The sequence below is a fragment of the Carettochelys insculpta genome, chromosome 14 (assembly GCF_033958435.1).
Source record: "Carettochelys insculpta isolate YL-2023 chromosome 14, ASM3395843v1, whole genome shotgun sequence".
Lineage (NCBI taxonomy): Eukaryota > Metazoa > Chordata > Testudines > Carettochelyidae > Carettochelys > Carettochelys insculpta.
Window position 1 is genome coordinate 7,316,498 of NC_134150.1, and position 238,023 is coordinate 7,554,520.

General features: G+C 46.2%; 4 protein-coding genes across 11 annotated transcripts; 3 read left to right on the top strand and 1 right to left on the bottom strand.

Annotated features, from left to right (window-relative positions):
- The first annotated feature begins 12,098 nt into the window (after window positions 1-12,098).
- Window positions 12,099-34,847, top strand: LOC142020675 (receptor-interacting serine/threonine-protein kinase 2-like). Its single transcript, XM_075008769.1, has 12 exons — window positions 12,099-12,206; window positions 15,001-15,158; window positions 21,160-21,313; window positions 21,554-21,709; window positions 22,106-22,251; window positions 24,606-24,655; window positions 28,329-28,490; window positions 29,323-29,408; window positions 30,937-31,005; window positions 31,177-31,336; window positions 32,239-32,451; window positions 33,761-34,847. Exons 1-12 carry the CDS (start codon window positions 12,117-12,119, stop codon window positions 34,072-34,074), a joined length of 1,758 nt encoding a protein of 585 aa, XP_074864870.1. The 5' UTR covers window positions 12,099-12,116; the 3' UTR covers window positions 34,075-34,847.
- Window positions 34,848-67,392: 32,545 nt separating this feature from the next.
- SLC7A6 (solute carrier family 7 member 6) lies at window positions 67,393-124,538 on the top strand. Of its 2 annotated transcripts, none has more exons than XM_075008355.1 (11): window positions 67,393-67,453; window positions 68,264-68,508; window positions 85,545-86,116; window positions 90,028-90,153; window positions 92,356-92,500; window positions 94,736-94,859; window positions 112,874-112,977; window positions 114,653-114,749; window positions 120,578-120,727; window positions 121,539-121,722; window positions 123,264-124,538. In XM_075008355.1, exons 3-11 carry the CDS (start codon window positions 85,582-85,584, stop codon window positions 123,353-123,355), a joined length of 1,557 nt encoding a protein of 518 aa, XP_074864456.1. In that variant the 5' UTR covers window positions 67,393-67,453; window positions 68,264-68,508; window positions 85,545-85,581; the 3' UTR covers window positions 123,356-124,538. The 2 variants fall into 2 exon arrangements, with proteins under 2 accessions (XP_074864456.1, XP_074864455.1); XM_075008354.1 differs by lacking the exon at window positions 67,393-67,453 and adding an exon at window positions 67,493-67,538.
- A 12,345-nt stretch (window positions 124,539-136,883) lies between these two features.
- SLC7A6OS (solute carrier family 7 member 6 opposite strand) lies at window positions 136,884-150,052 on the bottom strand. Of its 2 annotated transcripts, none has more exons than XM_075008763.1 (5): window positions 149,906-150,052; window positions 146,495-146,872; window positions 144,509-144,712; window positions 141,630-141,774; window positions 136,884-138,423 (listed from the first exon to the last, which is right to left on the bottom strand). In XM_075008763.1, exons 1-5 carry the CDS (start codon window positions 150,050-150,052, stop codon window positions 138,296-138,298), a joined length of 1,002 nt encoding a protein of 333 aa, XP_074864864.1. In that variant the 3' UTR covers window positions 136,884-138,295. The 2 variants fall into 2 exon arrangements, with proteins under 2 accessions (XP_074864864.1, XP_074864863.1); XM_075008762.1 differs by having other exon boundaries at window positions 149,885-150,052.
- A 130-nt stretch (window positions 150,053-150,182) lies between these two features.
- PRMT7 (protein arginine methyltransferase 7) lies at window positions 150,183-203,526 on the top strand. 6 transcript variants are annotated; one of them, XM_075008728.1, is made up of 18 exons: window positions 150,183-150,244; window positions 154,607-154,730; window positions 155,053-155,089; window positions 155,497-155,646; window positions 165,075-165,183; window positions 166,929-167,041; window positions 167,641-167,882; window positions 168,597-168,777; window positions 170,678-170,805; window positions 176,106-176,244; window positions 176,887-176,970; window positions 179,348-179,395; window positions 182,130-182,219; window positions 183,668-183,829; window positions 197,765-197,839; window positions 200,757-200,917; window positions 202,489-202,585; window positions 203,210-203,526. In XM_075008728.1, exons 2-18 carry the CDS (start codon window positions 154,636-154,638, stop codon window positions 203,366-203,368), a joined length of 2,070 nt encoding a protein of 689 aa, XP_074864829.1. In that variant the 5' UTR covers window positions 150,183-150,244; window positions 154,607-154,635; the 3' UTR covers window positions 203,369-203,526. The 6 variants fall into 6 exon arrangements, 5 of the variants coding, with proteins under 5 accessions (XP_074864829.1, XP_074864831.1, XP_074864833.1 ...); XR_012647467.1 differs by lacking the exons at window positions 202,489-202,585; window positions 203,210-203,526 and adding an exon at window positions 197,292-197,483 and having other exon boundaries at window positions 200,757-200,808; XM_075008729.1 differs by lacking the exon at window positions 154,607-154,730 and having other exon boundaries at window positions 150,225-150,244; window positions 203,210-203,525.
- The last annotated feature ends 34,497 nt before the right edge of the window (window positions 203,527-238,023 follow it).

Sequence of the window (238,023 nt, forward strand, 5' to 3'; positions counted from 1 at the left end):
AATTTCCTATGCCTTTCTCTAACCATAATGTAACATTATGCTCTATTAACAGCCAGTGTTACATTCAAAGTTAACTAGTATTTATATGACCTCAACACCACTGTGTCAGGGTAATAAAAAGTAATTTCTGTGCCTGGACACTGAAAATACATTGGATTAGCTGCTATAAAGACTTAGTGGCCCTTACATTATGGTTTCATTTCAAGATCTTACTGTCAGAAAGTTTTAGCTGATATTCACACTGAATTTCATTTTTCTTAATTTTTCTCCTTACTGCTGACATTCTTAAAGACATTAAGTAGTTCTTCTTTTTCCTCCTGCTTTGTATATAGACTGTAATATTTTGTGTGAGAGATTGTAAAGCACTTTAGAATTCCTCAGAATGAATGCTGCCATAGAAATGTAAGATATTAATCATTATTTCCATAAATTAGATTGCACAATGCTAATGACAAACCAGCCTTGGGGCTGAGTCTGACCTAAGCTTTCATAGGAACTGGCCAGCGTGACTATGATTTAGTCATACGAAACACAGCATTAAACATAACCTTTAACAGTTTGGCTGGCATTGCATCATGCCACTGAAAAGAAGTGCGCTGCACTCCTGGAGTACAAACGCTCACCGAGCCAGAGTACCCAGCAAGCACTTAGAGCGGCCAGAAGAACAGTACAGCAGACAGCCAGGTGCTGTGCCAACAACCACTGGCTCCAGCTATGCAGCAGCATCCAGACCTGTGCTGACTTTGGTAATCTCAGAGGAATATACGAGGGTATGAGGAAGGCATTAGGACCCACCCAGAACAAGATGGCACCTCTAAAATCCAAATCTGGTGAAGTCATTGCTGACAAAGCCAAACAGATGGAGCGCTGGGTTGAGCACTACTCCGAGCTGTACTCACGTGAGAACGTTGTGGTTGATGCAGCCCTCGATGCCGTCGAGCTCCTACCAGTAATGGACGAACTGGATCAAGAACCGACTGTGGATGAACTGAAGAGAGCCATCGACAGCATTGCAGCAGGAAAGGCCCCTGGCCAGGATGGTATACCACCAGAGGTAATCAAGTGTGCCGCGGACACACTCCTGGAACCCCTACATGAGCTACTGTGCCTGTGCTGGAAAGAGGGTGAGGTTCCACAGGATATGTGCGATGCTAACATTGTAACATTGTATAAGAACAAAGGAGACAGAAAAGACTGCAACAACTACCGTGGAATCTCTCTCCTAAGCGTCACTGGTAAACTGTTCACTCGCATCATCCTTGGCAGACTCCAGAAGATTGCTGAGAGGGTGTACCCCGAATCGCAGTGCGGATTCTGCGCAGAGAGGTCTATCGTTGACATGGTCTTCTCTGAAAGGCAGCTGCAGGAGAAGTGCAGGGAGCAGAGGAAGCCACTCTACATAACCTTCATCGACCTGACCAAGGCCTTTGACTTGGTCAGCAGGGATGGTCTGTTCAAACGGCTCCACAAGATAGGCTGTCCTCCACGGTTACTCAAGGTGATCCAGTCGTTCCGTGAAGACATGAGAAGAACCATCCAATATGACGGCACATTATCGGATGCTTTCAGAATCAGGAGCAGCGCCAAACAAGGATGCGTGCTTGCTCCAACATTGTTCGGGATCTTCTTCACACTCCTCCTGAAGCATGCCTTTGGATCTTCAACAGAGGGCATCTTGCTGCACACAAGATCTGATGGGAAACTGTTTAATCTTGCAAGGCTGAAAGCTAAGTCTAAGGTGCGGGAAGTCCTCATCAGAGACATGCTGTTCGCAGACGATGCTGCTGTAGTGTTTCACACAGAAGACCAGCTTCAAAAACTGCTGGATCGGTTCTCCAAAGCATGCAAGGATTTTGGGCTTACCATCAGCCTAAAGAAAACAAACGTACTCGGTCAGGATGTTGCTGAATCCCCATCAATCAGCACTGACAACTATGTGGTAGAGGTAGTCCACGAGTTCGTTTACCTCGGGTCCACCATCACTGACACTCTGTAGTTGGACACTGAGCTAAATAGGAGGATCAGAAAAGCGGCCACAACTCTGTCCAGACTCAGTGAGAGAGTGTGGAATAACAACAAGCTGCACACTCACACCAAAATGCAAGTCTACAAAGCCTGCATCCTCAGCACCCTCCTTTATGGCAGCAAGACTTGGACCCTGTACGCCCGCCAGGAAAAGAGGCTGAACGTCTTCCACTTGTGCTGCCTCAGGAGCATCCTTGGAATATCATGGAAGGACAGAGTGACCACCACCGCCGTCCTCAAGCAAGCTGGAATCCCAAACATGCACGCCCTCCTCAGGCAGCGTCGGCTCTGCTGGCTTGGCCACATCCACAGGATGAATGATGGAAGTATTCCAAAAGACATCTTGTATGGTGAGCTGGCCTCTGGCAAAAGACCTCCCGGATGCCCCCAGTTGCGCTACAAAGATGTCTGCAAGAGAGACCTCAGAGAGGTAGACATGGAGCTGGACAACTGGGAAGAACTAGCAGATGACCACAGCAGATGGAGGCAGGGGTTACACAAGGGCCTTCAGAAGGGTGAGTTGAAGATCAGACAGCTAGCAGAGGAGAAGCGAGTGCACAGAAAGCACACTAAGGACTTGCCAGACACCCACCACATCTGCAAGAGATGCAGCAAGGACTGTCACTCTCGTGTGGGTCTTCATAGTCACAGTAGACGCTGTAAATGAAGTCCTCAATTGAAACTATAAAGGGCGCGATCCATAGTCTATGCAGACTGAAGGATGCATCATGTTACCTGAAAATGACAAGCAAAATATCATCAAACAAAAGACACTTTAGCCGCGTCTACATGAGCCAGCTACTTCGAAGTAGCTGTGCCAACTTCGAAATAGCGCCCACCGCATCTAAATGTGGCAAGCGCTATTTCGAAGTTGAAATCGACGTAAGGCAGCAAGACATCGAAGTCGCTATCCCCAACAGGAGATGGGAATAGTGCCCTACTTCTATGTTGAACGTCAAAGTAGGGAACGTGTAGATGATCCGCGTCCCACAACATCGAAATAGCGGGTTCCTGCATGGCAGCCATCAGCTGAGGGGTTGAGAGACGCTCTCTCCAGCCCCTGAGCTCTATGGTCGCCGTGTGCAGCAGCTCCTTAAAGCTCCACGCCCCCTGCGTTCCTGTGCAGGAAGCTGAGAGCTCGTGCAGGCAGCAGCACAGCCATGTGCTCAGCCTGCACGTCTCTCAGCAGCAGCAGCACATCACCCTGCACTGATGGCAGCCAGCCAGCCCCCAAGCACGCCCAGGGCACCCCCCCAAGGGGAGCCAGGGCTCCCAGGCTGGCAGCCAGTGGGGGAAGAGGCAGCGGGGCCCCTCCTGGATGGAGGCCAAGATCCAGGACCTGCTGGGGCTCTGGGGCGAGGAGGACGTGCTCCAGGTAATGGGGAGCAAGAGGTGGAAAGCGGATGTATTCGCTCGGCTGGCCAAGGGCCTGGCTGCCCAGGGTCACCCTGCCCACATTCCTGACCACGTCAGGAGTCAGGTCAAGGAGCTGCGGCAGGGTTATGCCCGGGCCCGAGACTCAGCCAGCCGATTTGGGGCCACCCCTGCCACTTGCCCTTTTTACAGGGAGCTCAGGGCCACCCTGGACCCCCAGTACACCTCCCCCCCCCGGCCACTCTTGACACCTCGGCCGATGAGCCCCAGCAGGCCCTGGAGACAGAGTCCGTCCCAGAGGCAAGCCCTGCACCCCAGGGGCCCCCCCAGGATCCCACCCCTGGGACACCGGAGGAGGAGGAGGGGGCGTCCTCCAGCAACGGGGGGCTCCGCATCGCCCTCCCATCGCGCAGCTCCAGCAGGGCATCCGCCCAATGGGTGTCCCCTGAACTTGGGAGCGGACCGTCAGGTACGTACCCCCCCAGTGCACAGCCCCAGGGTTAAGGGGTGGGGACAAGAGACATGACCAGGGCCTTCCACATGCCCAGATGACCATGGCCCCAAGGACAGCAGTGGCATGTCCCTCAGAAGAGTGCATCAGCCCCTGTCCCCCAGCAGGACAGTGCCATGCCCCATCCCTGGAGATAGGGGGAGCGGAACCTAGGGTCCCCCGTTGGGGGGGGTGGGACACCCATCAGCAGCAGCAGCATCTCCAGGGGACAGAGATGGGGAACCTGCAGCAGAGGGGTGGGGGGAGAAGGGCCACGGGTCAGGGCCCACACTAACGGCTGTCTCCACTCTTGTTCCCCCCGTGTTCCGCAGCTGCACCATCGGAGGGCCCGGAGAGTGCCGGTGAGGTGTCCGTGGTCCAGGAGAGCCCACCAGGGCCATCCCAGCAGGCCAGCCCCTCAGCACAGCACCGACCACTCCCAGGATGAGGCCGACGGAGGAGCCACCTGAGGACGGCCACGGACCCCCAGCTGCTTGCGACCCTCTGGCGTCAGCTGGAGGTGTCGGAGTGGCGCCTGCGGGTGGAGAAATGGCGGCTGGAGCTGCAAGAGCGAGCACTGGCCTGGCGCCAGGAGGGTTGGGGGGCCTTCATGCACACTTTCGACCGCATTGCGCAGCACCTGGCCCCCCCTGCCGCACCGCCTGCTGCTCTGCCCGCTGCTCTACCCACCGCTCCACATGCAATCCCTCCACTGTCTGCTACCCTGGGGCCTGCCACCGAGGGGGACCATGGGCCTGCGGGCACCGGCTGGCCGTATTTGCCGGTTCTCCCGGCCCCCACCCAGCCTCGACCAGGGCTCCAGCCGAGACGTGGGTCGCGCCCCCCAACACCGGGTGCTGGACATTAGGGTGCGGGGCCAAGGACGTGCCCCCCCCTTTGTACGTATTCCCCCATTTGTAAATAGTTTTTGTTGGACCCCTGTTTTAGTAGCTGCCCCCCCATGTAAATAGTTCCTCCCTTTTCTTCTGTTAATAATAAGGTTGCACTGTTTTGTTTGAAACAACATTTCCATTTATTTCAAAGAAAAGTGTGGGGGGGGTGTGCTCTCGGGTGCTCTGTGGTGTGGGCGTGGGGGCAGGGAGTGTTGTGGAGGATGGGGGGGGTGCAGTGGGTGGCTCACCCGCCAGCGTTCACCCTGCAGCCCGGTCAAAATGGGCCCTCAGGGCCTCCCGGACCCGGATCCCCTTAGGGTCGACCTGGCGACTGGGGGCAGTGGGCGGCTGGACGTCGGCCCTGCCAGCCTCCACAGCCCAGCCCTGGAAGAAGGCCTCTCCCTTGCTCTCCACCAGGTTGTGGAGTGCGCTGCACGCGCCCACAACCTGGGGGATGTTGGTGAGGCCTGCATCCAGGCGGGTGAGGAGACACCTCCAGCGCCCTTTGAAGTGGCCGAAAGTGCGCTAGACCACCTGGCACGCATGGTTCAAGTGTGTGTTGAACCGTTCCTGGCTGGCTGTGACATGGCCCATGTAGGGGTGCATGAGCCAGGGCCAGAGGGGGTACGCTGCGTCTGCAACGACGCAGAGGGGCATGGTGGTGTCCCCCACAGGGATCTCCCCCTGGAGGATGTAGGTCCCCGCCTCCAGCCAGTGGCACAGGCCCGAATTTCTGAACACCCGTGCGTTGTGGGTGCTGCCAGGCCAGCCAACATAAATGTCCAGGAAGCGGCCCCGGCTGTCCACCAAGGCCTGGAGGACCACGGAATGGTATCCCTTCCTATTGAGGAAGCATCCTTCGCTGTGCTCCGGGGCGCGGATTGGGATATGGGTCCCATCCAGAGCCCCAAAGCAATTTGGGAAGCCCAGGCTGGCAAACCCCGTGATGGCAGCATCTGGGTCCCCAAGCCGCACGAGCCCGTGGAGGAGCAGGGCACTGATGGCGCGTACGACCTGCAGGGGAAGGACATGAGAGAGCATCGGTGAGGGGTGTGCAGGGTGTGTCTGGCCCTCCACCCCTGGGCTCCCCCTCCTCCCCCTGAGGGTTGCACCCCTGAGCTCCCCCCAGGGCTCCCCGCCCCCCGGGTCCTCTTACCTCCATGAGGACAGCCCCGACGGTGGCCTTGCCCACGCCGAACTGCTGCCCTACGGATCGGTAGCTGTCTGGAGTGGCCAGCTTCCAGACACTGATGCCAACCCGTTTCTCAACGGTGAGGGCACGTTGCATGGAGGTGTCCTGGTGCCGTAAGGCAGGGGTGAGCCACTGGCAGAGCTCCAGGAATGTCTGCCGGCTCATCCGGAAATTCCGGAGCCAGCGGTCATTGTCCCAATCGCCGAGCACCAGCTGCTCCCACCAGTCCGTGCTCGTGGGGTAGCTCCACAGCCGGCGGCATGTGTGGCGGGGCAGGGGCAGAGGGCAGCAAGGTCTGGGGCTGCTTCCTCATCCCCTGGGGGCAGCTCATCTTCCTCAAATAAAAGGTGATCAGCTGCCTCCTGCATGGCAGTAAGTAGGGCAAGCACTGCTCCTCCAGGGGCGGGTGTGTGGACCTCTGGCTGCTGCTGCTGCTGGGGGTCCATGCTGCTTCCATGGGGTGTGCGTGCTTGTGGCTCTGCAGACCGCGTGCTGTGCAGGCTGCGTGTGTCTTGGAGGGGCCCTTTAAGGGAGCGGCTTGCTATTGCCCGGAAAGTGCTAGTCCGCCCTGTGACCCAGTCTGCAGCTGTTCCTGGCACCCTTATTTCGATGTGGGCTGCTGTGGTGTGTAGACGCTCCCCTGCAGCGCCTACTTCAACGTAGTGCTGCCCAACGTCAACGCTGAACGTCGATGGCACCAGCCCTGAAGGACGTGTAGACGTTATTAATCAAAATAGCTTATTTCGATTTCGCTACATTGAAATAAGCTATGTCGATGTAGCATCCCCATATAGACATAGCCTTTGAGTGTGTTTCTCCCTTAGCGATAGCATGTAAAATTAAAAAAAAAAAAAGTGGTGTGATGATAGCATATAAAATAAAAAAATGACTTCAGAGCTGCAACTCATTTGCAAATTTGACTCCATCCACTAAGGACTGAATAGACACTGGGAGTGGTTGGCCCATTACAAAAGCAGTGTCTCTGTTCTTGATGTTCACACCTCCACGTTAACGACTGATAATGGGCCACATCCTCCCTGACTGAACTGACTTGATTTCTCCTCTTTTGATGTTCACAATTCCACATGAACTGCTGATAATGGACCACATCCTCCATGACTGAACAGACTTTGTCAACTTTGGACCTCCCCTTGACTGAGACTCCTTCTTTCTACCCTCCTCTGACATCCACCCCCGCCCCATCATGCATCTGACGAAGCAGGTCTTTGCCTACAAAAGCTTATGCTCAAATTATCTGTTAGTCCATAAGGTGCCACAGGACTTTTTGTTGTTTTTGAAGATACAGACGAGCTTGGCTACCTCTCTGATACTTGTCACCATGAAAGGCACTGCACTTAGCTGTATTGAGTGGAAATCCATCAACCTCATGAAAAAAATGTACAATTGGAAGGGACCTTGACAGGTCATTGACTCCAGTCCCAGCACTGAGGTGGGACTAAATATCAGACCATCCCTGACAGGTGTTTGTCTAACTAGTTCGTAAAAACCTCCTATGACTGAGCTTCCACAATCTGCCTAAGCAGCACTTTTTTTCTGCCAGTATGTCCTGGTGCTGAGGGCTGGCACCTTGGCAGTCCCAGCCACGGGAGCCACAGTTGGGTGATGGGAGGATTCCCCACCAGCCCTGTGGCTGGGAGCTGGCTGGGTCGTGGGCCTCTGCTGGCAGCCCTCACCATGAGAACCATGGTGGGAGCAAGGAGTGGGAGCTGTATGAGTACCGGCTCCTCCTCCAGTGCTCAACTACCCTTAGAACCAGCAGATTATTCCAAGTGTCTCACCTAAATCTCCTTTGCTGAAATTTAAGCACATTACTTCTTGTCCTGTACTCAGTGGATAAGAAGAATGATTTATCAATTTCCTCTTTCAAAAAAGCTTTTACATGCTTGAAGACTATTCTCACGTCTCCTCTCAGTCTCCTCTCCTCCAGACTAAACAAATCCAGTTTTTTCACTCTTTCCTCAGAGGTCATGTTTTGTAGAGTTATAATAATTTTTGTTGCTCTTCACAGGACTTTATCCAATTTGTTCACTCCTTGCCCAAAGTGCAGCACTTGGAACTGGGCACAATCTTCTAACTGAGGTGCGTTGAGTAGAATGGAAAAATTACTTCTTGCCCAGGAGCTGCCGGCCATCACCAGCAGTGCAGCAGGTCCCAGGCAGGATTCCTGCTAGTCGTCCCTCTGGGACACTGCTGGAAGTGGCTGCTGCACTCCTGCAACACCTGGCTAAGAAGTGAGAGTTTCTGTACACAGCCCTTGCTCCAGCTGTGGCATTCACAACGCTAATTGCCTGGGAACTGTGGTCTCTGGGAGCTGCAGGAGCATTGCCTGCCAGTAGTAGTGCCCAGTGGCAACTTCCCAAGGTAAATGCTCCCCTCATCCCCTCCTGCATTCCTACCCCCTCCCAGAGCCTGCACCCAAACTCCCTCCCAGAGCCCGCACCCCTCCCCCACCCAAACTCCCTCCCAGAGCCTGCACCCCTCCCCCACCCAAACTCCCTCCCAGAGCCTGCACCCCACCCTCACCCAAACTCCCTCCCAGAGCCCACACCCCTCCCAAACATAAACTCCCGCCCAGAACCCGCACCCCTCCCAAACACAAACTCCCTCCCAGAGCCTGCACCCCTCCCCCACCCAAACTCCTCCCAGAACCCGCACCCCTCCCAAACACAAACTCCCTCCCAGAGCCTGCAACCCTCCCAAACATAAACTCCCTCCCAGAACCTGCACCCCTCCCCCACCCAAACTCCTCCCAGAACCCGCACCCCTCCCCCACCCAAACTCCCTCCCAGAACCCGCACCCCTCCCAAACACAAACTCCCTCCCAGAGCCTACACCCCTCCCCCACCCAAACTCCTCCCAGAACCCGCACCCCTCCCCCACCCAAACTCCCTCCCAGAGCCTGCAACCCTCCCAAACATAAACTCCCACCCAGAACCCGCACCCCTCCCAAACACAAACTCCCTCCCAGAGCCTGCAACCCCTCCCCCACCCAAACTCCTCCCAGAGCCTGCAACCCTCCCAAACATAAACTCCCTCCCAGAACCTGCACCCTTCCCCCACCCAAACTCCCTCCCAGAGCCTGCACCCCTCCCCCACCCAAACTCCCTCCCAGAGCCTGCACCCCTCCCAAACATAAACTCCCACCCAGAACCCGCACCCCTCCCAAACACAAACTCCCTCCCAGAGCCTGCAACCCCTCCCCCACCCAAACTCCTCCCAGAACCCGCACCCCTCCCAAACACAAACTCCCTCCCAGAGCCTGCAACCCTCCCAAACATAAACTCCCTCCCAGAACCTGCACCCCTCCCCCACCCAAACTCCTCCCAGAACCCGCACCCCTCCCCCACCCAAACTCCCTCCCAGAACCCGCACCCCTCCCAAACACAAACTCCTTCCCAGAGCCTACACCCCTCCCCCACCCAAACTCCTCCCAGAACCTGCACCCCTCCCAAACACAAACTCCCTCCCAGAGCCTGCAACCCTCCCAAACATAAACTCCCTCCCAGAACCTGCACCCTTCCCCCACCCAAACTCCTCCCAGAACCCGCACCCCTCCCCCACCCAAACTCCCTCCCAGAGCCTGCAACCCTCCCAAACATAAACTCCCACCCAGAACCCGCAACCCTCCCAAACACAAACTCCCTCCCAGAGCCTGCAACCCTCCCCCACCCAAACTCCCGCCCAGAGCCTGCAACCCTCCCCCACCCAACCTCCCTCCCAGAACCTGCACCCCTCCCAAACACAAACTCCCTCCCAGAGCCTGCAACCCTCCCAAACATAAACTCCCACCCAGAACCCGCAACCCTCCCAAACATAAACTCCCGCCCAGAGCCTGCACCCCTCCCCCACCCAAACTCCCGCCCAGAGCCTGCACCCCTCCCAAACATAAACTCCCGCCCAGAGCCTGCACCCCTCCCCCACCCAAACTCCCGCCCAGAGCCTGCACCCCTCCCCCACCCAAACTCCCGCCCAGAGCCCGCACCCCTCCCCCACCCAAACTCCCTCCCAGAGCCTTCAGGCTGCATTCCAACCCCCTGGCCCTCACCCCCTCCTGCACCTATACTCCCTGGCTGCACCTAGAGCCTGCACACTCACCTGTATACCTTCCTGCACCCCACCCCGGGGACGGTGAAGAAATGGAAAAGAGAGAGGGGGAATGGAGTGAGTGAGGCAGAGCCTCAGAGAAGGGGTGGGACAGGGCCGTGGTCTCATGAAAGGGGCAGGCTAGATGCTTTGGATTTGCATGATTAGCCAGTTGGCAACTGGCTACCCTATGTCGGCCCTGGCCATGCTGGAAGAGCGTGACCAGCAGAGCAGCCAGCAGCTCGCTGGGCACTCAACTGTGCAGGTACAGCACAGCTTACATGTCGGGCAGACTATTTCCACATGGGCACCGCTTGTGCATGAGTATGAGTGTGTGGCTGTGGCCTGGGATTGCTAAACACCTGCAATAATAATCCCAGTGGGATGTTCACTTTTTTATTTTTTTTGCAACAGTATTACATTGTTGACTCCTGTTTGGTTTGTGACCCACTGCACTCCTGTTCTGCAGCTCTCCTTCCCAGGAAGCCATTCCCCATTTTGTGTTTGCGCCAATTGCTTATTCCCTCCTAGGCAGAGTACTTTGCATTTGTTCTTATTGATTTTCATCCTGTTTGTTTCAGGCCACTTCTCCATGGCAGACTGAGTAGGTGCATCAGAGTGTACTGCATGTGAGTGTCAGGGAGTCATATCCTTTTCGCTGTTTTGATCAAAGTGAGCACTTCAAAAACGCCTACAGAGGCATTTATAAAGTCAGGTTTTCAATTATAAATGTTTAAATATGGGGCAATATACATATCTCAAAGAGCTGGAAGGGACCTTGAGAGGTCATCAAGTCCAGTCCCCTGCTCTCACAGCAGGACTGATCACCAACCACCATCCCTGACAGATTTTTTTTTAAACTATCTGCTCCAGATCCCTCAATGGCCTTCCCCAGGACTGGGTTTACAAGGCCAATGTTCAAGCCACTGAGCTATCTCTCCCCACTGTGATTACCGCACCTGTGATTACAAATGTAACATGGAGTCTATAACAATGACTAATGTTCTATAAATACCTAAAAGAGTTATCATAACACTGGATGCTTACAGGAAGGTAGGTTGTGGACACATAGTGAAAACCTTCAATTGATACCCCATGCAGCTGTGAGAGGCTGCTCCCCACCTCCTATCCTTGACATGATTTCTCTGAAACCATGACAGAGCCCAAGCCACATGATGCTGGTGACGAGGCTTCTCGGGCTGCCAGGAAGGGGAAGGGGAGCATGTCCAAGGGGTCTGTTTTCTGTCTGCTGTGTATGTAGTGGCTGAGCCAAAGCTGAATGAGGGCAACAGAGGAACTCCCAGAAACTTCAGTAGGTATTGAATCACATCCTGTCAAGGGTCCCATTCACAAAACTACACGTATACCATGCTCTGTACATAAAGCTGGGCAGTTAAAAACTTAATGATTGCTTTCTCCTTCAGGTTTCAGTTCCCCCAGATAGTTGTTGAGCACCCTCCATTTCCAGTAACTTTGATAAGAACAGATGCAGCGTAGCGGCTAGCAGGATCAGGCCCTGACTGCATAACCAGCTCTCCATAGATACTGCCTCTGTGCATGCTCTACTGTAACCAAAAAGTGGATGTTTCTCCTTTTCCTTTCATTAGAAATGGGCAGGGCAGGAGCCACAAAATTCAGATCCAAACTTTACCAAATTTTTGGGTCTGGTTCAGTCGAAAGAAGAGACAAAGGTGGTTTACAAAATCTAGATTCACATCTTTGTATCTCTCTGTTTTGGTGGGTATTTGGATCCAGGGTGGTATTTCTGGTGCATCTCAATTTTATTAATTTCTCTTTGTATTGGTGGCAGAAGTGGCCATCACAAAGTGTCCATTCAACTTCTCTAACCTTTTCTAGTACCTCTTTTTGCCTATTGCAGCAATTAACAGGCCCGCCCACAAAGAGAACTTAGATGGCTGCAGTCATTAAAGGGTTACAGTTTGCACATTCAGCTAGGGGAAATTTTGGATGTGTGTAGGCAGCCAATGAAAGATAAGACAAACATTGCATGTGACTCATACCCAACAAGGCTTACATTATGATTGCAACACTGTTCCAGGCAGATCCTAGCTCTTTGCTGCAGCTGCACTACTTCACTCCTGTAGGCTCTGTGCTCACACTTCTGGAGGTAAGTCTCAATGTTCTTTGTATGTTTGTTTTAATTTGTCTTATTTGGACACTGACACATTAAATCAACCGCAACACAGCTGCTCTCATATGGCTGGAGATAGCCACACTGTGAATTAAGCTTGAAAGCTTTTTCTGATGCAGGACTTTCCAGTGGGTTTCAATGAGCTATTTAAAGCCTCTCACAGCTTTCCGTAATTCCCCTCATTCAGCTGCCAGACTTGACAACTCGTGGTTAGAAACCACAACATAGTGTGGGTAGTAAAATGATATTGGGTATTAAAAGAAGGGTTTGTACTCATATAAGAGCTGAACTGTTAGAAGTGCAACACTGAGAGCTATTTTTCCTAGTCAAGGATCTTTTTTTATATCCCATTAAGGGACTGATTCTGCCACTTTTACTGATATTAAATCTGTGATTAATCCCCCTGATTATTTCTGAAATAAAGTCATTCTGAATGTGAGTAAAGACGGCAAAACTGGGGTTTCCGATTTTGGGATCAGAGCCTCACTTGTTGTAAATTGGCAATTTATAGAGGAGTTGAGGATTTTGCCCAACCCACTAGGCATCTGGTGGTTGGGAGAGAGATCCTGCTTCCAGATCTATTTCATTTGCAAGCAAGTGATTTAGGACAGAGATGACATTCTGGGGTCACAACTCTCTTTGCTTGGGGTTAGATTTTAGAAAACCAGATTCAGATTTTTTTTCATGTTATTTGTGCCACCAAAGTTAGGACAGTTTCAGTAAATTATTTCATTTTACAGTTCTCTTTTTTAATAAAAATTAGCAAATCAGGAGTGGTTTGTAGCCAAGACTCATTATTAGACTCTTTCAACATTTAGAGATCTCAGACTCAGTTGTGGTTTTACACATTTTTAGGTATGAGGAATTATTTTGAGTTTGCAAACTTTTTGATTATCTATTTTTCTCCACGGAAACCAAAACTAAAATTCAGATGAGAGGGGTAGACATGTTAGTCTGTAGCATCAAAAAAAAAAAAAAAAAATCCTGTAGCACCTTAAAGACTTACCATTTTATTGATTAGGTAAGGAAGTGGGTCTTACTCACAAAAGTTCACCTAATGTATAGTATTGTTAGTCTGTAAGGTGCTACAGGACTGCCTTTTTTTTTTTTTTTTTTTGGTAAATTTAGGATGGTTCCATTTTATCCAATCCCCATAATATTTGAGGGATAAATGGTGCATTTTTTGCCCATCTCTGGTTTGGAAGAGCTTATGTAATTTTGCAGGTAAACTTACTGCCCTGTCTCTAAAAAAGTTAAGATAAGTTAGATTATGGGCTTCATTCTATATTTTGGGAGTCAGAGAAATCTCATGCATCTGAAACCTTTCCTGCCACATAGTTGTTTCCATATAGCTCAATAATTACTTCATAGCAGCATAGGGGTCAGACACAGCCCTGCCTGCCTCTGAACTGAGTCAACAACGTCATTCGGAGAGACCATCATGTAGCTACTGACTGAGTGCTTTGTTTGAATAGTCCTGCAGGTATTCCAGTGAGAGACTTCAGATTCTATCTGGAATGTTGTTATTTAAAATAAAAAGAAAAAGGTCTGTCCATCTTGTTGTATCAAACTTGAATTAAACTAGAAGAGTTTTATTGGTCAACCAGTGTACATTGTATTCTGATTATCATTTGAATTATTGTAGCGTTGGAGGCTTTAACTAAATTTGGGATCCCATTGTGCTTTAGGTGATATGAATAAACACAGTAATAGCCAGACCCTGTTCTGAAGAAATTACAATCTGATTAGGCAAGACAAACAAAGGATAAAAGAAAGATGCAGAGTTATCCCCATTTTGCAGCTGCTCTGCTACACCCCTCACTGACTCACTACTCCAGTCTGTAGTTTACAGAAGCCTTAATTCCTGCATGGCATTTTAGTAGCCGTCTGCTGAGTCTGAAGGGAGCATTCTATTCTGAGCTTTTCTGACTCACTGATCACCAACCATTCCCTATTGCTATACATTAGCTTCTGAGGATCATTTTCTTCCTTACTGTTTTCCTTGTCTCAACGCTGTCTGTTCTTGTTGTCTTCTTTCAGCATTTAGGGGAGACTTAAGCTCTGTATTTGAAAAACATCCTCACCTGTTGTAACACCTTACTCGGACAGTAACACAATGTGGCTGGAGGGCTGTTATCTCTAGTCAGTGTGTACTGAGATATATAATATATTACACCTCAAGCATGCTTACAAATGGCTGAAGGGATCTACTATATATAGAAATAGGGACAGGGAATATAAATAGGGACAGTTCCACTGGATCCAGTAGAGATTTGCCAGTTTATGGCAGCAGGGAATTTGATCCTATGTCTTGCTGTTCTGTTGACATGCAGTAAATAAGGGCACAACAGTAAAAAACATGGTTCTGGAGGTAGATTGGAATGCATTGTTACAATTTTTCATAGCAATTATCTTTCTCTGTAGGAATTTTAATGTGTTGTTTCCCCAAATTATAACATTATCCTTGACAGTCAAACGTTGTGTTATATTAATGTGACTCGTGCCCCATATTGCCAGGTGATCGTAATGAAATGGCCAGAGGACTGAACTATAAATGTTAAATAAAACTCAGAATGTTCCTCTGTGGTAGGGGAAATTTTCCCATTTTAAAGGCAGTTTGACCCAGAGTGGTAATACAAGGTCATTCGAATGAGGGTGCAGAGTAATTCAGTGAACAAAGATTGCTGTACCTACACTGTACTTTGGCATTGGTAACAAAAGCAAATCTAAGCATGTCAGTTTCATTTTGGTTCTCTCCCCCACTAAACAGCAAGAAATGGCCAAGGTGGTGCCTGTGATAGCTCAAGAGGAGCTGGATAGCTTTATCTTCATCCAAACAAGTTCTGGCTTTGCTCTCAAAGCCTTTAATACTCCTCGGAATATTAACGTGTCACTGAAACTGCTGACCAGCCAGAATACAACAGAGAGGTGAGTGTTGTATTTGATTTATCATATAAACAGCTCGGCAGGACAGTAGTGCAAATAGGGTATTGACCTGGACTGTACATGTCTGACCTCAGTTGGTGTTTATGCTTCAGCGACTCCCAACTGATTAACAGAGACAAAGTGGAAGAAATAGACTGAATTGCTCTAGGCGAGGAATGTGACATATGTAATGATAATGCAGCTTGATTCTACAGTCATTATTACTTTGGATGTGATTGCATCAAATGCCTCAAACCCACATTCAGTGCCCCATAGTACCATGCACTGTACAAATAAACACAAAGAGCTCACAATCTAAATTTTATACAAAATATGGTAAGTGACTAAATAGATACATGGCCGTGTCTACACTAGCCCCAAACTTCGAAATGGCCACGCAAATGGCCATTTCGAAGTTTACTAGTGAAGCACTGAAATGCATCAGCTCATGGGAATAAGGGGATTTTGAAGTAGGCGGGGTCCTTTCAAAAAGGAGCCCCGTCGGGACGAGCCTCGTGGCAGTGAGGCACGTCAATTTCGAAGTGCCGCGGCTGCCCGCATGCTATGAAGTGCTGAATGTGCATTTCAGCGCTTCATTAGTAAACTTCGAAATGGCCATTTGCATGGCCATTTCGAAGTTTGGGGCTAGTGTAGATGTAGCCCATATGAGTCAAGGGGGAATAGACAATTGCAGGACTGTAGGGCTAGGATTGAGTGGACTATATTAGTCATGACCTTGAACTCTTAGAAATGAATGTGATCTTAACACCCACATAACTCCACTTACTACATTGGAGTCATGGGCACGTGGGGATTTTGAAGTCAGGTCCATGCTATGGTGTAGAACCACATCATTTTCTGGCCTGTTTGAGATCCCACTGGTGTCAACGGAAAGACTTCCAGGGAGGTTGGATCAGGAAAAAATGAATTAAGTTTTGATGTTCTGCTTTCCTATTTTTATAAACTCAACTGAAGTGCAATAATCTCTAATCTAAAATAAGAAATACTATTTATGTGGTAGGGTTTTTAAAAAGGCTTTCCCTCTTCCCCTGTGTGCCCCCTCCCCTCCAAAACACCCTTTTCAATTTTTTTATGTTAAATCAGATAACAAAAATTGATAATTTATTTTCTGCTCTCTGGTTTTAAAGTGTTGCACTAGTTTGGGGCCTCTCACAACGTGGTCCATGTCCCTCCTCCCCTTCGCAGCAGGGAGCTAGTGCTAGCACTCAACGTCTGTGACACGCACGTGCACGTGTACACACACACACACGTGGGAGGTTGGAGCACTAGTGCTGGCTTCCCTCTGCATGGGGAGGGAGCCCCAAGCATTGTTGGATGGATCCAGCTCCCGGGGGAAAGAAGCAGCTCTGCTGGGGGAATGGCAGTTTCAGAAAGCACTTATTGGAGGCCTTCCCCGCTGCTCCCATTGGCCAGAATTGCAGCCAATGGGAGCAGCAAAAGGTGTTCCTGGAGCAGAGAGGAACGCAGAGCCAAGTAAACACACTGCATCCCACTCATGCCCAGACCTCATCCCCACATCTCCCCAACTCCCTCTTACCCAGATCCTCACCCAAAGCCTGCTCCTTCCCCCTCCCTCCCAGACCTCCACTCCAACCCGTACCTACACCCTGCTCCCACCCCCAACCCCACCCCATCTCACTCCTCCACCCAACCTCTCAGGCCCTGCACCCGCAACTTGCTCCTGCACCCTCCCTCCTGGCCAGACCTCCACCCCCAGCCTAGTCCTACACCCTTCCTCCTGCCCAGACCCCAAACTCCCACCTCCTCCTGCTCCCCACTCAGACCCTGAACCCCCATACTCATTCTGCTCCCCAGCAGCCCCCTTGTGCACATTGAACCCCTCATTTTTGGCCCACCCCAGAGCCTTGTGGGGGCACAAAATCTACTAGCCCTGGGACCTCCGAACAGTTAATCTGGCCTATGAAAAGCCCTGAACCTTGGTTCTCCCTCACCCCAGCCTATGGGGCTGCAGCATGGGGGGAGTAAGGTGTCTCAGTCAGGAGCCACCAGGGTCACCAACCGACAGAAGTTTCATTTACAGATAAAATGGGAAAAAACTGTGAATAGACAAATTTTTTTTACAGACACAATTTTTGTGTTATATTAAGATGACATAAATGACCAAAAGTGAAAAGTAATCATTGTCATTCACACATCACAAGAACAATATGCTTTTTAGCTCACTTTCATTTAGTTAGTCATGTTGCCAATGTGCTGACGCTAATTCGGCAGGATAATGTAGATAATAACATCACGTGTATCACATGATTCACGTTACATCACCTCAACAATTGAGCTAAATAAACAACTAAAATCTCCAGTTTTCACTGCTCCACAGTAAAATGGCTGAAGCAGTGCAGAAGAAATTTAATTGCTATAGAATAATTGCTGGGTTTTTTTTAATTTTTTAAAATTTTTTCAAAATTTACAGACACACACATTTTTTTAGACTTTATGGACACGTCCAATTTTGGCTAATTTTGTATGCACTTTCCATAAATCTACTGATGGTTGGCAAACCTGGGAGCCACATCAATGACGAGTTTGTGGGAGGAGGGGTTGCTTCTCACTTTTGTTTGGTCCTTGACTGATTTTTCTGTTGGTCAGGGGCCCAGCCCAAAGAAAGGTTCTTCTATCCCTGCCATAAATAAAGACAATGTTGAAACCTTTTATTTTGGACATAAATTAATATTTTACTTTATTTAAAATGAAGATTAGTAAACATGAAATACGCAATAAGAGCTAAATACATCTTCCCTTATGTTATAGCTGCATATTTGCATTTTTATGCTCCAGTAGCCTAATATGAATAATTTAATATTTAAGGTATTTAGCAGTTGGCTGGTGGTCTGCAGAATGGTTTGTGTTGAGCAGGGTGGGACACAGGCCAAAACATTTGAGAACCACTGCTCTAGTAACAAAAGTGATTGTGGGAAAATGTATCAGAGAGGTAGCCATGTTAGTCTGTATCTTCGAGAAGAACAAGAAGTCCTCTGGCACCTTATAGACTAACATATTTTGGAGCATAAGCTTTCATGGGCAAAGACTCGCTTCATCAGATAGTACCTTATTAGCATTATAGAGTGAACCCAGCAATGAGAATAAGATCGATACTATCTTATCATTTGAACTGCTAACCAGGTTTTAGTGGTAGAAATCTATAGTGTTAGTAAAGCTGTTAAAAGGTAGAAACAAGCACAATTTGTCTTTAAACTTTGGAGCCATGGTTCACTTATAAACACAGGCACTAACTTACTGCATATCCATTATGTTTTCAAGGTGAAGATTGTTTTCCTTCTTTAAAAAAAGCACAATTTGTATTGCATGGCCTGATTTTTCTAAACAATGCGTGTTCCATTGTGTGTATAAAAAGTGCTTGTGCAGTTGCACATCTAAATTGTGTGCAGTTACTGCCAGTGCACATGCAATATCCATTCACAGTATACTTGCTTTGGAAATCAGAGATCCCAAATATGGGACACACAATGCAATTTTAGTCACTTATCCCTATTAATTCCTTTTATGTACTACCTTTAATTCTGTATCCCACACACACATACCAGAGAGGATTCCAAAGAGCAAAATATAGGAGGCAACTGTTACTATGGTAGGACTGTGCTGTAACTTTTAGTCCCTGTCTTACATTTCCACCATGCATTTCCCAGTATTGTTCTCCAGGAGAAGGGCTTCCTTTTGGGCACTGGGAAGCACTGTGGTTGAGAAATTTAATTCAAACATCTTAAAGTAGGTTTTAGAGGGTTTTTTTTGTTTTGTTTTGTTTTGTAAAATAGTCTCCATCCTCGAATAGCAGTAGCTGCGGGTAGGGGGATGAAAACAGGACCTCATTCAGAAAATAGATACTAGTTTGAGGATTTAATGGATATCTCCCAATCGCTTACACCAGAACATGAGAGAGATCAGGGAATAGCATCAGTTCAGGGATCAAAGAGTCTCCTGTATGCTGGTGAGGCTGGTCAGGGACCAGGAGCCTTTGCAGATGGATAGGAAACAAATAGGATCCAGGATACTAGCATTACTGATAGTGTCATCAGGCCAAGTCCTGGTATCATTACTCAGTTTCTACTTAGGTATATTCCTACTGAAGTCAATGAGGTTGTCACTGACTTCAGTGGAAATTTGCTGGAGCATGAGGAATCTAAGTTAAATCTTAGGATTTATCAGAGAGTATCTACTGTAATATACATGTCCTACAGCTTAAAAACATAGCATAGCAAATCTGTGATTTGTACAGTGCACAACATTTGGGACTGAATTAAGTTCCTGGCCTTTGGAACAGTTGGAATCAGGAGCCACATTATGTAGTTGGACCATCTTCTAATATATAAGCTACGTCTACACAGGTATGCTACATCGAAATAGCTTATTTTGATGTAGCGAAATTGAAATAAGCTATTACGATGAATAGCATCTACACGTCCTCCAGGGCTGGTGCCATCAACGTTCAACGTCAACGTTGGGCAGCACAACATCGAAGTAGGCGCTGCAGGGGAGCATCTACACACCAAAGCGGCCCACATCGAAATAAGGGTGCCAGGCACAGCTGCAGACAGGGTCACAGGGCAGACTCAACAGCAAGCCGCTCCCTTAAAGGGCCCCTCCCAGACACACTTGCACTAAACAGCACAAGATCCACAGAGCCGACAACTGGTTGCAGACCCTGTGCATGCAGCATGGATCCCCAGCTGCAGCAGCAGCAGCCAGAAGCCCTGGGCTAAGGGCTGCTGCACATGGTGACCATAGAGCCCCGCAGGGGCTGGAAAGAGCATCTCTCATCCCCTCAGCTGATGGCCACCATGGCGGACCCCGCTATTTCGATGTTGCAGGACGCGGATTGTCTACACGTGCCCTACTTCAACGTTCAACGTCGAAGTAGGGCGCTGTTCCCATCTCCTGTTGGGGATAGTGACTTCGACATCTCACTGACTTACATGGATTTCAACTTCGAAATAGCGCTTGCCACGTGTAGACGTGGTGGGCGCTATTTCGAAGTTGGCACGGCTACTTCGAACTAGCCGGCTCGTGTAGACGCAGCTATACAGATTTATTTGTCAGCAGGAAACACTGACTGGGTAAGTCTTAACCCCTGTCATTATTGTAAAGATCCTGGTCCCAGGGAAGCTGAAGTGAATTCTACCATTCATTTCTGTGGGCCCAGGATTTCATGCAAAGAAGCAGCAATTTGGAAAGTGTCACAGATGGGATCATATTTTAGAGTTAAATGCAAGTTAGGGAGGAGTGATCCTGTAGCAGAATCAGTTCATTTATCTTCCTTGAAACTGCACATTCTGATCTGAACTGCAGATCCGTGCTACTGTTATATAACCAAAGAAGTTATTACTTCAAGTTCTCAAATAGTCTTAATCTTCTGTCTAATAGCAAAATATGATTTCCTTAATCTTCTAAAAATACATTCCAGTGGAATTTAAGACTAAATCCAACCTGAGTAAAAGTAGATGCAGCTCCAGTATATCCCAAGAGATACATGTAACACTTATATTAAGCCTGAATTTCTCTTCGTGGCTTACCTTTATCCTTTGATGTGCTTTGATCCCAACCAGACAGGCAAGTGAGGTCATGGCTAATTCTGGTAGAATTTGAAGCATGGAGGAGACCTCACTGATTGCACAAGGAATGCATACATTTAGGAGAATTGCGGTGGTGAGGAGAATTTAGTTCAGCAAGGTCATGTTTTCAGTTAGTTTAGCTGTCTCAAACATCCTTCCTTCCTTTGCATTTTAGAACCTGATAAATATACGTTGATACTAGTGGGAATAGCTTGCTTTCTTGTACTTCCATAATATAAAAGGTATTTTGCAGTCAAGAAAACTTTGTTGGTATTAGACACAAGATTACGGTAGTGATGTGTAAATTCTGTCAAGTCATCCTCCTTTCCAATATCACTAACAGGTATTCTGCATGTCTCTCTGAAATGTTGCCTCTTCAACTCTTGCTCTGTTTGCAGTGAGTTGAAGTTGCTACTCCAAGACATTGCGAACATACGACGCATTCAGTCTGAACAGCTCCTGCCTTGTCTTGGGATTTACCAGTCTCAGGGACTTCTGGGGATCGTGACTGAATGGATGTGCAATGGATCGCTCAACTCACTCATACACGAGGTAAGGAAGAGGAGGGATCTTTTACAGGGCTCCCCTATGGGTGTTAAAACTGTTTGGAAGCTAGGGCAATAATAAAATGAGCAATTATGCCTCAGTTATGGTCAGCATTTTTGCTATAGCTTTCTAATAGTTTTTATATGTAGATCTCAAGATAGACTCCTAGTAAAGACTGTGTTATCATTTTAAAAGATGGATGTATATATCACGGAACGTTACACTGAAACAAATGTTGATTTTTAGCACCACCTGTACCCAGAATTGCCTTTTCCCCTACTCCTGCGGATCCTGTCAGATGTGGCTGATGGATTATATCATCTCCACAGACTAGACCCTCCTCTCCTCCACTACAGCCTGAAACCCTCCAATATCCTTTTGGATATACAATACAGAGCTAAGGTAAGGGCCTTTTACGATGAGCTTTTTGTCTTCATTGTCTCACGACATGAAACCAGAACAATTACTCCAAAGCAATGCTCCCTGTAAGATGAGCACCTGGGCGGCCACCCAGGAGAGATTCAAGTGCTACCCAGCTGATTAGTAGAGTTCTCAGAGTGTCCACAGCCAGCTGCATGTGTTTCTGTTGGTGGTTCACATCTGCATATGCCTGAGGGTAGATAACAACATTTATCCTGCACATGAATTGAAAAAAAATAGTGGGAGCGTGGCTGCAAAGGTATGCGTGCTGATAGAATCATTTATCAGACCTCTAGCTTAATATAAAGTACCAGGTCAAAATTTGATATCAGTAATGCCATATTGTGGCTGCAATTCACTGTTCATCCTTCTCTGTAGATAACAGATTATGGCCTGACTTACTGGAGGAAGCAGCAGTTAAGATCAGTCCTGCAGAGCTGCAATAGAAGCTGCTGGGATTTGGTTTACCTTCCTCCTGAAATACTTGAAGGAGGTGTACCCTCACAAGAAGGTGATATTTACAGGTTAGTACAGGCTTTTAAGAGAAAGTCATAGCTAAAGAAGACATACTTCTTGAGGGCAATTCACATTGTTAATTAAATGGTTTCTTTTTCAAAAATACTGTAAAATTATACTACAGATTACTATACTATACTATACAGACCTACAGCTCACAATGTTCCAGTCAAAGAACAGCTGTTACACATATCGTATCTACCTAATAGTCCAAATTAGGAATATTGTGGAAGAAGAGTCTTCCAGAAGGGGGCTTCCTTCAGAAGAACCCCCGTTTCCTTCCCCGTTTCCTATGCCAGCTTTTGCTTCCGGAGGGGCATTTTCTGGAAGTGAGATCTCATGGGAATATGCAAATGAGGTGCGAGATATTTTAATCTGTCCCTTATTTGCATCTTCTGCTCCACTCATTACCATGCCCCTTCTAGAAGTGGGGCAGGCGGAGCGTTGTAGACACAACCTAGGAATCTGAATACACGTAAACCTGTCAGTCAGCATTTCAGTAGACTGGGGCACGCTGTTAAAGATCTGAGAATATGTGCCTGAAAGCCTTAAAACCTGTCCTGTTATTTCCTCTGGGGCACCTGGCATCTGGTCCGACCCAGTGTGGCCATTCCTATGTTATATTAACAATTAGGACTTAGGGCCATACTTCTAGGTTAAGCAACTGCCCAGTTTCAGTTTTAAAACATTAATTTACAGTTAAAAAAATAGCATACTGCAATAGAAAAACATGTGATGAAGTATGTAATCATGTTGGTTCTTATGTTAGATTTACTTGAAATCTAAGAGGAGTTCTCGGAACTCAAAGAGAAAGTGACAGATCCTTGTAGATGAAGTATTATTTTTAGCAGAACCTAGACTGATTTTTCGAGCATACAAACATTCAACTGCAGACAATAAACTGATTCCATGCTTTCAACTAGCTGCACAAAACTTCTTCTGCCTACAAAAATAGGCATGTGTTAATCATCAAGTAATCATGAGGCCAGAGTTCACTTTCCAAATGTCTTCAGTTTGATTATATTTTTATAAATACCTCAATATTCTTTTTATAAACACTGCCATTGGGGCCTAAATGTTCAAAATGCATGCCAAGATTGTACTCTTACCATTCTTTGCACACACAGGCACAATCCACTTAGAAATCTAGCATCAACTAGTCAAAATTTTTTAAGCGGCTGTTGGTGGTGGTGTAAACAATTACACCATTATTTAATATTTAGGCACAATTAGTGGGTGCCTGATTGAGACCCTGTTTAAAAAAATGAATACGATTTTTGTCTTGATGGACTTTAAGACCCTGTGGAATCTCTTCTGGAAGAAGTCGCTACGCCTAAATCAGGCAGTTACTTTTCACTGGAGTGACTTACATAAAGAGGGCACATACATCTTGGAAATAGTACTTACATGATACTCATGGATGAAGGAAAAACTAAAAATAACAACTGTGTGACTCCATGAGCATATGCCTTCATAGCAAGCACCACGGAGTCTATGACAACCTTTATACGTAATATTATATATGGCCAATTTTCTAGTGTTAAAGCTTTTATTTTGTATGACACCAACACCTTCAGTTCCTTTTCTATTGTTGTAGTGACCAAAAATAATACATGTTATATATGTAATTAATAATACCTATGAATGATGTGATTGTGCGTCTGTTGCCATGAAAAATATGTGAGGCTCAAACAGGAAGGAAGTGTAAGGCTCACTTTCAGAGGCATAATGCCTATTCTCAGGTGTCACGTCCTTTTCATGTTGGAAGTGACTGTTTTTTCATGTGTAGCAGTGGTGTGACATGCCTTGGTTTGCACATATATGCAAGTGTTCTTCCCACCCAGTGTTTCCCAGGTGTTGATTTAAATAAAAACATTTAAATGTTTCAATGACATCTCTGGAAGAAAAAGATTTATAGCATTATGCAATTTTCATTGATGTAGACAAAGATTCATTAATCTTTGAATCAAGCTTTCGGTGAGTCAACTGCTAGTAGTTCATTCTCTTCTCACTATGCTCAGTAGTACCAAACACTTTATAATTACTACCATAAAAGGGAAGTGAAAGGCTTTGAGGCCCACAGAAGAAAATTCAGTGAGTTATTTTAGAAAATGATAGACAGAATTTAAGAGTAAATCTACCTTGAAGCAGAATTCTAGCTGGTCTTTTTTTTTTTATACCCCGCGAGTGTTGTATAAGGATAGCTCAGATGGACACTGAAACATAATATGCAAAAGCAGAAATCCTGCCAGTAAAGGACTCAGTGTAATATGGGATTAATGAACTCTGTCTTTTAATAAGTAATCATAATACCAACAAATTCCAAATTAGTAAACACAATTTCATTATTGTTTGCCTCTAGCTTTGGAATGATATGTTGGGAAAGCTTAAGCAGACAGAAACCTTTTGAAGGTAAGTGTTTCTCTCTTTTTTATGGTTCATTACCTTTATCTGAATTTATCCTTCTCTAAGCAACATTGATATCAACAGGCCTGTCTTTTTAGTCCTCAGTTTAGCTCAAATCCCTATTACAGGGATTGGAAGGATTAATTTGATTAATAAATGTCAGTAAATATTGATTTCACTGTACACACACAAACCAACAAAATATTTCCAATGATAGTTGAAATGTACAGATAAAGTAAGAAAAATGTTGCTTGATAAGGTATTAGAGTTTGATCTGAGGATATTTGCTTCATATATTTTGATGTGATATTGGTAATTTGTGTTTCAATGGTTTAGCTTTTTTAAATCTCAATATTTACCTTTGTTAAATAATTGTCTGACAATCCCATAATATTGTGCAACTGTAAAATTCAATAAAAATGGAAACAGATTAAAATAAACAGTATAATATTGCAAAATTATTTAAAAATCAAATTCCACCAACTGGGCATCCCAATAATGCACATTTCTACAGAAGTACATCTCCTACAGCAAGTAGTAACCCCAAATGAAGATTCTTGGTCTATGTCTACACTACAGCAATGTGTCAACAGAAGTTTTGTCCGAAGATATCTGACAGACCGATTCCCAAGCGGATCGAAAGAGTGATCCACTCTGTTGACAGAGTAGCCAGACTGCCCACCAGAAGCACAGCAGACAGGGCTGCCTGGTGTCCTGGAACCCTGTCGACAGAGGGCCGCCCTGGAACGTCCAGACTGGCTTTCTGTCAACAGAACCTGTTGACTGAGGTGTTCTGCCTCATGGGGGAGCAGCAGAATGCTGTCAACAGAAGTGCCGCATTCTGTTGATTTACTGTCGACCGAATGCCTTGGGAATGTAGATGCTCTGTGGGTTTTGTCAACAAAACTCTCTAGTATAGACGTAACCTTATTGTAAGAGAAATGGATACCTTCCCGGGGGTAACTTTTACGCCATCACTTTCACTATGTACTATCCAGCCTATTGACGGTAGCAGCCTATTCAATTGTCATCTTGACCTTCTTATCTTTTATGCAAAAACAGCTTTGTAGCTTGTAACATCCAGAATACTACTAACATCACATTGCAGCCTACTGATATTAGGCAGCATCTTAGGGTATGTCTGCACTGCAGCTGGACAGTGTAATTTCCAGTTTAAGTGACATACCTGCACTAGTTCTAATCTAACTAAGGCTATGTGTAGACTGTAGGGATTTGTCAGAAGAAGTTTGTGTTGGACGATACCTTCCAACAAAACTTCGGTCAACAGATCACGTCCAGACCATCACAGAGAATCAAAAGAGCGATCCACTCTGTCAACAGAGAGTGGCCAGACTGCCTGGATACTCTATCGGCAAAACGGTGACCCAGAATCACAGCAGACAGTGTTGCCTGGTGTCTCTGAGGCCTTTTCTGTTGACAGAAGGCTCCTTGGAACATCCAGACTGTCTTTTTTTTTTTTTTTTTTTTTTTGACAGATCTCTGTCAACAGCAGCGTTCTTCCTTGTGGCAAGCATGGTACGGCGGTTAACAACCAAAGGTGTTTGGGAATCTGAACGCCCTGTGGGTTTTGTCAACAAAACGGACATTTTGCCGACAAAACCCTCTAGTCTTGTCGTAGCCAAACATACAAAAATTAAAACGTACCCATGGCAAAGTGAGCAGGTGGAAGGCCTGCGTACACAAGAACAATCTCAGTCAATGAGAGCTGGTGCAGGCGTGTCTACTCAAGGTGAAAATTACATCAGTGTAGACATGCCCTTAGTGGAAAGGTTCAGCGAGTACAAGTGAGCCTTTTATACGTGTTTAAATGTCATTGAGAATTTCAGGTCCCAAATAGGGAACTTATACTTAGTTCTTAATGTGCTAGATTACGGAGGGAGGGGGAAAAACAGGCAGTTGCCCTGGGGCCCAGCATTTCGAAGGGATCCAGAGCTCCGGCTGCTGCCACCACCAAAGTAGCAGCGGCAGCAGCCAGCACTCTGGACCCCTTTGAAACACCATGGTGGTGCTGCGCCACTGCTCTGTGCCAGCTCTGAGGGAGAGTGGTGGGGCTTTCAGCCCCACTGACTGAGTCCAGTCCCTTTCTTATTCCTTTAAAGTACAGGTTCTTTTGCTGTCTTTTAGCTTTTGGCAGGCACACGGTAGAGAAGGGTCTGCTCTCTGTTCACTCTTGAGCTCTGCGAGAGTGGCAGTGCCATATCGTGATCCTGACTGTGACCCAGCTTGCTCCTCCTCCAGCTGATTGCTCCAACAATGAAGTTTCAGTCTGAGCCATCATAAGTGAAGAAGAATGTGCCTCTGTACTTGATTATCAAACTACTTTACAGTTAGCATGCTTCCCTGTCTGGAAAATGGCAAGGGCTCCAGACCTCTCTATTTATGGGACTTTCTTTTTCACTACATGGTTCAAGAAAAGGAAACTGCCTGCCTGTCTATGGGGTACTAAACACTGCAGGATCCAAGAATCAGATGGTTTGCGAATCAGCACGATGTGGAAATTTTTTGACAATTGTGTAAAGACTATTTCTATGAAACATGATTCTCAAATAAGTCATGCTATGTTTACACCCCGCCCTTCCTCCAAAAGAGCCGCAAAGCTTTTTGCAGTTTAGTAAGCACATTCATTTCTGAGAATCACTTCACTGACCAGTTCTCAAGAGGAACATAGCTATTCAACTCACACTAATACTGCACAACCCTTTGGGGCAGGAAATGAAGGCTAGTGTATCCAACTGAGACTGCAGAGGGAATGAAGGTAGGCAGGATGCAGTTAGCCCAGCGGGAATTAAGCCATTATATCAGAACTAGTAAACATCTTCATTCTTACATGGGAACTTTAATGACTACAAATGGTCGGGCTCATGATTTTACATCTCTTCAGATTTCCCTAGTGCCTTCTCCAGATATGTAGGGCTCGAGCAAAGTTCAGCAATAAATACCCTATACGCCTCATTTTCCCAATGCAGTGTTCCACAAGGTCAGCATCTCATTGTGTAGTATGAATGAAGATACTATACTATGTATTTCAATCACTGGCCTGCTCTCACATAGGGAGTAAACAGTATATGCCACAGGGAAAAGTGAAGGGGGTAGCATGCTATAATTTTGTTCTCACATTTGTGAGTTCTGTGTGTATACATCACATCAGAATAAATCGGTGTTTTGGCTTTGCAGATTACAGGTCACCTAGCAGATTTCTCTGTTTATTATCCATGCAACAGCTTTCATTCTGACAGACTTTACAGACTCACCTTAAAAATAGCATGTGGAATATACTAATGCAAGGTAGTGCTTTTATACTTTTGCTACCATTTTGTAGCAGTTCAAAGGAATTTTTTGCATGAAGGTATAATTTTTTAAAAATTTTCAGGTGAAACTGCATAGCGGAAAGTGCGGTTAGTCTGCACGCGCAGGAACTGTAACTGCAAATTGGGTATTTTGCATGCAGCTTAATAGTTATGCATGCATAGGCAGGTGTAACTTATTTCATAAACAGCCCATCCAACCAAAAATAAATGGACTGCTGCCAGTTTTTGTTTTTCATTTTTAATGAGTGTTCTTAGTTTGAAAAAAACCAGAAAATAGCCTGTACTAAACATCATCTTAAAATAGTTTGGAGGATTCTAATTTTTAAATAACATTTTTTATTCTCTTGCAGGGAAAAAAACCATGCTGGAAGTAGTGACAGGACTCTGTAATGGCTTGCGGCCTGGGACTGAAACAGAATATATACAGAGCAATTTGCCCCAGAGAAACAAGCTGTTACAGCTCATCATACTGTGCTGGCACCAAGACCCAGATTACAGGCCACAAATGGCAGGTAATACTGAGTATGTACTCTTTCCTTGTTGCAGTCACAAACAGTTTGAATGTCCTAGTTAATGCCGTGTTGTTGTAGCCCAAAGAAGAGCGGTGTGAGCTCAAAAGCATGTCTCTCTCAACATCAGAAGTTGGTCCACCCACCTTGTTCCTCTACTCTCCTAGATAAGACATTTCTTTTGAATTCTACAGTTCTCCTGGCGCAACAGCATGTTGTAATCCCACTAAGAGATGAAATGGTTGGGGCACTACCATCAGAACACTGCAGAGTTTGGGATTTTAATTTTTTTTTTAATAAGGATGCCTTTTTAGTTTTACTGTCGTGCAGTATATTTAGCATGGATGATTGTAGGATTTGACTGGAGCTTGCCAGCAAAATTCAGTATTTGAAGAATTGCTGATCTGCCTTTAACAGCCTGATCTCAAATTAATCACTGTTCCTACTGGAGCAAATTTCATTAAGTCAGAGGAGCTATATTGTACTAACTGAGGATCTGGTCCTCTGTTTCTAATAAACCTTGACATTGTAATTATAAATTACAGTCAAGATTTTTCACACCTGTTCACAGATGTGGCAAGTTAGCTCATTTTGAACAATCATGAATAAATTAGGATAAAATATGAAGGTTTTTGAATGCGCCTTTCTGAAAATTTGATGCTAAATTGTTTCTTTTAGATCAAAAATAAAAATATATATGGCAAAGACAGTTACATTTGATTTAAAGGACTTTAATATGATTGCAACAGACTAATAAAATCAGTGGAAGTATATTGGCATATAAATATTTGATATGTATACATCCTGTGTTTAATATGCATTTTTCTTCTCACAGAATGTGCAGGACTCTTAAAAAGAATTCTGAGCACTTTTAGCAAGGAGAAGATTTCCAGTGCAATCTACAGTTTGATTGATGCAAAGGTTAGTGCAAAATTCAGATTTGGGCTCATACAATTTGAAATTTTTTCTTTGTTATTGCTTCACAGGCCTACAAGTCAAAATTCCAAGATCAGTCCTGTGAAGGGTTAAATCACAGAAATCCCCTTGGGATTCTCCCCTGGTGTGCTTATCATGCCACTGACACCTGCGTTCCTGCTCTCTTTGGTTCCCCACTAACCTGGTGCTGCTGGGCCAGAAATTCTAGCCTCCCCCAGCCAAAACACAGTGTTGGGGTTAGTGCCCCTGAACAGAGAAAAAACAGATACTGAACCAGCTCAGCTCTGGAAGGGCTCAGCAGGAACCCAACCCCCCTCCCAACAGGGACCAAAGCCCCAAATAAATCCATCTTGCCCTGTGTAAAAGTTTGCATAGAGAAAACGTATAAGGTCAGCCACCTTTGTCAATGAAAGAAATACACACAGTGGCTGCTCCCGCACCTTTGCCCCCAACAAGGAATAAGTATTTACACTATGCTTAATAATAAACAAATGTGTTTTTATGAAGTATAAAAAGTAGGATTCAATTGTTTGCAGTGAAAACAGCCAGATAAAAGTAAGTTACTAAGTTAAAATAAAAAAGCCAGCTAGTTCTGATCCACTAAGAAAGTTGTTGCATGCAAATTCTGACCAGTACTGCTAAGAGAGAGAATCAAATTCAGAGGCTTGCTTCACCACTGGGCTTGGCCCATTGGCTGTCATCAGCTCATTGGTCAAACAAACAACAAGATCAAAACAACTCTGAAGACTCCAGGGTCAAAACAACTTTGAAATATCTGGGACCGAAGTGAACTCAGATATACTGAAATGTAAAGAAGATTTGAATGAAATTGTTGCAGATGAGTTAATTAAGAAAAATGAGATCAAAAGCTACAAGCAGTGACAGGTATCCAACTTTGTGTTTTCACTACATAAACTTGTTACAAAAGTCCATGCAATGCTGAGCACGTTAGAGGAGACAGTATGTCACATTCATCCCATTACTGCCATACTGATCTCAGGCTATGGATATCCTTAAAAGTACTGTTCAAAGCACACCAGGATCTGAAACTCAGTTTTATTATTATATGAAAAAAGCAGAAGCCATTATAATGATTGATGTTGGGTCAAAGTCTTCAGTGTCACACCTATGTAAATATAGAGTAGTCCAATGGTACTCTTTGCCCATACACTGGTGCAACTCAGATCAGCATTTGATCCAGTGTCTGGATAGAGATTCTCCTATGATATGCATTAATTGAATATTTAGGTTGGACATTAGGAAAAGCTTCCTAACTGTCGGGGTGGTTAACCACTGGACTAAATTGCGTACGGGAGGTTGTGGAATCTGTATGATTGGAGATTTTAAGACCCTGCTAGACAAATACCTGTCAAGGATGGTCTAGATGGTGCTTGGGGATGCCTGCTATGAGTTCAGAGGACTGGACTTGATGACCACTTAAGTTTCCTTCCAGTTCTAGCTATGAACATTATATGAATTTTACTAAATTGGTGGGTGTTTTTCCTTGTTTCAGGAGAGAGCAGTCAACGCCTGCAAAGGCTCAGTTCCACATGCACTTCAGACACATGTGCACAATCTTGAGGTGAGCAAACTGTCTTCTTACATATATGAACTTGGGGAGGAAAATGTTTCAAGAGTATCTAAGTCCCATTATCAAAAACAACTTAGGCTCCTACGAGAGGCTGCCTAATAAGGGAAGTCGTTTCTAGAAAGAATGTAGAAGTAGTTTCTTATCTGTGTTCATCTTTGACAGGTCATGTGTAGACAGAAAAACAGCACCTGGCTTATGGACAAGAGAGTCCATCTAACCACAGAGAAATTGTCAACTGTTCTTGACAGCCCTGCACGAAGCAAGAGGGCTAATCAGATGGCACTTGCAGATATCACAGCCCCAAATACAACACAAAAAAGAGGTATGCAGGACTGAGAAAACTTTGAGATGTTTTCACCTCCAAATACTATACATATATTAAACAATCATTTGTTAGCTCAGGATCCATAAAAACATGCTAAATATCTCTCTCTCTCTGGGGTGCATGAAGTGCATGAATCAGTAGAGCAAACTTCTCTAGTGTCTCATGCACAAGGCAGCTCTCTTGATATAACTGGTGCAACAGAGTCCACTGCAGTAGAAGAACTGGCCTTGAGAATTGTAGTGGGGCAAGTTTTTTGCAACTGTTCTTCCATTGGGAGACTTCACTGGTGAATTGTAAATAGCAAATCATGGCCTCAGGGAGCTGCAGAACCCCCCCATGTAATCAAAGCATCTGGCACCTTGCTAGTGGCTAACCCTGGCAAACTGCCTCTGGTCCACAGGGGCCAAAATAGGAAGAAGGGGCTTTTGAAGTCTCAGGCGTCCTTTCGAAAGGCCCCCATCTATGCGGGTGGCACGCAATTCGAAAGTGGCACTTTCGAATCACATGCAGCCATCATTATTCATGGCAGCGCTTCATTAGCATATTCGCAGCTTGCTCTTTACCATGACCCTTCCGAAAGGAGGGGGCTAGTGTAGACGCGGCCTATATGTGGTGTAACAGAGGTGGTATGCTGTATGAAAAGATGATGCTTGACTCCTGGGAATTCATCATCCCTACTCTTCTATAAGCATTTTCTTAAAATCTGACAGAATGTGTCCATAACAAACATCAAAACTTCATAAGAGGAGGATCTGGTGGCAAGTTTTCACAAGATGTAATATTTAGTGACAAGTTAGTCATCTAAACTCTGGTTTAATTATACATCAAGAACTATCCATAGATGAAGCTCTATTATGTTCAGTTGAAGTCTTATCTCACCCATCTTTATTTGTTCCCAGCTCACTCAGGCAGTAGCGAATCAGTTCTGCAGCAGCACCATTCCTTTTCCACTCCTTGTACCTCTGTGCCACATGTAGGCAGAGAAGTCGGTGGTCAGTGTCAAAGGGACCCAGAGGTGCGGCAGCAGCAGCCACTACAGTTATCTGGGCCACCTGAGCACAGCCCCTACCATAGCACATTCCAAAGCACACGGTGTGAACAAATGTTAACAGGTGAGAGTCCAAAGAAAATGTTGATCCTTTTAAGTTTTGCTCAAAAACCAGAAGTCACTGGCAATGTTTTTTAGTAATAGTTTACTTTGCCACAATGTAGCCAGTGTTTCAGATAAAAATGTTTTTTGGACATATTCTTATGCATTTAATGGTAATTACTGTAATTCCTCTGAAGCTGGTACTTGCCATTATAAAAAAACAGTATTCTGGATTAGATAGCCTGTGAGTCTGTTCCAGGGTTACTAAAAGTTCAGTCTTGGCCTTTGAACCAATTATTTTTTTCAGAATTGTTCAGAAATGTATTTTCACTGGAAAGGAGCCTAAAGAAAAATCTCACCAGATATAGAAAATTTTTTGGTGAAGATGGAATTATAACAAAAGAAGAAAAAATATTGTGTGTAGTTTAACCTTTCACTGTGATAATTTCTGAGACCTCCGTGGAGGAAGTTTTTGATGATGTAAAACATCAGTTGGAAAAAAGACTCTTCCCACCTCATTTTTATCATTTTCATATTTTCTTTGGGAAAGACCTGAAAAAGGCTTTAATCTGCCTACAGAGCAGGTGTGGATAAGGCTGAATGTTGGTCTATGAAAGCTGTCTCTTTGTTCCATAATGAAAAAGTTTGTAAAAAGTCAAAGTGAAAAACTTGTTAAGTTGAGCTATACTGATCTCCACCAAGCTGGGCACTCATCTGATCTCTTGGGTGCCGAGAACATGGTTTCTGGGAAAACCAAGAAAGCGCTCCCTATACTAAGACAATTCAACACATGGCCCAGGTGGTACGAGACATCCCTAGGAAGACTGAGGCATGGTCTCCTAAGTACTGGTGACCTTTTCTTATTTCCTTTCCCTTATTGGAAAGACAGCCTAATGGAGAATTTCTGCACAGATCTGGTTTGGTGGATGCCCCTGCTAAGATCCTCTAATGAAGCAATGAAAGTTTTCAATAGTACTACCCTTCAGGTTTACCTAAAGTACCATCAACTCTTCTGTCCTCTACTTTGTAGACTAATACTCTCTAGCGATAGCTAAATACCTTACATAACAGTTATACAGATGACAGATTACCAGGATCAGACCCTCCTCATAAGTCATCTCACTAAATATTATTTTTTGTAGTCTGGGTCTATGATCAGTGCTAGTTTTGAACAAAGACAGCCAATAAATGGTCTCTGCATCAGCTCCTATTGCTCCACTGAATTTACATTTCTGTTAGTCACTTTGTTCTTGACATTAATTCTACCACTGACTGTTTAATGAAAACGTCTGATAGTTTGGCATATTTAATTCTGTTCCTTTTTGTTCTAGGTTCTTGCTGCAAAGACAGCTCTTGCCAGATCCTAGCCTCTGGGCGACAGATTATTTTGAGCTGCATGACAGAAGGGCGCCTCAACCACATCCTTGATGTCCTTCGCTCCCAGCAAGTCTTGTCTAAAATGGACTATGAAATGATCACCTCTTTCCCCACGCTGTCCAGCCGTACTCGTGCTTTGTTGGACACTTGCCTCTGCCTCGGAGAGGGGGCAGCTCAGATTGTAGTGACTGTGCTGTCAACTAGCAAATGCAACCCTCTTGCACGAGGTAACCACATCACAGATAGCCCTGCTAAAGTAAATAGATGACTACACTGACTTCAGTTATTGTTCATGGCATTTTATGGATTGGTGCACTGGTAACCTGGAATGGCATGAATTCATGTTCATTTCTCATTACCCACTGACTAAAAAGTCTGTGCTTCTTCCTACTGCAGAGTGATTTTCATCCTCTAAGAGTTCAAGACACACATTGTCTACAGAAATAACAGCCAGGTAATGCATAATCCACCTCTGAGATGGTAGGGTTATGGGACTATTCCAGAGTCCAATTCAGGTCACATGTCCCTTCTTGTTTCCTGGTTTCTTAATGGAGGTATATTGCTTGTGACTTACTGGTAGAAGGCTGAGAGGAAGGCTGGTGCCAAGCTCTTCCAAGCCTAAAAGGCACTTAAAGATGGGCTGCTGACTGGGAAGGAAGGAAGGAAGGAAGATTATTTTGCCAAGAGCAGAGAACAGCCAACAGCTGTCACAGTGGAAGTGAAAACCATGAAGGAATACATTTTCAGGACTGCGGCAAATGAGCCTCTCAAATTGTACGTTTTTTGCAAACTGAATATTTATTTTACTTTTCTTACACAAATGGCATTTGTCCTTGTAAACTGCTGCATGTGCAATTCAGAGACTCTTTTTGAAATATAATGACCTGAAACAGGTAAAAATTACCTGGATATTGTATGTAAATGATCAGTTTATGAATGTTATAGGTATACACTATGAAGTCAAGCTGTGAGATGAGAGGTGCCAAACTAGCCATTGAATTGTAAAAAAAGATACTAACATTAAAGATTATCTTAATTAAAACAAAAATGAAGTGTGCCAGATGCCTCTGTCAGAAGTCACAATAGGATGCCTGCAAGATTCACAGCACTGGATTTGCCCAAGAAAATTATCACTACAAAATGTATAGATATTTCTGATGTCAAGCTACCTTGCAATCTTTCTGTCCATTTCCAAGATGCTGAATTAATCCTATGGTTTGATATGTTAGAATCTTAAATGCAGGAGTGAGGTATTTTAAGAAATATTTATAAAAAGGAGTACTTCTTCCACATGACATACTTTGAAACCACTTGCTTCTAACAAGTTCTTAATTGGCTCCAGCTGTCTTATGGTGTCTGCCTGACTTAAATGGTTCTAGTACATCCCTGATTGCCCTGGCACAGCCCCTGCCCTGCTCACTAAGGCTATGTTGAAATAGCTACTTCATATCTTTGACATGTGCCCATTATTTCAAAATTATGAAAAGTGCTATTTCGGCATCCCTGTACTCGTCATTGCAGGAGGAATAAGGGATACCTCAAAATAGCGCAGTATTTTGACATTTGGTATTGTTTAGACAGCGCCAAATGCTGAAAAAACCTATTTCAAACTACACTCACAATAAGCTACACAAATTGCATAGTTTAGGCTGCTGTGTGGACATAGCCTCAGGGAACAGAAAACTATTCATCCAGCAGCCAATATATCTACCTTCTACTCAACTACTGCAGCCAACTGGTTTGCATCTGTCATGCTCGACAAAGGGCTAATGCATTTTGGGGATGGGTACACAGATCTCATGTACCAGAGCACAGCTGCCGTGTGTTTTCCTGTATTGTTTTGAAGTGACCACAGCTGGAATATTAAGCCCTGGGGATATAATGAATGCAAAGATGTGCCCTAGAGTCCAGAGTTAACCGACAGAGAGGGAGGAAAATAACTATGCACAGGTACCTGAACGATGTAACTCCTAAACACCAAGATGGAAAAGGGATTATCAGGCATAATAGGGTGTTGGGTCAGATATGGCAATTTCCTGCAAAATCCTTAAAATTCTGAATTGTAGTAAGTTTCTGTATTATTGCAGGCCGATATTGCTTGTAACTTCTCTAGGAAAAGACTATGGTAGATGTGAGACCCGGAAGTTCGAAAGACTACATTCCAAAGGTTCATGATCTTCTGGGACAATAAAGCCACATCTACATTGGCCAGTGCATTCGAAATTTTCAGCCCTCTTTTGAAAGAGGGCCTGGCGTGTCTACACACACCCTTTCCAAAGGAAATCGAAGGAATATGCCATGGCTTTCAAAATCGGTCTTCCTAATTCGTGGTAGGAAGGGCTCCTGCTTTTGAAAGGGCCTTTTGGAAAAAAAAATGTGTAGACACTCCACGATCCACTCTTTCGAAAGAGGGGGTCCTCCATGGCACCGTCCAGCCAGCATGCAGATACTGCTGGCCAATGGCTGCAGGGTTCTACGGTCTGAGCGTCCAATCGCACTTAAAAGTTGCACAGACCCAGAAACCCTGTAGCAGGAAGCTGACAGCGTGCTGGGAGCAGCCATCATACGTGCTGCACCAGTACACCCCAGGGAGAACCCACAAGTGCTCCTGCAATCAATGCCCAGCAGACAGCCCCTGGAGGAGCCCCAGGACCCCCTCTGAGTGTGTCCAGTGCTCACAGGGTACCAGCTAGGCTCTGAAAAAGTGAGCCACCTCCTAGATGGAGCCAGGGCTCAGGGACCTCCAGGGCCTCTGGCAGGAGGAGGAGGTCCTTAAAGTAATGGGGATCAAATGCTGCAACGTGGCTGCTTTCACCCAGTTCACAGATGGACTGTCCTCCCAGGGACACCCTGCCCACACTCCTGACCAAGTCAGGAGCAAAGTCAAGGAGTTGTGGCAGGACTATGTATGGGCAAGGGACTCAGCTGGGCACTCAGGGGCAGGGCCTGCATCCTGCCCCTTTCACAGGGAGCTACACAGCCTTCTGGGGACCAGGGACAGCTCCTCCACACCTGCCATCCCGGGCAGTGCCAGCCAGCTCCACCATACTGGGCATGAAGCCAGCCACCAAGTGGTCCAGCAAGAAGTGGGGGCTGGTAATCGACCTTCCCTCCAGCTGCACCTCAGCCAGCCAGGCAACCCCAAACCTCAGCAATGGACCCTCTGGGAAGTACCCAATGGGGTGCACACCCTGGGTCACTGGGCAGGGGCACCACAGCCACCAGAGGGCCACTCATATGCCAGCGGATCCGGGCCGGACACAGCCCAGCTGGCCGTGGCCCTCAGAATACCGTAACGGCTGCCAGCAACACTCAGCATCCACTCCCATGAGGAGGGGGTGGGCAGGGGCCAACCTTGCATGGGGGCAGGGACCCAATCAGACTCCATGATCCCTCAGGGCTGCCCTGCTGTTGGACTGAGGATGGAGGGCTGCTACCCACACTGGGGTGGAGGGAGCAGGGGCTACAGAGCAGGGTCTTGGGACTCACGGCCTGTCCGTCTCTTCCTTTCCATTCATACACCTGCATTGTCAGAGGGCCAGGAGAGCCTCACTCTGTCCATGGTCCTGGACACTCCACCGCAGGCAGGGGAGAGGGACCAGGCAGCCCTACCAACAGCACCTGGGTGGACTCAGGCCAGGAGGGCCCAGAGGTGGAGCACAGAGGATGTCTTCCACACTGCCTCTGTCCATCTCCAGGTGGAGGTGGCAGAGCTGCGCCTCCACCAGAAGGCAGAGTCAAACTGGTGGTGGGTGGCCTGGGAGAAGTTAATGGGGACCCTCCAGGACATGGTGGGCACCTTCAGACAGCTGCTGACCAAGCTGCCCCCTCCAGCTGCCCCTGCAGCTGGCCTCTTGATGACCCCCCTGCCAAGGCTCCCCCATAGCCCTACCTCTGCATCCTCCCTGCCCCATCCCAGCTAGGGGCAGCAACCAGCTGTTCACTGCCCGGGCTGCACTTGGCCACCCACCCCTGGTTGAACACTTCATCCTTGCTCTCGACAATATTGTGCAAAGTGCAGCAGGTGCCCACCACTTGGCAGACATTACGCAGTCCTATATCCAGGCATGCCAGGAGACACTACCACTGGCCTTTCAAGCGCCCAAAAGCTTGCTTGACCACATTTTGGGCACTACTGAGCCAGGCATTGGAGAGCTCCTGGCTGGGGTTCGTGTGGCCTGTATAGGGCTAAGTGAGCCAGGGCTGGAGGGGATAGGTGGCATCAGCCACAATGCACAAGGGCATGGTGTTGTCCCCAAGTGGGAGCTCCCTCTGGGAGATGAAGGTCCCTGCCTCCATGCAGCTGCCAGGCCAGAGTTTCTCAACACCCGTGCAACACGTGTGCAGCCCGCCCAGCCCACATAGAAGTTCTGGAACCAGCCCCTGCTGTCCATCAGGGCCTGGAGTACCACTTACATTAGAATGTGATGCTACACTCTGGAAGGCCCTAGGTAAGAGACTCGTTCTCTCCTATAGAGAACCTCCAAACCTAATGAAAATACTCACTAGCAACCATAGCCCATACCACAGTAATAGTAATACTCCTGGAACTTTTCCTTGCTACAAACCCCATTGTCAACTTTGTCCACATATTTATTCTGGAGATACCATCACTGGACTTACCCACATTAATTACAAGATCAGGGGCTGATTCTCCTGTACCTCAGCCAATGTTATATATGCCATCATGTGCCAGCAATGCCCTGCTGCTCTGTATATTGGACAAACTGGACAAACACTTTGCCAAAGAATGAATGAGCACTGAGCAGACTTAGGAGTCTGAATACACATAAACCTGTCATTGAGCATTTCAGTGGAGTGGCCCATTCTGTTAAAGACCTGAGAATATGCATCCTACACCAAAGAGACTTAATAGCAGATTACAAAGGGAAATGTGTGAACTGGGGTTCATACTGAAATTCGATACATTAACACTTTGCCTCAATAGAGATAGCGATTACCTCTCACATTACAAGGACTGTTTCCCTTTGTTTGGTATTCGTAATGATCTCAGGCAGGACACTTATTAGTATCGTGCACCCCTCACCCCACCCTTCAGTGGAATGTATCTGATGTGTCAGTTTTTACTTCAGAATTTTTGGACCTCTGTGTTATGTACCTGTTGGTCTCTACTGGAAATGCTATATCTCCAGATCTGAAGAAGTGGGTCTGTCCCATGAAAGCTCATCACCTAATAAATCCTTTTGTTAGTCTTTAAAGTGCTACATGACTGCTGGTTTGTTTTGTTAGAATACGGACTAACACGGCTGCCTCTCTGTTACTGCTAACAAAGAACTGTATGTTATGACAGCTGGCCATACATTGCTCTTCGCCCTTGGAGAGAAAGCAAAGTGCAGGTGTAGGTGGTTTTTGGCAGTCTGACTTGTTGGGATTATCAGTGTGAGGTAGAGAACTACACAACCTTATACTCTCCAGTCCAGAGGGAAAGAGACAGGGGTTTCCACCCAAAAAAGTTGACTGCTGGGAGTCAAAAATCTTTCAGTGCATGCCCTCCAGGAACCACAGGTGCAGTGGCTTTGAAACTGGCATATGATGGCATCATCTGTGGGACTGATGACAGAGTAATGAAAGCAAGTACCATAAAAGGAAAAAGCACAGAAAAAAAGTCTGTTTTTTTCAGTAAGGGAACTGCAAAAAAATGGGGAGGTGAGTTATAAACAGCTGAGATGTTAGCTAGTGAACCAAAAAGTAGCACAACACTGAGGCGCGGATGAAGGCACAGTTACTTGATTTGCTGCGTTCTGATGACCAGAAAAGGAATGAAGGTCCAGTGTGCAGGCAGAGTCCAGGAGATGGGGAATGTCTTGGAGCCAACTCTGTGGAAAGAAGTAGGGAAAGGGGTTGAGTGAGGCAGATCCCACGCTCTGCCAAGGCTAAAGATCTCACTGCAATAGAGATTTGGCATATAGTTACATGTAGACCAAGAAGTGAGAAGAATAATCACTAGTCTGAGATGAGCTTCCGTGGGACAGACCCACTTCTTCAGACCATAGCCAGACCAGAACAGACTCAATATTTAATATTTAAGGCACAGAGAACCAAAAATAGTAATCAAGGGTGACAAATCAGAAAAAAAATTATCAAGCTGAGCAAATCAGAGAGCAGAGGGGCAGGGAAGGGGGAAGTCAAGAATTAGATTAAGTCAAGTATGCAAAGGAGCCCCTACTTTGTCCAGGAAAATTTGCATCCCAGTTCAAACCATGCGTTAATGTGTCAAATTTGAATATGAAAGAGAGTTCAGCAGACTCTCTTTCCAAAGCAGTGTGAAAATTCTTTTTCAATAAGATGCAAACTCTGAGGTCATTAACAGAATGACCCACTCCATTAAAATGTAGACTACCTGGTTTGTGGATCAGGAGTGTTTTGATGTCTCTTTGTGCCCATTAACTCTTTGTCTGAAAGAGTTTGAAGTCTGTCCAATATACAAAGAATCTGGGCATACTTGGCTTAATCTAATTCTAGTTGAACTTCTTGAGTGCTGAACTAGAGTGGGTCAACCTGTAGTTACTCCAGATTTGAAAGGAAAATCAGACACAAGCATAAAACTAACCCTAATCAGGACCTCCCACAAAAAGAAAATGGGCTAAACGTAAGAGCTGATACATTTTATTAACATCAAACTGACCATGGCTACGTCTACACGAGAAGCCTACATCGAAATAGGCTATTTCGATGAATAACGTCTACACGTCCTCCAGGGCTGGCAACGTCGATGTTCAACTTCGACGTTGCGCAGCACAACATCGAAATAGGCGCTGCGAGGGAACGTCTACACGCCAAAGTAGCACACTTCGAAATAGGGATGCCAGGCACAGCTGCAGACAGGGTCGCAGGGCGGACTAGCGCTTCCGGGGCAACAGCTAGCCGCTCCCTTAAAGGGCCCCTCCCAGACACACTCAGCCTGCACAGCACATGGTCTGAGGAGCCATAGGCACACAGACCGTGGGCGACGCAGTCATGGACCCCCAGCAGCAGCAGCAGCAGCAGCAACAGCAGCCAGAGGTCCACCCAGCCCTCCCGGCAGGAGCAGGGCTTGCCCTGATCCATGCCATGCGGGAGGCAGCTGAGCACCTCCTTGCTACACCGGAGGAGGAGCTGCCCCCAAGGCAGCAGGGCTCAACCCCCAACACTGCAGCACCCCGCCCCCCACCCCCGCCTCACACGCCGGCAGCTGTGGAGCTACCCCACCAGCACCGACTGGTGGGAGCGGCTGGTGCTTGAGGAGTGGGACGACGACCACTGGCTCAGGAACTTCAGGATGAGCCGGCAGACATTTATGGAGCTGTGCCAGTGGCTCACCCCCGCACTCAGGCACCAGGACACCGCCATGTGGCGTGCCCTCCCTGTGGAGAAACGGGTCGGCATCGCTGTCTGGAAGCTGGCCACTCCAGACAGCTACCGATCCGTGGGACAGCAGTTTGGTGTCGGCAAGGCCACCGTCGGGGCTGTCCTCATGGAGGTAAGAGAACCCACGGGGGGAGGGCAGGGCAGGGGAGGGGGGCCCGGGCAGAGGAGGGCAGGGCAGGGGAGGGGAGGGGAGGGCAGGGCAGGGCCACGCACACCCTGCTCACCCCTCATTGGTGCTGTCCCATGTGCTTTCTCTGCAGGTTGTGCGCGCCATCAATGCCATGCTCCTGCACAGGCTCGTGAGGCTGGGGGACCCAGATGCCACCATCGCGGCCTTTGCCACCCTGGGCTTCCCCAATTGCTTCGGGGCTCTGGATGGGACTCACATCCCCATCCGCGCCCCGCATCACAGTGAAGGACGCTACATCAATCGCAAGGGCTACCATTCTGTGGTCCTCCAGGCCTTGGTGGACAGCCGGGGCCATTTCCAGGACATTTATGTGGGCTGGCCTGGCAGCACCCACGACGCCCGGGTTTTCTGGAACTCGGGCCTGTGCCGCCGGCTGGAGGTGGGAACCTACATCCCCCAGCGGGAGATCCCTGTGGGGGACACCACCATGCCCCTCTGCGTCATCGCAGATGTGGCATACTCCCTCCGGCCCTGGCTCATGCACCCGTACACGGGCCATCTCTCCGCTAGCCAGGAGCGCTTCAATCAGCGCCTGAACCGCGCGCCAGGTGGTGGAGCGCTCATTTGGCTGCCTGAAGGGACGCTGGAGATGTCTCCTAACCCACCTGGATGCGGGCCCCAACAACATCTCCCTGATTGTGGGTGCCTGCTGCACTCTGCACAATTTGGTGGAGAGCAAGGGGGAGGCCTTTTTCCAGGGCTGGGCTGTGGAGGCCGGCAGGGCCGACGTGCAGCCACCTGCTGCCCCCAGTCGGCAGGTGGACCCCGAAGGGACTCGGGTCCGGGAGGCCCTATGGGCCCACTTCGATGATGAGGCCGCGGGGTGAACTCTGCCAGGCCCCCCACTGCCCACCCCTTCCTCCACCACACTCCCTGCCCCAACGCCCACACCATGGAGCACCCAACCGCACCCCCCACACACACTTTTCCTGGACAAATGACAGCACGCACTTGTGGCTGAACTTAAACTGCTTTTTCTTTTAGAACTTTTTTTTTTAACTATAAATAAAACAAGAACAAACTATATACAACGTGTGGAACCAAAGTAATATGTACAAATAAAACAATAGTAATAAAAAAGTTTGTTCACTAACAAAAAGAAAACCAGGGATGATAAAGGGGAGAACTATTTACATGGGGGGGACGGGGAAAACGGGGGGCACAAATTAATAAGTCCCAACTATATACAAGGGGGGGGGCCACGTCCCGGGCCCCTCGCCCCTAAAGTCCGGCACTGGGCGTGGGCGGCCGGGAGCCCCGCCACGGCCGCAGCCTTGTCCGGGGCTGGCTGGGGGCGGGGCGGACCGGAAGATATGCCCGGCGAGTCTCAGCTGGCTCCAGGGGTCCCTCGGCACTCCGGCCCTCGGTGGTGGGTGGCGGGGCGACGGCGGACGGGACGGCGACGTGCGGAGCAGCTGGTGGTGCGGCGGGTGGAGCAGGCAGGGCGGGCGCTGCGGCGGCCGGCGTGGCATGGGGGGCCAGGTAGTCCACCAGGCGGTTGAAAGTCTCCATGTAGGCCCCCCATGCCTCTTGGTGCCAGGCCAGCGCGCGCTCCTGCAGGTGCAGGTGGCGTTGCTCCACCCGCAGGTGCTGCTCCGCGACTTCCAGCTGCCAACGGTGGATGGCCAGCAGCTGGGGGTCCGTCGCCGTCGGCTGGTGGTGGTGCGGGGTCCACCGTCTAGCCCGCCGTGGGGCCGGTCGGTCCTCGGCTGAGGGGCTTGCCTGGAGCGATGGCCCTGGAGGGGTCTCCGGGACCACTGATGCCTCGCCGGCACTCTCTTCCGGTCCTTCCGATGGTGCAGGTGCGGGACACAGGAGAGGGGGGGTGGGGAAGAAGAATGGAGACAGGCGTTAGTGTGGGCCCCGAGCCGTGGCCTTTGTCCCCCGACCCCTGTGCTGCAGGTGCCCCATCCCCATCCCCGGGAGATGCTGCTGTGATGGATGGGGTTCAGGTGTCCCCCTGCACTGCACCCCGTCCCCTGGTGGGAGCGACTCTCACTTCACTCCGCAGGGTCTGACAGGAAAGGTTTCTTAGGCCACAGATGCCCAGTTTCTCCCAGGAGTGACAGCACCAGCTGTCAGAAGAGACAGTCCTTTCAACCCGTCCTGGGGAGAAGACCCCAAGGGGGGCCCCTCTGGGATGCAGCTTTCCCCCTCCTCAGGCTGGCTGCCTTCCAGCTCTCCCTTCCCCGAGCCTCTACCTGTGGCCCCCGCCCTCCCCCCCCAATTCAAAGCCAGCTTGGCTCCTCCCTCCTCTTTGTTCAGGGCAGAGGTGTCACTTGCCAGCTGTAGCCCCACGATCATCCTTTGCCCCTGGGAGCTATTCGGCTCTTGTTGCTCATATCTAGTCTGAGTCTCCCTTTTGCACTCCCCCCACTCCATCACATGCTGCTGCTGTTGCTGCTGCTGCTGCTGCTGCGGGGTGTCCCACCCCCTCCGCCCGGGGGCCCCTCGAGGTTCCGCTCCCACCTGCCCCAGGGATGGGGCATGGCACTGTCATGCGGGTTGGGGTGGGGGGCAGGGGCTGATGCACTGCTGTGAGGGACATGGCCCTGCTGTCCTTGGGGCCATGGCCATGTGAGCATGTGGGGGGCCCTGGACACATATCTATTACCCCCACCCCTCAAGCCCAGGGGTGTACACCAGAGGGGGATACATACCTGTCGGTCCACTCCCACGGTCCAGAGATCACCGGGGGGCAGAGGCCTGGCTGCTGCTCCGGGATGGCAGGAGGAGGATCTGCAGCCCGGATTCTGCGGAGGAGGAGCCCCCCTCCTCCTCCTCCTCCTCCTCCTGCCACGATGGCCCGGGGGTGGGCTCCGGGGGGGCCCCCGGGGTGCGGGGCTTACCTCCGGGGCGGACTCCGGCTGAAGGGCCTGCTGGGGCTTGTCGGCCGAAGTATCAAGGGTGGCCGGAGGGGAGGAGGTGTGCCGGGGGCCCAGGATGTCCCTGAGCTCCCTGTAAAAGGGGCAAGTGACGGGGGCGGCCCCAGATCGGCCGGCCGCATCCCGGGCCCGGGAGTAACCCTGCCGCAGCTCCTTCACCTTACTCCTGACGTGGTCAGGAGTGCGGACAGGGTGACCCCGGGCAGCCAGGCCGTCGGCCAGCTGAGCAAACGCATCCGCGTTCCGCCTCTTGCTCCCCATTACCTGGAGCACCTCCTCCTCGCTCCAGAGCCCCAGCAGGTCCCGCAGCTCGGCCTCCGTCCAGGAGGGGCCCCGCTGCCGCTTGCCAGCCTGGCTGCCCGCCTGGCTGGGCTGGCTGCCCTGGCTCCCCTTGGGGGGGGGTCCCCTGGGGACGCTGGGGGGGCTGCCGGGCGGCCATTGAGGGTCCTGTGGCTGCTGAGGAACGTGCAGGCTGGCCGCGTGTCTGGGCTGCTGCCTGCACGTTCCCTCAGCTTCCTGCACAGGAAGGGGGCGGGAGGGGACCTTTACGGGGCCGCTCCACGTGGCCACCATTGAACTGAGGGGCTGCAGAGAGTGTCTCTCAACCCCTCAGCTGATAGCCACCATGGAGGACCCCGCAATTTCGACATTGCAGGATGCGCAACGACTACACGGTCCCTACTTCGACGTTGAACGTCTAAGTAGGGCGCTATTCCGATCCCCTCATGGGGTTAGCGACTTCGACGTCTCGCCAACTAACGTCAAAGTTAACTTCGAAATAGCACCCGATGCGTGTAGCCGTGACGGACGCTATTTCGAAGTTAGTGCCGCTACTTCGAAGTAGCGTGCACGTGTAGACACGGCTCATAAGGCACAAAACTGTGCAGTGCCAGCGGGACCAGGTGTAATATACAGCAGATCCCAGTGACAATAACCCCACCATTGGCTGAACCAGAACCAGACACAAAGGGGGGAACTGACTACACATTGTTCAGTGGATTTGAATGAGAAAAAGTCTGAAGAAGCACGGAGACATAGTGGGACCCAAATAACTCTGGTGCACTCTGACATACAGATTATCCCCGATAGCCTGATGACAATTCAGATTAACAGGGAGCCTCCTTCCCAAATCCAAATAGGTCAGGTCCATCTGAAATGGTGTGACAATCAGGAGCGTAAAATGGTTGGGTACAGTCCCAACTGTTGGTAGGGGTCTTGTTGAGAAATGACCTAGAATCCTCAATCAGGCCACTCAGAACTAAAAGCAGAAACCTGCAGTCTTCAGCAGTGACGTGACCTTGAGCTATAAGCTAACTTGCCAGGAGGTGGCTCTGAGCTCCTGTCTAACTGCATGGTCCAGGGCCTTACAGTGTCTGGATGATCAATTACTCTCCAAGGGGTGAGGAACAGGCCCCATTTATTAGCAGTGAATCAAGCCTCCAAGCTCCAGCTTTGCAATTCAGTCAGGAACAATGAACTGACCCCTTTTTACAGAAACACTAGCGGCCCCCTGGCAGGAAGGACTCTAGACAGGTTTCTCTGTGATTGGGAGTTACTCTAGAAAGTGGTAACAGAGAGGGAACCGTGCTAGTCTTTATACTATCAAAACAAGAAGCCAACAATGCCCAGATGCTTTGTATATTGGACAGACTTCTAACTCCCTTAGACAAAGGGTTAATGGGCACAAAACAGACATCAAAACACTCCAGATCCACAAACCAGTTAGTCAACATTTTAATGGAATGGGGCATTCTGTTAACGACTTAGGAGCATGCGTGTTACTGAAAAAAAAATTTTGCACCGCTATTCGAAGAGAAACAGCTGAGCTGGCTTTTATATTCAAATTCAGCACATTAACACGTGGTTTGAACTGGGATGGGAATTTTCTGAGTCACTATAGGGGCTCGTCTGTTTACTTGGCTTAATCTAATTCTTGACCTTCCCCCCCCCACCACACCCCTCCACTCTCTGATTTGTTCACCTCGATCATTTTTTTCTGATTTGCCCTCCTTGATTACTGTTTTTGGTTCTCTGCACCTTAAATATTGAGTCTGTTCTGGTATGGCTATGGTCTGAAGAAGTGGGTCTGTCCCACAAACGCTCACCTAATAAATTATTTGGCTTGTCTTTAAAGTGCTACTTGACTGTTTTTTGTTTTTCTAGAAAGTGGATGTTTCTTGGGACTGTTGAGAGAAAGGGAATAAGTAGTCAATTGATGACACCACAAACGTATTGTGCAAGACTACTCTGTCTGGGCCATGATATACACCAAAAATTTCTTCTGGCTTGTAGCTTCTGAAGCAATGCAAAAATTCTGCAGGTCCTTTGACACATGCCAGGATATGGGTAAGGCTGCTTTGATCCCATTCCATCACAGAGGAATCTTTCTGAGGGTCATTGTGGGACTCATTAGCAAAGTTATCTGGAAAAAAGAAAAGCATATTCTGATTAGGGTTGCCAGATTTTCAAAATGTTTATGCAGGACACAGAGCCCCGCCAGCAGACCCAACTGCATGAACCCCGGCCAGCATTGTAGGAACCCTGGCAGCACCATAGCTGGGAGCCTGCTGAGGCATGGAGTTCCACTGGCAACCCCAGCCAGGAAGTGGGGAGGGCCCAGCATCCCCGTGGCTGGGAGCCAGCTGGAGCACCAAGTCCCACCAGCAGCCCTGGTCATGGGATCCCCAGATTTCAATTGGCAGCCCCACAGATGGAGACACAGGACTGTAAATGCAGGACACAGGACTGCTGACTGAAATCCAGGGCTGTCTCACAGATTGCGGGAAGTCTGGCAACCCTAATTCTAATAGTACTTGGAATTACTTGGTATTACGTGGTACCCACAAGCAGTAATTCAATCCTCTAGAAGCAGAGGAGATTGCTGATTCCTTGCTGGCAACATTCAGCTGACTAGCATTTCCCCATGCGGATCTGAATAATCAGGGAAAATTTTTATTTCTGCCCCACAGTGAAGGAGAATGACAGAAAGACAACACTTGCAGTTATCTCCCTATCTCTGCCAGATTAATGGGCTGGATGAGAGATTTAATAGAATTCTTAAAATTATGTTGAAAACTTTTGTGGACCAATACCCAACAATTGAGATTAAATGTTTACTGCTTGCCTATTGGGAAGTTTCCTGGCATCCACAGGTATGAGACAGGAGTGAGAAGGTACAGCTTGTCACAAGGGAATGCTTGTGGTTCAGTACATGGTGGTTTTCCAGGAAAAGCCTCACAGAACTCATGAACCTTGCCCTGGAGAATCTAGCTACAGCCCAAGAAAAACAGATACGACAACATTGCACATGCTTGGACATACGGTATGGAGGACCAAGTTGTGGTGCTCATACCAGTGAAGAGGAATAAATTCCAGACTTCCTGGGAAGGGTTATTTAAAATTATCAAATAACAGTGAAGTGACTATATGTTAAAGCCACCTAATTGCTTACATTGGCATCCAGTATCATGAGAACACGAGAAATTCATTTTAGGACAGTGTATCTATGCTAGAAATTGCTTCCTTGAGACAAAATAACGTGATCATTAAAAAGACTGTTTGGCCATGGTACAGGATCTCAGCACATTCCAACCCTGTCATTCTGGACAACATTCCACAGAGTACACAGGGTGCTGCTCATTCACCTGGCTACATAAAGCAAAAGGGACAAATGCCAAGTTGCTAAAATGGAGCTTGGTGTCCAGGAATATAGGGTGAAAATTCCTCAGGCAGGCCATGGTTTGTGCTAAAGACCCCGTTTGATTCTTAAAGCCTGGAGTAGGCCTATACAATAGAAATCCAGCTAGCATGAGTGGAAAAATACCTCACTGGGCCCCCTTCTCCCTATCTCTCTCACCAGAATACCTCACTGGGCCCCCTTCTCCCTTATCTCCCTCACAATACCCAGAGAAGAGCAGGAAGGGCCTTGAAGTCTGAAGGGAGGAATAGCTACTTCAACAACTGCATTCCAAGAAGAGGCCCTGCATGTGCAAACCAATTGAGTGCTGTATGCTGTAAATGACTTCTAATGAACAGTAACAGAGAGGGAGCTGTGCTAGTCTATATGTAACCCTTCTGTTAACGCCAGATGCCTGCCAGAAGGGCCGGGTTCAACTCTTGTGGGGTTTTCCTATCAAGGATACAACCAACCGGCTCAAGCCCCCACCCAGTGGCCTGGGACAATTTCACCCCCGTGCTGGGTGCCTGTAAGGCAGTTCTCCCCCCCACTAGCAAGCACAGAGTCTGAGATAGAAATGGCTTGTTTAATGACCCTAACCTACCCCAAAGTTACAGCGACAGATGCAGTATATCTCAGCACAGAAGAGACAAAACCCCTTTTACCCAGATACCATCCCCATATGCAGTAGAACCCAGTCTCTTGCTGGGGCTCTTGGCCCTTTTCCACACACACACAGTTACAGGGTGTACCCTCTGCGGTGCAGTCCCAAACTCAAAGCCCACAGATACATCACCAGGGCAATACTAGCTGTCCCCTTGTCTGTAGCCTCCCCTTGCTGTCACCAGCCATCTGCCAGTCGCCATCGTCCGCCACTGCTCCTACCGGCCGCCCAGCAGTCGCTGCGGCTCCTACCAGCCACCCGCTGGTCCTGCTGTTGTCCGCCAGTCCTAACCCCACAGCTTGGGACTGCCCTAAGGCAGAACCCAGTGATTTCAGCTATGTGTGGCTTCAGCTGCCACTTTGCAATTTCAGCTCTTGGTATCTCTAGTGGCGGGTTTCACAAACACCCTAGTATCCAGCTCTATCTTTCAACAGGTAGGGAGGGTCAGTCAAGCCAGGCTTATAACTATAGGGTCAAGACATACAGCAAGCTGGCTCAACCAGTACCCCTCCCCTTCTCTCTCACAATGCTTTAAACCAGGGAGCCCTGTGTAATCAATGTCTTACACAGCTAAGGCGACTGCCCTGCCCCCCACAACAACCCAGAGCATTGGTGAGATCTCACAACTCCCGCATTAAGTGTCAGCTTAAAGTGTGATTTTACAACTACATGTTTACAATAGACCAAAACTCATGGCTTACTTGCTACCCATTAGGCTTTGCCTGAAAAGGTATCACACATGCACACCTTTTGCATTCTCATGCAGATGACCTCTGGGAGACTCATTCCTCCCAGCCTTCAGCAGCACTGCATTCCTTCTGCCACATTCCCTACATCTACACTATCAAAACAAAAAGCAGTCAAGTAGCACTTTAAAGACTAGCAAAATAGTTTATTAGGTGAGTGTTCGTGGGACAGACCCACTTCTTCAGACCATAACCAGACCAGAACAGACTCAATATTTAAGGCGCAGAGAACCAAAAACAGTAAGCAAGGAGGACAAATCAGAAAAAGATAATCAAGGGGAGCAAATCAGAGAGTGGAGGGGTGGGGGGGAAGGTCAAGAATTAGATTAAGCCAAGTATGCAGATGAGCCCCTATAGTGACTCAGAAAGTTCCCATCCTGGTTTAGACCATGTGTTAATGTGCCGAATTTGAATATAAAAGCTAGCTCGGCCGTTTCTCTTTGAAGAACAGTGCGAAAGTTCTTTTTCAGTAACACACATGCCTTTAGGTCATTGACAGAATGCCCCATTCCATTAAAATGTTGACTAACTGGTTTGTGGATCTGGAGTGTTTGATGTCTGTTTTGTGCCCATTAACCCTTTGTCTAAGGGAGTTAGAAGTCTGTCCAATATACAAAGCATCTGGGCATTGCTGGCACATGATGGCATATATGATGTTAGTAGAGGAGCATGAGAAAGTGCCCGTGATTCTGTGAGTAACCTGGTTAGGTCCAGTGATGGTATTTCCAGAGAAGATATGTGGACAAAGCTGGCAGTGGGCTTTGTTGCAGGGAAAGGTTCCAGGACTGGTATTCCTGGGGTATAGACTGTGGCTGTTAGTGAGGATCCTCATGAGGTTGGGAGGTTGTCTGTAGGAGAGAACAGGCATGTCACCCAGGGCCTTCTGGAGTGTGGCATCCTGATTAAGGATAGGTTGTAGGTCTTTAATAATTCGTTGCAGTGGTCTGAGTTGGGGGCTGTAGGTGATGACCAGTGGTGTTCTGTTCTTGGGTTTTTTGGGCTGATCTTGGAGTAGCTGGTCTCTGGGTATTTGTCTGGCCCTGTCGATGTGTTTTTTTACTTCTCCTGGTGGGTAATTCAGGTTTATGAATATTTGGTAAAGATCTTGTAGTTTTTGGTCTCTGTCAGTTGGATATGAAATTGATTCATGTTAAAGGAATGCAAAATGAGTTTTTGATGCTCTGTCCAAGAACTAATTCAATGCATTCCCTGAGGATGCTCATCAAACCATCTACTTATACCCACTTCTTAGGGCACGGGCAGAGGGGAGGAGGAGCAGACATATAGATTCCTACAAGATCCTTGGACTTATTGGCTGGGTCTACACAGGCACTATCCATCAACTGAATAAGCCATTTGTCGACAAAACTCTTAGAGCTTCCACACAGTTAAAGTGCTCTGTTGAGACTTTGTCGACAAAACACAGCCCTTCAGCTGGCAGCATTATGCCTCTCCCTAAGCAGGCATAATAACTGCATCGACTACTGTCTACACAATTGTCGCGTAGACACTCGGGGCCCATTCTGTCAACAAAATAAGTCCCTCATGGCACCAGCCAGCCACCAATGAGAGGCACCCTTTCCCCAGGCTACAACTCTATCACCCCCTCCTCTGGCTGCATTTAAAGGGGCCCCACAGCCCACTAGTAGCCATTCCCAGCAAACATAAAGCGTGTCTGAGTCAGCTGCAGACCATCCTGGGCCCTTCCACAGCTCAGTGGAGGGATTCCAGGGCTCCAGAAGGGGAAGCAGGAAGCAGGCGCCATCCTGGTCTGGACTAGAGATCACGGACTTGCTGGCCCTCTGAGTCAAAGAGGAGGTGGTCCTGTACCCCAATGCAAAGTGCAGGAATGCCTCAGGCTACACACAAATGGCCAAAGCCCTGGCAGAGCACAGCCACCCCACCCACACCCACGCCCTCAAGCAGGTGTGGACGAAGGTAAAAGAGCTCTGCCAGGGCTATGTGCGGGCCTGGGATGCATGGCAGAGGTCGGGGGGCAGGGCCTGCCACCTGCCCATTACAGGGAGCTGGACCACCTCCTTGGGGGCAAGGATGGGGCCCCCAGCACTGGCCCCATGGAGACTGGGGAATGGGCTCCCTCACCAGGGGCTGCCTCCCCAGAGCCCCCCAGCTCACCAGAGCCACCCCAGCAGTAGCCACCATCAGATCCTGAGTCGAGCCAGGGTGTGCTGGTCATTGCCCTGGACTCCACCACCCCCAGCGTTGCCAGCTATGCACGGGCATCTCCAGCCATGGTGGTGTGTACCACCCACACAGACATGTGCACCCTGGACAGCTCTATCCCTCAGCCTAGGGATGGGTGTTGCGACCGCCGGGGGGCAGGGCCCAAGTGTTGTGCTGTGAGAAGGACTCACTCACCCTCTCCCCATCTCTCCTCACAAGTGCAGCATCCAAGGGCTATCATAGCCCCTTGGTGCACCCAGGAAGCCCCAGGGAGGAGGCAGAGGCAGGAGATGAGCAACCAGTGCCCCCTAGGGATGGCAGCCCACCAGCCCCAGCACATCCTTGCATCCAGAGGACCCATCAGCGGCCTGATGAGGACACCCTTCGGGCATACACAGCTGCCCTCCAGCACTAGAATGATATTACCAAGGAGCGGATGCACTGGGAAGAGGAGCGGCACTGGGATTGCACGTGGGGGTTGGAGCAGTGGCTGGCTGGGGTGGACCAGCTCCTGGACTTTGTGGAGGTCTGAGTGGCCCGCCCCACCCTGCCTGCAGGGCCTGCTGCCCTCACCCCCTTGCCAGGTGGGGCTCCCCCCTGCCCCACTCCCCTGGGCCCCATGCTGCACGTGATGGCACGTGCCATACGGTGGCCAGTGTAGATGGTGGGAATCCATCCCCCGCAGGGCCTCCCCAGCCCTACTGCCACACCCACTGAGCCAGAAGCTGTGGCAGCCCTCCCAGCCTCCTACCTCCCTGCGGTCCCAGCCCCAACCAAGCCCCAAGGTGGCAGCACCCACGGGGTAAGAGGAGCTCACTTGGCCACTGTGTGGCATAGCCCACAACACCCACCACTGACTGATCCCTTTCTCTCAATTCAGGTGCCCCCGCTCCCCCTTTGTAACCAGAAGGGCATCGGTACATGTAACTTATATTTTTAACATAACTATTTTTCTGATATAAAGGTTTCTGTTTCTCAATCCTGTGTCCCTCCTTGAGGGCTGATGGTGGGATGGTGGAGTGGGTGAGTGGCGTGGCAGGACAGTGACCACCCCAGGGTGCCCTGGGGACAGTCACGGGGGGCCACGAGCAAACACGTCCTGCAAGGCCTCCCAAATGCGCAACCCATCTGCGTGCACCTGCCAGCTGGGGCCTGCAGGTGCCCTCAACAGTTTGGTTGGTTCATACTGGCCCCCTTCCCCCAGTGCCCACCCATGGAGGAACTCCTCCTCCTTCCCCTCCACCATGTTGTGGAGCACACAACATACAACCTCTGCTACAGAGACGGCCTCCTCCCTGCATTTAGCCACATGAGGAGGCATCAGAACCTCCCCTTCAGGCAGCTGAAGGTGAGCTCGATGGAACTCCTCACGCAGATGAAGCAGGCGCGGAAAGCCTCCTGTGTGCAGTCCAGGTGCCCTATGTAGGGCCTCATGAGCCACGGGAGGAGTGGATATGCTGCATCCCCCACGATGCAGAGGGACATCTGTGTATCTCCCAAGGCCAGCTCCCAGTGTGGGACGCAGGTGCCCTCCTCCATCCTGCGGAACAGGCTTGAATTGTGGAGCGCCCATGTGTCATGCATGCAGCCAAACCACCCAATGTAGATGTTGAGGAACTGGCCTCAGTGGTCCATTATCACCTGCATGAGCACCACGTGGTACCCCTTGCAGTTGATGAAGCTTCCCACACTGTGTTCTGGGGCCCGTATAGGGATATGCATGCCATTCATCACCCCAAAACAATTGGGGAAACCCAGGTGGTGGAAACTGGCTACAAAGGTGTCCACATCCTGGATGAGGACAAGCCTCCATAGCAAGGTCTCAGTGATGGCGTACACCACCTGTGGGCAGAAGAGACCGGAATGGCCATGAGTCAGTGGGGAAGATGGCTACACAGCCCCCTTCCCACCTTCCCTATCCCTTGCCCCCTGTGCCACCCCTCCTCCACCCCTTGTTCCCCCTTCCCTCTCCTGCCCCATCCCCCCATGCCTGTCTCCCACTCCCCTCATGCAGCTGGAGGCTGCCATACCTGCATAAGGACAGCTCTGACAGTGGACTTCCTGATCCTGAACTGATGTCTCGCGGAGTGGTAGCTGTTATGTGTTGCCAGCTTCCACGCTGCTATGGCCATCCTCTTCTTGAGGGTGAGGGTGGGCCACATTCACATCCTGTCTGCACAGGGCAGGGGCAAGCCTGTGGCACAGCTCTAGAAAGGTGGAAATTCTGATGCCAGTGGTGGTCATCCCATAGCCCCATCACTAGATGGTCCCACCAGTTGCTGCTGGTGGGATACTGCCTGGCTTATTGGGGTCCCCAGCAGGGGGAGGGCTGCCGAGGTACCATGGCCATGGAGCGATTGGCTGTAGGCTCCTCCTTGGGGTGATCCTCACAGATGTGGTGGAAGACCTCCATGAGCATCGGGGCAGAGTGAGCAGCAGCAGCTGCCCGTCATCCCAGGAACTGCTTGGGGGCTGGCCTGGCATGCTGCCGGGTGTCACTAGCAGGCTCGGAAAGCTCTGGCTGTGGTCTCTGTAGGCACTTGGCTGTGTCCAGCAGGGCTCTGCCAGGCTCACGTTGCACAGGGACTGTGGACAGGTGGGGGGCCCTATAAGCCATGGAGCCTGTGGTCCTGGAAGGGCTTGCCCTCCACGCACACTGTGCTTCCAGCGTTAAAGGGCTCCCTCTGTTGACAGATGTGGGTGCCGTGTAGATGCTCTCTGTTGACAGAGCAAAGAGCCCGTGGCTGCTCTCTGTTGACAGATGTTTTGCCTTGGTAATTCTGCCGATAGCGCCATCTGTTGACAGAGCATGCCCGTGTAGACCTAGCCATTAAGTCTATGTATTGTGGATTGGAGGGGAAAATACAGGTGCAGTTACTATGAAACTGTGACAAGAATCACTGGTGGTAAAGTGCAGCACACTTTTCTTCTGTGACAAATAAGAGGACTGCTAACTGGGTTTCTGGATTCACAGATTCTTGGATCAGTTATTCTTGGGATGAACTCCTCTCAATGAGAATCCTTTATTTGATGTTAAACTTGAGGTCCTATGTTGCTCCTGTGGAACACAACTTCAAAACTCCCTTTGATAGTAATGGAATTGTAGGATGAAAATTTCTGAGGCAGGCCATGGTTTGTGCTAAAGACCCCCTATTCCAATACTAAAGTCTGGAGTAGGCATATAATCCTATAATACAGAAACCCAGTTAGCATGAGCGGAAAGCTACCCTGCTGGGCCCCCCTCCCTCATCTCACTCACAAGACCCTGGGAAGGTCATCCCAGCTCAGACAGGACCTTGGAGTTTGGAGGGAGGGACAGTTGCTCCAGCAACCACATTCCAAGGAGAGGCCCTGCGTATGAGAACTGAGACACGGTGTTCTTTCCTCTGCCATCCCAGACTGCTACTCATAACAAATATATTATTGCCCTATGCTGCTAATGTATTTTGCTTTAATGCTCTAGATAAAGTACCCCTGGATGCACCAGTGCGGAGGCGCCACCATTACTCTTGTAGACACATCATCCATCCAATTTGAACCAAATATGTTATTGCATGTCTGCTTTGTTTTAATAACTTGTTAAGGAGAACCACCTGTACCAGAGATAAGATGTTCTATAAACTATGGGCGGGGATACTCTGTAACCTTTTTAGATTATTGGCTTATTGTGGTCATTTCGTCTTGCTGCTAGAACCTATCCAGCCTTGGGTGACACCTATGCCATAGTTTCTCCCTCAGCCATCAATAATCTATATAAAAATTGTAACCTATTGTCTGATGTTGATCATTGAGCCTGATACATGAGGTGACACCCCACCAGCTGTGTGTAGTAAACCCTCCTGCTTGCTTCATACACAGTGTCCAGACTTTGTTCCAACAGAAGTGAGCAGGAGTTATCCATCCAAATTCTGTGCTGTTCATATTGGACCCCACAGTTTTAGATATTCTTGACAGGATATGCACTTATGCAGCCATTGGGCTTTCTCCACCACCCTTACATCTGCCTAATGTCAGTGGAATTCAAAGTAAAGAGACACAGTGACCTAAAGCTGGCAATAGACTGGAAAATCAGCCCCATTGTTCTCCTTGTTATACAATAAACTCAACATACACGGCTTCAAGTTGCACGTAACTTGCTTTGAAGTGAGTTAAGCACAGGTTGATGGTGCTCTGTAGCCCCTTCTCCCCACCTTCTCCCTGCCGCACAGCTGTCAACCTGACAGCTGTGCCACTGGGGGAAGGCAGGGAGAAACAGCCAGGACACTGACCAGCCCTGATCGTCTGGTCAGTGTCCTGGATCCACAAGCGGAGGGGAGCTGAGAACTAAGCAGCAACCTGGTTCCCATCTCCCCACTGACTTGCATGAAAATGTGAGTTATATGGGGGTTGCAGGAACACAACCCCCATGTAACTTAGGGCTTACTGTAAATTAAACTAAACATAAACAGTTTATAGTCTGTATAGAGGCCAAAGGAGACTCTTACAATCAGCTGTACAAAACTAGCAACTTCTTAGTCAACAGATCAGCACCCAGTTTTACATGACGCTGTAATACATGCAGCACATGCATTTGTTCTCAAAGTAGCTAAATATTACCACTTTGTCAATCTGGAGCTGACATCTTTTAGAAAAGAACTTTTCTTGCTGTTGCAGGGAACTCATCTGCCATTAGTGCCGCTGTAGAATGTCAGAACAAGCTTGGAAGTCACAAAACAATATGGAATTTCATTACACGTTATCTATCTCTGCATTATATCCTAAATATGTAAACAAACTTTTTTGTCTGAGTGACTGGCTGAATGAGATGTAGGACTGAGTGGACTGTTGAGCACCAGTCTCTTCCCTAAAAGAAGTCCTGCACAGCCAACTTCCAGACTTGGGCAAACAACACTTGCATAAGTCAAAAGTCCAGTAGGTGAGTGGCAATGGGAAAAGGATAGTAGATCCAGAAGTTCCTAGTCACAGACTGTCGCACAGGCTGTGGGTGTGTGATTCAGTCATCTTGCTCAAAGACTGAAGTAGGCTGGGCATTTCAGCAGCTGCACCCAGGACTGAGCAGTCCTTTTTACGACTCACTCTGCTCACCTCACATGGTGAGAGGGCTAGAAAAGGTACCCCAAAATAGTCTTGCCTCTGTTCCTCTTGGCTGGATAGCTGAATTTGGCAGGATCACCATCCCAGTGGTCAAAAATGTAAGAAACTTTTTAATTTTGGAATATGGAATGTACATACCCTGATGGATAACTCAAACAGTGACCAACCAGAGTGATGTACAGCCATTGTTCCTGGTAAAATGAGTTGGTTTAACAGAAATATAGCTGTCTTGTCCGAAACTAGAAGATCTGATAAAGGACAGGTGAGGGAGGAGAAAGAAAGAAGAGAAAATCGTTGAATGAACCTTGATTACATGGTATAGGCATTGCTATAAAGAACAAGCTCATAAGGAGCCTCTCTGAGGTACCAGTTGACATCAGTGAGTGGCTCATGACACTCTAAGGCTCACAAAAAACAACAGGCAACTATTGCGAGCACCTATGCACCAACATTTGATGCTGATGGTGATGTAAAGGAAGATTTTTACTCTCAGCTGGAAACCATTTTATTGAAGATCCCTAAAGAAGATAAGATCATCCTTCTGGGGGATTTCAATGTACATGTTGGACAAGCCTCAGATCTGTGGAAAGGAACAATTGGGAAAGAAGGAGCTAGCAAAACAAGTGGAATTCTCTCTTGACCAAGTGTACTGAATGTGAACTTATCATCATGAATACCCTTTTCCGACAAAAGGATAGGTTCAAAATACCTTGGAGACATCCACTGTCAAAGCACTGGCATCTTCTTGACTATGTTAGAGTTTATGCTCAAGATCATAGTGACATTTTTCTTACAAGAGCAATGACAAGTGTTGATGATTAGTTGACTGATCATCACTTCATTTGATCCACAATGAAAATTAAGATTTCCCCACAAATTAAAGCTACAAAAGAAGCAGGTCAGGTGCGAGATGAAGGTTCAAAAACTGAACGACCCCATTAAGCGTGACCACTTTCAAGCAGGCTTAGAAGAAAAGCTTCCATCAGAGTTACTCAGCTACTTAGAAATTTCTAGGAAGTCTCTGGTTTGATCATAATAAATTATTCTCCATAATATTCACAATTAATTTTAGCAAATCTACGTTTTTCTGGAAAAAGTTACGATTACTCCTTATCCTTTCTATGTTAATATTGCCTGTACAATAGCCAAACTAGTCCTCTTCACTATAGTTTGTCTCGACTTGAGTTTACCGCAAGCTGACAGATTGCCAAATGATTTGCAATAGCTAACACAGCCTTCTATGAACCAGTAAAGAGCATACCAAATGAACCTGTAAATAGATATAGCGGTTGCCCCTCTTCCTGTCTCCTACACACTTCTGGGGAATGTTACAGGAAAAATTCATATACTCATCTTATGTCCCTATGTAAAACATACTTCCTTCAAAAGATCATCTAGTCCTAGCAATGCAGACAGACATATGCAAACCAGATGACAGTAATTTTTAAAAGCAAGCAAAAATTGTGGCAATATGAAGCATACTAAGCTTCATGCATTTTTATGGTAGCCACTTAGAACTGAATGTCTCCTTATCTCATGTGATTGGTCCAAATGACAATCAAGAAGCCTATTTAGATGAGCAATGGTTTGCAATGTCTAAACCTAAACTCCTGAAAAAGTTTACACACATGCTTTCTTTTATTCCTGTGAGCAGTGACTGATAAAACTTGTGTGAGTAAAGGTAAGTGTGCACATAAATATATGCAGGAATTTAGGCTTAGCTATTGCAGGATTGGGATCAATAAAACTGTAAACTCATTGAGGCAGACACCTTTTCTGATGGATTGTCATAAGGATTAACACAGTGGAATACCATACAGAACTACAGAGCTGTTACATTCTGCTTCAGTTAAGACACATTATCTTGCCCTTATGTTCCTTTATTTTTTCAACATTAGCAAACAGTGATATAGGTGCTCAAGTACCCTCAGTGTTACTTCATACCTCCTCTTTATCAGGAGAAGTAGCTCCTTGCCTGGTACTGTATTCCCTTTGCTTAGCATGTGGCTGGGTGGACAGGGACCAAGTTAAACAAGTCGCCTATAATTTGAAGGGCATCACATCACAAATTAATCTGACAAACTGCAAGGCAAATATTTAATGAGTTATCTGTGTTACATTAAGTTTTACTTGCAAAGTACATTAAGTGTCTAGTTAAATTTAGTATGCGTCTTTATTCACCCAAGCTTGTCCCACCATAGCTGCGTCTACACGTGCACGCTACTTCGAAGTAGCGGCAGTAACTTCGAAATAGCGCCCGTCACGTCTACACGTGTTGGGCGCTATTTCGAAGTTGAAATCGACGTTAGGCGGCGAGACGTCGAAGTCGCTAACCCCATGAGGGGATGGGAATAGCGCCCTACTTCGACGTTCAACATCGAAGTAGGGACGTGTAGACGATCCGCGTCCCGCAACATCGAAATAGCGGGGTCCTCCATGGCGGCCATCAGCTGGGGGGTTGAGAGATACTCTCTCTCCAGCCCTTGCGGGGCTCTGTGGTCACCGTGGGCAGCAGCCCTTAGCCCAGGGCTTCTGGCTGCTGCTGCTGCAGCTGGAGGTCCGTGCTGCATATACAGGGTCTGCAACTAGTTGTTGGCTCTGTGTATCTTGCACTGTTTAATGAAAGTGTGTCTGGGAGGGGCCCTTTAAGGGAGCGACTTGCTGTTGAGTCCGCCCCGTGACCCTGTCTGCAGCTGTGCCTGGCTCCCTTATTTCGATGTGTGCTACTTTGGCGTGTAGACGTTCCCTCGCTGTGCCTATTTCGATGTTGGGCTGAGCAACGTCGAAGTTGAACATCGACGTTGCCAGCCCTGGAGGACGTGTAGACATTATTCATCGAAATAGCCTATTTCGATGTCGCAACATCGAAATAAGCTATTTCGAAGTTGGGTGCACGTGTAGACGTAGCCCATCAGTGCCAAACCACATTAAGTCTTTGCAGGATGGTTTTTCCCACCCCCTTACCTCCTTCCCAGACTATATAGCCCTTAGCTTGTCCGGTTGGCAGGTGTTGCCAATTTGCAGGCCAGCATCAGGCCTTTTCACCAATCCCAACCTGTTCCCCTTGATTGGAGCCTACAGGCAGTGGCTAATAAGATGCTCTTGCACTATCATCCTGCTACATACCTCCTCCCTTAAACCAATGCCAGACCTTATCTTGCTCTGCCTCAACTTCCTTGGCCTGGGAAGCTAATCCAGGGCTGCTTTCCCTGCCCACTAGAGTGATCCCTGGGCTCATTCTTTTGGGGTTCTGGCATTCCCCACCCTTAAAAGTACAGTGACCATCCATCCCATTTTAGCCAGGACTGGCTCTTTTTTAGCTGCCTATAGTACATCTGGGATTTTTTTAAAAAACAGGCTAATTGCCCTGTATGTTGCAAAGCAGGGACCTGAATTTGAAAGAGACAGCTCCTTAAGAAGCAGGGGCTATCTGTCTAAAGAACCGTCTGCAGGAGACATGTAGCTCTTTAAGTAGATTATTCAAACGTTGGCTTTGTGTACACTACAGTGCTCTTTCGAAAGAGCCTCTTTTGAATTTTATAATTAGAAAAATAATCTTTCAAAAGAGTGCAGCCACACACAAAAAGTTGATCATGCTGTAGATTCATTCTTTCAAAAGACCGACCTCTTTTGAAAGAGAGCATCTACATAGTCCTGGAGTACAAGAATTCCTGTGGCACCTTATAGAGTAACAGATATTTTGGAGCATAAGCTTTCGTGGGCAAAGACCCACTTCGTCAGATGCATGAGTGGGGGGTGGGGGGTTCAGAGGAGTATTTAAAGAGCAGGGGTCCCAGTAAAAGGGACGGCCAGAGCTGACAAGGTCTATTCAGTCAGGGTAGAAATGGGCCATTATCAGTAGTATACATCAGGAGAGGAGAAAATAAGTCAGATCAGTCACAGGGGATGTGGCCCATTGTCAGATTCTAATGTGGAGGTGTAATGTGGATGGAGTCAAAATTTGCAAATGAATTGCAGCTCAGAGATTTCTCTTTGCATTTTATTTTTGAAATTTTTGGTTGTAGGACTGCTACTTTTAAACCTGTTACTGAGTGTCCAGGCACAGTGAAGTGTTCTCCTACAGGTTTTGTATGTTACCCTTCCTGATGTCTGATTTATGTTGATTTATTCTTTTGCGTAGAGACTGTCCAGTCTGGCCAATGTAAATTGCAGTGGCTCATTGCTGGCACACGATGGTGTTACCCTCTGCAACCTTGGCTAATGTGGCCCTACGCAGGGAACCTGCACCCAGTACAGAAACTGTTTAACAATCAGCTGAACCATGCCTGCAATAGTGTTGCACGTGCATTTGGAAGACTGAGGCGACTTTTTGTCGCCTCCTGATGCGCCTGGAGGTTGGACTGACAAATGTGCCCACGGTCGTGGGTGCCTGCTGTGCTCTGCACAATGTGGTGGAGAGCAAGTGTGAGCCCTTCATACTGGCGTAGGCTGCTGAGGCAGGTGATGGCTATGAGCAGCCAGCTGCTGCACCATGTTATCAGGTGCACAGGAGCAGGGTGCTCATAAGGGAGGCCCTCCACGAGGCCTTTGCTAGAGAGGGTCAGTGACCATCCCTCAGGAACCCCACACCATGTCACCACACCATGCATCCACCACTCCCTTACCCCCCACCATTCACAATGGACATGGGCATGTTGGAAAAAGAAACCATACAAATAACTTGAAAACTGTGGCTTACTTATATTTACAAATAAAAGTGAACAAATGTACAAAATAAAACAATGAAAACTGTATTAATACTTTGAAATGAACACATTAACAAAAAATGTTATACACGTTAATTAAACTTTTCTGTGTCACTCAACTCAACTTCAATATTTACAAATTATAGTGAATTTGGGAAACTATGTGCAGGGGACGGGATAACTATTTACTTGGGGAAGGGGAGAACTATTTACATCAGGAAGTGGGTAAAGTATTTAAATGGGAAAAGGGCTAGGGGGTCTAAACTTGGATGGGGGCATGGGACAGGGGATGGGGGAACCTCACTCCTCTACAATAGTGGAGGGACGTGACCTTCAGTGGACATGTGACCCCCTAACACCCCAGTCCAGGGGGCCACAGCAGGGCTGGGTCTGGGGAGGAAGGACGGGGAGATAGAGCTATGGGGGAGGGCAGCAGCCTCTGCCTCAGTGGATGGGGAGGCGGAAAGGGGATGTGGGTGCGGCTGGCTGAGCATGGCTCACTCTGGCAACCAGACACATGGCCAGTTCCTACATGGCACTGCAAGGTAGATCTTCAGGGAGGAATGCAATGAGGGCAGAGGGAGCAGGAGGGGCTTCGTTTCTGTAGACTAGCTCCGTACCAATCTACTATATCATCTGTCCATTTTCTGTGGGGTCTGCCTCTCCTATTCAAACGGCCCATTATGCTGAATACCAGGGTCTTGATTTTTCATTTGTTGATCATTCTGAAAATATGCCCAAATAGTTGTAGCTTCTGTTTTATAGCCTTCTGCAACAGGTTTACTTTGGGCTGCATCTTTCTATATAATTCCTCATTGGTAGCCTTCTGCATCCATCCTATTCTCAGAATCTTTCTATAACAACTCCTTTTGAATGCCAATATTCTTCTCTTCCAATCTTTCGTTATCACCCATGCCTCACATCCATACAAAATGCTGCAGAATACACACATTTTCAAGATGCTCAGCTTCATTCCTAAGCTAATTGCTTTGCTTTTCCAGATCTTATCCATCGCCTTCAAATTAGCTCTTCCTTTCGCTATTCTAGTTGCCATTTCCTTCTTACAATCTAGATCATATGTTATGTTGTTCCCCAGATATGTGAACTTCTCTACATTTTCTAGTTCAATACTATCAACACTGATCTTTCTTCCTATTTCCTTATCTCCAAATGCCACTTGGACGAAAAGGAGGGACAGCTGCTAGGGGGTTGCACTTAGCAGGGTAGCCCACAGGCAGAGGAAACAGGCAAGTCTCTGGAGTAAAAGGCAGCTAGGCCCAGACCAGGGGTTAGCTGGGGGATCCTGGGTTTGGAGGAGTCCAATGAAGGACGGGGGACAGGGCTCAGGAGGGAGCAGAAACAGGAAGTAGAAGACAAAGAAGGTGAGTCATAATGACCAGTAGGGTGGGATTAACTCTTCTGGAGGCCATGGCTGTTAGATTTTGTAGGATCTGGGGTGAGCACAAAAATCAGGGGTTCAGAATATGGGAAGCGTGCCCCCAGGCTGGGCCAGAAGGGTGGGGTGTGAGATGGGGTGAGGGAGCTCCAGCTAGGAGAGCATGCTGTCAGGTAGAGCCTCGGATGAAGGGTTTGGGATGCAGCAGGAGCGAGCTCCAGGCTGGGGCCCAGGGGTTTGGAGTGTGGGAAGGGGCTCAGCTTGGTCCACTGACAGATGGAGCAAAGGGGTGAGTGCTCAGGACCCCAGGCTATTTAAAGTGGCGTGGAAGCCTCAGACCCTTTTAAATTGCTCAGGCTGGTGTGGTAGGTGTAACTCCCCTTTGGGGAGGCTAACCTTCCCCACCACTGCTCCATTCTTTCTGCCTGTGCCTTCCCTCAAAGACCAGAGCACAGCCCCCTCCTTCTGAGAAGCAGTGGAAAAAGGTGAGGTGATGGGAGAAATAGGGTGGGGGGTAGGGAGTTGGGCTTCTCCATTTTGCACAGGCATTAATGATTTAGTTGGGCAAGAATTCTTATTATAGCATAATTCTTTATAAGTTTTGTAGCTATCAGAAACCGATCAATTTTTTTAAAAAAAATATCCTGTGTTACTTTACTATTTGGTGTACGGTAAAATAAAAACTGGAAGAACTTTACTATTGATCCTGTTCATTTGACTTTTCAATTGGAGCTGGATTTCCAGATAAGTGATTTCCATCAGGTTTTAACACTTGTTTGGGGAGGGGTATTTGAGCGATTAGGCTGCAGCCTTTATCTTAATGTGGCCTTGTCCTGGGGAATGAGGGAGCTAGCTAGGCCAGGACTAGAAAGGTGGGGAGAGTCTCAGAGAGGTAGCTATGTTAGTCTGTATCTTCACAAAATGTCTTGTTGCACGTGAAAGACTACCAATATTATTTTATAAATATTATTGTGTTACGAGCAACATAGATTCACCAGTACCAGTCAAGATAGAAGATGCAGACTTACCCAGCACAGACAGTTTTATGGAGTTAGGCAGCAGCATCTGCTATGATGGAGGCACCAAGAACAATATCCAGAGCAGACTAAGCAAGGCCAGAAATGTTCTCAGAAGCGTGAACAACGTATGGAGGTCCACACAATACAGTGTCCACACCAACCTTAAGATGTAGTGGAGCTGTGTCACATCAACACTACTACGCTGCTCAGAATGCTGGCGGATGACAGAGTGTGACCTTGCCAAGTTCTCATCCCTTCACACCACTAGCCTCTGCAAGATACTTCGCATCTTTGGCCAAAGACGATCTCCAACCACGACCTGCTCCTGCAATGCCACCAAGAGGATGTGACCACTGTCATAATGAGAAGATGCTGGAGATGGATAAGGCACATGATGAGAAGGGAGGAAGAAGCCATTGTAAAGATAGCACTTCACTGAATGCCTGAAGGACAAGAGAAATATGGGAGGCCCAAGACAACATGGCAGTGTACTGTTGAGGCAGACATGAAGAGAATTAATTACAAGTGGAACACACTGGAGAAAATGGCCAAAGACAGAAGTGGAGGAACTTTGTTGCTGCCCTACACACCAGTGGGCATGACAGGCTTTAGCTCACTAACTATGAGCTTTTGTGGGACAGACCCATTTCTTGAAAGGGGTAGTCCACAGGCAGCAAGTAGGAAACAAACAGTCACCATGTGGCCTGGACATCTCTGAAGTGTAAAAGGGCAGCTGGGTCTAGTGGGTGGGATGGGAGATCAAGCCACTGTTTGAGAGAGAGAGAAAAACACATGATCAGGTATTTCAGTGGGAGATGACAAGAGGCAGCATCAAGGCAAGGGACAAGGATTTCCAAATCCTCTCGTGGGGACTTACAAGTTACAAGATCTGAAAATCCTGTTTACAGAGTGGGGTATTAGAATATAGGTGGATGGACAAAGCAGAGGAAGTGTATTGCTGTTTTTCTGAAAAAGAAGACACACTAAAACAGAAGAGTTATAATGGGGGCAGAGCAGGGAAGAGGTGCTCAGAATTAATGTAGGGCTCCATCTTGCTTCCTGGGAAGTCAGTAGTTAAACTCCCAGGATGTTCACTGGTAGCAGGATTGAGCTCAGTCATGGTACTTTGTGGACGGCTATAGCAAGGCATACTGCACATTTTTCCACTTTGCTTCAGGCAGCATAAATTGTAGGTTTGCTATTAATGAGTCTCAAATGCCTGAGCTCGTACACGCTGGTGAATAAACACTCATGTAATAAAGGGACCACGGGTTGGAAGAGGAATGGATTAAATTATTTTAATAATCAGACAGAGCACCACTCCCGTAGGTCCTCAGGCCCTCAGTTACTTTTTCAAAGAGGCTCACCTTCATTTTCCCTATCCCTAACTAGTAATGGGGAACCCCAAGAGCAAGAGGGATAACCTGAAAATCCATGGAACAGACATTCTAGAATCCATGACCTATTTAAGGGAAGAACATGCAAGAAATCTGCATAACACCCCACCTCACCACAAATTACTATCTTGTAAACTTCTTCCATCTGCCACTCTTCCCTCTGCTACCCATTTGGACTCCAGGGCCAAATTTAACCCATCATAAACGCAGTGGGTAAAAACAGGGATGAATTTGCCCTTTGAAAGTAAACCTCTGTGGATCAAGGTACAGAAGTATTGCCCAATATCTTACACATGCAGTAGCATACTGCTGTTTTTTGTGATCAAAACGTGCTCAGGATGGTGCCACAAATACTGGGTTTCTTCTTTACCTACACTTGGAGGAAGTGGGAGAGTCTTACCTAAATACAAACCTGTCCAGGATGGTCTACATCAGGGGTGTGCAAATTGGGGGTGGGCCCCCTGTGGGGAGTGACTTTTCATAAAGGGGGGCACAGCATGGTCAGCTGCTGGGTGACAGGCTCCTCCATTCCCTTAAAATGTTGAAATAAGTTACTGGTTTCATGTATTACATTCTACTTACTTATGTATACATTGACCAACAGGTAGTGGTCAATGGCTCAATATCTGGATGGTGGCCTGTTTCAAGTGGAGCACCCCAAGGCTCAGTTCTAGGGCCAATGTTTTTCAACATCTTTATTGATGACCTGGATGAGGGACTAGATTGCACCCTCAGCCAGTTTCCAGATGATAGGAAGCTAGGGGGAGAGGCAGATATGTTGGAGGGTAGAGATAGGATCCAGAGTGACCTGGATAAATTGGAGAACTGGGCCAAAAGAAATCTGATGGGGTTCAACAAGGAGAAGTGTAGAGTCCTGCACCTGGGATGGAAGAATCCCAATCATTGTTATAGGCTGGGGGCTGACTGACTAAGCAGCAGTACCACGGAAAGGGACCTAGGGATTATGGTGGATGAAAGGCTGGATATAAGTAAACAGTGTGCCCTGGTAGCTAAGAAGGCCAATGGCATATTGGGGTGCATTAGGAGGAGCATTTTGAGCAGATCTAGAGAGGTTGTTGTTCCCCTCTGTTCAGCACTGGTGATGCCACATTGAGAATATTGTGTCCAGTTTTGGGTTCCCTGGTATAAAAAAGTATGTGGATGTGCTGGAGCAGGTTCAGCGGAGGGCAACAAAAATGATTAAGTATCAGAGAGGTAGCCGTGTTGGTCTGTAGCTTTGAGAACAAGAAGAATTCTTGTGGCACCTTACAGACCAACAGATATTTTGGAGCATAAGCTTTCGTGGGCAAAAACCTGATTCATCAGATGCATCATGATTAAAAATGATTAAGGGGCTGGAGCACATGACCTATGAGGAGAGGCTGAGGGATTTGGGCTTATTTAGTATGCAGAAGAGAAGACTGGGGGGTGATTTAACAGCAGCCTACAACTTCTTGAAGGGGAGCTCTAAAAGGGATGGAGAGAACCTGTTCTCAACAGTGACAGATGGCAGAACAAGGAGCAATGATCTGAAGTTACAGAAGGAGAGGAGTAGGTCCAACAGTAGGAACAGCTCTTTTACCAGAGGGTGGTGAAGCACTGGAATGCGTTACCTAGAGAGAAGGTGAAATCTCCATCCCTGGAGGTTTTTAAGCCCTGGCTTGACACAGTCGTGGCTGGGATGACTTAGTGGAGGTTGATCCTGCCTGGGGCGGGGGCTGGACTCGATGCCCTCCTGAGGTCCCTTCCAGCCCTGTGATTCTGTGATTTCCTACGCAAGCCGAGGGGGGTCTCCCAGCCCCACACGAACACGCCCCACACTCCCGTGGGTTTGGATGACTTTAGACAGGCTGGGGGCCCAGCTGACGGCAGCCATGAAAAGTTAGGCCCCCACCTAGACACTTCGCTCCCCCCGGCCTAGATAACTAGATTCCAACCTCTCCCCGGCAGAGCGGGGCAGCCACGGCCGGAAGAAGGAGGGTGCCGCGAGGGCTCCGCACGGTGGGCCCGAGGGCGGCCGGGCATCACACAGCCCTTCGCCCTACCTTTGCGGGGCACGATTCCCCGCGGGCGGCGGCCAGGAGGGTGACTCCCCTCCCAGAGCGGGCGAGGGCGGCGCCCCACACGGCTGGGCTGCCGGGGGAGGAGCTCCGTCTCCCTGACTCAGGCTGAGGTGAGGCGCCCGGCTCTGGCGCAGAGCGCGGAAGGCGGCGGCGCCTCCCCCCGTTCCCCAGGCGGGGCGGGCCTCACGCGCGACTCCGCAGAGCCCGGGCGGTAACGAGCATCTCCGAGGCTGCGGGCGCCGAGCGGCGGGAGCAGGAGGTAACGGGGCGGCGGGAGCTGCGAGGCGGTGACGCTCCCCTCACGGAAGGGGCCTCGGAGACGGGGCTGAGCCCGGGAAGCGCCGGTGAGCGGCCTGACGCCGGGGTCAGAGTGTGGCCGGTCACCACCCCCGCCCCGGTTCAGGGTCCCAGCGCCCCCTTCCGCCCCATAACGGGCCGTGCGCCTCTCCCCCACCCCCATGCTGCGCCCGCCGCCGCCGCCGGGAACCCGCCTCCCTCTCTCCCTTGCAGCTGGGGAGAGGCGTGAAGAAAATCCGGACTCCGGTCCTGAGCACCAGCGGCGAGACCCGCCCCCCCACCGCTCCCCACGGGCCCTGGGCTGGGTCGGCGGCTTCGTGGCTGGACGAGGGATTCAGTCGGAGCTCGGCCGGCTCCCGGCACCTCCAGACGAGTCCTCCGCGAGCCACGTGTGGCCGGTTTCCTTCTTGTTTTCCTCAGACCCCGGCAGCCCGGGCTTGTGCCGCAGCCCCGTCGGGCTGAGCGCTGGGGAACCGCTTCAGGCGAGGGGCGCTGCGGCTGCCAGCCTCCCACCCCGCCTCCAGAGTCCGCAGGTGTAGCAGCTGCTGTGCCAGGAGCGCGGGGCCCTGCGAGTAGGCAAGAGAACTTCATGTAGCTGTAGTTGCATGTGCACAGGGGAGGTCCCTTCCAGCCCCAGGAGTCTACCAGTTCAGTAAGGCTCATCCCCTCCTGTAAAGCGCTTCCTAGACCCCAAGGCTGTGGCCACACTACAGCGATCTGTCGACAGAAGCTGCTGTCAGACGCCGTCTTCTGACAAAGCCTCTCTTGACAGGTGGCATCTACATGCAAAAGCAGCTCCAAAGAGCAATCAAGAGAGAGCAGCCAGACTGCCCGGCACTCTCTGGACAGAAGGGCCAACCAGAAGCTCTGTGAACAGGGCTGCCTCCTGGACCACAAACCGTCTCTGTTGACAGATGCCACACACACCCCCCCGCCCCAGCATCTACACTAAATTTTTGTTGATAGCAAGAAAACTGCTGCGTTCTTTCAACTGATTCTGGAGAGGACACATTTTAGGTATGGATGCTCCATGAGGTTTTTTGTTTGTTTTTTTTTTTGATAAAACCCCATTTTGTACACATAGCCTAAGTGTCTTTGCGGCTGATTTGTTTTTAAAGCTGAAATTGAAGAACTTTGGGTTTTCTTAAGAGGAGAACCCATAGTTGCCTCATTTCAGGGACAGCCCTCCAGTTGTATTTGGGGTGTTACAGCACTTAGTCATTGTCTGTGCTGCACTTATGTCATTACAACTTTTGCTGTTTAGAGGTGTGTTAAAAAACACCCTTCCTCCCCCAATGATACAGGTTTTAAGGATAAAAAGCACCAGTGTGGCTGGTGTTTTGGATGGCATTTTGTCAGTAGAAGAGTCACTGCCCATGAAACCCATCTCTCTTTGGGGTTAATTTTATTTTCTTGTCCAGACAGCTCTGTCCCTTTGAAAAAGAGCGACTGTACTGCATGCCTTGCAATAGAATGGCTGTAGTGGCACGGCTGCAGCATTGTGATGTGTGCAGTGTAGACATAGCCTCAGTTGGCTTTTGAAATCTCTTGCAACTTCTGATTGTTAGTGAGGAGAGATGGGACAAAGATCTTTCCATAAAATTAAAGTGAAGCTCATGGACCTCTGAGCTCACACGGTTGCTGTGTAATTGAAAGGACTCTAATTACAACAAAAACAATGAGGAGTCCTGTGGAACCTCTACATTTGTTAGTCTTTTTTGGCATAAGATTTTGTGGACTGTAAAGTGCATGAAGTAGAAGCTTCAGTTTGTTAGCTATATATACGCATACAAAGATGGGTGTGTCGCATTACTATGCAGAGGACCGGTGCTAACAAGGTAATTCAGTCAGGGTGGATGTAATGTAAACCCACCCGTATTTGCATGTGTAGGTATACCTACAAAATGTGCCCTGTTGTTTCCTGCTGAGCCCTGGCTCGGGACTGTCTGCCCTTCCCCCCATTTCCCCCAGCTAGCCCCTTGTAATGGGGATTGATAGACCCCCCCCTTGTATTGTGCCTCATTGCCCCCAGCCAGCTCCTTATTCCAGGGGAAAACAAAGAAAGCAGTCCTGTAGCACCTTAGAGACTAACAATTACATTTATTAGGTAGTTACCTGATAAATAAAATTGTTAGTCTCTAAGGTGCCACAGGACTGCCTGCTTTGTTTTATAAAGATACAGACAAACATGGCCTCCCCTCTGAGACTATTGTTCTGGGAGATACTCCCTAGAGAACCAGGGTTGGCAAGTTCGACATACGTCTGCCAGCCTCTCCCTTGCGGCATACTGACTCCTAGTGGTAAAATCCATCCTCTTTTGCAAATGGAACCCATACATCTAGGTTTGTGGTTCACTGTCCCATGTAGTGGCACCTAGACCACTTACACACAGAGAGAGAGAATGAGTCCTCTCTATGCCCTTAGCTGAGAGAGATCTGGCTTTTAGCTCAAACTGGAAAGTCTCCTGCACTGAGCTCCAAAGGTCCCAGGTTTCAGTCTGCCTGTGGACAGTTACAAGTGGGGATTCCTCAGGGATTTCAGCTGGGTCTGTAAAGCGCCGATTATGCTTCCTTAGCTAGTGCAAGTATGCAACCCACGCACCTAGGGGTGTGGTTCACTGTTGCATGTAGTGGCACCTAGACCTTTTGAGTCTGCCTGTGGGCATTTACACAAACAAGGATTGGCTCATCTCAAGGGTGCCCACCTAGTTCAGTAAAGGGAGGTGAGCCTTCATTTAAATAAAAGGAATTCTGCAGAGCCCTGCAAATCCATGGATATATATGGCTCATTTTTGAGGGTATGGATGCGGATCCATATTTTGAGTCTAGAGCTCTGCAGATTTGCAGCTATCCATTTTATTTCTGTGGGTAACCACATCTGCAGATGCGGATATCTGTGGATCATTTTTGCAGCTATGGAGGCAGATACCAATTTTGTATCTGTGCAGTGCTTGTGTATTCTGTGACTGTTTAGCAGTATGAGTTAAATGCAGTTTTAATCCTATTAGTTTTTTAAATCTTGCTATTAATAATGATTAAAAGTTTAATAGTTTGACAGTCCTGGTTTCAACCAATTTATCAGGTAGTGAAATTATACCTATTGACCTGTAATCTCAAGGATCACTTCTGAAGCCTTAAAAAAATAAAATCCTTGTCACATTAGCATCCAGTCACTTGGTACAGTAGTTGACTGAAGTAATAGGTTACATCCAACAGTTAGTTTTGTTGTTCATATTTGAGTTCCTTTAAAACTGTTGGATGAATACCATCAGGTCTTGGTAGCTCATTAGTGTTTAATTTATCAGTTTCTTCCAAAGTCTCCTCTGCTGACACCCGTCTGTGGCATTTCTTTAGATTGTCACCTAAAAAGAATGACCCAGGTATGGGAACTTCCCTCACATCTGTAGTGAAGACTGATGCAAAGAACTAATTTAGAATCTCTGCAATGGCCCCGTCTATCTTGAGTGCTTCTTTAACACCTCTATTGCCCAGTGGCTCCACTGATTATAGAGCAGGCTTCCTGCTCTTCACATTCTTAATTTTTTTTTGCTGTTTTTGTGCCTTTTTTTTGCTTTCCTAATTATTCTTTTACACTTCAGCATAAATTTAGGCACGTCCTTTGTAGTTTCTTGAGTAGGATTTGACTTTCGGTTTTTAAAAGTTGCCATTTTGCATCTAACTGATTCTTTTACAGTAAACCCTCGATTTAAGGGTATATATATATATATAACGATATAACGTTATATATAGTGATATAACGAACTTTGGAAATAACGGAGGCTGTCTGCTATCCCCTCCCCCCCAGCTCCTCCCAAATAAATGCTGGGGACTCAACAGAGCCACTGCTGGGGCTGGAGGAGTTGCTGGGGCCACTGGGGCAGAGGAGCTGGCAGGGGGGAGTGCTTCAGCGAGACTCAGGAGCTCTCCTTCCCCAGCCCTGCCATGTGCATGGAGCATGTAGGCACCTGGCCCCCGCTGCCTGCAGTGGTTCTGAGTAGCAGCCATGGTGTCAGGGACTGCTGCCCGCTGGCAGGCTGGGGGCAGCCACACTCTACCTTCGTGCTGACGGCTCAGAGCCACGGGCTGGAGGAGTTGCAGTGCTGAGAGCTGCAGGAGGTAAAAGGAGCCAGGCTGGTATTCAGCACCTCTCCTGGTAATTGGGAGAGGGAGATGGAGGTTTGAGGGGGAAGAATGGGGCAGGAAGGGGCAAGAGGGGGCACAGAGGACAGGAGTGAGTGATGGGCTGGGAAGGTCAGTGCATCATCATACAGTATAACCATTCAGATATAATGGACTTTTAGCATTAACGGACTCTCCTTCCCCCCATTAGTCCATTAAATAGAAGGTTTACTGTACTTTGAGCTATAGTGGCATTTCTTTGGTCCTCATATTATTCTTTCTAATTTGTGTATGCATTTAAGTTGAGCTTTTGTTTTGGTGTTTTCCTGCAGCTTGCAGATATCTCACTCTGATGATCTGCCTGCCCTAATTTAGCTTGCCTAAACAAGAGGCCTTTTTAATTGGACCTAGGTCAGTTAAACTCTATGGCAGTCTTTCCTTTTTCGTCCTAAATGGCTTGGACCCTTTTTCCTAACAAAGAGTAATCACAAATAAACTTAACTGTTTACACAATTCAGGCTGAGGAAATTATTTTTGATATAGAACAGGAAAAAACACAGTAAACTTTCAACCTTACATTTTTGAAAGGCCTCACTTAACTATTCAAACTGAGACCGTAACGTCATAAGAATAGATATTCCTGTGGCTATTCCAAGCTTTTTGCATTCTTATTACTGGTGGAATACATTATTTTCATCCTTTGGGCATCAATGCCTGTTTGTTGCTTGTTTGATTTGTCACATGCATAAACTTTGCTACCAACTGCGGACAGCCTTTGTGGATTTTAGAGGCTCCTCCTGCCGAAAAAGGCACTTTTATTGCTACCCTAAAGTTTAAAATGGGTCAAGCAAACTGCTGTTTCCAGAAATAGACATTTTGTAGCGGGAGCACTCGAATTGCCAGGAAATGCATGCAGTTTGCAACAATTTCTACAAAAAGAGATGCTGTTTTAGTTAATCAATGTCTGATTTAGAACAGAGGTGTACTGACTTGGAGCTACCAGTGATGACTTACTCATAGGCTAGCTCTACACCATGAGATAAATTCGACTTTTAGTAAATTTGATTTTTTAACCTCGTTATTATGAATTTGAATTAAGTGTCTACAAAGCTTCTTGAAATTGGACCCACCTTTTTTCTGTGTCGAGTTTCTGCATTCCCACTGCCCTGTGCAAGTTCAACAGCATGAGCAGTGCATTGTGGGTACCTATCCCACAGTGCCTTAACCCAGGTTGCTTGTGGGCATTTCATGTTTGAATTCCAGAATGAAAAGCACTGTCCCAGAGTTCAGAGCACAAGTAACTGCATGAAAACAAAGTGGAGATCCCGCCATTTCCAGCTGCGGCATTCCAGCGCAAGGCTGGATCGCCAAATGCTGAAATGATGTGGGCTATGAGTTGAAGCAACCACACTGGCTGTCGCACAATTTTGCTTTCAGTTACAAAGCTCAGCTACAGTTCAGTATCGTGAGGATGATGATGATGACAACGATGGTTTGGAAGAGCAAATCTCCTAACTGTGGTCCAAGAACTCGCATCTGCTGCCTGCCCTGGATGCATTGCTGACAGTGGAGCAGTGGTTTTGGATTTGTGAGACCAGCACACACTTGTGGGACCACATCATTTTGGAGTCCTGGGATGACCAACAGAGCTTTCTTATGTGCAAGTCCACTTTTATGGAACTTCGTGATGTGCTGGCCCCCATCCTGAGGCACAGCAACGTAAGAATGAGGCCAGCTTTAACAGTTCAGAAGTGAGTGGCAATTGTGCCGTTGAAGTTTGCAACACCTGACAGTTACCGGTCAGTGGCAAATTAATTTGGGATGGGCAGATCTACAGTGGGGTCCGTGGTGATGCAGGTGGCCCATGCAATCTGTCAGTGTCTCCTCAGGAAGACACTGACCCTGGGAGATGTACAGGCAATAGTGGATGGCTTTGTTGCCCATGGCTTTCCTAGCTGCAATGGGGCAATAGATGGTACGCACATCCTCATTATGGCCCTGGCCTACCTGGCCTCTGAGTATATAAACTGAAAGGGGTACTTCCCGGTGGTGTTGGAGGGGTTGGTAGATCACAAAGGTTGTTACACCAACATTAACATTGGATGTTCAGGAAGGGTTCACAATGCATGCATCTTCTGAAATTTTGGGCTGTACATAAAGTTCCTGGATGGGACTTTTTTCCCCAGAGCGGAAAATCATGATTGTCAATGTGGAGATGCCTGTTGTTGTATTAGGTGACACTGCTTATCCTCTGCTCCCTGGCCTTATGAATCCCTACACAGGAGACCTGGACCTCCACAAGAAAAACTTCAGTCACAGACTCAGCAGGTGCAGAATGGTGGCAGAATGTGCCTTTGATCGTTTAAAAGCGAGGTTCAAATGCTTATTGACCCATTTGGACATTTTTGAAACTAATGTCCCCACTGTGATTACATCGTGCAATATTTTGCACAACATATGGGAATCCAGGCAGGAGACTTTCCTGTCCTTCTGGAATTCCAAAGCTGAGGCTATAGGCAGCGCTTACTCACAGCCGCCTACACAACCGTCTACCAGTAACCAGGCTGAGGCAGCAGCAGTAAGGGACGCTTTAAAACATAGCTTCATGTATGAGCTGTAACACACGTGCTACTGATGTATTTCTCTGACATAATTCCAATAAATCACACCATGTCTTAATGAATGAATGCTTTTACTTGGTGGGAGGGTGTTACGTTGCAGTACATAGAATGCATGTGGTGGGCAGCTGTGCCTTCAACCCTCCCCCAACCCTCCCGGTTTTGTCAGTTGCGCATCCACTGCAGACCTTGGAGTACTGGTCAGCAGCTATGCTTTCAGCCCTCCTCCAACCTGCCCAGTTCTGTCATTCACACATCTGCTGTGGACCTGGGCATATCAGCACGTAGCTGGGCCTTCAGGCCTCCCCCAACCCCCACTGTGATTTGTGTTCCCCACCACTCCTGCAGACCACAAAATCACACCAAGCTCAAAGGAATGCTTTTATTTTGCAGGGAGGAGAGGTTTAAGTGGCAGGGAAAAGAAGCCTTCTCAAGGGTGCTTGAATAGGCTTTTGCAGTGTCCCTTGGGGCTGGAGGGCCAGGCTATCCTTGCCCTCCCTCCCCATGTTCGGGGTCTGTGATGACAGGGTGGTTGAGCTCTCTTCAGGGGACTCCGGGTAGCAGGTGTCGATTGACTTCTGCACTGCTGTGTTGGGAGTGCCTCTGCAGCTGCAGCTGGGAGCGCAGTACTACAGTTTGCACTGTAACTGCCGTTACGAGGTGTGCTGCGGTCTCAGCCTGGTTTGCTGCTTGCTGTTGCTGGAAGTCAAGCACTGTCTGATGCCACTGAGATGTACTATGACACCACTGAGCAGTGTCCTTTGTCATCTTCGTGTGTTCTGCTTCACTCCGCTCCATGTGCTGCAGAATAACATCCTGCTTGCACCTGTCTTGCTATTCCTCTCTCCTCCATTGGGCATTGCTTCTGGAAAGTGAAGGTCAAAATTGATAGAATTCACATAATGTGCTTTCAAATGGAACAAATTGGTCTCTGTGTCTACTGTCAGGGAAAGTTTCTCTTTTGAAGGCCGCTAAAGACTTGTTAAGCATGGGATAGTAAGCATGCATTTCACAATACATCACTTGCCATTGCTTATCCAGCCCATTTCTTTGTGGACATGGTAAGCTATAAGCAATTGTCTGCTTTTCAAGGGAAAGAGAGGCCTGCAAAGCAGGGGAAACCGTCAGGTGTCCTGGAGCAGGGGGAAGAATTTTTGACCTGTTTCTGGAGCAGTCCTCCCCAATGAGCAAGCTATGTAGAGGTGTTGGTTAAAAAATTAAAAGAAATGCTGGGTGAAAAGGGACATAGGAGGGAGATGCCCCAGAGAGCCAGGCAACCATGTGGTGTGGGGAATTCCTGTAAAGTAAAAAGAAATGCTGGATGGAAGGGGATATGGGAGGGCAGAAGCCCTACAGAGTCTGCAAACTGCGTAGAGCACCTGCTGGCTGCTGCCAAGTAATGTAAAGGAGCAGGAAGCATGTTCAAAAAAAATCCGATGCAAATCCCCATGGTTCTGTAGGTTGCCAAAGAACACATCACCCTCCTAAAACTAACAGATATGGGGAAAGAACAGCTACTCCTGCTGTGTGACCAAAAGCCTGGAAAATTTGCTAAAATGCTGTGTGATGCCATGACACCAGATTGCTATCTTGTTGGCTGGTGTGGCAAGGTGTGCTACTGTGGATGCTGCAGCAAGTCAGGATTGCCTAAGAACCTTGTGAAAAAAATACAAAAGTGCCTGGGTGAGGCCTTCAAGGAGATCTCCAAAAAGGAGAAGCATTTCATCCCAAGAAACATTAGCTTGCTGTTCTGAGGGGCACAGAACCATAGCAAACCTGTACCCACCCACAGCCCTCTTCTTAATTCTAGCATGCAAAATTAATATCACCTGAACAGCTTGCTCCAGGAGGCTCAGGGACCAGCTTGGAGGTGATCGGTGTGGAGGGGACTGATTCCAGGTCTATGATGAAGAGCTCCGGGCTGTCAGGAAGAACTTCCTCTGTCCCCTGCTTATTGCCCCCTTCCTCTTCCTCCGTAGCCCTCTTCTTCTGGGGTACCCAGCTCCTCTGGGCTCACCCCAAGCTCCATACCAGGGCCTCCACAAGTGTCATAATTAAGACCGGACTCCATGGTAGGGTCGCTCCCCATAAACATGTGCAGCTGTTCATAATAGCAGGAGGGCTGTGGAGCTGTCCCAGCCGCTGGTTGACTTCTTGGACTTTTTGATAGGTCTGCCAGAGTTCTTTCACCTTCATGCAGCATTGCATAGAATCCCGTGAGTAACCTCAGGCAGTCATCTCATGCGACATCTTCTCATAGATTGCTGCATTTCTCTTGGCCACCCGAAGTCTCTTTGCCACTGATTGATCTTCTCAAATCACAAGATGATCCAGAATCTCCTGGTGGGTCCACACTGGGGCTCACTTAGGACCCTAAGAAGTATTAGGCAGATCACTACCCTGAGTGCTCGTGATTGCAGTAGATGGCTAATGATTCAATTGCTACCGATGTGGTGTGATTGCTACTGGTGTGGTGTGATGCGATGGGCAAAGGAATTTTTTCATAATGGGCACCCTTTATATTTGCAGGGCTGGGATGCTGAATTCCAATTCAAATTCTAATTGAATCAAAAATTCTCAGGTTTCCTGTGATCTTCTTCCTGTGCACCTGGATGGAGGGCTGCAGAGAAGGAAGCCGCTATACATGGAGGGTCACTGTGTAGCTTTATGGGATACATACATGATGTTTCTGGAGGCTGATAAATTCGAATTAAGGACATGGTGCATCCACACTAGCCTGTAGTCAATATTTTAAATCTGAAATTGACGCTGTTCCAGTCTCATAATATTGACATTTTGTTATCGGTATTATGGCAATAAATAATAGTATTGACAGTGATGTTTTAATACTGAGCTAACTCCTTTAAATTCGATTTTATTTCATAGTGTAGATGCAGCCATGGTCTATTTGCTTAGTGAACAGGGTAGTCCTAGGTATATTATTCTCTTTGGCATTTCACTAGGTTTCCTAATATAATTCCAGAGGGGTTAATCTGTAGTACTTTATGTGCTTAGAATTTTGTTACCTTAAAAACCACCTTTTCAAAGTTGCTCATACACATGTCGTAAGTAGTTCAGGTTCTTTTGTTGGTGGTGTCTAGGTATACACTCTTGAAGAATGTCTAGTATTGGACTGGAACTCCTTTTCTTCTCTTCTCTGGCTTTCTCTACACATGCAGCTTTAAAGTGCTGCCATGGCAACACGTACTATGGTCAAGCTGCCAAGTTGAGAGTTCTCCCAGGGCCTTAAGAAAATCCATGGGGTATGTATTTCCCAGCACCTGGAGACTATGTAGATGGGCAAGTTACTGTGCTGAAATTTTCTTGCTTTGGGAGGAAGGGTGTGGGGGAGATGAAAAATTACCCTTCTGAGAGCAGCATGTCTCAGTGTAATATAGGGTGTGTAAGAGTTTAGTTAGTTAACTGATAGGCTGATGCTTATCAGTTTCTGTAAATGATTAAATTCTGCCAAAGGCCCTTCCTGGCTGTCAGCCCTGTGGTTGGGCTCCAGCCAGGCTGCCAACCCCATGGTGGATCCCTGCAGGCTGCTGCCTGGCTGTCAGCAGAGCTCAAGGTGTGGAGCTGACACCTGAAATGCCATATGTGCCAAAACCCTGCCCGTGATGGAGCCCAACATATAGGGCCAGCGGGCTGGATCCCACAAGTGGAGCTGGTAGCAGAGCCCAAGGCATGGGGCTAAGAGCTGGGTTCCCGATTGTGGGGTCATCCCTCCAGCACCCTGTTGCTGTTTTTATACTTCTTTGTTTTACATGCCTAGTGCACTAACTAGTCAGTCTAGACAAGCTCTTTGTGTCATTCTCAGTTGCTAGCCTTTAGATTGTATTCAGACTTTGTCAGGTCTTTGGAGAGTTAAACATGAAAGTAGTTTTAATTTACAGTTTCTTTCTTTTTGTGATGGGTTTACATATTACAGCCTGTTCTGAATTACTTTTAATTGCAGTTAATTTTGTGTGTAGTGCACCCAGATGTCACAAGGAGAGGAACACCATATGTTATTCTACAATGAAAAAAACATATTGGATGAATTATAGTAGCTGGATGTTTGTTCCAATTTGAGAAATTTTTTTTTTTTTTTTTTTTTTTTTTTAGGAAAGCTCTTCTGGAGAACTGTTTGAGTTCTGTATACATATAGCTCCTTTTCTGCAGGATTCTGAAGATGTGACTAACGTGAGATAACTTTAAAAGATGGGTGAAGTTAAAGCCCAAATCTCAGTTCAGTCAGTATTTCTTGGTATATTATTCAAGGACAATCTGAGGAATGCCCATTGTTTCCCTGTCTCTACAATCTGCTATTGAAGGTTCTTTCCTTTACTGATTCTCCTTTGAGCTGAACAGCTCTTTTCATTTGGCATATCTTCATACTTTTTTTCTGCAGAGGAAGAAACAGACCAAGATACCAAGTACATCATTAATGATTGAAAGGGAACACGCAGTCAAACGCTGTTTGTCTGAGATGAAGATTTTCTGCCATCTGAACAGTGAGAGCAGATCATTTTGGAGTTCAGTTACTGACACTACAGATGTGTAACAGTCTGTTTACTAAGGAGGCATATTTCTTGTCTGATGTTTCCAGACCTTGCCACTGTAATACAAAACATCTGTGTGTCCTTTGAAGTCCTTGTGTGTGGCAACTGTTCTATGTTCTTAGCATCTTACCATGTGGAACCATCTTATTTTACTAATAGTCCATTTTGCAGTCATAGTGCTCCTTGACCATAAAGTAAACTTTCTGGCAAAATGTTTTATGTATTGAACCCCATGTTGGTTTAGCTTTGCATTTGTTTCCAGGGGTAAATAGCTTCTGTACACAAATTATGTAGCTGCTGACTGCTGCTGGCCTGAAAGGGAGGGATGAAAGGAAGGAGCTCCCCAGCGATGAAGAAAAATACTGGGGCATGGGAAGATGTAAAAGAGAATCTAGGGGAGAAGAGGAGAGATAACAATGGGGACTTAATGATAGCAGCCCGTAACCTTTCTTTGAACTGTAGTTATTTAGTGTTCATGGGTGAGCATCTTTTGGCAGTGTTGTAAACTACCATAGATTTAGCTACACAAATAGACTTCAACTGGGGAAAGATCTTATACCTTAATTCTAAATATTTCCTTACATCCATCCTCTTAGAATTCTGTAGGAAACAAACTTCCAAGTCTGGGGTTCACATTGACGTATCTAGCTCGGTGGCCTTTAGGAGCCTACAGTGATTTTAAGGGTATTAAGAAACCATTGGAGAGTAAAAGAACTACTCAGGTGCTGTATGTGATATGGAGTTAAATGAGCTTGCTGGGTTGCATGAACCTGGAATTCTCATCTGCTGGGAGATACTGTACTGTACCTTCCCCCCACCCCCATTCTTCTCTCCCAGCCTTCTATTTTGTCTGCTTAATAGGCTTCTGACAGAAACCCAAGGTTTAGTCAATATTGTCTGTCCTCTGTATTTTCTGTTCTATTTTCCTATATTTTTCCATGTTATACCTCGTTTTCTATGATTCCCCTTTGGTTACATGGAGATTGATAAGTTTTGGTGCAGTTAAGACTATCTGGAGTGTTTGTAGAAGCACTTTGTGTGACTGTGTCTACACTATGAGATAAATTTGAATTTATTAATACTGATTTTGTAATTCAGGAATTTATAAATTCAAATTTGACTGTCCTCACTTCCCATGTGGTCATTGCTGCCACACTCAAATTGGCAAACATCAGCTGTTGCAGCAGTGTATTGTGGGAACCTGTCTCACAATTCCCTCATTCCCATAGCATTCTGGGTATGCTCGCTGGTCTTTGACATCGTCTTCCCACACTACATTTTCCTCATTCCCCTCCTGTGCTAAGCAAACATCCATTTTTCCCATTGAAAGGAAGGAAAATTAGGGCATCCACACAGACGGCAAAAAAGTTTACACAAATGTCTTTCTTCTGTAGCTGAATTCTCAACTGGCCATCCTGTGATCTCATCTGATCCCTGAAAATATGCTGAAACCTGAAAATAGTGCAGGGACCCTGAATGTATTCTTTAAGTTAGAAGAAAGAGGATAGAAAAGTCTAGGAAAAAAGATTTTTTTACTTTTTTGAAAATAATACAGGGACCCTGAAAAGCATGAAGAAAGAGAAGCTAGGAAAGTTTTTCAGAAAGTAGAGTTGCTGATGGGGTGAGTCTTTGGCTTTGCCGTGCCCTATAATGCTTCTGTGCAACAACTGTGTTCTCAACTGGCCATCCACTGAGTGTCCCACCTCCCATCATTGCATGGGATCCCTGAAAATAATGCAGGGGCCCGGACTGTATTGTAAAGTTAGAACAAAGAGGTTAGAAAAAGCCTAGGAAAAAAGAATTTTTGACTTTCCGCTTCACTACACAGATATTGCCAACACAGGGGATGGTAGTAAAATATCATACACTGAACTTACAACACAAACAGGAATTTCAACTAGACCCCCCTTCCCCCCCTGCTTCTGGGGGGTCAAAGCATGAAGACAGCAGATATTAGCTAAAAGATTTTATAACCAAAATATAAAAGCAGAAAGTGTCTGCAATGGACAGTATGTATGGGTTAAGAATACCATAAACGTTGCAAATGTTTCCTGAAATTACGTTAAGGTGAGTTCTTGCAGTGCACACCTAATTTCATAGTACAGTGGAAGCTTTAAAATATTGAACTATTTTATGGGTTTACAATACAAAATGAAGAATAAATATCCAATGTTTTCAAATATCATTTAGATATCCTAGTAATGGTTTCAAGTATTTTAATTCAGTTGGAGCAATGCCTCAACCTTTGCAGACTGTTGTATCCCTTTCAGGAGTCTGATTTGTGTTTCATGCCCCCAAGTTTCATCTCGCTTAAAGCTATGTGCTTAAAAAAAAGTCCCAGCACTCTTACTGTAAAAATGTTTAATTTATCATTTTTCATATAATTATAAAATTAATTGGAATATAATTATATTTACATATCAGTGTTTGTATAGTACAGAACAGTATAAACAAGTCATAGTCTGTGTGAAGTTTTAGTTTATATTGACTTCTCTACTGCTTTTTGCATAAAAAGAACTAGAGAAGACAATAGAAGAAGCCTGATCTAGAACCAGACTAATGTCTAGATGAGTCGATGTCTTCCCCTGGACGTAACAAAAAAGCAGTCATGTAGCACTTTAAAGACCTAAAATAATTTGTTAGGTGATGAGCTTTCGTGGGGTATTCCCACTTCTTCAAACAGTGGAAATAGCACACTACAATCTGAAGAAGTGGGTCTGCCCCACGAAAGCTCATTACCTAATAAATTACTTTTAGTCTTTAAAGTGCAACATGACTGCTTTTCTGTTTTGTTGAGATGCAGACTAAAACGAGTACCTCTCTGTTACTCTCCCCCTGGAAGATTTCTGCATGTGACCAAAGGGTATGCATAGTTGAGAGCTGCTGAATTAGTGGTTTCCAGTCCCTTCTGGGGGGAGATACTATCTTAAACATACTTCCAGCAGGTGTCCATTTTGATTCAAAGTAGAAGTGAGAAAAATTGGATTTGAAACTCTAATGCTTTGAATCCTAATTTACATCATCAAGTTGTCATGACAACACCTGGCTTCTTTGTTAACAATTTTTTAAATTTTTAACCATTATGATTTAGCTTTCTTTAAAAGCATACCAAGTAAACTAAATATCTATTTTAAATCCGAATCCTTTTACAACACTTACTTCTGCTACAACACCATTGAGAAAGCTGAAGTACAATAGCAAGACACAGAGCAGGTCTAATTTTGAAGTAGGATTAAGGAAAACAACTTATTCTCTTTTATTATTACTTTTGGGAATGGGGAGAGGAGAGAAGGTTGGGATAGGCATATATTGGGTCTGTCAAAAGCGTCTATCATAAAATTATAGAATTCTAGGGCTGGAAGGGACCTCAGGAGGTTATCTAGTCCAGCCCCCTGCCTAAAGCAGGATCAGCCCCAACTAAATCATCCCAGCCATTACTATGTCAAGCCAGGACTTAAAAACCTCTAGGGATGGAGATCCCACCGCCTCTCTCAGTAACACATTCCAGTGTTTCCCCACCGTCCCGGTGAAATAGTTTTTCCTCTAATACCCAGCCTAACATCCTAATATCCAGCCTCTCCCTCTGTAACTTCAGACCATTGCTCCTTGTTCTGCAATCTGTCACCACTGAGAACAGCCACACTCCATCCTCTTTAGAATCCCCTTTCAGGAAGCTGAAGGCTGCTATCAAATCGCCCATCAGTCTTCTCTTCTGCAAACTAAATAAGCCCAAATTTCTCAACGTTTCCTCATGGGTCATGTTCTCCAGCCTCTTATCATTTTTGTTGCCCTCCGTTCAACACGCTCCAGTGGTCCACATCCTTTCTATGCTGTAGGGCCCAGAACTGGACACAGTACTCCAGATATGGCCTCACCAGTGCTGAGTAGAGGGGAATAATAACTCCTCTAGATCTGCTGAAAATGCTTCTCCTAATGTGCCCCAATATGCCGTTAGCCTTTTTAGCAATAACAGCACACTTTTGACTCATATCCAGCCTCTCATCCACTATAATCCCCAGGTCTATACTGATGTTGATTGAGTGACAGGAAGTTCGTGCTATGTGTATATAAATGCCCTCATACTTGTTTTACGCTTGGCATCAACTATTCAAGAAGCCTAGACTACTGGAGAAATGATGTGATAAAAGAGGATGGAGAAGTTTTCTAAACATATAACTGCTTACGAAACTATCATACACAAAGTAATTTAGACTAAACAAATCCTCCTACATAGTGCTTTATAATTACATTACAGTAGAATTAGCTCCTCAAGTCTGGGTAGGCTTTCTTAATCCAGGGAGCTTTTACTTTTATCTTCATTAGCAAATGACATCCTTGAGTCAACATTGTCTCCTTAGATGCTTTTTACAGAATTGACTGGAATGTGGAGGAGCTGGTAGATTTAAGGCCTCATACCTTTCTCACACCCTGTTAAAGGAAATAAACAGTTAAACCTGTCTTTGCCTACCCTTCCTAAGTTTTAGTGGGGGGAAGAGGCCATGTTATACAATGCTGTAAGCGTACTGTTATATAGGGCTAATTTTCTGTGACCTATTGTCTGGTTAGGCATTTTCCTCTCTGAAAATCAATGCCAGGTAACTATGGGTCAAGAGGTTTTGGGACAGAACCCTTAATTTTTGGTGAGAATAAGTCCAGTTTTTAAATACATTTTTTCTATTGCTGTTTTCTTTTTCTTCTGATGGTATAATAGTCTGTCATACTGATGTTTCAGTGTGGGATGACTCTTCCAAATGTTACTTGGGTTTGACTGTATTATGCTGTTAGTGTTTGCTCTGACAAAATAAATGTTTAATGTTTTAAATAAATCGTTTTTAAAAGCCTTAAGAATTGATCTGCAATAATACAGCAGACCTGTTTGATTATATAGTAGGGGAAACTGGCTTTCAAATGCAATCAGTGTTTTAATTTACGTAACTAATACTATTTTTAGATATTTATTTGTTCTTCTATTCAAAGAAATAGAAGGCTCATACTGGACATAGTGTGAACAGGCTATATTCCACTCCAGTAAGTGGGCTATGTTCCTTCCATTTCTCTGTATGTCACCTTTATTTCCCTTGCGTTCAAATATTTAAAATGGCTTGAAAGAATAAGAAACTATTATTCTTTTATTCAGTCAGAATGCTTTAATTAACTTACCTATACGTTACCTACATGACTAAATTTATAGCACACAATATTGACAATATAACAAAGACTTAGATCCTTTTGAAAAAAAATCAGTAATTGCATGAACAAAGAGTGCAAATTAATATAATAGCTTGGGCAAGTTGTGTGTTTTTATTCATATGCCCAGTTAGATGTATCTATTCAGCGAAGCTGACAGCTGGAGGGGGACCCTGCTCTGCACCCCCAGAAGAAGGGATGGGACCTAGGATGGAAAAGGGGGGCCTAGGGCAGTCAGCACTTAGCGCTGCTCAGACTATGGTGCTCGCCATCCCCTCCCCCTGCTCTCTCAGAGCTGTGCAGAGCAATGGAGCAGCATTGCCACAGCATTTGAAAGGGGCCCAGAGCAGTAACATTGTTGGTGGCCAGAGCTCTGGGCTCCTTTGAAACACAGGTCCCAGGTGCAACTGCCCCTTTCTCCCACCTGTCATCAGGTCTGCATCTATTAATTACTTTCAGGAGCAAATACCTGAATCTGATAAATAATTTATGTTGGACCTACTGAAAATCAGAGCCTAATTCTTTGCCTGTGCCTTTTCCCTCTTTGCTAGATTAGTGCCAGGATCAAGACAGGTTTACTTTCTGAATAAAATACCCCAATTAAGTTTTTGTTACAAAAAGATAATGTAATGAAAGGTAATAGTTGCTTTCTTTGCTAGAGCAAAATGTTTTGCAAAATCTCACCCAGACTTGCATCTTTCTGCTCTGCAATAGGCCTCTGAATTGTGAACACAGGATTTAGTGATTGTCAAGGAGATACGAAAATGGTAGCATGTTTTTAGGAAAGATGTAGGCTTGCTTTTATCAAACTTCTGAGAATCCAGTCAGTTGTTAGATTTTGAAAGAAAGCTAGTACCAGTACAAATTAAAGAACAAATTTATTTAATCAGGTTGTTTCATTTCTAAACATCTGTATCGTCTGTATTTCAAAATGGTTGATATTCAGACAGTCTTGCATCCATGTGTGTTAAAGGATCACTGATGGCCTTTTAACTTGGAGAGAGGGGAAAATCCTCTGCAGATTTGAGGTGTAAAATGTTCAACTGTGATGTCAAGGAAAATAAAATGTGAAGCATTCAGAAGCTTTTTCCCCTTCTGCATTCTTGGGCACTTTTGAAAAGAGTAGTTATGGGAGACAAAAGAATCAATTAAGTTAATTGAAATGTGGTGTTATATTGCAGTAAACCTGTAATCTTCATTGCTCCCACCTTCTTTTGTGTACTGTGCTTTTTTCCTTATACACCTCCTTTTGTTCTTTTCAGTTCAGCTGAACAGTGTTAATAACATTTTCATTTCTTCTGCTCTTTGCTTCCCCACAACTCTCCTCCCTTGCAAATCACCACTACAGAATTTTCTTTTCACCTTTTTCTTCTAAGATACTTTGAGACTGCCACTAGTTCAAATGTCATGATGTATCCTTCTTCAAAATCCTATAGCTTAGCAATACAAGGCAGCAAAGAAGGGGGATAGTGGAGGTTACACAACTTCGTCCTTTGCTCCAAGGAGAAAGAAGGCTTGATGTGACGGATTAGACAAAAGCTAATGCTGATATTAATTTTCAGCTGTCTGTAATTTTGTTTTAGATTGGGATTGGAATTCTAGAGACTATACAACAATTCCATGATGGAAGAAAAGGCAAATGGTAGAGTGGCTCATAATTCATTGGCTGAATACTGTCCCATCAAGGAAGCAGACAAGCAAGATTCAAGTGTCAGTTGTGAAATATATTTAAGAAACAAAGAAACTATGCATCTGAAGAAACAAATCTCTTTGCTTAATGGAATCAGCCTTATTGTAGGCAACATGATTGGTTCGGGTATCTTTGTCTCTCCCAAAGGAGTTCTCATCTACAGCGCCTCCTATGGATTGTCGCTAATAATCTGGGCAACAGGGGGGATTTTTTCAGTATTTGGCGCTCTCTGTTATGCTGAACTGGGAACCACTATTACCAAGTCAGGAGCCAGCTACGCATATATCTTGGAGGCCTTTGGGAGTTTTATTGCTTTTATTCGCTTATGGACCTCACTGTTGATTGTTGAGCCAACTAGTCAGGCAATTATTGCAATAACTTTTGCTAACTACATTGTACAGCCTGTCTTCCCTTCTTGTGAGCCACCTTATGTTGCCTGTCGTCTCATTGCAGCTTCTTGTATATGTAAGTATTATGTGAAAACTAATGTGACTCTTTATGTCGATGGTAAACATCTGTTGTGTATAGTCATGTTTAGATTCCAAACTGGTAGCATTCTGAATCTAGAATAGTTGGGTTGGAATAGGAAAAGGAAATGGTTTCCAGGTAATCATTAACATAGATTGGATGTGCATGATGAAAATATTTTGACATCTTAATTTAAAATCAGAACAAGGAAAAAAAATCACAGCAGGTTTCCCATTTAAAACTATTTACTAAAACAAATGGTTATCTATACTTAATTTTTTGGACTGATTATTTCTGGCCAGGAGGTCCTTAAAGATTTTAGAACTAGGAGCTCTTATCCTCATTGGTTTTATTTAGAAATTTGGAAGAGGAAAAACAAGCTTTTTCACTTTCCAAAAAGTTTATCAACTTTGATTGGAACTCCATTTATTTGACTGAGCCAGCTGAATACACTTAAATGAAAATTCTCTCAGCAGCTGTATAAAAGGCTGTTGCTGTCAAAAGATGGGTTAGCCCTTAGCGTGTGATTTCAAATTTAAATTTAAAAATTCAACTTTTTTTTTTAAATAGTTTTATCCACCCTGGGTGGATGAGTATAGTTTCACTAATCTTTTCTTCTCTAGAGCTGTGTCTAGACTGCAGGCTTCTGTCGGGAGACCAGAGGTCTCCTGACAGAAGTCTGCTGTATCCAGACAATGCTTTTCCAAGGCCGCCTTCGAAAAAGTGGAAGTGTTCTGCCAGGACACCCCTGTGTGCCTCGTGCCATGAGGCATAAGGGATGTCTCGGCAGAGAGACTTTTCATGACATTTGGCCCCATGCGGCCAGGCCAAATGTCAGGAGAGGCTCTCCCAACAGAACTGTCAGCGAAAGATACGCAATTGTGAAGTGCAATTTCATATCTTTTGCAGACAGTTCCCCACAGTTTAGACACAGCCTATCATACAGATGTACTTTTGTGCTTAAGATTGTAAACTGCATGCTTTTTATAAGGCTCTGATAGTTGAAACCCTTTTATACAAGAAGGAAGTTGATTGCATGGTTGACCAACTGGTTAAAAGATGGGAAAAATGGAGAGAAGTAACCAAAATAAAACCAAAAACCAAAATGGAGAGAGGTAACTGCAACCAAAATAGCAAGAAGAGCCATTTTTTTTTCAAAATCAGTTACAGAATCAGTACTTCAGGAGCTGCAATGCATGTGAATATGAACCAGTCCTTAGAAAATAACTTCAAACCATACTTTTTGTAACCCCTATTTTAAGAACAGTGCACACGGAATGATTTGTATCAGTTAAAAAATTGGTTACTTTTACCCCTGGACTGGAGAACAAATGAGGTCAAGGAAAACACTGCATCTCGGGGTAGGCTCTTAATCAGGAAGGAGCTATATTTGCATCAACTGTGCATGTCCCATGCTGCCCTGCCCCCGCCTTTCCCATGCTCAATCCCCATCAGCCCCCAAACCTACCTCCTATCTCTAGGCTTTTCCTGCGTCAGCCTCCAAATCTGCCCCCTATCCCCAAGCTTTACCCCCATTCCACAAACCCCCCCCTCCAGGTTTAACCCCTCTCAACCCCAAACCCCCACCCCCAGGATTAAGATGCCTCAGATGAGCTCCTCCAGCTGCACACTCTGCCACTGATCCTCCACGACTGCTGTTTCCTTCTCAGCAGGGCTGCATGGCTCCAGAAGGGGCAGACTCGGCTACCCCTCACCCAGAAATGAGAGGGGCAGTGACACTGTTTCTGTTTGAAGAGATTATGGCTTTCATGCTTGATTAGCCTAACATTAGATCTTAAGAAGTGTCCGTTGTGAACAAGGAGAAATAATTTCATAAAATCTCCTTTGTGGTTTTGGCAAAAGGCACAATCTTCTGCAGAAAAGCTTTGTTCTGGACACATAGTTCTGTGCTTTAAACTCCTACCTGCAAACATCTGACTTCCTTGCTAGGACTCATCCCACTTCACTGTAGATCTGTCATTACAGAAGTCCTGTCTCACTACTTGCAGCAATTTGTAACCTAAAATTGAAAAGCAAATACAATCTATAGAGGATTTTAAGTTTTTAAGGAAAAGCAGCCTGTATAGTGTGTCTGAACATTGTTGGAGATAATTTCGATGCAAAAATGGGGATTTTATTTTCTAATATAGTAACAAAATGTTTTCACTACCTGATACAGTGCAAGATCATCGGTTTCCTGAAAATTCAAAATGTGGTGACACTTCACCACTGGCTTCTGAAATCTTTACTATCATGAGATGTTATCTTAAAGTCCATAGGCACACTTTACAATGCTACCAGTATAAGCTAGTAAATTGACAACAGCTGCAACCAGGAGAAAATGAAAGAAGTAATCTCAGTGATAAGGGAAAAAAGCATAGTCTTGCAGTGAAATGGTCTGATATGTCCAGATTCTTAATTAGATTTTTTTTTTTTAAACTCCAGAGATAGGACAGCACCTCACTTCAATCAAATTGTCCTGACAACAGAGACCAAATAGTCTAACATCTTGGTAATAGGAATTTTTTTCATTAAAAAAATCGTGCATATAAAAAACCATTACCTAAAATCTGTGGATTAGAATAAAGAATGGTGCTCACAAAAGAGGAATTTTTGACATTCTGTAATAAACCATAGTTGGGTTAATGTTGGAAGGCAGACATGATGCCATTTTTTTCTCCTGAGTTTCTCAGGAGCTACTATAGCCATGGCCTTTGAAATCTGATACTTCTGTTTTTCACATACTTGACAAGTTCAAGGAAATGTGGTTCATCCTTTTCAGCTGGCCAACTTTGCAAGTTCACCTGACACATGCTTGTATGGGCTCATTACCCTTGTTTTTAATCCTTTCTTAATTATTTTTCCATGGGATAGTTGGACTAAGTACATCCCTGTCTTCATGTGCTGCCCTTTTTCTCCCCCTTGCTGGGTTCTGACTTTAACCAAATTTAAAAATATATAAAGAGAGGAATTTTATCCCCCCCACAAAAAAAATTGCACTGAATGTTACATTTTGACTTCCCACTATATCAGTCAATGTGACTGAGTTAGCTAAGAGACCTTAAAATACATGGGACTATAAAGGTAAGAAAGTTTAGTAAAATACTAACTATAAATTGTTTGCTACTAGAAATATCTGCCTCTGGTGGAAGTGCCTAAAACTGAAATAGATTAACTAATATCCCAGTAAATGCAAAAGTTACTCTGACTTCTAGAAAACAGTAAAGATGCAGCTAGATAACCCCTGGCATGCATACAGCCCTTTATGCACTAGCCCCACAGTTCATTATTATTGACATGTACATAGCTCAAAATTTTGAGGACTAAAGGGACTTCGAAGTTGCCTCAGCACTTAGAAGTACCAGCAGGTGAGCTGCAGCTAGATGCGTGCTGGTACTTCGAAGTTGCCATGGGGGGCGGGGGGAATTTGCTTAATGAAGTGCTGTGTATGCACCTCAGCACTTCTTTAGTAAACTCCCCACACCCTAATTACCATCCTTCCTTCGAAGGAAGGTGGTAGTGTAGACAAGCCCAAGGTGAACCAGAGCATTATTTGAAAATATAAAATGAAAGGACATTATCTGCTCTCGTTAATGAGTGTTAATAGTGGAATGGAATCTCAAGAATGAGGGTAAATGTCTGACATATGATAAATGGTCCTTCTTCCCATTTTTGGCCAAAAAAAATTGGATATGTCTTTAGAACTGATGTTCCCCATTTTTGTTCTTTTGTCATAGATTAAGCAATGTACAGATAGTAAGACAATATGTTGTGAATACCAGTAAATATTGTTCAGTTTAGTTTTAGTATAATAGAGGCTAAATTTAAAATGACATGGAGAATAATTAAAAACTGCTTAACAAATATCATGTGTAACTTCCTTTTCATCTTCCTTTGTTGTCTTCTAGGTCTTCTAACATTTATAAATTGTGCCTATGTGAAATGGGGAACAAGAGTGCAAGATGTATTCACGTATGCTAAAGTCATTGCCCTTATTGTCATCGTCATAACAGGAATTGTTAAATTATGCCAGGGTAAGCTTCTAAAACTAATTAGGAGTTGGTATTGATCAATGAGGCATGGGAATAACCAGTTTTGTTTTCAATAGGAATATTTATAGAAGTTTCAAAATAGCTTTTAAATTAATCTGTAATATTGAATTTATGTAATACTGCATCTCTCTCTTAAGCAATAAGGTTCAGTATATCCATCCAGATGATAACTGGGCCAGTGTTATGAATGAAGATCATATTTGACACCTGACGCACCAAAGCAGTTCTACATCTCTGGTTTGGAATGGTTAGTGGAATCTAAGAAGGCTGCAAGATGTAGAATTTACAAACTATAGTAGGAATAGAGAAATGAACTTTCTCCGACCTCCAGCAAATAAATCATTAAGTTTAGAGAACCTCAATTTAAGCTTCTCATAATCCGGATTTTGGATAAAATGTGTAAGAACACAGATGTAAAATTGCAATATTTCTCTTCAGTGAGATTATTAGTCATAATCTCTCTATATAAAAAATAACTCACCTCTGTTGGGGAGGGATGGCACTGCTCTGAGCCAAGTTCTGGCTACCACTACTGACAGGGGAGTGTGGGGGGCATGGGTGGAGGCAGAGAGAGGGACCAGGGCACGAAGGGAACCCCTCTGGCCCAGGCAGGTAGGGACTGGCCATGTGGCTCCCCAACCCACCTACACACACCCTGCTGGAAGAAAGGGGGAGTTTGGCAAGCATAGTGAGCAGGGGGAACAGCATCCTGGTTTTAAAGTTGTTTCCATCAAACTTTTACTCCCATATATTTTAGAAGGTATCTGTGTTGGCTCAAAAAACTGGACTACCAAATTTTAAATTCTGTGAAATATGTGTCCTTATCCCCAATACTTTTTGGCTTTAGAGTGAAGTCATTGTTGAGGGACTGTGGACCATGTTCTTTCCTTAGTCCTGTGTCTTTGAGGAACAAAATATGCCTATATCAGTTCTGGAGGAATTCAGCAATTTTACATTGATTTCAAATTCAACAAAGAATTCCTTCAGGACTACTTTATGAACACTGTCACACCATGTGTCATTTCTGCACTATCAGCTACTCCACTGACCTTAGTATGTTTACTGCTAGCATCCTTGATGCCTACCTTGTCTTCTGCTCCTAGCCTGGCTATTGCTCCAGCTTCCTGAGTGTCACCCAAGATACTGAGGAGGTGAATGATGATATAATATTTGGGCTGGTCAACCTTGTTGGAAATGCCTTTGTAAATTGTTTTCCCCTCCCCATTCACAAGTATAGCAGCATTGCTGTAAAAAATAAAACGTGTGTACATCTGTAGCTATATATTTGGGCATTGGAACATGCAGGGTAGTTACTCCTTTTCCCATAGTCAGTGTTAGAATTTGTTCATATCGGTATTGTGTTAATACTGTGCTGATGTTGTCGCTACATGTTGGAAAAATCTCACCCCAAACTGAAAGGTGACATAGATTATATTAATCACAGCAGTGCTGATAGCACACACAGACTGAAATGTACATGGAAAGATTTTGTTCCAACTATTTAATTACATTTTATGTTACCTTAATTGTTATCAGTTTGGCCTTTCTGATACTTAAATTAATATACCTCTTAGTATATGCACGTTCATTTACTTGCCACATATTTTTGTACGCACTTAAATGTGTACAGTGTAATGTACTATTCTGGACCTACGATAGTAAGCAAAACCCATCAAATCAATGAATATTTTAACAAAATTTAAATATAATCTGTGAAAGATTGAAGGCTTAGGTTCACTCTTCTGGGGTGCCATTTTACGCAGGTGAAAAACGGCCCATTCCAGGATCAATGTTGAACCCAGAACTCCTTGAAAGCCACAAGGGTTCAGGAATGTCAACTGGAGGAGCACATCTGTCGGCATTCTTCAGTGAGGATGGGGACCAGTGTTGACAGCTGCAAAACTGATTTTAGGTACGCAATTGGCGTACCTAAAATTGTGTAGCAGCCGTTGACATTCCTGGTGACTGTAGATGTAGCCTGAGTTCTCCATAGGGCAACAGTAAGTGACCTGCTTATTCTCAAGGCTGTAACAGATGGAATGGAAGGATGACTCAATGAGTGATCTTGAATAAATATCAGCATTCTTAGGTGTTAGCTTGTTTTGCTGCATGGTATATCAAACTAATAACATTTTAACTTCCTTTGTTACACCATAATGTATGTGTTTCGTTCCATATGCATAGGACATTCAGGACACTTTCAGAATTCTTTTGAGGGGTCTTCTTGGGACATAGGAGATATTTCTCTTGCACTATACTCTGCCCTGTTCTCTTACTCTGGTTGGGACACACTTAATTTTGTAACAGAAGAAATCAAAAACCCAGAAAGGTAAAGGATCCAGTTTTTCTTTAAAGATTTTACTTCATTAAACTTGGACAGTTGTTAAGTCACTAATGTAGTTGCTATTATTCACTGAAATGTGGTCTGAGTTGAGAAGGATTTTGACTATTGTAGAACTATTCTGTATGAATATGCCACTCTCTTAACACTATACATGATCACCAGAACAGACTCTTTAAAAGTAATGTTTTAAAAACAAAGAAGTCTTGAAGACTACAGCATTCTATTTGATGAGCAATCATTACTCTACAGTTACATATCGTGGATTTATTTTTACAAATATGCTGAAATATTGCAATGTAGTGCACACAATATTTATATCTGTACAATTGCCATGACAGTTTCAAATGCAAAAAATATAATCCCCTCTCCTAGGAGAATGCTGCAAATGCTGCTTATTATGTAGCTCACCTTTTGAACAGAAATGTATGACAGTTTTTACCTATTACAGCTAAGATTATTTGTAGCTGAAAGATGAGAGACAGAGATTTCCTTTTTTTGTCTCATCAGGCTTGCGTTATGCATTTGTTCTTCTTTGAGTGCTTGCTCCTATCTACTCAAGTTAGATGTGCACATGCCGCATGCATGACTGTCAGAAAGATAAACCCTAGTTGCTACCCGTTGGTCCCCTGGCGTTGCACCAGTGTGCAGCCCTATGTATGACCCTGATCAGTGCTTTTTTTCTAGGAAAAAGGGTGCTAGAACTCTAGCGCTGAACTTCCCTCTCCCCCCACTCTGTGGCCCTAACCCTACACTAAGCTGTAACCACCCTCCCTCCCCCACCACTCCAAACCACCCACAGGATTAATCTCCCACCCACCCCCCCACACCCCTAGCCCCCACTTCTCACTCTAAGTGAATGCCCTTCCCCTCCCCAGAGCTAGGCACCCGCAAGCCACCCAATTGAATGCCCTCACCCTTCCCCACAGCCAGGGACCCCACCCACCCACCAACTGGATGCCTTCCCTCTTCCCCCTTCCCCCGAGCCAGACATCTGCACCTCCCCCAGCTGGGTGCCCTGCCCCTTCCCCAGAGTCAGGCACCCCCACTTCCAGCTGCAGGGTACCTAGCCAGGGAACGGGGAGACCCATGGCTGCAGTGGAGCCAGCTGCGGGGTCTCTGGCCTGGGGGTGGGGAGATCTGCAGCCCTGGCTGCCCCACTTTCAACACTCTCTCCCTGCGGCAACTCCCTGTGCATTGCCCCTCCCACCTGGCCCGGTCCCAACACTGTCCCAGGCTGCTCCCAACACCCACCCTGGTCCAGTCCTTGAACGCCCAGCCCGCTGCACTCCCCCAGGTATCACTGCTGCAGCCTGGAGGAACAAGCTGCCTCCTCCACCAGAGCTGCCACCAGATTTTAACCCTCCTTCCTGCTCAGGGCCCCAAATTGCCCCCAGCCTTTAGCCCTCTTTCTACTCCCCCGCAACCCAAGGTTCACTTACCTTTCAAAAGCAGCACCACCTGCTGCCACTCCTTCCGCTAGTTAGGAGTACTAGGAACCAATAAGAGACTTTTACATGCATTTTAATGGTAATTTAGTGTCCCTCTTATGAATTTTCGCCTACGAGCAGAAAGTTGGGAGCCAATTGTGCTCGCATAGTGAGGGGTGAGTGTATATAGAGTTGTATTGGGCACAATTGCCTGCAAAAGTAAGAAAAAAACCACTTCCTTTACTTCAGACCGCTGCTCTATATCTGGGTTTGGAATTATTAGTTTTTTTTCAGGATTTCAATGTGCACTTTCAAATTGGTTGAAAAAATATTTCTACTGATAGCTGAAGAAATAGTTCTATTGTAGCTGACATTGACAAAGTAAGAAAAACGCTGCTTAGAAATTATTGGAGTTGGAGTTAAGGATATTTACTTGGCCATGATGAGTTTTAATGGCTATAAAGCTTTAATGTTTCAAGTCTGTTTTAAGTGTAATTATGACTGACTTTCCCCATCCCATTAGCTTTCGGCAACTGTGAAAATTTTAAATCAATTTAAAAACAAGAAAAATGCTTAGTCTGTAATTTCACATAACTGAAAACATGTAAATAGATAAGCAGTTTAAAATGTTTACAAATAAAAATTGATATCTGTTTAACTTGTTTTAAAATATCCTAAATTTTTTCCCCATATCCTATGAACATATATTTGCTCTGAGATAGGGGATTACTAATGATTACATGAGTTTTATTACTAGATGAGAATTATTTTTTTGCTGTTTTTGTCTCATCAGGAATCTGCCACTGGCTATTGCCGTTTCTATGCCCATTGTGATGGTTATCTATATTTTGACCAACATAGCTTATTATACTGTACTGGATATCAATGCTATTCTTTCTAGTGATGCTGTGGCAGTGGTAAGTCAAATATATATCTTACTGCTGTATTGTCACTCTCTGTATTTGAGAGAGAGATATTCTATTTGTGAACATTATAGGTATAGCCCTGGTTACACATGTCCAATGTTCCTTCTAATCCAGGGTGCCTGAGGCTCCGGCCCTTCCAGGGGCCCAGAACCAGTCACCGATGGCTTAACCAAAATTCATGGAGTGTCCTCCCCATCTGTGAAATTATTGTTGCCCACCCCTGCTCTAATATTTTCTATCTGTGGAATGATTTTGTGTGCATGCGTGCCTGCAGTAAAAATAAAAAAATGGGCTGTGGATACTTTTCTAATCTACTGGGCAGCATGTAAATCTCTCCTGAGTGGCTGCACAAGTGCATGACTTACAGGGAACACTCCTCATGTCTCTTCATGTGCCGTGTATAGTTCCCTTAAATCCTAGAGGAGAAGACCATTTGAATAGTTTATCTTAGATACTTAAGTCTAGTAACCACATAGATTATGAGTGAGCATGCTATGTATTGATTTCTTTCAACTTGGTAGCAATCTCATTTACAAACAGTACATAATCCAAGCCACTAGTATATTTTGCAAAGATGCTGATTTAGGTGTATGCTGCTTGTGGTATTTAAAGAAGGAATTTCCGAGACTGGGGAGGTCAGGCCTCCAAACCTGATAGGGGCTGGAAAGTTAGGGTGCCTCTCCTGGCCACCACCAACTCCTCTCCTGGTGGGGATCCCTGGGTTCTCCTTTCCTGGTGGGGATCCCTGCCCCCAGGCTTCCAGAAGGCTCCCTGCCCCAGCCAGGCTCTCTTTGGGCTGCGGGGCTGCTGTTGGCGAATCCAGGGCCCAGCATGGCTCCCCACCAACATGGAGATGCTGCTGGGGATGTCCAGCCTCAACCTGGCTCTCCATCATGGGGCTTCTGACCCTGGCTCCACTCCTTCCAGGGCTGCCTGCCACCAGCAGGAACATCCCCCGCAGCCAGACTGGCTCCAGGCAGCTGGGACTCTGTGGTCCAGGTGCGCTCTGCTCTAGCAACTTCTGTGGTCTGTAAGGACCATGGATGTTGCTGGACAAGTGAGTGCTGGACAATAGAGTTGCAACCTGTAGTAGGAATCACTAATACTTAGTAGCTGCGTCTACACGTGCACGCTACTTCGAAGTAGCGGCAGTAACTTCGAAATAGCGCCCGTCACGTCTACACGTGTTGGGCGCTATTTCGAAGTTGAAATCGACGTTAGGCGGCGAGACGTCGAAGTCGCTAACCCCATGAGGGGATGGGAATAGCGCCCTACTTCGACGTTCAACATCGAAGTAGGGACGTGTAGACGATCCGCGTCCCGCAACATCGAAATAGCGGGGTCCTCCATGGCGGCCATCAGCTGTGGGGTTGAGAGATACTCTCTCTCCAGCCCTTGCGGGGCTCTGTGGTCACCGTGGGCAGCAGCCCTTAGCCCAGGGCTTCTGGCTGCTGCTGCTGCAGCTGGGGGTCCGTGCTGCATATACAGGGTCTGCAACTAGTTGTTGGCTCTGTGTATCTTGCACTGTTTAATGAAAGTGTGTCTGGGAGGGGCCCTTTAAGGGAGCGACTTGCTGTTGAGTCCGCCCCGTGACCCTGTCTGCAGCTGTGCCTGGCTCCCTTATTTCGATGTGTGCTACTTTGGCGTGTAGACGTTCCCTCGCTGTGCCTATTTCGATGTTGGGCTGAGCAACGTCGAAGTTGAACATCGACGTTGCCAGCCCTGGAGGACGTGTAGACGTTATTCATCGAAATAGCCTATTTCGATGTCGCAACATCGAAATAAGCTATTTCGAAGTTGGGTGCACGTGTAGACGTAGCCAGTATGTTCTTAGTCATTCTTATGCTGTTGTCTTTAGTCACTTGAAATGTGTCTGAAGGATGTTGTACTGGGCTACAAATTAATTTGTCTTATGTGAAGTAGCTTTGTTATCTGTTTGCAGATAGAGATGTTGTAATTTTGCCATGCTAATATTTGTACTTCTTACTGTAACTAAATTTTATCACTCATTTCTTTCTAGCCCTACTAAACTTGTATCAATTCCTGTAATTCTCCTGTAAAACAAAAGTATAAATTTACTTTAAAAAAATCTTGAATTTAGAGAATCGGATGCTCATATATGTGTTTATTTTTAAAGTATTCTAAATTTTATTCAGTAATTCGCCTGATGTCCATGATATGGTTTCTTACACGTATAAGTGTTCTGTATTTTGGTCATTGGTATGGCAAATTTATTAGGAAAATCTTATTCAGAAATTTGTATGACAGTACAATCTTACATTTTTAAAGTTAATAGACCAAACTCTAGATAAAGATGGGTGAGATGTAGAGTCAGTAGTTTACCAGGATTATTTTTAAATAAACTAATTCCCAGTCCTGATTTGTGATGAATGGTGGTGGTCTGCATCAGAGCAAATTGATTCCAGTGATTTCAAGTTATCTGTTCAGTCTCAGTCTGAGCTGAGCTGCCCAGAACAAAATTAAAGTGAAGGAGAGGCTCCTTCCCCGTTGCTACAACCTTCTGATACTAACATCTGTATGATTTGGAAGATGGATTCTAATTCTGTTTTTACAGTATTTCTTTTCAAATGCAACCACTAAGTAGTTTCCATTTCTACTAATCTATATTTGATCTAGGAAGCTTTGACACAGTGTTTTACTGAACGTAAAAATTCCTGCATTTTATCTGCAATGTTGATACTTGAGATTAGGCAAAGTAATCTTTCCTTTCTAATGTATTGCACATTAGGACAAGGGTTCGAAAGTGGAGGGGTGGGCCCTCTGGCGGGCAGCCATGCAATTTCATAAGAGGGGGAGCACACAGCACAATTGTCTGTTGGGTGTCAGGCTCATCTATTTCATTAAAAATGTTGGAATATGCTACCATTTTTATGTATGTGTATTCACATTTACATACTGATTAATAAAGTTTTTACATTTGACGTACTTATTTCCTTACACATGCCAAAAGGCTTATTTTTTAAATGAACATGATCAAAATTTCCATCTGTATGGATTACATTAGACCGGGGGCGGGGAGTGTTGGGTGTTGCTAATTGCAGGGATGAAAAGTAGGGCCCAAGATAGAAAGTTTGCTAACCCCTGCATTAGGACACACTGGAGACAAGAGAAAGTTTTGTCTCTAAGATAAAAAGCTGAAGTTAACCTAAATATATGCAGTGATGTACACAAGGCAGCAGTGAAACTGCTAATATTAATCACACTGCTACTGTTTAGGAGTACTGTGACCAGTATCCAAGGTAAACATTGGTGCTGTTCATGGGGCAGGGGGGAGCCCAGAAACATTGGAGTTGAGTAGAAAGGAGTTTTCTCCATTGTCGCTCACCCAGGAGGCTTGAGGAAAAGGAAAAAAAAAAAAGACAAATTAACCAGAGCTGCAACTGGGAGAATTTCAAATCAGACACGTACTAGTCAGAGAATGGATACAAGCATCGCATCTTGGTTTGAGAATCCAGCCCACTTGCTCTTCTCAGCAGCAGGGATCTGAAGGAGTGGAATCAGGAGAGTATAGCTTTGGACCTAATAGAAGAATTTCTCCTTTCATCTTTGACATCAGCCTTTGAATACTGAGCTTACTCCTTGTGTCAGTGTCTGGGAAGTTTTGTCCTTCAACTCCACCTCACAATCCTGGCGGAAAATTTTTTGTTGAGATTTGTAGCTCTTAGGCTTTTCTCTGGGGAGTTTGCCAATCCTAAGTATGCCTCATTTGTCAAAAATTGCTTGCAAATTTAGATATGGCTTTAACTTTGGCTTTTGTATCAGCTTCTACTATATACCAGAGTCCTTGTTACTGTTCACTTTTACATATACAAATTAATTATGCTTCTGTAAAGGTGTGCACTACAGAAAGAGCACACCTTTTCAGTGGTGCTAGAACAGTTTTTATAGTGGGGATACTGAAGGCAGAAATAATGTTTATTACTATAACAGTTACAGTTTCTAGGTGTTATTCCTATTCAAGCTAGAGGGCATGGTAGTCTCTGTAGTTTTTAGCATCTAGGCACCTTTTGGACAGACTTCATAACTCCAAGAATGTACAGTAGGGTCTTGATATTCGTGAGGGTTCCGTGTTGATAACTTTCACAAATGTTGAATTTTGCAAACAGCATTTTACCCTGGGGGGAGACAGGAATCTTGACAGGGGAGTGCCAGGACCCACCTCGGCAGCAGCAGCTGGAGCTGGTTGGCTCCTTACCCTCCTTCTTAACAGGGGGAGTGCTAGGACCTGCTGCGGTAGCTGGAGTTGAGCAGCTCTCTACCCAGCCTCTTGAGAGGGGAGCTGCCTGGACCCTCTGCAGCTGGAGCTGAGCAGCTCCCTGCCCTTTGCCTTGACTGGGGAACTGCCTGGACCCACCATGGCAGCTTCAGCTCAAGCTGAGTGGCTCCCTACCCTCTTCCTTGACAGGGGGATTACCTGGACTGCAGCGGAAGCAGCAACTGGAGCTGAGCGGTTCCCCATCCTCCCCCTTAACAGAGGGATCACCTATTTCCAGCAGCACCCAAAAGCTCAGGCACACCTGCTGACTGAATGAGCAAGCTCAGGAGCCAGGCAGAGGGTAGGGGCTTCCCCAGCCTGATGCACATGTGCACGCACCCAGCACATGCACGCTAGAGCCTGGGGTTTCTGAGCATGAGCATTAGCAGGGTGGGCACCTCACCCACCTTTGGCCACTCTATGCAAAGACCGTGAATGCTGAGGCAGCTTCCTTGCACCTAGCCACCCCTGTGCCCAGGGTGACGCTGCACCTGTCAGCAGTTGGGGCTGGAACTTCTGCCGCTAGCAAGTAACCCTTAGCATCCTGCCAGACAGCATTCCAGCTCCATGGGGTCTTGTCTTGCAGAAAGATGGCCCCTAAAACAGAAGAGCTAATGCTCATGGGGAAAGTGCTCCTAAAGAGAAAAGGGCGAAACCTGTGAATACCTTTGCAGTGAAAATTGAAGTTTTAGACTTATTGCAGAGTGGACTGAGTAACTCTGAAGTTGCCCATTGGCTTGGCATGAACGAGTCCACGATATGCTACATCAAGAAAAGGGAAAAGAACATTCATGATTCAGTAGCAGCAAGTGCTCCATCCACAGCTAACGTTACCTGTCAAGTGCGAGATGAAATGTTATTAAAAACTGAAAGGTTACTGAATATATGGCTGGACGATATGAATAGGAAACAAGTGCCTGTCAAGGGGCCAGTCGTATGTGAGAAAGCAAAGCCCTGTATGAGCAATTTTGTGTGGCAGCAGGTGGCGAAGGGACTAGTGAACCTACAGTATCAAAGTTTATTGTGAGTAAGATTGTCTCAGTAGTTTTAAAAAAACGTTTCTCACTCCATAACATCAGGTTAACGGTTGAATGAGCATCGACTGACCACAAGGCTGTGGAAGCATTTACTGCCACGCTAAAGAAGCTCATAGAGAAGCATGGCTACAGGCCAGAACAAGTTTTTAATGCTGATGAAACTGGCTTATTTTGCAAGAAAATGCCCAAATGGACACACATTTCCAAGGTAGAGAGGACAGCACAAGGGTTTAAGGCAGCCGAGGACCGAATGACGGTTCTTCTGTGTGACAGGCTTCCTGAAAAAGCCAAGCATTATCTACCAATCTGCAAACCCCAGGGCATTACGGGGGAAAAATAAGAACCTCATACCCATATATTGACAATCAAATAAGAAGGCTTAGGTCATGGCAACACTATTTTTCTGGACTGGTTCCATGAGTGCTCTTTTCCCGGAGGTGGAAACATATCTTGCGCACTGAACCTTGAATTCAAGGTTCTATTAATAGCTGATAATGCATCTGGCCATCCACAAACTTTAGAGGTTGCTCACCCAAAGGTTGAGCTCCAAACTCCAACTCGCTCCTCCAGCCTCTCGACTGGGGGTAATGCAAACCTTCAGAGCACATTACACTTGGCATACATTTGCCCTCATGAGAAATGCAATGGACATGGATCCCAACATTGATGTTAGTAAGTGTTGGAAGCAGTATGATATAGCTGACTGTACTGATAACATCAAGGTCACTGTGGATCAGCTGAAACCAGAAACAGTGAGTGCTGCTTGTCGAGCTCTATGGAAAGAGGTGGTGAACAACTTTAGGGGGCTCCCGTCCATAGATACAGAAGTGAAACAGATTCTTAGTGTTGCTTGGCGAAAGTTTCACAGACGTAGCTGAAAGTGAGACAGAGGAGCTTATTGAGGGACATGGTGAGGAACTGATGGCAGAAGACCTGGAGGAATTGATAAAAAGTGCAGAAGACGAAGATGACGAAGTTGAGGAAATAGAGCAAGCGAATGGGGATTTGCATAAATTTAGTGAAGTGTTTCAGTATGTGAAACTGCTAACTGGTACCTTCACACAATAAGATCCATCATTGGATTGGAGTCGCAAGATCGCTTAACTAATAAACCAGGCATTGCTCTTATACCAGGAAATGTATAAGGAACTCCAAAGAAAAAGAAAACTTCTGCCAATCACGATGTTCATTAGGAAAGAACTGTCCGCAATGTCTTCACAAGTCTGCTCTCCCCAAGCTTCACAACAAGATTTGCAGTGGGCACCCGCCTCACAGTTGCCTTCCTCATCTCCTCCATGGTCTGCTTCCTATGACATTGATCCTGGTAATCTACCAGAAGCTCCAGACAGAGAGGCCCTTCCTGAACTGCAGTAACCTGACTTCATCATGCTGTACAGTAAACCCCCGAGTTGTGTTGCTGCAGCCTCTGCATAATTCACATTTTTGAGCAAGTTGGGAGAGACAGGAACCTGGCTGCTGCTTAGTTCCCAGGTCCCTGCTTCTTGCGAGACCCTGGAAACTGACCAGCCTATTAGAGCTGGTCAGTTGCCTGTCTGCTTCTTCCTGCCTTCCCAGAGCAGTGCAGGGAGAAGGCTTTTAGCCCACCTAGCTGCCCAAATTTTCATGCAAGTTGGGGGGAGGGCTCCCCTGGTCTTGCAGGAGCAAAGAAACTGACAAGTTCATGTCTGATCTGTTTCCCAGGTTCGGCAAGAGGCGGAGATCCAAGAGCCACCAAAAGTGCCATGCTCTGCTGGGACTCTCCCCACTTTGAATCTGGGATCTGGCCACTGCAGAAAGGCTGAGGTCCTTGGCCTGCAGGGGGCAACAATGGGCAAGAGCACAATTCTCCATGTGCCTGGTATCAGTGTCTGCATCGGCAGCACCTTAGCCATAATTAACATGGGTTGGTGGGGAGGCGAATTGTTTTGGCACTTGGACAGTCTCCTCTGATGGCTGTGGTTTAATTTAAACAAGAAGGCTAATGGCATATTGGGGTGCTTTAAGAGGAGCATTTCAAGCAGATCTAGAGATGTTGTTGTTCTCCTCTATTTGGCACTGGTAAAGCCACATCTGGAATATTGTGTCCAGTTTTGGGGTGTCCCCAGTATAGAAAGTATATGGATGTGCTGGAGCAGGTTCAGCTGAGGGCAACAAAAATGATTAAAGGGCAGGAGCACATGACTTATGAGGAGATGCTGAGAGATTTGGGCTTATTTAGTTTGCAGAAGAGAAGACTGAGGGGTGATTTAATAGCAGCCTTCAGCTTCCTAAATGGGGCTCTAAAGAGGATGGAGAGAAACTGTTCTCAGTGGTGACAGACAGCAGAAAAAGGAGCAATGGTCTGAAGTTACAGATGGGGAGGAGTAGGCTGGATATTTGGAAAAACTACTTCACCAGGAGGGTGGTGAACTACTGGAATGCATTACTGAGAGAGGTGGTGAAATCTCCATCCTTAGGGGTTTTTAAGTCCTGGCTTGACAGAGTCCTGGCTGGGATGACTTAGTTGGGGTTGATCCTTCTTGAAGCAGGGGGCTGGACTCAATGACCTCCTAAGGTCTCTTCCAGCTCTATGGTTCTATGATATGAGTCTTCATTTTTGAGGTTTATTTCATACCATTTAATTGTGGCTAGAGGCAGTGTCACATTCCCCACCACATTTTCATTAAAGGTTGAAAGAAGAAAACTCACATCTCCACAATTCATTATCTCCCTAAAAGCCTGAAAGCCTGCTCCCTGCCTTCCCAGAGCAGCACCTCTCCTTAATAAGTCTAAAATTTCAATTTTCACTGCAAGAGTATTCACATGCTTTGGCCTTTTTCTCTTTAGGAGCATTTTCCCCATGAGCACTAGTTCTTCTGTCTCTTTAGGGGGCTATCTTTCTGCAAGATAAGACCTGTGGAGGTGGAATGCTGTCTGGGAAGACACTGAAGGTTACACACTAGCGGCTAGGGACACTTGAATTCAGGAATGTTCCAGACACAGTAAACCCTCGAAATGCATTCATGCACATCTCTGTGGCAAAAGCTCCAGCCCCAACCCCTGACAGGCGAAGCGCCACCCTGATGCGGGGTTGGCCAGGTGGCGGGAGGCTGCTTTGGCACTCAGGCTCCCTGTGCAGAGCAGCCTAACAGGTCTGAGGCACCCACCCCACGTCTGTTCCTAAGCCCCAGGAGGCTTTAGCGAGCATATGCTGGGCATTTGTACATGTGCGTTGGGCTGCGGCAGTCACTGCCCTCTGCCTGGCTCCTGAGCTCACTCATTCACAGTCAGCAGGTGCGTCCAAGCCCTTAGGTGCTGCTGGAACCAGGTGATTCCTCATCAAGGGGGACAGAAGGAGCTGCCCAGCTCCAGCTGCCGCTGCTGTGGCAGGTCCAGGCAGTCTCCCGTCAAGGCAAATGGTAGGGAGCCACTTAGCTTCAGCTGCTGCTGCTGTGGTGGGTCCTGGCAGGCCTCCAGCCATGGCATCCCCAACTGGGAGGGGGGGAATGCATGGGGGGGAGACCCCAGCAGTCCTGTGGTGGGGAGCCAGCTGGGGTGTGGAGTACCGGCACCTTTTTTCCCCAAACAAAAAAAGTATTCTTTATAAGATATAAGATATTTAAAAAAAAAAAACACATACAAATGCCTCTTGGATACAAAATCAATTCTTTTTCTGCGTCAGAGGTGATGCTGAGTTACGTAGTAGATCTTAGGAACAGAGAAGGAGCTGTGCTAGTCTATATACTATCCAAACAAAAAAGCAGTCAAGTAGCACTTTAAAGACTAACAAAATAATTTATTAGGTGAGCTTTTGTGGGACAGACCCATTTCTTCAGACCATAGCCATACCAGGACAGACTCAATATTTAAGGCATAGAGAACCAAAAACAGTAATCAAAGTTGACAAATCAGAAAAAATATTATCAAGGTGAGCAAATAAGGGAGCAGAGAGGCGGGGAAGTCAAGAATTAGATTAAGCCAAGTATACCAAAGAACCCCTATAATTTTCAGTCTGCGTTAGAAAAAGAAGCTGCTGAACTCTCTTTCATATTCAGATTTGACACATTAACATGTGGTTTGAACCGGGATGCAAATTTTCTGGGACATTATAGGGGCTCTTTGGCACACTTGGCTTAATCTAATTCTTGACACCCCTCTCTGCCCCTCTGCTCTCTGATTTGGTCACCTTGATAATTTTCTTCTGATTTGTCAACTTTGATTACTGTTTTTGGTTCTCTATGCCTTAAATATTGAGTCTGTCCTGGTATGGCTATGGTCTGAAGAAATGGGTCTGTCCCACGAAAGCTCACCTAATAAATTATTTTGTTAGTCTTTAAAGTGCTACTTGACTGCTTTTATGTTTTGATAATAGATCTTATTTGGAAGTGTTTATCTAGTAGTATGCTTGTATTTAGATTTTTTTGGCCTTATTTTTGTTGTTTGGACTTTGTCTAATAGTCAGATTCTTGATGCCTTGACCGATGGAAAGAGATCAGGTTAGATATATGGCTACATGGATATCAGTTATGTAGTTATGCCCAGGATGTCCTTTGATCTAGCAGATATGGATGATTGGATGACTCTTTGGGTTTGAGCGTAGCTGCACAAGTTATTGCATTCATTAAAGAGTGTTTAGGCTGTTTCCTATGAGTTCGGCAGCTAAGTCCTCAAAGAATTTGGGGTGTTGTGTTTGTTTCTAAGACATTCTGTGATACTGTGATAAGGAATAGTAATAGAGAGGAAGCCGTGCTAGTCTATATACTATCCAAACAAAAAAGCAGTCAAGTAGCACTTTAAAGACTAGCAAAATAGTTTATTAGGTGAGCTTTCGTGGGACAGACCCACTTCTTCAGACCATAGCCAGACCAGAACAGACTCAATATTTAAGGCACAGAGAACCAAAAACAGTAATCAAAGTTGACAAATCAGAAAAAAATTATCAAGGTGAGCAAATTCACCTTGATTATCTTTTTCTGATTTGTCCTCCTTGCTTACTGTTTTTGGTTCTCTGTGCCTTAAATATTGAGTCTGTTCTGGTCTGGCTATGGTCTGAAGAAGTGGGTCTGTCCCACGAAAGCTCACCTAATAAACTATTTTGCTAGTCTTTAAAGTGCTACTTGACTGCTTTTTGTTATGGTAAGGAAGTAAAGTGCTATTTCAGCTTCCTGCCTATTTGCTAGGTGTGGCCTTGCCTCAGTTGACAAACTTCAGTCTGTTTTTCTCTTCACGCTTGGGTATTTATGGACTTTCCCTCACCTCTTTCAAGTAATTATTTCTTCTCACAAATTAACTATGACCTTCCCCTTGGATGTCAGACTAAAGATGCTCACTTATGCAAAATCTGCATTTGGTCCCAAGAGCCCCAGGTCATTGGGACATATCTGGACCCAGTGTGCTGAGATCTTCTGAGCTGCGTCTACATGTGCTGGCTACTTCGAAGTAGCCGCGCCAACTTCGAAATAGCGCCCACCACGTCTACACGTGGCGGGCGCTATTTCGAAGTTGACATCGACGTAAGGCAGCGAGACGTCGAAGTCGCTATCCTCATGAGCGGATGGGAATAGCGCCCTACTTCGACGTTCAACGTCGAAGTAGGGCACGTGTAGCCGATGCGCGTCCCGCAACATCGAAATAGTGGGATCCGCCATGGCAGCCATCAGCTGAGGGGTTGAGAGACACTCTCTCCAGCCCCTGAGCTCGATGGTCGCCGCGTGCAGTGGCCCCTGTGCAGGAAGCTGAGAGAGTGTGCAGGCAACAGCACAGCCACGTGGCCAGCCTGCACGTCTCACAGCAGCCACAGCCCAACAGCCTGAACCCATGGCAGCCAGCCAGCCCCCCACAAGCACCCCCAGGGCACCCCCCACCAAGGGGAGCCAGGGCTCCCAGGCTGGCAGCCAGCTGGGGAAGAGGCAGCGTGCCCCTCCTGGATGGAGGCCGAGCTCTGGGACCTGCTGGGGCTCTGGAGTGAGGAGGAGGTGCTCCAGGTAATGGGGAGAAAGAGGCGGAACGCGGATGCGTTTGCTCGGCTGGCCGAGGGCCTGGCCGCCTGGGTCACCCTGCCTGCACTCCTGACCATGTCAGGAGTAAGGTTAAGGAGCTGCGTCAGGGTTACGCCCAGGCCTGGGATGCGGCCAGCCAATCTGGGGCCGCCCCCGTCACTTGCCCCTTTACAGGGAGCTCAGGGCAATCCTGGGCCCCCGGTACACCTCCTCCCCTCTGGCCACTCTTGACACCTCAGCTGACGAGCCCCAGCAGGCCCCGGAGGCGGAGTCCGCCCTGGAGGCAAGCCCCGCACCCCAGGGCCCCCCCCAGGAGCCCACCCCTGGGATGCTGGAGGAGGAGGAGGAGGAGGAGGGGGGATCCTCCTCCAGCGATGGGGGGCTCCGGATCACCATCCCATCCCGGAGCTCCAGCAGGGCATCCGCCCAGTGGGTGTCCCCCGACCGTGGGAGTGGACCGTCAGGTATGTACCCCCCCCGCGGTGCACACCCCTGGGGTTGAGGGGCGGGGGCAACAGACATGACCAGGGCCCTCCACATGCCCAGATGACCATGGCCCCAAGGACAGCAGTGGCATGTCCCTCAGAAGAGTGCATCAGCCCCTGCCCCCCCAGCACGACAGTGCCATGCCCCATCCCTGGAGATGGGGGGAGCGGAACCTAGGGTCCCCCGGGGGGGGGGGGGGGGTGGGACACCCATCATCATCAGCAGCAGCATCTCCCGGGGATGGGGATGGGGAACCAGCAGCAGAGGGGTGGGGGGACAATGGCCACGGCTCGGGGCCCACACTAACGGCTGTCTCCACTCTTCTTCCCCCCCGTGTTCCGCAGCTGCACCATCGGAGGGACCGGAGAGTGCCAGTGAGGTGTCAGTGGTCCCGGAGAGCCCACCGGGGCCATCACTCCAGGCCAGCCCCTCGGTGGAGCACCGACCAGGCCCAGGGCGGGGACGGCGATGGACCCCCAGCTGCTGGTGATCCTCCGGCGGCAGCTGGAGGTCTCAGAGCAGCGCCTGCGGGTGGAGGAGCGGCGCCTCCATCTGCAGGAGCGGACGCTGGCCTGGCGCCAGGAGGCATGGGGGGCCTTTATGCGCACATTTGAGCACATCGCGGACTACCTGGCCCCCCATGCCGCACCGGCCGCCACTCTGCCCGCCCTGCCTGCTCCACCTGCTGCTCCACCCGCTGCTCCACCGGCCATCCGCCACCAAGGGGCCATCCGCCGTGGGGGACCTGGGGCCTGCTGACACCCACCGGCCATATCTGCCAGCCCCAGCCAGGGCTGAGGCCGAGGCGCGGGTTGCGGCTGCCCACCCCCAGCGCTGGACATTAGGGGGTGCGGGGCCCAGGACGTGGCCCCCTCCTTTGTACATATCCCCTTTTACTTGTGTTTTGCATATAGTTTGTATTAGACCCCTGTTATTTTAGGATACCTGCCCCCTCATGTAAATAGTTCTCCCCTTCCTTGTGTTCCACTGTTTTTTGCTTATCATCATATAATATATAATATTTATATTTGTTGTAAATAATATAATAATAATTCAACGTTTGGTAGTTTCACAAACAACAGGTCTATTTTTATTTGCAAGAAAAGTGCGGGGGGGTGTGCTCTTGGGTGCTCTGTGGTGTGGGCGTAGGGGCGGGGAGTGTTGTGGAGGATGGAGGTGTGCAGTGGGGGGCCTGCCAGCGCTCACCCCGCGGCCTCGTCGAAATGGGCCCCCAGGGCCTCCCGGACCCGGATCCCCTTGGGGTCCACCTGGCGACTGGGGGCAGCGGGTGGCTGCACGTCGGCCCTGCCAGCCTCCACAGCCCAGCCCTGAAAAAATGCCTCCCCCTTGCTCTCCACCAGGTTGTGGAGGGCGCTGCACGCGCCCACAATCTGGGGGATGTTGGTAGGGCCTGCATCAAGGCGGGTGAGGAGACACCTCCAGCGCCCTTTGAGGCGGCCAAATGTGTGCTCAACCACCTGGCGCGCGTGGTTCAGGCATTTTGAAGTGCTACTGGCTGGCTGACAGATGGCCTGTGTAAGGGTGCATGAGCCAGGGCCGGAGGGGGTATGCTGCATCTGCGACGACTCAGAGGGGCATCGTGGTGTCCCCCACAGGGATCTCCCGCTGTGGGATGTAGGTCCCCGCCTCCAGCCGGCGGCACAGGCCTGAATTCTGGAATACCCGGGCATCGTGGGTGCTGCCAGGCCAGCCAACATATATGTCCAGGAAGTGGCCCCGGCTGTCCACCAAGGCCTGGAGGACCACTGAATGGTAGCCCTTCCTGTTCAAGAAGCGTCCTCCACTGTGCTCCGGGGCACGGATGGGGATAAGGGTCCCATCCAGAGCCCCGAAGCAATTTGGGAACCCCAGGGTGGCAAACCCCGTGATGGCGGCATCCGGGTCCCCAAGCCACACAAGCCTGTGGAGGAGCAGGGCATTGATGGCGCGGATGACCTGCAGGGGAAGGACATGGGAGGGCACCAATGAGGAGAGTTGTGCAGGGTGTGTCTGGCCCTCCCGTGCCAGGGCTCCCCTCCCCTCGCCAGGGCTCCCCTCCCCAGGGCTTCCTCCACCTCCCCGTGGGTCCTCTTACCTCCATGAGGACAGCCCCGATGGTGGCCTTGCTGACGCCAAACTGCTGGCCCACGGATCGGTAGCTGTCTGGAGTGGCCAGTTTCCAGACAGCGATGCCGACCCGTTTCTCCACGCTGAGGGCACGCCGCATGGCAGTGTCCTGGTGCCTCAGTGTGGGGGTGAGCTATTGGCAGAGCTCCAGAAATGTCTGCCGGCTCAGACGAAAGTTCTGGAGCCAGCGGTCGTCGTCCCACTCGCCGAGCACCAGCCGCTTCCACCAGTCGGCGCTCATGGGGTAGCTCAACAGCCGGCGGCGTGTGCGGCGGGGGGCTGCAGGGTCTGGGGTTGCTTCCTCCTCCCCTGGGGGCAGCTCCTCTTTGGCTAGAATGTGATCAGCTGCCTCCTGCATGGCATTGAGCAGGGCGAGCACTGCTCCTGCAGGGGCGGCTGGGTGGACCTCTGGCTGCTGCTGCTGCTGCTGCTGGGGGTCCATAACCGCATTGCCGAGGTGTGCGTTCCTATGGCTCTGCAGACCGCGTGCTGTGCAGGCTGTGTGTGTCTGGGAGGGGCCCTTTTAGGGAGCAGCTAGCTGTAGCCTCAGAAGCGCTAGTCCGCCCTGTGACCCTGTCTGCAGCTGTTCCTGGCACCCTTATTTCGATGTGTGCTACTTTGGCATGTACTTCGATGTGGTGCTGCCCAACATCGACGGCACCAGCCCTGGAGGACGTGTAGACGTTATTCATCGAAATAGCTTATTTTGATGTTGTTACATCGAAATAAGCTATTTCGATGTAGCATACACGTGTAGACGTAGCCCTGGAGAGTCAGATGATTCTCTCCTTTGTCCTTTGGAGTGTTAAAGTGTGTGCCTGAAATTAAAGAACAGAGAGACAGTTGGGCTGTGTCTACACTAGCACCCCCTTTTGGAAAGGGGGATGCTAATGAGACACTTCAGGATATGCTAATGAGGCACTGCAGTGAACATGCAGCGCCTCGTTAGCATAATGGTGGCCGCAGCAATTCGAAAGTGTCACTTTTGATTGCACGTGGCTCATCTACATGGGGTCCTTTTTGAAAGGACCCCACACATTTTGAAATCCCCTTATTCCTATAACCAAATAGGAATAAAGGGCTTCTGAAATGTATGGGGTACTTTTGAAGAGGACCCCATATAGATGAGCCGTGCTCAATCAAAAGCGGCATGTTTGAAGTGCCGCGGCCGCCATTATGCTAATGAGGCTCTGCATGTTCATTGCAGTGCCTCATTAGCATCCCTCTTTCCAAAGGGGGGTGCTAGTGTAGACATAGCCCTGGGGAACAGAGGTGAATGGCACGTGCCTTCCCAGTGGCGAGATTTTCTGAAATGAGCTGTTACACCAGTGAAGGGCACATGGATCCCTCAGTGGATTCTATGGAAGTAGTACATTTGAAGGGCAAAACTCAATTTGTTAAGTGCCCTTGTTAAAAATTCCCGTATGTGCTTGAGAGTCTTGTACTTCTCTGACTTTAGTTCTGACTGGAATTTCTTTGATGTGCGACAGTGATGGTTGGGTATAGCCCATATCGAACAACCTCACTCAGTTTGAGTTATGGATCTTTTTACCAGCACTTTTTACTCATTAGGAGATCCTCATCTCATCTCATTTTAAGCACTGAAATCACTGGTACACCTTGCCGGTGGAGGGGACTATGTAAATAGAAATATTGCTCTTACTTTAGCCCTTGAAGATTGCATTACAGTTGCAAATCTTCGAGGGGCAGTTTTACCATGGAAACTGTAGTATCAACGGGGCTCAGGCATTTCTATCACAGTCCTCAAAACTAATCCATCCTTGTATTTTCCCCTAGAGCTGCACTGGTGGATCTTTATAGCTATAAAGCTTGTGAGTATAAAAAACACCAAACACAAGGTGTTATATGAAAAGTGGTTGAGTCTGATATGAGTAGAAGGATTGGCATATTAGTTTGATTTTAAGGGAACACATTTTGTCTTTGCCTGTTCTACAAACTCTGTACTAGTTGCCATCCTTGTTGCAGATCCTACGCTACAGCTAGGAGCAGTGCAAGCCCTAGTATTGATCAAGTACAAGCATCTTCACCACTGTCATGAATCTTATTAGCTGCACTATTGGAAAGTGGGAATGCAATTTTTTAAATGTAGATCCGACCAAAAAGTCTGAGGTATATCCAAAAGAGCATATCTATGCTGTGGACTATGCCATGCATGTTTTTTTATTTAAGATCTTATTGAGTATTTGAAAGATGAAGAAAAGATTCCACCCTGTATCTTGAACTGCAGCAGCACCTTTTGGGAAAAGGGAGAAGATATTTTCCATCTCAGATTATCTGGGGAGAAGTGTGGGTTGCAGTAGGGACCAGCCAATAGGATTATCATTAAAAGCAGACTGGAAAGACATCTTAAAAATATAATACAACCTGCAACTGGTTTCTTTTGCACCAACAGAAACTTAAGAGTATTTCCAGTTGAAACAGTCACTCTCTGCATGCAGGTCACTTGAATTTATTTAATCCAATTGAACAGACCTCACCCAATGTTTTTGTTTAGATAAACAAGATTTCTGTGGGTGATACAGGATTTTATGCCCTTGGCCGTTTTGTTTTGTGTGGGTCTTTTTGCATTTGTTCGGGTTTTCCTGTTTGCAAATGAGGGCACCATGAGTCAGTTTCCTTATTTCCTTTGACAGACAATTCTCAGAGGTCAGGAAGTTGAGAGGGAAAACTGTTCTGTGTTCTGATACCAAATCTTTCTCCTCCCTGCCTCTGCTTTTCAGACCTAGGTCAGGTTTTGTGAGGGTTGGCAGAGGGATCAAAAAATAAAATGCTGCACTGCACATACACCTCCTCCTAGAAAGAGGACGAGCAAGAACACCATACATGTTAGTCACTGTAATGTATTACTGAAAGATATTCAGATACAACTGTGGTGAGAACAATGTAATAACCTGTATAAATGGAAGAGCTCACTCATATATATAACAAACCTGAAATGAGGTATGCAAATAGATACTGCAGAAGTTTTCAGTCTTATACAGGGTATGATCATCTTCGGTCTTTAGTTTTGCATGAATTCTGAATTCAGGAAACCTATTTACATATATCCTTTTAGGACAATGTTGCTTTAAATTGTTAGCGTTGCATCCATTATTTCTTACGCTGTCAATGTCTGGTGATCTTTGTTATCTTGTTACAAAGCACACTGTCTTCATACTATTCAAAGTTCTGGGGTTGGGATTCCTAAAATAAATTTGAGGTTCTCTTTATCTCTGTGCAACTCTCTTGAATATGGAGCGTATCCTTAAAACAAGGACGTACCCTGTGAATCTTGTTTTGTAGCAAAAAATTACTGGTGGAGTTCTCCCCTCTTTTAGTCACACTCCCTTGTACAGAACTGGTATTTCAGCATGTCAGGGGCTAGAGTTATCTTGCAAATCCTGTTCAGATACTAAGTCCGTCTGCTAAAGTCAGAAAGCCAAGCTAATTTTCTCTCTGCAGGAAAAATACATTTGGTAAATCAGATTTTAAGGTGGTTTAACAAAAGATTTTTTTTGAGTGTTTAATTTTGTGATCATTCTGCTGGGCAGCCCTTTGTATCTGGGTTGCCCCAGCAAACCCTCTCCTGACTGGCTCTTAATGAGCTTTCTTCACTAGCTGGGTTCTGTGCAGCCAATCCATGGCTGCTTTAGCCTCTCTCCTTCCAGAGTGAGCCCCCACACCAGTACAGAGCCATATTTACTTGTTTCTCTGGAAGCCAGTCTGTTATACTGAATTTTTATAATAGGTATATCACACAGGATATTACTTGCGTGAGCCAGAGAAACTAAAACCACTTAGAAATATGTCATGTATTTATGAGCATAATTATTTGTGAATTACTCAAAGAAAAGACTTCTTGGGTTGTGTGAGAAATAAATCCAAACTAAATTGCCTGACTTGAGCTTCATTTTTGATGACTCTGTAACTAAAATAGGTGAGAGGGATGGCTGACAACTTTTACAACACTGTGGAAGATTATTGATATGTGTTAAAGGCTGTTTATTTTTTCACAAAAATGTTATTAAAACAAATTTGTTTCTGCTGTTCCATTTATGCACTGCCATTGCAAATATTTTTTTCCTTGTCTTCATTCATTAGACATTTGCTGACCAAGTATTCGGCGTTTTCAGTTGGACAGTTCCCATTGCTGTAGCCGTTTCATGTTTTGGTGGACTTAATGCATCAATTTTAGCATCTTCTAGGTAATGCGTATTTTGCAAAGTTCATAAGCATGCTTGGCCAACTAATTTTACCATGCATAAAATAAATGAACACTTTTAAAATCCATGTCACTAAGACTAAGAACACCACAATAAACTAATTATCCTCAATAGGTTTTAGTTTCTATATTCTATATCACTACAGTTTGAACCTCTCTACTCCAGCACACTCGCTTGTCCAGCAACATCCATAATTCAGCATGATTTTAGTTAGCCAGACAAGCTTATCGTGTGTGGCCAAGTTTCTTGTGGTTCCATAAAGTTTGTTTATAGTCACACAGTCTTGGCTCTCAGTATTGTCCTCCCATGGTCTGGTAAATTCTGTCATCCGGCACTGGTCAGGTTCCAAGGGTGCCAAATGAGAGAGGTTCAGCCTGTAGTCTGTCTTCTCTCTCTGCTCTCCACCCACCTGCCTCCCCAAAAATGTGATTGTACAGCAATATGTACAATATAATGTAGTATAATAAATGTTGCACACTGCATAATCATTCACATTGTTTCATGATCAAGAATTGAATTTATTCTCCAGTTTCCTTGTGAAATCAATCTAATGATCTTGATTTCCTGTTTAAATACTGTGTTTATAACTTTCAAATGTATTAAATTTTATGACCTTGCATGTGAAGCTTTAAAATTTTAATTTCTATGACAATCTTTTTAAAGCTTCACATAGGTCATGGAAACTTTCTCCTATGCATTGACTACAGACATGACCAGTATCAGCTTCAAAAGAGTTTTTTTTAATAATACCGAAAAATCTTATTTGTCTATTAAATGCATACTTAATTTCCCCCTACTGGAAATAAATGTTAGTCTGAAATGGTACAGTAGATAAACTTAGAACATTGTTAGAATTATTTATGGAAATTCTTTTGTACAGTCACCTACTTCATGGCATGTTCATTACCCATTTCTCATTGTTAGGAAATTCACTAACTTGATGTCAATACTTAAATTGTACCAGAATGTTTAACAATATACAGCTCTAATTCTGGGCGGCGTCTGCCTCATAAAAATTAAAGCCTATGTCAGTAATCAGAACTTTAGCACTATTTTTTTAGCTGTATAGAGATGCACTTATACAGCTACAGTACACCCCCGACTTACATGATTTCAACTTACACCTTACTTGCAATAATGTGAATCAAAATTGTGAGTGGCAGGGAGCCAGGCACCAGGTGACAGCCTGGAAACTTGCAGGAGCCAGGCTGCCGCCTGGTTCCTGGCTCCCCACCACTCCTGGGAGCCAAGAAACTGACCAGTGCAGCAGTTATGGTCAGTTCGCTAGCTCGTGCAAGTGATGGGGAGCAGGGAGCCAAGCTGCTGCCACCTGGTCCCCAGCTCTCCTCTGCTCCTGGGAGCCAGGAAGCTCAGCAGCCTAGCAGTTTTGGTCAGTTTCCCAGCTCTCACAAGAGGAGGTGCCAGGTGCAGTCAGGACCAGGGGCCCCTCCCCTACCCAGTCCCAGCTTGTGTGAAATTCAACTTAGGTTGCCCAGGAATGCAACCTACATGTAAGTCAGGGGAGTTACTGTATACGTACAGGACAAGAATAGTTGAATACACATGCAGGTTTATTTTGAGGTTATTTTTATAAGACATTTTTGCATTGTCTTTCTTTCCTTTGCTCATGATTTACTTGTTCTTGTTCCCTTTGTAGGCTTTTTTTTGTAGGCTCTCGGGAAGGTCATCTCCCCGACCTGTTATCCATGATCCATATAGCAAGGTTTACACCTGTACCTGCACTGCTTTTCAATGTAAGCTGCTCTTTTAAGCTGCATGGAAGTGTTTGGGATGAGAAATAGACCCAAAATGGAATGTTCTTTACTTGGGTTGTAGTTATTTGACAGTCTGTATTGTATATTGTATTAAATGTTCTTTCACTTGTAAGAATTAACAAATGATTAGTTTTTGAATAATTGTATTAGCTTGATAATTACTAAAAATTCTTAATGTAAGTCAAACTACAGGTTGCACCTCCTTGGTCCGTCACTGTTGGGACCTGACTGGTCCCAAATGAGAGAATTTGTCAGATCGGGGAGGTCCTTGACCCCTAAGAGCCTGCAGCAAGCACCCTGCTTCGCTTCCTATCCACTCTGCCCCCCTCTACCCCTCTACTATATTCTAGGTGGGTCTGGCTCTTGTGGCAGGACTCCAGCTCTGGCCCCAACCCCATGTTCCTTGAGGCTGCTGCAGGCTGCCAAAAGGCTCTGGCTCCAATCTTGGCTGCTCCCAGCCAGGCTGCACCCCTTCTTGCAGCTGGCAGCCTGCCCTTAAGCTCCTGTGCTCTCTGGTCCAGAAGCATCTGTGGTCCAGCCAGTTTTCAGAGGTGCAATGTGTACCAAGTCCCTAAGTATATAGAAACCTGGAACAGGAATGAAGTGACTGATTCAAATGATTTAGATAGGGTTGGTCCTGCTTTTAGACAGGGAGCTGGACTCAATGACCTCCTGGGGTCCCTTCCAGCCCTAGGATTCTATGACTGAATACTTCACCTTTGTTGTTGTTGGGTGTAGTTCTTTGTAGACTTCCATTTCTCATGACCAAGGTAGGACTTAAGCTAGTCTATGATCCATGTTAAACTTCCTTTATCCTGTTAGCAAATCAAATAAGTGAGATGTTCAGGCTATTCAGTCTAAAGGATATGACTGAACTATGTATGGTAATCCAGCTGTTTATGAACTTCTTTATGTTCTGATAAACTTGTTTAATGTATTTTGCCCCAGTAAGTATCCTTCTCAGTACTGGACTTCAATGTTAAATTCAGCACTTTATTTGCTTCCCTTTTTGGTGAATTGCAAGAAACATAATCCTGGTGTTCCCACCACCCTCTGGGAAAATCTCAGTAAAATCCCCCTCTAGGAATGATCAGAAATAATTATTTCCATTGCAAAAATCTATTTATGTAAGGAAATACAAGTATAACATAAGATAAAGGATTCAGCCCTCAAAGATTACATTAATGTACATAGCAAAAAAACAAAAACAAAAAAAACAAGAATCTGAAACCTGTGTGTCATGGAGCCACAGGGTTGGAAGAAACCTCAGGAACTCATTGAACCCAACATGCTGCAAAAAGCAGGACCAATCCCAGCTAAACCTGCCCAGCCAGGGCTGTGTCAAGCCAGAATTTAAAGACCTCTAGGGAAGGAGATGTTATCATCTCCCTAGATAACCCATTCCAAATCTTCATCACTCTCGTAGGCTATGTCTACACTTGCCCAGTTCTTCAAAGGGGGCTTGGTAATCAGGGTGATGGGAGATTACTAGTGAAGTGCTGTGATGCATGCACAGCACTTCATAGGCAAATTCCCCTCGCCCACTTGGTAAATTTGAAGCAGGGGCTTGCCATGTAGCTGTGGGAATTTTGAGGAGTAAAGGTGCTTCGAAGTGGTGTGGATACTTTGAAGTGCCCGTGCCCACATGGCGTGCCTGTGCTTTGGAGTTTGACACTTGAAGTTGCCGGGGGAGAGAATTTGTCTAATGAAGTGCTGCACATGCATTGCAACACTTCATGAATAAGCTCTCATCACTCTGATTACCATGTCCCCTTCAAAGATGGGGCAAGTGTAGACATAGCCCTAGTGAAATAGTTTTTCTTAACATCCAACCTTGACTTCACCTCCTGCAACTTGAAACCATTTCTCCCTCTTCTGTTACCTGTCACCACTGAGAACAGCCTCTCTCCATCCTCTTTGAACCCACTCTTCAGGTAGTTGAAGACTCATCGAATCCCCCCTCATTTTTCTATTCTGTAGACTAAATAAGCTCAGATTCTTCAGTCTCTCCTCATAAGTCATGTGCTCCAGCTCCCAATCGTTTTTTGTTGCCCTCTATTAAAGTCTCTCCAGTGTGTCCTAATCCTCTCTGTAATGGGAGCCCCAGAATTGGACACAGGAGTCCAGCTGTGGCCTTAGCAGTGCTGAATGAAAGGAGATAATCACTTCCCTAGATCTGTTGGCAGTGTTCCTACTAATAAACCCCAGTATGCCACTAGTCTTCTTGTGGCTACGAGGGTACGCTCTTGGTTCATATCCAACTTCTCATCCACAGTAATCCCCAGGTCTTTCTCTGCAGAACTGCTGCTTAGCCAGTCGGTTTTCAGCCTGTAGAAGGACTTGGGATTCCTCTGTCCTAAGTGTAGGACTCTGTTCTTGTCCTTGTTGAAACTCATCACATTTATCTTGGCACAATCCTCCAGTTTGTCTGGCTATCTCTACCCTCCCATATATCAACCTCTCTCCCTAATTCAGTGTCATCTACAAATTTGCTGAGGGTGCAGTCCGTCCTCTGATCCAGGTCATTAATAAAGTATTGAATAAAACCACCCCCAGAACTGACCCTTGGGATACTCCACTGGCAATCAGACATAGAGCTGTTGATCACTAGCCATGGAGCCTGGTGAGCCATCTTTCTGTCCACCTTAAATTCCATTTATCCAATCCATACATGTTTAACTTGACAAGAATACTGTGGGAGACTGTATCAAAAACTTGGCTAAAGTCAAAACTAAAAAGCAGTCCAGTATCACTTTAAAGACTAACAAAATAATTTATCTTCAGAAGTGGGTCTGTCCCATGAAAGCTCATCACCCAATAAATTATTTTGTTAGTCTTTAAAGTGCTACTGGACTGCTTTTTGTTTTGATAGTATATAGACTAGTATGGCTCTCTCTCTGTTACTTTGCTGAAGTCAGGTATGTTATGTCCACCACCACCTCCATATCCACAGAACCAGTTACCTTATCATAGAAGATAATCAGGGTGGTCAGGTATGACTTGCCCTTGGTGAATTCATGTGGACTATTTCTGATCACTTTCCTCTCCTCCAAGTGCTTCAAAATTGATTCCTCGAGGAGCTCCTCACAGATTTTTCTGGGGACTGAGGTGAGGCAGACTGGTCTGTCATTCCCTGCATTGTCCTTCTTCCCATTTTTAAATATAGGCACTACATTTGCCTTTTTCCAGTTGTCCGGGCAACCTCCTCTGATGGACAATAGCTCTGCAATCGCATCAGCCAACTCCCTCAGCATTCTTAGATACATTTTGTCCAGCCCCATGGATTTGTGTTAGTCCAACTTTTCTAAACAGTTCTTAACCTGTTCTTTCTCCACAAAGATCTGTCCATATTCTTCCCATACTGTGCTGCCTAGTATAGCACTAAGGGGCTGATTCCATCTGTGAAGACAGAGGCAAAAAACCATTGAGTACTTCAGCTTTTTCCACATAATCTGTTGCTAGGTTACCTCCCTCGTTCAGAAAGGGTCCGTAACTTCCCTGACCAGTCTTCTGTTGCTTACATGCCTGTAGAAACCTTTCTTGTTCCCTTTCTCATCCCTTACCAGCTGCAACTCCACTTGCTCTTTATCTTTCCCAGTTACACTCCTGCATGCTTGAGCAATATATTTATACTCTTCCCTAGTCATCTGTTCAGGTTTCCTCTTCTTGTAAGCTGCTTTTTTATGTCTAAGCACATCAAAGATTTCTCTGTTAAGCCATCCTGTTTGCCTGCTATATTTTCTTTTTTTTTTAAATTGCACATCGAGATGGTGTCTTCCTGTGCCTTTAGTAAGGTTTCTTTAAAACCCAGACAACTTTCCTGATTTCCTTTCCCCCTCATGTTAGTGTCCCAGGGGACTCTGCCCATTAGTTCCCTGAGGGAGTCAAAAGTCAGCTTTTCTGATCTCCAGGGTCTGTATTTTGCTGCTCTTCTTTCTTCCTTTGGTCATGATCCTGAACTTGACCATCTCATGATCGCTGCTGCCCAAGATGGCACTCGCCCTACAAATTCATCCTTGGTTATGGGCAGCAGGTCAGGCTGAGTATAGACCCTAACTGGTTCCTTCAGCAGTTGCATGAGGAAGTTGGAAGCTCGGCAGGGGAGATTTTATTAGGGGGAGGTTATGACACTTGTGCGTTTGCCCACAGGGTCTGGAGAGCAGTGGTGGCATCCCTCTGTTCCTTCCCTCTGCAGCCAGCTGGCCACTCACTCTTCTAGGCTACAAAAAAAATGTATTTTGTTGGGGAGAGGATAGCTCAGTGATTTGAGCACTGGCCTGCTAAACCCAAGCTTGTGATTTCAGTCGTTGAGGAGGCCCTTCAGGGATCTGGGGCAAATAGATATTTTTTTTTAAAAAAAAAGAGGTCCTGCTATGAGTACAGGGGACTGGACTCAGTGACCTCTGAGGGTCCCTTCCAGTTCTGTGAGACAGGTATATCTCCATATTTGACATCCAACATTCTTCAAAAACTTTGTGGATTGCCTAGGTACTCCTATATTGGTCTACTAGCAGATGTCAGGGTGATTGGAAGTCCTCTCTGAGAACCAGGACCTGTGATCTAGAAGCTTCTGTTAGTTGCCTGAAGAAAGCCTCATCTAACTTGTCCTTTTGATCTGGTGGCCTCTAGCAGACACCTACCATGACATCACCCTTGTTGCTGTCACCTCTAAACTTAACCCAGAGACTTTCAACATGCTTTTCTCATGTTTCATACTGGAGCTCTGAGCAATCATACTGCTGTGTTATGTACAGTGCAATTCCCAGGAACTTTTCTCTTCTGCCTGTGCTTTCTGAAAAGTGTATTCCCTTCTGTGACAAAGCTCCAGTCATGTGTGACATCCCACGAAATTTTTGTTATTCCAGTCATATCTAGTTCCTTGACTATGGCAGGACTTCCAATTCTTCTGGCTTGTTTCCCTGGTTTCTTGCATTTGTGTGCAGACACATAAGGTAACTAACTGATTTGCCCTAATTTCACAGTGCAGATCAAGGGTCCTCCTCTGTACCTTTCTTCTTGTGTTTCTGCCCAGTGTCCCCATTACTTCTGGGCTTAGGTCACTGTCCCCCAACAACCTAGCTTACAGCCCTCTTCACTAAGTTTGTAATCCTGCCAACAAAAAAGCTCTTCCCTCTCTTGTTTAGTTGGAAGCCATATTTTCTTAGCAATCCTTCTGCCCAGAAAATCAGCCTTCCTGAATTTCCTGGTCTGGACAGCAGATGGATGACTCTGACCTCTTAGGAGGGGGTCCCCAGCCACCACCACCCATCTCGTCTTGGGAGTGGTGATCATGGAACTCCTACCACTATCTGTGCTGAGGATATCTGAGTATCCTCTTTCTTCTCCTGCAGGTGTTCTCTGTTCTGCACTGCCTTCTCTGGTTCTTCAGCACACTGTGCCTGCAATTTCAAATTTCAATTTCAAATGCTGATTTACATGTAAGAACTATTAATTTTCTCTGATGAAACACAGAGTTGATACTTGGGTCTCTAGTCCTTTCAACTTCTCTTCCAATATGGAAACCAGCTTGCACTTAGACGAGACTTTCTATGATCCTCTGGGAGGAAGACCTATATGGCATCCTGACAGCTGAGTTCTCACTGTCCATAATGTTTTTATTCTGAGAGACTTCTCAGATATAGTATTTATTGTGTCCTCAAGGGCAGGGGGGAGGGGAGTGGCCATAATCTCTGTAGGGTTCCTCCAAGGTGAACTCCCAGTCAAACTCCCTTTGTTAGCTTCTCCTGTTTGTTGTTCTTCACAGTTCATTTATAGTTGTTCACGATACCCATATTCTTTCCCAACAGTGCACTATGACCCTCATTTATCTGACTGTAGAAGATGTCTTCCAGCTTATCAACTACTTCAGTTTCAGTTATTGGTTTTTCGTTGGACTATCAGTAGCTGGGCAATTATACCTCCGCTGGAAGGAGCCAGATCGAGCCAGACCTCTCAAGGTACAAAATTAATAAATGAATGTAAGCACAGTTTGTTTTTTTTAAAGATCTTTCTTGTATCCCAGTACATCCTAAAGAAGTATTATATCTGAAATGTGTTTTCTTGTGTTAGATTGTAAACTCTGAGCTCAGATAATGTCTTCATTTTTTAAATGGCTTGTATTGCTTTCAAGCACTCAGAAAATACTCCTGTTCTAGCAGAGTGTCTCAACTACTGAGAAATGGCTCGTATGGTTGAAATGAGGAGCTGCTCTTGCTTTTTTGGATTATAGGTCAATAGATTATGGCTCTCTGTCTCTCTTCCCATGCTCCTAAATTCCAGCTCTGTTGTGTGAAATTAGGGAGGGCAAATTAATCAAAGCAATTTTTGGAGCTGTTGTATGTCTGAATTCTTAATTCTTTTAGCACCTTTCTGTGGTAAAGTTGGATGCAATTCATTAAGCTATCCATGCCATTCTTGACTCCTACAACGAAATGTCTCAATGCAGTGGATTTGTCTACAAGCCACTCAGCTACCATAAAAAGCTGCTTTCAGTATTGCGTAGTTATAATCTTACACTATATCACATGTGAATCTTAGTTGCTGTTGCACTATATAGAGTGCCATGCTTGTATCCATTTAACATCTTTCTAACTAGCCAAATAGATGTCCACCCTGTTCTCTTGCGTGTATGAGAATCAAGAACTAATTTAAAAATATGCTATAATGTATTAAAAATTACAAATACAGAAAATCACATTCCCATCCAAATGTATGTAACTGTTGACATTATGAAAGCATTTCAAAAATGTTTTTTCTCCTTTTCTGCAGCTGAGCTTATTTTTCCCAATAGTTTTTTGTATCTGCTCAGTATTTTTGGTGGTGGTGCCTCTGTATAGTGACACCATTAATTCATTGATCGGGATTGGCATTGCTTTATCTGGAATTCCAGTCTACTTCATTGGAGTCTACTTGCCCATATCCAGAAGGCCACCGTTTATCAACAATATGTTAGGTATGATTGGAAGATTTCACTATTTGCTAGGTTTGAATGGAGAAATTTACAATAAAATTTCAAATTTAGTGTGAATAATCATACACAGGCTGAATGGCAGTGATTGGGGGGAAAAAATCATTATATTTCTGTGTTTTACACTTCCTCTAATGGATATTTTATGGCTTCTCTCAGTTTCATTATATTTGCATCTTACCAAACACAACATTGAAAATATCTAAATTCTAAAGTAATGTTGGCTGCAATTCTAAAATCAGTAAATCTTTCTGGCCTCTAGCAAGTATGTTGTGTTGCTTCAATTTTATGTGAATTTATATGTTTTGAAGAAGCTATGCCATTTAAAACTGGAAAAGAAAAATCTTCTCTGGAGCTTTGCTGGCTGATATACTTTTGTTGAATTATCATAGTTAACAGTAACCCTCGAAATGCATGATTTCGGTTGTGCCTAACTCACATTAATGCGAGTTAAGCGCAACTCAAAATCCTGTTCCCCGTGACCCTGGCTCAGTGCCCCCTATTCCTGCTCGCCACCCACACATGGCTCTGGCTCACCTCATACCAGGGAGGCAGCTCCTCCTGGCTGCACCAAGCCCTGGGGAAGCAGCAGCCATGGGCGCGCTCAGCCCCAGAGCCCCAGGGAAGTGGCTGCCATGGGCACTCCTGGCCCCGGTTCAAACCCTCCTCAGGCAGCTCCAGTTGAGCCTCCCCCCTGCAGCCCTAACCCACCCCAGGCTTAACCCCCCCAGCCCCCTCCCATGGCTCCAACCTTCCGTCAGGCTTAACCTTCCTCAGATGCCCCCCAGAACCCCAGGACTTAACGTTCAAAAAGTTGCTCCAGGTGCTCTGGCTGCAGAACATGAGTTCTGTCGAGGAAATAAGCCATCCCCTGATTTATGCAAAATTCGGGTTATGCAAGGGTGCATGGGAACGTAACCCCCGCATAAATCAAGGGTCTGCTATACCTATTTTCCCTTGCAGCCTACTGCTTTGGTTTTTGCTATTCAGTAAAGTTTGCACAAAGAGTATTCATAAGTTAAGCCCACGATTAAATGAAATAAGTTACATGACTTCGTCATTCAGTTTGGAGATCAATTAAAAAACCTTACACATTTTTTAAATGTACAGAATCCCCCCCTTCTACATGCTCTCTATTTAGACCTTTTGTTTGCTTTATAAGCTATTTCAGCCTACGTTAGCAGAGGAAAACAAAAATCAGTGTATTATGTATCTCACAGGTTACTTGGGAGGGAAAAACAATGCCATCATTAGGACAGCTGTTAAACATACTGCTGATTTTTTTTGTTGTTTTGTTTTTTGTTTTTGTTTTTTTTTAAGTCAGACTAGACTAAACATGGAAGTTTATTTTGTGTTGCAAATGTATCTTGTTTGTGGTATTTTTTAAAGAAAATAGAACTGAAAACACTAGAAGACTTTCACTGATCTATATGTAGTCCAGTTGGCTTTAAGTTCCATTAAATAATTTGCTGCTGTTAGTTTGATACTTACATATTCACCTGGTTCATCTTCAATTTCTTATGCAGGTGCTATAACTCAAGCCACACAGTTGCTTTGTTACAGTGTTTTGACAGAGATGGACAGTGAAGATAAGCAATTAGAGGCAAAATCTAACTAAAGATGCAAAGCAATTCCAAAAACAGCAGAAAGCCAAGCAAAAGTGACTAACAGGAACAAAAGAGGATTAACAAGGAACATGGGACAACTGAGCAACCATTGGAGTCAGGAATGCACAGACTGGCTATTACTGAAGAGGGATGCTTTGGTGCATAATACTATCTACCACAGTATGTAGTTGGAAGTACTGTTAATGTATTTATATGGGTAGTCATTAGTCACTTTAGACATGGAAACAGTGTCTGGGTTGTTCATTATAGATTGAGGGAAGTGGGAAATCTCTTAAAATGGAACTTAAGTAGTAACAGGGAGAACAGATTCTAGAATAGTAGAGATGAGTGATCAAATAAAACATACTTTGGAGAACCAGATAGTGGAGTTGTGATTCATTCTGGAGTTTACTTAAAATTACTCCAGATAAGAAGTGCTAAAAGCCATTAATAACTGATGGGTGCTCAGTGGTCTATGGGAAGTGACTTGCTTGGGAATCTGTCCCTTATCCAAGTAGACAAGGATCCATAATAAACATTCATCATTGCTAGTTGCAGCAGAAAAGATGCAGATTGAATTGGCATATAAAGACGATCATTCCAGTGAAAAGTTGTCTGGTCTGCAGAGAGGATGTTAGTCTTCAGGGATTTGTTTTGCACCTTTTACACGCTCCAAATTTGCCTTTTACACAGAAGAAAATTGACTAAAATGTTACATGTAAGTATGGATGCAACATATTAATGTAGACCTTTTGAGCTCTGGTGATTGATTTTGTTTCTAAATGGTTCAAATAGAACCTCCAGAGCTAAAATACTTAAGAGGCAAAAACTTAAGAGCTTCCATATTTAATAATTTTATAAATAAGTTTACAAATACTGTTACAGCAAAGAGATAGGAATTTTCAGTTTCTTATTTTCAATACTGTTCCTTGGAAGCAATACTTCTACATGCTATAGACTTACATGGCTGTCATTTCATTTTGAAAATTAGATGTATAATAGTGACTGGCACAGAAGGGAAACATAGCATTCAAATGTGAGAAATGTGAGGGAAGGGGAAATACATTCTTGATCTGATGTGGTGTTAGTTCACCTCAATGGTAATAAATGCTAAAAAATAATTACAATACTGTGGTAAAGATAAAATCACCTTCAAGGTATTGGGGAGTCTTTTCATCATACCTTCAGGCTGCATCTACTCCTAGTCACTTTCCATACCCAGTATCACACACTATTGTAAATACAACACTTAAGTTGAAACATTTGGGTATCATTTATTTTTAGAGATTCAAAAGTTCAGATGATTAGCATAACAGCAGACTATAGCCCGGTGGTGCAATATGGACTATGTCTGCTTATTATACTGTGCTTGAGAGAGTCAAGAGCTACAAAGTATCGGAGGGGTAGCTGTGTTAATCTGGATCTGTAACAGCCACGAAGGGTCCTGTGGCACCTTATAGACTAACAGAAAAGTTTTGAGCATGAGCTTTCATGAGCACAGACACACTTCACTTCAAGAGCTACAAACACAATTTTGTTGCAGTTATAGCTAAATTAAGATGAAATACAGCTGTGGAAATTGGGCTTTTGTGGCACACAGTGGGATGAGCTTGTTTTGCAATCTTAAATCTTACCAAATTCTAGCACACTGAAATTAAAGGGTTTTTTGTTTGTTTGTTTGTATTTTAAAACCTCAGAGGTACTGAGTTCTTATGCACTTACTGTAAGTGTATTGTAACTTCTACCTTGTCTCAATTGTGGTTTTATTTTTATGTCAACTTGCAGATTTTCTGCTAAGTTTAGAAAGCTATATGTTTAATTTACCATCTTATGCCTAGTAAATTGAAGCAAAGTCCAGTCCAGGAATTATTTAAACTTCAAACCTTTTCATTGTTTCATTAGCCCACATAAGAAAATGGCATTTAATGCTTAAATCTTGCTGTAGCTTATTAGAGTCCAATGCACTTTTAAAACAAATGTCATATATTTAAGATTTGAGATTTGTTTGAAGGTTTATAGTAAGCAGCTCAAGATCTCTCCAATGGACTGTGATTTTAATTAAGAATTATGGGCATAGTTTCTTTGGGGGCTTAAGATAGATCTGAAGTTTTAAATGAAAAAATACATTCTTATAAATTTCACTATAAAGTACACAGGGATGTGAATTAAGTGTTCCACTGCTATAAGTCAGAGAGCCAGGGATAAATGCAATGATTTTCATTAATTTTCAAATCACTAAGGCCTGGTCTACACTAGGGGACAAAGTCGATCCCAGATACACAATTCTAACTACGCCATTAGCATAGCTAGAATCAATGTATCAGAATCTAATTTCTGCCATTTTGGTTTGCACCATCGCTTACTCCATACAATAATGTGAGAGTACCAGGGTCGACAGCCAAGCCCAGAGAGATTGATTTTGCCACATCTTCACACACACAAGGCAAAATTGAACTCTGGAAGATCGATTGTGGTGCAGCAATCTTCCCGTAAGTATAGACATACCCTTTGTGTTCTATTAACCACTGCACAGGATCTCCTGCCCTTAAATGCAAGGGTGGAAAAAGGGTGTAAAGCTTTTAATATATTGTCAGAGGAAGGATGATGATGGTGGTTAAGGAGAGAAAGGGTAGTTCATTAGGAAGTAGCTTTCAAAGGCAGGAAAGGAAAATTAGGAGGCAGGGTTTTTTTGAGGCAGCTTTGTAATATGTGTGTTGAGACTTCAGTTTTATTTGACCCTAGATCACAGTTGCATTTTCAGGAGCCTCATGTACAATGCCAATAAGTCCTTTTCCTAGGGCATGTCTACACTAGCAAGTTTTGGTGACCAAAATGCCTTTTGGTGATGCAACTGCAGTAGCTTACACAATACAATACAAATTTTTTGACAACGCCCAGTTTCAGTGATGACAAACTTTCACCTGCACAAGGGCCTCTTTTCTTTCCTGTCCCTTTACTGTCAACCAAATATGCAGTTGGATACTATGAGGCTTTTTTTGCATTTATCACCCTCTAAAAAGTTTCCCATAGTGCGCCAAGCAGCCACTCCAGTCAGCACTTAGAGCTCCGCTGCACTGCAGCCAGGTACACAGCAATCTGCCCCTGCCCCCTTGCAATGCCCTGTGAGCTTCAAAGTCCATTCTTGCCAGATGGCCCAGTGTCGATTAGTCTGATGACGTCTTCCCAGCTGATCATGGCTGGATATTGCCAAACACTCTTTGGGATGGAGCACTGTGGAGATTTTGCCTCTGATCAATGTATGGGGAGAGGAGTCTATACAGGCCCATCTGTTAGTAACCAATAGGAATTAGGTCATATGTGGAAAAATTTCATGAAGCTTGCGTGCAAAGGGCTGTGCGTGGGACAGGTTGCAATGTAGCGGGAAGGTAAAAAAAAGCTGAGATCAGCATACGTAAAGCCGGGGAAGGCAAAATATGGCCGGTGGGCAAGATCCAGACCGCCCTTGTCAAGTGGCTTAGTGGGAGGCTTGGGCAGTCTACCTGCTTGCCCTATCCTCAGACACTGCTCAAGGCCATATGTGTCTATGGCCCCATATGCCCTTTAGAGGACGTTTTTCCACATGCTGCCCTGGCCCCCAGGACAATCTCACAGCTCCCATTATGCAGAAATGGGCCAATGGGATCTGCCTAGGCAATACTTGCAGCATGCAAAGGGTCCCCTTCCCCCACACAAGGGGCATGTGTAGAACAGAGATGCACATGGCCCTAGCAACCAGCCACTCTGAGCAGCATACTGTGGTGGGGCAGGCAGGGAGCATATCCAAGGGTCCTACTGGGTTACTGGCCAGGAGCTGCACAAGCATCTACTGGTCACAGCCTGCACTTTACACCCCAACCCCTCCTGTACCCCAACTCCCTGCCCTGGGTCACAACCCAACCACTCCACCCCTGCCCCAGGTGACAACCCCTCTGTGACTCTGCACCCCCCTCCCCACATCAGACTCTTTTCCTGCATCCAGACCCCCACCCAGAACCCACACTGTGTCCTGCACCCAGCCTCCATCCCACACCCCAGACGTCCTCCATTAATAGAAGAGTGCAGCTCATGACCACTGCTAAATTCTTGGAGTGGTCCCCATCAAAAATTGTTGCGTACCCCTGCCAAGAGGGGTGGAAGGAAAACGGTGCCTCTGCTGCAGCACCCAGGACCGGCCAGTTTTATAAGAACCCAGATGTTATCGTTGATGATGACTCCACCTCCACCACCAACAGCCCTGTGGATTCTTTGGAGTGCATGGAGTCAGTTAAAAAAAAAAAAGGATCTATCCCAGAGGATGAAGCAATAGATGAAGAGGTAGAGCTAAACAAGGATAAGGGGCTCACAGTGGGGTCACCTGGTGAAGAAGGCAGTCAGGGACTACTCTCTACTCCTGAGGCGCACAGACAGTTGCAGCAGCTGCTCCATGGGGAGCAGGAAATGAGACGCAGCTTGGGTGGGTGTGGCGCAAAAAAATGAGGCTGGCCGTGTTTCTGTGAGCTGCACGTATTTCTGTGTAGGTAATGGCTATATCCAAGCAGAGTGTTTGGTGCACACCAAGATGCCAGTTGAATCCCATGGAGAGATGCTCTGGAAACTGTGAGATACTTGTTCTGTATCACAGATTCCATGGCGCTGCAGTTGTGTTTCTTCCCCCATTATAGGACTCTGTTCTGTGACATTTTGCAATTATATGGAACAGCATGAAAGCCACTAGCATCGAACAGCTGAGCCCTCAATTCCCTCTTTAATCTCTGTCAAGGCTGATCCCCACTCTGACATTCTGAGTGCAGAAGGTGGGGGCCCACAAAAGACCTTAAAAATACCTGGCTTCTATGGGCTTCTACCTAAAAGCTTCCCAAGGTCACAAATTCCCTAACCCTGGGAAGTAGCTGCCACCACCCAAGTGAGAGAACCTCCCTTTAAGACCCAAGAAGACACACTTGAGATATCTCCCTCTGTGGTAACCTCAAGATCTTAACCCTCCCTTAGGAGAGAGCTTAAAGAGGAATGCATCTGACAAAGCAGGTATTTGCCCACAAAAGCTTATGCTCCAAAATATCTGTTAGTCTATAACGTGCCACAGGACTTCTTTTTGTTCTTAAAGAGGAAGAAATGAAGCTGCAGTCTAATAGCTAACCTTTCAGTCTCAGGCATGCAGACACACAGGCACTTCTTTGAGTGATTGATTATATCTGATTTAGGTGTGTGCATGCACAGCTATTGGAACATTTTCCCTAGCAACTACTAGTTCAGTTCTCTGGGAAGCCCCCTGGAGTGGCGCCTATGCAAAGCCTGTCTACGGCCCAACTGACCTGTTACCTTCTCAGTTCCTTTCTTACCACCCGTGAGGCTGTTTTTATTGTGCAGCTGCATACTTATTGTTACGTCACACTCCCTTAGCTCTCTCTGTGCAAATAAGTTGTAAATAGTTGTGTTTAGCATAAACATTGTTTTTGGTTCAGTTAGTGTTAGGTAGCTGTCGAGTAGGGAAGGTCTTTCTCCTCCTTCCTTTTCCCCTGTGGGGGTTAAGGGAATTGAAATGTCTCAGGGCTTAAACCAATGAGCAACCTTCACAACTCCTACTTTGTTGTTTGGGTGAAACTCACCAAATGGGTAAGTGTCATAGCAGCCATAGCAGTTGGGGTTTTAAGCCCTATACTCGTAAGGAATGTGACTTTTGGCTCCAGCAGCTCCTCATGGAGTCAGCACTTCAACTTCTGCAGCACAGCTCTGCACCTCTGTCTTTGGTGTGCAGCATGCTATCCTTGGCTCTGGGTTCAATGCCAAGAAGGGGCTCAACTTGCCTGAAATATTGGGCGTGGCACCAACACTACCGACAGCAGCACCATCGACAGCTACCTCTCTCTGATTATTCAGCAGTTTCATTGGTGCAGAAGGTACCAGATACTTCTGGGGCCCAAGATCCCGATGCCCCCGTGTCATCCACGCTGAGTTCTATCCTTTTGGACTCACTCAAAGATGATCTGGTGCCGATTGGTCCTTTGTCAATGCTTGATGCGTACTGGGTGGTGCGGGGACTCATAAAGAGGATGAGCTCCCTGGTGTATACTGAGGCCCCTCCCATTGGCAAGTATCCACAGGTAAGCCTGCACTTATGACTGCACCTATTCAGGTGCTATCACCCAACTGCCCAGAGTCTTGGGCCTGCTGTGTCCCAGCACATCCATCCGAGGCGTCACTGATCTTACTCACAGTGCTGGTCACACTCATGGCCTCCTTATCCATCCTGCTTGACACCGGCCCATTCATGATCCAGTGCTTCCACTGCGGGTGCATCCAATTCTAGCTTTTCAGCATGCTTTGCCTCCCACACCAATGCATGGCACTGAGTCCCAGTGCTGTCTCCTTGACACACGTCTTAGGGCTCCAGAGTTCGTTCATCTCAGCCTTGTCCTGCAGCAGCTCAGGATGCCCCCCAACTTTGTTCCCGCTCTGGGACTCAATTCCACTCCCCACTCTGGCCTGGCTCCCTCCGTCGAGATGCTTACAGGTCAGGCTCTCGGCACCTGCCCTCAGTGGTGTGTAAGACGTCCTCGTGGTTCCTGCTCCCCACGCAGATCTCACTTTCAATGCACGTCTCTGTCTCAGTGCTGGTCTCGTTCTCAATGCTGCTATCGTTCCCATCACTGGTCCCACTCGATTCTGGTCTTGTTTTCTGCAGTGATAGTTCTCAACATCAAGCTGGGCACTGCTCTTGCTCCTGGTGCTGGTCCCTGTCCCAGTGCTGGTTGACTTCTCTTTCTGTCTCATGGTACCACTCTGCTGCATGACACTGCTCTCCTCAGTACACTTCTGGTTCTCTGCAGCTTTTGCCCTGGCACCAGTCCTGCTCTCCTTGCTGCTGTCACTCGCCTGGTCAGTCTCACAAGACCACACACCCTAAGTCAGAGGCTGGCCATGCTCCTCTGGTGGCTTCTCTGGGAGTGGCTCCTTGGCATTCCCATTTGGCTTCTCCTACTTCATGCAATGGCTCTGTGGTGTTGGACCCTCATGACCTGGAACAGGACTGGGCTGCTCTCCAGTGGATTCCTATCCTGTGGCCCTTCTGGATGATAAGAGTGTACTACAATTTGCAGGGTGCAATGCCCTCTGCTGGGTCACATAAAATAGCTACCTCAGAAACCCAAGGCTACTGTTAGCTGCCCACCTCCAGACTCTCGTCCTCCCACTCCTACTGAGGCACCACCCTGCATCCCACCTCAACAGCTAGAGGACCTGGTATCAGTGGCACATTCATTGGCATCCTGCAATTCCCATCACCATGACCTGCACGTGTTTTCAGCTGCTGGGTTACATGGCAGTGTGCAGATACATAGTTCCGTTCCCCAGGCTCCATCTTCACCTTCTCCAGGCATGATTGACCTCAGTGTACTAGCCTGGCTGGGCTGGCTTAGACAAGATCATCACATTGCCTCATCATGTCTCCAACGCGCTCTGCTGGTGGCTGTCTGCAGAATGTTCTCATGGGCTTTCTCTTTCATGTTCCTTAACCCACCATGTCCCTGGTCTTGGACACGTCTGCCGTGGGCTACGATGCCCATCTGGGACGTCTCACAACTCAGGCATTGTGAACAGAGGAAGAAGCTCTCTCCACATCAACATGTGTGAGCTTCAGGCCATTCACGTGGCTTGTCTGGCATTTCTTCCTCACCTCTGCACCCCCGGTGTGGAGGTCTTGACTGACAATACTACAGCCCTGTATTAAATCAACTGGTGGGGGGAGTGGAAGATGCTCCTCCTTGCTCTGCAGCGGTGGGAGCTTTGCATAGCCCACTCCCTTCACCTGGAGGTGTCCTATCTCCTGGGGTCCATAACCAACTGGCAGACCATCTCAGTCGCTGGTTCCTGGCCCATGAGTGCTCAATCCATGTGGACATCCTCTATTCCATTTTCCAAAAGTGGGGCTGGATCTCTCCATGTCTTGGAGCGACTGCAAGTGTTCTGCATTTTGTTCCTTCCAGGGTCTCAGCCTGGGCTCCACAGGAGACACTTTCCTCCTACTGTGGATACCAGGATCATAGAATCGTAGAACAAGAGAGCTGGAAGAGACCTAAAAAAGCCATCGAGTCCAGCCCCTGCTCTAAGCAGGACCAAACCCATCAGCTCAGCCCCGCCAGGGCTTTGTCGAGGCGAGACTTAAACACCTCCAGGGATGGAGACTCCTCTACTTCCCTGGGTAGACCATTCCAATGCTTCACCACCCGCCTAGTGAAAAGGTTTTTCCTAATGTTCAACCTGGACCTTTCCAACCGCAACTTGAGACCATTGTTCTGTGTTCTGCCATCTGTGAACAGCCTCTCTCCAGCCACTTTGCTGCCTCCCTTCAGTAAGTTGAAGGCTATCATCAGGTCCACCCTCAGTCTTCTCTTCTGCAGACTAAACAGTCCCAATTCCCTCAACCTTTCTTCATAAGTCATATGCTCCAGCCCCCTAATTATTTTGGTCACCCTCCGCTGGACCCTCTCCAGTGTATCCACATCCTTCCTATAAATGGGGGCCCAGAACTGGACACAGTACTCCAGATGTGGCTTCACCAAAGCCAAAAAAAGAGGAATAATCACTTCTCTGGATCTACTGGCAATGCTCCTCTTGATGCAACCTAATATGCCATTAGCTTTCTTGGCTACAACGGCACACTGTTGACTCACGTCCAGCTTCTTGTCCACTGCAACTCCCAGATCCTTTTCTGCAAAGCTACTAACGAGCCAGTCGGACCCCAGCCTGTAACAATGCTTGGGATTCTTCCAGCCCAAGTGCAGGACTCTGCACTTGTCCTTATTGAACCTCATCAGATTTCTTGCAGCTCAGTCTTCCAATTTGGCTAAGTCAGTCTGGACCCTGTCCCTACCCTCCAGCATATCTACCTCTCCCCCTAGCTTAGTGTCATCTGCAAATTTGTTCAGGGTGCAATCCAACCCCTCATCCAGGTCATTGATAAATATGTTGAACAGAACAGGACCCAGAACCGAACCTTGGGGCACTCCACTAGAAACCAACCGCCATCCCGACATCAAGCCGTTGATCACTACCCACTGGGCCCAACCTTCTATCCAGCTTTCTATCCATCTTACCATCCATTTATCCAATCCACATTCCTTTAACTTGCCGACAAGAATATTGTGGGAGACCGTATCAAAAGCTTTGCTAAAGTCCAGATAAATCACATCCATTGCTTTTTTTCCCCTTTCCACAGAGCCAGTTATCTCATTGTAGAAACTAAGCCGATTGGTGAGGCATGACTTGCCCTTCATGAATCCATGCTGACTATTCCTGATCACTCTCCCCTCCTCCAAGTGCCTCAAAATGACTTCCTCGAGGAGCCCCTCCATGATTTTTCCAGGGACTGATGTAAGACTGACCAGCCTATAGTTCCCTGGATGATCCTTCTTCCCTTTTTTAAAGACGGGCACTACATTTGCCTCTTTCCAGTCATCTGGGATCTCTTCCAATCTCCACGACTTTTCAAAGATAATGGCCAAGGCTCGTCAACAACATACGCCAACTCCCTCAGAACCCTAGGATGAATTAGGTCCAGGCCCATCAATTTATGTACATTTAGCCTTTTTAGATAGCTCCTAACCTGTTCTTTCCCCACCAAAGGCTGTCCACCTTCATCAATGGTTCTATGCGTTCCCTCCATTTCTCCTCTTGCACGAGATGTTCCTCAAGGTTCCCAGGAATAGGGTGTGCATAATCCTTATAGCTCCAGCATGGGCACACCAGCACTGGTACCCCACTCTGATGGAGCTCTCCATGCTTCCGCCCATTTGATTTCCCATTTCTGGACCTCATCACGAAAAACCTGGCCGCCTTTGCGACCTCGATCTTGGGTTCTTTCCCCTCATGGCATGGCAGTTTGTGGTTGAACACAGCTCAGCAGGTTTGCTTGGGGCCACTGCAGCAGGTTCTCCTAAGTTACCATAAGCCCTCTATGCAATGAGCTTGCTTGGCCAAATGGACATGCTTTTCCTGTTGGAGCAGTCAGCGCACCCTAATATCTGTGTTTACCTTTGTCCCACAGATGCTAGACTACCTAATTTTCCCTGAAGCAGCAAGGCTTTGCTTCCTCATCCATAAAGGTTTACCAGGCGCCCATCTCAGCCTTCTGCCCCAGGGAGGGTAGGCACTCTGGTTTTGCATACCCTATCGTGGGGTGTTTCTTCAAGGGCACAGACTGACTTCACGTGCTCATTCATCAGCTAGTCCCGGCTTGGGACCTCTATCTGGTGATCCAAGTGCTTATGGGTTTCGCCTTTGAACCTCTGGCCACTTGATCTCTCCTCTACCTTTCCTGGAAAGTGGCTTTCCTGGTGACTATCACCTCTGCCAGAAGGATGTCCCAGCTCTGGGCCCTCATCTCAGAGTCGCCATACACCATGTTTCACATGGACATGGTCCAACTCCACCCTCATCCGGCTTTCCTGACAACAGTGGTCTCGGGGTTCCACACTAACCAGGATATTTTCCTGCTTGTTTTCTATCCTAAACCTCATAGCTCCCAGCAGGAGCAGCAGCTGCACTCTCTCAATGTGACTGGCACTTGCCTTCTTATCAACTGAACCAAGCCCTTTCACAAGGATCTTGCAGCTCTTTGTGGCCATTGCTGAATACATGAAGGGATTCCTGATTTCTTTGCAGTGCATCTCTTCTGGATCACATCCTGCATATGGCTGTGCTAAAACCTCACCAAACTTTTCTCATCACCTGCCACAGGGCACTCTACATGAGCTCATGCCTCTTCAACTACCTTCCTGGTGCATGTGCCTCTCCAGGAAATCTATCGTGCTGCTACATGGTTCTCTGGCCATATCTTCATGTCTCGCTGTGCTATTCTGCAGCAATCCAAATGGGATGCAGCCTTTGGGGCTGCTGTCCTTGAGTCAGCCATGTGTTGACTCTGACCCCCTCCTCCTCTGTTTAGCTTCGTAATCGCCTAACTCTAATAGATATGAGCAAACAAACAATGTCAGAGCTGATTCCCCCACTCTGACACTCTGGGTGCAGCAGGTGTGTGCCTACAAAGACCTTAAAAATATCTTGCCTCTACAGGTAGGCTCTGTTTAAATTTCCTGAACAGGGCCAGTGGCTGCAACCACCTCAGTAAGAAAACCCCCTTTTAAAACCTAGGATGACACACTCAGGATGTCTCCCTGTCGAATTACCTCAAGTTTTTACTCCTCCCTTAGGAGAGAACTTCAAAACAAAGCAGAGAAGTTAAACTGCAATCTGATAGCTGACCTTTTGGTCTAAGAACAAATATACACAGACCTTTCTTTAGGACACAGGAATCAAATCACAACCTTAAAATAGTAATTTAACAAAAGATGAAAATATACCAAGACAGTGATACAGCATATTGGGTTGCTAGGTGTTACAAACAATGAAAAAAATCAAGGTTAGAGCACAGAGATCATTTTCCTTTGATTCAGTTTAGTAGTTAAAGAGGAGTATACGTCAACTAACCTAAGACATTCCACCCCAAACCATAATAAAAATAATCTGATCATGTCTAACTAAATATTTCCTTTCCACTTGCATATGTGTACATATTATGATGGGGTCAGGATATTTACTGGATTAATTATGTTACAAGACCCCCCTTACCTGCAATCTGCCAAAAGCACTATCCTGTGGCACTGGCACAGCCATTTGTTAAAATGTTCCTTATTGCTGTCCAGGTGCCCTATGAAAGAGCTCAGGAGCCAGGGCTGGAAGGGGTAAAGTGGGTCTCCCAGAATTACTGTAGGGATGCGTCACTAGTCTGAAAAGTCCCTGTCTGTAGTTTTCTGTACAACCAGTCTTCCAGAAGATGCATACATCATGCCCCTTGCCAGATCACCCTGCACTGATGTCTTTGAAATGCCTATGGCAGGGGTCTGCAACCTGTGGTCCAGTCTACGTGTGGCTCTTTAAGGTCATCTTTGGAGCTCCCAACACTGTAACTGCAAAAATTTTTTCTTAAGAACTCCCCTGATTAGTTTCAGTATTTTGGTGAATGTCTAAAAGCTGAACAATGAACTCTCATCTAAATACCAAATGATATGTCATCTCAGTGTTGGGTAACTCCCCCTTTAATATGCACAGTGCATTATGGGATGTGTGCGCACTCTTAAAATAGGGGTTACAAAAAGCATGGTTTGATGTTATTTGAGGACCATCTTGTATTTGCATGTATTGCATTGAATTATTGAGTTTACCAAATTAAAAAAAAAAAACAAACTCTTCTCGCTCTTTTGTTTGCTGACCCCAGGCCCAAAGTGATTCAGAAGCACCTGCAGCACCAGAGCATCTCTTCCTGTTGATGTACTTGGTTGCAAGGTCTGTTGCTAAAATTGGAATGTGCGCCATCTATTGCCCCCTGAAGTTAGGCTAGCCCATCTCTGCAAAGCCATCCTGTATGCCATGCACATTTACATCACAGCTTGTGATTTATTGCTGTGTACACTTGGGCTATGTCTAGACAGCAGGCTTCTTCAATAGAGCACATTTCCAGAGTGCAGATTTTTTCCAAAAGAGCTGCAGTCAGGAGCACTCAGTTGACATCCCTGTATACATCCTTCCACAGGGAAGGAGGGTGTCTCAACAGAGGGGGTTTTCCCAGCATTTGGTGCAGTGTGGATAGGCCAACTGTTGGCAAGGAGATATGCAAACATGTCACAATTCACTTATCTTCTGCCAACAGTTCTTGGCAATCTAGACGTAGCCTTGGAGTCATGCAGTCCTACTGATAGGCTTCCTTAATCCAAATAGGTTTGCAACTGATCAAGCTGCCAGACAGCAATTGTCATACACTTGTGTATAGAGGGGGCAGCTCATATTTCAGTGTCCTCATGCCACAGTTTGGGGACCAGCTGAGCACAGAGCTCCAAGAAGGTTGCTTTATGCATCTTAAAATTCTGCAGCCAGTGCCCTTTGGCCCACACCTCCATGATAATGCAATCCCACCTGTCAGCACTCATCTCTCTGACCCAAAACAGAACTGTCCCTCAGCTGCACTGACAAGTTACTCCTGTCTATCTCATGCAGAATGTTAGCCATCTGCAAGTCCTCTTCCTCTGTCAGTAACTGAAACAGTAACTCTGCTGCAGCATGTTGTCTTCACAACACTGAACAGAGCATCTAAGAAAAGGGCAGAATCTATGCTTTCTCCCTGCAAATGCTGGAATGCACAGCAAAGAATGGCATTAGGGAAAATGATATGAAAGGAAGGCAAAAATGAAGAGCAGTGGCCAATGAGGTTCTGCAGTGTGCCAAGATGCACTGTACTCTATTCCATGTTTCTAAAACTTGCTAAACGATGGCAGCACCAGGAACTGTGGAACACAGGCTCTGCCTTGCTCATGCTATTAACAAGGGAGCTGAAAAAGGTGGAGGTGAGCTGTTGAGGGAGCAAGGCTGAATATATTTTGCTGATTTAACAGGCTACTTGTGTATCGATGGTGGCTTTGGTGACAAAACTTTTTCATGTAGACAGTGCCCATGGTTTCCCCCCCACCCCCCCCAAGTAATGGCCAAAAGTCATGCTGACATCCACATTCCTCAAACTCAACAAGAAGTCCTGTAGCACCTTATAGACTAACATTTTGGAGCATAAGCTTTCATGGCCAAAGACCCGCTTCATCAGATGCATCTTTCTCAGGCTCCTGGCTCCTCAGGCTCCAAAATATCTGTTAGTCTATAAAGGTGCCACAGAACTTCTTGTTTTTGAAAATACAGACTAACACAGCTACTTCTGATACATATTCCTCACAGAGTAGGATTTCCTCACTTTCATAACCTAAGAGAGAAACTCTACATCTAATCCTCAAGCTAACTTTCCCAAAAAATCATAGCTGATACTATTTGGTGTAAGTCTCAGAGGGGTAGCTGCAGTAGTCTATCTGCAAAACCAATGAAGAAGTTGATGTGGACTAGCTACCAAGGAAGTTAACCACAGCTACCTGAGCTATTAAGACAGACTTAAGTATAATATAAAAAAACACCTTTAAAAGGCAAACTTAAAACCAAACTAAGACCCATGCTTATAAGAGTTGAAAAAGCTGATGTCCTATCACACCTTCGCATTCAGGAGATGGGTTTCCCCAATCACTTTCTTCTTTGCAAAAAAGCCTATAGTGCACCAGCCTACCCTTTAAGACAGGAGACCAGAAGTTTGTACAGAAAACGAGAGCAGCTGAGGCCTAAAAAAAAAAATCTGAGATTTTCATTCAAAAAGCGATTACATAGCTTTATAGAGAAGTTGATGTTCCCGTTAGAGCTATTCACTGCTGAAGGCCTGTATGTCAGCATTCTGGAGCTTTATGCTCAGTGAAGGAGTAGAATCCAATCTGTTTTTAAAGAAATGGTTACGTTCAGGGAATTTACATATTCAAGTTTATAAATACTTCTGTTTTTTTTATACAAAAAGAAATACATCCTAGAACAAGTCTATTTATACAGAAAACGCAGCTCTTCAAACCAAGTTTGCTTCTCCATCTCATATTTTCTAAATTTAGAATACCTCATGGCATCTGTCACAAACTTCCTACTGACTGAAAGAGTCATCTTGTGCCAGACACATTCACACTGCTTCAGGTGCAAACTTGAAACTGCAGATACTTCCTGTATTTTAAAGCACAAAGTTTTTAGTGAGCTTTATGCCAGAAAGTTCAGTTTTTGCAGCTTTTGCCATGGCTCAGGTTAGGAAGTGGCTACTTCAGGCTTAATGTATATAATAAATATAGCATCATCTGATCTCAGACAGTGATGAAGACAATTCCAAAGTTCAAAAGGAAGCTTTATACAGAAGGGTATTGGTTTTACCAGAAGGAAATACTCTTCCATTCTTCAAGGTCTCGTCTGTATATAAAAATATTAAAGAACAACCAGAAGCAACAGTAATTTTCTGAATTTCTGCAGGAAGTCAATAGTATGCTGCAGGCTGTTTAGTATTAATCAGAGTCCAAGTCCTGGACCCCATCATATCCAAATTCCTGCAGAATATCACAATGATATTTGTCCCATGTTCTCCTTCTGATACCTCTGTCATCTTCGTCGCTGAAGCTCCCATCCTCCAATTCTAGAGAAAAAACATTAAAATGCTTCAAACTGCATGTTAAATATCAGTTATGGTTCCAAAACTATTAAATACTTTATGGTTATGCAAGAGCTCCCCACATGACCACTGCGAAAGAATTACTCTTTATAAGTTCTGCCCAGGAGTTCTTCTTTCAGGGCAGCAATGCTAACTGTACACTAACTTTTAATTGATGGTTTTAATGTAGCTAAGAAGTCTCAGTTTCAATAGGTAAGCATAGATTTGCTCAGGACCAGTGGCAAGAGAGTCAGGAACTGAACCAGTCTCCAAACCACAAAAGCTTCAGACTGCAACACTCGATAGAGATTTCTACAAAAGAATAAATTCCTTAGTCAATCATTACAGAGGAATTCTTCAATTTAAGACAACCATCAAATGAGAATTCATTATTACAGGATACTTCATATGACACAGGAGGGGCTAGGTAGAAATATTTCACCTTTGTTCCTTAAGATTTTTTGTGGGGTGGGCAGATAAAGGGTTTACAGACTCTACAGAAGGCTCCCTCCCTTGAGTTGTAATGGGCCTTTGCAACACTGAGGCTGCGTCTACACGTGCACGCTACTTCGAAGTAGCGGCAGTAACTTCGAAATAGCGCCCGTCACGTCTACACGTGTTGGGCGCTATTTCGAAGTTGACATCGACGTTAGGCGGTGAGACATCGAAGTCGCTAACCCCATGAGCGGATGGGAATAGCGCCCTACTTCGACGTTCAACATCGAAGTAGGGACGTGTAGACGATCCGCGTCCCGCAACATCGAAATAGCAGGGTCCTCCATGGCGGCCATCAGCTGGGGGGTTGAGAGATACTCTCTCTCCAGCCCTTGCGGGGCTCTGTGGTCACCGTGGGCAGCAGCCCTTAGCCCAGGGCTTCTGGCTGCTGCTGCTGCAGCTGGGGGTCCGTGCTGCATATACAGGGTCTGCAACTAGTTGTTGGCTCTGTGTATCTTGCATTGTTTAATGAAAGTGTGTCTGGGAGGGGCCCTTTAAGGGAGCGGCTTGCTGTTGAGTCCGCCCCGTGACCCTGTCTGCAGCTGTGCCTGGCTCCCTTATTTCGATGTGTGCTACTTTGCCGTGTAGACGTTCCCTCGCTGTGCCTATTTCGATGTTGGGCTGAGCAACGTCGAAGTTGAACATCGACGTTGCCAGCCCTGGAGGACGTGTAGACGTTATTCATCGAAATAGCCTATTTCGATGTCGCAACATCGAAATAAGCTATTTCGAAGTTGGGTGCACGTGTAGACGTAGCCTGAAAGACTTATAGGAATTGAGAAGTTTTACATTCTACTGTAATTTCTATGTATGTGTACACAGTTTATCAACATTTGTTCAGTGTTTTAACATGAGTGAAAGTGAGGAACAGTTAGATTTCTAGACCCCAGTGATGGTTATGGAAGAGATCATTCAAGACCATCTTCAGTGTCTCCATCTTAATGAATCTTCCCATTTCCCAAATACATCCCCATTCACCAATGAGCTCACCTTAGCTTGCTCCTTAAATTGTGATCTCTTGGCATGTGACAGCTAGCAAGAGAGTTTCCCCACCAGAAGATGTAATCCTCACCCCCTAACTAGCAGCAAGGCTGGTAGTATGTGTGATGGTCCCCACCACCATACCTTATAAAGTTGGCTAGTGAATATGAATATGTATAACAATGATGCTTTATGCAAAATACCTAATAAGGCTCATCAATTTTAATATTGCCCAACTAGGATATACAGATTCAGCAAAGTATCATCACATATGAAATTTGAATCTTTCAGTAGTTCTAAATGTGGTAATGAGGGCTATTACTGGTGTCACAAATGAATGCCTGTAAAGGATTAACAAAGAACTCTGTGCAGAGTCACAAGGTAAGCCCAGAGAAATACTTTAGAACTGAGAACAATTGCAATCTGAGCCGTCTGTGTGTGGCTTAAATCAGAGGAAACAGACAATTAATCCTAAACAGCTTGAATGAATGCAGTAAATCTCTTGGCTGTCTCATAATCAGCACAGATATGTAAGTAGAAAGAAAATGTTTAGATATGACCAGTCCCTGGTTATTTTGGAACTGGTGAAGTACTTTTCAGGCTCGATTATTTTCTTCCCCCTGTATTCTAATTTCTAAGCTGAATCCCAGGGAAGTAATTCTCTGTGCTCTAATATTAATAATCTTTAGTTGCTTTAATTACATCTAGCAACTAAGTATGTTTAGTTACTGTCCTGGTATTTCCCTCCCTCCCCCCACATCTTCTGTTTTGTGAATACATTACTTTAAGGCAACAATTCTGATTTCTGTCCCCTAGAGAGCATCTGTGTGAATGCATGCCTTCAGCAAGGTCAGTTATCAGACTACTGCTCTTGGTTTCCAAGTGGTCTCCTCAGAAAAGAATGAAGCTGGGGGCCTACCCTACTGGAAGATATCCATCTCCATCCTTAAGGGTTTTTGAAGTCCCAGGTGGACAAAGCCTTGTCTGGGATGATTCAGGCAGGGTTAAGTCCTGCTTTGGGCAGAGGGCTGGACTCTCCCTCCAGAGTGCTCTTCCAGCCCTAGGATTCTACATAATAAGCTCTTGTTTTCAGCTGGCTTTTGAAACTGCTTGGTGCACCCTAAGGAGGATACAAAAAACTTTGAGGACGACTGAGCTGAAGCTTATACTTAACAGGAACAGCTGTTTAGGCTAAGAATTTGAAAGCGCTAAGTTGTAGCGAGTTAGAATTACTAAAATTTAAACTGAACAGAAAATGGAGGTAACTCACTGATCTACTGTTTTTACTTTCAACCACTTAAATCCTAAATTTTGTACTTTATAAGCACTTGTAATTATCAGGCCCAGTATAAGTGACTGTTACCTGGGGGAAGCGAGCACTGTGCATCTTTCCACAAAGGGGGTTTACCTTATAAGACTTCTTAAGGTAACACTTTTACAAAGGGTCAGGTGGATTTGTTTGGGGCTTTTGGTCCTACATAGGGTGCTGATCCCTTAGAACTGAGTTCTCCCACAGGTGAAGTGGTTTGGAGTCTGCAATCCTTTGCAGAGGGCAGTAACTCAGACTTTGTGCATTGTCTTGGGGAGGCCAGAGGGGCTGCCCAGGACAGGGTGGTGGGGAGCTCCAGAGAGCAAGGCAGGCATGATCAGCACACTAGGGAACAACTCCAAGGAGACTTCTGTGATTGCACACCATCTGAACATATAACAAATACCTCTGTCTGTTCCTTCTCTGTCACTGTTTTCATCTTCCTCTGGAAGGAATTCATCTTCATCAGGATAGTCGTTGCGCCAGTTATTCTCACTGTTCTCATCATCTTCATCATCATCTATTTCTTCAGAAACATGATCATCATCGACCTGCAGGTCAATAGGAAGAGGACTGTTCAGAAATGACAGTCAGAAATCAGTTTCTCTGCATTAGAGAACAGTGTAAGATAAGGAAGAAGAGTATCACTGTTGTATATTAGTTGCAGTGATACCCTCAAGAGTTAAAATGACATTGTAGCTGCAATGGGCAAACTACATGGGTAAATACGGAAAACAATTAGTGTATGGCATTTAGTACCATGTTGAGGATATAAAACCACTTAACAGAACATTGTTGATGTGGCTGCACCATTACTTATTTTGCATCCTCGCTCACTCCAGTGCTATTTAAGTGGTTGAACGAATAGTAGTTTTGAGGAAAGTTAGCTATTTTAATGAAACTTGCCAAAGTTAAACACTGCTTTATCCAGGGAAACAACAGGTCAGAGGATATGTAAGGAAAGAAAATGTCTCCTGTCAGCTCTTACTGTTGAAAAATAAAGCAGCAGCACAACAAGCACACGTGCTCTCTTTAAACCTAAATGAGCTGAACAGACAGTGTTGTTTCAGTTTCATAGATTATGAATGAATCGAGACTTCCACAGGGGCTCAGAGATCCCATGAAACTAGGGATATAAAGTCCTATTTAATTAGTTAACTGGTTAAACCTAGTATTTAGCCAGTTAAATGATAGAATGGGTGCAGAAGGGGATGGCTAGGGAGGACACTCCAGCCCACATGGTACAGCACCTGTCTGCCCCCTCCGTCCTTCCCAGCTGCCACTACCCTCATCCCCTGCAGGCTGATGCAGACAGGGTCTACTCTGGCCCCTATCACTTAACTCATCAGCTTAGAGAGAGGCTTGTAAGTTAAAGTGTTCAATACCCCTAACTGAAGCCTTAATAGATAGAATGACAGAATTACAGAGCTGGAAGGGACCTCAAGAGGTCATCTAGTCCAGCCCCCTGCCCCAAGTAGGATCAACCTCAGCTAAATCATCCCAGCCATGACCGTCAAGCCAGGACTCAAACTCTAGGGATGGACATTCCCCTGCCTCTCTCAGCAACGCATTCCAGTGCTTTCCATCTGGCGAAGTATTTTTTCCTAATATCTAACCTACACCTCTCCTTCTGTAACTTCAGACCATTACCCCTTGTTCTACCATCTGTCACCACCGAGAACAATTTCTCTCCAGCCTCTTTAGAGCTCCCCTTCAGGAAGTTGAAGGCTGCTATCAAATCACCCCTCCATCTCTTCTGCAGACTAAATAAGCCCAAATCCCTCTGTCTCTATTCACGGATCATGTGCTCCAGCCCCTTAAGCATTTTTGTTGCCCTCAGCTGAACCTGCTCCAGCACATCCACATCCTTTCTATACTGGGGGGCCCAAAACTGGACACAATACTCCAGATGTAGCCTCACCAGTGCTGAGTAGAGGGGAACAGCCACCTCTCTAGGTCTGCTTGAAACGCTCCTCCTAATGCATATGCCATTGCCCTTCTTGGCTACAAGGGCACACTATTTATTCATATCCAGCCATTCATCCCTAGGTCTCTTTTGGCTGTACTGCAGCTTAGCCAGTCAGTCCCCAGCCTATAACAATGCTTGGGATTCTTCCTTCTCAAGTGCAGCTCTACACTGCTCCTTGTTGAACCGCACGAGATTTCTTTTGCCCCAATTCTCCAATTTATCCTGGTCACACTGTATCTTATCTCTACCCTACAATGTATCTACCTCTCCCCCTTGCTTGATGTCATCTGCAAACTTGCTGAGGATGCAATCCAGACCCTCATCTGGGTCAATAAAGATGTTGAACACCACCAGCTCCAGAACCAAGACTTGGGTGGCACTCCACTTGAAACTGACTGCCATCCAGATATTGAGCCATTGACCACTACCCGTTGGGCCTGACCATCAAGCCAGCTTTCTATCCATCCTCTAGGCCATGTATTCAATCCATACCTCCTTAACTTATGGGCAAGAATGTTGGCAAGTTTATGACAAGTACTCAAATTAGGAAATAGCCTTATTTCTGCCATGCAACCTTTATTTAGTCCCCTTTGTGCAGTCACAGCTGCCCACCAATGAGATGCAAGTTTGCTTTAGTACTGGAGAAACATACAACTGCACTATGAATGATCCAGATTCTTTTCCTCCTTGTGTCTTGGAACTTAGTAACCAAATCAGCTATACATATGCAAACCCAATGAAGACAAACAGGAGTTACATAGCTTTGTTATGTAGGGCATACTTTTCTGCCCATATGGAAAGAACCAGTTTGAGTTTACAGGACTGCTAGTTAGAAAAAGCACATTACAGTTAACTTTCTTATCCAGCAGCCTCCAGACCGGGAGGCTGCCAAATATTCAAATAGTCTGAATAATAGAGAGGTATACCTAGCAATGCATAACACTAAAGAAAAAAAAAATGAGCTATTAACAAAAAAAATGTAGGCAGAGAACTTTATTTCCCACCAGTAGTTCTGTACACTTTAAACTTGTACTGTATTTCCTGTACTTATTTATATTTACTTCCACTATACTGTGCTTACAGAAAACTAACTAAAATTCACATATAGTTAAAATGCCAGTTATTTGAGAGTTCCAGATAATAGAATGCCAGATATGAAAGAGTTCACTGTACACACCAAAAAGTCACTAAGCAACAAAATGTCATTTTTGCATGGCCATGCTTTTCAGACTAGAACAATGTAATTAAGCATTTCCCTCTCCATTAGCTTCTTCCATTATTACATGAAGTCTGGTTTTTGATTTCCTTGTCCTTACCAGTTCGTATTCCTGTGTGTAAGGCTGCACAGAAAGAATGTCCTGGATCCACCCAGAAGTAAACGTTTCCATGTAGTAAATATCATAAACATACTCATCTTCTTTCAAACTGTGTTCTGCTCCTTTATTATTCTCAGATACAGTTAAACGCTCACGGATCATTTCAACTGCATTGCAAAGAATCACATCTGGATCCTCCACTTTCTGTTATAAAAATATCAGCATCAATATTTCACTGAAGTCAAAGTTCTAACAGAGCTACAAATAAGACATTTATCTGTAATTCCCTAAATAGGACAAAGTGAAATCATGTAAGTTTTAAATAACTTTCAATCACAGATTGAACCTCTCTTGCCCATCACTCTCATCCAGCACCATCCATAAACCACCATGATTTCAGTTAGCTAGACAACCACCTGTGTGTGGCCAAGTTTCCCGTGGTTCCATAAAGTTTGTTTACAGTCACCAGTCCTTGCTCTTAATGTTCTGTGCTGTTATTTAGTTCTAATTTACTCCTAACTGTCTCCCAAGAGCTCAGTAAGCAGTGGAAATGTTGGTAATATGCAGGACAATATTGACCTCCTGTGGTCCAGCAAATACTCTCCTATGGCACCAGTCCAGTTCTGAGGCTGCTGGCCAAGGGATTTTCAACCTGTATTAAATTTTTTAAATTGCTAATGCTCCAAATAAAATGCACTGTGATTTTATGGTGGAGAGCTCCCCACCCTCACTGTAGAGTCTTTCCATTACCCAAACATCATCTGTGTAGTTAATGGATATTGATTTTGCCACCATTTTTTCCCCCACCATGGAATTTGAGACTCAGCTTATGTTAAAAGGTCAAATATTGAGTGATAAATAAAGAACACCCATTTTGTTCAGTTCATATATCCATTTGGAACACCTCACCCTAGAAAACATTTTTATGGCTGATTTAGAACAATTCCTTAGCTCTTGTCCCTTACCCCTCCTCTGCTTATGCTACATTGATGACATCTTTATCATTTGGACCCACAGTAAATAGACTATGGGAGAATTCCACAGAGATTTTAACAACCTGCATCCTACCATCAATCTCAGCCTTGACTATTCCACACACGAAATACATTTCCTGGATACCACAGTACAAATCACTGATGGCCACACTGACACCACTCTTTACCAGAAACCTACTGACTGCTACACTTGCCTACATGCCTCCAGCTTCCATCCACCTCACACAACACAATCCGTTGTTTACAGTCAAGCCCTTAGATACAAATTCATCTGCTCTGATCTTACTGACAGAGACCAAAAACTACAAGACATCTATCAAGCATTTATAAAACTGAATTACCCACCGGGAGAAGTAAAAACAAATTGACAGGGCCAGATGAATACCCAGAACCAGCTGCTTCAAGATAGGCCCAAGAAGATCAACAACAGAACACCACTTGACATCACCTATAGCCCCCAACTTAAACCCATGCAATGCACCATTAAAAGTCTACAGCCTATTCTGGTTTTAAAGTTACTCAAAAGGAAGAGGCTCAGTCAAAGATGCAGAGGCTTGTTTCCAAGTGATGGGTTTTTGAAGGGTTAGGGACATGGACAGACAGCTCCTCCTTTCTATCAAAGGAAAAGAGGGTGAAGCTTTGAGTTACATATACACGCTGATTAGTCAGAAACTTACCTGAGAAATTAAACCCCTACATAATACACAGAGAAGTGTTAAAGGAGGGAATGTGAATTTCTACCAAACAAGTTTGTTTCAGGAAATGGCACATCTCACTAGGACTTTATAAAAAAAGATAGGGGGAGAAAGTTCCTATTTTCCTTAGGCCAGGTTCAATCCCTCAGCTAACAAGTGTTTAGTTAATGCCCTTGTGTTGTCTAACCAGTATAATTGCTATTGATTTTTGAATTACAAGAGGAACTTTTATTTTAAACACACCAAAATGTACTTTAAACTTGTACACTACCAAGAAGCCAAGTCTCAATACCAACCTGTGCATTTGCTGCTGTGACCTCTGTGTCTCTCCCTACTTCCTCCTCTCGTAATATATCAAACAATTGGAATTCCTTGAAACAACTTGAGCTACTGTAAGTAGCAGTGCTTCCTTGTTGTAAACTCTCTTTTTTTGCTTCAAGTTTGTCACCCTCATTTGCCTCCTTGCTGTCAGGGTCAAATGCAATTGTTTCTCTTTCAGCACAGTTTGGCCGATGGCTCGTTATTATACGGTACCGATTTTCCTGTCTCTTCACCTGCTTGGTGGAACGAACATCCTGAATGATTCTCTGAGTGCTTCCTAAAGATGGTCGCAGAATCTGTGCTGCTTTATCCCGAGTAACAGCTTCCTGTATGTACTTTTGAATAGGCTCATTCTAGACAGAGAAAGCGGGGGGAAAGTCAAATCTCAGAGAGGGGCTGTTATTCCTGAGTCTAAGAGCTTTGTGCTCTTTGTTACAAGTAACTGCCAAGATTGAAATAAGCTGAAAGACGAAAACAAAGAAACCCACCCACCCACAAAAAACACACAAGCACCAAAAGCAGCCCACAAGATACTACTAGTTGTTTACTTGGTTCATCTGCAAGTCTATTCCATTTCTATTCTATATTAGGGATGTAGAATCCCATGTACACGGCTAAATGTTAGGTTTAAATGATTAAATAGAGGAGGTAGGGCACTCCAACCCAGCTGGGTTGGAGCAGTACCCCACTGCAGACAAGAGCTGTTCTTCAGTGTTCCCTCTAAATTTCTCCCCCTCCATGGGCCAAATAAGTTATGTACCTCAAGGCATGTGTGGATGTCAATGCCAACAGAAACATATACTGCCCAATGTGAGGGCTCTGCTAACGAGCTTGGCAGCCACACAAGCGCTCAGCTTACAGGAAACACTGCTGCTCCAACTGTGCTCAAACCCCTAGGGCTGCCACAGATGGAGCCACTGGGGACCCTGAACAGCTGGAACAACCCACTGCCCACAGCAGGCGGATGGCTGCTCCAGCCCCCACCAGTTAACAATAACCACTGAGCTTCATTGGTTTAGAGTGAGACTTACTAGTCCAATTTTAACATCCCTATTCTAGGTAGGTTTTTGTACTACATATCATAGGAGCTACACTCTTTCAATCAACAATAACCAACATGACCAGTATCTGTTGTGCATTTGTTCTCCAGGAGAAGTGCGCGCTATGGAGAGTTTGTTATGGTACTGCAGGTTCTTTGGTCTCTTGAGTTATGCAAGAGGTTCATTGCCACGCATCCTCACATAACTTAATTTCTCATAAGTCGGGCGGGGGGCAGCTTTTCTCCCCAGCAGAATACACATCTTGCAGCTCCTTTTGAAAGGTAAGTCCTGGGGTCGGGGGGTGGGGAGGGGGCAGTTGGGGAGGGTTAAGCCTGGCAGTGGGCGGGTTAGCCTGGGAGGGAGGGAGATTCTGAGTTGCGCTTAACTTGTGTTAATGAGAGTTAAGCGCAACTTGAAATCACATTTTGAGGGATTACTGTACAAAGTTATGACTATTTGGTAGAAAAGACAAGGTCAAAGAAATGTGCGTGATGTAGAAGGTTGTGAAGTTTGTGATGGTCCTTGTATTTGGGGGAGGAGGGTACATTCCACAGTCTAAGGCTAATCCAAGAAAGTTCTGTCTCCTTCATAGATGAGCTGTACCCTCACTTAAGGGAGTTCCATTGTGCCAAAGGAGTGAAATTGTCAAACACAATCTTCATCCCAGAGCTTCAGGAAGTCTTATAGGTATCCTGGGTCTGCACCATGAAATACATTAAAAATAAGGGCTTGGATCTTGAACTTAATTTGATGTTCTATGTGAAGCCAGCATAGAAAGCAGAGAAGTCCAATATCTCTGCAGTACCCCATGTTACAGTGACCTACTAAAGCCATGCTGTACTAGGTGGAGCATCCTAAGCACTAAAGTACGCCACATTGCTGTAGTCCAGTTGAAAGGTGATGAAGGTATAACTCAGACTATCGTGCACAGGATGAGATAGTCACCTCCCCACAAATGATCATAGAACATGTTACTCCTAGGTACTGTTACATGACCATTTCCTCAAGGAATTACAGAGCCTCCAGAACCTAGGCGCTCAACTGACTAATTGCAGGTATTGACTGTCAAATGAGACCACACCAAGGCTGAGAGACTTCAAAGTGCTCTCCTCTCTCTGAGAGGATCGCTTCTGTCTTGCTCATTCAGCCAGTTTTTCTGCTCAAGAACAGATTTGGGTAGTATTGGCATGGTCACACACTGCACTGTGTCTCATCTACATATGCCTGGCATTGGAGTCCATGCTGTCTGACTTGTTCAGACAACGGCTGCCCATAGCTATCAAAAAGTACCAGAGAACTAATTTTGGTGGAAGTCAACAGGCAAGGAGCCAAAGTAGTGGAAATATAACTTCTCCATCATTACTCACTGGGTCATTCCCTCTAAAAAAAAAAAATCCCCAAATATTTTAGCCTTTTACACTGGATCATCATCACTTCCCTCAGTTGAGGGCACTGGTCAGGAAATTTTGCTGCTTTTGTGCAGGATTTAAAGGTAACAGATGGCAAAAAAAATGAAAAACAGGATTACAGAGAAAAATAAGTGAAATGGTGGCAAGGGGAGCTCTGAGACAGGCAGACGACCAAAACCAACATATAGTTAACTTTTTGAGGTCAGCTACCTAACTCAGCTGGCCTTGGTTTTCAGGTGCCAAACAAGGCAGACCAATAAATGACTGAGACACAGCATCTCCCAGAGGCACTTTATGGGAAGAGCAAAAGGGGAAGTGGGAGGAGGCAGATTCGCGAGATACACACACCTGTCACAGAGCTGGACGAGACCTCAGCAGGTCATTGAGTCCAGCCCCCTGCCCTATTGGCGCGACCAACCACCATCCCAGACAGATATTTTTGTTACTTCATTTGCCCCCGACCACTAAGCGGCCTCCTCGAGGATCGAGCTCACAAGCCCGGGTTTACCAGGCCAGTGCTCAAACCCCAGAGGGCCCCTTCCCCCCGCTGCTGCTGAACAGGAACAAGCACGGGCGACGCGGAAGGCGTTTAATGATGAACATCACAGAACCGCCGACGGGCCAAGTTGGTTTCTGGGGTTAGGCACGTTGGCTCAGTCCGGATGCGCAGGCGACAGGGAGGGCTCCCGCAGAACTGGCGCGGATGGCTGGGGCTGGGGCTGGCAGGGGAGTTACTGGCCAGTCCGGACCCCCGCCCGCCCGGGGCAGAGACAAAAGCTAGAAGGGGCGGGCGCGGCGCGCCCCCGCACAGCACGAGCGGGGCTGCGAGCAGCGGGTGATAGGAAAGAGGAGGCAGAGGCAGGACGGGCTGCCACAACCTCACGGTGCAGCGAGGCAGGACAGGGCCCCGCGGTACCTGCGAGGACGCCGTGCCCACCAGCTTGAACAGGCTCCTCTCCAGCGAGTCGCGAGCGGGCGCGGGGCCCTGCTCGGTGCATAGCCGCTTGCAGGCGATCACCAGCGCCTCGGCCGGCTCCGAGCCGCCACGCTTCCGCTTCACCCGCAGCACCGCGGCGCTCTCCATGCCAGCCGCACAGCATGCTGGGAGACAGAGACAGTACCGGCCCCGGAGGCGGAGCTTTTAACTTTGCATACCCGTCCCCTATTGGGCAGAGTCCGTCTCGGGACCCGCCTCCTTTCCGCGCCCGGCCGGGCGGAGGGGGCGCAATGCAGCCTGGGAAGATGGTGGCCTTGGTGTGCCGAATCTGACTGGGAGGTAAGGAACGGCCGCCCACCTCATGCAGCTGGGGCTCGGCGCGGATGGCCGGGCCGCAGTCGCTGTACCGCCCACAGAGCGTGCCCGGCCCCCACGGCTCCCGCCCTCGGTCACCGGCCCGGCCTCGCGGGTGCGTCCCTCCGCACCTCCTGCGTCGCCGGCCTCGCGCGTCCGTGGCGGGCTGCGGGCGGGGGGGTGGTAGGGCTCGACCCGCCGCCCGGCATCGGCCCGGCCCGGCCCCTGGCGTTCGGGGGCTGCTTTGCCTGTCACGGGGGTTCTGCGTGTCAGCTCGTCGCGGCTGCAGCTCTCGTGCGACGTGCAGAGGGGCCGCGGGCTGTTAAACACGAAGCCGGATTGGTGGTCCCCAGAGGCAGGGGGGCGCGTTCGGGGGCTGCCGTTAGTGCCTCGCGTCCAACGTGTTGTCTGTCTAAACCCGGACTTGCCAATGGCGTAGCGGAGCCCTGACACCGTCTGAAGACACCGACCGCTTGTGTGTTCTCATGGAGCAGTAGCCAAAATAGTACTGGTATCAACGGGGGAGGCGTGTCAGTCCGTATCTTCAAAACCAACAAGAAGTCCTGTGGCACCTTAGAGACTAACGGACGTTTTGGAGCATCAGTTTTCGGGGGCAAAGATGCATCTGACGAAGTGGGTCTCTGCCCGCGAAAGCTGGTGCTCCAAAATATCTGTTAGTTTCTAAGGTACCACAGGACTTTTTCTTGTTTTTAAAAGTAGTACTGACTTTCAGTGTATTCTCTCAATTGCTGAGCTTGCGCGTTGCTCTTCTTTTCTCACAGACAGCACACACCAGAGAGAAGCGTAGTTGCATTGCTTAATGCTTCTCAGTCTTCAGTGGTTACCAGAGTATAAGAGTTTGTACAGAACAAAATAAATGCCACATCTTGGCCCTGTCTACACTTACGAAAAACTTCAAAATGGCCATGCTAATGGCCAATTTGAAGAATACTAATGAGGCGCTGAAATGAATATTCAGCGCCTCATTAGCATGCCAGCAGCCATGGCACTTCGAAAGTGCCGCGTTTTGCTCCCCTGGATATTCCAGGAATAAGGGGATTTCGATGTTTGCAGGGTCCTTTTCAAAAGGACCCAGTGTAGACAAGCCATGGGTGAGCAAATGAGCAAATATTCATTTCAGCACCTCACTAGTATTCTTCGATTTGGCCATTAACATGGCCATTTCAAAGTTTTTTTGTAAGTGTAGACATAGTCCTTGGAAGAGTCTCCTACAGGTTAAATGGTTCTATGTGCATATGTGTCCTTGCATTTTTCTTTAATCTCTGTCAGGATTAACCTGTTTGCAGAGTATGTAGCACTTTAACTCGTGTCAAATTACTAATTGCTTCTCCATATACGTGTTGTGTAGGTTTTAGATAGATAATTTGCTGAGCTCCATCTTTTAAAACAACAGAAGAAAACAAGAGAAACTTGTGCTCTGAAGATATCTTTGAATTAGGTAAAGAAATATGGTGGATAGTAACAGAGAGGAGACTTGCATGATGGATATATTTCATAGAGGTTAGAGATGTTTTTTATTGCTGTAAACCCTTGATTTTACGGACCCTGATTTAGCGGACTTTGGGAACAACGGATGCCCTCCTGTTGTTCCTGAAGTCCTCTGGGTCTGTAAATCATGGCCCTCCCCGCAAAAATAATTAAAGGATTTATTACTGGTGTAGCCTGGAGGAGCTGCCACCTCCTCTGTCGGAGCAGCCATGCATACGTGGGGGCTCCGGCGATAGCTCTTCCAGGCCATGCAGTGGCCCCTTGTTAGCCGGTGGCCGGGTAAAGGTACTCCCCTGGGTCCTAAGCAACCCAGTTTTTTACTGTTAGAGCAGGCAGCTCCTAGCACTCTCGCCCACGGCCAGGCTGTAGTAACCAAACGGTTAAAGTTCTTTTTGCTGTGCCGGCTGTGTTGCAGTGACAAAAGGGTTAAGAGCAGTCAGGCTCAGAGCTTAACTAGTTACAAGTTTATTAAGCTACAGTTATAAACATGCGCTTACAAAAGGCTATTGTTTACTTCTTATATGCTAGCAAAGTACAGGTGTTAACAAGTTACAATCCAATACAAAGATATCTGTTACCATCTAACACAATGATATCTTGACACAACGACATCTAGTTACAGAGCTCTAATTCTTCAGCTGTGCACAAAAAAAGTCGGAGACCTAGCATGGGTGTATCTTACCCTCTCTGCGTCTCTCGATAGCAGCGTAGCCAAGCCGGATTGGTCACTCAATTCCACGGAAAGACGAATACGAGGTTGGGCGTCCCCAGTTGTGGACCTCGGGAGGCAATCACCTGACCCAACCAGCAGGTAGTTGGTGGAATGCATTCAGAGTTAGAGTGCTGCTGGACCCATCTTTTATACTCCTCTGGGTTACGTATTCTCTTTCTTATCTATGGTGCCAGATCATACTGGTCTGTCTTTGGGACGCCAGTTTGTTACAAGGGCATTTCTTACTTAATTTGCACTTGTAAGACAGGAGATAAGCAATTTGAGAGTACAGGACATTCTTTTTGTGTGGGCAGGACACTTGCTCTTCTGGGATGGTTGTGTGTGTGTGCATCATATCGATCAATGCCAGCTGGGGTGATTTCTTGAGGGTCCCCCCCCTCTCGTTGACAGTTAGGCCTGTTAGCCTTCTATCTGTACTTTCTGCTTCTCAGGGTCACGATAAGCTAGCACATCTGGGCCTCAATGAGGGCATCAAAGACTGTGCTGTCAGCAGCCGTTTCTGTGCCTTGTGTGCTCCTCAGTGGGGGGGGCAGCGAGCAAGCTGGCTTGTAAGGGGGAGACTTTGTCTGGCTACACCCCTCCAGCTGAGTGAGGCAAAACAGCTGCGGCCAGGTGGCAGCGTGTCTGTGGCCCCAGAGCCAGGCGCATCTGGCCACGAGGCAGCTGCAGCTGTGTGGTCAGGTGCCTCCAGCAGCGTGTGGCGAAGCAGCTCCAGCCGCGTGGCGGGGCGCCTCCAGCTGCACTGCTGGGCACCTCCAGCGACACAACAGGGTCTAGCAGCTCCTCTGGTGAGTGGCAGGGGTTGGTTTGAGGGGAGGGCCTTTGGGGAGCCTGGGATTGGGTCTGGGGGAGCCTGGGAGGTGTGGTTGGGCAGGTAAGCTCTCATATATAATGGACTTTCGGTAATAGTGGACAGTCTTCCCCCTATTAGTCCATTGTATCGAGGGTTTACTGTGGTCCTAAATTTTATTTTTTAGAAAATGTACTTACATATTTTTTCTATGGATTGTCATGGTACCATTCATAGAAAAAGTGTATCATAGTGAGTAATCATAAATGCAGGGCCTTCCCACGGTGTGGGGGGGCAGCGCCATGGGCAACCTGGTGCCACAGGCCCCATCCCTCCTCCTCTCTGCTCTTTTACCCCTTCCCTGACCAGTGAGGCTGGGGATTACCTGGAGCAGGACATGGTAGCAGTAACAGGGTCACCTCTTCTCACCTCTCCCGCCACTCACCACGTGGGCAGTGTGAATGGCAGTGTGCTCCACTGTGCTGTGCCCTCCTGTTCCACTGAGCCCCGCCTCTCCATGGCTGCTTAGTGGGCCAGGAAAGTGTGGCAGAACAGGCTGCCACTAGTGCCACCCTTGAAGGGGAGAGGGTGAACCCCTGCTGTTGCATTGCCCACAGCCACATCTGTGCCCTGCCCCAGATAATCCTCCCCTCTCCCATCCATATCATGGCTGGGGCAGCCACTTTGGGGTCCTCAAAAGCATGGGGCTGTGTGCCCCCCAAGGTGGGAATGGTTGGCCAGCAGCTGGCAGCGGGACTAGCAGGGCTGAAGAGACACACTAGCAGTAGGAGTCTGTATTCCTGCACTCAATGGCAGCATCGGGAAAGGTGCAGCAAGGCAGCTCCAGCTTGTGCTGGTCTCTGGCCATGCCTCTTTGCTTCCTGCCAGAAAGTGTGGGGATGGTCCTGACTCTCCCTGGAGTAGCACGGTCAGAGAGCAGCGTGAACTGGAGCTGCCTTGCTGCACCTTTCCTGCCACATCTGGTAAGTTCGGGGTGGGTGGGTATGTGTATGTTCCTGTTGCCAGCGCTGGCCCCACTAGACCCGAGGCCACCTCAGCTGGCGGAAGAAGTTGGGTGGGGATGGGTTGGGGTGAGGCAAGAGTAGGGAAAGAGTGAGAGGAGGTGGCCAGTGCTGCCCACCCCCCCCCGCCCCCGTTGGGGCCTCCTTCATCAGTTGCTTCTGAAACCAGAGAGGAAGAAGAGTTAGTATATGTCATAACCTAACATGTATTTTTGTTTAAACGGGTTACTGATAACAGGACAAAATTTACAAGTGTTTGAATTGAAACCAGCTCCTCAAAATTGTCTTCCCAGCACACAAAAAATACGAACTGAGCTCCATTATGAAGATCTTCTGTGGAAGAGCCAATCCAACCACAGGTTCAGTGGAATGGTTAGAGGAAGATGAGAACTATGACTATCATCAGGAGATTGCAAGGTGGGATGGGAGGAAATGCTTGTCAGTCTCCTTAGAGGGTGGAGCACAGGGGTGGTGGTGTAGGGAGGGGAGTTAGGGTATGGAGCACCTGTAACCCTCTTGGAACGGCTCTGCCCAGAACTATAAAGTGACATGAATCCTTGGAGCTGAGAGTGGGGAACCACAGAGCCTCTTAAGGGAATACACCAGCCACTCACAGTAATTTACACATTCATTAGCACGATTGCTTTGTAGTTTAATAGTGATTTTTCTAATATCTCTAACAAATTTATATTATGGTTCATATGCAGTGTTTTGATCTGTACGTTCTGTTTATTTTCAGATCATGCTACGCAGACATGCTGCATGACAAAGACCGAGTAAGTATAGAAAGTAATTCCTTTAATTGTGGAAAAAATACATTGTTCCCCTCCTCTCAGCATCTCCCACAGTTGTCTTAGAGACGAAACTTAGCAGATTAACTTCCTGTCCAAAGAAGTTTCTTACCAACAAAATGTTCTTTAGGATTTTCAGCCCAAGTTGGTTGAGATTCCATTTTCATGAATATAAACATATTGCTCATTTACTTAGTTAGGTGCCGGATGACAGACAGTCAAACAAACTTCTGAAGTAGTTTGCAAGTAAAGGTGCTTTTCCCCTACAGTGTGTCCTTTCTCCTAGACTTCAACCTCTGAAGGCCTGAGACTGCAGGAGCTCTGCTCAAGGGTTGACTGTATATGAGAATTTCGTTGGGGGTAGCTGATCTTGGTGTGTGTCTCTCTTACAGAATGAGAAGTATTACCAGGGCATCCATGCTGCAGTGAGCAGGGTGAAAGAGAGGGGTGAGAAAGCAATTGTCCTCGATATTGGGACTGGCACAGGACTCCTATCCATGATGGCAGTTACAGCGGGAGCAGACTTCTGTTATGCCATTGAGGTGAGCAGTTGCTCATTGGCGTTACATATAACTGCTGCTCAGGACATGGAGGTGGCACAGCTTCTAGCATACAGGTGGGAGCATGTGCATAATATGGCTCTTAGGGCCTGAGTGCAATTGTTCCTTCCACATAATGAGTGGTGTGGGTGCCTTAGCCATTCTGAGTTGTTGGACTGAAAGTTGTTTTTATAACATAAGTTAGAGGGGTGTGGGTGAAGGAGATGGACTTTATGAACAGAGCCCTTATGGGCATGTATAGAAATTAATTTTAATTTTCTCAACTTGGACAGTTTTCCTAAACCTAGTATTGTTCAAAATTAGGGTGGTATATTTTCTGTCTTCTTTGTTATTGGTATGTGGCTTGGAGGAGTTAATTAATGTTGTTCAGGAAAATACTAATACTCTCAAACCCTGTTGTGGCCGTTTTTTATTTTCATTATTGCTTGGACCAGGACTTTTCAAGCTTTTTCATTAGGTGGACCATGTCTTCATAGAGGGACTGCTGCATATAGCACTTTCCCATCCGTTCATGACTGCAGAGAACATAAGAATGGCCATGCTGATCAATGACCAGTGGTCCATCTAGTCCAGTATCCAGTCTTCCAGCAGTGCTGCACAGGGGATGAACAGAACAGAACAATTATCAAATGATCCATCCCCAGTCATCCAGCCCAGTTGCAGGTAGTGAGAAGTTTAGGGACACCTGATCTTTATGGTTGTGTTCTGATCATGAGCCATAGATGGACCTATCCTCTATGAACTTATCTAATTCTTTTTTGAACACAGTTAAGTGTTTGACCATCACAACAGTTGGCAGTGAGTCTTGCATGATGACTCTATGGTGTATGAAAAAAGTACATACTTATGCTTATTTTAAACCTGCTGTCTAATATTTTTCTTGAGTGTCTCCCTAGTTTTGTGAACCAATGAAAAACACTTTATTATTGTCTGTCTCCACATCATTCATGATTTAGTAGACCACTATCATATTTTCGCTTAGGCATCTTTTTTCTAAGCTTAAAATCCCATTCTTTGTAGTTTCTCATCATATGGAAGCCATTCTGTACCTTAAACATTTTTGATGCCCTTTTCTGTACCTTTACCAATTCTAATAAATATTTTTGAGATGATGAAACCAGAACTGCAGCAGTAGTCAGCGTGTGGGCATACCATGGATTTCTATCGTGACATTGAGATTTTTTCTTTCTTATCTATCCCTTTTCTAATGGTTCCTAGCATTTTCAGAGAACTATTCGTAACAACACTTCCCTCCGCCACACACCATTTTGTGTGTGTGTGTGTGTGTATATATATCTATATATATCTATATATATCTATATCTATATATATATATGTAGTTTGGACCAAGTTTACCAGTGTGCATTACTTTGCATTTATCAGGATGAAATTTCATCTGCCACTTTGTTTCCCAGTTCCCAGTTTTGTGAGATCCCTTTGTGACTCTTCTCAAGTCAGCTTTGGACTGAACTATCTTGAATAAAGTTTTACCTTCCACAAGTTTTGCTCTCCCACAGTTTGTTTTTTCAGATAATTTATGACTACTAGCAGAGCCCACCCCTTTGTGGCCACTACAGCTAAGTACTCACTTGTATAGGTAAAATTGGTTGTTTCTAGTATGTAAGCCACATATATCCTGTTGGTTTTTCAATCAAATTCTAGGCCGATGGGTTGAAATCTCTCTTGCATCAGCTGCAGCAAGCAGTGTGAGCCTCTGGGGGTCTGGTATGAGTCGGAGAGACAGGAAGCCCTCACCTAGCCAGCTGCCCTGAGCACGCCTGGCTGGCTGCCATCCATGCTAGAGGGAGCAGTAGGTGTGTGTGTGGCAGTAGGAAATGGGGGGTGACTGATGCCCGTGTGGAGGCTTCACCCAGATAAGACATGGTGCCTGGGCAGCCAACCCACCCAGTGAGGAGCCTTGGGCAAAGCGGGGAACAGCCTTTCTGAGGTGAGTGATCAGCTAGAGCGTGACCAGGTGGGAGCTGGAAATGGGGCTGCTAACGGGAGTTTGCCTCAGAGTTCGCCTTGCGGGGAGCTGCATATTATTATTTGGTTTCTTTTTTTATAGTTTTGTTTCTCTTCTGCCCTTCAAAGCATCTCTAATATCTTCTGAGGGAATTCTCTGAAGAAAGGAAAAAATGGATAGTGACAGGTCTACTGACAAGTCTGCTGGTCTGACCTGCACCATATGTGCTGTATTGGTTTTCCTCCTGCAACACAGAACGGATTCATATGTACCAAGTGCAATCTGGTCGCCATCTTGGAACAAAAGTTTAGAGGACTTGAGGTGTAAATATCAACCCTCTGGTCCATCAGAGAAGGTGAAGACTTCCTCGATAGAAGGCATCATTTAGTATTGCAGGCACAGCAGGCTGAGCAACCAGTGAGGGCAGTGCAAACCGAAAACTGGAAGCATGTAACCTCCAGGAGAAGAAAGCCAATTCAAGTATCTCCAATTCCTGTAAAGGTAAGCAACCACTTTCAAGCTCTCTGTACAGGTGATATGGTGGAGAATGCTGTGGCACAGACCTCTCAGAGAAGGGATCAGAAGAAGACCCCACTGACTGGAAGGCATGTGCTGCATAGTCCTAGGGGTGGCGGTTCTATTGACCACAACCCCCAAGAGAAGAAGACAGGTGGTGATGGTCAGGGATTCCCTCCTAAGAGGGTAGGAGTCATCCATCTGCTGTCCAGACCTGGAATCTCGGAAAGCTTGCTGCTTACCAGGAGCTAGAATCCAGGATGTAACAAAGGGACTTCCAGAAATCATCAAACCTGTGGATTATTACCCCTTCCTACTTTTCTATATAGGAACCAATGATACATCAAAGAACGATCTTGAGCAGATCACTGCGGGTTATGTAACTCTGGGAAGGAAGATCAAGGAATATGGAGCACAAGTGTTGTTTTCCTCTATCCTCCTGGTCAAAGGAAGGGGTCCAAGCAGAGGTGGTTGAATCATGGAAGTAAATGTGCGGTTTCGCAGGTGGTGTCAGAAAGAGGGCTTTGGTTTCTTTGACCATGGGATTCTGTTCAGAGAGCAAGGATTGCTTGGAAGAGATGGGATCCACCAAATGAAGAAAGGAAAGCATTTTTGCAGGCAGGCTTGCAAACCTAGTGAGGAAGGCTTTCAACTAGGTTTGTAAGGAGATGGTGACACGAGCCCTGAGGTAAGTGGGGAAAGAAGAAGTACATCAAAGGAGAACCACCCGTTCAAAAGGAGAAAGTCATCCAATCAGCTTATTATATAAGGTGTTTATATGCAAATACAAGAAGCCTGAGAAACAAACAGGAAGAATTAGAAGCCCTGGCACAGTCAAAGTATGAGGTGATTGCAAAAACAGAGACTTGGAGGGATGACTCACATAACTGGAGTACTGTCATGGAAGGGTATAAACTGTTCAGGAAGGGCAGGCAGGGGAGAAAAGGAGAAGGAGTTGCACTCTGTGTGAGAGAGCTCCAGTATACAGAGGGAGAAAAGCCAGTTGAGTGTCTTTGGGTTAAGCTTTGAAGTGGAAGAAACAGAGATGATGATGTGTTTGGGGTCTGCTTTTGGCTACTAGATCAGGTATATGAGGATTTCTTCAGACAACTGAGAGAAGCTTCCAGATCATAGGCTCTGGTTCTCATGGGAGACTTTAATCACCCAAACATTTGTTGGGAGACCAATACAGCAGCACACAGACAATCCAGGAAATTTTTGGAGAATGTTGGAGATAATCTCGTACAAGTACTGAAGGAACTGACCAGGGACTGTGCACAGCTTGACCTGCTGCTCACAAACAGGGAAGGAGAAGTAGAAGTGGGTGGCAACTTGACTTCAGTGATCATGAGATGGTAGATTTCAGGATTCTGACAAAAGGTGGAAAGGTGAGCAGTAAAATACAGACCCTTGGTTTCGGAAGAGCAGACTTCAGCTCCCTGAGAGAACTGATGGGCAGGATCCCCTGGGAAACTAAAATGAAGGGACAAGGAGTCCAGAAGAACTGGCAGTATTTTAAAGAGGTCTTATTGCTGACACAGGAAGAAATTATCTTGATGCATAGTAAGAAGTGCAAACATGGTAGGCAACCAGCTTGGCTTACAAGGGAAATCCTTGGTGATCTTAAACTCAAAAAGGATGCATGTAAGAAATGGAAACTTAGATAAATTACTAAGGAGGAGTATAAATATATGGCTGGAGAATGCTGGGGGGTAATTAGGAAAGGAAAAGCACAAGGGGAATTGCAGTTAGTAAGGAATGTGAAGTGTAACAAGAAGGGTTTCTACAGGCATGTTAACAATAAGAGGGTAATCAGGGAGAGTGTGGGACCATTACTGGATGAGGGAGTTAACCTAGTGACCGACGATATGGGAAAAGGTGAAGCGCTGAATGCTTTTTTTTTTGCCCCAGTCTTCATGGACAAGGTCAGCTTCCTGACTATGTCGCTAGGCAATGCAGTACGGGAGGGAGGTGGACAGCCGTAGGTGGGGAAAGAACAGGTTAAGAGCTATTTAGAAAAGCTAGAGTTACACAAATCCATGGGTCTGAATTTATTGCATCCAAGGGTACTGAGGGAATTGGCAGATGTCACTGCAGAGCCTTTGGCTGTTATCTTTGAAAAATTGTGGAGATCAGGAGAGATCCCAGATGATTGTAGAAAGGTAAATGTAGTGCCCGTCTTTAAAAAGGGAAAGAAGGACAATCCAGGGAACTATAGACCAGTCAGCTTTACTTCAGTCCCCGGAAAAATCTTGGAGGGGATTCTCAAGGAATCTAATTTGGAGCACTTGGAAGAGTGGAAAGTGATCAAGAGTAGTCAGCATGGTTTCACCAAGGGCAAGTCTTGCCTGGCCAATCTGATTAGCTTCTATGATGAGGCTTTGTGGACATGAGGAAGTCAGTGATTGTGATATACCTTGACTTTAGCAAAGCTTTTGATATAGCGTCCCACAGCATTCTTGCCCATAAGTTAAGGAATCACAGAATCATAAGGCTGGAAGGGACCCCAGGAAGTCATCTAGTCCAGCCCCCTGCTTAAAGCAGGTTCAACCCCATCTAAATCATCCCAGTCAGGACCTTGTCAAGCTGGGACTTAAAAAGGAAGTATGAACTGGATGCATGGACTGTAAAATGGATAGAAAGCTGACTTGATGGATGGGCCCAGCAGGTAGTGGTCAGTGGCTCAATATCTGGACAGCAGTTGGTTTCAAGTGGAGTGCCCCAAGGACTGGTTATAAGGCCGGTAGAGTTCAACGTCTTTATTAATGACCTGGATGAGGGGATGGATTGCACTCTCAGCAAATTTGCAGATGACATTAGGCTAGGGGGTCAGGTAGTTACACTGGAGGGTAAGGATAGGGTCCAGAGAGACTTAGACAAATTGGAGGATTGGGGCAAATTGAAGGATGATGTTCAGTAAGGAGAAATGCAGTGTCTTGCACTTGGGATGGAAGAATCCCAAGCAATGTTACTGGCTGGGGACCGACTGGCTAAGGAGCAGTGCAGCAGGAAAGGACCTGGTGGTTACACTGGATGAGACGCTGGATATGAGTCAATGGTGTGCCCTTGTAGCCGAAAAGGATAACAGCATATTGGGTGCATTAGGAGAAGCATTTTCAGAAGATCTAGAGAAGTTATTATTTCCTTGTACCCTGTACTGGTGAAGCAACATCTGGAATATCCAGTTCTGAGCTCCCCAGTAAAGAAAGGATGTGGATGCATTGGAGAGGGTTCAGCGGAGGGCAAAAAAATGATTCAGGAGCTGCAGCACATCACCTATGAGGTGAGGCTGAGGGATTTGGGCTTATTTAGTTTGCAGAAGATGATTTGATAGCAGCCTTCAGCTTCCTGAAAGGGGGCTCTGAAGAGGATTGACAGAGACTGGTCGCAGTGGTGACACATGGCAATGGTCTGAAGTTACAGAGGGAGAGGAGTAGGTTGGATTTTAGGAAAAGCTATTTCACCAGGAAGGTGGTGAAGCACTGGAATGTGTTACCAAGAGGGGTGGTGGAATCTCCATCCTTAGAAGTTTTTAAGTCCCAGCTGGACACTGTCATTACTGGGATGATTTAGTTGGGGTTGATCCTGATTCTTCTCTGAAGAAAGGAAAAAATGGGTAGTGACAGGTCTTCTGACAAGTTCGGCAGAGGGCTGGACTAAGCCCTAAGATTCTGATTTTTTGATTGAGTGCTGCACACCGGGCCCTCCACAGGTAACTGGTAGCAGCTCTAACAGCCCTACTATAGATAGCCATGTGTCCCCCATTGCATCCAACCCCCCCCCCCGACCCCATGTGTGCCCCTTAACTGCACAACTTCCAGCTCAACCCAGTGCCCACCATCCGGCTCTATGCCCATGTGATGGGGTTCAGGGGTCCCCCTGCACTGCACCCCGTCCGCTGGCAGGAGAGACTCTCACTCAGCAGGTACAACAGAAGGTTTATTAGGCAACAGATGCCCAGTTTCTCACAGAAGCGACAGCATAGCAGCCAGAGACAGTCCTTCCAACCTGTCCTGGGGAGAAGACCCCGAGGGGTGCCCTCTGGGGTGTAGCTTCCCCCTCCTCCGGCTGGCTGCCTTCCAGCTCTCCCTTTTTCTAGCCTCTAACTGCCACCCCCGATTCAAAACCCAGCTCACCTCCTCCCTGCTCTTTGTTCAGGCAGAGGTGTTACCTGCCAGTTGTAGCCCCAGGGTCATCCTTAGCCACTGGGAGCTGCTGCTTGCCTCAGACACCCAGCCTGACTCACACATGCACTCCCCCCACTCCATCACAGCCCACTGACCACGTTCTCCATAGCCCCCATCCTCAAGCCCGGTGCCCCTCTGGCCTCTTTCCCTCACTCCCCAGTACTCCTGCTCAGCCAGTCTCCCTCCCTCCCACTCCATTCGGCACCTTACAGCTCTGGCTTCACACAGGCCCCACCCACCTCTCTCTGGGGCCTGTCATTCTGCTCTGCAACCTATGGACCCACTCCCCACAGACTCCCTCAGCTTGCCCCATAAGCCTGGCCCCCCACTCCAGTGCCCACACTACAGGGCCGGCCAGGCCCTGCCCTCACGCACTTTGGCTCTCCCTCATGCCCATTTGCAACCTATAGCCACACTCCACACAGCTCTGGGTGCCCGGCCTTGCATCCAGCCACAGCCCCTGGGTCCCCTGCAGTACCTGAGCTGCAGGTCAGTGCTTCTCCCAGCTGGAGGGCAGCTCTTCCTCGGCTATCTTCCCTCTGCTGCAACCCCACCTAGCCACACCCCACCTTCCTGCTGTTACTGCCTCCCGTTGGTGCAAGGGAGGCTGAGCCACTGCCAGTTCCAACAGCATGACTACTGTGGGACAGATGGACAGACAGACGGCTTTCCTTTTATATAATATAAATGTTGAATATCACAGTTCCCAGTACATGTCTTTGGATTCCTGTCTCCTGTGTGAAAACTGAACATTCTTACCCTTTGTTTTTTGTCTTTTAACAACCAATTACTGATTCATGGCTCTCTCTCTTACCCCAAGACTGCTTACTTTGCTTAAGAGCCTTTATTGAGGCACCTTATCAAAGCCTTTCTGAAAGTCCAGTGGACTGTATCCACTGTATCATCCTTATCCACATATTTATTAAACTGCCGAAGAGCGTTCTAATAGGTTAGTGAAGAACTGTGATTTCCCTTAACAAAAGCTCTGTTGATTCTTCACCAACAAATTATGTTCATCTGTGTTTTTGATAATTCTACCCTTTACTATACCATAAACCCCCAGTTTGCACGATTTCCACTTGCACTTAAATTGCTCTCCCAGAAGTGGGGAACTGGGTGGACAGACAGCCTCACCACTGCGGCTTCTCCGTGGTTTCTTCCACCTTGGGGAAGCCAGGCAGACAGCTGTGGCTGCGCAGCTTCTCCCTGGCTCCTCCTAGCTGGGGGAAGCCATGGAGAAACTGCACCTGGCTCCAAGAGAGGATGGGAACTGGGTTGGTTCTCCTCTCCCCACCACTCTGGGTGCCAGGTTTCCCGGCTACTGCATGCCCAGGGGAGCCAGGAACCAGACAGCAGCGTGGTTCCCGGCACCTTGCCGACTTGCACAAAATTAGAGTTACACGAGAGTGCGCAGGAGTGCATCCCTTGCATGACTCGAGGTCTACTGTAGTTTCAACATGATGCCAATTTTTAAAAAAGGCACTTTATTATCTTCCACTCTTCTCGTATAAAAGCTGATTCAAGCAACAGATTACATCCTACAGCTGGAATTTCTGCAATTTCCTGTTTGAGTTCCTTTAGAACTCTCAGGTGAACACCATTTGGTCCTGGTGATTTATTACTCTTTAATTTATCAGTTTGTTCAAAACTGTCTATTCACTTATCCGTCTGTGATAGTTCTTCAGATTTGTCACCTAAAAAGAATGGTTAAGGTGTGGGAACTCCCTCACATCCTCTGCAGTGAAGACCAATGCAGAGAATCCTTTTGCTTTCTCTACAACAGCCTTATCTTTCTTGAGTGCCTCACTGATTGTATGGCAGGCTTTCTTTTCCTGATGCACTAAAAGAATGCTGCTATTAGGTTTTGTGTCTTTTGCTTTTTTGTTGTTGTTATTCTTTTTTAGGCTATCTAATTATACTTTCATATTGGCTTACCAGAGCTGCTCCTGTTTTCCTCAATATCCTATGTCTTTCAACTTTTAAAAGATATCTTTTTGCCTACAATTGCCTCTTTTACTTAGTTGTTTAGTCATGGTATCATATTTTTGGTCTTATAGTTTTTGTTCTTCATTTTGTACTAACCACATTCATTTGTTAGCCCAGTAACATGCAACAGCTGTTGAGTTTTTTCGTCCCTGTATTCACACTTACATTCTGGCAGGAATAGAAAAAAGTTTCCTTGGTAGCTGTCGGTATTGAAAGCAGTGTATTTTGCCACTGTTAACACTGTTAGTAGATGCAAATTTTAACAAGATTGATAGCATTGTGTCAGTGTCAGTCTTATTTTGGGTTCCCATTTCAGTTTGTTTAGATTTTGAGAGGTGTCGTGAAGAACTTCTTGTTTCTAATCTGAAGTTTATTTTAGTCTCGATAGTTGGCTCAAAGTTTTTGAAAGCTTAGAAAAGTCAGGGTGACTGCCACAGTGGGAGATAACTTGTCCTGTGGGTTTGTCATTCAGGGTGACATTTACTTCTATACAGAGAATCAGTGGAAGGCATGGGCACTGCTAGTATCCCATTTCTGCCTTGTTTTGAAAATGCAAATGATGCATAGGATTCATGCCACCAGTGTGCGTGGTGGTGAATTTTACCCTTAGAAAACAACATTTGCACAATGTTCACAGAACAAGGTATGCCTATAATAAAGAATTTTTTAATGAGATTTAGTTCATAGGTTCATGTCATGGTGGTAATTTCAATATTAATCCTATCCATATGTTGTATCCATGATATAATTTCAAGGTCTTCACACCTATGGCTGTTGCTGCTGTAAAAATAGTGGAGAAAAATGGCTTTAGTGACAAGATCAAGGTAATCAACAAGCATTCAACTGAAGTCACAGTTGGACCAGGTAAGAACAACTCAAACAATAAAAAGAAGTGTTACCTAAAATATTTCAAAACTGCCAATAGATGCTCTTTTTAACTTTTCAAAAATAGTGTTTATACTTTTTATTAGCTTAATTTTAAAAAAAATTCATTTCGTCTTTACATTTGAATTGTATGTCCCCTGAGCAAAAGTCCCTGCCTTTAATGTTCAAGTTTCCCAGTCTATATGTGAACATCATTGTAGAAATGACTTTTTGCATGACTTATACTCTTTAGCTGTGTCTACACTACAGAGTTCTGGTGACAGAAGTCACTGTCGACAGATATTTCCCAACAGAACCTCTGTCTACAGAACACCTCCACACCAATACAGGCTCCCACGTCAACACCCTCTGTTGACAGAGAGCAGCCAGAGTGCGCATCCCTCTGTCAACAGAACAGCCAACCAGAAACTGCAAACAGGGCAGCCCAGGGAACTGGAAAGAACTCTCTGTCAACAGAGAGCCCCCTGGAGCATCTTCACAATTTTTTGTCAACAGAGGCTCTATGCCTCATATGGTCAAGACAGAACCACGCCAGGAAAACTGCTGTGTTCTGTCGACAGATTCTCGACAGAATGCATTTGCAGTGTAGACACTCCCAAGTTTTGTCCACAGAAGGCCTCTGTTGATAGAACTCTATAGTGTAGACTCAGCTTTTGAGTGCTTACATTAGGTGTGCATATTTGTGTCATTGATTGGTACCAGAAGTTTCTCCCCAGGCGCATCTATAGGGAAGTGGTTCTGGCAACCTTTGGAGTGGCACTGCAATGGCATGGAATAAGGGGTAAAACGCACGCATGCACGCACGCACGCACGCAGCGTTTCTTCTTCCCACCAGTGACGGTACATCAGAATTGCTGGCTTCAACTCCTGGAAGCTCTCTCTCCTCTGTTTAGTGGCTCTTGTGGATCGATCTCCAACCCAGTTTTATAAGTTATTTTACCTAGAGTTTGTTGTCTGTAATGGGACATTTCCCGAGGGATGGGGCACGCCGTGGTCTCTGCCTTTCAAACCTCGTGTATTATGCAGGCTCCCTATGTCCTCCCACTGGTTGTCTGTGGTATATCTTGAAGGGGCACCTTAATGATAAGTGCAGACGAGAAAGGGGATGCTGACGTCCACACAACAGCTGCCCAACTAGATTATCTCATGTGTTAGGCTCTGCTGTGTCCTGGTAAGGTTTCCTCTGCTACAGGTCCTTTGGGCACATTCAAACAGTTGGTGGTAGCGACCTTCCTGGCGCAAGTGCTGATTGAGGACAGGCTCACTACTAACTCACTCCACAGGTTAGAGACAGCCCTGGGTTTGACATGGTTTTGCTGAAATCAATTCAGCCGTGAACTCCTGCCTCTGTGGGTACTGCTTGGAGCCCCCTAATGTGGATAGCAATCACTTGAAGAAGAAAAGGCAGTAACCGTTTTTGTGACTGGTGTTATTTTGAGATATGCTGCTCAGGTCCATTGCACAACTCACCCTCCTCCCCACTGTCAGAGCTTCTGGTAAGAAGGTGTTGGGAACATAGCAGCCTTCACACATGCCATGGTGGTGCCACTCCCCTACAGATGCTACCAGGGAAAAACTTCGAACACAGGTGCACATGGCAAGCACAGACACCTAGTGTGGAATGGCTATGAGCAAGATATCTTGAAGAACATTTGTTACAAAAAAGCAATTGTCTTTTTTCTAAGATAATACGGGCTGCCATTATGTTAAATTTGTTGTTTTAGATGGAGATATGCAGTGTCGTGCAAACATCCTGATAACAGAACTATTTGATACAGAGCTGATAGGAGAAGGGGCTTTACCATCATATCAACATGCCCACAAATATCTTGTACAGGTAAGAAAAATGGTTATAGTTAGTGCCAAATTAACCCTTGGTGTAAAGCCTTTGTCTTCTATTGCACTGCATGAGGGTTGAACTTGGTCTGGTTTATTAAATTAGTGAACCAGTCAGTTATATTCTAACTAGGTAAATAATTTGTCAGAAATATGTCATTTATTATGAGCCATTTTGTTCTTCTTTATATTCAATGTTTTATATAGTTTTAAATTGATGATTATAACTTAGTGGGTAATTGCCTTCAAAATTTAAGGTAGAGATATCTTCAAGTATGGAAGTAAAAATATGGCTATAGCTCAGACTTGGTGTTAGTGTCTGTTGTTATAAGTATAGCATGGCATCAGTAAGCACTTAACAAAAATTAGATCAGTAAGCCTCACAGCACCCCTATCAGCTAGTGAGATGCACGTAAGGTGGCAAACAGACAAAAAACTGAACGTTTCAGGAAGAAATACTTAAGAGTTAAAGAAATCTTGGCTGCCAGTCTTGTACTTAGTCTATGTTTTCCCTTACGTTGCACTACCTTTCCAAATAAGTTATTTTATTAGTAAGTCAGCTTTGTTGAATGCATTTCCTCTTTGTTCTTAAATGCTTAGGAAGGATGTGAGGCAGTGCCTCATAGGGCAAGAGTATATGCCCAGTTAGTGGAATCCAAGAGAATGTGGTCATGGAACAAGGTGTTTCCTGTTCATGTCCAAGCAGAAGATTATGAGAAAAGTATCATCTTCCCTTCAGAAATGGAAACCTGTCCTGGGGTTCCTTCTGTCTATGATATCCAACTAAACCAGGTACCTCAGAGTGACTTCACTGTCCTCAGCAATGTTGTGACTATGTTCAGGTAAGGATCCACTTTAGTCATAGTAATAATAAATAAAATCTTCATGCTTTCAAAAAAATAAAATCAGGTTACAGTAAACGCTTTCATATCCAGCATTTTGTCATCCAGAACTCTCAAATAACTGGTGTTTTAACCAGTTTAAGTAAATTTTAGTTACGTTTTCCGTAAGTACAGTATTGTAAAAGTAAATACAGCAAATACAGTATGCGTTTACAGTGTACAATACTACTGTTGTTGGTAAATAAAGTACTCTCTACAGTTCTGTTTCTTAGTATCTAATCTCATTTTTCTTTAATATTGTGCATTGCTAGTTATACCTCTTTATTATCCAGAATATTTGAATAGCCATCAACCTCCCAGTCTCAGGACTGCTGGATTTGAAAGCATTTGCTGTATTCAGGTGAAATACTTGATGGCAAGCAAAGTTTTGGTTGAGCCGACATTGAACATTTAATAATTCAGTGACATTTTTGACAACACATTATTTTCTTCTGCTGAAATTCAACATACAGTGTTATCTCAGTATAACAATTTTTACAGCTTTTAAACTGTCTCAGTACTATTTGTATAATGCTACTAAACCCATCTCTACCCACATTTATTCGTTTCTTGCCGCATTTCTCAAAACACACACTCTTAAGGCCACATAACAAATCTGAAAGAAGGTATGTCATTTAAAACATATTTGAGTACAACTGATGCTTTTCTGTGCAGTGTGGATTTCAGTAAACAAGTAAATAGCTCCTCAACCTGTTACACAGTGGAGTTGGAGCCCATAAAATCTGGCATGGGACAAGTGATCCTTTCATGGTGGGATATTGATATGGACCCTTCTGGGACAATAAAATGTACAATGGCACCATACTGGGCACAACCCGCCTCTCATGATGTCCAAGTAAGATCTTAATATATTTTCATCATCCAATTAATTACATCCCTTTATTTAAAACGGTTTTCTTTATTTCCGCTGCCAGAAGTGTGGTGGCTTGCTTTAGCAGGTGGCTCTTGAAGTGTAACAACTGGAGTAGCATTTGGTTTATTGCTAGATTCTAAATACACCCATTAAATAAATGTTAACCAGAAAACTCACCTGTTTTAAGACCATTTTCACTTTCATAATATGGAATACTAGAAATTTATCTTTTCTCTTAACCATACATTTCTTTATATTAGATTCTTGCTTACATGAAATAAAGCTTTCTGGAATGATTGATTTTCTTAGTTTTAGTGTTTTTGCCAGGATGGGGATTATTCATGTGTTTGTTTTATTTGTGGCATAAAAATCTTTGTAGTAAACCATTAAGGGTAATGTTAGCCAGGATTATAGCTGTGAATTTATACATCAACATTGCGTCAATTTCTGTGACTCACTATCGGAGGATAGACTTGTATTTCTGGGAATGCATTTAATATTGAGACAAGAGATAACCTTTATTCCTCCTTCATTGTTAATTTAATGAAAACAGCTGCCTGAATTCCCTCTGTATGGAATAAAAGTTATAAAGACAGATGTGATAATGGCCCTCTTAGAAGCCTGCATTGTTCCATAGGGATTTTCAAAATGTAAACATTTTCTGAAACATTTTTTCTAGAAGATTTCCAAAATGACAAATGTGGTGCAGTTGGTTGCATTGTCAGGGCAATGCAGCCAGCCAGCAAGCATTTAGAAGTGATAATAGGGGTGTGGGTGTGTTAGATGGGAGATAGTGGCCCTCTTTATAAGTGTTATTTTATGGATATGGGGTTACTTAAAAATAGTGGTTAGCAATGCAACAAGATTTTTGTCTGACATCCATTCCATTGGGCATAAGACATCTTCTGGGTAAGCATTTGCTTACTGTACCAACCTCTTTCTCAGTGCTATTGAAATAGGATAGTGTTGGCCAACACTCATTGATTTACTGATGCAGGTGGTAAATGAGGAAGGGAAACAATACGAACAGATCATGAACATTGATAAAAGAAAAACAATAGTATTTGGAGATAAGGAAATAAGAAGGAAAACCAGTGTAGATGGGATTGAACTAGAAAACATAGGGAAGTTCACGTATGGGGGGAGCAACATGACGCATGATCTAGACTGTAAGAAGGAAATAGTGACTAGAATAGTGAAAGCGAAGAGTGAGTTTGAAGGTGGTGGATAAGATCTGGAAAAGCAGCAAAGTGTTTAGCATGGGAACAAAGCTGAATGTCTTGAAAACTTGTGTATTCAGCAGCATGTTGTATGGATGTAAGATAAGAGTGATAACGAAAGATTCAAAGAGAAGGATATTGGCATTTGAGAGGAGGAGTTATAGAAGGATCCTGAGAATAGGATGGATGCAGAAGGTCACCATCAAGGAGTTATATAGGAAGATACAGCCAAAAGAGAACCTACTGCAGAAGCGTAAACCACACAAGTTACAGCTATTTGGGCATATCTGCAGAATGAACAACAAGCGAAAAGTCAAGACTCTGGTATTCAGCATAATGGAGACTTCAAATAGGAGAAGCAGACCCAACAGAGAATGTGTTGATGATATAGTAAGTTGATGCAGAGCTAGTCTACAGAAACTAAGCCACTCCGCACTGGGCAGGGAAAGGTGGAAGGAAATAGGGAGGCATCAGACACCAACAGGCATTGAGCCCGTGGTGGCTGATGACGATGATGATGATAAAGTTGCAAAGCTGTAACTGTGCTTACTGGAATAACTTCTGTTTAAACTAAACAGGAACATTTGTTGTTGAATGAAGGTAATTTTTGTTTATTACTTGCAAACAAATTACTTGGGTTCCTGTTGTTCAAACCTTTCCAGTGGCGAGATCATTGGATGCAGTGTGTGTATTTCCTTCCAAAAGAAGAACCAGTTCTTCAGGGTGAGAACATGTGCCTGACTGCATATCGTGATGAATATTCCATATGGTATAAACTGCAGAAGGCCAGGTAACTAAATATGAGAGAGAGGAGCTGGTGCTCAAACTGTGGCCTGAAATAATAAGTCTCTCCTGCTACTTGTAAAGCCTGGATGCTTTTTTGGGAAGGATGATGGCAAGAACCTAAAATCGTTATTTCATCATGTCTCATATAACACATGATTGAAGTTGTAGGTTCCTAACCACCATCATGGTGTATAGGATGAGCATGCTAGTAAATAACAGAAAACCAGCTGGCGGAATTAGAGGAGAAAAATGTGCACAGCAGCTAGAGCGCAATTTGAGCTTCTAAGGGACCATACCTAGTTTCTAGTATTTAACATTTCTATCTTCTGTATTCTGTAACAGAGGAACAAGGATGTTCTTGGCCACTTTTTCTCAACTCCTAACAGTCATTCATTTAAACAGTAATTAATTCGGAGAAGTCATATGGCCTGTGTCATCCCGGAGGTAACAATAAATCACATTTGATCTGTAATTCTTACAATAAGCTTAGAAAGCCAGGTAAATGAGGAGGAGAGCCTGAAAACAGTTAGGCCACTTCTTCACATGCACGATCTTCTGAGGACAAGGGGGCTGCCTGAAGGAGGGTTTCTTTCGGGGGAATCCCTGTGGGCCATGCGTCTACACGGCTGTTTTGGAATCCGGAAGTGCTTCTTCTAGACTCTGAATCGTGGTCATATGCTAATGAGGCATGGAAATTTACATCCATGCCTCATTAGCATTTTCTGTGCTGCTCGTGTATATACAACCCATGTGAAAAGTGCTCTTCCAGAAGAACATATCGCATCATCTGGAGTCCATACTCTGCTTCCAAATGAGGAGGAGCACCTTCTTCCAAAAGATTCTTCTGGAAGAAAGCATGTGCAGACACTTGTGGATCACTGCTTTCAATAGAAGCAGTCCACCATGGTGACAGCCAGCCGGAGTGCAGAGACGCTCCAGGCAGCCCCAGTGGGGGCTTCTATTGACTCTGGATCGGGCTGCTTTTAAATCTGCAAAGACCCAGAGACCCCATGACAGGAATCTGAGTGTGTGGAAGCAGGCAGCCCATGCAGGTCTGCCAGCCACACACCCCACAAGGCCCTGTATCACCCACTGAGCCCTACAGATGGCTAGCAGGGCAACACCCATGCCTCCCAGGACAGCCCCAGGGAGCCGGCTGAGGGCACCCAAGACCCCAACCGGGTTCCCAAACAGAGGCCCCCATCCTGGACAGAGCCAGAGCTCCAGGATCTCCTGGGGCTCTGGCGTAATGAGGAGGTGTCGTGGGACATGACGGGGCACTGGAGGAACACCCTCACCTTCACGTACCTCGCCCAGGGCCTGGCTGCCTGAGGTCACCCATCCCAGACCTCTGAGCAACTCCCGTGCAAAGTTAAAGAGCTGTGCCAGGGCTAGATGAGGGCCTAGGACAGTGTCCACTGGTCCAGTCGGGCCCCAGCCAACTGTTCCTACTTCCAGGAACTGCGGGACCTCCTGGCGGGTATGACACCTCCTCACCCCGCACCCATGGAGACAGCTGCACTAGAGCCCCCTGTTGCACCAGAGGGGGAGGTGGGTCCTGCCTCAGTGCCCAGCAGCCAGGATGTGGACCCCCATCTGGTGAGGAGTCTTTGGAGGGCTCCCTCATAATTGAGCTGCCCTCTGAACCAGCAGCCAGGCCACCTCCAGCTGGGTATCACCTGACCTGTTTGAGGCCACCTCAGGTAAGTGCACGCCATGGCACATCCCGGGGGCAGGGAACTCACCTACGCTCCCATCCAATGGCCTGACCCCATATGGCCCATCCGAAAACGCAGCCCATGTTTGTGGCCATGGCTGCAGGCAACATCTGGCTCCCTCCTCCATAGAGCTCCCCACAAGTGTGCCGCGCCCAGCCCACTGGCTCCCCAGGCAGGCACTCTCCCGTGCCCAACACCCCCCCTCAGCCTGTTCCCGGGGGGAACCACGATGGACAGCACCACCACCAAACCATTGTGCTGTACAGGCTAACATGCCGGGAGCAAGGGATGTGGCTCTGGGGGCATCCTTGGGACATGCCCATCCCTTGGGTTCAGGGTGGGGGTAGCCACCAAGGGGGGCTGGGGGCATGGTACCCAGTGTCCGGATGTGCCTCTGAACCCGCTTCCTCTCCCCACACCCCCTGTTTTACAGCAGCTCCGTCTAGGGGAAGGTGAGCCAGACGAGGAGCCTGGGGCCTGTCAGCCCCATCCAGGCCGGAGGGCCTGCCAGTCCTGCAGCAAGGCCTGGACCAGACTACACAACCACCCTGCAGCACAAAAATGTGCTGGAGGGGAGGCCCTGGATAAGGCCAAACTCAACTGGCGGTGGGACGTATGTGGGGAGGTGGTAGGAATGCTCCGCACCACGTGCAGGGCTCTAGCTGACCTACCCCCAGCCTCCCCTGCCACCCCAGCTGATTCCCCTGAAGCCCTAGCTGCCCTACTGCCCCCAGGCCTGTCCACAGCTGCCCTGAGGAGCCTCGGAGCGTGACTCATGGCCACAGCTGGCCCTGTGGAGGGCCCCCTGCCCTGCAAACTCTCCCCCTCTCACTGAGGCCAAGCCTATGGCCAACGGCTCCTAGCTCTCGGTGCTCCCGGCCGCAGCAGTGCCCCGATGGTGACCACACACCTGAGGCAGGAAGTGCACCGGCAAGCACCAGGGCTCACAGTCCTCAACCTCATCCCTTGAGTAGGGCCCCCTCCATCTCTGTCCCATCCCCCATCCAAGTTCATATGCCACTGTTCCCTGACCCCCATGTACATAGTTGCGTAGGTTCTGGTTTTACATGTATATTTATTATTTCGTAAGTACTATTTACAATTGTCCCTATCATTGTAAGGTTTGGTTTATATACAATATTACAGTTTGCACCCCTCCGTGTTCCTGATTACTGTGGGGAAATGGTGTGGGGGGGCTGTGGGGGACCTCTGGAGGGGGTTTGGGAGGGGGTCAGTACTCCGCTTGGGTGAATGCATCCCTGAGCGCCTCCTGGATGCGGAGCCCATCGTGGTTGAGCTGACAGTTGGGGGCCACGGCAGGCTGCTTGTACCTGGTGGCCAGCTCCACCATCTAGCCCTGGAGGGAGGGTCCCCTCACGTGCCTCAGTGAGGTTGTGGAGGGTGCAGCAGGCACCCACAATTTGAGTGATGTTCTCCACCCTCACATTGAGGCACGTGAGGAGGCATCTAAACCTCACCTTCAGGTGGCTGAAGGCATACTCAACAGGATACCAGGCCCGTGTGAGCTGGGCATTGAACAGCTCCTGGGACAGGGTGAGGCAGCCTGTGTATGGGTGCATTAGCCACAGCTGCAGGGGGTAGGCTGGGTCACTCATGAGGCAGAGCAGCATGGTGACCTCCCCAGCATTGCGCTCCCACTGGGGGATGTAGGTTCCAGCCACCATCTGGCATAACAGGACAGAGTTGCAGAAGATGCACACGTCATGTGGTCTGCCTAGCCAGGCCACACAGATTTCTGTGAACCTCCCCCACGAGTCCACCACTGACTGGAGCACAATGGAGTGGTACCCCTTGTGGTTCACATAATGGTCACCATTGTGGTCCGGGGCCATGATGGATATGTGCGTCCCGTTGATTGCCTCAAAGCACTGAGGGAACCTGAGCTTGACAAAACCCTCAACAATTGAGTCCAGGTCCCTGATGTGCAGCAGCCTCCACACCAGGATGTCATTGTTGGCTCCTGTGACCTGCAGGGGACAGAGAGCGAGCATGCTCGTAGGTGTGCACACAGGTGCCCCTGCCCCCTCCCCAGCCCCACCTCCCTCCTTGTGGCGCCCTCCGCCCCCTCTCCCCTGCTGGGGCACCCCTCTGGCAGCAGCCGTCAGTTGGTCCCCCAGGGCTAGGTGTACCCACCCCCTGGTCCGTGCCCTCAGCCCCCTGGTCCCCTCCCACCCATCCCCCAGCCGGGCTGGGGCCTGGAGCAGGGCTTTTCTCTAGATGGCAGCCCTGACAGTGGACATGCCCACCCCAAACTTTGCTGCCCGATGGACTGGTAGCTGTCCAGGGTGGACAGTGTCCCGATTGCAATGACTATGCACTTCCTGACAGAGAGAGCTGGCCTCATCCAGGTGTCCTGCCTTTGGAGAATGCAGGAGAGCTAGCTGCAGATCTCCAGAGAGGTCGTCTCCATCATCTGGAAATTCTGCAGCCAGCGCTCATTGTCCCACTCCCGTATGACTACCAGTCGGTGCTGGTGGTGTGGGTCCATAAGCACAGGACAGCCAGGGGGGCATCCCGCATGGGCAGTGTGGGGTCAGGACCCACGGGTGTGGGTTTTCATCTCCACAGGAGGCCGAAGAGGGTGACCAGGAGGACAGCCAGCGTCTGGGTCAGGGCAGCCCAGTTGGTCTGCGGCTGCTGGGGGTCCATGACTGGTGGCTGGGGCAGTCAGCACCAGGAACTGGCTCAGCCTTGCTGCGAGCAGCACAGCAGGCCTCAGCAGCTTGTGCAGGGAGGGGCTGCTTGGGAGGAGCCCTTTTAAAGGACCGTGTGGCTGGCAGTCTTGGAATGGCTCTCCGGCCATGCAAGCCCATCCGTGGCATTTTCTGCCCCATCCTTCCGGAACAGCATCCATGCATGTGTAAAGACAATTTTCTAAAAGAAGGGGTGGCTGTTTTGGACCTCACTTAACATGTGGACACAGTCTTCCAGAAAGTTGTCTTCCAGAGGATACTTTTCTGGAAGGTTGTGCATGTGTAGAAGCGGCCTTATTGTGTTAGTGCCACATTTGACAAGAACACCAACCTAATGGTGAAGATAGAGGCAGTCACTTGTAATGACAACAGGAGTCAAGATTTTTAAATATAGATACCTAAAATTAGGCTTCTTTGTTCTTATTTAGGCAACTCTATTAAGAGCCTAATTTTATGACAAGTTCTGAGCAATTGGCTTCCTCCATAGAAGTAGGTAAGATGCTTATTCTTTTCAGAATGAAAGCCATTTAAAGGCTTGACCATGTTGGTTGCAAAAATACAGAGCCAGATGAAAATTACTCAGGAAAGCATGACTAGTAAACTGCCATATGGTACTCTACTGATTAGAATACACACATTCACTGATTTTCAGCAGCATATAACTGATTCTGTACTCAGTGTTTTTTCGTGAGAAACAAAGTGGTTGAAGTAACCTCTTTTACCGGACCAACTTCTGTTGGTGAGAGACAAGCTTTTGGGCTTGCAGAGCTTGATAACAAGTATCTCTCACCAAGAAGATTGCCACATCCACTTTTTCTTTCTACTATCTTGCGACTGAGGCAGAAGACAAGGTTTCTCATATTTTGTTTTAGAAACGAAGAGGACAAAAAAGATGCCTGTGTTGGGAGTCCTCTTTGTAGCTGTCAGGCACATCTGCTTTGGAACAGGCCACGCTTTGGAGAGCTAAATGATCAGAACCGAACAAATCAGTACATCCAGGCTCTGAAGACAGTGAGTGAGCTTATTCTACCACTCATGGTGACATCAACTCTTCCTCTCTCTTGCTCTCTCCCCCAGGGTGTCCATGTGAATCTTTCCACTCCAATACATCACTACTGGGTGGATCCTGTTCCTTTCCTACGGAAGTATGTGCTGTTTGCTCACAATGCACACTGCATTTTGTCTGAGCTAGAAGCAGCTTTAAATCAGACAGTCCTTAAATATCTAGTATGCTATTTTTTTTGAATTGCATATGTCCACAAGACTTATAGATGTGAACCCATTCTAGTTCAGCAATATATTTATTGAGAGTTGTCACTGAGACACAGACAATCTTTTAGTAACTGCAAGAGGAAATGAAAACGTTGGTTTTGTATATGTGAGATGAGTACTAAGTTCTCTGCAACCTGCTTTGGAGGTGATGATATAAACCCTTGTGGTACTCCTCTTAATCTTCTTCTGAATTTCTTCTTGGAGAAAACACTTGCAGGTGATACTGTTCGATTTGCTTTGTTTTGTAGCTCCTGAAATCCCTGTCTTAGACGAATCTTTAAATTTTGGCTAAGTTTCAACAAACAAATGTAGAAATTCTTTATCTGAGCATTTTTAATCGGGAACAAAAACAATGCTGACAACTTGTTCTATTTTCTGCAGGTGCTGAAAAAAGACAGTATTTGCCTCTGCATCAGTGACGGCAGTCTGCTTCCTTTGCTGGCTCACTATCTTGGAGCACAGCAGGTACAATGCCTCACTGCTTCCTGTTGTTTTCCTGGTCTTTGTTTCTTAGATAGATGTTTTCAGTCCTCTGGAACATTTCAGTGTTGCTTTGTAGTAATATTTGGGTCCAATCCTCTAGATTAGCAAAGGAGGTGAGCTTCAGTGTATGTAACAGCCAGACTTGAGATTGTACAGCAGGACCAGCTGCCATTTTTTGTTACTTATAACCCAAACAGTAACCAGAGGCTCCATATGCATCCAGTGCTTCCTCATTGATGCATTTTGAGTTACCTATCTTGCTGTTACTTTTCTCCCAGGGAAATTAATATTAAGTAATTTTCTCCTCTTGTTTTTGATTACCATTGCTGTGCTATTCTGAGGTGGTTAGGTTTATGCTCTAGTGAGAAATGATGTGTAAAAGTGAGAAATAGCCAGTACTTAAAGTATTTATTTATTTATGTTACCTACATATTACACATCCACTCCTTACCCAGTTCCTCTCTGCAGCTGCAGTTGACCTGTTGTGATGACACTAATTTCATTTTCTGAAAGGGTAATTCAAATTGAAACATAGGTTGTGTCTACACTACAAGATAAATTCCATTTTTAATGAATTTGAATATTGAACCTCAATATTATGAGTTAGAATAAAGCATCTACAAAGCTTCTGGAACTTTGACCCAACTTTTTTCTGTGTTGAGTCTCCGTGTCCCCATTGCCAGCAATGTTACTTGCAACTGTTGAAATTAACTTTGTTAAATTGTGTGTAATAAACAGCAAGGATGATATCCCAAAAATGAATGGTGATTAATTTCAGTCTGTAAGGTAGTTTCTGAAAATCGTGCTGTAAAAAGTAATCCCCTCATTGTTAAAGGGGAGCATTCCCTGTTCAATAGTGTGTTATTGTCTCTGGTTAATACATACTGAACACCTGGGTTTGCCCAGAGTGCTCACACATTTTCACAGCTGCTTGCAGTTGCTAATTGATGCCTAAATGAACAATCTTAAAAGATGCAGTGGGAGAAAATGCTCAACACTGGTTTGCCATGTAGACAGAGATCGCTAGCAAAAATAGGTGAATGCAAGTATTTTGCTTTTATGTGGCTGAAGAATGATGTCTACACTGCTTAGTTAAGTGCCTGGCAGCCCCCTCAAAGTCCAAATTACACACATGGTCTGGCATTATTCAGCGAGCTTTATTTATGACTCATCCTGGGTGGACAACAGGCTAGGTGTGCACCTGTCTTCCATTTGTGAAAAACTCATTCTGGTGCTATGGAGGCTTATATCATGAGTCTTCTGAGGCACTATAAGTGTACAGTTGGGTGTTGAGTTCTCCAGTCATGACTAATAGTGGAAACAGTGGCACAGCTATGGAGGAGTCAAGTGGCAGTTTCCTGCAAATTTCATGTGCAGTGTGAAGTAATGCTGTCTCTGGGCATGGCAGGTGGGAATATGCTTCATTTCCTTTGGAATACTCAGATACATTAAAAGATCTTCCAAGTGCACCATACTTTTGGAGCACGTATAGTTTAATAACAAGCTCAAAAGAAGAACAAGTGAAAACAAATAAGATGTTAAATATAGCAAAAAATTGACTAGGTCTAGACTGGTGGTCCATAAATGAAAAAGTGTGTATGATGTGAGGTGTTTCAGTGATATTTCCAACTAGTACAGTAGGATGACATTAAACCATGCTCATGTGGTGAGACCCAGTATGTGAGAGCATTGACATTTGTGGTCAATTGTAAGTGCCCTACCTGGGTTTCAGTTGCCTATTGGAATGAGACCAGAAACCAACACAGTGATGACAGAGAGGTAGCCGTGTTAATTTGTATTCTGTCAAAACAGAACAGCAATCATGTAGCACTTTAAAGACTAATAAAATAATTTATTAGGTGATGAGCTTTCGTGGGCAGACCCACTTCTTCAGATCATAGCCATACCAGAACAGACTCCTGAAGAAGTGGGTCTGTCCCACGAAAGCTCATCACCTAATAAATTATTTTGTTAGTCTTTAAAGTGCTACATGACTGCTGTTTTGTTTTGACATGATGCATTTCTTGGCCCACAGGGAGTGTGATGTGTCCTTCCCAACCCCAACTGTAGCAGAATCCCTAGTCTCTGCTTCAGTAAACTGCAAATTCCAGAATTTGTTTAGTATGGATATTTGGATTTGCAGTTAACTGTGGTTTGCGTTAATGAGGTTCTGTTTCAATTTAATTTTCCTGTATGGAAAGACTAGAACAAATATCAATGTATACAGTCAAAATTTTTTCATTGGGATATTTATGAGCATATTACAAAAGCATATTTACATAACACTAAATATGTATGAAGTCATTTTTAATGAATTTTGAGTGATTTAATGTGATTGATTATAGGGTATTCTCTTTAGGTATTTACAGTAGAGAACTCTGCAGTATCCCATTGTCTTATGGAAAAAGTAAGTATTTTATCCTTTTACTTAAATAAGTGGAAACTCTAGATTTCACAGGCTCATGGTGTCCAGCACACAAGGCATAACGGATAACTAATGATGCTTTTGATTGTATTGGCAATCCAGAGACAAAATCCACTTTAACATATTTACTTATCCAATTTCGCAAGACTTCCTTGGAAAAAAAGTTAATTTTCAGTTGCGTAATATACCAAAATAGCATCAGTCATTGAATTATTGCATTCCATTCTGGTGCACTTGCCTTCAGAGCCCCCTCACTCCAAAACAGTCTGTCATCCAAAAGCAAATCTGGTATAATTGGCAGCAGTATTATCAGTACTTTGAAGCTAGACCATCTGTATATATGAGAGGTCAGATAACCTACAAAGTATCAAGGTGAGTGTCTCCTTGGAGGTGATAAGCACCCACTATTGCTATTATTTTAATAGGAATGGAGAGTGTTCAGCATCTCACAAAATCAGGCTCATTATTGTATGTGGAGGTGAGACAGCATTCTTCAATGACTTCGGAGATGGGTTTGTGTTTTGGGGTCTGACACTGGCTTGCAGTGTAACTGTGACAAGTCGCTTTCTCTGTTTCCTTTTCTGTAAAATGTAGCTGTTAGCATCTACTTTTGAAAAGTGCTTTGATGTGTAAGGAGGACTGTTAATCATGCATTCTGTATTGGTCCACGTTTGGCTTAGAGAATTCAGGTGGTGTCAGTAAGTCTAAAAATTTATACAGTGGATTTTATTGACCTGTGATATCTGATACAAAGGTTCCTTTAGTAGTAAGGCAGATTATTCTAGTATAGTAGTATCTCCTATGTTTGTGGTATGTATGGAGAGAGCTATCATTATTCACATGAGCTCCTCAAGATTGTGAGGCACTATGAGGAAAAGAAATCTGGGGATAACGTCATTTCAGACTGAGATTTGTGACTACATTTAACACTAGGACCATTGAAATTGCTGTATTCGGTCAGACCCTTAGTCCAGAATCTGGTCTGTAACATCAGTCGTCACCAGAAGTTTCACAGTGAGGTGCAAGAAGCCCTGCAGTAGGTAGTTGGAGGATAGCCTGCCTCCACATGAATTGATTGATTGAATCCCTGAAATGCAAAATGTTGATATTGTCCTCAACTGTAGCGGGTATATCCTTGCTAACTCAGAACGTTATCCTGAGACATACAAGTCTCATGTGGAAAACATAGGAAACCTTTCATATTTGCACTTTTCTGTCTGCAGTGTCTTGATTTTAAAAAAAGTAGAGTTTTCTGTGGTGGGCTCCAGGGATGGGATACTCATTTGTCTTCTAATGTTTAAATGTTAAAATGAGAAACGAATACTGATGATAGCCAGTTGTAATGTTCTTGTAACAACATACAATTCTTCTAATAAGTAAACAAAAGCAATCTTGGCTGTCACTCGATAACGAATAGAATGTCTTCATATCACCCTCCTGTTTGCGAGTCCATTGAAGGCTGATGAGCCCAATTCTGGAGCTGCAGATCCTATCAAAGAAAAGGCAGATGTTAGTAGCTGTTGGAGGGGTGTGGATTTTTGACTCTTTTCATCTTTTCTACCTCTCTTTGTCTGCACTGAGCAGGACCTCTCAAATTGTGGCTCACATGTTACCATTCTCCACCGACGACTGTCTTGGACAAGATTCTCCGAAGTGTCGTCACTGGTGCTGCACTTTTTCACATGTGCCTTCAGCACATCTTTATATCATTTCCTCTGGTCCCCACCACTCCTCTGTCCAATCCGGAAAAGAGACTCTGTATTGGGAGGTGCTGAGCAGACGTATGAGCCACATGACGAGTCCAACGAAGTTGTATTTGTGTATACAGCAGACCCCCAACTTATGCGGTGGTTGCATTCTCACATCCCAGCATAAGGCAAATTTCCCGTGCAACTCATGGGATCCAGGAAACTGACGAGGGCAGGTGTGATTGCCCACCCGGCTTCCCCCAGCTGGGAGAAGCCATTCTGGGCATGCTGTGGGGGAAGCTGGGGAGAAGCCACGCTACTGCAGCTGCACTCCCGGCTTCGCCCAGCTGTGGGAGCCAGGCAGGCAGACAGCCACAGAGTGGCTTCAAGTTGCACTGAACTCGTATTAGCACACGTTAAGCACTACTGGAACTCATGCATTTTGGGGGTTTGCTGTATGTGTGTAAATGCAAACGTGTATATGCATAGATGCATATAAAATTACAGTGGGGGTAGATATATAGTGATTCTTCTGTGTATAGTAGGAAGTCTTCAACATAAACATACACCACATAAACAGAACACTTACTGAAGCCTCTTGCAATGTTTTCTGGTGTTTCATGTCTTAGTGAATTGTCAGGTATAGGCCATGATGAAGGCCAGATAACAGATGTATTATAGCAGTGATTTGATCTGGTGTGACATAGTTTTGACTTGTTTTGTTTGTGAGTGATTAAGACTAATCTGTAGAAGCATCATTTTAACTAAAATAAAATCATGCATATTTCAAAAGTATTTTCCCTTGTGAGTATTAGATTAAGGTTGTTCCAGGTCTGGTATTTGTTTACTGAATGCTCACATATTGAGAAGAACCACTAATTAGTTTGGATTTATGATTTTATCTTCCAGTTTGTGATTTGCATCTTCAGAACATTCTTTAAAATAGTAGCTAATTCAAAAATTAAAATATGAATCCCTCAAAGTTGTACTAGAGGAAAAGGTATAAATTACTTGCTTTTCTCTTTAAGATATTTAAAGCCAACCAGGTGGGAGATAAAATTAAAATAATAGAGAAGCGTCCTGAATTACTGACACCTTCTGATTTGGAAGATAAAAAGGTAAGTAATACTTGCTCTGTTTATGTACAAAAGCTGGTGTAATAATAAATAGACTGGAAAGTAGCTTTTGTTTCTAATGGAATAGAATGGCTCCAATCAATTGTGCTAAAGACATAGTTATCTATCCGTTCTCTTTATGTTCGTGCTGAAGTAGTGAGTTCAGATTCTGTCCCACTGGAAAATAAATCAGGCCTAGTCTTCATACAAGTGTGTGTTTGTGGTAATCTTTCCCCTCACATCCCTTCAGTTTGTGTTGCCAGTGATCATTGTCCTAGCATGTTGATTTCACTGTGCCATGCCACTCTTTACATCCCTGTACTGACTCCTCCTTGTCTGTTTCATCAGCTTAATCTACTTGTCCTCATTTTTGAGACCCTTCATGGCCTATCCTCATTCTGCCTATCCTTTTATTATTCAGTTAAGAAGTTAATTCCTGCATCTATTTGGCCTGTGATGCCAGCCTCCATCACCCCCTTGTTACATCTCTAAACAAGCACCTTTGTAGATTCTACCATTCTGCCTCTCATGCATGGAAGGAGCTTCTTGTAAACACCTACAAGACTATCTCTTGAACCTTCAGAAGCCTCCTTAAAATTTTCCTTTGCCGCAATGGCCACAAAAATATTGACATTGGTTACGAAACTGGTGTGCTGATACCGCTGACTCTCACTTTGAGCAGTATTGTTCCATTTCCTTGTTGTCCTTCACCTGTCAGTATCTACCATCATCCCCCATTTTATACTTGGGTTCTGAGCTATTTGTGCCAGGGGTCATTTCTTTGTTCTGTATTTGCATAAGATCGAGCACAGTTGGAGCCTGGTCTATAAGTAGGCCTCCTAGGTGTCACAGTATTAATGTACAAACAGCTATGTAGTGTACTGATTTATTTTTAACCACACGAGTTATACAACCAACCCTTAGTATGTCAGTAATTCTACTGGTATAAAGGTACTTTATACTTGCACTAGAATTAACTATACTAGTATTAGCATATCTGTACCAGTATATGTGCAGTCGCACTAAGAAGTTAGTTAAAGACAAAGTGAAACGACTTTTGTATGTGGATGATCCCTACATGGAACAGCGTTTTGTAAAATATCCTGAACTTTCTCTAGAAGTGATGTTCACTCACATCCTTCAGTTCAAATACTGCAGATTATTAGAACTCTTTACATTTAAATTGTAATTAAATTTGCCTCAGACTTAGTATTATAGTATTATTGTTTATTGTTGTATCGTATTGTTTGCCAATGGAGCTAAAAAAACAGATACACTTGCCTATTTTGCAATACAGAGAATAAGCAACAGAAAAATGAAGCCCCACTTTTGTAGCCACCTGGATGGCTTTAAATGCTAATGCTGCAACATGATAAGTTAGGATCCTGTAAATTGCTTGCTTGAGTCTTTATTCTTTTTTTAAAATGTCTTTACCTTTCCTTTTTGTTAAGGTCTCAGTCCTCATTGGAGAACCATTTTTCACTACAAGCCTGTTACCATGGCACAATCTGTACTTCCTGTATGCTAGGACCGCTGTGGCAATGCACCTCACAGACAGTGTCACCATCCTGCCACAATCTGCTTCCCTTTACATGATGATCGTGGAATTCAAGGTCAGATGGTTGGAATTCAGCAGTTTATAGTCAAAACTGAACCAAGCTGGCTCTCTTCAACAGTATTTAACATTTCAGGTTTAGTCGTTTTCAGCATAGCAGTCTTGCTCCTGAGAGTGGAGCAAAACAAGAGCAATTTGAATTCTCATATTGAAGGTAGCTGATGTCATTTCAGTCATTCCTTATCTTGAACTAAATTTATTTTTATTAGAAGAACCAGTTAAGTTTTTAGCAGTCTACTTTACAAATTCATCAGGAGCTATCTTTCAGAGAATTAAAAACATTCAGGATGGAGGATTGCATTTTGGAAGACAAAACAATTTAAACACTCATGTTTTTGTCATTGGTACTGCACAGTAGAAATAAAGATGATTAGTTTCTGTGAAACTGGTGGGTTTTTTAACAGTTAAATTGTTTTAATATTTTCAAATGGACCTATAGAATGAAAAGAAATGATTGGAAATATATCAGATTTCTTTTCCAATAATTACTGTGTTCTGAAAAATGTAAGTTAAACTATAAATGACACTTTTCAATTATACCACTGGGCAATCTTCAGCACCTTACACTAATTTTTTAGTTAAGTGTGCAACGTTCTAGTGAGTGGTGCATCTCAACCTTTTCATATCGTGGATCAGATCTTAAAAATTATTTTATGTACTAACTTCTCTACCTTTTCTATTTTAGGAATTATATATGTTGCTTGTAACCAAAGTAGATTAAAAAAACACACACACACATAGAGAAGTGACCAATTTATAAATTAGAGGATGCACACAATCATGTTCTTAAAACTTCCTTTTCAGTATACCAGAAGAAGGATGGCCCAGGTTGTTGCACTTCCCTAGTACTTGGGAGATCTGGATTTAGCCTTTATTTTACAACACATCTTTATTTACCTCCCTGTACATCTCCAGACAAATGTACCTTGTCACTGTCATGTACTGTCATAAGGAGGGTAGAAAAGCTATTCACGCAAGACAGCTATAGTTCATTAAAAGTGTGTCTTCTGTGCATATCAATAATCTAACTAATCCTTAATATTTCCATAGCAGTTAGTCAGCGCTGCCTTTGTCTTCACTATATAAACAGCTTTTTAGCCTGAGGAAAGACAAGTTGTTGAAAGCAATTAATGTGTCAGATCAAATATGGTGTTATAAAATAGAACATTGCATAGTATTAATGTGTTGCACTCACACAAAACATAAAAACAGATAAATGAGTTTTTTTCCATTAAAAACAAAAGGTGCATAATAAAATGTTGCAGACTTAGGGTTATATCTTCTGTTTGAGACACAGAGGTGCACACAGCCTTCCTTTGCTCGCAGGGGTAGTTAAACACACACCTAGGGCAGGATAGTCTCCTTACGCTTCTTGTACCGTCATCTTCGTATCCAGCCATTTGATATTTAACTCTGCAGCCTGGGAACGTATCAGTGAAGTTCAGGCCTATGTAAACTGACTAGTATTGGTAATCTGTCTGCTATGGAAATATAAGTCTGTTTCTGGTTAAACAAAGTATATTTTGGTAGTCAACTTACCCTATAAATAATCTTTAAACCCAGAAGTAAGAATAGTTATTTGGTTTAGAATTTTTTATCCACATGACTTTAAAGTAGAAATAGCCCGTATGTTTCCAAAATGACTAATGATTTTGGGTGTCTTAATTTTTGGATGCCCAGCTCAAGACTAACTGAAAAGGCCTGATTTTCTGGTAGTGCTGAGGTCCTACCTCTGAAAGTTGAGCACTTATATCATGTATCAAGTTAAATGCTCAAAACTAAAACATTGACAATCATACTCACTTATGAAAATTTAACTTGGACTGTACAAATTTCACTGCACAAGAAAGCTCTGTAATTTATCAGGCCTTATTGTGCTAAAATAGTACAGGTTGAACTTCTGAAATCCAGAATACAGATGTTGGTGGACTAGATTGCTCCAGCAATCAGGAGCAGAGGCCAGCTGGGAGTCCTGTGGTGATATCCTCAACAAAGGCCAGGCAGCTTTGGCTGGGGCCAAGCCACACCAGAGGGGGTCAGGGAACTTTATCTGGGGCCAGGAAGCTGGTGCTGAGGAGTGGTATCTGCAAGCTGGGACAGGAAGCCGGCAGTGGCTGAGTAGCAAGAACCACAGCTGGGGAATGGGAGTGGGAGCCAAGGGGCCAGTGGTGGCTGAGGATCAGGAGCCGAAGCTGGTAGCAGTTGGGGAGCAGGAAGCAATTGAGAGTGGGCTACCAGCCATGACTGTGCTGACAGTCTGAAGGGGAGCCCTGGAGTAGGACCTTCCCTGGTGTGGCAAAATCCCTGAGGGTGCTCGACCAGGGAGATGCAACCTGTAGTTGAGTCCTTCTTCCCTCCTTCAGAAAGTATGCTGATTTTGGCCTTTTCTTCCTGCAGCATAGATGATTGGAGAGCAGAAACCATTGGTTCTTCTTCGAGTGTCCCCGTGGGTGCTCCACAATAGGTGTCGGGCTTGCCCGGCGCCGCAGATCGGATCTTCCAAGCAGTTTCTGCCGGACCGCGCATGTGCCGGCGCGCGCCGCTCCCTTGCGCTCTCCTGGCCATGTGCGCGATCCGGTCCCCGCCAGTTCCTCTTAACCGCCGTCGGCTGCAGACGGAATCCAGCTAGGCTAAGGCCAAGTTAGCGTATTCAATAGGCTTTAACTGTTTTTCTTTAAAGTTTTCAAGTTCTTAGGCTACTGCAAGTTAGCCGGTTGTTATTTTTCAAAAAAACAAACAAACAAACAAACAAACAGCAAGCGGGACAGCTTTCAGTCCAGTCCCAGTAACAAGCGCCGGAGGCCAGGAGCATAGGGCCATCAGCCCTCCTGCTGCGACAGGCTATCAGAAGGGGAAAACAGCACAGAGAAGGTGCTAAGTACCCGTTTAACAACTGAAAGACTCACCAACAACGTCCTCTTCAGGATTTAAGAAATGTGAGTCCTGCCGAGAGGCAATGCCAGCGTCTGATGGGCACAGTCTATGCATAAGGTGCCTTGGGGAGTCCCATGTTGCACAGAAATGCTCCTTCTGTGCAAAACTAACAGCCAGAGCAAGGAGGGACAGGGAGATGCAGCTTAAAATGCTGCTCTTCGACAAGGCCCTCCAGCCAGACGTGCCAGAGCGGCCGCAGCAGGAGGGACCCTCCGGGGCCCATAAAAGGAAAGCTGCCTCCCTCACCCCATCAGCGCAAAAATGGAGGAAAGCCTCCCCAGCCCGATCCCTGCCGGCAGCAACAGCGAGTGGGACGGGAGGAGCGAGCAGCCCCCAGCTGCAGCAACAGCTGATAAGCGGCGGCACGGAGAGCCACGTGGCAGCAGCTCAGCCTCCGATAATCAAGCAGCTGCCCCGCACCGCAGCGCCGGTACCGGCTGCACCGCAAGCAGCGGCACCGACCCCCGGGGAACCGGTGGTGCAGAGCGCGCAGGCACGCAGCCTGCAGGCACCGGAGGACACCACACGTGTGGCACCGCCCTCGAGCGTGCCGAGCACGGCACGGACGGGGCAGAGATCCCCTACACGTCAAGGGGGGCGGAGTTACCTCCTCCAGGGAGGGGGAAGGCTGCACACAAGACGACGCATCGCAGCCCCTCTCCAGACAGGGCTGTGGAGTTGCTTTCTCACAGCCCTCCGCTTATGTTGCAGACTCCAACTAGAAGGCAGGGTCCCCCCTAGCCTACCCGGAGCCCCCGTCTCCATTTTTGCAACCAGCCTCACCCTGGCTGGGACCACCTTCACCCTTCCTGGGGTTTGAACTGCTGGAATACTATTCAAAATCGCTCTCTCCAGTGTCCCAGATCTCTCGACGATCTCGCTCCCCCAGAAGCAGAGGGCATGCACCAAGGGAGTGGTCTAGGTCACCTTCCCAAGAACAGTGCCTATACTGCCATGCTATACTACACTTTCACAGGCCTTGGGAGGCAGACCTATCATTGCTCACAGACAACCTGCCAACCTAAAACAAATCCTAACAAGCAACTATACACCGCACCACAGTCACTCTATCTCAGGGACCCATCCATGCAACAAACCTCGTTGCCAGCTCTGCCCACATATACACACCAGCAACATCATTACAGGACCTAACCGGATCAGCCACACCATTGTGGGCTCATTCAGCTGCACATCTACCAATGTAATTTATGCCATCATGTGCCAGCAATGCCCCTCTGCCATATACATCGGACAAACTGGACAGTCCCTACGTAAAAGAATAAATGCACACAAATCAGACATCAGAAATGGCAATATACAAAAACCCATAGGAGAGCACTTCAGTCTCCCAGGACACACTGTAGCAGATTTAAAAGTAGCTATCCTGCAGCAAAGAAATGTCAAGAACAGACTCCAAAGAGAAATTGCTGAGCTACAATTCATCTGCAAATTCAATACCCTCAGCTCAGGCTTAAACAAAGACTGTGAATGGCTGGCTAAATACAAAAGCAGCTTCCCCTCTCTTGGAGTTCACACCTCCAGATCTACTGATGACAATACCACTCAGCCTGCCTGACTGAGCTAACCTCGTTATCCCCAGCCTTGCTCTGGCCTATTTATACCTGGCCTTGCAGATTTCCAGGACCAGCATCTGAAGAAGTGAGTTAACTCACGAAAGCTCATGCTCTAAACTTTTCTGTTAGTCTATAAGGTGCCACAGGACCCTTCGTTGCTCTACAGATCCAGACTAACACGGCTACCCCTCTGATACTATACTGCCATGGTCGCCCCTATCACGCGGGGCATAGACACCATCGGCAATCTACTAGGGAAAGATCCCCACAGACGATCGCGTATCCCCGAGGGCAATTGCGACCGGGGACAGAGACTCAAGCATCTCAGGGGGGACTGGTTATGGAACCCTGAGATTTTCCCTCGCAAACCTCTAGTGAGAGGGTGTACCATCACCAACAGGAACCGGAAGGGTCCAGAGAGACATACCCCAGCGGTTCCTCGCTCTCCTCCCCAGACGAGGCTACGGCCCCGGGGGACGTCCATCCCCCGGACGATCTCAAACAGTTTCAAGAGCTTTTTAAGAGGGTGGCCTTCACGCAAGGCATCCAGACAGCAGAGGTGCAAGAGAAACACCATAAGCTCCTCAAAAATCTGAGACCTCCGGCCTCCTCCAAAGTAGCAATACCGCTTGATGAAGCAATCTTGGAGTCCGCCACTATGATATGGCAGACCCCTGCGACTATTCCGCCTGTCCACAAGAGAGCGGATAAGAAATACTTCGTGCCGGCGAAGGGCATGGAGTTCCTGTTCAGCCACCCACAGCCAAATTCCTTGGTGGTGGAGTCGTCTCAACAAAGATCAAAGACATCTCAATTCAGGACAGGGGGAACAGACAAAGATGCCAAGAAGCTAGAGCTGTTCGGCAGAAAGGTCTACTCCTCCTCCACTCTAATGTTGCGAATGGCAAATTACGCAGCGCACTTAGCGAACCATAATTTCGACAACTATTCTAGGTTAACCTCCCTCATGGACTCGCTTCCAGAGGACAAAAAGCTGGTGCCCAAGGCCATCGTGCAAGAAGGCTACGCGGCCTCGAGGACGGGACTTCAGATCGCCCTGGACGTTGCGGACACAGCAGCACGTTCCACAGCTACGGCAGTGGTGATGCGAAGGGAGTCCTGGCTCCAGACTTCGGGTATACCGAGGGATCTGCAGGTGAAGATAGTTGACCTTCCCTTCGACTCGCAGAAGCTGTTTGCTGAATCAACTGACTCGGTCCTTCATTCCAGTAAAGATTCAAGAGCCACACTCAGGACCCTGGGGATTTACACCCCTCCATACAAAAAGAAAAAGTACTACCCTCAACAAAGACGGTACCAGTACCAGCAACAGCGTCCCCAGTACCACAGGGGTTACGAGCAAGGGCGACAGCAACAGCACCAGCAGTACAGAACTCCCAGGCGACGTTCACAACAGAGCCGTGCGTCCTCGGGGCAGGGCCAAAGGCCACAAGTTTGACACACAGATCCAGGGCTGCGCCATCACTACCATCGCACAAGGTCATCCGAAGCAGCTATTCCACCATCGCCTCCGACCATTCTACGACCAGTGGCAAAGGATCACCACAGACAAATGGGTGCTGGAGATCATAGCCACGGGGTACGCCATCCCCTTCCGGTTGTTCCCACCGCCACGACCTCCACCCAGGCCCCACCTCCAGGAGGCCTCCCAAGTAGCAAGGCTCAAGCAGGAGGTAGACCATCTCATGCTCATAGGGGCAGTGGAAAGAGTGCCGGATCAACTGCAAGGAAAAGGGTTCTACTCGAGGTACTTCCTCACGGAGAAAAAGACAGGAGGCTGGAGGCCCATCTTAGATCTTCATGGCCTCAACCGGTACCTGCGCAAGCAACGCTTTAGGATGATCACAATCGCCTCCATCATTACAGCACTGGACGATGGAGACTGGTTCGCAGCCCTCGATTTACAAGATGCATACTTCCACATAACTATCCATCCGGCTCACCGGCGATTCCTCCTGTTCATGGTAGGCAACGAACACTTCCAGTACAAGGTCCTACCGTTTGGCCTCTCCTCGGCCCCCAGAGTCTTCACCAAGACCTTGGGAGTGGTGTCAGCCTACCCGCACAGACAGGGGGTATTTATATTCCCGTATCTGGACGACTGCCTGCTCAAAGGGGTCTCGAAGGGGGAGGTACTACGCATGATATGCGTCACAGCAAACACGTTCTCTTCACTCGGCCTGGTTATCAATCTGGCAAAATCAAAAATAGACCCCACACAGGACATAGAGTTCATAGGGGCTCGCATAAACTCTGTTACAGCGAGAGTATATCTACCAGAGGCTCGCTTTCGGGCCATCGGCTCCCTCGTGCAGGTCATCACCTTCAGCCCTACGGTGCCGGTCTTGACGTGCTTACAGCTGCTGGGCCACATGGCAGCGGCGACGTTTGTAGTACAGAATGCCAGGTTGCACATGCGCAGCATGCAGCACTGGCTGGCGAGCGTATACAAACCGGCAGTACACACCGTTCACAGGGTGGTGTCGCCCACACCGGAGGTGCGCAAATCCCTCCAATGGTGGGTAAACCCCAGGAACTTGCTAACAGGGTTACCCTTCCACCAGCCACAAATATCGTTTTTTCTCACTACAGATGCCTCCCTCATAGGGTGGGGAGCGCACATGGGCGAAGAGGTGACTCAAGGACTGTGGTCATCCACGGAGCAGTCACTACACATAAATATACTGGAGCTCAGAGCAGTGTTTAACGCCTGCAGACACTTTCGAGACCATATACAAGGCAAAGTCATCGGGATCAGTACAGACAATACCTCCACCATGTTTTATAGAAACAGGCAAGGAGGAGCTCGATCCCGTGCCTTATGCGCGGAAGCAGTCCGCTTATGGAACTGGTGCATCGCCAACAATATAATCTTGAAAGCCTCATACTTGCCAGGTGCGCACAATGTGAAGGCAGACCAGCTGAGCAGGCATTTTGCACTCACACACGAGTGGCAGATCCGTCCCAATCTGCTACGGCCGATTTTCCACGCATGGGGTTTTCCCCAGATAGACCTGTTTGCCACTCAGCACAACAAGAAGTGCCCATGATTCTGCTCCAGGGCAGGACTGGGATGGGGGTCCCTGGGGGACGTGTTCGCGATCCCGTAGAGGGGCCCCCTGCTTTATGCTTTTCCTCCCACAGTGCTGATCCACAAAGTCTTGCAGAAAGCCAGGAGGGAAGGGGCCCGGATGATCCTGATAGTCCCAACGTGGGATCGACAACAGTGGTTCCCCCCTACTCCTGCGCATGTCGGACCGTCCACCGATGCCTCTTCCGGTGGCGCCAGATCTGCTCACGCAAGCCCAGGGGTCCATAGTGCACCCGCACCCCCAAAGCCTGCGACTGCAAGCATGGTTAATCCATGGCTCAGCTCCCTAGAGAGCACATTCACAGAGGAAGTGCAGCAAGTCCTAGAAAGTAGCAGGAGGACTTCCACCAGGAAGACCTACAAGCAGAAATGGACTCGCTTCACGGCTTGGTGTTCTACCAAACAGCTGGCCCCCCCTTTCGGTGCCTATACCTACAATACTAGAGTATTTACTGGACCTCAAGAGAGGAGGACTCTCACTATCCTCGTTGAAGGTCCACCTTGTCGCCATCTCGGCATTCAGACACGAGGAGGAAGGGCACACGGTGTTCGCCCATCCTATGGTTACCAGGTTCCTCAAAGGGTTGGTGAACCTATACCCCCCTCGGAAACCGATTCCACCTTTGTGGAACTTGGACCTGGTGCTTATCGCGCTAATGGGACCACCGTTCGAGCCCTTGGCCACGGTTCCCCTCCGCCTCCTTACAATAAAGACGACCTTTCTTCTTGCAATTACGTCAGCTCGTAGGGTGAGCGAGCTTGCGGCAGTCATGGCAACGCCACCCTGCACTGTTTTTTCCAAGGAGGCGGTAACCATACAGCTGCATCCAGCCTTTGTTCCCAAAGTTTCTTCTGAGTTTCACATTAACGAACCTATTGTTCTACCCTCGTTTTATCCAAAGCCTCATAACTCCAACGAAGAGGCGCGCCTACACCTCCTGGACATGAGGAGGGCGCTAGCCTTCTACGTAGACAGGACCAAGTCCTTCCGGAAAACGGATAGACTCCTAGTCTCCCTCGCTCCCAAATCAAAAGGAGAAGGTCTCTCCTCGCAGAGAATCTCAAAGCACATTGTATCCTGCATAAAAATGTGCTACGAACTCAAAAAGACTCCTTTACTGGCCACGCCCAGGGCTCATTCCACTAGGGCGGTGGCGGCATCAACAGCCTTTTTCAAGGGCGTTGCGTTAAAAGACATTTGCAGAGCGGCGACCTGGTCATCCTACGACACCTTCACCAAACATTACACCCTTCACAGGGTATTCCAAGAGGATACCCGTCTCTCTACAGCGGTCCTCTCGGGGACAAGCTGCACATAATCCGATTGCCCACCTCCTATCTTGGGTTACTGCTGGGTAGTCACCTATTGTGGAGCACCCACGGGGACACTCTAAGAAGAAAGACAGGTTACTCACCGTAGTAAAGGTGGTTCTTCGAGATGTGTCCCCATGGGTGCTCCACTACCCGCCCATCCTCCCCGCTTCGGATCTCTGTTAGTTTTTTGCAGGGGCATCCGAGGCGGTTGGTCGAGGAACTGGAGGGGACCGGATCGCGCACATGGCCAGGAGCGCGCAAGGGAGCAGCGCGTGCCGGCGCATGCGCGGTCTGGCAGAAACTGCTTGGAAGATCCGATCTGCGGCGCCGGGCAAGCCCGACACCTATTGTGGAGCACCCACGGGGACACTCGAAGAAGAACCACCGTTACTACGGTGAGTAACCTGTCTTTCTGTAGGCCTTTCTTTGATCTGTTTTCGTATACAATATGAGTTATAATGTTGCAGTTAAAAGGTTAAGTGTAAGTTTCTTCATACTTGGCACTTCTGAATAACTCTGGATGATCCAGATTGAAAGGCCAAAAGGCAAATGTCATAAAACAGCGGAAATTCTCCATCTGACAATTGCACTAAATTATTTTCAGAGGGGTAGCCATGTTAGTTTTTTATAAGCAGAAAAAATGAGGAGTCCTTGGCACTTTAAAGAGTAACACATTTATTTGGGTATACACTTTTATGGGATGGAACACACTTTGTCAGATGCATGAAGTGGAAGCTTCACTTGGGCAGGTATACGTACACATGCAAAAATGGGTGTGTTACATGACTTATGCGGAGGACAGTGGACAAATAAATTTAAGGTGCCCCAGAATGCCTCATAGACTAACCGATTCATTGGAGTGTAAGCTTTCGTAGGCAGAGACCCACTTTGTCAGATGCATGCAGTCTTTGCCCGTGAAAACTTATGTGCCAATAAGTTGGTTAGACAATAAGGTGACAGAACTTCTCGTTGTTTTTGTGGATACAAACTAACCATCTGATACAGGACTCCTCACTGTTTTTACTAAATTATTTGTTCCACTTATTGATCTAAAAAATGTTGGCTAGAAGACTGGTTAGAGACTCTTCGTAATTACCTTTGCATCTGCCATATTAAGCATAATTTAGAACAGTCTTAAGCTGACTTGTGGCATCATTGTAACCTTCTGTATAAAGTAGAAATTCAGTGAACAAGAGGTTGTGCGAGCAGAAGCATTGATAAATTCTTTTTAGCAATAAATTGAATAAAATGATTCTTTCTGAAACTGGTGAATTTGCTTATCCACTAAAGAGCGGTACAAGGGTCTTGTAAATAGATGACAGTTGAACTGAAATAATACCTGTTCATTGACTCATCAGATACAGTAAGAGATGCTGTCTTCCAATAACTGTTGCAGAAGGGAAATTTTGAGAACACTATAGCTACTAAAATCTTTCACAGGAAATAACTCTGCCTCTGATAGAATCCTGCCACAAGAAAGGAAGAGGCAGGTAATAACATGACAATTATTTGCCGTTCACAGAGCCTTACCCACCCACCCACCCGCCTCCTTCCCTTGTGAAGAAATAAGGGGCAAATCTTGAGGTGGCTGTCTGTTTTCATAATAAGTTGTAATCATTCTCATGAATCCAAGAAGGACTTTGTGTAATGTCTTGTTCTGCTAAACTGTAAAGAAGTCTTCAGCTGTGTCTACACGTGCACTTACTTTAAAAAATACAGGCCCTTTTTCAAAAGAACACAGGGAACATCTACACGTACAACGTGTTCTTTTGAAAGGAAATTGGAGGAATGTGGCTCAGACTTGGAAATCTGGACCCCAATCCCATATTAGGAAAAGCGCCCCCTTTCAAACATCTCTTTTGAAAGAAGGTGCGTGTGGACACTCTGCGACCCACTTTTTTGAAAGAGGAGTCTGCCATGGCATGAGCCAGCTGGAGGGTGGAAATGCCCTGGCCTGCAGCATCATGGCTTTAGGATCCCTGCATCCAGCTACTTTGAAGCTGCACAGACCCGGAAACCCTGTGGCAGGAAGCTGAGAGAGTGTCTGCAGCAAAAGCACGAGTTGGTCTCAGCATGCCCTCATACCCATCCTAAAAGAGAAAAAAAACCAGGATGGCCAGCAGTTGCCCACTGCAGGCACCCCAGAGGCGCTCCCCACCCCCACCCCCAGAGCCCTCACAGGGCTCCCAGGAGCAGAAGGGTGAGGAAAAAAAAAAGGGCCCCTTCCTGGACAGAGCCCGAGATCTGAGATCTGATTGGACTTTGGAAGGAGAAGGAGGTCCTCTGGGAGGTGTGGGTGAAGCGCTGCCACCAGCAGGACTTTGCACAATGACTATGCACAGGAGCTGCAGCACAGTGTCCAGGATGTTGGTGTTTAAAGCCAGGAGCAGATGCTTGTCATCCATGCTGCTGCATGCCAGGCTCTGCTTGGCTTTGGGTAGCTCCACAGGCCTCAGCTCATGCAGGGCATGGGTGTTTGGGAGGTGCCTTTTATGGAAGCAGCTGCCTGTAGGCCCCAGAAGGGCTTGGCAGCCACGTGACCCCATCCGCAGCATCTCCGGCTCCATTCTTTTGGAAGAGCGCATGTAGCTGCATGGATGGTCCCTTTCAAAAGAATGGAGAGGTCTTTCGAAAGGGCGGATCGAACCTTCGATCCACTTTTGCTGTGTAGTCGCGCGCTTTCGAAAGGATAGATTTTGATTGGTGTCATTTGATTTTTAGCCTTTCGAAAGAGGGCTCCTGTGTAGACACATCTTTCATGCTCAGAGTTCCTTTTGCATCTGATAATGTGGATCTGTTCAGTTTTGTCTCGATGATCAGGGTGTTCGTTGCATGCCGTTTGTTCCTAGGGCCTTGCTACTCTTCCTGTCTAGCCTGCTCTGAGGGTACAGGACAGTTTCTGAAATAATGCTACTATTGGAAGTAAGAGCTCTGTAAGATAAGCAGTAATCATGCTGTGGAAGACTAACCACATCTGTAGTGGCTTGTCAGATTGTGTACTTTTCATCAGAGCAGGTTGTACCCAATTTGTGTTATGTTTAAAGGTTCAGAAACATTTCAGTACACAGCATGCATCTTGTAAGATGGAGTTCGGTTAGGGATATAATGAAACTTTGAAAAATAATGAGGTACAGAAGCAACTGATCTGGAACACTGATGTTATGTTCCCAGAATGTTCTGGTATGTGATTTTAGTGGCAGTTACCTCTGCATTCACTATCTCATTGAAACCAGCCTTAAAGATTTTTATCTGACTTTTCACCAAGCTCTGTCTGAGCTTACAGTTATTTTAGGATTTTTAACCCTCATGTTAAGAACTATAGCACACTGGAGGGAATAGTAAGGTGAAGAAATTGAGCCCAACTAGGAAGGCTTTTGACAAGTTTCTGCTGTAAGAAAATATGACTGATAAGCAAAGAAGCAGATGATAATTTCATGGCATCAGTGAGTGGTGGTTTTCAAATACTCAGGGGAATATTGATATGTGTGTGTAATGCTGACTACAAGGAACTATATGGTACGTAAAATAAACACACCAGGCATATGAAGGTGGTGTGACATCCATTTTCAGGAACCATAAAATAATCCAGACATCTAAAGAAGTCTTTTGGGATAGGAGGGGGAGAGGATAACAGAGCTCCAGATATCTGTGCTTGAGAGGGTAATAATGTGTACATCCTTCATTCTGAGCCTAGCCTATAGATTCTATAGTTGGTGACTTTAACATATTGGTTGTTCCTTCTGAAATACAAATCTGTTCTGAATATTTTAATCCAAGGTATTTAAATGCTTTTTCTTTCAATCTGAGTGCAAAATGTATAGAGTAGATGGAGTAATCTAAAGAGAGAACAGGATTTAGAAAATTACCTCTCCTTTTCTTACCAGTCACTGAACAGTCCAAAGGCAAGGCGATCTCCAAACAGATTCTCCAAGCAGATATTGGAATGCACTCACACCACCAAAACTTTATCTACATATGTCTGATATTTCTCAATAATGTCCCAGTTGTAGACATTTGCAGGTCAGCTACATAAGCTTCCACTCACACATTCACCAAACACTATGTCTCAGAGCAATATTCCTCCTTGGATACACAGTTTGAACATTAAGTACTCTCTACTATCCAACAAATCCTGAAGCCCCTCCTTCCATAGAGGGGTTGTGCTTCATAGTCACTTAATGTGGAGTACCCACAGGGACATTCCTTGAAGAAAAAGAGGAGGTTACTCACCTTGTTCAGTAAATGCAGTTCTTTGAGATGGGTGCTCCAGTACCTTCCTCCTCCCCTTTGCTTCAGAGTTGCACTGTGTTTCTCCAGGGTAGAAAAGGAACAGAGGGGCGGTGCATACCAGTTAATGGCTCAGAGCAGCTCAAGATGGCTGCTATGCATGCAGTGTAAATTGGATTACAGCTGCTACAAAGTCTATAAGCACAAGACATGTAAAGTGGAGCACCCACAGGGAGAACCATATTGAAGCATCTTATTTACTGCACAAGGTGAGTAAACTTATCTTTGTCTCTGGTCAGGTCCTGATGATGCCAGCTGAGAGAGTTTCAGCCTGTATCAATCCACAGTGATGGAACAACATTGGGTGAAGCAATCCAATTTCCACACTGAACTAAGAGCATGCCTTCCAACCTGGAGGATCCACCTTTGAAAGGATAACAGGCTACATGTCCTTTGTATTTAGACAGAGGAAGATAACCCTTGTGATTTAGGTATTTGTCCTCTGGAAACTAAACTGAGACCAGTTCTTTTTCAAAAAGCCAACAGACTAAGAAAGTAAAATCTTTAGGTTGTTCCTGAAGTGGATTTGTATTTTATTCTGTGACCTAAAGAATGAAGGTGCTGTGTCCCACTTTTAATCCTCTGATTCAGCTGGCCTGAAAACATTTTTAAAATATTTTTCCAATCCTTTGTAGCTGTCTGATATATATAATTGAGTGTTGTTCACAATTAAAATTCTTCCCTAAAAGGAATACTTGCTTTGCCTACTTAGGACTTGTGGCGAATTCGAAGCCCTTGTGGTACATGTGAAGGGTTTGATGTTCGCATTATGGATGACATGATTAAGGTAAGAGAGGGGTTATCTGAAGTCTTTAGATATAATGACAATACAGCTCAAATTTTAACTTTACAAGGAAACAGAACAGTAAATTAGTGGAAGATAGGATTGAACATGTGTGTTTTACATTTGTGCATGTGACATGTAGAACATTGTTCCATACTGTCAGGGCTGATCCTGACTCTGATCGTTTGAGTGCAGAAGGTGGGAGCCTGCAGGAACTTTAAAATACCCTGCCCTTAAAGGCTCCTGCTTAAAAAAATCTCCCCAAGGTCACAGATTCCCTACTTTGGATGATATGTGGCCCCAACCAAGCACAATACCCCCTCTTTAGAACCCAGGAAGATGCACTTGGGATGTCTTCCTGTGGGGGAACCCCAAACTCTAAATCCTCCCTTAGGAGAGAGCTTGAACCCAAACTGCAGTTTCTTAATAGCTGGCCTTTCAGTCACAGATACATGCACACAGAACGTCCTGCCTTCTAGGACACAGGAATCAGATCACAGTTTTGAAAAGGTGACTTTTATTCATAGAACAAGGAAGGCAAACTTGGTAAGTATGTTTGGCTGCTAGGTGTTAGCAGGGAATTTTTAAATACTATCCATACCTAGAGATGAATCTTGGAAGAACAGGGAAGCAATTCTCTGTTTAAAAGTTACATTATACAGGGAGGTATGTAAATAAGCCTGAGCAGTCCCACAAACTAACCTTAGAATTAAAAACATGTAACCTGTTCACATCTGATTAAACACCCCACTTCTACTTACATATCTGTTCTTCCAAGATTCATCTCTAGGTATGGATAGTATTGAAAAATTCCCTACTTGGTTCTTGGCTTAATCCATCTCTTTAAGATCACTTTGTTCACATAAAAGACTGCATCACTTCTTGGAGCCAGGAAACTGACCAGGGCTGCTGCCCTGGTCAGGTTCCCAACTCTGCCAGCTGTGAGGAGCCGGGAAATTGCTCCTGTCAGGAGCGGCAGCCAAGAGTCAGTTTTCCCACTCCTGTCCTGGGTAGCAGCCATGTTAACCTGAGACACACACAACTCATCTCAGGTGTTTACTGTATTTGAAAATATATTTTCTAATCCCTGTTTTGAATCAACAAAATTGATTATGTTTTATGCTGGGAATCAAATAATCTAATAGGTGTATTGAATTATTTTTCTCACACCCTTGAAATCAGTGCAGTTACTTTAGACTAAGACACTTTCCAAGAACCAGTAATGAGATGTGGTTAATCCTTTGACGCCAATTTTACTAGCATGTCCTATTACTAGTGATGAGATGACCTTGGAAAGCCTGAAGAGCAATCAGTTTTATTGCAAAAATTGTGCATGGTCATTTTCAAGCATTTGTGAAAGACTTTTCTAACATGATCAGTTTTAGAGACACTTTAGCTGGTATCTGCAAAAACGGTGAAGAATCTTGTGACAGCTTGCAAGACTAACAGATTTATTTGGGCATAAGCTTTTGTGGGTTTTGCCCATTAAAGCTTATGTCTAGATAAGTCTTGTTCGTTTTTAAGGTGCCACAGGACTCCTTGTTTCATCTGCTGTGGAACGGTAGCAGTTCCATATCAGGGTGTTTGTGTAGGTAGTCCCAGTAGTTGATTTATCATAATGAGAATTTTTATGACACTAAGGCTGTGTCTACACTAGCCAAAAACTTCGAAATGGCCATGCAAATGGCCATTTTGAAGTTTACTAATGAAGCACTGAAATACATATTCAGCGCCTCATTAGCATGCGGGCGGCTGCGGCACTTCGAAATTGACGCGGCTTGCCGCCACGCGGCTCGTCCAGACGGGGCTCCTTTTTGAAAGGACCCCACCTACTTCGAAGTCCCCTTATTCCTATGAGCAGATGGGAATAAGGGGACTTCGAGGTAGGCGGGGTCCTTTCGAAAAGGAGCCCCATCTGGATGAGCCGTGTCAATTTCGAAGTGCGGTGGCTGCCCGCATGCTAATGAAGCGCTGAATATGTATTTCAGTGCTTCATTAATAAACTTCGAAATGGCCTTGCAAATTTGCATGGCCATTTCGAAGTTTTTGGCTAGTGTAGACGTAGCCTAAATGAATACACAGTTAGCTTGGCAATATCTCTATAAAGTATAGTGGAGAGGAAATTAGTCTCAGAATGGATAGCTGTGTTAGTCTGTAGCTTCACAGAAAACAAGCAGTCCTGTAGCATTTTAAAAACTAAAATTTATTTAGTAGATAATGAGCTTTCATGGTTAAGAGCCACTTAATCAGATTTTAATAGGATTTAAACCTAAATCTGAGGAAGTGGGTCTTATTTCCAAAAAGCTCGTTACCTAATAAATAATTTTATTAGTCTTTAAAGTGGATAAAAGGGTAGGTTTTCTAATACAACTTATACAGTTAACAAAAAAGTAGAGGTAACTAATATGTGGGTCATTCTTTCTCTTGTCCGCTACCCAGGGAAGAATTTTGTTTGCCGCAACCTCAGAGTGGGATTCAAGAAGGCTCAGAAAACTGTTTCCTTCATAAAATAAGCTTTCCCCTTGTGATAAGAAGTTCCACAGTGCTTGAGAACGAGCTTTTGACTCTCCTCATGCTTGAGCTTTCGGTTGTCTTTTAGACATCCTGAGCCTGACCACTGAGAGCCTTGAAGATAGGGAGAGACATGAACTTAATTTGATATTCCTTGGGAAGGAGTTGTAGAGAAGGAAGAACAGGTTTGGTGTGTTCACAGTAGCTTGTGTTATGAATGAGACTTATTTAATGTTCTGTATGCTATCTGGAATCTTGTAAGGACTGATGTCTTTGCTCATATCATATATATTGTTGCAGTCTAGGTAGGAGGCACAGAAGCCATCTTACCTTATGTCTAGCATAACTGCTTAAGGAATGTATTTGTCAAATGCAAACTTGATTTACTGGGCTTTTTCTCTTTCTTCAGAATTCTCTGAATTTTAGGGAGTCTAAGGAGGCAGAGCCTCACCCATTGTGGGAATACCCTTGCAAATCACTGTCTGACCCCCAAGAGGTAATGACATTTGACTTCACACTGACTGTGCCACAACAGACTCTCAGCACAGATGGCTCTGTAAATCTGTTAAGGTGAGAGTTGTCTTTAAAAAAAAAAATTAGTTTTTCCTTTGCTTGCACTCAAACACTATACACTATTACAGGTAGCTACCTAGGACCATGTGTAAATAGTATTAAAGGTGTTATATGAAGTTGCAAAAGCCACAAGAACTCAAACCCAGACCTTACCTACCTTCATGGGTTGTGATTTCGGTTATCAGATGAAGTAAAAAGGAATTGGGACAGAATGGAGATGCACCTTTTCTTAGAAAAGGTTATTGTGTTTTAAAAACAGCACGTTTTATTAAGGAGTATATGAGCAATTAGGTTTAGAGTTCTATCAGTTAAATATTAACTGTTTGATTGATTTTAATTGATAGGTTAGATGAGTCAGACCCAGATGTGGATGTTCATTTCCTCCGTCCAAATATAAGCATCTGCTCTCTGGTTGATCAGTTCTTTCTGAACCAGCACATAGTTTATCTTCCAAATTATGGTGCTTTTTATTTAATTAGCTATAAGTTTACACCATTCTTGGCTGCAGTTATCAGTATTTGTAGGTACCTAATTTACCTTTACTTAAATAATATGTACAACATGTATTTTCAGATAATACCAACTGGCTTTTCATAGTCACATTTCTCCGAAATTGAAGTAACTTCAAATTATTCTGCAGTGTAGGCTGTAATTCTGGAATACGGCGTAACTAGTGGGGAAAAAAAACCCCCAGAAAACAAAAACATGTAAGAGATTAACTTGCATTATTTCAGGACTTTTATTTTTCAAATTTAAAGTCAAAGCTGTGTCCTTACATGTCTGTAACTTGGCTTTTTCTGTGTGCTATCCACTTGGTGCCAAAACTCACAGGACATCGCTCAAGTAGAGAAGACTCTGACACTCTCCATAGGGCAGGATTTCTCTTATTATAGGAAGGATGAGGTCTGTCCCCACCTTACAAAATAGATCACAAGGTCTGCCTTCAAAGCTGGCATATATCTGGGAATTCCATCTGGATCACGGAGATCCATGAGCAGAAAGAGCCCTCTCTGTGTATTCCTTGTGCTTCAGCACCAGCTGTGTTTCCTGGCACCATGACTCCTTTTTAGCCACACTACAAGAGAGTGCCCAAAGGCACCATGGGGCCTAGTGGAAAACAGAATATAGACTTGGTTCTGTATTTCTCTCTTCTAGCAAACATCTATATAGCAGGAGGTGGGTGAAGTGAAACAGCAGTAGTAGTAAAGACATCCATAAGATTCAGAAAAAGAGGAGAAATGGTATAGTGTGAAGGCAGAAGAGGAAACTCCTTCCACCTCATGCTTTCAGGCAGGAGGATGATTCCTAATTAATGCGTGCCTTGTTACCTACTAACCTGGAACAACTTTGTTATCGCAGCTCCATACACACACAATCGTGGTCTGTTCCAATATAGTATCCCTGCATTTTGTTTAGATTTATAGCCTATACATTTGCCATCCACGACTGACACATTCAGCTACTCAACTGACATACAGTTACAGAAAAATGCTGAGCTCACAAAAAATAGAGATTGTTTTATGTATGTGTATAGAGTTGTCAGAAAAAAAATCACTTACGCTTTCCAGGCCTGGGAAAAGCCATGGAGCAGTTCTCTGGATGGAATATCATCTGACTGCTGATATCTCAGTCAGCACAGGACTGGAGCAGGTTTCAGATGAAAAGGTATTTTCTTAATTTCTCTTTCTCTCTTTGACAGGAAGGAAAAGATTTACAGAATTACAGTATTCTTAAACCCACTGCTGCTGGGCACAAAGTCTTGCTTGTCTCTTACTGAGTGTTGCTTTTTATTAGATTTAGCAGTTCGTTGCACTTCATTGTATGCTATGTTGAACCATGCAAGTACAGTACCAGTAGAATTGTCTATTTAAATCTGCAAAAAGTAGCTTAAAACAGAGGTTTGAGCCAAGTCAAAACACGCCTGCCATTCTGGAGCTAACATTCACAGATCACACCGAACTGTAGTTTAACATTATTTGTTTAATTTTGTTCTAATTAAAACAATAAAAGCAGAACAATTTAAGGGAAAAGGTAACTTTTCACTGTTCATCTCACCTGAAATGGGCTGTGATCAGATAGTCTTTTCTTTTTCCCATTGCACCATGCAATGAAGAATGTTGCAGCTGGGGAAGTGAAGACCTGTTGGTGTGAATGTATTTAAGGGTGAGAGAGTAGCTAATGTTGATCAGTTTGTGTGGACTGCTGATTACAACTGTTTTTTAAGAAAAATATCTTTACTGCTCAATGTCTTGGTGTTATGGACTATTTTTCACTCTCTTCTCTCTACAGGGCAATTGCAAATGGAATCCCCAGTGCAAACAAGCAGTCTATTTCTTCAGCTCTGCACTTGAACCAGACATTCTAACAGACCTCCCTAGTGCTGTCGTGTATGCTATTAATTTTAACCCAAAGACGGGCGAGATTGTCCTGAATTTTACACCACTATAATAAAACATTCTGATATTGTTTAACATTTTTCTAAGTTATAGTAAATCTGTTGAGTGATCGTGAGAGTGTTTCCCTTTGTACAGCAAAGTTTTTACTCTGCTTAAGCTAACTGCTTTGTAACCTACCTCCAACATGCCTGGCTTTGCTTCCAAAGTACACAACTAGAGAAAGAGAGAGAAGCTTCTGCTGGGTTTTGCCAGGTGCCATAATGCCTATTGGACTATAAATCCGTCTGTAATTGTCTGATATAGCATAGAACTGAAGCGCTTTGAGGCTATTTCAGGAATCTAAAGCAAATAATTAAAATTTTAAATATTAATCTAGTATCCTAAGGCGTGAACAGATTTATTACTTTGACATTAGAGGAAAATAAGTCAACCTATTAATTAATCTAGTCCCTTGGTTAGACTATAAAATCAATCTGTTTACCTTACTGTTTCCTGTAGCACCTGTCCCTATTGTATGCAGAGTATAGCATGTTTACTTCAGTTCCACAAATAGAAATCCCATGCTGGAATATGTGGGAAATTTCATGAAGCAGTGCATTTAATATGAAAAGGGAAACCACTCTAAGATACATAAGAAAATTTATACAGGTTATGACTAATTACAAGAAAGTTGTCAATGATAAAATACCTTGTGACAATATTTAGATTCATCCAGTATCAGCAGTTCATTCAGGCATTGCCTCACTGAAGAGGAAGAAGCCTTTACCCAGTAGTGGATTGAAAACTGCTGAAGACAGAAAACAGTGAAGAAGTAATGGGAATTTAAAAGATAAAGTGGAAATGACAAGTTAGTAGTAAATAGAGATAAATTACCTTTTAGTCAGCAGCAGAGATGGAGCATGCAGGCTGTGTTACCAAATAAAAAAATTGCATTCAGTTCTCAGACATAATGATCAGGTATGTAAGGGTCCATTTTTGACTCGTTACCTGATATTGTAGATATTAAAGGGTATAAATTGCTGAGGAGTAGCACATCTCTTACCTTAGCTAGTAACTGAGATTGCCTATCAGCATCTTAGAGAAGTGACATGAGCAACTCCATCTGGGCATCCAGTAGAAGATGCAAGGCTCCTCTCTGGGCTTGTGCACAGTAGCAGTTACTTTGGTTTAACTTAAGTTTCTCAGCAGTATGGAAAAAGCCACTTTCTTGAGTAATGTAAGTTACACTGACCTAAGCACAGGTGTGAACAATACTGTGCCAGCAGAAGCTCTCTTGCCAACTTAGCTACGTCTGCCTGGGGAGGTAGAGAATTCTGCTGATGGGAGCGTGCTCTCTGGTTAGCACGGAGCATCTGCATGAGCTAACAGTGCTACAGTGGCACAACTACCTTGGCACAGTTGCACTGCTGAAGAAATTCTGGTGTAGATTAGCCCTCTGTCTTGCATTGCTAGTGTCCTTTGGCACTTAGGCCACTTGGTGAGAATTTTACTTCTCTCCTATATAGTGCTGCTAATGATTTTCGCATCCGGAAGGAGCCTGGAATTTTTCCTAAGTCTTGCAAAATATTGTGTACATTTTTTTTAAAAAAGGCTTAATTACAGTAACACTGTTTAATCCATTAACCTTTCACAGGCTAAGGCAGGGCAGCTGGTCTGGGATGTAATGCTGGAGCTGTGGTTCTGCTGGGTCTGTGGGGCAGGAGTCCTGCTTGCCAGGTGTGGGTTGGACTGTTCCAGGTCAGCCTGCCCACTGTGTTTGGGGCTGGAGCTGCTCTGGTGTAGCCATGACCAGGATCCCACCTACTCACCACACAACAGGAGCCTGCCCACTGTGGCTAGGGCCTGCCCTCACAGCTGTGGCCTCTGACGCAGCCTTGGCCAGAGTTATGCCTGCCCACTAAACAACTGGGCCCCCACCTGCCCAACATGGTTGCTGCCTGGTCTTCCACTGAAACTCAGCCTGGGACCCACTAACAGGCATGATGCAGCTGGGGTCACTCCAGATTGGTGCGACTTGCCACCCACTAGGATTTGGATGAGTGCCGGGAAACTAGATACCCGCTAAATATTCGGCTAAGCTTAATGCTTACTGGGTAACTGGGTAACCAGCTAACCTTTTATAGCAATGGGCTTAAATTGCAGCAAGGGAGGTTTAGGCTGCACACTAGGAAAAATTTCCTGTCAGGATGGTCTAATACTGGAATAAATTGCCTAGGGTGATTGTAGAACAGGTTGGATAAATATCTAACAGAATGATATAGAGGGTGATTGGCCCTTCCAAGAGGGACTGGACTTGATGACCTCTTGAAGTCCTTTCCAGTTCTTGTGTTCTATGATACTGTATCCCGAGTTATTTGTACCACTGACAGCTAATGGAGGAAAAGATCACCAGAAAAAGCCAGGTCTGCTGATTGCTATTACAGTGGTACTGTGATGACTTACACCAACTGATGATATGGGTCATAGTTTGCATAAGATAGGAAGTAGATGAGTGGTATTTTTGAATTGTTTCGGGAAAGATATTTACTAGCAACAATTTACAATATTCTCAAGGGGATAGAGGAGTAATAGAAATTATTAGAATTCACTGGTTTTTAAAAGTGTAAAATAAAAATGAAACAAGATTGACTTACAGTGATTTGTAGCAATATGGCAAAATGAATGGTTTAAGAATAACAGCAAGATGGGGGAAAAAAACCTTCTTGGGGAAAGAGACAGATTGTACAATAGGATATAAGATTTATACCAGGAGGTGGCTGAGTTGTCTTTGCCAGAGACAAAATAGTTAACTCCTGAGAGCCTAGTGAAGAAGAAACCTAAACTCCCACTGGAAGGGGACTTGGTTATTATTTGTACTGTGGAGCCCAGGGAGCCGCCATTGTGTTGGGCTCTATATCAACAGTGACACAGAGTGACTTTTTCTGCTCATCGGCTAAAATGTGAAGATGTCTTTTTGGGGTTTTAATAAGAGTGGGGTGGATCAAACTGTAAATTAAAACCAGGGCCAAGTGTTGTCCTTGTAGTGGGAAAAGCTAAGATATGCACAACAGTGAGCACAAGCTGTAGAAGTTAATCAAAGGACACATAAGGAAATTTGAGCACCAGGCAAACCAATAAGAAAATCAACGAGAAAAGGAAACCATCAAAGTTTTAAGCTTGCTTGCTGGAATGTGCAGACCATGCTCACCGGTTTGACTGAAGATCTTCAGGACATCAGCGACACCCAAAAGACCGCTGTCATCAATGAGGAACTGAAGAGGCTCCAAGTTGACATTTCTGCTCTGCAAGAGACGTGACTTGCAGATTCGGGATCTCTAAAGGAAAAGGACTAGACCTTTTTCTGGCAAGGTAAAACCCAAGAAGAACCCAGGGAGCATGGCGTTGGCTTTGCCATCAGAAACACCCTTCTACAAATGGTGGAATTAGTCATGAGTGGATCGGAAAGACTCCTTCAGGTCATACTTCAAACTTGCGCCGGTCCTGTCCACCTGATCAGCGCTTATGCTCCAACCCCGTATGCCACACCAGAAGTAAAAGACAAGTTCTATGACATGTTTAGTGCTGCCATAGCGCAAATACCTGCTTGCGAACAACTGTACATTTTGGGTGACTTCAGTGCAAGAGTTGGAGCTGATTGTGACTCATGGCCTTCCTGCTTAGGCCACTTCGGTGTGGGAAAAATGAATGAAAACGGACAGCATCTTCTTGAACTTTGCACATACCACAGTCTGTGCATCACAAACACATTTTTCCAAACAAAGCCACAGCACAGTGTGTCATGGAGACACCCACGCTCGAAACACTGGCATCAACTAGACGTGGTCATCACTAGACGTGATAACCTCAAAAACGTCCTTCTGACACGCAGCTATCGTAGTGCCTACTGCGATACAGATCACTCGCTAGTTTGCTCCAAACTCAAGGTGAGACCCAAGAAGCTGTACCACTCTAAACCAACTGGAAGGCCCCACATTGATGCCAGAAAGACAGCAAACTCAGAAAGAGCTGAAAAGTTCAGAGTGACCCTCGAGGAGAATCTGCACAGCAACCGTGGGGGTGCCGATGTGACATCCAGATGGCAGCATCTGAGGAATACAATTTACAACACAGCCTTGTTGGTGTTTGGAAGAAGAGCTAGAAACACGAATGACTGGTTCAAAGCTAACTCCAATGAGATGATACCAGCCATCGAAAAGAAGCGCACCACACTCCTGGAGTACAAATGCTCACCAAGCCAGAGTACCCTGCAAGCACTCAGGGCAGCCAGAAAAACGGTACAGCGGACTGCCAGGCGCAGTGCCAACAACTACTGGCTCGAGCTATGCAGCAGCATCCAGACCAGTGCTGACTCTGGTAATGTCAGGGGAATGTACAAGGGCATTAAGAAGGCATTAGGACCCACCCAGAACAAGATGGCACCTCTGAAATCCAAATCTGGTGAAGTCGTCACTGACAAAGCCAAACAGATGGAGCACTGGGTTGAGCACTACTCCGAGTTGTACTCACGCGAGAACATTGTGGTTGATACAGCCCTCAATGCCGTCAAGCTCCTACCAGTAAGGGACGCACTGGATCAGGAACCAACTGTGGACGAACTGAAGAAAGCCATCGACAGCATTGCAGTAGGAAAGGCCCCAGGCCAGGATGGTGTACCACCAGAGGTAATCAAGTGTGCCACAGACACCCTCCTGGAAACCCTACATGAGCTACTGTGCCTGTGCTGGAGAGAGGGAGAGGTTCCACAGGATATGCACGACGCTAACATTGTTAACCTTGTATAAGAACAAAGGAGACAGAAGTGACTACAACAATTACCGTGGAATCTCCCTCCTAAGCATCACTGGTAAACTGTTTGCTCGCGCCATCCTCGACAGACTCCAGAAGATTGCTGAGAGGGTGTATCCTGAATCACAGTGCGGATTCTGCACAGAGAGATCTGCCATTGACATGGTCTCTCTGAGGCAGCTGCAGGAGAAATGCAGGGAGCAGAGGAAGGCACTCTATATTGCCTTCATCGACCTGACCAAGGCCTTCGACTTCGTCAGCAGGGATGGACTGTTCACACTGCTCCACAAGATAGGCTGTCTGCCACGGTTATTCAAGATGATCCAGTCTTTCCACAAAGACATGAGAGGAACCATCCAATATGATGGCACGTTATCGGATGTTTTCAGCATCAGGAGCCGCATCGAACAAGGATGCGTCCTTGCTCCGACGTTGTTCGGGATCTTCTTCGCACTCCTTCTGAAGCACGCCTTTGGATTTTCGACAGAGAGCATCTTTTTGCACACAAGATCTGATGGGAAACTGTTTAATCTTGCAAGGCCGAAAGCTAAATATAAAGTGCGGGAAGTCCTCATCAGAGACATGCTGTTTGCAGATGACGCTGCTGTAGTGTCACACACAGAAGACCAGCTTCAGAAACTGCTGGATCAGTTCTCCAAAGCATGCAAGGACTTCGGGCTTTCCATCAGCCTGAAGAAGACAAACGTACTTAGTCAGGACGTTGCTGAACCTCCATCAATCAGCATTGACAACTGTACGTTAGAGGCCGTCCATGAGTTCGTTTACCTTGGGTCCACCATCACTGACACCCTGTCACTGGAGACTGAGCTAAATAGGAGGATCAGAAAAGGAGCCACAACTCTGTCCAGACTCAGCAAGAGAGTGTGGAATAACATCAAGTTGTACATCCACACCAAAATGCAAGTCTACAGAGCCTGCATCCTCAGCACCCTCTTTTACGGCAGCGAGTCTTGGACCCTGTATGCCTGCCAGGAAAAGAGGCTGAACATCTTCCACTTGTGCTGCCTCAGGCGCATCCTTGGAATATCATGGAAGGACAGAGTGACCAATGCCGCCGTCCTTGAGCAAGCTGGAATCCCAACCATGCACACCCTCCTCAGGCAGCGGTGGCTCCACTGGCTTGGCCACGTCCACAGGATGAATGATGGAAGGATCCCAAAAGACATCCTATAAGAGCTAGCCTCTGGCAAAAGACCTCCCGGACGCCCCCAGTTGTGCTACAAAGATGTTTGCAAGAGGGACCTCAGGGAGGTAGACATCAAGCCGGACAGCTGGGAGTAGCTGGCAGACGATCACAGCAGATGGAGGCAGGAACTATACAAGGGCCTCCAGAAGGGTGAGATGAGGATCAGACAGCTAGCAGAGGAGAAGCGAGCCCACAGAAAGCACAGTAAGGACCTGCCAGACGCCCATTACACATGCAACAGATGCAGCAAGGACTGTCACTCTTGTGTGGTCCTTCACAGTCACAGTTGACGCTGCAAATGATGATCCCAGATGGAACTATGAAGAGCGCGATCCATAGTCTATGTAGACTGAAGGATGCCTACTACTACTACATAAGGAAAGATGGTTAAAGTTTCAGCTTGTCCCTTGCACAGTTTTGTTGCTGCAATGAAGGAAAAGCTGGAGCACAGCCTCTAGTAAAGGATGACATCAGGCAGACATGAGCAACAAGCTTTTCTGTACTTGTTTCAGGTTGCAGTGCCTGGGGCTATCATGAGTACCATTTGCAGATGGTCCCATGTATTTAGACAGGCACTGAGATGCACACAATTAGGGACTTGGCAGAGCTGCTTGGGACCCTTCTGTTACTATGGCAGCAGACCCCTACAAAGTAGGTGGTGTGAAGCTGATGCATAAATCTGAGGCATAATTTGACACACTGACATGCAATATAAATCAAGACATTACGTACTTTTTGCAAATCTAATGCAATAGTTTTGCTCTCTGGGCTGCTAAGCAATGTGGTTGGAACAACAGCTTTCTGATGCAGCATGTTCATGTCCAGCAATTGTTGTGACCTTCCTGTACTATGGACCCTTACGGGGGGAATTATGATGCTGCACCATTTATACTTGCTTGAATAACCACCCCTATAAAAGCACTATCCTTCCCTTACAATGTATGTATTTTTCTGAAGAAGCAATGATTTGTATTAGACTAGTGGTTCCCAATCTTTTCATGAGTGTGGACCTCCAATCACCGCCCCCACCCCCAACATTGTGAGCCTCAAACAGGGCAGCAGCTAACAAGGAGTTTGCCTGGAAGTTACCCTGGAGGGAGACCCAGTTTGTTTGTTTGTTTCTTTCTTACAGTTTTGTGTCTCTTCTGCTGTTCAAGTCAGCACTAAAAAAAATGTGAGGGAACTCTCTGAAGGAAGGCAAAAATGGATAGTGACAAGTCTTGTGACAAGTCAGCTGTTATGGCCTACACAGCGTGTTCCATGTTTGTCTTCCTCCCAGAGGATAGAAGGGATTTCGTATGTACCAAGTGCAATCTGATCGCCATCTTTGAAGAGAAGGTTAGAGGACTTGAGGCGCAGATATCAACGCACCAGTCCATCAGAGAAGGTGAAGACTTACTTGACAGAAGGCAGAATTTAATACTACAAGCACAGCAGGCTGAGCAGCCAGTGAAGTTAGTGTTAAACAAGGAAGAAAACTGGAAGCATGTAACCTCAAGGAAGAGAAAGCCAGTTCAGGTATTTCCTATTCCAGTGGAGGTAAGCAACCACTTTCAGGCTCCCTGCCTGGGTGATTCAGTGGAGAATGCTGTGACAGAGACCGCACAAGGATGGGATCAGACGACGCCACTGATTGGAAGACATGGGATACATAGTCCTAGGGGTGGGGGTTCTATGACCACCATCCCTGAGAGAAGAAGACAGGTGGTGGTGGTTTGGGACTCTCTCTTAGGAGGGATGGAGTCATCCATCTACTATCCAGACCTGGAATCCCAGGAAGTTTGCTGCTTACCAGGAGTTAGAATCCAGGATGTGACAGAGTCTCTTCCAGAAATCATCCAACTTGTTCATTATTACCCTTTCCTACCTTGAGCAGATCACTGCAAATTATATAGCTTTGGGAAGGAAGATCAAGGAATATGGAGTGCAAGTGGTGTTCTCAGCCATCTTCCCGGTTGAAGGAAGGGGAGCAGGTAGAGATCGTCCAGTTGTGGAGGTAAATGTGTGGTTACACAGGTGGTGTTGGACAGAGGGCTTTGATTTCTTTGACCATGAGACTCTGTTTCATGAACAAGGATTGCTAGGAAGAGATGGGGTCCACCTAACAAAGACAGGAGAGAGAATCTTGGCAGGCAGGCTTGCAAACCTAGTTGGAAATGCTTTAAACTAGGTTCATCGCGGGACAATGACACAAGCCCTGAGGTAAGTGGGGAAGGAGGAAGATAGGCCAATCAGCTAAGTATCTAAGGTGTTTGTACACAAATGCAAGAAGCCTGGGAAACAAACAGGAAGAATTAGAGGCTCTGGTACAGTCAGAGGAGTATGAGGTGATTGGAATAACAGAGACTTGGTGGGATGACTCATAACTGAAGCACAGTCATGGAAGGGTATAAACTGTTCATGAAGGACAGGCAGGGTTAAAAAGGAGGAGTTGTGCTGTATGTGAGGGAGCAGTATGACTGCTCAGAGCTCCAATATATGGAGGACAAAAAGGCAGCTGAGAGTCTTTGAGTTAAACTTTGAAGTGGAAGCAATGGAGGTGATGTGGTTGGTGTCTACTGTAGACCACCAGATCAGGTAGATGAGGAGTTCTTCAGACAACTAAGAGAAGCTTCCAAATCATAGGCCCCATTCTATGGGAGACTTTAATCACCCGGACATTTGTTGGGAGACCAGTAAAGCAGAGCACAGACAATCCAGAAAATTTTTGGAGAATGATGGGGATAACCTTCTGGTACAAGTGCTGAAGAACTGACCGGGGCCGTGTGAACCCTAACCTGCTCTTCACAAACCAGGAAGAACTAGTAGCAGAAATAGAAGTGGGTGGCAACTTGGACTGCATTGACCATGAGATGGTAGATTTAAGGATCCTGACAAAAGGAAGAAAGGTGAGCAGTAACATACAGACCTTTGATTTCAGAAGAGCAGACTTCAACTCTCTAAGAGAAATGATGAGCAGAATCCCTTGGGAAGCTAATATAAAGGGGAAAGGAGTTCAGGAGAACTGGCTGTATTTTAAGGAAGTCTTATTGAAGGTACAGGAACAAACCATCCTGATGCACAGTAAGAAATGCAAATATGGTAGACAACCAGTTTGGCTTAACAGGGAATTCCTTGGTGAGCTCAGACTCAAAAGGGATGTGTATAATAAGTGGAAACTTGGACAGGTGACTTAGGAGGAGTATAAATGTATTGCTGGAGAATGCTGGGGAGTAATCAGGAAAGTGATAGTACAGTTGGAACTGCAGCTAGCAAGGAATGTGAAGGGTATCAAGCAGGGATTCTACAGGCATTTTAACAATAAAAAGGTAATGAGAGGGTGTGAGACTATTACTGGATGAGGGAGGCAACCCAGTGACAGCTGAGGCAGGAAAAGCTTGAAATACTCAATGCTTTTTTACCGTAGTCTTCACGGACAAGATCAGTTCCCAACCTGTGGCAGTAGGCAATGCAGTATAGGAAGAAGGTGGGCAGCCCTGGGTGGAACAGGGCTAGAAAGAGGTTAAGAGCTACTTAGGAAAAGCTAGCGGTACACACATCCATGGGTCTGGATTTAATGCATCCAAGGGTGCTGAGGGAATTGGCAGAAATCACTGCAGAGCCTTTGGCTATTATCTTTGAAAACTCATGGAGATCAGGAGAGATCCCAGATGACTGGAAAAAGGCAAATGTAGTGCCCATCTTTAAAAAGGGAAAGAAGGATAATCCAGGGAACTCTAGACTGGTCAACTTTACCTAAGTCCCCAGAAAAATCATGGAAGGAATCCTCAAAGAATCCATTTTGGAGCACTTGGAAGAGGGGGAAGTAATCAAGAGTAGTCAACATGGATTCACCAAGGGCAAGTCATGCCTGACCAATCTGATTTAGCTTCTATGATGAGGTGACGGGCCCTGTAAACATGGGGATGTCAGTGGATGTTCTATACCTTGACTTTAGGAAAGCTTTTGATACAGCATCCCACAACATTCTTGTCATTAAGTTGAGGAAGTATGGATTGGATACATGGACTGTAAGATGGATAGAAAGCAGGCTTGGTGGATGGGCCCAACAGGTAGTGATCAATGGCTTAATATCTGGTTGCTGGCCAGTTTCAAGGGGATCAGTTCTAGGACCATTATTGTTCAACATCTTTATTAATGACCTGGATGAGGGACTGGATTGCATCATCAGCAACTCTGCAGATGACACTGAACTAGGGGGTCAGCTAGGGACATTGGAGAGTAGGGATAGGGTCCAGAGTGACCTAGACACAACTGGAGATTGGGCCAAAAGAAATTCGATGAGATTCAACAAGGAGAAGTGCAGAGTCCTGCACTTGGGATGAAAGAATCCCTAGCACTGTTACAGGCTGGGTACTGACTGGCTAAGTATCAGTGCAGCAGAAAAGGACCGAGGGACATAGTGAATGAGAAGCTGGATATGAGTCAACAGTGCGCCCTTTTAGCCAAAAAGGCTAATGGCATATGGGGGGTCATTAGGAGAAGCATTTCCATCAGATCCAGAGAAGTTATGATTCCCCTCTGCTTGGCACTGGTTAGGCCACATCTGGAGTATTGCATCTAGTTCTGCCCTCCTCCCCCTCCAATATAGAAAGGATGTGGATGCATTGGAGCGGGTTCAGCAGAAGGCAATGAAAATGATTAAGGGGCTGGAGCATGGGATCTACGAGGAGTGGGTCAGAGATTTGGACTTATTTAGCTTGCAGAAGAGAAGTCTGAGGGGCTATTTGATAGCAGCCTTCCACTTCCTAAAAGGGGGCTTTAAAGAGGATGGAGAGAAACTGTTCTCAGTGGTGACAGGTGGCAAAACAAGGAGCAATGGTCTGAAGTTACAGAAGGAGAGGTGTAGGTTGGATATTAGGAAAAACTCTTTCACAAGGAGGGTAGTGAAGCACTGGAATGCGTTGCCTAGAGAGGTGGTGGAATCTCCATCCCTGGAGATTTTTAAGTCCCAGCTTGACAAAGTTCTGGCTGGGATGGCTTAGTTGGGGCTGATCCTGCTTGAAGCAGGGGGCTGGACTCAATGGCCTCCTGAGGTCCCTTCCAGCCCGATGATTCAATACCATTCGTGTATCCCCCCATCAAAACCAGTTTTAGCCGATATGTACACTTCATTAAATGAAAAAGGAAACCACAACATAGATTTTCAGGCAGCAATTAATAAAATTATTGGAAGATAATTAAAAATAATAATTGTAACTTCACAATTTATTTAAAATGTATGTTCTATAACCTTTCTCAGTCATTTTTTCCATGGCCCCTGCAATTGCCTTTTTGACACCTTGTTGAGAACCACTGTACTAGACCAGTGGGTTATACAGAGAATTAAGCCACTTTATTAGACAAGCACATTTTACTCAACAATAATGCTCAAACTCCCATTTATTTACACGTTTTCCCAGCCTAGCGATGATGCTGTGTCTGAGCTAAAGCTACTTTAAGGTGCTGGGATCCATGTGCGGCAATCGATGGTTTGGAATGACTATGTATGACAACATGCAGCAGGTTGGATCCTAACTCAGGCATGCCCAAGTCTGCAGGCTATCATCAGTAGAAAGCCTCAGGGCAGAGGTTTAACATACATGATTATGTACAGGAGGCACAGTATGTAACTGTTGCCCTTTCATGGAGGCACAAGGAGACAATTAGCAGTTTCTATTCAGATACGTTATAGTGAGACAAAAATCATCATAGAATCATAGAACACTAGGACTGGAAGGGACCTCGAGAGGCCATTGAGTCCAGCCCCCTGCCCCAATGGCAGGACCAAGTACTATCTAAACCATCCCTGATAGACGTCTGTCTAACCTGTTCTTAAATATCTCCAGCAATGGAGATTCCACAACCTCCCTTGGCAATTTATTCCACTGTTTGACTGCCCTGACAGTTAGGAACTTTTTCCTAATGTCCAACCTAAACCTCCCTTCCTGCAGTTTAAGTTTGGCTGTTCTATCCTCAGAGGCCAAGAAGAACAAGTTTTCTTCTTCCTCCTTATGACTCCCTTTTAGATACGTGAAAACCACTATCATGGCTCCCCTCAATCTTCTCTTTTCCAAACTAAACAAGCCCAATTCTTTCAGCCCTTCTTCACAGGTCACATTCTGTAGACCTTTAATCATTCTTGTCGCTCTTTTCTGGACCCTCTCTAGTTTCTCCACATCTTTTTTGAAGTGCGGTGCCCAGTACACAATACTCCAGCTGAGGCCTAACCAGCGCAGAGTAGAGCGGAAGAATGACTTCTCGTGTCTTGTTCACAACACACCTGTTAATGCATCCCAGAATCATGTTTGCTTTTTTTGCAACAGCATCACACTTGTGGTCCACTATAACCCCTAGATCCCTTTCTGCTGTACTCATTCCTAGACAGTCTCTCCCCATTCTGTACATTTTATTGAGTCTCAGATTTTTTTTCCTATCCTAATCACAAGCAATTAGCAAGATCTGAGAAAAGTTAGCACTGCTCAGAAGAAAGATTTCCTTTTAATTAATTGTGTGTTGTGTACTTGTATTATGAAAAAGAATGAATAGAAGTTGCTGATCTAACTTTTACAGACCTTCCATTGCACATTGTTGTTTACCATGTCCTCTTAAATTTGTCTCCTGAGGTGGCCAGCCTCAGTTTTTCAGCAACTTGCCTGAGAAGATGATGGGAGTGGAGAAATACCTGTGGGACCTGTTCCCAGATTAATTCCCTTTAATACTAAGCAATGCATAGTCCCTGCCCTGAAGAGCTTTCAATCTAAACAGATAACACAGACAAAGGTGGGAAGGGAGACAAAAATATTGAAAGCTGAGATGATCTCCTGAGTGATGAAACACCACATTACCACATATTTGTTTGGCGATATTAGAATCACCGTTTATAAAGCTGGTCAACCAGTGAGTTACTCACCATATAAGGTGAAAGTAATCTATCACCCGACATTTTGTGAATATCCAACCAATTCAACCTTGCAACAGACATGCAGATAATCTTGTCTGCGTGTACATTAAGATTAAAGTTAACTTTCCAAAGGTTCCGAAATAAAACACGCAAAGGGAAATTTTCAAAGGCAAAGGGCAGTAAAATGCTCAAATCCCAGTGAAAGTCAAGGGGAAATAGGTTCTAACTTTCTTAGGTCTCTCTGAAAATCCCTCTCATAACCTAGCTGACAAACCATACAGCACATCCTTCCGCTCCTATGCTCCACCAGGAAATGAATTCAGACTAAAAGGTGGAGCTTAGGTGGACCTTGTCTCAGAAGGGATTTAAAGTAATCTGAAGAGACAATACTATTTTATGTTTTTTCTTTATTTACTTTATTAACACGCTGTCTGTGCCACAGGAGGTCAGTATTTTCAGTCAGAAAGGGCTTTTTTATGTTTTATGAAGATTCAGTCAGAAAGATAACCAAGATGCCCAGGTATTATGAAATGAGTATTTCAGATGAGAAGGCACAAAGGGGGATGTAGCATCTGCCTGACTGTTCAGATACAACTTTTCAGTTTGTAATAATCTACTCTAAAATCATCCTTTCTTCTTTTCAGCCTGCACCTGTAGGTTTAGTGTGATCATTTGTGTGTGTAAAGAGAACGAGAACGCCTGTTGGAACTTATAAACTAACAGATGTTTTGGAACATAAGCTTTTGTAGGCAAAGCCCTGCTTCATCAGATGCTTTGCAAATGCAAACTGGTCTTTGCCCACGAAAGCTCATGCTCCGATACATCGGTTAATACATTAATTAAAAAAAAAAACCTGGTTGATCAGAAAGTGAATTTTCAGCACCCTCTTGTGGCTCAGTGCTGCCTGTGTCAGTTGCTCTAATGAGTGTAGATTAATCCTACTAGTTACTCCACATGGAAATAAGTATCAGAGGGGGTAGTCCTGTTAGTCTGCAAAAACAACAAGAAGTCCTGTGGTACCTCAGAGTGGCAGATTTATTGGAACATAAGCTCTCGTTGGCAGAGACCCACTTTGTCTTACGATGCACCTGATGAAGTGGGTCTTTGCCCACAAAGCAGGACTCCTCACTGGCAAACTTCCTGGAGTGATCTGCTCCAAGCAGTGGTGATTGCAAAGGTCTGGCGCCCGCCCTATTTAATGGCATACAGTGAGACTCTAACGCTTGTTGGAAGGCTGCAATGCTGTATTACTTTATGTCTTCGCATGCAGACTGCTAACACTGCTCCCTAAACCGGAGAGGCACACGGTACTGCCCAAGGTGGGGTTTGACCAACCAGACATGGCCAAGTCACCTCCTGCCATGGACCAGGAGGAGCAGGCTCTTTAAAGGGGAAGGAACCAGGTGCTCGGGAGCACACCCACAAGACTGCACCTCCTGGGACAGCCCTTCACCTGGACCTCCTGGCCAGTGGTCAGCTGCGGCGCATTCCACCATGCCTCAGGTAGGCTTACCTGCATTGCACCACCCATCGCTGCGCTGGGGGAACTGACCTTGCGGAAACTTGACATCTCCACTGCTGTGCCTGTGCTGGGAACCTGAGTATGCGAGTGTGACCCTCCCACCCCTTTTCTCGAGCTCAGTTACCAGAACTATGAAGGTGCTGCTTTCTGCCAAATTCTGGTGGGCCATTAGTCCTCCCTACACCAAGTAGTTGGTCCAATTTCAGGTAAGGAGTGAGACAATGGGCTTGTAACTGTGTGGGCCTCGAGGAGGTGCCAGTTCCTTATGGCAGTGCAGAGGAGGTGCCTGAATTCATGGTTCAGCCGGGTGCTTTGAGTCCTCTCTGGTTGTCTGTGGAGCAGCAGGTGAGGCCTCTGGCTCCTGTTGCACCACCAACGCACCCGCAGTTCCTGGTCAGTGTGAGTGAGCGCATTCCCAGGCCAAGGGGAGACAGCTTTCCTCTGGGTCGCTGCACTTGTCCACTTGGGGGTGGTGTGGGAGCACATATGCACATGGTTCCCAACCCCAGTGCCCCTTTGCACTGGTTGGAACAGGTTCTCATGCTGCTTTTGCTACTGTGTGTGCTTGGCCAAGGCTGGTTCACCCCCTCTTCATCATCTGCTGAAGGTCATGTTATTCTGCCCCTGTCCCCAGACCCCTGGGTGTGAAATCCTACAGGAGGGCAAAGTGCTGGCAGGATCTGAATGATGATTTCGTGGTTGATGGATTTCAGCCCATGCGTGAAGCGCTACTGTCATTTTTTCAGCCTGAGTAAAGCAAGCCAGTGCCCTGCTAATGCAGCCACTCTGGTATGCCTGGCTCTTGCCCCAGGCCGTGTCGCGGCCTTGTGTAGTCCAGGCTGCATGGGCATTGTACCAAGCCGGGGAATTAAGGACAGGGCAGTAGCTCAACCTTAGAAGTCCCTTGCTTGTGCCAGTGTGAGCAACAGACCACATGATACTGGGGCAGTGTTTCTCCATATTGATGTTGTTTCACATCTGTGCAGAACACCCCCTGTGACCCCCACATTCCGCATGAATGAAACCTCTGTCTCGTGCTTCTCAGCGCGAAGCTTGTGACGGGAAAGCAAATGTTTGGATGTGGGCGTGCTGCTGAGCACATGGCCAGTGTCTCCTGGGGGGAGTGGGGTGGAAAAATAAGCAGTTTCTTTTCAGGCCTAGTTTGCAGTACTGCCTCTGTTATTCCTTTAGAGATTGATTGGAAAACCAGTGCAAACAAGTCTAAGCCACAGTGGTTGGGCCACGTCAGTTCCTGACCACACGTCTGAGTGCAGACTTGTTTTAAGGCACCAGTATTTCACAGTGCAGTAGCTAAGCACTGTGCAATTATGGACTGGGCTGGGTGCATTATGCATGTTTGTGTTTCCGCAGTCTCTTTTGTGCTCAGGGAGTGAATGTTGTGCTTTCTTGGGTGGGGTCGATGATATGGTGGGCGAATTTGGGGAAAAAAATAACCAGTTGTGCAGCACAGTTCCTTGAGATTAGATTTAATTGTGCATTCCCTGGAATCCTGTGGCACTTTGCTGCTAACTTGAAGTGGAGCAGGTCAGTTGTGTTAAGGTGTAACCATTCCTGGCCCCTTTTACCAAAGGAGTTTATTGGCCATCAGGAAGAGCTTGACACAATACTGCCCTGATACGGTAGTATGTCTGATAAGGGTGCCAATGAGACTGACCTCAGGTACCTCCTTCTAGCTGCATTATGTAGTGACTTTGAATGACTTTGCCACAATCTAGTGATAAAATGACCACTAACCTCCCCGGCGCTGTCTGTGTCCCAGAGTTCTCCAAGAGACTGAGCTATCCAGATTCCAAGTCAGGTAGTATCAGGCTGTCTTTTTGGCTGCAACGTTTGCATGGTGGTTGCTGTACAGATGCTGCTGTGACAGTGCTGGGGTGAAATCTTGGCGGTAGCTAAATTCCCATTGATTTTAGTGGCATCAGGATTTAATCCCTAGAACACAGCTGTCTGCGAAGTGGGGACACCAGGGGACTCTGTATGCATGGCCACGTGGCCACCCAGACACTAAGTCCAAACCCTTGTATGGGAGTGGTGGAGGGAACAGATGAGAGGGCAATGGCTGGCCAGTCCATTGGCTAACCAAGCTGTTTCCTAAAGATGTGTTGCAGCATTGTGCATTATGACTGGTAGAGGCTCGATGCCTAGCTGGGTTTGGGATTTACTGCATAAGGTAGTTCTGATAGAACTTAGACCCTGTGCTCTCTCCCTCTCCTAGGAGGGAGGAGTCAAGTATGCAGTTGAGGGCTGCTGCTGCTTTGATGGGATGGTGGCTGGTGATGGCATCACTTGTAATTCGAGTTTTGGAAGAGACGCATGACCTTGCCTATGTGGGGAGACTAGTGTATTGCACCTTCAATATTCCTTTGTCAGTTCTGCAGGCTAGTTAGTGCAGCCCAAACCACAAAGTAGCACATGACAGGGTAAGGTGGAAATTCACGCCCATTCCCTGCCAACAAAAGACTCCCTGCCTAGCGACACCATTGGATGTTAGAAGTGTTTCCTTCCCCTCCCAAAGCTGTACCAGGCCAAAATGTGAATGAATTTTCTCTGTATAGATGCATCCAGAGGAAGAGAGGGGCTGGGATCTACAACAAAGCAGCTTTGTCCCCACTGGCACCAGAATGCCAATAAGCTAACCCAGAGTCTCCATACAAATAAGATGCTTTGGCTTAGAATGCAAACTCTCACTGGGTGAGGAGGTGATTCATTCCAAGAGTGGTGTGCATGGCGTCGATTATATTACACAGTCACAGAAAATTAGAACTGGAAGGGCCCTCAGGAGATCATCAAATCCAGTCCCCTGCCCAGACAGCAGGACCAAGAACCATCTGTGTCATCCCTGTTTGATATTTATCTAACCTGTTCTTAAATATCTCCAATGATAAGAAGCCCTGTGGCACCTTCTAGACTAACAGATATTTTGGAGTGTCAGCTTTCATGGGCAAAGACAAAGTGGGTCATCTGATGAAGTGGGTCTTTGCCCACGAAAGTTGATGCTCCAAAATATTTGTTGGTGCCACAGTACTTCTTTTTGTTCTCAAAGATACAGACTAACATGGCTACCTCTCTGATTCTTACCTCCAATGATGGAGATTCTACAATCACCTGAAGCAATTTATTCCAGTACTTAATCACCCTGACAGTTAGGAAGTATTTCCTAATGGCCAATCTAAACCTTCCTTGCTGTGATTTAAGCCCATTGCACTTTGTCCTGTCATCAAAAGCTAAGAATAATTTTTCCTCCCTCCTCCATGTAAAACCATTTTAGGTACTTGAAAGCTGCTATCATGGCCCCTCTCAGACTTCTCTTTTCCAGACTAAACAAACCCAATTTTTTAATCTCTCACAGATCACATTTTCTAGACCATTAATCATTTTAGTCATTCTTCATTGGACCCTCTCCAATTTCTCCACATCTTTCCTAAAATGTGGTGCCCAAAACTGGACACAGTACTCCGGTTGAGGCCTAATCAGTGCAGAGTAGAGCAGAAGAGTAACTAAGAGGATTAATCTATACTCATTACAGCAACTGACACAAGCAGCACTGAGCCACGAGAGGGTGCTGAAAATTCACTTTCTGAGCCACCAGGGTTTTGTTGTTTTGGTTTGGTTTTTTTGTTTTTGTGGGTTTTTTTTAATTAATGTATTAGAGCATAAGCTCTCGTGGACAAAGACCTGAGCCTTCTTATCTGAAATACTCATTTCACAATACCTGGGCATGATGATTTTTGTCTCACAATAACATATCTGAACAGAAACTGCTAATTGTCTCCTCGTGCCTCCATGAAAGGGCAAGTTACATACTGTGCCTCCTGTACATAACCAAGTATGTTAAACCTCTGCCCTGGGCCTTTCTACTGATGATAGCCTGCAGGCTTGGGCATGCCTGAGTTAGGATCCAACCTGCTGCATGTTGTCAGATATAGTCATTTGAAAGCAATGATTGCCTCACGTGGACCCCAGCACCCTAAGCAGCTTTTGCTCAGCCACAGCATCATTACTGGGCTGGTAACAGATGTATAAATAAATGGGAGTTTGAGCATTGTTGTTGGGTAAAATATGCTTAGCTAGTAAAGTGGCTTAATTCTCTGTATACCCCATTAGTGTAGTACAGTGGGTCCCAACCAGGAGTCTACAAAGGAATTGCAGGGGCCATGGGGAAAAAAAGATTAAATAAAATGGTCATAGAACATAAGTTTTAAATAAACTGTGAGGTTACAATTATTATTTTGGAATGATCTTCCAATAATTTAATTTAATTGCTATCTGAAAAAAAAGAAAGGTTACTCACCGTAGTAACGGTGGTTCTTCGAGATGTGTCCCCGTGGGTGCTCCACATTAGGTGTCGGGCTCGCCCGGCGCCGCAGATCGGATCTTCCAAGCAGTTTCTGCCGGACCGCGCATGCGCCGGTGCGCGCCGCTCCCCCGCGCGCTCCCGGCCATGTGCGCGATCCGGTCCCCGCCAGTTCCTTGACCAACCGCCTCGGATGCTCCTGCAAAAACACTAAACAGAGATCCGGAGCGGGGAGGATGGGCGGGTAGTGGAGCACCCACGGGGACACATCTCGAAGAACCACCGTTACTACGGTGAGTAACCTTTCTTTCTTCTTCGAGTGTCCCCGTGGGTGCTCCACATTAGGTGACTACCCAGCAGTAACCCAAGATAGGAGGTGGGTAATCGGATTATGTGCAGCTTGTCCCCGAGAGGACCGCTGCCAAGAGACGGGTATCCTCTTGGAATACCCTGTGAAGGGCGTAATGTTTGGCGAAGGTGTCACAGGATGACCAGGTCGCCACTCTGCAAATGTCTTTTAGCGCAACGCCCTTGAAAAAAGACTGTTGATGCTGCCACCGCCCTAGTGGAATGAGCCCTGGGCGTGGCCAGTAAAGGAGTCTTTTTGAGTTTGTAGCACATTTTTATGCAAGATACGATGTGCTTAGAGATTCTCTGCGAAGAGAGACATTCTCCTTTTGATTTGGGAGCGATAGAGACTAGGAGCCTATCCGTTCTCCGGAAGGACTTGGTCCTGTCCATATAGAAAGCTAGCGCCTGCTCACGTCCAGGAGGTGTAGGCGCACCTCTTTGTTAGAGTTATGAGGCTTTGGATAAACAAGGGTAAACAATAGGTTCGTTAGTATGAAACTCAGAAAGAAACTTTAGGAACAAAGGCTGGATGCAGCCGTATGGTTACCGCCTCCTTGGAAAAACAGCGCAGGGCGGCGTTGCCATAACTGCCTCAAGCTCGCTCACCCTGCGAGCTGACGTGATTGCGAGAAGAAAGGTCGTCTTCATCATAAGGAGGCGGAGGGAAACCGTGGCCAAAGGCTCAAACGGTGGTCCCCTTTTCGCATTAAGCACCAGGTCCGAGTTCCACAGAGGTGGAAGCGGTTTCTGAGGGGGGTATAGGCTTACCAGCCCTTTGAAGAACCTGGTAACCATGGGATGGGCGAACACCGTGTGCCCTTCCTCTTCGTGTCTGAACACCAAAATGGCGGCCAGGTGGACCTATAACGAGGATAGCGAGAGTCCTCCTCTCTTGAGGTCCAGTAAATACTCTAATATCACAGCCATAGGCACCGAAAGGGGGCTAGCTGTTTGGTAGAACACCATGCCGTAAAGCGAGTCCATTTCTGCTTGAAGGTCTTCCTGGTGGAAGTCCTGCTGCTACTTTCTAGGACTTGCTGCACTTCCTCCGTACATGTGCTCTCTAGGGAGCTGAGCCATGGATTAACCACGTTTGTAGTCGCAGGCTTTGGGGGTGCGGATGCACTATGGACCCCTGGGCTTGCGTGAGCAGATCCCGCGCCACCGGAGGGGACCTCGGTGGCCGGTCCAACATGCGCAGGAATAGGGGGAACCATTGCTGTCGATCCCACGTTGGGACTATCGGGATCATTCAGGTTCCTTCCCTCCTGGCTTTGTGCAACACTTTGTGGATGAGCACTGTGGGAGGGAAAGCGTAAAGCAGGGGGCCCCTCCATGAGATCGCGAAGGCATCCCTCAGGGACCCCCGTCCCAGTCCTGCCCTGGAGCAGAATCGTGGGCACTTCTTGTTGTGCTGAGTAGCAAACAGGGTCTATCTGGGGAAAAACCCCATGCGTGGAAAAATCGGTTGCAGCAGATCGGGACGGATCTGCCACTCGTGCGTGAGTGCGAAACGCCTGCTCAGCTGGTCTGCCTTCACATTGCGAGCGCCTGGTAAGTACGAGGCTTTCAAGGTTACATTGTTGGCGATGCAGCAGTTCCACAACCGGACTGCTTCTACACATAAGGCACGGGACCGAGCTCCTCCTTGCCGATTTATATAAAACATGGTGGAGGTATCGTCTGTACTGATCCCGACTACCTTGCCTTTCAGTTGGTCTCGAAAGTGTCTGCAGGCGTTGAACACTGCTTTGAGCTCCAGTATATTTGTGTGCAGTGACTGCTCCATAGAGGACCACAGCCCTTGCATCACCTCTTCGCCCATGTGTGCTCCCCACCCTATGAGGGGGGCATCTGTAGTAAGAAAAACCAATACGTGTGGTTGGTGGAAGGGTACCCTTGTTAGCAGGTTCTCTGGGTTTACCCACCATTGCAGGGATTTGCGCACCTCCGTTGTGGGCGACGCCATCCTGTGAACAGTGTGTGCTGCCGGTTTGTATACGCTCGCCAGCCAATGCTGCATGCTGCGCATGTGTAACCTGGCGTTCTGTTCTACGAAACGTTGCTGCTGCCATGTGGCCCAGCGGCTGTAAGCACGTCAGAACCGGCACCATAGGGCTGAAGGTGAAGCCTTGCGCGAGGGAGCCGATGGCCCGAAAGCGAGTCTCTGGTAGATACGCCCTCACTGTAATAGAATTTATGCGTGCCCCTACGAACTCTATGTCCTGTGTGGGGTCTGTCTTTGATCTTGTCAGATTGATAAGCAGGCCGAGCGAAGAGAACGTGCCTGCTGTGACACATATTATGCGTAGTACCTCCTCCTTTGAGGCCCCTTTGAGTAGGCAGTCATTCAGATACTGGAATATAAATACCCCCTGTCTGTGCAGGTAGGCTGACACCACTGCCAAGGTCTTGGTGAAGACTCTGGGGGCTGAGGAGAGCCCAAACGGTAGGACCTGGTAAGTCGAGGGCTGCGAACCAATCTCCATCGTCTAGTGCCGTAAGGATGGAGGTGTTTGTGATCATCCGAAAACGTTGCTTGCGCAGGTACCGGTGAGGCCTCGAAAATCTAAGATGGACCTCCCCGTGAGGAAGTACCTCGAGTAGAACCCTCTCCCTTGCAGTTGCTCCGGCACTCTTTCCACTGCCCCTACGAGCATGAGATGGTCTACCTCCTGCTTGAGCCTCGCTACATGGGAGGTCTCCTGGAGGTGGGGCCCCGGGTGGAGGTCATGGCGGTGGGAGCAACTGGGAGGGGATGGCGTACCCCGTGGCTATGATCTCCAGCACCCATGTGTCTGTGGTGATCCTTTGCCACTGGTTATAAAATGGTCGGATGATGGCCTTGAGCACTGGTTTCGTGCCCTCTGGAAGCGAGTCCATGAGGGAGGTCAACCTAATGTGGTTGTTGAAATTATGGTTCGCTAGATGCGCTGCGTAATTTGCCATTGGCAACAGTAGCGTGGAGGAGGAGTAGACCTTTCTGCCCAACAGCTCTAGCTTTTTGGCATGTTTGTTTATTCCCCCACGTTGCGACGACTCCGCCACCAAAGAATTTGGTTGTGGGTGGCTGAACAGGAACTCCATGCCCTTCGTGGGCACGAAGTATTTTTTTTTTTTTTTTTTTTCGCTCTTTTGTGGACAGGCGGAATAGTCGCAGGAGTCTGCCATATCATAGTGGCAGGCTCCAAGATTGCGTCATCAGCGGTATTGCTATTTTGGAGGAGGCCGGAGGTCTCAGATTTTTGAGGAGCTTATGGTGTTGCTCTTGCACCTTTGCTGTCTGGAAGCCTTGCGTGAAGGCCACCCTCGTAAAACAGCTCTTGGAACTGTTTGAGATCGTCCGGAGGATGGACGCCCCCCGGGGCCGTAGCCTCATCCGGGGAGGAAAGCGAGGAACCGCTGGGGTACGTCTTTCTGGACCCTTCCGGTTCCTGCTGATGGTGGTACACCCTCTCACTAGAGGTGTGCGAGGAAAAATCTCGGGGTTCCATAACCAGTCCCCCCTGAGATGCTTAAGTCTCTGTCCCCGGTCACAATTGCCCTTGGGGGTACGAGATCGTTCATAGGGATCTTTCCCTAGTAGATTGCCTATGGTGTCTATGCCCTGCGTGGTAAGGGCGACCACGGCAGTATAAGCACTGGTCTTGGGAAGGTGACCTAGACCACTCCCTTGGTGCATACCCTTTGCGTCTGGGGGAGGGAGACCGTCGAGACCCTGGAGAGAGCGACTTTGCCTAATAGTCCAGCGGTTCAAATCCCAGGAAGGGTGGAGGTGGTCCCAGCCAGGGTGAGGCTGGTTGCAGAAATGGAGAAGGGGGCTCCGGGTAGGCCAAGGGGGGGGGGGACCCCTGCCTTCTAGTTGGAGTCTGCAACATAGCGGAGGGCTGTGAGAAAGCAACTACACAGCCCTGTGCGGAGAGGGGCTGCAATGCCTCCTCTTGTGTGCAGTCTTCCCCCTCCCTTGAGGAGGTAACTCCGCCCCTGACATACAGGGGATCCCGGCCCCGTCCGCACCGAGCTCGGCACACTCGAAGTCGGTGCCGCATGCGCGGTGTCCTTCGGTGCCGGCAGGCTGCGTGCCTGCGCGCTCTGCACCGCCGGTTTTCCGGGGGTCGGTGGTACCGGCGCTTGTTTAGCCGCCGCCCTGCCTGCGGTGCGGGGCGGCTGGCTGATTATCGAAGGGTGAGCCGCTTGCACGTGGCTCTCCGTGCCGCCGCCGATCAGCTGTTGCTGCGGCTGGGGGCTGCTTGCTCCTCCCGTCCCGCTCGTTGTTGCTGCCGGCAGGGATCGGGCTGGGGGGCATACAGGGCATTCCGGCGTCCGCACCGAGCTCGGCACGCTCAAGGGCGGTGCCGCACGTGCGGTGTCCTCCAGTGCCGGCAGGCTACGTGCCTGCGCGCTCTGCACCGCCGGTTCCCCAGGGGTCGGTGCCGCTGCCTGCGGTGCCGCTGGTACCAGCGCTTGTTTAGCCGCCGCCCTGCCTGCGGTGCGGGGCGGCTGGCTGATTATCGGAGGCTGAGCTGCTTCCACGTGGCTCTCCGTGCCGCCGCCGATCAGCTGTTGCTGCGGCTGGGGGCTGCTCGCTCCTCCCGTCCCGCTCGCTGTTGCTGCCGGCAGGGATCGGGCTGGGGAGCATACAGGGGATTCCGGCCCCGTCCGCACCGAGCTCGGCACGCTCGAGGGCGATGCCGCATGTGCGGTGTCCTCCGGTGCCGGCAGGCTGCGTGCCTGCGCGCTCTGCACCGCCGGTTCCCCGGGGGTCGGTGCCGCTGCCTGCGGTGCCGCCAGTACCGGCGTTTGCTTAGCCGCCGCCCTGCCTGCGGTGCGGGGCGGCTGGCTGAGTATTGGAGGCTGAGCCGCTTCCACGTGGCTCTCCGTGCCGCCGCCGATCAGCTGTTGCTGCGGCTGGGGGCTGCTTGCTCCTCCCGTCCCGCTCGCTGTTGCTGCCGGCAGGGATCGGGCTGGAGATACTTTCCTCCGTTTCTGCGCTGATGGAGTGAGGGAGGCAGCTTTCCTTTTAAGGGCCCCGGAGGGTCCCTCCTGCTGCGGCCGCTCCGGCGCTTCTGGCTGGAGGGCCTTGTCAAGAAGCAGCATTCTTTTTTTTTTTTTTTTTTTTTTTTTTTAAAGCCTGAAGAGGACATTGTTGGTGAGTCTTTGTGTTTTTAAGTGGGTACTTAGCACCTTCTTTGTGCCGTTTTCCCCGTCCGATGGCCTGCCTTAGCAGGAGGGCTGATAGCCCTAGCTCCTGGCCTCCGGCGCTTGTTACTGGGACTGGCTGAGCTGTCCCTCTCCTAGCTTGTTCGTTGTTGTTTTTTTTTTTTGTTTTTTTTTACAAAATAACAACCGGCAAGCTTATAGTAGCCTAAGTGCCTGAAAAAACTTTAAGAAAAAAACAGATAAAGCCGTTGAATACACTACTTGGCCTTAGCCTAGTTGGATTCCGTCTGCAGCCGACGGCGGTTAAGAGGAACTGGCGGGGACCGGATCGCGCACATGGCCGGGAGCGCGCGGGGGAGCGGCGCGCACCGGCGCATGCGCGGTCCGGCAGAAACTGCTTGGAAGATCCGATCTGCGGCGCCGGGCGAGCCCGACACCTAATGTGGAGCACCCACGGGGACACTCGAAGAAGAATGTATGTTATGGTTTCCTTTTTCATGTAATGAAGTGTACATAACAGCTAAAATTGGCTTTGATGTGGGGGTAGTGTCCATGAATGGTTTAGAATCATAGAATCATAGCATCCTAGGGCTGGCAGGGACCTCAGGAGGCCATTGAGTCCAGTCCACAGCCTTAAGCAGGATCAACTGCAATTCAATCATCCCAGCCATAACTTTGTCAAACAGGGACTTGAAAATCTCTGGGGATGGAGATTCCACCACCTCTCTAGGTAATGCATTCCAGTGCTTCACCACCCTCCAGGTGAAGTAGTTTTTCTTAATATCTAACCTACACCTCTCACTGTGTAACTTCAGACGGTTGCTCCTTGTTCTGTCCTCTGTCACCACTGAGAACACTCTCTCTCCATGCTCTTTAGAGCCCCCTTTCAGGAAGTTGAAGGCTGCTATTAAATCACCCCTCAGTCTTCTCTTCTAGAAGCTAAATAAGCCCAAATCCCTCCGCCTCTCCTCATAGAGCATGTGCTCCAGCCCCTTAATCATCTTCATTGCCTTCCACTGAATCTGTTCCAGTGTGTCCAGATACTTTCTATACTGGGAAGCCCAGAACTGGACACAATACTCTAGATGTGGCCTCACCAGCGCCGAGTAGAGGGAAATAATAACTTCTTTAGAACTGCTGGAAATGCTTCTCCTAATGTGTCCCCATATGCTGTTAGCCTTTTTGGCTACAAGGGCACATTGTTGACTTATATCAAGCCACTCATCTGCTATATCCCCAGGTCCTTTTCTGTTGCACAGCTAGTTACCCACCCCGCCCAACCTGTAACAATGCATGGGATCCTTCTATCCCAAGTGCAGAACTCTGCACTTGTCCTTTTTGAACCTCATCCAGTTTCTTTTGGCCCAATCCTCCAGTTTATCCAGATCACTCACTCTGGACCCTATCCCTACTGTTCAATATATCTACCTCTCCCCCTAGTTTAGTGTCATCCGCAAATTTCCTGAGGGTGCAATCCATCCCTCAGTCAGGTGATTAATAAATCATTAAGTACCTCATAAATCATTAAGTACCTCTTATTCATTAATAAATAATTATCATAAATCATTAAGTACCTCTGCCATTTCCACATTTTCTGTTATTGTTTCTCCTTTTCCATTGAGCAATGGACTACCTTGTTTTTGGTCTTCCTCTTGTTTCTAATATATCATCAAAATAAAAAAGCAGTCACGTAGCAATTTAAAGATTAACAAAATAATTTATTAGATGAGCTTTCGTGGGACTTGTTCAGACCATAGCCATACCAGTACAGACTCAATATTTAAGTGTGGCTATGGTCTGAAGAAGTGGGTCTGTCCCACAATAGCTCATCTAACAAATTATTTTGTTAGTCTTTAAAGTGCTACTTGACTGCTTTTTTTGTTTTGATAGTATATAGACTAGCACGGCTTCCTCTCTGCTTCTAATATATGTGTGGAATGGTTTCTTGTTTCCCTTTAAGTCTCCAGCTAGACTGAGCCCAACTTATACTTTTGCCTTCCTAATTTTGCCCGTGTCTTTTGTTTATATTCTTCCTTTGTACGTTGCGCTCATTGCCACTTCTTATATAATTCCTTTAGGTCATTCAAAATCTCCTGGTTCAGTCAAGCTGGTCTCTTGCCATGTTTCCTACCGTTCCTATGCATAAGAATGGTTTGCTCTTGTGCGCTTTGTAACAGCCCTTTGAAAATTGCCAACCACCTTTGTTTTTCTGCATAGTCTTCCTGTCCCTGGGACTTTATGTACCAGCTGTCTGAGTTCACCAATGCCCACCTTCCTGGGGGCCGGAGTTTTTATTTTGCTGCTCTCCCTTCTACCATTCCTCAGAATTATGAAGTCCACTATTTCAGGGTCACTTCCACCCAAGCTGCCTGCCACTTTCAACTGAAGGGAGAGGGAAAGGATTAACCTACAGAAGCAAACCTGCTCAAAGCAATGGTACACAGTTGTCAGGTTTCAGCATATTTGGCATTCCAGTGTTTGAACTCTGTAACTTGGCCTACTGCCACCCATTGCTATCTTGTGCAGTGATCACAAAAACCACTGCTTGTTAGAGGTGGGCAATACACAGCCCATGGGCCAATGCACTTCGCCAGGGTTAGCCTCTGTCCAGCTGGCAGCATTCTATTTACCTGTGCAGCTGCAGGTACAGCTTCTTGCCAGTCCCCACTGGCTGCAGGGCTACCCCCCAGTGGGGCATGGATTGGGACACTGCTTCCTGCCATTCTCATTGTCCAGGAGTGGCAACCCATGGCTGCCAGGAGGTCAGAGCAGCCACATCTGCAGATGTACAGCTAAATATAGTACTGGTGGCCCACTGGGGCTAACCCTAGGCAGAGTGTAGCCAGTCCATATGCTGCTTTATTGCCCACCCCTGGATCAGTCCTTTACCCATTGTACCAGGGAAAAAAGGCATCACAGGTTTCTCTTTTCCAAATGGGGTGTTATGGCCAGTGGGTCCATAATGTCAACCAGCCACAATTTTGAAGCTATTAGTGGACACAACCAGGCTCAGCCCATAGTCCACAGCCGATCCTGTCCCATTCACACACTTCAACCTGCTCAGCATGTGCAAGGGTGAGTGGGTTAACATGTAACCCTTTTCTTCTTTGGCAGCACACTTGCTAGCTGCCCCCATTGTTAGCAAGTGCCACAACTCCTCCACCACACAACAGTAGGAAGCCGGCAATAACCCTGCAGTTCAGCGAATGGATTTGTATCACTCACTAACTAAGCTAGTGCGAGACATGTGGCTGTGAGGCAAATTCCATTTTAGCTATGTGAAAAGTGGTCAGAGACATCAATATGCACTCTGCTAATGACAGCACGGCAGTAGCAGCTGCGTGGGGTGGGGGTGGGCAGCGTCCCACCAGCGCTCAGCAGCCTGCTGCCATGCTTGTCAGGCGTGTAAGAGGCAGATGTGGGTGCTGTTTGCTTTCCCAGGCTGAGGTGCTACGTTTACTGGCGGCAAGCTGCATCTCTACTGTTACAGCAGGATTTGCACAGTGTTTGGTGCAGTTTTTGTGCAAAATGTGATGGTGTAGGTGATGGTCCTTTGTTGCTACTCTTTTAAATGGCTTTAAAATCGCTTTGTAGGGTGGACGAGCTGGCGCTAGAGGCCTGCAAAGAGCGATGCAGCCTCGGGCATTTAGTGTTACTTAACCGGATCGAGCAAAGGTGGAGAACCCCGGGCCTGAGGTTCAATGTTACCCCATAGCTCGCCTGGTACCAGGCCCCGTGGCGCAGGGCGCCTCACACCAGTATCCAGCCTGTTGGGGTGTAAGCTGTGCGGCTCCCTGAGCCTTGTGGGCTGGCGTCGGGCTACCCAAGGCCGGCTCCGGTGCTGATGGGTCGGGGGAGGCAGCAGCCCTGTGCGCCGCCACCACTGCCCCCAGCGCTGGAGAGAGGCTTTTCTCCCACAGCTTAGATTGGCCAGAATTGTGGCCAATCAGAGACATTGGGGGTGGTGCCTGTGAGCGTCAAGGGGCATCTGTGCCCCTGAGGAGTAGCACCAGGTAAGCAGCACCCCCCCCCGCAATTCCCACCATCACCCAGGCCCTGCACCTTTAGCCTGCTCCTCCTCCCACTCAGAGCCCCATTCCCCACTCTAGTTCTGCGTGCGCGCACACACACACACACACTCCCCCCTCCGCCCTCCCAACATCCTCCTCCTTGCCCACGCCCCAAGCTTGCTTCCAGCCTGGTGCTGGTGTGTGAGGAGAGTGGTGTTTGGTTTTTTTTGTTTTTTTTTTTTTTTTCCAGTCAGGGCCCATGCCAGCAGTGAGCTGAGGGGTGTTTTTTTGCATCTCACTCGCATGTCCTGCAATTGATTGTGCTGTGACTCAGTGGCCCCGATGCAAAAAAAAAAGAAGTTCCCCTTCTCTGTGATAGTGATTTGAACCAACTGCTGTTACTGCCAGAGTGTTGGGTGGGCTGTGTGACATGGTCTGGTCTTAGTTCCCATGTTGCACTCAGCAGGCACCCACCTCACACATTCAGCTCTACAGTCAATGTGCATTAGCTCAGTGGTTTGAGAATTTGGCCTTCTAAATTCAGGGTTGTGAGGTTAATCCTTGAAGGGCCAGTTAGGGATCTGGGGCAAAATAGATTTACAAAACAAGTGGGAGATGGTGCTTGGGCCTGCCAAGAAGGCAGAGGACTGGACTCGCTGACCTCCCAACGTCCCTTCCAGCTCTGTGAGATGTGTATCACCATATTGACACACTTGTGCACATGCACAGCAGTGAAATGGCCTGAATTGGCCGCCCAGCCAACATACACACAATTGCGAAGGTGAACTTGAATGTGTCTCTTTTGCAGATCGTACTGATCTTTTGAGAGAGGGTCTTTCTATAAAAAGGAGGGGGGGCACACCCTGCCAAAATGCATGGTAGGCACACCCTTAACAGGTCAGCTGTTACAGCTCAACAACAAAGCAAAAATACCACACCATACAATTAGCTGCAGGAATGGCAATAGCGGCTGCGTTGCATCTGTGCACCTCTCCCCTAGTGAGGTTAAGTCCTGGAAACAGTGAAGGTCAAGGGATGTGAAAGAGAAAGGCATGGGCATGGAAGTGAAAGGGTACATAAGTAAGTATTGTAAAAGAAAAGCTGTATATGAGCTATCCCATATCAGAGGCTCCTTTGGGAAATGAAGGAGGTTAAGAGTGGCCTTGTGAATGATACCTCAGGGACCAGCAGCAGCAGTCTTCTGCAAACAGGGAATCAAGTTTCTGTCATCAAGTGACTATTTGAAATTAGTAAGAAATAAGTTTTCAGAAAGCCTCTCAACTTAAAGAGAAATAAAGAGGAATAGGTGCCCTGGGGCAGACCAAATATCTAGCTAGTCCAGTAGCCTCTCTTCTGATAGTGTGAATGCCAGTTGCTTCAGAGGGGATGAACAGAACAGGTAATCAAGTGAGCCATCCCTGTCGGCCACAGCCACCTCACATCAGTTAGCAATTAACTGAGGCTAATCAAGTATAACTACGCAAGCAACCCCCCTGGTTACATGGTGTTCAGGATGCTGCACACAAACTCATAGTTAACTAGCCTAAACCATGGGAGGCGGAGGGACTTATAAGTCTCCTAGGAACCCAAACCAATAGCATCTGAGGGGTAACTGTTGCTGGTAAAGAGAGCGAGAGAGAGAGAGAGAGAGAGACATTTGCAGATGGTGAAGAGCTACAGAACAAGTAGGATGTCCAAGAAGGGACACACCAGGAGGGCAAACTGTCTGTCTACCCAAGAAGCAACAGCAACAGAAAGCTCGAGGCAATAAGAGAGGAGGCTACAGGGGCCAGTCACGCATACCCTGTTTAACATATGAGAAGGATACTTCCTAGCTAATTAAAAGAAATACATTGGCCTGCGATCTGTTGATTACTTTTCCTATGATCATGCAACAAAAAAAAGGTCCTCTAATAGGATTCTTATACATGATTTTCAGATGGCTTTCAGACTGGTCAGGAAGGGCTGAGACAGCACAGTGGATACTCTTCGTAGTAAAATGAATTGCATCAATAGAGACTGAATTCCTGAGCACACATACACTTGTTTAATTTTATCTGCATTGACTGGATGTACAAACGTTTTAAAAAATTCTTTATGCAGTAGTTCAGGGATTGGACCAAAGTCACAGAGGCAGGGGATGTACAATTGTTTAACAAGAAACACCTGACGTGACATTTTCCTTTGCAATCTGTGTTTACTAGCAAAAGGAAGGAACATGGTCCTGTGGCTAAGGCACACGAGAGGTACAGGTTCAGTGCTATGGATTTCCTGGGGACATAATGGGCAAGTCGCTTGGCTCTATGCAACTGAACTTGCCAGCTGTAAAATAGGACTAGTGCTTCTATTTCTCACTGCCCTTAGTAGCTTAGATAGTGGCTTGCAGAGCTCTTCATGATGGGAAATCTTGTCTTCCTTTGTGTTTGTACACAAAAGGGGCATCTCTGCTGATAAACGTATTACCACCATAATACAAATGATGACAACATGATGTGTCTACATGGGAAAACTTAATAAAGAATCATAGTTCTGTCACATACATTTGATTTTTTTCACCATTTTTGGACTTCAGCACACTGAAACCATTAAGTGGACTGCAGAGAAATGTTTGAGCCTTGAAATTTTATTATCTCATTTGCATCAACCATGAATTCCTTTCAGCACCAGTAAAGAAAAAAGCTATTGTTTCAGAATATCTTCTTTTCATCATGTGTAAGACTGTGGTTTTCTTACAGGCAAATAAAACAATGAACATGTTTGCTTTTTGTTTTGTGTACATTTATAACAAAATGTCAGATGTGTGCTTACCATATAAAAACATTACGTCCCAGGATACAATACCAAAAAAATCATTGAAATAAAAAAGTTATTTTTATATATGGTTTCCAAACTTCAGCATTAATATAATATCTAAAAAGCATCAAGATTAATGGTCATATTTAAAACAAGACAGTTATGGACAAACCATCTTCAGTAATACCTATTTTTGTGCCCCCAGGAGCATCATGGAGAACAGCCAGGAATTCCTAAACCCGCTACACCTTCCTCATCTCTCATCCCTCTTGACACAGAAGGAGAAGGAAGAATAATTATCTGAACAGTGTTCAATTCATGCCAAACGAAAGTGGCCTGACAGTTCCTCAGATTAACCTGAGGACAGTCAGATCTGTTTAATCAGAATCACTGGATAATTGCCATTACATTTTTTTTGAAAAGGAAAATAATTGCAGACCCCATAGTAAATCTTCATGCTTTAGCCAACAGGTAGCCATCAGGGACAAGCCACTGCAGTGAGGTGTGGGAAAATTATTATTAGGACACATACTCTCATCAGAAACTGTCTCAAAGTAACCTCAGCTGCAGCACCTGGTTTAGTGTATTGCAGAGTACTTGTAATTCTCCTGGAAGCCAATATTGAGCTCAAGTGACTTTCCTTAGGTCACCTCTACTGAGCGGCCCATGCTGTTGTTGGTAGCATGAACAGTCGCCACTGTTGAAGCTAGCAGGGGAACCCGAGAAAACATTAATTAAAAGCTAAATGGCAGAAGTACAGCATTCCATTCTGTGCAACACAGCAACAATGGCACAAGCACTCTTCCCCAGCGTTTGATGCAGGCTGTAGTGTGGTCCCACCTCTGATCATATATAGCTCACTGATGCCTTTCAGAGCCCCAGGCCAGCAAACTATTAAAGCGCAGATTAACCAGATCTGAACGTGCCCAGAAAGGCTAGAGACATTCTTTTGGGCTGGCATTTTCAAAAAGGCCTACGGCAGTTATACACCTATCTCCCACTGAAAGCCAATAGTAATGGGTGTCTAACAGCCTTAGGACTTTATGAAAATGCTATTCTTCACATATTCTCATTTAAGGGACATTTTCCTGTTCTACTAACACTGCCCTGTAAAATGCGAATTGGGTGTAACCAAAGCAGAAGTTGGAGCTTCAGAGCATGTGTATTATGTTTTTTTTTTTCATGTCAGTGACACTTTTTCAATGATGTTAGGCTATTAAACAAAAAGAAGTATTATCACACACACTTTGGAGTCACCAGAAAGTTCTTATGCCCAGCAAGGCAAATAGCCATTAATGCAAACCCTCTATGAATCACATATTCTTAATTAAGCTGGTCATGCTGGCCTTAATCAGGCTGGGATTTATTTTAGAGGAACTGCTTGAGTCTTAATATCCTGTAGTAGTTATTTAAAAATAGTAATGAAAATAAAAATCATCCATCACGTGACCTGGGTTCTATGGCTTTTTTGGATCCATATTCTGCCGATAGCATATGGTCTGAGTTGTGCAGAATGCTGTTTGTGTCACATGGTGCACTGTTCTCTCGAGTGGGAAGCGTGTGTTCTAGAATTACCTAAGTGTATTCCTTATATCTTGCAAGTGTATCAAGGCATCAGAAGGCACAGGATCGATGCAATAAAGCAAAGAACATTTATACAAAGGAGTCACAATACTGTACCTCTCAGCATCATCCTCTTGCAATGTTAGAGCTGTAAGTTTAGTAACACCTGACCATATCGGTTAGTTGGTGTATTTTGTTTTAAATACAGACGGTTTTACAACTATCCATCTATCGACTGTTAAAAACAGAGAGCACTGAAAAATTAAGAACATCAAAAGCTAAGAAACTGTTTACTTCAAAATTGAAAAGGTGTGTCTTGTCATATCCCAAAAGAGTAAGGAAAGTGCCTGTGTTTTAGAGTCAGCACGACTTCACAGACTTAAACACAGTAATTCAGACATCATTAGTTTTTACTGTAAATAGTGTAACATTTTTGGCAGTAATTGTTAAGTTTACATCCCACACAGTGTCAATAAATTCAGCAACTAACTGAGAGTCAGTGAATTTGATATCAAACTAATTTACATTGTTAGGAAAGCTAATAAAAATACCGTACCTCAGATTTAGTTCTACTACTGATAACAATATGGCAGCATAGCTGCTGGGCAGCACACAAATTGCCATTGATAGTTTTTCTAAAAAAAGATTAATAAAATACACGCAGGATAGAAAATAGGATTATGAGCATTTTTTCAAAAACTTCCTGCACAAGCTGCAGCGCTAAGAAACCAGCCAAGCATATGCGCGCACAGGCTGGGCACGCAGAGAAAGCTACAGAGGGGAATCAGTAGCGCCTTAGGCTTCTGCCTCTCAGCACTTGGTTTAAATTCTCGCTCAGCCCAGAAGGGTGCTAAATTTGGTCTCCTTGTAATCTCCACGGATTGCACTTCACAAGCCCCCTGATAGTTTGGCACAGTTTAGTTGTGAGAGGCAGTATGTGCCTGAGGGAGCCCAGGACTGGAAAATGAAGGATGTGATGAATGAAGATCGCGGTGCAATGGCAGAGCTGTGTGAGGGGAAAATGTGCTAGCACCTGTGTGGCTGTAGCCAGTGATACCAATAGTTTCTTTGATTAACACTAACTGCTTCTCCACATGCAGTGTGACATGGGATTTGATTTTAATTGTAGGCAGTTAAATAGTGCAAGAATTTTAAACAGGCTTATTGCCATTTAAATCTGGAATGGGTTTAAACTGAAGGACATTGTGTTCACACAGACATTTGCATCAGGTTAGCGAACACCTGCTTGTTTAAACTGGTGGAAGTTTGGGTGCAAGTGAGATGTGACTTCATCATTTAGCTTTCCTTTAACAACAATGTATATATGGTAGAGAAAAGGTGAAAATACTGTACAAATGGAGCAAGATTAAGATGAATGACTCTGATTAAAGAGCAAGAGGTAAATGAGCAGATTGTGTGGGCCCAGAAGTATCCTCAGGAGCAGAACAGTCTTCTCCCTTGGAACAAAAGCCTATTTCTTTAGTATGACGTTCCTCCTCACACCCATTCCCGCCTGTGGGCTTGTCTCATTTTACATCCTCAGTGGACAAAGGGCCAAGATTCTCCATTATGAATCTCTTTTTATTTCCTAAGTCATGGTGGTAGGAAGAGGAAAAGGGAAAGGGACAATAAGGAGAGAACTCATTGCTAACAGTGGGGCTGATGCACGTTTGTGCAGTGGAACGTGCAAGCCATCACAAAAAAATTGAATTGGCCAAGACTCGAAGCCTCAGGGCACAAAGAATGCAGGGCTGTGGCCCACACATTACAAACGACTTTCAGTTCAGGAGGAAAGTTCTCCTTTACACAGATCTTCACATTTCAACCCCCCTTTTTCCTTTCTTTATTCTGCCACCACCTTTTGTTTCTTTCCAAATCAGTGTCTTTACCAGTCTTTTGTCAATCACACTCTGCTTTGTTCATCGGATCTCTGAAACAGTCACTTTATGTTTTTCCTATGTGTTGCATGTTTGTTACAAGCCCTTCCTTATTGTTTCCGGTCAAGGAAGAGAATTCACTCTCTGGAATGACCAGTGGTACCTTGTGAATGTATTCAGAATGACCACACAATTCTGTGTAACCTCCTATTGTAAATCAGAACTGCCCTACATGTGGAAA

Excerpts from the sequence above, each read along its gene's own strand:
- LOC142020675 (XM_075008769.1), top strand. The coding sequence starts at position 12,117 with ATGATTGCAACACTGTTCCAGGCAGATCCTAGCTCTTTGCTGCAGCTG. Across the intron at positions 24,656-28,328 it reads CAGACAGAAACCTTTTGAAG|GGAAAAAAACCATGCTGGAA; the intron begins GTAAGTGTTTCT and ends ATTCTCTTGCAG. Across the intron at positions 28,491-29,322 it reads TTACAGGCCACAAATGGCAG|AATGTGCAGGACTCTTAAAA; the intron begins GTAATACTGAGT and ends TTCTTCTCACAG.
- SLC7A6OS (XM_075008762.1), bottom strand. The coding sequence starts at position 150,052 with ATGGAGAGCGCCGCGGTGCTGCGGGTGAAGCGGAAGCGTGGCGGCTCG. Across the intron at positions 146,873-149,884 it reads TGGGCACGGCGTCCTCGCAG|AATGAGCCTATTCAAAAGTA; the intron begins GTACCGCGGGGC and ends TTCTCTGTCTAG. Across the intron at positions 138,424-141,629 it reads CAGAGAAGGAACAGACAGAG|AATTGGAGGATGGGAGCTTC; the intron begins GTATTTGTTATA and ends TTTTTTCTCTAG.
- PRMT7 (XM_075008728.1), top strand. The coding sequence starts at position 154,636 with ATGAAGATCTTCTGTGGAAGAGCCAATCCAACCACAGGTTCAGTGGAA. Across the intron at positions 167,883-168,596 it reads AATGTTGTGACTATGTTCAG|TGTGGATTTCAGTAAACAAG; the intron begins GTAAGGATCCAC and ends TTTTCTGTGCAG. Across the intron at positions 183,830-197,764 it reads TGATGATCGTGGAATTCAAG|GACTTGTGGCGAATTCGAAG; the intron begins GTCAGATGGTTG and ends TTGCCTACTTAG.
- SLC7A6 (XM_075008355.1), top strand. The coding sequence starts at position 85,582 with ATGATGGAAGAAAAGGCAAATGGTAGAGTGGCTCATAATTCATTGGCT. Across the intron at positions 86,117-90,027 it reads CATTGCAGCTTCTTGTATAT|GTCTTCTAACATTTATAAAT; the intron begins GTAAGTATTATG and ends GTTGTCTTCTAG. Across the intron at positions 112,978-114,652 it reads TCAATTTTAGCATCTTCTAG|GCTTTTTTTTGTAGGCTCTC; the intron begins GTAATGCGTATT and ends TTCCCTTTGTAG.